Source organism: Myzus persicae, unplaced genomic scaffold, assembly GCF_001856785.1.
Source record: "Myzus persicae strain clone G006 unplaced genomic scaffold, MPER_G0061.0, whole genome shotgun sequence".
In the NCBI taxonomy this organism is placed as follows: Eukaryota; Metazoa; Arthropoda; class Insecta; order Hemiptera; family Aphididae; genus Myzus; species Myzus persicae.
Genome location: NW_019101568.1, coordinates 1,470,719 through 1,745,252, shown reverse-complemented (window position 1 = coordinate 1,745,252; position 274,534 = coordinate 1,470,719). Strand labels below are relative to the sequence as shown.

Sequence of the window (274,534 nt, the reverse complement as noted above, 5' to 3'; positions counted from 1 at the left end):
CAATGAATTGTGTATTTTTAAATTTTAAATTACGATATTGTGTTTTTAATAACTTATTAACTACATTTAACTATTTTCATTATAATTATTATAATGAAAATTATGTTATCGGTTTATCAATATTATCACATTTTGATAACTGCAAAAAAGGGGCTAAATGTAGGCAATATTATATACGGACACAAAAAATTTTTTCCTGCGAAGATCCATTCGTTAAAGTACAACTGCCCCCTACTCATAAATAGTATTCTTTCTGATAAGAGGGTTAAGAAAATTCAGCATATTTAGTTGCCTATACTCGACTAATAGGGACTAGGGAGTACAACAATAAATATTATATTATTTTTAGTTGTAACTATTATACAGGTATGAATGTAAGATTCAAGATTCTAGAAAAATAAATAATATTAATAATTACTCAAAAAATATAAATAAAATTCAAAATGTGTTTTGTTAACATAATGACACGTAATAAACATGTGTGTGTTAATATACACTTTTAAATAATATTACACCTAATAATGACGCGTTTTAGATTTTAAACATAAGTTTACGAGTTTACCTATGCTTTATGTGGCCGTAGGTTCTCAGTTCGCCAGTACATATTATTATAGTTACGACCTACTATTGTTGCTATTAAGATATTTTCGTTGGGGGTCTCTACGCTCCCAGAGTATTTCGATTTATTTATCGTTTTATTCCTAATTATGGTGTGAATTCTTTCAAAGGAAGACAATTTAAGGTTGGGCAAGCTAATGAAGATAATTTACTGTGACAAACTGACAAGTTAAGTCAAGTTAATTAAATAAAATAAATTTTTCGATTACTTTCTCCAATATCATATACAGTTATTTTTATTCATTCTCGTCTTGTACCTTCCTTGAAAAAGTATTTAATTTATTTATCATTTACATATATTTTCCAACAGATATTTTAATTACCAAGGAACGGATTTTAATTAAAATAAATATTTGTATGTCGGAATGTGTTTGATATATGTATACGTTTTATCTAATTCCGAATAATCTGATGCTTATTTTATTATTAATATAATTATAATTATATAATATTTTTAAATATTTTTAAAAATAAATACACAAATTGTGTATTATTGAATAATTTTCGTGTTTATTTGAAATACCTAGGTACTTAACAAATAAATTTACTTATTCTGTGACAAATTTCTTATTTTTAGTTGATGATGCTATTTCAAAATTAGAAACTTCTAAGATGCCTTTTACCGAGAGCCTAGAAATAGTTGATAATGCCGTAAGCAATTGGAACTTTTTGGTATTCCTGGAGAAATTTGAGTCTTAACTAATGTAAAATTACAAAATATGTTGGAAAAAAACCTAAGATATAACGCTGTAATGTCGATAATAAACAATTAAACAAGACTCCAAAAAACAATTTAGAAAAACACTACTCTTGATTACATGAATAATTAACGTGTATGAGATATGCACCTATTACGGACGTTGATATAGAGAAGTCATTCAACCGTTATGAAGTGATGTTAAAATCGAATCGCTGTCATTTTAAGTTTGACAATTTCAAGTTATATGTCGCTTCTAACTGTTAGCCTCTCAAAAACAATTTAGATGATTCAAAAAAATGAAAAATTTAGAAGAAAAATGTACTATTTTGTATTTCGTATTATTTGTAATAATTTAAATCTTACTTTCAATTTAAATTTTAAATATTTAAATATTATACATTTATAAATAAATATGTATTAAGTAATAAACAAATGTATATTTAAATTTTAAATATTTTAAATTTTTTACTAAATTAAAATTCGTTCCCTATTAATTACAAATACAAATACATCCAAAAAGCATTTTAAAGCAGGAGCTTCATATTTTTCATCTTTTCTCACTAGTCACTTGTATTAGTTTCTTTATTCTTAGGTCTGGGATTCAGTTTAAATAAAAAAAAAAGTAAAATTAAAACTTATAAAAAACATTTATACGATTTTCATCTCAACATTAAAAGTTTTTTTATTGCCTATATTGCTTACATATACTCATTACTTATAACTTATTAGTCATTCATTTAATCTATTGTCATTACTCACTTTTTTCTAAACAGAATCTTACTTAGTGAATTTAATTTTTTCGTGAGTTGAATTTTAAAAAGTATTTTGTATTGAGAAATGTTAATTACAAAATATCAAAACAAGTAGGTATACTAAATGTATTTATGTATTCTTATTTATTTGAAACGTATGTAGCACGATAAAATCATTTAAATATTTAATAAGTAACAACTAACAAGTAAAAGGTATTTTTGATAATTTATTACACTTTTTGTAGTAATTACAATAGTCATATTAATATAATTGAATAGTTCTGTTATATTTGTATTTTTATATGATTCTATTGTGCCGTCTATGGTAATTGGCAATTACTAAGATACGGTATTTTTAGAAATCACCAATTACCCATCGGCATTTTCGGTAAATACGATTGTTACCTACCACAGAACAGAACCTATTAAAATATTACCATGTTTTTACCAATCCATAGTCCATAAATCTAACCACCAAAGACCAAATCAAGGCATATTTAGTATTTAATTTACTCATGGTATTTACTAGAAAGCCTTAATTTATTATTATCTCTAGACTCTAGTACTTCTAAATAGTCCAAAAATAAATGATAAAATATACACCCTGAAATTTGCATAGACAATAAAATTCTATTATCTATGGTAACTTGCATCAAACATTGGCCCAAGTTGGATTTAAATCTTAGATATATTTGTATGTGATCTAAGATTTAAATCCACCTTGAATCACTGATAATACAATCTGTCGACAGTGGCTTGTTGTGAATTGTGATTAGCATTGATATTGATGCTCGTGTTTATCAATGGTGATTGGTGAGTAGTGAACTATAGTAAAGAACTGTATAAAAAAAGACGAATAAAGTTATTGAAGCAAAATATTACAATTCACCATTACACAACAATAATTTCGAAGTTCCAAATGTACACAATAGAATATACATATAATAATTTAGAAATGTGAAACGGATCGCGTACTAAGACGCTTTTTGACATTTACCTACCAACAACTACAATAAGCGGAAAATTTGTTTTGAGAAACGTTAATATAACGTTATGCATTGATTTCAAAAATAATAACAATTATTATTCAATATTCCGCATTTTTTCAAGGTAGCTTAGTGGCTTGTAACCTTAGATCATAACATCATTATACTATGCGAGCTTGTAACAGTCGTGGGTAACAAGACTTGTTCCTACTCCGTTCCTATACATAATATTTTTATCTACTTACCCCACCTTTAAATCAACAATCAGAGTAATATGTCAAAGTTTTGTTTTATGTTGTAATTTTACTTGCGTGTTGTTTGCTTTCATAAAGAAACCGACTCGTGACCTACTCACTTGCAATGGCTGCACATAGAAAGGTAATGTTGATCACCTCACGTACTGTTTACTTATTTAAATAAACTATTATCATACTACTTTTTGAATAATTTTCGTATTGGTAGGTACTTTGAGGTGTCCAAAAAATATAGTTATAACTGTGAAATACTTATAGGTAGTCTTATTGTTAATTTTATGTAATTTTACATTCATTAAATTCATTATTAAATAATATTAATTTTAGTATTCAAGTACAGGTATTATCTAGGAACGTACCTACTATTTTTGATATGATCAATATTTGAATATTTGTTATTTATAATTATCAAGCTGCTAATGAAATAGGAATATAAGTATTAAGTTTAAACAAATAGTTTGTTCTTAAAATTTTGGTAATAAAAATTCTACAGTCATAAATTATGTATTAACAGAAGTAGTGGTGAGGCGAACACAGAAATGTCCAATGGAAAATCTGGGCACCCTAACGACTTTCCAAGTGTATGTCACCAATCAGAAGCTATAACTTAGGTCTACAAATGTATATAGGTTAATATGTTTGTAAATTTTAGTATAGTAAATACATTTGAATTTCTCAAACTCTTCTCGTTTTGAATGTATTATAACATCTTGTGTTCTTATGATTTCTAACTAATGATAAAATATTATTCTTGACTACATGAAAAATGTACTCATCCAATGTTTGTATATGTTTTTAGGAAAAACAGGAAAAGGTTTATGTAAAGAAAATCCGTCCATCAAAAAAACCAAAAACTTCCAATCCTTGTAACTGTTTTTCGTTTGTAATTTCAGTTCTTCGATTTATTTATGACTTTATGGTGTCATTTATATTTAACTGTGTTTACAAAAATTCACCTTCAAAAAAATTGCCTCCTGTGGAGGATCTATTGGTTCTCGACAGTTGTACAACTATTGTCAATAAAATTAAAAATAAAGAAGTTTCATGTCGCCATGTTGTAGAATGTTTTATCAAACGAATTGAACAAGTGAACCCGATATTAAATGCTGTGGTTGACACACGATTTGACAAAGCATTAGTTGAAGCTGATGAATATGATAAACTTATTGAACTAGCTGATACAGAAGAAAAAATTAATTTAATTTTTGATGGCAAACCTTTATTTGGCATTCCATTTACATCTAAAGAAAGTACAGCAGCTAAAGGAATGGCTTGGACTTTAGGTCTAGTATCTAGAACTGGCATAAAAAGCAATGACGATGCAGAGGTTGTCAAATCATTAAAGACTGCTGGTGCAATACTCTTAGGTGTTACAAATGTCCCAGAAATAAACCTTTGGTGTGAAACTAGAAATAATGTTTATGGGCAAACAAATAACCCTTACAACACAAATCATTCAGCCGGTGGTTCTTCTGGTGGGGAAGTATGTTTAAAATAATAAAATATTACCCAAAATATAATCGTTAACAAGAAGTATTTTTTTTTTATCATAGGCTAGTATAGTGTCAGCATGTGGCAGTCCCTTGGGTCTTGGAACGGATATTGGAGGATCTGCTCGTATACCCGCATTTAATTGTGGTTTATTTGGGCATAAGTTGACTACAGGTAAGGAAAATATTAAATTTTTACTATTAGATTAAAATTTGTTTTATATAATTTATATTGTCAACTAACGTACATATTAGTATTATTAATTATAGCGTTAATTATAATGTATTGTTTTTATAGAACAGAAAACAATAAATTACTATAAATTAATCATTCCAACATTATTGCACGGTCTTTTGGTACAATCTATATTTTACTAGCTACAAATAATATGGTCTTCAGTCATACCTATCAATAATAGATGGACTTACCTAGCTCTTTCTGTTAAATTTACTTAGTTATTTAATTAATTGTCTTACCTTCTACATGCACCGTATGTTGTATGTATTCTACCCATCTTGTTTTCTTGTTTTCTTGTTTTTTAAAACTATTTTCTATTGAATTATATTTAAACTATAATAATTGTCCTAATTCATATTGTATTGTGTTACCTGAATTGTTAATGAATTCATGACTAGCATGTAAACATTTTATTTTGCATCAACATAATTTTGCATGCAATATGTAAAACACAATATTTTATTTTATTTTGTTGACATCCGCCAATCAATACTGTTTTTTGTTCATAATCATTTTTACCATTTTTTAGGTTTTATAAATACAAAAGGTATGACATTTAGAAAAGGCACGGAAAAACAAACCATGGTCAGTGCAGGACCTATTACTAAATATGCTGAAGATCTAACTCCAGTAATTAAAGCTTTTCTTGGACCTGAAAAATCTTTGGAATTGAAAATCGGCCAAGAAGTAAGAATGTATTATTTATATATTATAAAAACAATTCTAAAATGAATACCTAATTAAATTTAGTAAATTATTTTGTTTATTGTTTTAGGTTGATTTGTCTAGTTTGAAATATTACTATGTTGATAAGCCCAATGATGCACGAGTCAGTCCCATTAGCGATGAATTACAAATAGTTTTAGATCATGTTATTGAGTCTATAACTTCCATCACTGAACTGCCTCCCCTTAAAGTCAAATTTTCAGGTACTCGTTATTGCTATAGCTTGTGGAGACACGCTATGACAAAGGAAGAATCAGATTTTCGTGCAACATTGGGAAACAATCAAGTAATTAATTTAAAACTACTTAAACTACCTAAAAGTTATGCTATAAATTTTTCTATAATTACAGACTAGAGTTTCTGTATGGTCAGAAGTCCCAAAAACAATTGTAGGACGTTCAAATCATTCTTTGGCTGCAGTATTAAAATTAATAGATTTACAACTACCAAAAGTAAATGCAGTTTGGGCTGATGCTGAAATTGAAAAACTTTCAAATGAAATATCGGTAAATAAATGTTTGTTTTATATCTCTTAAATATAAGGCTGAGGTTTATTAATTTGCTAAGGTAATATTTGCTGGGGGAGCCCAACTTTGCTGGTAATGCCTTACTAGGAAATCTTTCCTGTACCTCTCAACTTATATAAAAAAAAAGATAAAATTGTTGCAGTTTTATCAAATCATTCTGATCTTTAGATCTCTATATTTAGAATTATTAGGCCAGAGTAAAGCGGTGTTTACAACTCTTTGTGTTTTGTTGTGTGATGTACTGTATAATATTCAATATGTAGGTAATATGTTACTTTCATGTTGAATATATATTTCGTCTCCACCACAACATAATGAGTTGTAAGTGCAGCAGCTTTAGAATAAGGTTCTATAATTTAAAACTCTTTATAAATAAAAAATTAAACCATAAACCTATAAAGAAAAATGTAGAACAGTAGTCTCGCTAATCCGGACTAGATGGAACCGGACTCTATCCAGATTATCAAAAGATTAAACAGAATGACGTTTTTTTTTAAAACTTACTAATAAATATAAACAAAAACACCTTATTTATTTATACAAATTCAAAATGTATTGATTTACAATTTTACATTACACATTATTATTATTATTATTATTATGATATATGTATTACATATGTACATATATCAATACAAATTTAAAGAAAATAAGACCAAACTCACTTGAAATAATAATACAAACACAATACATATGTAATTGAAACGATAATATCTTAGTCATGAGTATCCCCGAGTATATACATTATGCATGAGTACTAAAGTATGGAATATTCAAATATAGATTGTCCAGATTATCCGGATGTCCGAATTAGTGATGACCTGATTAGCGAGACTCTATTGTATGTTTGTGAATTAAACTTATTCAAAATAGTTTTTGGATGTTCCATGTTCTTCCATTAAATGAAGGAAAATTGAGAACTGTACCATACATTTGCAGTGTGGGCAGTTTATCGCACCAGGGACCCATGTATGAATTTGTTAATGATATATTAAGCTACATTAATAATATTTTTATTCATACTAATTAAAGGTTAATTTTTTTTTAATTTATGAGCCGTGGTTAGAATAATAAGGCCCAAAGTTTGAGCTTGTACCATTGCTTAATTACCTTAAACTACAAACTGATTGAGATTTGCTTCAATATTTTAATTATTGAGTTTAATTTTATGTATTATATTATGTTAGAAGAGCATTTACTATTAGTATGTTAATCAAAGTAATATTCACGTTTTAGACATTGTTGGGTGATGATAGTGTGTTATTTTTTCCTTCGTCTCCAACCACAGCTAAACGTCATTTTGAGCCATTCTTGCATCCATACAATTTCGCTTACTGGGCTATTTTCAACGTGCTGAAGCTACCAGTTACCCAAGTGCCACTCGGTTTAGGTCTAAATGGTTTACCATTAGGAATACAGGTATCTTTTATTTTATAAAACTTATACTTTATAGAATAATATGAATAATGAATATCTAATAATATCCAATTATTTAATAATATAGGTGGTTGCCGGAATGAATCAAGATCGGTTGTGTGTAGCTGTTGCAAAACACTTGGAAACACAATTTGGCGGATGGAAACCTCCTTTTACAACAAGTACTGCGATAAATTAAAAATATATTTGAGAATTTTTGATCATATAAGTTTTATTTTTTGGTTTGAGGAAATATTTTTATATAATGTTATACTTAAGTTAGAAAAAAAGCTACTTTTGGTTACCAATAAATTGTGATATTTATGTGGAATAATTGGTATGTTGTGATGATTTTATATTACTATGTTTATCGTTGTAATATTATATTTTTTTTATATCGTAAACATTGTATACATTCCAAACACTAAATGTTGGACTTTTTTTGTAATAATATTAATAATTTTAACTTTTGTTACTTGTACAATATAATGAACAGTAAAACCTCGATTTATAGACGATATCCAACCACTAAAAACTCCACAATGCATAAGTTTTTAATTTATTTACAGTAAAAAATATGTATATTTTAATCTCTTATTAGTGGTTGCCTTTGTGTGGCAAATTTATTCTCAAATAATTTTTCTTTATTTGTATAGAGGTTTCACTGTTAATATATATTTTTTCTAACATGGGCCAAGGCTATTACTACAATACTGAATATCTTATTATATTATTTTACATAACCATACAAATGTTATCTTAATCTCAATTCTTTTCAACTTGTCTGGTTATCTTAAACCTATAATACTATTTGTATTACCACTTGTATAAATACAATACATTAAATTACTTTTTACAAGGTATTTAAAGACTGTTATCAAACTTAATATATGTTATGCGATGCAATGATATTATTTAGTATTAAAAGCAATATTATGTTGTTCAAAATTAAAACTATGTTTTCCTCTTTTAATCAGTAATTCATGAATTAAAAATAAATCCACAACGAAACTAGATTTTTCATTTTGTAAAATATACATACCTAATTTTTAAAAAGCTTAATCTCAACTACAACCATTTAGTAGAACATTGGTTGTACATTTATATTGTTTGAAAAAAAATCCAAGTATAAAATAATTAAAATATAATTTAATCATCTTAAAATTGTAATTAAAAAACAAATATAGGTATTGATATAATTGTAACAATATTATTCCTGTTACAAATGTAGAAGATATTGAGCATGATCATTATTTGGACATTAATATGTATGAACTTATCATCAAGTATAAAATATGTAAGTAGTAATTTGATATAATGTGTAAGTTATTCCATAAATGTATAAAAACACAATTAACAATAACTCTTATATGAAATCATAACATTATTAAAATATGTCGATAAGATTAAAACGTCTGTTAAATGCTTAATATTAATAATTAATAAGTATATATATGTATACTATATACTTAATATATATAATATTAAAAAAACATTTTTTTTTTGTATTTAATGGAATTGAGTCTTCAAAGGTTTTTAAAATTATCCATTAGAAAAAAATGTATAAACCATATCTTTTGGTAAATTGAGAGCTTAGACTAAGACAGGCCTGTCGTTGAAGCGATCAATGAACTCCAAAAGCCAAAGTTTCAAGCAACATACAACTGTACAAACCAACAAATGAGCCATTCAGATACTTTTATTTTAAATGATAAATCAAATTAACCAATATTAGTTGAATTTGAACCATACTATTTATTGTTGATCGTTAAGACAGCCAGGATTTGTTTGATTAAGATTTTTCGTTGCATTGGTAACAAGATGAGCATTGCCAAAAGCATTGTGTAATGCAATCTAGGGTTTTATCCGCAAAACTATATTCTAAATTATAAAAATGAAAATGAAAACCAAACAAGAGGAGTGATTGAAAATATATAAGATTTACTCACGTCTACTCTTCTTCCGTTCTTGTGGGTCAATAGGGTTATAAATTGAAGTCTCCGATACTAAACCATAATAAGTAATAATATATTACTTCCATAAATAATTTATTGTTATTAAAATTACTAAGGATATAACATACGGGTTTTTTGACGTCCAAAAATTTTCCTTTTAAATGTTGTAGGTGTGTCATTGTCATGATTCTCTTCTGATTCAAATTTTTCAAATTTATTATTAGTAATATCCATAAAAAATGTAGTTAAACTTGCACCTCAACAAATATAAACCTTTCTTTAAAATGTGTATAAAGAACTGAACTAAAAGCATTGGTGTAACATATTATAAGTGGCACAACCACAGCGGAATCAAATAGAGCGTTAAAAGCCATAGTAAAACAACAGTTAGTTTTCTACCATAAGGTTTCACTGACCCATTTAATAAGTTGTACAGTCACGTTTCACTAAGCTTGTGTACCCAATTTTTTATTATAATTTCAAAAAAATGATTTTTGGTAAGTATATTCTCTGAAGTACATTGCATCTTGGTAACATTTCAATTTATTTTTATTTCTAAATATATACAATATTAATCATAATAAAAATATCATGAATGTTTCAATTTAAAAAAAAAATTAATTGAAAAATATAATAAATTAAATGTTATGACATATAATAGTGAATAGTGAATAATTTATAAATCATGAATAATCTGTCTCAGTCTTATATTTGTTCAAAGGTTTTCAGGTGTGATAAATTTGGTATTGACTAATGTTATTAATTTTTCCACTTCATATTCTGAAAAAAAAATAATTTGTAACTTGTATTTTTCATAACATAATTTGTAACTTGTATTTTTCATAACATATAATTTGATACATTATATGCACATTAATTATAAGTATGTTTTTATAAATTTAATAAAATCTATATGATACAAGTCTCAGGACAAAATAAAATATTCATTACAAATATACTTTCCATATTACTGGATACTAGATAGTGGATAAGAAAGAAATATTTAGTACTATTCGACAACAAAAACATTTTTAAATGAATAATTACCATATTTGTTTAAAAATTGTGTGAAAAAATGTATAAACAAATATGATATAAAATATTCAACATAAGAAGCGAACCGGGAGGCAACTGGTTTTTTTTCGGGGCTACACAACTGATTCCCCTACCATTAGTAAACAACTTGTAGCCAATAAAAAGAATGATGCCATACCCTGGTTGGTTCTTATGTTGAATAGGGCAAAACATTAATAATAATGAGTAATAAAAAAAAAAAAAACATCGTAAGGGTGTGATTAGTTATTTTAAATAAATATGTGAATTGTTGAATTGTATTAAACACAAATGACAAATTCCAAGCAAAACATGACAGTGTACATGAAAAAAACAGTTAATATTTATTACTTACTGGACTCTTTAAAATTACATCAGCATAATAATAGCTTTCAGATTGTTTTTGTAAAGTCGTCTTGTATACTAATAATCCCCTACGGTCTTTTTTTAACGCAAAGTCCTAAAACAATAAATAAATAATAAATTACAAGCTCCTTTATAATTAATTCATTGTGAATAATAATAACTATACATCAATTATTATATGGTGACAATTGAATTTCTTAGCCAATTCTAAACGTTCATCTGAATCTTTTATCATTTTTATGTAACGGGTTAATGAAGATGACGGAGCACCATTATTGTGTAATAGTTTAACAGTTTCACCAATAGGTAATGACAAAGCCAATTTATCCTTTCCAAGCCAATTCTAAAAATATAAATAATAATATGTACTTCTATATTAATAATTTGGTTAAAATAAACAAAAAATGTAAAGTAAAAGATGTCATAATGATTAATTCAAACATCAGATACACAAATTTCACCAAGAGCATAATAATGGGTAGAATATCAAAATATTTAAAATTTAAAATAATGAAGTTCAGTCCACTATTTAGTTTTAAATTGATAATTCACATTTTAATTGATTTATTATGTACAACTATAGAACTAACACTCATCATCAGAAGTTGAAGTTATTATATATTGAAACATAACAAATGAAATTACTTTGTTTAACAACATGTCATCCACAAGAATCCAATTTTGTAGTTGACAAAATGTCATCAATAATGTAGCTTCCAACTGTTTAGCACTCAGATTAAATTCGTTAGCCAACACACGACAAGATTGAACATTTTGTTGCTCCTTACATTTGTCAGTTACTAACGAAACAACTGACACAAACTGTCCACTCTTTCCTGAAACATAATTTAATTTCTATTAAAAAAAATAAAAAATGAAAAATTGTTCCCTGGTAAATATTTAATTACCAACTAAATGAATAAGTTGTGATATAATTTGCTTATCATATTGTTCGTCTGATAGATTAGCACATACATTGAATCTCTGCAAACAGTTGTGTGGATTTCGACATCCAAATTTGAATAGCATCATCTAAATAAATAAAATATATACGAATTATAATCTATTTGATATTTTAAATAGGTAAAAGTTTAATGGCATATTATTTGTTCTGTTCATATTGTATTTTGCATGTCATGTAAGACATAAGTTGAATACTATTGATATGGTAGTTATAAATTAAAATTAAACTATACAAAATGTTGAAAAAACATCTACAGAAGAGTTATTAAAATACTTTTTTTAAACATGGCCAAGTCTATAATATACCTTGTAATTGTATTGTAATACTATATTAAAATAATAAGTTGTTTCACATGTATTCAAAGTAAGATTAAGAAAAAAAAATTTGCTTTTCAAAAATTGTAAAGGTAAATAAAATACAGGAAAACAAATTTATGTTGACAAATTCTTAATAGAAAAATATATACCATCATAATATAAAATAATATAAACTAATGAAATATTAAACCTACTAAAAAAATATAACTATATTTTTATGATACTCAATATTCAAAACTACTAAAATAATATTTTTCTAAATAAATAGCTTTAATTTCAAAAAATTTGTTTTTTAATACATTTCTAAGGAACTTTTAACCTTTTATGCATCGCACTTTAAAATCTTTTTTCATATACAGGCTCTCGAAAAGACATATGTTTATTGGCTATTCATCCTAAATAATTGTATCTTACCATTGCATCTTTTGTTCGTCCCAACATTCTATAAAAAATATATTTTACTGTATTATAATTTTGTTTAAATGTTTAGCATACATATACATACTCTAAAGTGTCAACTAATTCATCAATATATTGTTTGGAATACAGATATTGAACATAATGAGAAGCGGCAATAGGATTATCGCGTAATATACGCTGGAAAATACCTTTCTTCAAAGTGTTAGTTAAAAATATAACAACCTGAAATAGCACATAATTTATAAAAATAATTATACAATTAATATAAGTTGAAATTATATACAGTTAGAATTGCATTTCCATCTTCCGTATCCAAAGCTTCTTTTAACAACATTGTTTTTTCTACTAAGCTGTGATATGGTTCTAAGGTATATGTTTGAGACCTCACAATACTTTCTATTGTAGATTTAATGCAATTCAGTTTTTTCTATAAAAAAAATTAAGTATAAAATTGTATGTAAATAATAATATTCAAACAATTTTAATTACTTGAGTTGAATTTATTTTATTTGACTTTGAATCTTGCTTTATAAATACTGTAGAGAATAATAATAATTAATACACTTACAAAATATGAATTAGAAATAAATACCTACTTACTTTTATCTAAAATTTCTTTTGAGAGTAGTGTATCCAATGATTCAACATTTTCTAATTTAGCTTTTGTTGATCCAATTTGTAAACCTAATGTATTATTTTTTTATTACTATATAGACACAGTTTAAACCAACAATAAATCAAATAATAAAAGTATATATTATTTTATTATTATATATTTTATGATTACCTTCACTTTCGGGTCGTATTTTCTGGACTAAATTTAATTCCTTTTCCTAAATAAAAATAATTTTCCAGTAATTAGGTTACTTATTAAAAAGACATAAATACAATTGTTCGTCACTTTCAATAAATATTTAACTGATTAAACACATTTATTATTTAAAATATATATAATTCTAAAAGGTAGTGACTAGGTTAGTATATTCTTGTGTTCAAATTTAAGTATAATCAATATTGTGTTGTTACTTATTAAGTTTAAAATAAGAGAAGATTTTTGAATTGACTTACTATCAAAGATTAAGGCAAGAATATTAACTGAGTGCCACGTAGGCTTTTATTAATTTTTAAGTGTTAAGATTGTAATATCATACTAAGTGATGTGTTATAACTTATATTTAAATTCAAAACTTTAAAATAAATTTCTATAAGATGCACAAGATGAATTTACTTTAAATTTGATAATAGGTCAATTAACTTTAAACCTAAAAAATTATAATAGACATAACTAATAATCTAACATAAAAATTAGTTTTTCTAAACGCAAATTTGTTATGATATACATATTTTGTAAGATGGAGATGATGTTAGGATTTGGGGTCCTCTTAATAATAGTTAATAACTTTGAATGCTATACTAAATAAATGATGCATTAATAGGTACCTCATCTTCAAAGCTAAATCCTTCAAAACTTTTTTCATTCCAATATTCATCATCTGTGGAGTTCATTGTAATAACAAATCTCAAGACTAAGAGATAATATCCAAACAATTCAAAAATAAATCAAATAACACAATGTGGATGAACATACCCACTTATGAAATATGTAAGTGGAAAAAAGTAGCTCCCTAACTAAAACACATATCAAAGACACTTGTATAGTTAAGCCTACAACGTTTCCAGTTAACAATAGACATCTGTTAATAAATAATAACAAGCAAATAAAATAAGAGTTTACTGGTGGCCACTGTTCACCCTAACTATTCAAATGAAAAATTAATAAGAAGCTTCGATACAGGAAACGACAGTAACAGTAACAAAACGAAGTGCACGTAAAAAATAAAAATATATAATAATAAGAGGAAAAATTAACAAAGTCAAAACGCGAACAGAATGATCGTCAACGATGCGTGTTGGGCGTTTTTTTATTTGTCGTTGTCGCCGCACCAGAGTCGAAAGAATAATCTCTCTACTTGAGTCACTACTATATAGAAGGCGCTTGTAATATAGAAGAGTGAAGAACAGTACAACACTACAACCGCATTACTGTCTACTGTCTAGACACTCAGGCCCGGCACGTTGGGTTTTGTTTTTGCAAAAAAAGTTTGATAAGAAACAAGTGCCGCCGGTAACGGTAACGGCGCACGGAATACCGAATACGGTCATAAGGATACCGTAGATTCCGTATTTCCGTGCCGAACGCAGCTGATACGAGAAGAGTTCTCTCGGCGCGTGTGTAGAACGGTGCGTGTGCGCGTTCGTGTACGTGTGCGCGTGTGGACACACGGGGCCGACAACAACACTGTATATAGTGTGTAATATTAATATGTGTATTGGGTACGCTATATATCATACACCGAGTGTCCACGCGCTCACGTTTTCTCCGACCCCCCTCCCAAAAGACTGCGGCCGCGACTCACCCCGTCCGCAAATGTCGCGTGCGTGTGCGTGAGTGCGTGTGCACGCTCGTGGCGCACCGACCCGCGCGCGCGTGTGCGTGTGTGAATATTTTGCCATTCTTCTCGCCAACTATCGTGTACACTATAATATATATATGTACACAGTGCTTGCGTATTACCGCCGCCGCCGCCGCCGTCGCCATCGTCGTCGCCGTGCCAGCCAGCCGCCCGAGTACTGCCCGAGCCCGACAATCGTCTCGTGAATTCGGGCAAGTGCACACGCGTGTCTCTCACTCGTAGTCCGGGCCCCGTGTCTCGCCGTCGACCCGCCCCCCCCGAAATTCCGTCAAAAATTCGCGATCCACGACAATCGTAACATTTCACGGCGGGGCTCCAACCGCAGACGTCGAATTCGCGAACCCGCGTCCCACGAAATATAGGTACGCCAAATATCTACCCCCGGTCCCATAGTACACTTGCGTCTTGCACTCACACTATCTGCCCGCCAACAATATTAATATAATATTCATACCCGCTCCGGCTACCTACCCACTGCACAGGTATATTATAATAATAATTGTACTACAGAATTATTCTATATCATTTTATTAGTGGTGATCTCAAATTATGCCCCTCAAGCACGTATGTTATAACTTATATTGTTTCAAGCCCGCAGTGAAAAGGGAAAATACTCGTGACTTGATAATTTTTTTTTTGTAGTCCGTCGATTTTAATTCAGTAATACGCAATAACATTATTACCATGATTTATTTTTATTTATAATAATATATAATAGGTATTTACTAATTTTTCATAAACAGTACAATATGATATAATATGCCTAGTACAAAAAAATATCTCGAATCGTTTTTCTGTGTTGTGACGGTTTTTTTTATGGTTAAAGTTGTTGACTATTTTCATAAATTCATAATATAATATATTGTGTAAACCCACGTTTCGCAATATTAGCAAGCGGTGCACGCATAAACGAACTCGAATATATTTTACCATACAATATTGTATTATTATTTATTATATATATATTATATTTTACCTGTAATGTTGTTTTTCTACGCACTCGAGTTACCCGAAAAAAGGAGTAATTTGAAAAAGGGGTTTTACAAAATGATGTTCTAAAAATATTAAATACATCAATAGCATTACAGCAGAAAGTATTGTTATAAAATATTCGAGCTTTTGTGTAGTATCTATATTATATTGTTATATGACTTATACTAGTTCATGTTTTAATAAACTAACTAAGACTTACACTGTATGTCTGTATTTGATTTTATAAAAGACTTACCTATTTTAGAATGACACCCACAATGCAATGTTTTGACGACCAATCAATGCAAATGCCACCTGCTTCAGTTCTATACAATAATATATTTTTTCAAGAAAACCACCACCAGCTGACATCCGCCTCCGATAGAACGAACCCAAGGCCTGGTAAGTTCATAATATGTCTGTACTATAACGTCAATTTTTCTTTATTTAACTAAGTTAGAGGGATTTTCTTTTATGTAACAGGTTGCGTATTTTAAGTGTAAATTTAATATATTATTTTTATTATTATTATTTTCGAATTCATTGGTCAGCCTTTATTTCAATAGTGATATCTCTATCAAATTAAACTTTTTGTCTTTAAACTATATTTAAATAGGTATACGTCACGAAAGTAATGCAAATGCTGAATGATTAAAAAATGTAGGTGATAGGTATATAATATTGCTAGCAAATTAGGACTGAAATATGGTCCTCATCATAACCTTGATTACAAATATTTAATCTTAATTTTTAACAAATGTATGATAGTAACAAATTATAGCCAATTTTGTTTTCAATTTTTAGTTGTTTTTCTTTGTGTTTAAGATATATATAGGTATACAATTTAAGATATTCATATACCTAATCAATAACTTTATATAATACTTATATGACTGTATCCAATTAACCGTAAAGTATATGACGTAAACAAATGCACTTACAAATATTAAAATATTAATTATAATTTATTTTTATAATATTTGCAAGTCAATAACGTGAACTTGCATTGATTATGAATTATGGTATACGCGTATTATACGGAGTGATATATTTAACGCAAGACACTCTTTATTTCAAAAAACACTAATTTTTTGAAAATTTTCTTTCTAGGTACATAATTTTAACTGATTACAAAACATTTATAGGAAAAAATAAAAAATTTTATCTTTTTATATTTGTTTAATTTTTACTCTTTTAAATGACATAATTTCATAATATTGTTTATTAACAACTTAAAATTAAGCAAAAAAAATATTTTCAAAAACAATATTAATATATTATACATTAAATAGATCACTCGTGGGTGTAATTATATACAGAATGACTCACCAAGCATTTTGATCCCATTTATGCATTATAATGAATGTCCTATGAATATTGTGGTACCAACTTTGTTTTTCAAACCATATTTTCTTGTAAATTGTATGAATGAATCTATTTAATTACATTTTCAAACTTTGGGAGGAACAACTAACATTTTTATGAATAAAACTATGTAAACCTACCTAATACTATAATATGTCCCATAATTTACAAATTAATGTGATTGACGAAAATTCAGACGCTTAAAAAAAAATGCAAATAAAAATTGTATCATATATAAGTAAATCCAAAATAAACCAACAAATTCGAAAATTTAAAATATCTATAAATTGCATAAAAAAGCAGACAAAATATGTTGAAACTTGTATACTGACTACTTGTCTACGTCTAGTAAATGCAAATGCTAAATATAAATACATATTAGGTGACAATTTCAAGTCTGATGATATATCGTTATCTACTATCAGTTTATTGATTACCTGTCACTAGCAGTCGGATGAAACTATGAGAATGAGAGCACAGGTTTCTTTACTATACGAGTACTATAGATTCGGAACTTTGATAAAACGAGTATAAAATAAATGATGTTTGTCCACCATATGTTTCGGGTTGGAAAAATTTCCATCATGTACCTCTACATAAAAAATGCAAATTATTTGACCATTTAGGTATAATAATATACTAAAATACCGAGAATACTTAAATACATTTTATCTAGATGGGTACATGATGTATTCGTGTAAATTGTACAGTATAAAAAGATTCATTTTATGACACTATAATACTACTCATATAGTTCCTTATCTAGATATCTAGTGTTTGCTGTAAATAGAATAGGTATATATAGACCATATAAGTCTGACGATATTATGGAAAAAATATTTATTGCTTGACTTGTTTATGTAATTTAAATGTTTTTACTTTTTTTTACTAGAACAATTTTATGAATAAACTCATGATAATAGTAGGATATTAAGTAATATATTGCCTGGTTCACGATAAACCGATAAACAAACATTGGGTATGCATATATTTTATGCGATAGTCAATGGACATTTATCTTCATAGGTACATTTTATATTTAAATTCAAGTCTTATTGTGTGGCGTGCTCACATTCGCCTTTTAGAGGTTTAATATAGGCAATGTTCACGAAAAACAATTTTAAATTTTAAATATATTGAAGTACTAATTATTATTTAAAGTAACTTATAAAGTATAAAATATTCATTAGTCAGTATTCAGTAGGGTATCATAATATTTTATCGTTGTGTGATTATAAAATTATTGAGAAAAATGGTTTTGCGCGGGAAAGAACTATAGTCTACAATATTATGGATAAGAAACCACGGTTATCTACTAGATAGATATCTACTACTAAATATCTTACTAGTAGATAACCGTGTAAGAAACCAAATTGTAAACATAAAAATAACCTTTTTCTAGAATGTAATTTTTATATTAATTTTTAATTACCTAATACAACACTAATAGATTTCAAAACAATAATAACCTCGATATTAAATTTCTTCGTTTTAGAAATGTCGAAAAAAAATGATATAACACGGTAAAAATTCGTTTATTTTTAAAAATTGCTTTCAACTTTTTAACTATTGTCTAATAGCCCACTCGGGGTTCACTCCTGGTTTTTAATAAAATATGTATAAACGTTAAAGTACAAAATACATTTTAACTTTTTATGTTGACTTCACCATAAAGACATAAACACTTGTTATAGCTATACGAATATATTGGAACATATATTTATAACTAAAAATTTTGGTTAAAATTATCTGAATAGATTTTAAAATATTATACGAATTTAATAATTTAGTTAGTAAATCAATTTATATCAGAATTGTGAATTGATTCAAGATTCTTTCAGATTTTAACAATACATTTATAATTTGTTATGTTATTTAAGTTGTTCTTAACGTTTAACAATTATTCATTAATGTTATTAATAAATAATATAATATACATTCATCAATTCTTGTAAATCTTTACTTGGACCATACCTCTTTCGTAATAGATAAATAAAGAACAAAAATAAGTTGAATGTATTTTTTTGAACAGTTAAATAATATTAAGCTGATTAAAGTTTATATTTTATTGATACACTACTTTGACGACTATTTAGTACCTACCCATTACACGGCTTCCAGCAATCACACGATAAAATGTTTAATGTTTCCTTTCGTCCGATTTACGCAGAAGCAGATATCCAACATTTAAAAACTCTATTACGATTTACATTAATTGATACACATATAATGTAAATATTTAATAATATTAATACGTGATTTAAAAAAAAAATATTTTAAGTATGAATAAGGACACGTCGAAAATGTTTGGGAATTAACCCCTCCAAAAGTATGATACCCATGTTTAATAAATAATAGGTTCAAATTTCTACACAGAACAATTTTATTATTACCAGTTAAATAAATAGTATAGTTAGTATAAACAATTGTCAATAACATGCATAGCAATTTACAAAGAGTGCATATCATCAGTACTCAGTAAGCACTATTATGCTGTATATTTTAATAACAATAATAACCAATTTATATTATGTTTTTTGTATATAACAAAAATACAAAATCTGTAAACAAATGAACTACACATCTTTCTCATACAAATGTAATAGACCAATGCATTTGATTACATATTACTGGGACAACACTACACCAGTATGAGCTCTGGGTTTTCAAAATGTCATGAGGTGCTTACGTATTAATATATTATATTATGCATTGCTTCATTAATTTCCTCACCTCATGGAATGGGCCATGGGGTGTTTGAGCACTGCAGCACCCCAATACTCAGCGCCCGTACATAGTAGTATATCCGGAGACCGGGGTTGTAACCCTTCACTAAATTATATTAAAAAATGCATTAATAATCGAAAATATAAACCAATAACTATTGAAGAACAAAATTATCGATTAGTGCTGTGTGTCTATTTAAGATCTTTGATAATCATTGCTAAATGCTAGCTGTTACGTTGAGAAAAATAATTTTCTAGATAATGAAAAGTTTCGGGTAATGTCAATGTCAATGTCATATTCTCTGTTGGCCGTTTGTTTTTTTCTGCATGTAATCGATTTATATGAATCTGAATGCATACGGGTAACAAAATCGGACGATACCATAATATTATTAGGTCACGGAATCACGTCATTAAATGTGATTATTTACTACACGTGTTATATTTATATTAATGATCGGACGTCGAAAATTCCAAAATGTATTTTTAGTGCATTTTCGGTGGTGTTAATCACAACGGGCTATTCAATAAGTAATAAAATGGTATAAAACCTTCTACAATAGATAGGGTTTTCTACTTATCTGTGTGCACTGTGTACCGCAATAATAAATACCTTTTTTTATTTTATGATTAAATTATGTTTATCCAAAATGTTATCCACGAAATACGAACCAGTGAAGACGTGAGTAGGTATAGAGTTCTACAACTTGTACTGTTGTCAGTTAACAGTTACTTACTAATTTACTACTAAGTCTTACTAAATATTATGTTCTTGTTAAAGTAGAAACATAACTTTACACTTTTCTGTCCATCCAAAAAAAATAGAATGATGTTTACCAAGGTTAACATTTATTTATTAATTTAACTATAAATTCATCGAATATTTTTAGTGAACCTTAACAATATTTTAGTAGTTGAGGTTGATTATATTTTTCTAATTTACTTTAAAGACTGAGTTCGATTTCATTGAAGTATATATGTTAAACATGTGTTCAGTTTTGAATCGATAAACAAAATAGTTTATATTTAGACTTCTAAGTACCTACTACCTAGTATAATAGTATAGGTAGGACCTCTATAGTATGAAACAACTCTACATTTTTTTTTTTAATTTAACACAAATATTTTTTTTTAATTTAAATTAAAAACAAAAATTCTTTAATTTTAAAAACGAAGTAGTTACTACTTAAATTACAATTTTATCTTTAAATTTCCTTTGTTTGCAGTTTTGGGGATTGATAAATTTAATTTAATTTAATAAATTGAACCTATTGTTTTACTTGTATCAATTGAATCATACTGATCAAATATTATTTAAATTCTGAAGAGTAATATTATCTGTATACAGCTATAGAACTTACTATAGTAATAATTGTTTCAGGGGTTTTGAGAACAATTTATTTTAATAATGATGTATAAATATAATATCAACACTACTATATGCTAGAAATTGTTTTTTAAATGTCAATAATTCAATAATTTACAACACTTGAAATTTAAATAGGTAAATCGTAATTAAAAATAAATTCTACACACGATAAAATAATTCCTCTATGTCATAATATGATACAATGTATCATATTAAAGAGACTAATAACAGTATATATACGTACTGACTAAATACAAATGTCAAAAATATCAGAGTGAATTAGCACTTGGCAATAGTTAAATAATAATTTAAAACTTGAAGTAATAATAATTGGTTGTAAAAAGCTTATAAAAAGTCTTGCTGTGGCATTAGAGATATTTGGCATTAATTAGTTTTTCGTGATATGCCCCGCCTAATTTTGAAATATTTCCTCAATACTGCTCAGTGCTCAACAAAGAAAACTTTTAATGGTATCCGTCTGTCCGTTTTTTAAATACACTGATAATTATCATGTGGATTTTGGAAAATTGGTACCTAATTATTATTTCGTTTATTTCCTGTTTTCATATCAATGTGATAATTTAATAATAGAATAAAAAAATAATTTTACCCGATAAGATTAGGCTAAATTTGTTAAACATAGTTTTAATATTTCGCGAATAAAAGTTATGATGAGAGCATGCCGTATAGTGATAATATTAGGATAATCAATAGCATTGACAATATTTGCAGTGACGCAGTGTACTACACTATACTGTATGTCTGTATACGTCATATTATGATATTATATTTGTTTAATACATATTGTATACTTCAATATTATAGAATAATATTGTACCAACTGTCAAAGTGTGTCATGACATTCAGAATTAGATTATTCTGTAAATCATATTTTTATGTGATTTTTAATTGTGTGTATTTTTCGTATACTATTCACAAGTGTTAAATAATTTTTTTTGCAAGAAAATATATTAATCGTGTGCCAGTGTTACATTCGATGAAAACACAATAAACACACATACTTGCACAACATGACGTTAAAATATTTTATAATCATGTCATAAAAATATAATATAATATACAGTTCATCCAATTTTATATTATATAGAATTAAATTCCCTCGTTTTTTTCATTTTCTAATCTCACTAGTGCAGTCCGCATTTTACTTTTATGCGGCACGTGTTCTAGTTTATGAAACGTTGGATCAAAACTGTAGACATCGGTGAGAGACTTATTATAATAATTATAATTTAAAATAATAAAATATTTTTAGGTATTGCAGATATCCGCAAATATCCGCAAAAAGCCGTAAATTACGTTACATAACACTTCGACACCTCACAGTATTATCTCGTGGGCTCTACGTACTTAATTTTTTTTTTTATTAATAAACATCCCGGTACGCGTATGTATATAACAACGTAGGTTCACTGGCACGTGGTGCACGGTCGTGTAGAGCAGCTGCAGTCGGTAGGTATGTAGGCATGGGTTAGCATGGGTATACCTATACATAAAAATAATAATAATAATAATAACAATAATGTGTGAAGTTTTCCTTCCAGCGTTTTTGTAAGGAGGTCATCACCGTCTCCTTTTATCAACTCGTCACGGTGTTCGCGAAAAACCGGCCATCGCGCCCATCAGTCTTCCCTCCCCCCTCTCGGCCCGACAAACGAGAATGCGTTTCGCTACACGTGGCCCCACGTGGAACACAAAGCCGTGACGTCACTGAATTTCGGCAATACGATCCCGAGCGCGGTCGAGTGTGCGTGTGTCCGTGTGGTGCGCGCATGCGCGTGTGTATGCATCCGGGTCGTCGCGTGTGCAACGTTCTTTTATAGTGTAAAATATTTTTAAAAACAATTTATACGACCGTCGTCGCCACCGTTATGTACTGGCGAAGGTTTTTCGTACGCACAATGCGTGTGCGTGTATAATTGTAATGATGCGATGCACATATTAATAATATTATCATTATTATTATTATTTCGGTACTATTGAGTATGCAATGTGCATATTATAATAGGATATGTATGTTTATTTTCATATTCACGCGGTCCCGATATTATATTATTATGTAATATCTATCGCATCGTTGAGCAATATTTAAATAGATTATAGTGTATAGCCGTGTAGGTATATAGTAATATACTGTATTGCGTTATCACTTACCATCCGGCATCCAAAAATTCAGGGAAAAAATACCCAATAATTATGTACTGGATGGAAAAGTCTATAAAACTTAAAGCCTGAAACATTTTTAAATATTAATTTATACACATAAATATAAGTTATCACTCTTCAGTATTATAACATATCAATATTTGAAAACTAATCATAAAAATTAGATGTGAAATAGGTATGCAGACCGATCATAATTAGCTTAGAACTGACTGAGCCAGCATTAAAACTGCACCGAACTAATATTTAGAGAGTAATGAACTGCAGGGAAAAAGCAATTAAAATGAAAATAAAAATAAATGCTTTATGCACACGTGTTGCAGAAAATAAAATTGAACTTACAAAAGGTTTGATAGCTTTATGTCTATATAGCAAAAGAAACTGGAGTAGCACTGTTGTATTGTTGTATAGTTGAGCCGTCGAGTCTACATCGTCATCAAGTAGATGTGTCACTGTTTTGACTAATTGATGTGTTAATTATTGCACCAAAAACGATTCTCAGTGGAGATCTTCGATGGGCCTATATTATGTGTTCTAAGGAATAAGGATACTTTATCATTAATTTATACGGCTAAGAGTAATTTATTTTTCCATTAGTAATACGACAAGTATTAAGTAACGACTAATAAATAGAGCGTCGATTTTATGTAAATACATAATTTTTTTAAATGCAGATTTCATAATTCCGATTTAAAATATCCATGTTTTTAAACACCATAAAGAAAATACAACGTATTAATTTTTACATATTTTTGCATAATCTGAATTTATTAAATATTAAATTTTCAAGTTTTTTTACTCTGACAAAATGTTCCACAATTTTGAAAATGTTATCGTGCTTAAAAAATGATATTATTTTATTCGATGAAAATTTCAAGTCTCTGTGGTCCTTCATTTTTGAACTATAATATGTTAAAATCAAAAAAAAAACTAAATCGAAATCTAGTGGTTTTGAGTAAAAGATATTCCTGTTTTTCCCTAATTTTTTTTTCCAAATCTGTTTAAATATTTTGGACGTTTTTAACAACTACATACAATTTGCTACTAGAAACCAACCTCAAAAGTTGAAGATTGAAGCATTTTAATTTTTATTGATCCAAAAGCTAAAAGGTAATGTCGGTCTCAAAATTGAAAATAAACACACAATACAATACTCAGAAGCTAAAATATTTAGTTACAAAATAAGATAATTATATTATATTATATGGTACAGTTTATTAATTTTTAATTATTATCTTTTGTCCCCACGTTGTACGTAAAGTACTTTAATTATTCGTATTTATTAAGTAATAGGGTCTATTTTAGGCTGATTGCTGATCGCTTTAGCTGTTATGTGATACACTGCAGATAACTGTATGTTTGCGTTCGCGGATATTATATACCTGCCTGGCTATATAATATCATATGGTAAACTAAATTATTACCTATAGACTATCCCAGGACTTTTTTCCTACATTTCATATCGTCTGTGCGTTTAAAATGGCAATAATAATAAAATGTATAAAAGATGGCATTTATTTTTCATTATTATCATTGTTTTTCGAGTTTTGGTGGTGACGCAGACATCCAAATTATTCGCGTGGTTTGTTATTGTTGTTGTGGTGGTGCGGTGGTTGTGTGTACCGAGTAGCGAGGTCGTCGGGTACGGTCTCGGGAGTTTTTGCACACACACGTGTGTGTTTATTATTATATTACTACGAGGCCGATGTAGCCAAAAAAGCGTTGTAGAAAGGTAGAAAGTATGTACACGAAGAACAATCGACACGTGTGCGTTAAGCGGCCGCGGCGGCGCCGTTGCCGAGGGGTCGCCGTGACGTTCTCTAGCGCATAACCCTCCCACCGCCTCCGCGTGACGCTGTGACTCGCGAGCGTGTGTATGCGCGGGTCGCACGTGGTGTTACTCGACCGAACCCCTTCACGTGCTGGTGCTTTTTTAAACGACTGTCCGTCGTCCCGTTTACGGTTTTCGCAGACCAAGGCTGCCCGCCTTGGAAATTTAATTACGGTAATTTTCCGTTCGCCGTTCTTTCCTGCTGCTATTAAATCGTTTCCGAATACGATCCACGTCCACAATAATATCGACGACCAAAATAAACTACACCTACGCCACGCGCTTTATCGGATCTCTCGTAATAATATTATTATAAATGTTTTTATCGCCCTTTCCCCGTTCGTATTTTATTTCCACGGTCGCGCCGGACACAAATAATACTACAATATTATAATATTATTTTACTACCACTGTGTACCTACCCGAATGCACACGCACACCCGCGTTTTGAATATTTTGTATATTTTTTTTATATGAACGACGATTTGTGCTGCAGGGACACGCCTTTCTTTGTCGGGGGAATCCGCGCTGCGGCGGCGTCGGTTCGAAGGTCGCACGTGGCGCGACTGCCGCGGTCACCAAACCCGTACGCACACCTCCCCCACCACCCGTTCTGCGTCGTGTTCCTCCTCACCCCCGTCGCCGCTGCAAAATTGCGAAATCCGCGCGATTGTTACGCTGGTGGGCTGGCGGGCGGGCGGTCGACCGGCTGTTCTTCTGGTTATTATTATTGTTGTTATACTATTATTTTGTCAGCGGCCGATGACACGCGAAAACCGAGAGCACAGCTCTGTATAATATTATATGCGACGCCTTTTACGCGTGTAATAATTTATTTATGTTATGCTCATATTTCAATATGCGTACACTTTAGGTGAACTAGGATCAAATTTTATTTTGTTTTCAGTAGGGGGGCTGTAGAATGTAGCCTTCATATTTCTACTTTATTAATCTGTCATCTGTGTGAAAATTTTCCCTACACAATCTAACAACTACCAAATATGTTTTTATACTTACAAGTGGCTTGTAATAGTTATAAATTTACATTAATGTTTTGTATATGCATACATTTTAATTAATAAATTCAAATTAATATAAAATACAATATTATATCATCATCCTCTAATAAATTTGCAACATCTCTATAAATATTAAGAATAGTAAAATTTAAGAAACAGTCTCGTAGCAATGTAATATTTAGCATAATAATATACTCGGCTCTCTTGGCCAATGTTTCCCTTGATGAAAAAAACATTTTTCGTGGATACATTTATTATTAGAGGGGTGTTATGAAAATATTCAGAGAGGCTTGACCCTCCCCAAGCCATCACATAGTTGTAGATAATTGAACGGAAATGCATTCCTTGCAATATTCGCTGATATTGCAACTGCGAATGCAACAACGACGGCGGTATCCGGTTGCCAAATTGTCGGGCACGCGGTTTTGCTAAAATCATTCATTTTGTAATGAGTAATGACTAATGGATGTTTGTTATAATAGTTGCACCCATACTCGTACTCGTACATAAGGTACAATACATACTGTATAATAATAATAATATATTATTACGTACATGGTACATGTAATAAAAATTACTCTTGCACGTGTTATTTTTGCACCGTAAAACTTTTTTACAACTTGCGCCGTGACGTCGAGTTACACGTGCGGAATATTATTATTATATTAGGTGTCGAGGTTTTTTATTTTTTTTTATATGATCGAAAACTATAAACGCACACACCTTACTATATATACGATGTATGTGTAGTAAATGCTGCAAGGCGATTAACACTATTTTCCTATCGTTATAATATGTTTGTATAATATTTCCTGTTAAAAATCGCTTTATGTCCCTGTACTATAATGATATGCATATAGTGCTGTACATTACGCCAACACCACAAAAATTATTAATCGTTATACAAATAGGTTATAGGTAGGTATAAATAATTTTGAATTAACCGTCACAATTTTATTGATTTACAATTTCAGCTTAGAATGTTATTATTATTATTATTAGGTACTTTATACTACCTAACTCATGCATAATATACATATGTATAAATAATACAAATATGTGGTTGGAAATTTATTTATTCAATTTTAATGTAAACTCAAACAGAGTTCGGGAAACTCAAATTTTCGAAAAAAAAACATTTAGGATTTACAAATGCATAATATAATCTACTATTATGTAAGTCAATATATAATCTATCGTACAGTTATTGTTTTAAAATCGAAAATCATATACTCTAAAAAATAACCTATAAAAAATGTTAATAAACAAGATTGTTCACATATATATATGGATTTATAATTTTAATATATAATTATTTTTATATTTGTACTTATAACCTATATATATAGTTCACTATAATTTTAAGTTATAGCATTGATTAAAATATATACAATTATATATGTATATTTAATCAATGTTATAGTATCGTTTATATACTGATCAATACGTTTAAATCTTAGTTTTGAGTTGTAATCAAAGTTAGAGAATAAGTATTCAAGGAAAAATAATTCTATGTATTTAAAATTTGTTCTTACAGTTTGTGTCCAGAAATTATATTTACCAAATTTATTAGTGATTAGTGATTAGTAGTTATGTTATTCCTATAACATAGTTAAACATGTTTAGTTCATATTCACATGTTCAATTTTGAAGAATAAATTAAAACAAAATGTTTGGCTGATTTTAGTTCAACTATCACAGATCTAAGTAATATATAATATTGATCTTTTCCAAAGAAGAGAAATCTTAAATCTAAACGTAGATGAAAATTAGAAAGTAAAATTATAAAATGTAGTGTTTATATATATTATATAGATGAACGATGTTCGTGTATTTTAAATTTATTCAATGTATGCTAAAATATAATATAATCAATATATTTGTGCAAAACAAATAAATTATTTCATTAAAAAATATTAAATATATACTTATATAATGTTGCTTATAAATTATAAGTAAATAATTTAACTGTTGTAATTTGTTGCAATGACTCACATAAACTATTGTAGGTACAATATATATTATTATTATTATTATTATTATATTTATTATTCTATATTATTAGGTAGAAAAAGTTCGACTATTTGTGATATCAACTAGGAAATTAAGAATAATACATTCAAATTATTGAAAATAATCTGATAATGTTATATTTACATATAGTATTCTGAAATAGATTTGTGTGTAAGATATTCATAGACGTGTTTACGTGTTCAGCTATACTCTGGAAATGGTTTGCAAATTATAATTAAATTGAAACTAATTATTTTATGTGGCTCCAGAATTGATTTTATATATAAGATATAATATAGGTAATATCCAAAAAAATTTCTACAGGCAGATCCTCGAAATTTTCTAAACACTGATAGTATAAATAGTAATCATTTTAAATTATAATAGTTAGCGCAAAGCTCGTAATTCGTATGACCTGTGGGGTTGAAGTCCTTACAACGACAAATCTACATAATTTTGTCGTCTTTATTTATCCTCTAGAGATACATTTGCATAGAGTTCCTCGAAAAGTAATCATATTATAGTGCAACAAAATAAGTAAAACTCTCTGTACAGTGTCTACAATTATGTCTTTTACAGTTTTACTGTTATATATAAGTTTAGGAAAAGCTGATAGCCTCCGTTTTCACTGATGTTAGGTGATGAATCTGCATTCAATATCGAAATAACATGATAATGCGAAGTGCTCTATTATCTATCGGTCGTAGTATCAATTAAAATGCATCTCAGCGACTCAGCATCTAAAATACTATTAAAACATGCAAATCATGTTTCACAGTTCTTTTGTCTATGGTTTCGTTTTCGTAGTTCTTGCATCTTGATATTTTAAACTGTTTGTTCAGTTTGTTGACCTGTTTTAAATAATAAGGCGTATCTTTAAATATATTTTTTTAATATGTTATATAATAATATAGTGACATTATATACTTATTTTCGTAGAAATTAATACAACCCATATTTTGACGATTTTCGAAAATTATAGGTAATAGGTTCTAGAAATAAAAACTAGTTAGCTAACTATTTTTTTTTTACATTTTTATATCCTTACATAATATATAATATTATCCATTATGCACAAATATTTAGAAATTTGTAACTTTTTAGCCTACTTGGTAAACAACCTATTACTTATATATTATTTATATTGTGTAGTGTACTGTCTAATTATATGTATGAAAATTATTCATAAAAATAAAAATAAAAATTTTATTATATTATTGTATTAAATATTTAAATTCAAAACAATATTATTTATAATGTGATGCTGCTGAAATAGAAAAAACTAATATTATGCTAATTAAGCTAACCCAACATACGTAATACATCCATAAGTATAATTTAGAATTTATATATTCGGCACCTATATAATGTTATATACATTTATTTGTTTGATGATTTTTAAATCATGATTCTTGGTTGTATCAATATGTCTATAATATAGTATATATTACCATTGATTATAAATAGTATTTATAATCAATGATATTACCTAAAAAGCTTTAACTATACTATATACATATATATATATATATATATATAAATACTATACTATATTAAGTTTTCAGTGTATTTATACTATATCTAAACATTCTTATATATTTTAATTTTAGTAAATATATTAATTTGCCATCGCACTTAAATAAAATATATACGGCATATAATAATATATCATATAAATGTAATAAAAAATATATTTCTACTGGTAAGTTTTAATTTTAATATTTAACATCTTGGCATAAAGTATAAACTGATCTAAATAATATTCAAGTATAATATACACAACGATTTTATACTAGGTTCGAGTAAAATATGGAATTCTAAGGATTACTTTAAAGTTTTAATGACTAGGTTTAATAGGTTTTCTCTCGTCAATAAAATGTAGTAAGTGCATAAGCGCATTTTTTTATAATTCAAAAATACATTTCTTTGTTCCATCGTAAAAGCTGGATGCAATAAGAAATTGCAATTTAACTGCAAGAAATATGTTTTATGAAGCACCAAATTTTATGACCAAAGTATTATGCATTTATACTTAAAGAAACCTGTTGTGCACAGAAAATTCTGTATTCCTGTCTAGACATTTAACGTGGTTTTGTCTGCTAATATATGAATCTTAAAACCTACTACCTAATACAATATTACATTTTCACAATGTATTGTAAATTTAATAAACCATTTTTATTTTCAATTACTATTGAGTATTATTCACTTATGTTTTACATAAGAATAAGCTATAAATAAATAAGTATTATTAGTATAAGGATTTCGTTTAATAAAAAAATTATTATATTTTACACAACTTGACACGTTTTTTATTTACTTTTAAAATTTAAAAACAAAATTATAACTATGCACTTTGAATATTGTATATATTTTAAACAATGGAAATATTTCGTTATTGTTGTACTTCATTGTTGACATTCTTATAAACAACTATAGAACACATTTATAACGTTAACGGTTATTCAAACACGCATTGAAGCTTTATCACTTTATGATTAACAGATTAAAATTGTACGAATAAAATCCTTATATTATATGTATAAGGTTCTATCAACCTGCTGTTATAGGTAGGTACTATCTATTGTTGTATTATAATAACGTATGTACTTCTTTTGTACTCAAAATTTGTTTTGAATGTTGATACCAACTCGAACCATTAGGACAATACACAACTTAATACAGGTTATCATTATTTCAGTAAGAAATATGAGCTACCTATATATCATAATTCGTAGGTATTTTTTTAAATACCTAGGTACTTGATGTCTGGGGATATACTTTATCGCAGATAAGTGATAACCCATAAGACGTATTAAATTAATTGATATCGTAAAAATAAGTTGTTATATAATAATAGAACTCTACAGTCCTTGACTTCTTGAAATTAAACTTTGATCGAAAAGTTTTCATGGCGACCGTCAAGTTCTATAAATGTGTCGTCACTTCATCAGGCATCAGGATTATCATTCATCAGAATATCAGAATTATTGCGTATTTTGTTTAATATTTTCTAAATTAAAATTATATTTATGTTTTCATCTTCCTAGTATGTTGTGTAAATAATAAATATATTATATAACAGAAGTCAGGAAATGTACCTTAGTACTTTATTTATTAAACTAAAACAATGTAATATAATTACTTTGATTAATTAATGTAAATGGTGGTGTATATTTTGTCGGTACATTTTTTAGTGTGTACTAAATATACAGTCGGCTGTTTTTTAATGCTTTGGAAGAATGAAAGATATAAATTTAGTTGAGGTGTATAGTGAATCATCATGCCAGTTTACTTCTTACGAATGTCAGCCATATAGTATCATAATATACATAATATACAGACAATTCACAAATTAATAGTTGAATTATAATGAATACGGGAACGAAACTTATCTCTAACTGTAAATACATATTAAAATGATTATAATTTGCGGTTATTGTATAAGTAGGTATAATAGTATTATTTGGTGATCTAGTACATTTCCCGAGGTAACCTAATCGTATATGCAACTGCATTATTAAATACACGTGCCGGTTGATAAACAAAAACCGAGATACAAGGCCGACGTTATGTATAAATCAAACAGCCTTGCTCATCTTAATTCATTATAATTTTTGGATAATTCTTAACATAGTTTCTGCCTGATCGGCTCGTGGCACATAAAATAAATGACTAGGTACCTACTGCTGATAAAATGACTAAATATTTTTGTGCATTTTTGCATTTATTATTTTATTGTATTTGCGTAATTATGTGTCATTATTTGATTATATACCTATTATACATTATTTAAAAACTGACGAAAAGGTATATCATTTTTAGCAAATAACATTATTTACCAAACAAATATTTTCACCGATGGGAAAACTTAGTTTTAACGACTGAATGGATAAGATACAAGTAAATAAGCAATAAACAGCCATACTTCAGCCACATTATAATATGTACCTACCTACACTTTATATTAAAATTATATTATTGTGATTGCGTATACCGTAAATAGGCATCTGTTTTATAAAGGATTTGTATACAAAGTTTAAAAAACGTTAAATTAATGATAAATTCAATCATTTTTGTCGTTAATGCTTAGACGAAATGTATAACACAGTATTACTATAGAAAAATTTATATGAATGTAATTCGGTGGCACAGTTTCAAACATAGCTATAACAGTTCGCACGATAAAATGTACCAAAGAGTAGGGCATTATAATGTTTTATGCTTAAATGCTTCACAATGACACTAAATGTCTAAATAATAATTGCAAATTATGTTTGTTATGAGAAAACATTTATGTTGAATAATTTTGTTTTGGATATTGCCCTGTAAATAATATCCATGATTGAAGTGGGAACAAGTGATTAATGAAGTACTTACCTGCCTTTTTCCGAAAATTTGATTGTAGTATAGTTGCTCTAGCATCTAAAATTATAGTAGATTTTTTATCTTAAATTATAAATAATACAATTGTATTATAATATGTCTTAATAACACGTCATTCTTATAGTTTTCAAGTTAACTACAAAATTTTTCCTAACACAATTTTGTGTTCATATTTTGAAGTTGGGTATTTATATTTATCCCAAACGTAGGCCTCAAGCACCTGTTTTCTGTTTGTTGGCAGAATAGCAAAATTTAAAAATATTTATAATACACGAGAAATAATTTATTTTACCTTACCAAACAGGACAGGTTCAATCGACAAGTGTATATAATACGTACCTGAATTTTCGAATATTATTAATTTTAGGAAGATGATGTTTTCGTGTGTTAGTAGTATGCGCAGTTCTTGACAAGTGAGAACAATATCATTTAACATTATAGTATCGTTACAACTTGGTTGTATAATATATTTTCTTCAAATGTAGGTATTATTTTTAAATGCCTATGCAGTAAACTGATTACAGTCTAAGTACTGTAATATACTTCTCCCGATTACTTTGCGAAATAAAAAATAAAAAATAAACTGTGATGAATGTATTTTCAAATATTTGAACAGAATATGGGCTAATTATAAAATAATAAAACAAACACAAATCATGTATTGAAAGTTTATTAAATTTGTCACCACATTTATTTTGGTGGATACATATACGCACCATAAATTAATAATATACCAACATATTTTGAAAACTCGAGTGTTTTTTTATCCTATATAATTATTTTTAATTGCTATTAATTTAAAACCACTACTATAATATGTTCCTCTTGTTTCTCAAAACAGTGGGTGTATAATATAATATTAACTTCTATTTCAAAACTACAACCTAACTGTATTGTTTTTATTTAAAATTTTTCTAAAAATGTTGATACGCAATAATCTAGTTTTGGACTCTAGAGTCTAGATAGATTTGTAAATCCATTTTGATTGGACTAATCGTTTATTAAATAAAATCGTTTTACGCGTTTAAATTAACGGAGTAGAGAAGTTTCATCTAAAAATACTCTCCGTTTTGTACCCCACCCCATTTCATTCCATCATGCATAATTTATTATTATTTAAAACGCATGACGTATATAATATTAACGCTTTGTGTAGGTACTTGCATAGTTGCATCTTGCATGACGTATGTGGGATATTATGCGTGTACTTGCATGAACTGCATGACGTATGAATTGTAGGTAGGTACATAACATGTAACGCACTAATAACGCGCGTGTGAGTACAATGTAATTATATAATGCACCAATTATTAAATTGTGTACTGTTAACATATTTTATTATTTTATTATTTAGCACACATAATACTACTCATCATTATTGATAACACCATAATTGTATAGGTGTGACAATTCATCTATATTGTTAAAACTTAAAGGCGCCTATATGCCAGATGGCAATTGCTAATCGATCGCGTTTATTATTTTTTCTATTTTATGTCTAAAATTATAAATCTATACGGTTGATTACGATTTTTGAGGCGACCAATGTATTTTTTTTTGAGGAGGGGGCAGAATTTTTTCCTCTTCCCTCAGTGCTAATTTCTTATTGCGCCAACACTGGTATGAATAATTCAGTCATATTATATTCAACTTGTCAACAATAATATTTTTCTAATATTGTAGTACCTATTTATTATAAGATATAAATTTAACTTTGAAATACTATATGACCAAATAATCAATACATATTTATCTACTCATAAAAATTTATTTAAAATTACATAATAATATAATATACAGAAATACAGTTCATAAAAACACAAATAAAGTTTGTAGATTTTATTATGATTTCTTTATCATTAAAATATTACTGTTTCAATACCCTAAATAATATGATGTTGCCAAAGAACAGAACCGATTTAACGTCTGGCGGTACCAAAAGGGAACCGGAAAATTAATCTCAGCTTTGAGTGAAATCTTTAGGAATCTCTTGGACAGTGGACATTTATGTAAATCTTAAGAAATTTCTAGTAATCTGCTGCTAGTGGTTTAAGCCAGATTTGCAGCTACGTTGTGTGTCGTGTCGATCAAATAGCATTGTGATTGGACATTACTCTTTTGGTAGCATGTAATAACCAAGTTGCAACCGAGTATACCAAAAATAACCAACTTTTAAACCAATATCGTTACCAGTTGTAACCCTAGTTACCACGCTCTTGCACGACACGACAAACGACGTAGGCACGTATAGCTGTGAATGTGCCTTTACACTCTGGGATTAACTTTGGCCGAATAATGCTGCTAATGCGGAAATAATAGAAAGTGTCATCATTCATCTGGCGTAGTAGGCACGTAATTTAGGGGGTGGTAGTGCCGATCGCCCCTCCCAAAGTCCGCATTATGTAACTAATAATTAATAAAAAAATTAAAAATAAAATTATGATTATGAATTTACGTTAATCGCTTCCCTCCAAATAAGCACCTAGTTACGTGCTCGTGTCATAGTGGCATCTGTAAACTTATTTAATTCGTTAATATTTTTATAATTTTCATTTGGTTTTTTAAGATATGTAATTTGCTACTGTCAACACTTCGCCTCCTCCTATTAACCATAAGAAAAATATAAAATATTGATAAAATTATTTATAGACACTCGACACCTTAGTATATAATTTCAAAAATCTTTGTGAAAATATTGTAGTTCATACTTTTAAGTTGTTATTACGATCTATGCCTATCATTAATTAAAGCTATTAATTTAAAAAAATAAAGAATATTGTGAAATAATTTTTTTTTTGATTACAGATGTTCGAACTAACTATCAATGGAACCCTTGTCTAAGGAATCGCAATTCAACGTTTAGCAGTAAAAAAAATTCCTCCTACGCTTCAGCATTAAAGGTATACATTTTCAACGTCACTAATTTTTAGATTAATATTTAATAAGTTAATATTATAATTACAATAGGAAGTACAACTTTGGCACTTAGCTATATTTTATATACAAGTACAATGAGGTACATTGTACACAGCTGGTAGTATCTATACCTATAGTAGCTGTTGTTTAATATTAGATTTAAAGTATAAACATGTTTACCTATTTATTTTTATTTTTTTATTTTTAACATATATTTACAATCTATTTTACAATAATCAGTAAGTATGATGACAAAGTTTATATGACATTATGAAATATTCGAATAGGAAGACCCTTAGTAGTGTCACCTGACCAGAGATTAGCATGTTTACCTACATACATATTTATTTTTGTTAATATAAGGTATGAAATATCAAATCATAAATGACAGTTGTAAAGGATCGGTCAAAATATATTCTAATTCCTACACCCTAACAACTTCAATTTTCAATATTTAATATTTTAGAAATTAACTATAAACATTAAATTGGTTCGTACATAATGCATATAGCCGCTTCGGCACTCCTTTATTCTAATTCTACACCAAATATTTGTTTTGCATATTGGTAAATTTTCTATGTTACCTATACAGTTTACCCATGATTAAATACGGCGAATATAAAGTATATATTTTTTTATACTATATTGGTACTATATATGTATACGTATACTCAGATACTCTAAAAGTCTAATACTCGTATTATGAAACCATAAAAACAATAAAATATGTCGAAAAATCCTTAAAATGAAAACGACCTTTTTTTATATAAAATGTTATCCTTAAACCTATTTTTTAGCCTGTAATAGGCTAAAGTAATATATATATTATCAATTAGGTATTATATACTGAGTATAATTCATATAAAATACATCAGAACAGCCCATATAATTCAATACCGAAAGTATTAATAAAAAAATTTCGACCACTTTCTAAAAACATAGTAGGTTCTTATAATTCTTATAATAAACCCGCATCATAACCGATTCAAGGGTTAAAAGTTTACACTATATTCAATAGGTACCTACTATAAACATTTGATTGTGAAATTTTAACTAATTATAAATTATAATTAAGTAGCTAGATAGGAACTAATAGGTAGTTATAATAGTTGGGTACCTATTACCTACTAAAGGACAATGGTACTATCCCAGTTAACATTATCATATTTGAGCAACAGGTTTAAGTGCTCAAGGCATGACAATACATATGGTATATGTGTGTTTTACTGTAAAATACTTGTGTTCCAAATAAGATAAAATGCACCTCTACCCAGACTACACATATAAATGTATTTATGATGGGTTTTATGTTGTAGTCGGACGATGTGAAAAGGTTACTACGACGGGATAACGGATCGTCCTCATCGTCGGATGTGGTACCAGCGACAACAGTAACCGAAGAGCATTTGAACGCGATACGCAAGAGACAAGCTCTGTTGCTAGTTACCATCCAGACAATGAAGCTGTTCCACCACAACCAAATATTGGAGCACAAGCTGTCGGCGTTGCACAGGAGGGTGGTGCAGGTTCAGAACAGACAAAGACAGAGGAACGTCAGATCTGCTGCCGCTGAGGAATAGTAGTTTTAGTAATCATCGTACCTACAAGATATTATGATGAGAAGGAAGAGGACGAGGAAGACGTCACTGCAGCCACTTCAGGCTGATTTTTTGGTCTAAATTTCAGTAAAACAGACAACACACACACTCATACACACACCACTCGCACGTAACATAAGAAATTATTGTATATATAGGTCGATTATATTATAATTTAATTAGATACCTACCTAATCATCTAAATGTTATTATTATTTTTATTATTATTATTAGTAGTAGCATACCTATTCGTTTATATTATAATTATTATAGTTTAAACCGTGCGACGGTGTTAACTGTTAAGTATTAATGTACTTGTGGTCCATAAAATATTGTACGAATACATAGGTATATTTGTGTTTTAGAAATATCGTCAAACATTACTATATCCGCGCGTACCAGTGATATTTATAACGAACAAATTACATTTTAATTGCTAAATTTAATTTGTATTACTATTTATTAATACAGACTGATCTAAATGTGTAATAAACCAAATACCAATGAGCATTTATAAGTTAGGATATTCTGATAGGCTCATCGCTGTTGACGCCGTAGCTACCCCTTGGGATTTACACGTTCAATTCCAATTTTCATTATTGTTTACCTAATGTATGTCTTATTCTTTAATATTTATAAATAATTGTAATAAAAAAAAGTTGGTTGTGAGTTTGGAAATTACCTCCAAAGATTTATAAATTCATTCATAACAGTGGAATTGTGTGCTCCAGAAATGCGGAGCAAAGTCCGTTTGTGTACTGTTTAATCTATAGACTTGAAGTTGTTTAACCCTCATTGTTTCATTTCCATTGTCGCTCGCTATTAAGTTGCATTTTTTTATTGTTTGATAAAATACCTAATTCCATATTTTTAATATTATTTATTGCTCACTACGGGTTTAGATTGTTTTTAAAACTGAATAAATAACATACTATACACACAAGTCGTCCAAGTGTACTTTTATGTATTTAGTTCTAAATCATATGTTAAAACAATTTATTTTTTATTATATTATATAGCTTGGAATTTGAAGAAAAAAATTATAAAAAGTTTATGTATAATAATAATGTTATGATAGGTTATTATTTATTTATGTAAAAATTAAGATGTACTTAGTATAATTATGTGAATATTTTAAGAAAGACCTAATTGTATTTTGTTTTTAGTTTTAAAATTGTATTACACTTTTATCAATACATACAAAATTTACCAAAATATGTTATACAAATATGAAACACAGGAAAGAAAGAATGTTGAATGACAATCAAACCAAACTGAGTCACCAAAGAAAAATGTTTAATACAATGACACCACTGGTAATTTAGAATTTAGACAATCATACCTACATCAGTTTCCGACTTGCATATCATCCAAAGTTTTTCTCCTGTAAAGGTCTAATTGACTAATAAAAAACACTTGATCGAGGGTTACTAAAACAATAATGTAAAAATTATTATTTTTCAATTTATATTTTAAAAGTCTCACGATAGATGATATAATTAACAGTTAACCTGTTGACCTGTCAAAAAATGGTATCATTGTATGTTATAAATATATTATAATCTATTTGATGTCTGTATAATATTATAATATGTTGATGTTACTTAAAACAATAATATTATTGGTAAATTTCAGTGTAATTGGATATGGGTTACTGATTTAGTATTATTATGATAAGTATCTAAGGATAGAAATATTGTAAATAAAATTAATTAATTAATAAAACTGTTCCTTTATATATAATTCTAAATAAATGATATTCCAAAAATAAAAATAAAATAGCAACAATATAATTAATATTATTACATTTAAATAATGTAAAATGAGTGTTTGATTAATTGAGTACTCGAATATACAGATGTTTGCAGTAATAATAAAGTATGAGTGCAATTTTAATTGGTCTCTGGAGTGTAAGAGAATAGTATCAACATCACCCACAAATGAAGTATCACCTGAAAAATTATCACATTATATTATTTAATAAATAATTACGACAAACTTAGTAGGTAACAAAATATTTTTAATATTGTATACCTATTTTTAAACTAGTCGGTTATTATATTTTCTGAATTAATTAAAATGAGGATCATATTAATAGCATGTGTTATCTAAATCTTAAAATATGTTAAAATTGCATTGAGCAACCTTCAGAATACATTTGGTGCTGTTAGTTTTAATATTACAGTAAATTTAGTATTTACCTTTTATCTAAGTATCTAACATATTATTTATTAAAACTTAGAATAACTAAACTAAAATCTTAGTAAGTCTTAAAGTAAAATCGAACATAAAAAAAATGTACAAACACAGATAATAATCTTTAAGATTAATATTAGGTCAATTTACTGTTACATTAAAACTAACAAGACAAATGGTTAATGGATTCAGAGGAATACAAGTTTGCTATGTTTGTCAGATGGAAGCAACTTGACCATTTAACAGTTTTTATTGTTTTTGTTATATTAACTTCAAAGTAACATACATTATTATTAACATATATTTTACAAAGAAAAATATATGTGTATTTCAGTATTTGTACAGAAGTGTATAATTATGTAAAATTGTAAAGTGTAAATAGAAAATATGAATCAAAAGCTGTCTATGATTATTATTTTGTTATTATTGTTGACAATATTTTGTGCTTTTAAACTGTTAATAAATATTGCATCACAGAAAGTTTTAATTGTATTTTTTTGTTTTCATTTAAATTATTAAAATATTTTAGATTTATTTTAAAAATTGAAGCCATGAAGCTAAACACGATGGAACATTGTATTTCATGTATAATACATGCCACAAAATATTTGATTTTCTCAATTATATGTTAACTAAAATAAAAACCATTGTAACTTTATAAAGTAGTCTACTTATTAGATGATAATATGTATTGAAAAATACTCACCACATAAACAAATAATATAGTTCTTAGTAACGGATATCGCCGTAAATACATTCCCGTTCTTAAACCAAATGAATCTAGGCTGGTATAAGCACGTTTAACTCCTCTTGCAACACTGGTATCTAATGCTTTTTCTAACATGAAATGAGGCACTTTGGCTTTAGCTAAAATCAAAATTTAAGTGACATAATCAAAATTACAATACAATTAGCCAAAACATTCTTACCATCATCTGTATCATTAACATTGATTATTACATTTGTTTCTTTTTTCAATCTTGTCTAAAATTATTTAAGAATGGTTCAAATAGGATATTAAAAGTTATTGTCATAAATATTGTTTTTAAATCATACCTCTAAACTCTCAATTCTTATTGCCATTGAATTATTTTCTGCTAACACTTGTTCTAGTTCAGCTTGTTTACATGCCACAGCCTTTTTAAGTGATAACATCTGTTCATTCATTACTCCCTGACTATTAGTAATGTCTGCATGATTACTACAACCATCATCTACAAATGACTCTAAATCTGTATTGGCAAGTCGTTCTTTAAAACCACTAAGATCGTGCAGTGACTTCTGTAAGCCACAATCAATAGAGAGTAAATTACTCTTCATGACATTTAATTTGGTTAATATGTCTGAACGTTCTAATTCTGAAGTGTTTAAATCCCTTAAACATTTTTAATAATTATTAGAATTAGATCATAGTATTATTATTAACAACAAATTAAATAATAATTGTTACCCTTGATCAGCGGTTGCTTGTTTATTGACAATTTCTAAATCATTCAAACATTCTTTTAATTTTAGAGCAACATTGTTCAAATTTGTTTTGGTGAATGCAGTCATTGTATTGCATTCACTAAATAAGTTTGTTAATATTTCCTTTTTAACAGTGTTTTTATTCTCAAATTGGATATTGTTAAATGCCATTTCCAGATTTAATTTTTCTGAGGTTAAATCATTTATCCTTAATTCGTCTACCTCAATTCTACACAATAATACAATATGTAAATTTTAAATAAAACACATTTCTTATATGGTATATAATAAATACCTAACACTAAATTTACCTTTTGAGTAGCGTTGATATTTCGTTTTGTAAAATTTGGTTTTCATGTATTAAATTGTCAGAAACCATATTATTTTCTCCAGTTACTGAATCTCTAGTTTTAGATTTTTCTTTCAACCGGAACATGACATCTTGGACATTTCGTAATTGTATATGAGCTTCTTGCAGTTCCTTTTCCAAATTAGCTGAATGTCTTTTATTTACTTCAAGTTCCATCGATATTTGATTAATATCTGTAAGCAGTTAAATTGTAAAAAAAAAAAAATGAAGATTAAATAACAATTGAAAATTCAATAGTAAAAAATAAATACCTTTATCTGCAGTTTTCAACTTGTATTGCATTAATGACATTTCATTATTTAAAGTCCTTATTTCATTTTTCAACATATGATTTTCTTCAGTCAACGGTTTGGATATTGGATCAATTGAGCTATCGATATAAGTAGTAGATTGACCATCATACTAAGTGTAATACTTACTGTTAGATTCAAATAATAAATGATGAGCCTAGCATATATAAACGATGATGACAAACTTGAGATTGGATCGTTGAATCATGACTATTTAAATACTGCAGTAGATGCTCATCAGATATGCGAGAATCACTTTTGGGTTTCTTGGATAATGACTTTGTGGCAGGCGAACTAGGTACCGACGTAATGGGTTTGTTTTCAATTTCAATCGACACATTTTCTGATACCGGTGTTCTTAAAAGAGAACAAAATAAAAATACTATTAGAACATATTGCAATGTGCATATACCATTATTAAGTAAATGTACTGAATTCAAAAAAATACTTGAAAACGTCTTTTAGTGGCTTTTCCTTTTGATGTTGTAAAACTACTGCTGTGTTCTGATCGATTTTATCCAGATAATGTTCCGCTTTACCGGCCAAGTCTATGAGCCATGACATGTCTCCAAGTAAATAGTTACCCAGAACTCATTAGTGTTCAATCAATACTTGTTCCACAAAACATATAAACTTCGGTTAATATGTTAAATAGTAATAAAATAAATAATACTAAATAATAAATATTGTACTACTGTATTATTATAACAATATGCAATAATGCATAGATTAGTAACACTTATTATTTTGTAACAATGTAACTTAAAGTAATAAAGTAGGTAGGTACTAGGTAGCAACTAGCAATAATTTTGTGATACCATATAAATTATATATAGTAATCTATGATAATAGTATAAATTTATTGTACCTTCACATACCATACCCAGATTTTTTTAGAAAGTAGATGACGTGATCATATATCTTAGTGGTGATGACTGATAAGGTCAGTTCTTCCACTGATAAATTTATAGCCGATAAGCGTTATCAAAGGATCAGCATTTTAATCCATTCTGAGTATTTCTGACATTCTATGCTAAGAGCTAAGCTGTAGGCTACAAAAAAGCGGCAAAGTATGTAGTATACTAGTATGTATCCAGATTATTCGGGGGTAGGTTGTAGCTAAATAGGCTTCTTTATGAGGGAATAAATTCTTGGTCCTGGCTCCTGATTCTTTTCATTCATCTTTGCAGCATTTTTCTGAGTTGTAATTAACAATGTTTAGTTCAAAAGTGGTTTCCCACGTAGGTTTCTCCGCGACTTAAGTCTACGTGCATACAAACCATTGCATAATTTCGAATACTCGTGAGTCGTGGATTGGAAGATGTTATTACTAAGTTCGAGTTTACTAATCGAGGGGGTAGACTTGATCGTACCTGATATAATGCGCATATGCATACATTGATTGAGATTGGTATCCACCTTTTTAGAGTGAGCACTATTTAATCAATTCGGTATGTCCGTATTCAACGTCAGAGCAGACCAAAGCAGTAGTGGAAATTCTCAGCGTTGAAAAGTCAGTGCCTCAATCTGTCACTGTCAGTTTTTGTATTGTGTTGATGGGGGAGCCAATTTTAGGAGTAACGTTAGTTAAGTGACGTGTCAAGGATGAAGTCCTCATATTTTGGGTTAGGTACATGTTTTAGTCTGTGTCCCCGAAAAGAGATGTCCAGAGACTCCAGACTGTAGTCAGCCATTCTGTTATTTAAGATGGAAAGCTGCGATTTCAGTTTTACGGGGATTTGGGGTGAGCTTCCACTGTTTTAATAACTTGTCTACAGTTTGCAGATCTGAGCATGTTCTCGCAGTTAGCAAATAGTTTATCCTGTTTTACGACACAGGTATTATCCGCATATATGAATTGCTTGGAGATTGTCTTGGTAGTATAGGTTAAATCTTAAGCAATAACATGGGAAGCCTGTTGCTCAGTTTTCTCTTTTTAGTTTTTTGTCATTAATGCTAGATGGATGATAAAGTGACGATTACTTAATATGTATTGTTCAAACGATTTGTTAAAGTCTGACAGGGGATTATCTGCAGAAAATTGAAGAGCAGGCATTTTCTCTACACCATATATCGTACGCAGTAGATAGATCATTTAATGTGGCGGCTGTATTTAAGCATTTTTCGAAGCCACCTTCTATGAAAGTGGTGACTAGTGAAGGACAAGACTTAGTCGCAAAAACTATGTTTAGGTCTAAAACCGGCTTGTTTGATAGGGACACGCTGGTTAATGATTGGCATTATGCGATTGTAGATAAGTCTTTCAAGCAATTTATAACAAGTGCAAAGCAGAGCGATTGGCTTGTAGTTTGCTACATCGTTAGCGGGGTTTCCAGGTTTTAGAACTGTAATTATTTTGAACTTCTTAAATGTTATTGGGAGATTACTAAAAATTAAAAATGTCAATGTTATATCTTTTAATTAGGTATTTGTGAGCCACAGTTCTTTAGAAATTCTGAGAAAATATTCTAGTCCCAGTACCTCTCCCAGTTTTCGGACCGTTTATATCCACTTATACTTCATTAGTAGAAAAATCGCAAGCAAATTCTGATTTGAGTTGGGGTCCTCTATTTTAAGTTTTGTTGTTCAGCGATTAAAGTGTTGCTTAAGAGGTTGTCTATGGACTCTCTGGAGGTTTTGACAATACGATTAGCTACGACACTAGGATTTATGTTCAGAAGTGTACTTTTGCTCTAATGCGAATTAAAATCCAAGCTTCTTACAGAGTAAAAGTTGCCACCGTTAATTGTTAGATGAAGTTAGTAAACCCAATAGTTTTCTATTTTAGCTGTGTCGCTGTTAGGTGTATGGTTAAAGAAGTATTTAAGCTTGATGGATTCTTTATTCCAACATAGAAGGTATTCTTTACAAAATTCTCTCAGGATGTGCTTCTTTGGTGTTGGTAATGAAGGAATAATTTTGTGGAGCGGGAGGGAGCATTGTAAACATTGAAAAAACATAATAGATTACACATAACAAAAAAACACAATTTAAGATAGTTGGAACTACCTTAAATAGTTAAATTCTGTAACAAAACTACAGAATAAATTCTGTGACAAAACTAATAAGCCAATATAGGTGATTACTGATTAGTGATGAATGATGACATTTATCATGTATTTGTTTTTTATACATGTCATATGTTGCCAAAAAACATAATATGCAAACAGTCTTTACTTCTGCAGGTATAAGTTTGTACTACTTCAAAATTCTAACTATGAATCATAACACTTTTAGATTTACTATACCAATTAATTAACATAATATAGATTTAACCTAACCTTATTACTCGTAATTTACCTTGTCATAATTTGACAAGTAATTAATAATTAAATAAAATCTGGATGTATTAAAAATAATTTTAAATAAATATTTATTTATATTCTAAAATTAGTTACATATTTTATTATGGATTATGCATACAAATATAAAATATTTGCAGAACTTACTGAAATAAAATAATAAGTACATCAATCAAAAAAATGTATTAACATATTATATACTATATATATTTATATTTATGGTACAAAAATATTTAATGGTATGCAGGAATAAAAGACAAAAGATACATTTTTAAGATAACTTAAAAATTAAATGATTTTCTTGGTTAAACCTAATATTTATATTAATTAGTTAGTATTTATTTAATATAATGTTAATAAACAAATAAAGTAAGTCAATAAAGTACTAAGATAAATAGGAAATTTGTCTAACATAAAAAAAAAAAATATCAATAATAACAATCAACAACCACTAACAAATATTCTATTTGTATTATTTAAAATGTTAAAATAAACTATAAAATGAAAAGTATAATACAATTTGACTGTTTTAGTAATCTCTTTTCCAAAAACACTATATAAATTATAAATATGTTCATGATTTATCCAACAAAATTATTTCTATTCGGTCAATTTCTATTAGAGAATATGACATAATTTTAAATATAATAAGTCCTAAATCCTAATCATTTAAAAAGGTTCACATAAAGACATAAATATAGAAAATATTTTATAAATCATTAAGTAAAAATCGAAATAAATCATTACCAAATTACCCAAAAATAATGAATGAGATTTATTTTTAGAATCAACAAATACCAAGTCTTAATAACTACTAGGTACACCAAATGTGAATTAGTTTTAGTAGATAGGTACCTACTACCTACTGTATGTTTTGATGACTTACAGAGCTCAATAAAATACATCTTAAAATGGAAAACGTGTTGGAATATTATATATTTTATTTGAAACCATGGATATTGTTAGATCACACAAATATTCAAGTAAATACCAGAGTAATTATGATGAATTTCAATAAATAATAATTAAAATCAATAACAGCACAAATTAGATACATACACATAATATGTATGTAAAAAGATTTTAGCATATGTCACAAACTCAAATCTGATTTGCTCACACATGATGTTATTCTAGGCAGAAACTTAGTAACAACTTGATTGACTTTTTGATTTTTTTGAGTGTTAATAAATGTAGAATAAGTTTGAAAACTGTAACTGGCATTGGACTTTTAGTAATCAGAAAAATAGAAAACAGTTGTAAATGTTGAATATTTAGAATTTATGTGAAATTAAAAAAAACAAGAAAAATTAGAGATAAGTCAAAAGTTGATACATAGAATCTGAAGTCACACAAAGAACATAGGCGAAATAACTCATTTTTATTTTAATTCACAAAAAAACTTTATGACTATTTTTAAATTTTTTTGAGAATCTTAGGAAATCTGTAGAGTAATCAAGATTACACCAGAACATACAATAACTACATATAACTACTATTTTAATTTTTCACTTAATTAATACTTAAATGTTTAAAATACTGTAATAATATACTATCTAAAATCAACCACATTGACCAGCTGGCTGTCATCCAATACATAATGTTCAGCAATCTAAAATAAAATATTAAACGTTTTTAATATTGCTAGTAAATTATTTGGTGATAAAAAAGTTATGATAGTTGATATTTTTGGTCATAAATGTAATTATATTTTCGGCACCACGAGAGTAGTAACAAATTGTGTTTGAATTAGCGCATTCCACACGTATTGAAGGGACAAAGTGGGGGAAACGGAGCCTAGTAATGCTCACTGCCGTCAGTCTACATGCGCGAAACGGGCACCTTCTCCGTGGAGCGGAGTGTAGTCCTTTATTTTGCTTTTCAGTAATGGATTAGTACGTTTCAAGAACCACAATATTAAAATAAAAACAAAATTTTTTTTCTGTCCTAACTGAAAGTGTTAATTCGTCATGAAGTCTGGTTTAAAAAAAGTTGAGACCCATTTTTTTACCTCTGAACAAAAAAATCCGAGCACATTTTTATAGTCAAACTATACAAATACAATACAAAGTATTCTATTAAATGTTCATTTATAATTAAATTAATGATAATCAATAATATAATATATTATATAGGTAGGCAGATACACATATAATTAATATTTATTTTAAAAATTTAATTAATTGTCTTATACAATATTAATATTATATTATATTTGATAATTATTCTTTACACTTATTATTCAAAATAATGGACAATATAATAATTATTATTATTATAGACTGCAGAGTGATCAATGGGTATTTGAAAAATTGTTTATCATATTATAGAAAGCCAAAAGGTTTATATTTTTGAACTTACTTTTATATTGACTATTATTTTTCAATTATTTTATGGGATTTTAATATTTGTAAAGTTTAGCTAAGTTAAAAGAAAAGTCATCAAATATAATATAATATTATATAATTATTAATGAAATTGTAATATAATATTTTGTATCCTCAGACTTTTGTCCCTGGACTTATCGTCCAGTATTCCCTGGAAGTGCATAAATAATAAAATCTGTGATGTTAAAATTGTTATTAATCAGTTGGCGATAAATGTTGTTAAACAATTTTAAATAGGCAATCATATAAAAACACATATTCAATAATAATAATAGATTAATACATACAGCATAAATATCACCATCTGTGTTATGAGTGTGGAAACCACTGAAAAATTTGCAATCAGCTATAACTTGTAACCCATGATAAGGTGTCAAAAAGAAAAAATTTGATCTGAAAACAATATAAATTAAACTTAATATTTAATAAAATATGTAATCAAAACACAATAAAATAATATTACTCATTATATTTAGGCGCACAAACAATTGCAATAGCTTCTGGCATCATTAATTGATATGAATAATGTGTATGCAAGTCTACACTTGACATGAATGAGGTTTGCGATGGATGAGTCTGTTAAACATAAATAATAACTGCTTAAAAATGTTAATAACTAAGAATTTGTATGAAAGAAAAAATACTTAATATTTAAAAATAGATAAGAGCTTGAAAGTTGATGACCTAAGAAACATTAAATAATCCCCAAAATACAAGCTAAATCTAATTGTCTACCACAAACAACACTTAATGTTGAAAATCAAAGCATTTTCTCTTATAAAAAATCTTTAGACCCCCAAAAAAAGGGGCTTATTACTTATTACAACTCCCAATCATAATACGCATAGACCCAGCTTTACACAGCACTACGCGCTCGCTCTCAAAATTATTAGATTGGCTTCATTCCTTGACATGTAAAACCACCTTGGGTAGTTCTCGATGTAAGGTTAGGTTAAGTTTGGTTACTCTGAAACCAACTCAAGGATTTTATATCATGGCAAATCAAGGGATGTTTTCGATTTAAATTGTCCAAGCAAGCGCAGTGAGCAAGTGACGCCACTGTGTCTAAAATACGTATTACAGTAGGTAGTCGCTACAACCTAAAAAAACACATCTTTGTAAAAGTAATGAATCCATTGCTCTTCTCAGAATTTAAAATGGAAAATTAACTAAATATTTAGATTTGTATGGTATTTAAATACATTTAGAGATAAGAAATCATCGTCTATGAAAAAAAAAAAATAGTAAAGTCATTTATTTTTGGGCCTTAACTATAAATAACTAATTAGATGATTTGTATTATCCAATCAATCTTACATGTATCCATCCTAAGGTAATTAGATCTTGTTTGTCTTGAAATTCAAAAATGTCTTCTTCGTTCATCGTAGTACACGAATCTGATGTACCACTTTGTTTTGGTATCATCAAATGAGTCACAATTAAACAGTTAGAACTCTAATAATTATTAAAATGAAAATGTTTGTTAATTGTGTATACAACTCAACATAAAATTACAAACAAATTTAAATGAATCTGCAATACTATAAAGAAAAATAAAATAAAATTACCAATTTTCCAGCTAATATGCCACAAGTCTCCAAATTATTTGATGTATTACGTTGTGCTTGTTCTAGGAATCTTCTTGTTAAATTGCCCGGAACTATTATTTGGCGAAGATTGTACGGGCTCGAAGTATTCTTGTTTAACATTGGTTTAGTACTTCTATCAACAATAGGCTTATGTCTAAAAAAAATAGTTAATTTCAAACATGACTTTTAATGTTAAATAGTAAGTACAAAGTATTATTTATATTATTCAATACTTAATAGTGAATATAACTAAAATAAGTATAGTATATCATTTTTCCATAAGAGGGCCACCTGTCACCTTTACTATTTACTCTGTTTATGAACAGTATTAAGCAAATAATCCCAATATTGTAATATCCTAGCTTTCACAGATGACCTAAACATTTTCTGATAAATTAGCAACGACTTTGACTATCTCCCAATGCAAGGCAAAATTAACACCCTAGTTAATTGGTTTAAGACTAGTGGTCATGAATTAAATGTGAATAAATGCCAGTCGATGTACTTCTCCAGGTCTCGTACTTTAATTACCCACACCTACTCGTTAACAATATTAATCTTCCATCAATCAGTCGTAAAAAAAGACCTGAGTGTTCTTTTATCCGCTGACCTTAGTTTCCACTTTTATATAAAATCAATAAGTCATAAGGTATATAAGACACTAGTGTTTGTAGAGCAGATATTGTTTGACTTTATGCTTACCTCTGAGCTGAAGGCTCTCTATTGTTCCTTAGTGCGACCCCTGCTTGAGTATGGTTCAGTTTTGTGGGATCCCCACACAGCCTCCGACTGCAATCATCGAATGATACCAAAGGCACTTTCTATCCTATGCTGGCCATGTGTTAAATATCCCTCACACATTGCATGACTACTCTCTACTTCACCATGAGCTTTTTCTATCAACGCTAACCCATAGAAGAGTTGACATTAACTTAAAGTTCCTCCAAAATCTCATCGATGGTTCTACTGATCCAACCTAAGCTCCTATCCTAATCAACTTTTGAATCCCTCCATGGCTGCCTTTCTCTACCACTTGTTTTGCTATCACTATGCATACTACTAATTATAGTTTGAACAATCCAATTCACCGCATAATGCAACTCGCTAACATCCACCTTATGTTCTTACATTAATCTAGATACCTAGTTACGTTTCACTTTGCTGCTTTGTCGTTTCCATGTATAATTTACTTATTTATTACTGTACTTCAGGCTAAGCCCATGTTAAATAAAATAATATATTTAGCATTCTATGATGTATATTACATATTTATTAAAAAAATATGATGTCAAAATTTTTCAACCTTAAATAATTATTATATATCACTATATGGTCAAATTAAAAATAACTACTTACTGATTAAATTGTATTTTTGAATTTGAATGTGTAGGTATATTTGAAGGTGAAGTATTATCATTCAATTCAGTAAAATTGATTAAATTGTGATCTGATGGTCTGGAAATAATTAAATATTTATGAATTGCTTAATTTTATTAGGTTTAATTAAAAATAATAATTTATATTATGTGATATGTTATTTATATGCAATTTAGTTTAAAATAAATCTTACCTTAATTCAAATGATGCAGGATTATTTAAATAAGTATTATTTAATTCAGGTACGGTGGCATCATCTAAATTTGAATTTAAATGTTCTTGAGTGACATTTTTATTAGATGGTGTATCACTCTTTTCTATATTTAATACTTTTTGTTCACGTTTTTCCTTAAATTTTTCTAATGCCTATCAATATAAATTTTGTTAGATATATTATATTACACTAATAGAAAATTGTTTTATTAATAAATAATAATAACCGCATATCTTTTAAATGTGTGAAATATAAATTTCCAAAAATATTATATTCAAGCCTTAGATCCTAAAGTAATAAAAAATTACCATCAACACACATACTACCTTTATCTTGTTAATTTTTTAAAAGCTAAATTATTTAGGTATTATTTTTGATTAAAAAAACTATCATGTATTCATTAACAAACAAATGAATATTTATCATCTTTTGGAATCATAAAAATAGTTTTACATGCATACAGCATACAGTAACATATGCCGAATTTGTATCAATGATTGCTAAGTAATTTAAAATGTGAATATAAACATACATATTTTTATCAGAGAATTTTGGTGCAACCCAAATGGCTCCCATCCATTCTTTGTTGGTTCCCAAAAAACAAATCCTGTTAAAAAAGGTTTACCAAATACGAAAATTCCTAAACAGCTCTAATATTTAATAACAAAAATTCTTTATAATTTAATTTACACATACAATTATAAAAACACATTACATTTTACGCCAAAAATTTCATTTCATCAGGGTAAGGAAGGGTAGTGAACTCAAATCAATCATCATTATATCACATAAGACACAAAATACAGAATACATACAATTTGTTTTTATTAAATATTTAAATATAATTAACTTGTTAAAGTCAAGAATTAGTTAGTTCAAAAAGTCAGATAAACTACTATGATGAATATTAATTGTATTAGCAAATTGTATTTAGTGGATGCTTAAATATACATTTATACTTTATTAAATCAATTCAAATGTCTAGCCTACCTCTTATGTGCATACACCTACCTATTTTTAAAATTATATTTGATTTAACAGTTAGGGTGCTCAAATCAAAATTAACTGAAAAGGACTAAATTAGTTTGTTATTCAAAAACATGTAGTTGTACTATAAGAGAAATTATACTATAATCAAATTATATTTACTTTTTGTTCTTGATACAACTCATATTCTGTACTATACTGTTCTAATAATTTAGCTTTTATATTTTCTGTTTTTGGAAGAACATCACGAAGTGCTCGATAATTTAAATTGCGTTCTTCAATTGGAACATTTTTGTAATCTGGATGTTCATTAATAGTTTCCAAAAATAATCTAAAATAAAAATAAAAATATATATTAAATAATTAAAATTATGCTACGTTGTGTAAGTTTATAATTAAAAAAATACATTTGTTTAGTTTCACATTCCTTATTACAAATAATCAAACTCATTATTCTTTTAATTTTTTAATATGAGGTTTATGATATGTATTAAATTAAACAAAACAAGTTATCAACCAAACTAAAGTTAATAAATCTATCATAATAAACTGTGCACGTAGATATAAATTGTATTAAATACAACAAACATCCAAATGTGTGTAAGTACAGCACTTTAGTTTTATTTTATCGTTAGATGGAAATATGGAATGAAAGTAGTTAAATATCAAAACCTTACGTCATAAATCTCATGTAGAGAATATACGCTTGTTCCAAATTGTTTTCTTTTATATACACATCAGCCATACTGATCATTTCTCGCCCTGATCGATAATATCTATAACAAAGTAAAATTATTGTATTTTATATTGTAGAAGCATGTAAGTGCTGTATCGTGCAAAATCATACTTTCTAGCTGCTATACTTGTGTTCAATTCAACTTTTGAACTTAACATCAACAATTGTTGAATCCTTTTTTCTGGCTTTTCTTTAAAATTGTCTAAACCAGTTAGATTATGACTCATATTTGATTTATATTTTATAAGCCAATTCAATTTTGTATGAAATATTAAATATCTTAAAAGACAACAAATTGTATAAATAATGAAAACAACTGAAAATATGAGATTCGAGTACAAAGTAGGAATAACATATTTTTTTTGTTGCTTTTTATCTATGAGAGGCACGTTATTGATATTAGTAGTTAGTACCACAGATTATATAATCTTTATATTATAATCACGGTTGTAAATAAACATATTATATAATATTATCTACAACTTTACTGTGATTACAATCAGGAGCTATGGTATAAACCGAGTTCTGATAAATGGTTAATGGTCGTAAAAATGACACGTCTTTGCTGTACATTGATGAAACGACGTGTTGTAAACATAACCTAACGATTATTCCTGATAACACAATAACACATAATTGATTGAGTATACAAAAATTGAAAATATTCTGCCGGCTACGTCAGACTTCCTAATAATTTATTTTTATTAGATTTTTCTCAGTATAATTCTCTGTGATGGTTTAGTATAGTTAAACAAATTGGTTAACACATTTATCTGGTGTGTGTGGTTTAGAGCTCATCATGAAAGTTGGTAAGAAATCACCACTGTCTGAATGTTGATGGATAACGTAAATTAATTTGATACAATTTAAAATTGTTTACTGTTTTAGTATTTTTGTTCTTCGTGGTGACTAGTTGTCTATGCCTTTCGTCAAGTCTATCTGTCGATACATACTTGACATCTAGGGACAAAGACCAATTAAAGGGTGTGCTGCTTACAGGCTTAGAATCTGAAAATTTGTCTGATGTCTTCTATGCTGTATCTGGATTGCAACAGCTTAATCAACAAATACCTGGTGTTCAAGTGAGTATCCACTTTACTCCAAATAAACTACATTAACAACCACAGTATGTCAGTATATATTATATTCAGATTCGAGATTCTCATTTTTTCATTGCTTAAAAAAATGTTTAAATTGTCATGTTTAGATTTTATAAACTTTCTAGTTTACTCATTTTTAGGTGTTTATATATAAGCTTGATATAGATCATATATCAACTATACAACTGTAGAAATATGTGAAATTTTCTTGAAAATTATACTAAAATTATAAAAAAAAAGTTAGTTGCTTACTATATTTTAATTAGAATAATATAAAACTAATTTATTCATAAGAATTATCTTTCTATAATACAGTTAATTTTCTATACACCAGAAATATATGTATTTAAAATTAAATAAGATTTTTTTATTAAAATAATATAATTTAATTATATAAAATAAAATTGTATTAAAACAGCTTTGTTAAAGAAACAGTTTTTGGAGTGAATATGTAGGTACCTAAAATTTTTGTTTTGTTAACACTGAGAAAAAATTACTTTTTTAAATGATCACATAATGTAATTATGACTATGGATTAATAAATTAACTGAGCCATCTCTCAACATGCCGGATTAAAAAATATAAAAATATAAACACAATTATATAATTATTTTTTATTACTAGGTTCTTCAGTTAAAAACACAGAACATTGTTTACTGTATACTATACTCGTATTTATAGTAAGGTAGTATAAGGGCCAAATAAGCAAAGTTCAGGCTCACCTAGATTCTAGTGTTTAATTACAGCTACTGTACAGTTTAATAATTTAATTAATTATATTTTATACTAATGTTATACTAATTTCTCATTATCATATATTATAAAATATAAAGCCAAACACTCTTGACCATCCCAAAATTTTCCACCAGGACCCTGACTGGTACACAAAATGGTGGTGGACCATAATATATTGTGTGATAGCTAAACTCATCAATAAATACCTACATAGTTTTTAATTTTTAATTATATTCTATAAAATGTATATAAAACTCATTTAGGTAGAAATGTTTACATACGTCTATGATTTATATTAATATTCTGATTATGAAATATTAATCTCAATTAACTACCTATTTGTTATGTTTTTGTTTGTATTATGCTACACGTTTCCAAGTCAACTTAAATTAATAGCTACATTTTTTCAACTATTATCCGTTTTTTTTTTCCGATTAATTATAAGTGAAAAAAATAATTGTTACCTATAATTATTATGTTTGCACCATAAATGTTTTACACTATCATTTAATGTGCTATTCAGTATTAAATATTATAATTTATTGAAAGCTGTACATTATTTAATGTTTACATTTGGGTGTTTTAAAATTGTTGAACTCGGTATTTACTATTTTTTGTATTGTTTAAACTAAAAAATATGAAATGTAATCGAACTATTTTTTACATTCAATATTATTTTAATCATTCATTTATCATATTTTTAAATTACAAATTATATCTTTTTGACCCGTAAGAGCTGTACATTTTTTATTAGGCCTTTGAAGAAAAATGTTTGAAGACCCTAGATCATGGTGATTGGCATAATGTTTTTAATGGCTTTAAAACAAAACTAAAGTACCATAGTTGTTTAAATCATGTTATCCTGTAAAACAACGTAAACGTTATTGTTGCCAAAAAAAATGTGAAATGACTAGGTAGTCAATTTATATACAATAAATAAATATAGAAAATGAACATTTATAATTATTTGGTCTGTTAATAACTGGCCAACTATGATTTGTTGAAGGCTATAAACATTATGAAATATCACAGTTATTATTAGTTAATTAATAAATAATAATGATTAGTAAAATTAGTTGTAAATATTTTTCTATTTATTATTAATTAGTAGGTACTTACTAAATTATTAAATTTATGTTATGTCTAGGCTGTTTGCGATAAATTAATGAAATTAGTTGGGAAATCAAAATCATTAGATTCTGTATATTTTTCAACAAGTGCATGGAAAGCAATTGCCATATGTTCAGGAAAATTAATTGTTGACGAATCAGTCCAAGTAATACAATTTGTTTTGTTTAGGTAACTTGCAAACTGTTATTATAAATTATATTTTTTTAGGATGTTTATACTATGTTGGAGAAGAAAGATATTAGAGATGTTCACATGTCTGATTTATACTTTGGTGTCAGTATTTTGAGTAACCTTAATCTTAAACCCAAGGATATTACTAAACTTATAAATATCATAAAAAGGAAAATGAAGCCTGATGATACTATTACTGAGTATGTTTCAGACAAATTATTAATGATCAAAATAAAATAATAAATAAAATATTTTCTATTACAGTTTTGGATATTCAATACATTTATTGGCAAGCCTTGGGCCCGAAGGACGTTTTGCTTTCAATCGTCTGTCTGATGCCATTATGCAAGTTGATCAGGTTGACCGTAAATTCTTACAATTTGAAGGAGGCTTGTCTGTAACTGGTAAAATGATATACAAAATTGTATTTTAAACATTGTTTTTTATATTTTCACTACTTTAATTTTAGCCCTAGTGTTGACTGGAGTATACAAATTTTGTGATGCTGTGCAATGCAATACTTCATTCCCAATCCAAAATGATCAAGCTCTTATGTTTAGTAATTACTTTTTGTCTCGTAAATCGGTACAAACGCCCAAGGGAGCATATTTCTTGCTTAGTGCTCTTAAAACATTGTCCAATAACAAAGTATGCTTTTTATTGATTTTTATTAATTCATGCAATAATATTATAGTAATGTTTCTTTTATTATTATTGTAATGTTTATAAAATATTTATAGTACCATTTGCCAATTGCTGCTACACTTGTGAAACCAATGGGTGATCTAGATGATACACAAAAAATACTTTCTGTGCGTTTCACCAATTTGCTTGGAGAACCATTGCCAACATCTCTTTCTGTTGGTGTTGAATCAGCTATGTTAAATAACAAAGTTGTTATGTCTAAAAATAAGTTCAAATCAACTGCCGACAAGTAAGAGTTTATGTCTAAATTCAAATAGTAAATTATTACTTATGTATTTGATAATATTATTTTTTTTATCTAACCAATTTTATATTTTGTTTTAAGGACTGTATATGAATTAGATTTTAATGAACCAGATTTGTCTATTGGAATCTATAGCATAGTGATAAGTGCTACACCATTAGAAAAAGTCAAGATTCCACTTTTGGGCAATACAGCTATTCCACTTGAGGTAAAAGTATCAGCTTCTTCGGTGAACATTGTTGATTTTAAAGTTGGGACAACTGATAATGATCAACAAACAGGCCCATCACTCCAAAGGTATGAATAATTCGATTTTCTGCTGAGCCAATTTTTTGTTAAACATAACACGTTTTTAGTTTGAAATATGGTGAAAAATTGCCTACACGATTGAAAGCAGACCACATGCAAAGAATTATAGTACGTTTTGCTATTAAAGATTATCAAGTGAAGAAACATGTACAAGTACACCAAGCATTTGTTAGGTTTACAAATATCAAAACTGGTTCTCAAAGTGTATTTGTTGCCGAATTGGACTCACAAAATAATTATAAATTGGATATGGTAGGTATTATAAACACAATAAATTGTATGCTTAGTTAAAAAAATTATTTTTTCCAGGACTTAGGTGTTAAATCGGTATCATTCAAACATGCTTCTGGTTTATATTCAATGGATTTAATTATTGGTGACTCTTTGTTAAAAAATCCTATAGTTTGGCATTTTAGTGACATCAAATTGAAATTTTCTGAAGTTGAATCAGATGCTTCTGAACCTTTTGCAGATTTTTATAAACCAAAAAGATTGATATCTGTGCGTAAAACATATATATTTTAATTGAAGTATTGTGTCTAACATTATGTATGTTTATGTTTTAGCATACTTTTAGAGAACCTGAACCTAGACCGCCTCATATTGTATCTCTTCTTTTTACTGTTTTGTCCCTTGCGCCATTGTTGGTTCTTTTTGTTCTGGTTAGTATTAGTAACAATCATAATTTCTATCTACTACTTGTTATTAAAATTTCACTTTTCTAGTGGGCTCGCTTGGGAGTTAATATAAAAAACTTTCCGTTCAATCTGAGTGCCATAGGATTTCATTCGGCATTAGCAAGTAAGTGGCTTAAATCTCCTTAATTATTTAGTATTTATACCTATAACTTACTAACTAAATATTGATTGTTAAAAATTATTATTTTTCAGGCATATTCATACTGTTTGGTATGTTTTGGGTATACCTAGATATGTTCATAACATTGAAATATTTATTTTTATTGGGAATTTCAACATTCTTATTTGGTAACCGATTACTGTCGTACATTGCAAGGAGAAGAAACAAGTAACTTAGAATTGTTACAATGTCATATACATTCTATGACAATTCTATTGAACGGGTTATCGATGATAAAATTTAAACTATAAAATATTCATTCCGTTGTGTATAAACAAATGTCAGTTTCAATTTCTTTTTTCATTATTGCTAGCATTGAATCATATTTTCTGAATTGTATTGTAAAATCTCAATGAGATGTACATATAATGAATAATGTTTTACATTTATAAATATTAGAATATGAAAACATGAATTTTACACATACATATATTGTGTATAAATATATACATTATTTATGTATTTACCTACTTAATTTTAATGTTTACAAATAATATTTTCTGAACAAAGCATTTTTATATAAACATACTTAATTTTATTTGTCAATATAATGGGTTGAATTTAAATGAAGCTAAATTTCTTTAGTCGATAAATGTATTGTTTTTAATTTTTTATTTTAAGTATTATTTGTTCTTCGGAAATTATGTAGTAAAATTTGAAACAGCAATTTTTGTCTTTTTTTTAGTAGTATTGTTAAAAAGGATGAATAAACAAACAAGTAAATCACTGAATATTGAAAAAAAAAACAAAAGAAACTAGGAACTTCTGCTGTATTGGTCTAAACCGCCCCTGTTGAGTGGTTACGGCATTAGTGGAAATTAAAAATAAAGTTGAGGATAAATCCACAATAATTTTTTGTGGCTTTATAAGGATCTAAAGTTAGAATTTCGACAAAATCATGAAAATATTTTTAGTTTTAAATTTAATAGAATATTCCTCTTGAGATTGTCTACTGGAAATATAAATTAAATTTTATGAGCGTTTGAAGTTCAAATTTGTATGACGTATCTAGATATTCACTCGATTTCACATTGTATGATTTTCTTGTTGCGATTTAAAAACAAATAACCATAGGTACTCTGCTCTTGTATTGTACAAATGGTTACAATAGCCAGCTTAAAAATACATAAATGCACAATATTTTTTTAAAAGCATTTAATGTACAAATTTTAACAAAATTTATCAAATTGAAAATTTGCAAATTATTTTGCAGCTACTACAACATGTGTATCAATGAAAACGTCTCCTTGATACATACAATTAGATAAAAATATTAAATAAGATTATATATGTTCTGGTTCTTGCCACTTCAGTCATCCTGTCATTGAAATTAGGTACCTAATAGATTTCAATATTTTTTTGTAAAAACATTAAATATATTCAAGATAGTTTTCTTTTATTAAATTAGGTGTCATGAACAATATTTGTGGCAAACTTAAATATTTTTAGGTATTAATCGAGACAACGACGAGTACCCATATGTAAATGCAATATTATAATCATTAGGTAGGTAATCACCAATATATAGATGTTATAGGTAAGTAAACTTTGTCATTTATATGACATCTGAAAAAATATTTGTGTAACGGAGAGAAATTTTTCAAGAAAAACGCAAAAGTACATGTTCCTTGTCGCGTGTTCCAAACAAAAAACATCAAATTACATAACATAGATTTAAATAATTTATATTATTATTATCTATGACATGCGACGTGAAATACTGAAATCATACATCACATCACGCACGTGATTATGCACTATTCTAATTTTGTTCTAACTATTATTTTGGAAAACGGACTACACCGACACTTTGAGGGACTTAATTAATTTACTTACTTAATTGCAGTCACCAACTAGCTATTGAAAGTAAATTAATGGTTTCACAAATATCTATCGGGTAAGACGCTAGGTCCTGAATTACATATTAAACCCATACAACGATATTACTGTTATTTGTTCTAATGTCACAAACAGAACAGACATAAATATAACAAATATTACCCAAGAAACTATGATTAAAAAAGTTTACACCTCTGACTGCTATCAACTTACCCATCAGTTGTTTCACCATATAATTATTCAAACATTAAAAACACGTTTTCTATCTACAAATTGTACATTAAACAAATTTGTATACAATTCATACAAATATGTACATAATCAATGATTGGTATAGAAATCATAGATAGGATAAAGGGTAGGTACATAAAAGTACATCATACAATTATACAGCATTAATCAGTTCAAAAATTTCCTTCGATTACACCCAAAAAATGATGTGAAATTCAGTATAATAAACCAATGATAATATTAATTATTACAAAAAAAGTAAACAATTGGACACCGCTCTGCTGTGTAGAGTTGTTGAGTATGTCATTGTAATGGATGTCTTAGATTTGAATTTAATGATAAATGATTAATCATTGCATAGGAAACACGATTCTACGAAATTGGCAATATTGACTATTTTTGTTTAACTCGTTGAATTAAGTTAATGTAGAAAAAGTTGAGTTTAAAGTTAAAAGTTCCTTTTTCTCATTTTCGAAACTTGTAAAACTACCCAACAAGTGAACCAGGGCTAAACGTAACTTAGTTAAAAATCAGTTTTTTATTAAATTACTTTTTTTTCATAGAAAATTAAGAATTATACCTATACCTTTTTTTAAAGCTAACAAAATATAACATAGTAACTAATTTAATAGAGCTCTTAGTGAAATAGTGTCTTTGTCTTACAGTTTAAAATAAATGTATGTATTAAAATTAATTGCAAGTTATTATTCATATTGAAAATTTAAAACCAAGAATAACGGTTTTAGTTATTTTGTTGTGATTGAATAATATATTCGTCGACATATAAAACACTTTTAGGGTATGTTTATTTATTTTATGCACACAATTATTATGATATTTCGAATTGTAGTTTTTGGCCAAAACAAATATAGCCTATTAATACTAATGCCTAATAGTAAAATAAATGACTTTAATCGCAATAATATCATCAAATATACTATTAGTAGTATTATAGGCTGATAGGCCGTCTTCGCTCAGAACCGTTTTTCGATTATATGAATTTACATCATTGAATTCAAATTTAACACATCCATTGCAGTGACTTTCAAGACACCTAATGGTTCTATGATACAACAGAGCGTTACCCACTTATCCGTTTTTTAGTCATTGAAATGATTAGAATCGTTAATTATTATCTCAGACAAATGGTGAGGTTTAGCATTAGTCATATAGACAAAGCCGAGTAAGTTAACCAATTTTCTTAACTAGTTATAAGTTTTCCTAAAATAAAAAATAACTTTGCTAAGTTAAAGTTCATTTTATAAAATAAACAAATTTGAGTAACTAAGTTAAGTTACCAATTTTCATGAAAATAATAACTAAGTTAAGTTACTTTTTTTTTTAAAAACCTTCAAGTTACTTTAAAACGTTTTTTATCTCATCGTGGGAAAATAACTAGTTATGGTATGAAGTGAAATAAATTAATAACAAATGCGCAGACTATATGATTTTATAAGACGTATACCTAGGTATAGGTATGAAGTATCACTACGTCAGTATCTGAAATTACTTATTAGGTCCGTTCTGGAAATTTTATAATTACCTATTAAGTAACAATATGTTTATAAATTCCCAAACTTCCTTATTATATTCCAAATTAGTACCAGGTACTAAGTACCTAATAAATAAATGTATAAATAATAATAATCACTATTCACTATGATACTAGTCAATTACTAGGTACCTACTATATGTATATACATCATACATGTACTACTATACGTCTATAATATAGAAATAAATAATGATGTAGGTACCTACAATCATTGGCAGATATCCCTCCGTCCTGGCAGTTCTCAGAAATATCAATGCAAATAATATAGGTACAGTTCATAATAAAAACTCATAAATAACTTAAGTTTTAACAAAATATCTAAGTTAAATAACATTTATTTATAAAAAGGAATAACTTAGTTACTAAGAAAGTTATTTCATTTTTTTTAAACTATAGTTATATTAAAAGTTATCAAAAAAATAACTTTTAACTTTTTAACTAGTTACCTACTGCCCAGCTTTGCATATAGATGATAGATATTAATGTATTATAATATCATAAATAATAAATCCATAAACTGAGTATAGATAAATCAATAAATCATGATATGTTAATTTTTAGAACTCCTTTTGAACTTTTATTATAGAAATGTCAAATCTGCAATATTTTATCCGAATGTAAATTACCATGAATTATTTAATCTATATGATATAAGCGTATCACTTAATTAATAATATCTAAACATTATAAAAAATTTGATTAAAAAATTATGATTGATCGTCCTGTGTGTACAAGTTTACTCGTAGTTCAATATATGATGACATTGCCACACTGGCTCTCTAAGTAGACTTCAAACTCCAAATTTTGAGTTTTTAGGGGAGGGGGAATCTGAAAACTTTTGGGTTCGAATACGTCTTAATCTTTTGATTGTACACGTTATAAGTGAGATAAACAAGTTTACGTGTATAGTGTTAGATAAGTTTTTTTTTGCTGTTTTGGGGGGGCAAGTTATTCTGCAAAACATATATTTATTAAAACTTAAAATAATAATACCAACAATACAGGTAAATGTCGGGATATAAGGATATTATGTACTGCGTGTATAACACTAATTACAATATATTATGTACAAATAATTATCATTATTCTACGAGCTGGGCGCGGTGTAACACGTAAAATAAAATGAACCGACAACGGTCTGGTTGTTTTGCACTCTGATACACATTACACATTGCTCGCTTGGGAATAAAAATACGTGTCTCCGTAGCTTGTCCGTTTCAATAAATACATATTTTTCAGGATAACTTGCCCCAAGTAAAAAACTTGCAACATAATATTGACTCTTCCGGTGACACAAAATGTGGCAGTAACCTGTGTTGGTTAACCGCCGCCGTACAAGGAACGCTATAATCCTGCATCGATTTCGCCACCCCGAATCGAAAGTATTGATTTTTGTGAAATTATTAATTAACCCGATCAGAAAGAAATGTAAATTGCCATTTGTCGTAGAGTATACTTATAAGTAAAAGTAATAAGTATTGTCACAATATTATAAATCATAATAGTTCTCATATAGTCTTATAGATTTTAGCAAATTACCTCCTATTCCGATAATATAGTTATTAGTCCTAATTTTGTCGCATTCTTAAAAATGGGACTTTTTTTTTAATATTAATTTTTTGTGGTGTTTTTAAGACACCTATTATAGAGGGGAAATGTTTTGATTTTCAACTTTGGGAGTGGTTTCTGGTAGAAAATTGGATCTAGTTTGTACATTGTATAGTCAAATTAAAAAATAACTTCTACTTTTCAATTTTTCCGGAATTTCAAAAACACAAAAATATGACGATCATTTGTTAATATTTCAATACAATGTTATAATATTTTATTTAGATTACGATCAATTTATTTCTTATACTATGGATTTTTACCGATACTGACTTTATATTGTGTGTAATGTGCATTGTACATCGTATATGAGTTGTATATAATATGATCGGGGCAGATTCAAAAATGAACTCCATAATAGTATGTTTGAAATTGTTTAAACGTGTACAGCCCAGTGGTTATTCTATATCACTTGCATTTATTTGTATTTAATCAATTTGTTCGTTATTCGAAATAGACTGCAGCCTTTAACATCCAATGCAATATAAACTTATAATTAATTAAGTGGTTTTGCTTTTTTAAAACACATTCGGCTGTGAGAACTTTTAGACCTTAGTTTTTACAGTAATTTTGAATTCTTAGTCTTGATAACAGCCAATTTATATTGAAATGTATCATTATATTATAATTCATGATAAAAAAAATATATCATTCTAAAACATGGGTTATAGATTAGGTACTCTAAAGAAATGTTGTACACATTGATAAGTGATGATACGTATAAAATAAATAAATTGTTCTACATACTTCGCGCAAACAGAATAATGTATGGTCTGGCGTATTGTATAGGCAAAATAGGTACATTACAGGTAGTCTGCACTCTGTAGCGTTCAATATTGTCCATAAATACATTTTAACTGGCAAATCAGAGACAATGATAATTATAAAATAATATGTAAGACAATGATGTCCACTCTCACCATCTATTTTTCAGTCTAGAAGCCTATTAATGAAATTAGTGAATTATTCTTAGAGAGAAAATAGGCATAATAATGGGTGGAGTTAACAATAATATCCTAAGATTCGCTGATGATATTGCACTCTTAGTCAATAATGAGCATAATTTGAAAAGAGCTATGGAAAAAAAGGCAAGATGATTCCAAAAAATATCATTTGATGATCAACTGGCAAAAAACTAAAATTATGATGTCTCAAAAATTAAACCAAACTCGTAGAATTACCATCCAAGCAAGGAACCACCTGCTTAAACAAGTGGAACATTACAACATTTCTCAGTTTAATACACCGGGTCTTACTAAAAATGAGTTTTAAGTTTATAACTAAACAAAATACAATTTCAAAAAACATTTTTTTTTGTTTTTCCCGACGTTCTCAAAAACTATAAGAAATTTTCAATTTTTACCTCTCGGCTCTCGAATACACCAACTAGATTCACTTACTAACCAGAAAAAATAATGAAGTTTAACATCGAAGCATTATTTCGACTTCTTATCGAATAAACACACACAAAGAAAAAACACACCGTTGTAAAATCAATACATTTATCACGCTCCGCTCATAATCAAAAATATATGACACTGACTGATTAAGTCATTCCTTGGAATGCTGTTATAATTTATTTGTGTATTCATTTTTTTCATCTAAATTATAACAACTTATTAAAGTGTGCTGCCATTTTCTTAATACTAAAATAACTAATAACTAATAAGTGACGTATGTTAAACGCATTTATACAATTTTTATACAGTGCACACGACCATATAGGGATGATACATTGATATATATATTATCCAACTACTCCGTTGTCACAAAGTCACTTAGTTATCTATAAAAAATAGTCAACTTATTGACCATTTATGTTTTCAACAATACATTTAGAATTGTGTACACTTGTTTAATAACTTTAGAAATCAAAGATCTAGATGCTCTTTCGCTTGAAAACAGAGCTGAACTTAATGTCAGATCTCGTTGAGTGCGTTGAAACATAATCACGATGAGTTGTTTGTTTTTGTTGGGCATGTCATACCACGTCATGTTATAAATGTGATTCGACAAACGTTTGTGCTGTAAACAAATATAACAATAATTTTTTTTTTTTTTTTATTTAAAACAATAATTTGTAGGTGTATGATATTTTATTTCATATGATGTGCATGCAGCTACATGTAGTTATATAATCGCATAAACACAATTGTATTTAATCGAATTCTAATAATTTATGAATTTATAACACCAATCATAGTACTCAGCTGATCCAGCTTTGAAACACATTTAGTGAAGATTATTATTGAGGATGACTTTATCGTAATTTTTGACTATATGTACTTATAGTTATAAGACAGTCAAATTTAAGCTTAACGAAAAAAACGGTCCAACAAACTGAAAAGTTATAGTACCGGCTTATACTAACCGTGCAAATACCTTAAAAATAAGTATATATTAAAATCTGAAAACACATTTTTAGTCAGTAAATATAATCTGATGGTTGATGAAACTTTTCCGAAATTTAAAATTTAACGAATACTCACTATAAGTATAGTACTTTCTAATCTAGAATAAAGGCCTACGAGAATAAACATTTATTTAAAAATTTGATTCTCGTATTACAATATTTCAACCATGTCTCGTAAGATATACCGGATGTACGTAACAATCGTATTAAAATTGAATTATTTATTTAAAATAATTATTGTTTAAACATTGGTACAATTTTAGACATTATTGAACGTTGCTTAAACTAGTCTTACAAAAATTACCTCACTAATTGCCATAACTGATTACTTACTCATTAGAATTAATTATTAACGGAAAACCTTTATTGGGTGTGGTTTATTCAAAATTTAAACTTGAATTTTATAAAAATTAAAACGACCAAATTAAAAATTGTATTATAAACAATTCGGGTAAGCCGTGGAATATGGAAATATAGATGGACATGGTCAACACATCCCTAACTTAAAGGGTAAAAAGACATAGGCGAATGGTCAAACAATTTGTTAAATTATTATAGAATGTTATTTAATTTTGTTAATTAAACATAAAAATATTTTACCAGGCCTAGGACGACTTCTCCGATGTGACAATGAAAACAAATTGGGAGTAAATTAAATAATAACGAACCAGCAATTTTCACCTTATAACCGAGGGAAGCATGTACCTATTAAAAAAACATAACAATATTATTATTTAATAAAATATATACACGTATTTTGTTCAACTAACAAACAATTAGATTTAAATAATAAATTTTTAGAAATTATACTTTTGTTAGATTGTAAATAAGTATGGCCAGTACTACTTGCACTACGATCATTTCAATTAGGATCATCCACTTGAAATATGACTTTAAATCATCTAAAAACCTAAAACATAAGGAGTTATAAAAGTATGTCTACAAGATTAAGAATATTAAATACTGCATAAAATTATATTTTAGATTCTGAGCAAAGATTGAGAAAGAGTAAGAAATATATATATGTAGGCATTAATTGGCGGTATAACAATGATTCAATCCTCGTATTTTTAGTATGATATTTTTTATATTTTATACGATGATACTACTATTATTGTATATTTATATATTTATAAATTATTATTTATTTCTTATTTAGTTCAATAAAACGTTGAAAATTAGAGATCATTAGAAATTATTTTAATATGTTATAATCGCCAATAGACACCTAATATGTTTTTAAGAACTCAAAAATCTATATCCACTTAATAATAATGAATTAATGTATTTGCTCAAAATCATTTTTTAAATCATTGTTGTCATGAGTATCTAAATAAAATAATGAAGTATTCTTTGATTATAGGGTGATTATTAAAAATATTATGCCATTTTTGGAACAATTTTACCCTGGGAAAATTGTAAACAAAAGTATAAACGTACTATTGCGTTATAAATTATAATAGATTGGGTAAATATGTAAAATAAATCTATTTAAATAAAAGTTCAGAGTAATTGTCAATTATTCACAACGCCATGCTATCTACCTTTGTGTTGCTCGTTATTGCTTTTTTATCATTACGATATTCTATAAAACACTCTTTCACGGAAAAGAAACTTAAAAAATACAGAAATAGGTAAAGATACATATTAAAAAAATTACATTTCCACACTAATATAAATACTTATACAATATACATTAAAGGATTTTATTTATAAAAAATATAATTAATAATACTGCAAAATTTTATAAAGATTAACAGATTTTTAGTTTTTAATAACTAATGGTACTAAAAACTAATTTGTTACTTGTTAATACTTTAGAGTTATTATCGCATAAATAAAGTTATTTGCTATATTTTGTTAATATTTGGTATTTTGAATCAAGGCCGTCTGCTAGGGCGACAATGGGACCGCCCCCACATTAGATGATATGCGTTATCTATGGTAAAGATAAAATATTTTTATTTCCCTCCACTAGTTACATTAGTGTATTAAACTTAACTCTAATTAAATTATAAATATGTAATTCTTCAATACCTAGCTAATATGTTACAATTAAAAAATTAACTAAATTTACTTAATATGTTAAAAATTTGAATTAACTTATTATCTGGTTGATGCCTTACTTATTTACTCATATTCAAATAATGTTATACATTACTTTACATAAATCATATTTCTTCACTCAGAAACTAAAAATACAATTTTAGATTATCAAACATAAAAAAATGTAATAAAAAATTTGAATTTAATATATATCTAACGCATTGAATACATCTGTCACAGGGCTTGGAACCGAAATTAAAAATACTGGTATTTTAACCAGGACCTTACTGAAACCGTTTTTTATTTTATTTGGAACCTATACCTGAACCGGAACCGGTATATTATGTTGGAAGAGAATTTTTCGGTTTTTTTTGGTACCGATTTTATTTAACTATGTTATATATTTAAAAAATAAATAATAATAGTCGATTCCTTAAATTTGGTTGATGTTGTAAATGTGTGCGTGTATTTATAATTTTATATTTCTACAATCAACAGTTACAGAAAACCAGTGCCGCAACAGCCGGGGGTGCTAGGGGTGCAAAGAACCCCCGGGCCCCCTGTAAATCATAACAATGGGCCCCGGGGCCAGTGGCCGAACTATTTGGAAATTGTTTTCTTTTAAAATATTTATTTGTTATTTAAAAATAGAAATAGAAAATATTATTAACTTATGAGTATGTTTAACAGTTATCGCAACCCGTATCGCCAAGACACGCCATACAAGACGTCTTATTTAGGTCTTCGGTGTATTTTATAGGTAGTGACATTTCCAAGAACAATTTATACATGTACAGAAAAATAATGGTTAGTCGTTGCCGGATAAATTGAGCAGGCATCGGCGGCGGCGGCGCGATAACGAAAGACCAGGGCCCAGGGGTACTCAATAAAATTGTGGTGCGCCGCGCGGTCAAAACACACCGCGACTAGTTTAGGATACACCGAAAAGTACCACCGCCGCCGCCGCAGTATGATAGTATTGATAATGATAAACGATTATACACAATTGAAGAAAACTTTCGCGTTACTGTTTTTTTGCCCCTTACTGATACTGCTATATTTCAATTACAAGAACGTTTCAAAGGACTTGAAACAGTTTCAAGAAATTTTGACTTTTTACAACCTCTGAATTTAATTAAGTACAGTGAAGAGGATATAATTAAGTCATGTTATGATTTCATTTCATTTTATAATACTGATGTTTCGTCTGATTTGACCAGGCAAGTTTTATCATTAAGAGATTTTCTAGGAAAAACTGAAATGAAAACAATAAAAGAATTGTCTTTATATATTATAGAAAATGATATTTCATCACTTTTTAGTGAAATACTTACTGCCTGCATAATTTTTTTGTCTCTACCTGTAACTGTTGCATCGGCAGAACGCTCTTTTTCAAAACTTAAGTTGTTTAAGAATTATTTACGAAATTCAATTTCTCAAGAACGACTAACAAATATAAGCATTTTAAACATTGAAAAGGCACGAACAGATGGATTGAATATTGATCACATAATTGATAATTTTGCTATGTTGTGACGGCTGATTTCCAATTAAAATGTTTATTGCATTTAAATTGTGAAAAGAAAGAAAAGAAATGTTTTTAAGTGCCGCTATCACTGCTCCTTAGTCCTCACTCATATGTGTTCAAAGCTCTTCACCTATCTGTAAGCAGTATAGCAGTGAATATTATATTAACCACATAACATAATGTATATAGCTAAAAACAACAAGCAATGTGTAATGACCTATTGGTGCATGAAGATGGTCTCAACTAGGCTTAAATTTCTGGGGGGGGGGGGCTATACAGCCCACCTAACAAAACTATTAATTTAAAATAACCTATAAGCGGCTTATATTTAAATAAATAAGGAATATTTTTTGGAGGGGGGCTTTGCCCCCCCCCACCCATTGTTGCGCCTCTGTACATGGGCCCTTTTTAGTTGCTCGCACACCCACCAATATGTACCAAGTTGCGGCACTGCAGAAAACGATGAAATATGAGCAGTCACCAAAATAAAAATGTATAAATAATAAATATTGTTATTCGCCTGTCGGTTTTAAAAACCCGTCGTTATGATTATCTCCCCCCAATTATTTTATATTTATTATTTATACATTGTTTTGGACGGCGACATTATGGTGATGTTGATGAATAAATGTACGTACTTTGGTCTCTGGTACCCGTAGAAGTTGTTATGAGATTGTGACTTGAATAAAATATAACTAATTTACACCTATTTATTTATATATTTTATATGCATATATATTCCATATTAAATATCATTTTTGAACAATTTCTTATAATAATAAAATAGGAGTTATGGATGATAACGAATAATGTTTACTATATTTGACTATCACTATTTTTTAATATCTAGTCTAGATTAAAATTTAAAAGTAAAATTAATTTCAGACTCTATTATATTGTACATTATAGTTTCATATTAACTTAGACAGAAAATAATCAAACATGAATTCAGGTTTACACTTTAAAGTTGAAATAAGAAAAGTCAATAAATCAAAATACCTTTTAGTAGGAAAGTTATGTTGCCATTTTAATTTATTCTAAAAAACATCAGTTAAGTATTAAATTAAGTGGGTATCTATTTACACAAAATATGATTTTTATGTAAAATACACTTTATATATTGTAAAATTCTGTTACAAATTGCAGTAGTTCAGAGTGTTCAAACTACTAATTAAAAAAAGATTCACAACCACAGTGTGAGTTAATCAAGGATCTTAGGGTGGGATAAATTGGACTATATTTAGCGTTGACCATTCATTTCAATATATTTTTGTATAAAAAATTATGTACCTACTACCTATTTATCGAAAATTAATTTACAAGAACCAATACATAATTAAGGATAATATATCAAGAGTTCATTAATTCTCAAGTGTTTCGTAAGCAAATAAATGATATAAACAACTACAATGTTGATATTATTTTCGTTCGATTGCATAAAATTATATAATGCATTGGTACTGCTCACTTCCGCTTCTTATAACACAAGTCAGCCCTATTTTTTAAAAATTGTTATGAATGTTTTTAAATAAAACGGTAAATTTGCTAAAAAAGTATTTTGACCCCTAACACTGCAATAGTTTTATTTTATATCATTTTAGACATATGTATGTTTAAATTTAATTTTTTTTACTTTGAGAAAAAAATGTACCTCTAAATATCGGTATTTACCGGTTTTAGAACCGAAACCTTAATTCTGTAAGTTTGAGAACCAGTACAGAATTTTTTTTGGAGAACTGAAATGGACCGAAACCAAAAAAATCATAAGGCTCCAAGCCCTAATGCATCATAATAATATATACTTAAACCTATACTCTGTTCAACGAGAGAACACGTCAATTCTGTGCATCCCCCACGTTACGGTGCCATAGAATCATAGAAACTGGTTCTTTTTACTCATATCAGCTTAGCCGGTCTTCGTTTAGGTCTGGACGTCGTGTGGGGATGCGTAGAAGAACAGATTTTCGTTGGTCCGTGGTGTGTTTTTTAGCCGAACAGAGTAAATTGAGTATAAGTATTTAGGCATTTTATCACAATAGCTCTTAACTGTTATTCAAGGACGTAGCTAGTCATTTTGCCTCCTCTACCCTCCCCCCACAAGGCTACGCCCTTGATGTAATTAAAAATAAATAGTGATCGAAGTGGGTGGATGGCATCACTCCATTTTTTATAATTTACACTTTCCATTCTTCCATGTATTTCGAGCTGCTTCGACCACTTATAATAAATAAGTGTATTCATTTATTATATTATATTGTCTTAATAACTAATAATACTCACTTAATAATTATTTGATGGTGACGTATACAATCAATAAAAAGAGTTTGGAACTGTTTATCCATTTTATATTTAAACGCATCGTTAATTCCATCTAATAACATTTCAAACTGGTTAGTTAATTCATTCAAAAATACCATAAAACCCAAATTGAACGATAAAACCGAAATGTATAAAATAACAGTAAATATGACTTGCAGTGAATAAATGATTCCATACATACTGACTTTATTAGTATCAACAATCTAGAAATTAAAAATATTCATTAATGCATATGAAATATCAATTGTGAATTGCAACTCACAAGTTATTCATATACCAACTACACGTGTAATACATAGGTACAAAGATATTATACGCATTTTAGTTATTAGTTAATAATTTAATACAGTACTCATATTATATTACTATCAACTACTTTTATAATATAATAAATACTAAATAGTAAATATTAATAGTACACGTCATAATGCATGGATTTTTTTTTTGTTTTGAAAAAATAATTCATACTCGATTAATATTAAATACTCACTAATATTGTAGTAAATATGTTATTATTAGTGGAGGAATATTTTTTTATATTAAAATAAAAAAAATCACTAATATAATAATGTCAATTTAAAGATCGATGTACCCTATTGGATGTTTAATAACAATTTTTCTACTGAAATATCGTTCGATATTTACTCAATGAATATTATAATAATTGGACCGGAAAGGTCCAGTGCAAAAACTGGGTGTTTCCACTTTTTTCCGAAATGCATGTTTTTAAATTTTTTGATAAATAGTAATTTTGTCTACCATTAGGTGTAATAACCAGGCATATTCGTCTGTTAGATAATCTAATACCATAAAAATGGAGATTTTTTGTGGTATACAGAGTCCCGTGTAATAACCGGGTATAATTTTTATACCTCCTGATGAACAATTCCAAAATATTCTGATACCTGGTTCTTGTACTGGCTCCTTAATTTATTTATGATGGCTTTTTATGTTTTCCTGTATTATCTTGTAACCTTGATGGGAAAACATCAAAAGACGGTACTTTATACTTACCTGTACAATATACAAATTATTGGTGTTGTAATTATCAATAACATGTTATTGTATAATGGAATTAATTGATAAAATAAAAATAACTTTGATTCTCTGAATCAACGAACAATACGTCAATACTACACTTACTCATTAGTCATCTACAGTCTTGCTCACGAAAATTGATCGCTGACGTGAAGGCTATAAGTAGACAATTTCCATTAGTGGTTATCAATATAATTGGTGCACTTTTTAAAATTATCTACCTAAATGTCTCTATTATATGATATCTTTTATGATGTTCTACTTAAGGTTCTACTCAACAGCTGACAACAATAATACGTTCAATGCGAAAAACCTTTGGTTCCGACAGAATTTGGGCACCCCACAGAGGCCTTGAGCTCTCACTTTTCGTGAGGTTGACTATTATAGTCATCCATACTAAATTTACCTTAGGCCAAAACAAGACGAAATGTGCTCGGTTATCCAATGGCAGTTTGCCAATATCGTTTATAGCTGATACTAAAGGCCCAAATGCAATAGATAATGATAATGTTGCTAAAGGTATTACTAAACGTTTAATTGTTTTTATATTTTTTTTATAAGCCACATTTGGATTCAATGCTCTTTTGTTGGACCATTGGATAAAATCGGTTTGTATACAATCGTAATTGGACACAATGTCTTTTTTTTTTGTTATAAATACCACAAAAATTAAACTGAAATATACTCCAACTATCATGTATTGAATTAACTCCATAACCATAAGCATTTCAGACTTTTCGTCCCAAATATTGTACGCTGAAGCCAAAAATACCTGATAATTCAAATAAAATATTATACAGTTTATATACGTCATTAATAACGAAGATTTATTTTATTTTAAGAGTATAACATATTAGTATTCACGATACGATATTATGAATAAATGAATAATGTCACTTATAATGTAAATATTTTATATTTAATTTGAATATAATTATAATATTTTAACTTTTGTCTTTGTATTTTTATTTTTGTAAATTTGATTACTTAGTTTATAGATTAAACGAAAACATTAGATAACTCTCAACGACTCTACTTTCGACACAAGCAAAATAAGTTAAAGAAGGTAGATAATATGTAAGCCAATTATTTCAATAGTAGTATAATACTTGTATTTATATTTTTTATTTAATGTTTATTAATAATAAAAATAAAAATAAAATAGCTCATATTATAAATAATATTTAAAAGGGCACAAATCTCGCATGTGTTGTATCTGTCTAAGGAACGTACATGACGTGGCACTACTACGACATACATACGACTCGTACATACCAAATTCGCGTTCGGCTGAACCAATTTTGAGTTATTAGCTTTAATATAAGAGTGAATAGACCTATTGTAAAATTTTAAATTAAATTTACTATCTTGGAAAGTTGTTATATATATATTTTTTTTTTATTTTAAAGTGAGTTAATCTAAAAGTGTAAAATATTACAATTGTATTATGCTCATAATGACTGGCTTTAAAATTAAAATTTAAATAAAATTAAAAGCCTACAAGAATACGAAATACATCATAAGTAAAGACCGGATTTTGCATAATATGCATGTTGCTATTTTCAATATCATATACATGCAGTAAATGAGTGTCCACAAATCATTACTTGATTGATTAAATATCAAAATTTTATAGTGCATATTTTTGCATATTCTGACGTTAGTGCGTGTTCTGCATATTTTTTCATATTTTAACAAAAAACCGTACAAATATACACCTAACGATCTAAAAAGGTGTTGAGCAAAAAAAAAACTGATTATAGGTACGTTTATATAATATTAATATCAAATATTTTACATCTCAAAGAATATTGGGACACTCAAAATAGATTAGGTAAGAGGTATTCAAACTGTGCGTCGCGGCTCCCAGGGGTGTCGCGGGAGTGTCGAAGTGAGCCGCGTAGTATAATTGAAAACCAATAAATATTTTTACGAAAAACATTTACTAATATCATTGAGGCACACCGGTTGGGAAACGTTGAATTGTCTAGAACAATCATTCGCTAAATATAGCTTTAATTTATGTTATATATGTAATATGGTAAATAAATTATAAAATATAAATTACAATCATATAAACATTGATTTTTTTGTCATGATTTGGGAGCTGTCAACATTTTGTGAAGACTTAAAGGGGCCGTGGGATGAAAAAGTTCGAATATTTCTGGATTAGGTTATTGGTTTTTCAATTAACATACTACATTTAATTGTTCGTACTTTTTTCCTATTTATATCAGTATATCACCAATGTATCTACTATTTAATTTTAATAAAATATTTTTTACAATATATCAATGATTAAAAATTAAATTACATTATTTTGTTACATATTTGTTATGTTATACATCTTACTTTTTGTTTATGCAAATTTTAGTAAAAATAATAAATAATCATTACTGTAAAATTAAAATCAAATATAAAGTGTAATAAGAATTGAAATTTTATTTTGCATGTTTTCCATCTTTTTCTTGCATACCTTAAAATTTTAAATGCATATAAATCCGGTCTTTAATCCTAAGGATGCCTAAATTTAAACTCGATGAATGGTAATTTCATTCTAATATTAAAGCAAGTAAAACATTTTTAGTGAATTAATTGAATTTGCTTTGTTATATGTTTGTAGGACGGAGACTGAGAGACAAAAACCAAAATGTTATCGTACACCATCAAGAAAAAAAAACTAAAAAAGTTGAAAATTTAAAATACTTATAAATACTACAAAAAGGTCCAAAATATTTTTAAAATTGTTTTATGTCTATCAAAGTTAAATGCTAATATGAGTATTTGGTAAAAATGTCAAGTCTCTACAATTTTTATAATTTTTAAATTACAACAAAATAAGAAAAAGATCTTGTAGAAAACTGGGTGTCTCTCAAATTCACGTTTTTACTGTGTTCTCACCTATTTATTTTTTTCGGTAATTTTGAAAAGTATTGGGATTTTTTAATTTTGACTGCCCAAAATACTAACTATATTCTGTTTGCTACTAGAAATCATCCTCTAAGTTGAAAAACCAATTGTTTTTATGATAAATAAGGTGATGAGAACTACACAAATGAAAAAAAAAATCATTGTAGGCATTATCCATACATTCATCGCTTCGCTCAGAATCTAATACTGTGTAAGTGTTTTATAAAATCAAATATTTATTGGTAAAAAATTCAAACAATATAGTATAATATTATTATTACTCACTAAAACCATCCAATCAAATATATAAAATTGCATTATAAAGCTTGAAATATAACGATATTTATTAGTGTCCAAGAAAAATGCCACGGTCATAAGTATTTGATAAAATTTTCGTTGGTAATTTTTTTTTTCAATTAATAATGTCATTTTATTTGTTTTTACAACTGCTTGATAAGAACATTCAGAGAATAATGAATTATTTTAAAGAACTGTTTTTTCAAACGTCTATTATTATTTAAGGTATTTAGATAATAATAGAGGGTTGCAGACAGAATTCAACTATTGGGGTAGTTTATTATTTATAATAGATATTATTATAATTCTGACTGTCAAACGATGTGTTATATAAGTATATATTTTGAAGTCACATTCTAATAAAATATTTAGGTGGATTTATTTAAGCGTCAACAAAAATCCTAATAACACAAATCAGGTTCAAGTTTCTATATACCTATCTACGTTATAGGTATGAATAAATAGTTAAAATACCTTATATTAACATTCATGTTGCTACCTACGTATATTATTATAATGCGTGTCCGCGGTCCACCAATCCGAGTGTAAAGTTACCTGTCACTATTATTGTTGCTTTTATAAAAAATATCTATAAGTATAGGTAGCTGACATTTCCAGTTTTTATGGTTTGTAGAATACCTACTAGAATGTGACAATAGTATATCTTAATTTAGGCAACTATATGTTATTTTCTATTAATAATTGATAGATTTTAAAGTTTTAGAATATGTTGTGAGGAAGGGGGTAGGTTAGTAGTATGTCGTGTTATGCTTAAGACGCCGAGACACCAGCATGTCCAGTGATTGACAAACGTGTAGTGTGTATTCGCTGTGTTACCTAGCTTGTACATCTATTATCTATAGGCTATACTAGAGTTTATATTAAATCAGTATGAAATTTACGTGAATTTTATTTACTAGAAAATTTTCATTGAAAATGCTTAATATTTTTTATACAAATAACAAAATTGATAGTAGTTTTCGTGGTATGTTATAGCTTATAGATGGATCAGTTTCTTTCACAAAAACGACTGTGGTGTGAAGCATATTTTGAAAACTGTTGTTTCGCCTGCAGTTATAATAAATCATTAGAGAACCTACTTTAATTGTATATGCGTGTTTTAGGCACACTAGACTAGATTAGAGTGCAGTGGATCGAACCTCTAAATATGAAATTAATTCTATTAAATACCAATATACCATGAAGACAAATGATAAATTGTATCATTAATTAATACTTAACTATAGTCAGGAAATAAAAATCATTTGTATGGTTTATTTGTTTTATATTTTCAATAAATAACATCGTTTTGTGTGTATTTAAAATAAATATTCTTTATTTATAAACTTCAAACAGCTTAAAGTAACCCAACAAAGAAATCGTATAATACCTACATCAATACATATATTTTAAAGAGAAAAATAAATTACAAAACAAACATAAAAAAGAGTTATAATATCTATTTAAAAGAAATTTATAATAATACAATAATATATTGAAATAGTTCTTTATTTAATTTTTTATTTTGATGAACAACAATCTGCTTTACAGAGTATTACAATAAGAAGATGTGACGTGTTGATTGGTAGTGGCCACTGGGCAGTGGGCATAGGTGAATTTGGTATAAATATGTGATAACACTATTGAAAGGTACCTATTTAAGACTCATAAGAATTACGTAAAGGTAATGATGGATTTATTTATAATAGATAGGTTATCAACCTGCAGGCTTATCAAAACATATTATCCATTATAACTCGTATAAGATATGTCATAATGCCAATAATGCCATATGCATATGCACACATAGTATTAAATATATATTTTTAAAAAGCGATAAACGTACCTACTACGTATATTAATTGTTCATGATGCTGTTAACTTGAAGTGCGGCTCACGGATGTGTATATTAATCATAATTTATATCTATGCGGAATTCTTAAGAAAACCTAATATATTCTCGCCTGTTGGTGTCAAGATGATTTCTGCGACCTGTAAAAATTAAAACTCATTAACACGTAATTAATTTCTAAATTGTGGAACCAAATGGCATATTTTTAGAAAGGGATTTGTTACCGAAGGGGCAAAGTACAAATATTGGGACAAATCGTACAAATTCATATGAAATACGTACTAAAATATAGGGAGAAATAGAGAATAATGCAAAAGCATTACAATTTGATTCTGATTGGAGGTGGTATGATGGTGTTTTTTAAAAAACATAGCTGCCGCTAAGCGATTATCGTGAAAATGATGAAAATATTGGTACAAATTCACATAAATAGCGTACTAAATTATGGTGTAGTTTAACCAGTTAACCTATATGAGTGCATAATGTTTAACCAAGTGTTGGCTGAAATCACATCACCGCCATCCCTTCGAACACTCTTTTGTTTCGACAAAGAAAAGCGAAGGTCGTATAAATTCAAACAAATTATGCACTACAGTTTTGTGAAAAAAATTTTAAAAAATTCCAAATATGTCTGATAGGGGGTGGCATACTTACAAAGAATATTATAGTGGACGATTTACATAAAATAATTCCGGGTAATAAAATATTTTGATATGTATGTACTTATTGTACTTATTAATTATAATATACAATATAGGTACATATAGCTAGGAAGTAATGCTAAGTATGCTTACAAATTAATAATCTAACCACATATTACATAAATAACTATTAGGTAGTTATAACTTTTTTGAAAAACATGGATGAACTCAAAATATAATAGTACTAACTTATCTATAATTCTATTATAATATGACAAATAATAAATATAAATATATTATACAATTTATATATAAATAAACATTATTTTAGACTTACGTTAACACGCTGTGGTGCACTCAATGCGAACATAATAGCATCAACAATATCAATAGCTTTCATCATCTTATGCGCTCCTGATTTTCTGAACTCTTCTGTCATTTCGGTTTCTACTGCTCCCGGGCTGATACTCTGAAATTTAAACGATACATTTTTAACTAAAACTATGTATTTAAAAATGTATACAATTAGTACGGAATATTCATTTTTCATTTTGAATTTAAAATATAGGTATATAGAATATTTTGTGAATTTGTAATATATGTAGGTACTTTTTAACATATTTACAGTCAATAGAATAATAGATAAATAAATAGGATTTAATGCGCAGTAAATTTTTTCACGTGTTATTATTATCTCTCTAATAGTTAGTTTTTAGTATTAAATAATTTTAAAAAAAGATGTGCGTATTACATCAGCAAATAACTAATAATAATGTTATTATTATGCTATTATTATTAGTTATTACTGGATTCCTCAGTACCTAAAATATGTAATATGTGAATCAAAATTATATTGATAGACAAATACAAAAAAGAAATTACATTCAATTTTCTATATTAAGCACCTTGTGTAGTACTTAAATAACATATTCTAAAAATTTAAATTTAAAAACCAAGATGAAACTTACTCTCCGTGTTCTTAAAAACAAAAAAACTAGTTATTAAAGAAAGTATTATGTATCTGAAACTAAAAGTAATAAGAAACTCTAAATAATGTCGACCATCAAAAAATAATAATAAACTTTAAATTAAACAGGTTAATCTTGTGGTGCGACTTTGTCCGTTACTAATGATATGCTTGTATAGGGCCGTAGATTTATTCTTTCTCAAATTCTGTTAAAAGTACATTGCACAGATTTTTAATTTATTTGGGTTGTTTTGATCAAATATAGAACGCAGGTCTAAAATTATATCCAGTCATAATAAATATTTTATTCACCGAGTAATACAATACCTGTGAATATCCCGCCAAAATCAATTTATCCGTTTCAAAGTCTTTCCCAGACATGCAAACGGAATAGTAGGTATATATATAGCCAAATGATCTGTGCGTGTTTCATGCAATATTACATTAAATTTTGTACATAAGTTTACAAATCACTATCTTATTTTCTGTAACCTGTTGCAATTGCAACAATTTATGTACATTGTACAACAAAATATTAGATTTTAGTTTCCTGGAACAAAATTCCTACGTTAGCCCATCTTTAAAATGAGAATTTTTCTATATCCTTTCTTATCTCACCCCTATACCATAAGAGATATATACCACCAATATTTCAAGTCTCAAGTCCTACGGTTTAGTCTGCGGTTAACAAGTTGGGTGGATGTAAGTTTATACACGAGACCTAACAGGTAAAAAAAATACATATTAGTTCCTACACGATAGGTTAGGTTTGTTGCATATTATGTAAGTTTCTAATGGCAAAACAAGATGCGTACGTAAGTTCCTATATAATATATGGCAGAAAAAAATATTATTAAATATACTATATATTTTAGTAACTATAGTATTAAAATGTATATAAGCCATATAAAATATACAATTTTTTTTATAATTATGAAAATTTTTATTAAAATGATGAAAATGAAATATAATTATTAGTTATATATTACATCTAATATATTTTCCTGCTTTGTAACTTACATCCGCACAATGTTTTACTATGTAGGAACATAATTAAATTATATTATAAAAATTTTAATTTTTAACACAACTGATTTCACTGCATATACATATAATATTATAAAATTATTAATACACAGGTTATGAGTAGTGAGTACCTATAAAACACTTTGAAAAAGAAGACAAATCTTAACTCTGGAGATAGATGTGTGAGACTGAACGTTTATAAAACAGTTCTGTCTTAACCAAAGAAATAGAATTTCTTTCAGTAAAATGCCAAAAAATGCCATAAATTGAACAAAAATAACATGGTATTTTGTGGATAAACTACCTTCATAATAATATTATCTTGAAATCAATTGATATATAATGTATATATTATGTACTTTGTACAAGATGGTAATTTTTTTAAATAAATAAATTGGAAGTTTTTCTTAAACTGTAACATTTGACCAACTGTGATCAAAATTAAAAATAATAACTTAATACTTAAATTTAATTTTTTTGAATATTTATTACATTTTATTTGCCTTTTTCCGTGGCTTAAGTATTTTCGTGGATTTTTTTTCCTAGGACTATTTTTCCTGTGGCTTTTTTTCTTGGATTTTTTCCCTGGATTTTTTCTTACATTCGTATAGATTATAATTTATAGGTATAATATAGATAACGTACTAACGAATTTATATAAAAAATTAAAAATAATTTACTACACCATTGAGTTTTAATAACTAACGATAGACAGATTGACATTATAAGTGATAGAGGTACATATTTATACAGCATATCTGCTTATACATAAAGTATAAACTTATATACTAATATAGTAATATATTACCGTAACTCTGATGGGTAAATCTTTCATACCCATCAACTCTCTTAAATTGTCTGTAATTGAGGTAACACTATGTTTGGTAGCGGCATAAACTGAAATATCCTTTATAAATGAAATTTGGTTATGACCTGCAAAACTAAAACAAATAATTACAATATAATATTATATATCACATTAATAATACATAAGTTATTGTTAAGAACTTAGAAATAAATTAGTAAATAATTAATATAAAATAATTATCAAACAACTAAACATCATGATATGATATTTGAAGTTATTCGATTAATATTCAACAAATGAGTACATATCTATCCAATCAAAATATATATATATATATGACAAATATTATCATAGGAAACTTGAATTATAATACAGAGATATTTGTTTTTTTAAAGTTTATTTAAAAAAATAATAACATAATATTAACCTCCATACAATTTTATAAAATTAAAATTAAAATAGTTACCTGTTAATATTTATTATGTGACCCTGTTTGATTTTTATTTCCTCCATGATTTTTATGGCCTCTCTACTACAAATAGTTAAACCTATGACATTAGTGTCATACATTTGCTTCCAATCATTCGTGTTTCCTGAAAGTCTTATTGATAGTAAATTTATTGTTGAAATTATACAATTAAATGTTCACAATATTATTTCATTGATATTGATTACAAGTAACTGATACCCACTTCTCAACATTGTATTTTAATATGAAATTACTAATAACTAATAAGTCATAAATAATAAATATATTTAAGAAAATGGGAAAAGTAGGTAAGTACTGCTTTGCTTCAATTGGTGGTAGAGTGTACTTCGTCATAGAGAAAATGAGAAGTAAGAAAGACGATTCTGAGCAAAGACGGTCTGTCAGCATATATTAAGTATATTTTATATTCGTATGATATTAATACTATTAAAGTAATTTATTTTACTATTAGTAACCTACTATTTTTTAGTTATTACAAAATAGCTAAATGTCTATAGGTAGTTATACTTATGTGTTAAGTTGTGGGCATCTGGTTAGAATGGTTAAATCTAAATATTGAAACATATAATATTTATACACCAGTGTTTAGAAAACTAGAAATCATCCATACATAAATGGTACGTTTAGAGTAATCCATTTAAATCAATTACGCATTTTTAGTATTTGAATAAATTTTTCTATTTATTATTTTAATCTTCTGTTGGTTTTTATGTTAATTTTAATTTCAAAACTATTGACAAATATTCAAAAAAATGCTAATGCCCCTTCGATCACCCTTGAAGAGAACACTGTTTCTTATTTATTCTATATTTCTATAATTGCATATTACCATGATGAAAATCTGAAACTGTGTAGTACGTAGATATTCAGTATTGATATAGGTAGTATTAATATAATTTGTTATAATTGTATTATTCATGTCATGATTTGAACATTTTTACATATAGGGAGATCGTAAATCACACCAAATGACACATTTGAATTAATAATATTGATATCTATACGGTGCATATCCTTCTTAATATTTTTAGTTGCATTTTACTACACATGTGGTATACATACAATTAATCATAACTGTGCTATAAATATTAATACATTAAATTAGTTTACCTAAGAAATCACTTAGCTTCCAAACACCTGCATTGTTAACTAGTACGTCAACTGATTTCAATGTTTTCTTTACCCAATTAAAGGCTTCCAAAATGTTTTCTTCCGAACACAAATCAACTTTAACATAATAAAATGTACCGAGTTTTCCTTTTAATTCCTTTTCTAACTCCTGAAAAACATATATTGGATTAGATATCAGAATATAACATTTATTAATTCTAGAAAAATATCTATTTAAAAATTCTAAGAAGTCACATTAGTTGTCGATTGTAATTTATCTTTGAGTAAGATATTGTAATAGGAAAGTGTTAAATTTGAATTCAACTATAAATAATTATATGAGAAAAACGATGTGAGGAAAGTCTTTCAGTCATATTTCTAAGTGATATTATATTATACCTATTATATAATCAGAAATCAATAAATCAATAATTCACAAATAGGTAAATATTAATTTTATATATTTATACTGCTATTAGTAATTTTTTTTCTATAAGTAGTATTGTTGGGTGGAAGTGATTAAACTTATTTTCGTCAAAAAGATGTTACATAAATTACCTACATAATATTTATTACCTAGGTATAATATTATTTCTTATAATGTTACTAGCTATCAGAGCCGAGAGGTACCTGCTCCCTTTCGGATTTGTATAAGGGGGTGGAAGTATTTTATGATTTACTAACCTAACCCAATATTTTATAAGAGAATATTCTTATCTAAATTATATATTACTATATTATAGATATGAATATCTACAAGTACCTATAAAAGATAATAGTGAAACAGTAATAAGTGCAACATATTTCTAATGTCTAATATATATTATGAATATTGTATACCTAATCAGAACGAAAAAAAATTGATCGGTCTAGATCGAAACTTGGTAATAAAGCTAGTATACGTACATAAACAATAATAATAGGCTTATAAACACGTAAATTATAATAATATACGCCAATGCAAAAAGTTTCAAGTCTCTAGAAATAACTTTTTTTAAATTAAAATCATTATTCTTCGTTTGACTACAAAATTTAGTTGTAATATAAACTTGAAATATCTATCTACACAAAAATGTGTGATCAACATTTTTTTATAATTTTTACATTTTTATGTTTTTTTAGAAAAACTTACGAGGAATCTTTATACATTTTCAAACCTTACCTAGCTTTTAAAATCTTGTAATTTTGATAAAAATTTCTAGTATAACTTCTTACAAATTCTAACAGATTATGACTTTATATTTTCAATATTATTTAATTGCTAGGTATAAAAACACAAATTATAAATCTTGTATTACATTTTCTGTTTTATTGACCAAGCTTAAGTATTTAATTTAACTAAAAAAAATATATTTAAAAAACGCAAACATTTAAAATGCCTTTATAAATACCTATGTTAAATATATTATGAAATTTTAAATTGTTTATAAGTTATGATAAAGTTATAGTAGGATGTCTCAAGTGTCTTAACATTAATATTTAAAAATACAATTTGTTTTAGGATAAATCGTTTTTTTGTTTGAATATCCAATGTCACCAACATTTAATTTCAATTGCTCATAAAAAATGTAAATGTGGTTTTACGTTTTTTTTCTAACTGACATTATGAACTTGTAAGGAATCTTGTATTCAATTTTCAAACTTTGGTTGTTAAAATTTAAAATTTTATGCAATTTGAACCACAAGATAATTTACATATTTTTGTGATCTTAACGAATTTTGTCAACATTTGAACCTAAGACGCTTAAAAACAATGTGTCAGTGTATTTAAATATTTTTAATAACAGTAAGACCAATTTATTAAGACCCCTATATTAAATTTTAAATTTATTATTCACCTTCAAACAATAATTTTGTCATAGGTACATAAGCCGAAAAAAAGTAAAAAAAGTAAAAAATGTTCTGAAATAGCAAACATTTTTTAAAATTTATATCATTTGTAGAAAATGCTAATTTAAACATTTGGTTAAAAATATTCTTAGTTGTCTTTATAGTTGGGTATTTAATTTAAAATAACAACAAAAATATAAAATCAATTTTTCTGGAAACTTTTAATTGCATACAAATAGCGTTGTTTCATAATTTTTAATTTTTTTTTCCTCAATAACTACTCTCAAAATTAATTATTAAAGCATTTTTATTGTCTTCTATCACAAAATAAAAAAATGTTATTTTTATAATTGTAAAGGTATACAAGATACAACTATATTATACATTCATCGCTCAACCAGAATTTTAAATGGTCTGTTACTTATAAGTATGACTTAAGTTTCTACAAAATTAGTAAAAAAGTCCAGTGCTGGATTGGAACATCAAAGACCGTATAGGATCATTTTATTTTCCAAAAGACCTCTCAATTAAATACATAAATATCGATTAATTTACCGTGTCTTGTGTATTGTTTAACCTAAAAACTAGTAGGTACATAATATGTTAAGTTTTATAGTATGTAGCATGAAAAAAAGGTGTGGCCGTGTGGGCCCCCAACCAATGCTCAAGTCGCATTCATGGCCAGGGTCAAACAGAATAATTGTACATAGTACATGCCACTTACCCATTTAATTCTTTCACTAAAAACAATATGTTCGAATATATAAATAAAAACAAATCTATGTAAAACGTATATAGAAATGTTTCCCAACATGTGAATTGCGAAATTTGATAGATGGGCGACAAAATATTATAAAATTAATTGAATTTTCTTTTAATACCTAACGAGTTAATTTGATTTGCCACTACAGCGTACCTGAAGTTTATCTTCTCTTCTAGCAAAACCAACAACAATCATTCCATTTTCAACCAGTTGTTTACAAGTCTCCTTTCCGATTCCAGAAGAAGCGCCTGTTACTACAGCAACTTTTCCATTCCACTTATCCATTTTTGTTTTAAAAATTGTATACTTATATTTACTATAAAAACTAAACACAATCACGTCGATCAGTGGTGATGGGCGTCAAGCAACAACTGAAACATCATTCTGAACAGCTGTATTATATATAGCTATTATATGTGTATCACGTAGATAGATAGGTATGTAAAATATTTAGAAGGGAATAATTTGTTCTTTCCACTTTCCTATATCAGTTGAAACTACTTGAAAGTATTCACAACTTGCTGATGCTCCAAATCCTATAATATATCCACTTACATATTATAGATTTTAATGTTTAAGGCCACATAAAATAATAAAATATTTATTATATCTAATGACTGAGATCATATCTAAATATAGATTGATAAAGATAAATCTGCCTGCATTATATTATTTTATAGTTCCACAGTAATCTATAGGTATAATTATTGTTCATGACGAACATTTTAAAAACTGCTCTATTGATTACGATCATAAAGTAACAGTTGTAATTTATAAAAGTGCGTTTACATTTATATAAGGTACGTCACTGAAAATAATAGAACTGTTATCTGTTAAAAAAAGGAAAAAACTTTATGGGTTTAAATCATATAGAAATAAATGATTGGGCATTATATAAAGTCTCACATCGATCAAGTATCAACACGCCTAGGATAGAAGAGAATGTTGTTATTATGAATTTGAAATTTTGAAAGCTTTATACCATCATAATAACTCAAATTATAGGTATACAAAAATCCTGAACTTGGTACGACATAGGTACTGGAATATATTATGGTCTCTAATATATCAGTGATTTCGAAAACTAAAAAGGGGAAGGTTTACGCAGAGCTATACAGTTATTTTATGACGTATTCACGTATGTGCTGTTATCATATGTACAATGTATGTTAGCATTTATTGGTACATTATATGCATGTTAGCATTTATTGGTTTGAATGTTTAACTTGATATAAAACAGTATAAAAGAAGTCAGCAGAAATACTTTGTAAAAGTTGATGGTTATAGTTACTGAGGGTAATTATTTGTTTGAAATTCCTAAAAAAGTAATTCAGAATATTTTTAAAAATTAATAAAAATGAATAATTCTTTTCTTTTGGAAAACCGAATGAACACTAAATGTTCCTTGTTTTTTTTTTTCAGATTCTGAGCTGTGAGATGAATGTACTGATTTTACAACCATGTGTAAAACCAGTTTTCGACAACATAGATATTGTTTTTTTTGTGTAACTCAAAATCGTTAGATTAAATAGTAAAGTGGGTCACGATTATATTTTTGGAGAATTGCGTTAAGTTCTGAAATAATTATGTATATTTTTATATTTCATAGAATATTTAATAGGTACCACTAGATTATACCATAGTCTATAAGTATAAATAAATAAAAAAATGTATATTTTATTCATACAAGTATTATACCTATGAAATAATATTTTCTGTGTAACTAATAACTACGATACTCGTATATTGTACCATGTAGGTACGTTGATGTTCGATTTAGTTCTATAATTGATCGTTATCCACGACGATTACATCTTATATAAGAGCGTACCTGCCAGTGACGTGTCACCATGACACTGTAATACTTAAATTTATTGCAAAAATAGCAACCAAATGAAACAAAAAAAGGTCATTAGCATGTTGTGGGTCTCCAAATATTCTCCAAAATGGGGTCGGATCGTGAAAAGATTGTGAACCTTTGTAATATATATTATATATACATAACTTTATATTTAAACAAAGAATAAGGATATTAATTATTTTGTTGTAATTTAAAAACATTACTCACACGTCATTAACACTACTATTTAAAAAAATCGTCTCTGAATGATCATAATATTAAGAAAGAATAACGGTTCCATAATTTCACTAGGGGCTACTGTGGCTAGGGCGAAAGACACAAAATCAGAGTTTTCAAACACCGTGTCTATTGTTCTTGGATCTATTTGCTCAATATTTGTATCTTCGCCACTTTTTTCATTTTCGTGATCCAAACCATTAACTATATGCACTCTTGGTGGGTCAATGCTGATGGGCTGACACGTGCACTTCGTTGACTAGACAGATGGTGCCACCAGTTTATTTCTATTTTATCTCTCAATACTTCGTGGACAGAAGTCAGGTCCATAAGACTATGCTTTAAACCTACTCTGCGAAATACTTAAACACTTAAAAAACCCGCATGGCTATCAAATGAATGGTTCCAGAGAACATACATGATAAAATTACCATTTTCACTGGGCTTATTTTTTTTTTTAGATTATAATAGTACCTCTGTAATGTAATATGTTAACATTATCTCCCATTTAAATAAGATAAAAGAATATTATTTTTTGGGGCTGAAAAAAATACATTTATGAGCTACCGTTAAATTACTTATAGAATTGGAATTAAGCCTTAAACCTGCTATGCAATGTACTCTTTCATTTGAAAAAAAATCAAGATAATCGGATAAACATACGTGACAAAATTTAAATTTTCAGATTTACATTTGTAGATTGATAGATAGAAAATATAAATCCGAGCCCTACTCATTACTCATGAGTATTAATTATTATTATTAAAATAAATTGGTAACTATTGGTTTCGGTCTATAATGCTATGCCACCTTCGAATTACATAAATATTCCAATATTTAAAACAATCATATGATAACTATAATAAGTACAAACTTAAATATATTTCGTATTATTCAGTTTATTTATCAAGTAATATTTATAGTAGGCTCTTAGTAATTCTTCATTTTTTGAGTTTCCTCGCAACAGTTGCTATTATTCAACTATTTCAAGTGGAAAGTTGATCGAAAAATTAGTTAGACCTATGTATAGATCGGGCAAATGTAAATTCCCCTAAAAAATGAAATAGTAAATTCCCCTAAAAACATTTTGCTACCGTATTACACTTATGTAAACTACCCTAAAAACATTTTGCTACCTACCGTATTACGTTTGTTAATTCTCCCGAAGGAGGTAATAAAGATAAGACTGTTGTCAACTTTTTATTTACTATTATTATTTTTTTTTAATTAAATAAACTATCCGCGGCATCAAAGGCGTATTACATTTTATTTTATTTACATTTATACATTACATATACTCGTATATAGATATGATTATACATATAATAACGTTTTGAGATATAACAAAAAGTGAACAGAGAAGAAGAAAAATAATGACAGAAAGAGTGAGTTAACGATGTTAACGTATAAGTAATTTATTATTATGGCAAACTAATTTTTATATTTATAAATACATTAAAAAATATTCAAACAGAAATTTACATAAAATTACAAAGTATTCATAAAACAAATAACTCTCATAGTAATAAATTAAAGAGACGACAACAATTTTTAAACCAGTTAATAGAAAATTATAAGGAACACAAAATTACTACATTCCATTATATAAAAACAGTTTTACACTATTACTCAATTAAAAAATAATCATGGTTTTAATAAACCTAGACATCTAGTATGACAATGAAAAATAATTTTTCAAAATAAATTTGAATAAAATAATATAAATGCGATACAAAATACAAATATTTTTGGAGGATAAATAGAACCGCCTCCACGTGGTGTCCCCTGGGTTACGCTAAATGGTGCTAGTAAAATATTTTTAGGGGAGTTTACAAAAGTGTAATACGATAGCAAAATGTTTTTAGGGGAATTTACAACATTTTAGGGGAGTTTACATGTGCCCGTATAGATCATAGTAGGTACTTACATGAAACGTATATTCTCCTTACAGAACATTTATTTTTGATTTTTGAGCAATATATTTTGAAGATCTCTTATCATAAAACATTTAGGTATCTAAAACTTTCTACTTGTCTTAACTTTTAAAAACTAAAATGTTCTATTCCACATTTTTTAAAAGCTTGGTTAAATTTTGACAGTTTACAAATCAGGTATGTATAACCAGGTCCAGGTATACGTGTATAACGTATATCCTGCACAATAATGTTTCAAACGAGGAATTGTTTTTTGATTGAATTTTTTTTTCATATTGGTGCTTTTATTTAGTATTTATTGCTTTTATGCACTACCTGTCTACCTATAAAGTAAACAAGTAATTAGTATACATTATATAATGTGAATTTAGCCATCGGGGTCTATGCGCCCCTAATGCTTCCCCAAATGGGGAAGTTGCCTGTCCAGTCACAGCTACGATAGTTACTACCGTCAACCTGTTACCTGCACTTGACCCATAGAGTAAGATTTACTATGACTTGATCAGGGTCGGTGGTTATTTATATAATAGGAACTCGTTGTTTATGCGTACTAAATACTATATTTTATGATAATACGAGAAATTCAATGATATAATGTGGCGAAACCGAATGCAAACAGTTTTACTATTGGAGGCCTACCTTTGCCCCTTATTATTTTTATATTTGTTCATCGATGGACAGTATAATATTAATAATTTAGGTAGGTACCTAATATAAAAATAATAAACTTAATACACTTTCAAACTTTATTATATATTTACATAACTATAAATTACTTTTAAATATAATACGTAAATACATAATAGGTATTATAGTGGTATAAAATAAATATTTATTCATAATTCTTATAAATGTGTATTATTTTAAAACTTGTTGTTGGTTGTGTAAATTTTGTAGATGGCCATATTATTATTACAATTTTTTACATAACTAATTATTAACACGTTTATACATTTTTCGATGGATTTAAGTTTACATGTATTACATATGTTTATTGTACTGATACATCATACATACTGTTCGTATCAAATTAATCATTTTACTTCATACATTCGCTTTTGATTCCAATAGCATTTTTTCAATATTTTCTTTAAATAAACAAGTCATTCTTTTGCAAAAATCAATCGTAGAATCAAATGGATATAGCAAATCACTATTTTCATATTCTTTCATTTCAATAAAAGTAGTGTATGGGTTGAATAAAGCTGTGTTACTTTTGTTTTTTGCTGCCAACTGTTTGATGTATTCAAGATTTTCAAGTTTACTGATATGAGTTACTGCAGATGAATTATGCGAATCCATAAGTATACTGTTGATTTTTGTTGATGACAAATTAACATCTAGTATGTAGTATATATTACCTATTGGCTATCAGGCTATTACATGTTCCTCCATCATTTTCAACCGTATTATCCTATGTGTTAAATTCATTGACATGTAGTCGAATTGTTTTTAATTCATTAAGGTTGGTGAAAAATTGGCAGTCATCTATTTCACAATTTTCTTCTTTTGATGGTGTAAGCAAAAGAACACATCATCATTCTTATTGCAGACTGAAATTTAGTAGCATCTGGAGTAGTATGTTCCCACTTTTTGCTCCTAATTATTGAAAATACTTTTAAATGCTATCATGAGTTAACCTTCTTGTTAGTAAAAATTCCATAGAATATTCTGTATTGAATTCTAAGTACAGTAACTTCAGTGCATTCATATTTTCTCTTCATCCTTTTACATACGGAAGCTGCTTTCCTGACTCATAATACATTTTCAAATCATTTAAAAACTTTTCCGATATCTTATAAAAATTCTCAGTGACTGGAATCTCTGGTCGATTGTCTCCTCAAAAGTTTCGATTCGTCGCATGTACTATTATCATTTTCAGTATTTGTTCGTAATACGAACTTCTTATGCATTTCTTACGGTCGTCCGCGTGGCGCTTATAGCATCGTAATATTGGCGCCACGATGGTGGGGAACGCATGCGCGCGCTTACCCGACGTGTCCGTTATCTACGGTCGTAACCAACACGGGGAACCCGCGGCGACCGTGAGATAACGACCGCTGCCGTCGTGCCCGTGCGGAACGATAATAATAATGTATTTTGCCAATATAATATCCATGTCCCGCTCACCGCTGTAGTGTGGTGGTCGGTCGTCGCCGCGTTCGCTACAGTTTGTCTTTGTTGTCGTCGTACCTAAAGTATATTATTATTAATTTTCCTTTCCTATTCCGTCTTGCCTATAACCACCGTTCTTATTCTCATTAATTATTCACGAATTCAAGATATTTATACCCTTGCCGGTCTTGTTTGGTTTTTGTTATACATGTACCTACGCGACGACGAATCGATGAGTGGAGCCTTCTTAGGACGTGCACGCTGCTTGTAACACGCAACCAGTAAGAAGGTCGTGCAAGCCGATATTTTTAAGAAAAATCCAAATCTGATGTAAAACGCTATAACCAACCATGGTTGTGAAGAAAGAGTACAACATCGATTGGGTCTTGCCAAAACTCAGGAACCGACGGATATTTTGGAACGTCGCTTCTTGCATCACATTAGCTGCTGTCGGTATATTCAGCAAGATTTTCATCAGTAAGTATCCGCATGTCTCATCATTACGTATAATAGGAGGTATCTCTTGTGTAACGTGTCCGTGTTATTGTAGAATTTTTCAACAAGGCAAAAGTGTACAACCTCGTTTCATTTGACAAAGCAATCAATCGACCCAAGCACATACCTCTCATTACAGTATCTAATCATGACTCGTGTTTTGATGATCCTGGCATTTGGGGTATGTAGTTATAGATTTTCCACCTAACTTTTATGTCAACTCTAAATATTTTGGGTTGTTTTAGCGGCACTTGGTTGGAAGAATTTAATAATGTCTAATAAAATGCGCTGGGCATTAGCTGCCAATGACATATGCTTTACAAACCCATTCTGTGCACATTTTTTTATGCTTGGTCAATGTGTCCCAACCATTCGAGGTGCCGGAGTATATCAGGTAAATTATATTTATTTTATTATAAATTGAATTTTGCTTTTTTTTCATCATGCAAATGTGAACCTAACCAAAACTAGTCAATATAAATAAAAAATATTATTACATTTTGCTTAGATTGCACAAGTTGACACACAATTACAAAGAAATTAAATTGTATTGATTACCTACCTATATAGATTATGTATATTATTTTAGACCTTAATGTTAATACTTGAAATAATCCTAATAAATTATAATTTAATGCCATACCAAAAATTGCAATAATCTTTATTCTATAGGTAGATACTTTTATTTAAGAGTTTATATGGGTTTTATCCTTTAGGTATATTTTATTATCATTTTTATTTTCAATTAGATAATTAATTTTTATGCTTTTAATATGTACATAAATTATGATTTTCAACAATGAATTTTTGATGGATTATTGTATTATTCAAATGTGTTTTTAAATGAATAAGTACAATTTTTAAAACTGTGTTATTGATTTATTAAGTATGTCATTAAAGGTCATATATATTAACCATAGCTGATTGATTTTTTACAGTTATTTAACTAGATAAAATTTGTTTATAGTCTGATTTTAATTAATTTTTTTTTACTTTGTTAATTTAATACATTTTTGTTGATATTACCCGATATTACCTAATGAAAATAGTTTAAACAAAAAAAATTAAGTAAATTTTTGTTCTATTATGCAGTTATCATTTATTCTTATTAAATAGACATATATGCCAGTTTTTTCTTTAACTGTAATATTAAATTATTTATAGAGATGGTTGATTTTTATTGAATTTTTAGTAGGTACTCAATTTTTGTATCTAGGTACATACTACATATAATGAGGCACATCATTCTATGCAATTTACCTATAAGGCTATATAAAATACATATACATTTTGTAAGAGGATGTCAGCTCATGATTTATTTTTTCTCTGGCACACACACACAGCACAGACAAAATGCCCCATTTACTCAGAATCTTTTTTATTATGTTTTTGAGTAATCATAGAGTAAAATTGCCCATAATAGAAATGATATTTTTGAGGATATGATATATCAATTTTTTTAAATATTGTCTCAAAACATTGAACATCATTTAACTTACAAATTTATTTTTTGAAAGCCGAATTCAAATTCAAAAAATAATCTTTACTCATGATTTAAAGAAGAAATATTATTTGTTTGTTTGTTTGAGATATTTTAGGAAACTAATCAACCGATTTTAAAATTTTTTTCACCATCAGAAAGTTACACTATCCCAATGCAAGCTTCTATAGGCAATATTTTATCTCAATAAGTGGCCCTTTTTTAAAAAAATTTTTTATTGCAAATTTGAGAATTTTTTTTCAGAGCACAGATAAATAATATATTTTTATTTATTATATGGTTGCTATTAATTACAAATAATAAAATAGTTATTATGGTTGAATTTTAGACCTGTGCTTTATATTTGGTCAAAACCATCAAAATTACTGTGTTAAAAATATTTAATAGAGATTAAGATGGGATAAATCGATAGGCATTAATTAACTGGAAACAGTTTATTTATATATATTTTAATGGTTGGATATAATATAAAATAATGTACTATAAAAACATCAGTCATTAATAGATTCAAAAAAAAGTAAAAAGTCTGTAAAAAAAACCGGTTTATATATTTTTATATTTTTTAATAACAATATTTAAATGATTTATAAGAAATTTTTTTTTACATTTTCAATTCTTAGCTATAAAAATTGAACATTTTATAATTTTATAACTACAAAATAATTTGTTAATTTTGAGATTGATAAATTTTGTCAGATTTTGAACTTAATATAATTATGAAAAAAAGAAACATGTCAATGAATCTTTAGTATTTATTAACTAACTGCTATTATAACAACTTTTTAAGGAACCTTTTATACATTTTTAGAATTAAAAAATTTCAAATTTCAATTATCTATGAATAATTAAAAACAAGTCCAAATATTTTGAAAATGTTATCATGCATGGAAAATAATGAAATAAACATTTGATGAAAATGTCAAGTTCCTACATTTAATAATTTTTGAATAACATCAAAATTAGAAAACTCTAAGATTTCTCAAAAATCATAAAAACCGATTTTAGGTGAAAGCATTTTATCGTGAGTTTGAGAGAAAAAATATTGTGCTGACATCATCTTAATAACAAATTTTGTTTATGCTCAATGAAGTGTAGAAATGTATTAGCATTGATATTGCCCGGATAAAGAACACACAAATTGTACGAAATATACTTAAAATTCTTAATTTTCCTAATTCTCTTGAAAGAAATAAACAATTTAAAAATGTATTTTACATTACATTTATACAACAATTTTGTAGTTTATATGGTTACTTCCACTGGTATTATATCTCTTTGTGTAGAACTTAAGTACATATTATTTACCCACAGTATAAACTGTTAATTTAATCATTGTTAGAAATATTACAATCAATACACGTCGATTATGGCCCATGTTTTTTTTTAAATATACAGAATGGTTTACCAAACATGCTCATCGCTTAACCCCTCATTTTTTTCTTTAATAATACAGTTATTCAAAATCAGATTTTTGGAATTTTAACAAATTTTTGAATACTTTAGATTTTCTGTATCATTTAAGAAGTGTCCTGTAGCAATATAAATTTTTACAAATAAGAATCACCTTTTTAAAAATATTTTGATGTATCTAAATAAAAATTCCAACTTATTGAATTATTTATAATAAGGATGATAGATATGCTTATATACATATATAAACATAAAATATAATACCTATTACTAAATAATATTTATTTGTTTTGTTTTGGTTTTTTTTTTTTTTGAGTTAATGCTTTAACATCTATGGTCATTAGCCCATAATTTAGTTTTAAGCTGTGGGGGGAGGTATGGTTGGTTGAAACATGTTTACATGTTTATATTTGGCAAGGATTTGTCACTAAAACCAGCATGATCACCCATCTCGGAACTAGTGACACCAGCTGATGCTTTACCTCAGAACAAGTTTGTGACTGAGGCCAAACACTGATTCATACCTGGCCACATTTATTTGTTTATAGTTCCGAAAAAAAATTAATAGAGATTAGATCAAACAAGAAGAATATATTTTACTGTATTGTTTATTATTTAATTGATTTAAAAATTATAGTATGTAAACTATATTAATTTATAAGCATTTTACAATATTTTGAATAATAAGAACATGACTAAACAAATATTAAATATAAGTACATATATTTAAAGTGTTTGTACATATAGCTGGGCACAGTGATGTATTTAGGGCTACAAAACTATTTTGCTAGGAGATTATTTTTTAGAGAAGAAAATATGCAATTAGAGTCTTAATGTGATAGCCATTTAAAGTTTATTGTTTTTACCTAACTTAACCTAACAGTACATGTAGACCTGGCAGTATCACTTACTCCCTCAGACGGTTTAAATCAAAAACATTCCTTGATTTAGTAAGTAAAAACTTCAAATGACTATAACATTAAAACTAGTAGTTTCTGTAGAATTCTAATTCACTATTCTATTGAAAACAATAAACAAAAATACAATTGTCAATCAAAATTTAAAAAATAGAGTCGGTGAAGTAGTTTTATACTTAAAATACATTTAAATATTCAGTTTGTTATATTATCTTATGAAAAATAAGATACAGTTATGATTAATAACATTTTCTACTTAAAAAATTTTTAAATTTTGATTTCATCAAATTAAAAATACTTTTTGTCAATAAAAAAAAAAAATATGATAAAATTTTCCTCCACCGAAATGTAACCTCTCTAAGCCTGTGCCCAAATACATCTCTGGCTGAGTGCTTGGACTAGTTCTATGGACATTAACTATTATCCTTAGTTTTTAAAGTTTAATATGTTGTAAATTACTTGTTCGCTATTTGAATTATATACATAAACATTTTCAAAAAACGATATGCTAAATAATTAAAAATAATATAGGTTGGTTCTCATTTAAAAACCAAACAGAAGTTAGTATTGATGCAGGACAAAAAAAAAAATTTAAATATTCAAAAATATGATCTTAAGGTTTATTTAATATATCCAAAAATTCACATTTTAAATAACAGTACTATTAAAAAGAAAAAAGTGGTGAGTATATTCAGTAAATCATTTTGTACCATGAACATTATACATGCATGTACTTAATTTATGTCTTATGTTTTGTATATGTGATTCTTTCAGACAGTTAGGAGATCTGATTGTATCATTTTTAATTATATAATCAGTGTTTACTGGCTTAAATTACTGTTATTGTTATCACTTATCGTTATGTAAATAAATTATTTTTTATTATTATTAATTATAAATTCATTGTTTTCATGTTTTATTGTAACAGACATATTATTTAAATCTTAATTATTTTTAATGCATATTTTAAGGTTTGTTATGGTTCATGCACGAGTTTCTGCTTGACTTATTTGTTATTATTAAGGGGCAACATTTTTATTATGCAATATATTAACTTTTTAATTTAATTGTTTGAAATATATTGTTAGAAATGTAGTTAAAATTATCAGATTACACAGAAAAAAATGGTTATAAAAAATTGTAATCTTGTTAACATTCATAGCTTATGTTTTTTTAACAAAATTGCTACCTTCAACTGTTTAGTTAAAGTTAGAATAGCATACAATTTTCTTTTCATTACATTATAAGATCTACAAAATTTAGAAACAAATACACAAAATTAAACTTTACGTCTAGACCAGTTCATTTTTTTAAAAAATTATTTTACATTATATATCACTAATACAAAATATAAATTATAATAATTGCAGAACTTTTATAGGAGTTCTGTACATTTCTTCATTCATTTTACATTTTTTTTTTAGCTGATAGAAGTTAAACAATCTTTTTTTAAATACTATTTAGATCCAGTATTGTATCCAATTCATGAATAAAATTGTAAGAAACTTTTGTAGCACTTTCTACAAGAAAAAATAATAATTGCAAAATTAATACATTTCCTTTTTTTACTCAAAATCTTAAATGTTAAAAATAATAAATCTGTATTGTTTTCTGGAAAAAAAAATGTGAATTTATAATTGTTGTACATTTTGTTACAGGAGGCCGTTAAGTTTGGTGTAGAACTGTTGTCTAAAGGTAAATGGCTGCATATATTCCCAGAAGGCCGTGTTAATATGTGCAAAAATTACATACGGTTAAAATGGGGAGTTGGTCAAATGATTTATGAATCCCCTATTATGCCTATAGTTGTACCTATTTGTCATGTAGGAATGGAAACTATATTACCAAATGAACCACCATACTATTTACGAACTGGTCGTAAGGTAACATTTAATTTTGGTGAGCCTATTGATTTAAAAGGATTGGTCTCAAAGTTGAAAGAATCCAATGTGACTGAGGAAGAAGCTCGTAGATTAATTACAGAAAAAATTGAACAAGAATTGTATAAATTGCAAAAGGACACAATATTATTACACAACAAGTTAAATTCTTGACGTCCTGGTTTGCTAATAAGGTCTTTAAAAGCTAAAAAAAAACAGAATACTTAACAGTGTTATGTATGATTATTAACAAATTATGTCTGTTTAGATAACTTATGGATAATTCATTTAACTTTATGTTTTAATATTGTTTATAAGTAGTTTATTTAACATCACATATTTTTTATGTATAAACTTAATTGTGCAACCATTATGATTATCATTTGGTCCTCAATCTTATATATTATATATATATTTTATTTTTTCAACAAATATTTTTCATAAATGTACCTATTTAAATATTTTAAATAAAAAGTATATTCTTATTTGACTTTCCTAAAGGAATGTCAATAATTTCCGTCCAATCAAGTATACGTGAATGATATTTATTCAAAATAATTAATAACATAACATCATTTAATTATATTTTAAGATGAAATATACTTAGTACTTAATTTCAATACATACTTTTATCATGGTTATTTTAAAAATGAGCATGTCTAGTCAATCTCTTAATATTTCTGGGAAAATAAAAAAAATTTTACTAATACATTTTTTGCCATGAGCAGTAAGAGATATGATTTAAATTTGTTTTATCTTAGCTATAACATATATTCATTGTAACTCTTGCCAATATTTTGTTTATCAAATACAAATTAAATTGTGTTTTTATTTTTATTTATTTTTATTCAGTTTAATTGTAATACTTATGTAGATATGTATTTTTCTATTTAAGATCATACACAAACATTGTTATGCTCCCAGTTATTTTAGTATATTGTGTATCATGAAAATGATATTAATGAATTTTTAAGTGGAGGTTTTTCTATTTTAATAATTTACATAGGAATTGAGCTTAGCGTCAAATCTAATTAATATTGTTACACGGTATTATTATTAAAAGAATATGTGGTCATTGGTTACCAATTTCGGGACACATTGTAGTAATTCAATAAATATGTTGATTATCACTAAACTTAAATTTAAAATCAGTTATAATAATGTATTAACTTAATATAATATTGTAATTGTAAATATTTTTGTTACAAATGTTCAAATTATATAAATTAATAATAATGCATACTATTGATATTATAGGTAATTTTGTCAGAATGAATTGTGAGATGTGTAATTCAATAAATGCTAAGATACTTGTGTAAAATTATCATTTACCTAAGATTTAATATGCATAGTTAAAATATTGTACACAAATTGTTAATATTTATCAATTGTGCAGTATATATTGAAGTGTAAATTTTGTGTTGCAAAGAATAGTATTTTATGTATGTATTCACTGTGCATAAGAACTTAAAATTGCAAAAAGTCATTGATTAATAATTATCTGTTTGTTGTGGCCTGGAAATTTTTGCTCAACTTAAATTTTATAAATTATGCTTTTTATTAAATTCTACATCTACGCACAACTAAAATCCATTGCCATATTATATGTTTTTTAAATATTGTTATTTATTTATTAAAAAAAAAATTATTTAATATTTTCTACATTAAATACAATTTTAAAATATTGTAATGGAATCATTTTACACCTAACCTACATATTTCAATAATATTTTATTTTGAACATTTTATCAATAAATAATATTTGAAATATTAAATTTGGATTATTATTCTTTGACTTTTAAAAATATATTATTTGCAATATAGATAAAATAGGTAATTTAGCAACTAAAATATAATGATTATGTGTATACATTAGAACTGTACAATTAGATTATAGTTATATAAAGTTTATAATTTGTTACTTTATTAAAATACTAACATACTCAATACTTATTGCATTTTAGTTTGTAAACATTTATTTCAACAGGTCTATAGTTAAATTAATTTTCAGTTTTAATACTGAAGTATTCATTTAATGTGCACAATACATTTTTGTGTTTTTTTTTGAAAAATAATCATACAAAAAGTTACTTCAGTTATGAAATAGTGGTTTATCTTATTATTGCATGTGTATGATCACATAAAAACTTATGATATAATAAATTAAATTAAAAAAACATAATTTATGTCAATTAGTAACTATACCAATTTGACAAAATTCTTCCTCATTTAACAAAGTACTCAGCCAATGTTTTACAACTAAATACGGTGTCATAAACTTAGCTTCTTGACTTATATTGGCCAGCAATAACCATCATTAGCCCATAAACTTTTATAGTGACAATCCCTCTTAACAGCAGTTCTCAATGTCTTTATATGTGCAAACTCTGAGTCTGATATAAAATATTTAATTCATATAAATATCTGCACATTTTTCATTGTTGATTTTTTGGTAATTCTGATAGTTGGCAGTAATAGTTTTATTTTATTTTATTTTTATTAATTTAATTATTTCAACATCTATTTATTAATAATATTTCGTTTGTATAATCTGTTATCTTCCAAATAATTATTTGAAATGCATAAAAAAGGCCAAAAATATTGCATTTAATACCTTTAATATTAAATGATATTTGTTTATTATAATAGTACCTATATATTTATAATTATTAATATTTCACTTAATATACTGCCTAACCTTAGGATGGTATGAAAAGGTTTGCGCTGTTCATGGTATGAAAAATGTGATTTTGTATATGAAATATACAACATTTGAATTATAACAAAATAATTAAAATTGTAATTTTTTGTTTTTTATTTAATTATGTCTAAATTTGAACTTTTTTTATTTTTTTTTTATTTTTTTTTATTTTAGAACTTTTAGCTTAAAACTATTACAGTTCAACGATTACAACATTAAATAAAATATGAGTTATATAGATAATAACAAAGTATGTGGATAGTAATAACATAATACGAATAAAATAAAGTTAATATACCAATTAATAGATATTGGGAGTAAGTAGATAAAAATTTGAACTTTAAACATCTATTAACAAATTGTGTTTAAATATTTTTTTTAATTGATTGGTTTTAAAATAAACTAATTATAAGGATCCTTGTATTAAATGACAATCTTAGCTATAAAAATTGAATTTTTACGAATTTATATATTTATAAATAGCTATAATAACATATGTTGTGAGAAACCATGTATTAATGTTTCAAGCTTTTTGACCCAAATTTTTTTTTTATCAACATTTATAGAAAATAAGTAAAACATTTAAATTGCCTCTAAATAACTTAAAAAGAGTCAAAATATTTATTAATTATATCATGACTTACATAATTACATAGAACATTCAACATTGTATTACAAACAATAAAATGAAAATTTCAAGTATCTAGTTATTTTATTTTATTTTTTTTATTCATGGTATAGCTTCAACTCGTTGGGTTATTAGCTTGCAACAAATGAGAGTATTTGGTTACCTTATATAGTAAAACAATAGTTCTTTAACTTACAAGTAGTTTGTACATATTGATTTGTTTTTGGTTACAGTAAATAATACAAAAAGTCCATAAATTAGATTTTACATATCAATTTGTTTTAGAAATGTCATTATTTTATTGGTGTTGTCATAGGTTGGACTGATGAACTATATCTAGTTATTTATATTTGTTTTATTACAAAATAACATCTATTTTGTCGAAACTGGTTTTGCGTAAAAATTCTGAAGGTTAGGACAGATCTTATATTTTGTTACTGTGGTTTAGTTCTTCAAACCACCAAGCGTTGAAACTCTTCTTTGTTAATTTTTATGCATATTATACGTGTATCACCTTTTTAAGCAAATACCATGTTATACCTAGCTTATAAATTAATATATCATTCCCAGAATAAACCTTTTGTTTTAATGATGTGGTTTTATTCATAGGTAATTCCTAGAGATAAAATTCGGGTTTTATTCAGAGATAATGAAATTTAAAAAATAACCAATTGCCAATTAAGTAAATGTCGAAGTAACAAGATTCATTCGATGACATGAGTTCCTAATAATCTAAGGACTAGGACCGTGGTTTCTATTATCAAGCGTAATATAAAAGTACGTGTTTTCAACTTCTTATTTAATATCATTGGTTTAATCTTTAATAATATAATACTCAATAAGAAGTACATATAATTAAAAATTGAAACGGGAATTTTTTTTTTATGGCCTAAAAAAGTTTAAAAGCTTATTCCCCGGGAATAATGTAAAATGACGATCCAGTATTTCTGCACACCGAATAATTACTACAATATTAATTTGAACTGAAAATAAATAGCCAAATAGGTAACTGTAGACCGTTGAAGCCTGTAACACATTTTAAAGTTCGAATCGGTAATTCATAAATTATTAATTAAGAGTTAAGACGCGTGTGTTTAAGACATAGACATATTAATAAATTTATTAATATGTCTATGGTTTAAGACGGTTACTTATGTGACACCATTTGGACATATCAGTGGGATTTTTATTTTTCTAAGTTGTCGCAACTGAACTAGAGTGGTCCGTTCTGTTGTTTACCGCAGTTTTTTCTCTTCCACTCCTGAGTCCTGACTACTTGCTACGTTTATCTACCACAAGACACAAATCACAATAATAATATACCTATAGTTCGGTGCGTCGCGCGTGTGTCCTACACATCATATAGACGACGTTCCGGCGAGAAACGTGCGTTTCCGGTTAAGTGCATTCTCAGTGTACGGTTTTTGATTAGTGAGACCGTGAGGGATCTACGACAACAGCGTTTCATATTTTGACGTTTCCTGTCCGTTCGAACGACGATGGCCGACAAGGACAAGGACAACGATGAGGTGGAAGCGACTATCGCCGACGAGGCGGTGGTGATCAAGTACAAGACGGCTGGAGAAATCGCCAACCGTAAGTTGGCCCATTAGGGATTCACCATTCAATTATTAGTAATATGTACTTACCACACTGGACGTCATTCCTGAAAACCGGTCTCTGACTTCGTACATGACATGATTTCTGGCCGTTGGACCTAACCTAGAAAACTTCGCGCGTACCCGGTCGTGTGGTCGTGCTGAAGTTGCCGGGTCCGTTCGTGGAACTGTGGATGTCTTCATCGATTTCAGTGTAACTTTGCACATGATGGAGGCCCCTCGGATGACCGTGCTCATCTCGCAGGAACACGACCTGCGATACGCGGCGAAGGGTCCCCCACCCCCTATCGCGTTATTTCATCCCTATTTTAGGACTACTATAAATTGGTTTTTCTAGTAATGAGTTAATGTGAAAGAAATTTCAAATGGGTTGATGAATTTTCCGTTATAACTGCTAGAAATGAATTCGTTGATACCAGTATGTGACTGGTAATGCATGTGGCGTTCACTTCCACTTACAAATGTAAACTTGAAATAATTAAAAATCAATAACCAAAGTTTTACTTACATTGAGCTACCGTCCCTGTTGTACTTTAACATTGTTGCAGCTACTTAAACCATTATAGTCTTGTGTTATAATATAAAACATTTTTTTTACAGGTGTTCTTGTTGAAATCATTGAAAAATGTGTAGAAGGTGCATCAGTTCGTGATGTATGTATTTCAGGCGATAATTTAATATTAGAAGAGACTAGTAAAGTATTCAAAAAAGAAAAGGAAATGAAAAAAGGTGGGTACCTATCATATTATATTATCATATTTTCATGTTTCTTATAATCATGTTGTTTAGGTATTGCTTTTCCCGTTTGTATATCCGCTAACGGCTGCATTTGCCATTTTTCACCCATTACAAGTGAACCAGATCATATAATTGCAAAGGATGATGTTTTAAAGATGTATGTTTTAACATTTAAAAAATCATTACAAATAACTTATACAGTTTTATACAATTTCTAGAGATTTAGGAGTTCATTTAGATGGTTTTATTTCAATGATAGCTCATACTATAGTTGTGGGAGCGAATTCTGAAAATAAAATCACTGATAAAAAAGCTAATTGTTTCTTAGCTGCTCATTATGCATCTCAAGCTGCATTAAGACTTATGAGGCCTGGAAATGATGTAAGTATCAGTTACTTTTAGATAGTTATTAAAAAAATATAATGCTCCTTAAGTATGTCTATATAAATAAAAATTAACTATTTTATATCTATTTATAGACATACCAAATAACCGATATGGTAATGAAGGTTTGCAAAGAATTTGATTGTAAGCCAGTTGAAGGTATGCTTAGCCATCAATTGCAACAATTTAAATTAGATGGTCCCAAAACCATTATTCAGAATCCTAGCGAATCGCATCGAAAAGAACATGAAAAAGCAACTATTGAGGCCAATGAAGTTTATGCTTTAGATGTACTTGTTAGCACAGGAAGTGGAGCTGCCCGTGAAACGACAGCTAAGGTATCTGTGTTTAAAAAGACGGAAGAAGTATATCCATTGAAGCTTAGGGCATCTAGGTAAATAATATTTTTGAATTTTATATTAAAAACAATTTGACTTGATGAAATGTTTTCTTTTTTTCTTACAGAATATTTTACACAGAAGTTATTCAAAAACATAGTATAATGCCATTCAATTTGAGAAATTTTGAGGATGAAAAGAAAGCTAAAATGGGTGTGATGGAATGTGTAAATCACAAACTCATTGAACCATTTCAAGTTCTTTTTGAAAAAACTGGTATGATTTATTTTGTTGATCACAAATATAGAACCTAATTTTTTTCTTGACCATCAAATTTTTTTTATTTTTAGGTGAAACTGTCGTGCAATATAAGTTTACAGTGTTAGTAACCGCAACTGGACCTGCTCGAATAACAGGATTACCATTTGAAGAGGATCTTTATGTGCCTAATCTATCCATTAAGGACCCAGAAATATTGGTATGCTTTAGTTGCTGACATATCTTAATACAATACAACAATTAATTAAATCCCTATTTATATTATTATTAATTTATTTATACATTAAACTACGACTACAAATGAAAAGTATGAATTGTGATTGCAAATTCAATATTTTATTTGAAATGCATAAAAGATCTGAATAGTTGGTATTGCTGCATAAAATACAATCGTTCAAAATGTCTTCCAACTTTTTATCTTTATTCATTGAGTGTATTTTTTGAAAACATCATAAAATTGAACTGTTTCGTCAGTCCGATTTACAATTAGACACAGTGACACTCCTCTATGAAAGATAACTAGTAACTACGGAGAATAATAACAAAACCGTCATTGTGACATTACAATGTTTTATTGTATTAATTTAATATTTTTATGATATAACAAATTTTTAGAATTTACTTAAGACATCTGTAAATCAAAGAGGAATCTTGCAACTAGTGAAAAAGAAGAAGAAGAAGCCACAAAAAAATGCTAACGCAGCTGGTGAAAATTGTTCTATGGACATCGATCAACCATCAAAAACAGAAGCAGGAGTTGAAAAAATGGAAGTGGATGCATCAGCTTAAACATTTTTCTTCCATTTTTTTTTTAGGAATTATGTACAAACATGTTTTGGCATTTAATTACATTGAATTACAGACATAATAAACAGATTAAAAAAAAAGAAAATCAGGAAATTTTCAATAATATTGTTATGAAACGTTAATTGAGTTCTTCGAATGACAAATCATTTACTTTATTCTCAAATCCATATTGACCAAATTATATATATTTTAATACTAAAATTGTTAATGACCTATAGTACTAACTATAAAATCCTGTTTACTTAAACACAGCCCTCCAAAACTACATGTAATTTAGTTGACTGGTTTTTAAATTAAGTGTATAAAACATTTGTCAATTTTCAGATTTATTATTATTAAATTTTGTTGAAAACTAAAGTCAGCACTTCATCCATTGTTCATGATTGAATCTGTGTGAAATAATATAAAATGTTGAAATCAAGTTCAAATGATGTTTAGTCTGTTAACTAACATCTCGAATTCTCTAAATATGGGAAAAAAATATTTAAAATAATTTATAAATTTATGTTGTAAGAAATACCAAGCATAGAATAGATTATCATTTATCATCATAATTTGAAATTGCAATCATTAATTTAAATTTTATTTTTACTGAATTATTATTGTTTTAAATTAAAACTTAACATTTTTATTTTATCATTTTCATTTACATTTATATGAAACTTTTGTTAATTATTTATAAAACAATTGTTTTCAATTTTAATTATATCGGTTAAGTTTTATATATACACATTCGTTTTCGTGTAAATATTTTAAAAACAATATAATTGCATTTATGTTTTCATTTTAACATTTTTTGAAAGTTGTGTAGTTAATAGTTATATTCTATGTTAAAAACATGAAGTACATACATTTCTTTTTTTTTTATTAAATAATATGTTTCTCTTTTTTCAATACCCTAATTTTTCTCTTACAGATGAAGTTTTAGACATCGAATAATAAAAAGTAAGGGAAAAACTAGCATCAATACAATGTTGACCAATGTTATATTTGTAATCAAAAATAATTGTTTTATAATTATAATTGCTCTATATTGAATGAGTTAAGTACAGTTTAACAAATTATCTACTCAATGTCTTACAAAAACAAATCATAAGTAGTAACAGAACAAATTGCTATTGGATATTAGCATGATACATAGTTTTATTTACTCAATATGATAATAGATCATTATTAATTTTCCTTAGATTTATTCACTTGTACCTCAACCAGTTGATATGCTTTATTTGCCGCTCAGACACATTTGTTAGGAACATCAATAACAAACTCGCCGGCATTGTACACACCTTTGTTCCAACATGCCGTAGACGTGGATTTTAAATTTTCTACAGAAGGCAATAATTTTACCTGGAAAATACAAGTTTCGTATAGGTACAAGTTTGTTTTATCAAATTTGTGATACTGACAAAATTAACTTACTTGTGCTGGCATTTCAGATTCTGCTTTTTTGGCAATAGGAGTTAAAATTGCAATAATGATTTTTGCTACTTCACGTGATGTTTCACCATCTTTCCATATACCTAATTCTGATGAACCGAATATGGTGGCTCCGAATAATGCTCCTCTTATAGTGTAACTGAATAAATTAAATTATTTATGAGTTGTAAAGTTTTGGGAATCAATGTCAAGGCTATTCAGAATAATTTTGAAATATTTGTTAAGGTCATTCAATGGCCTATTAGTAAGTTGTTGTCTAACACTCATAATTTACTGTCTTACCTTATGAATTTGTTTAGTTTACTCATATTTGTAACTAGTTTTTACAAATCTATGTTAAAATTAATGTTCTATTCTTCAATAGATAAATTAAAAATCACAATAAAATATTAAGACTAAATTTATATAGTTCGTAAGTTTTTTTCGAACTTTGCAGCTTCGTTGCTCGCGCCTCGCACAGTCGCACTAGTTAGTACTTATCATTTATTGAATATATTCCTCCGAGATAAGGATCCACAGCCGTGAATATATCCACCTTGAGCCGTGATCACGATATTATCTATTATCGTGATATGAACACAGAATATGATAATGCTTATCCGTTTTCTGTTATCAGTTCTTCCAAACTCGAAAGCCGTGAAACGTCCTTAGATCTAAGCGTGAAATTGTGGAAGTTATAAACATGACAAATTGAATTAAATTTATCATGGTTATAAATGTTAAGACAGTGTAAAATATGCAAAATTGCATAAGTAAGCATTATTTTTTAATAGTCTACCCTACCTAATTATTACTTGTTTTGAAAAATTAAAATTATATTATTATTTATTACTTAGACATTTTGGCAGAAGTTAGCCAGTAGCTCAGCAGTTGCACTATTAAGATGTTTTATTGATTAATTCTATTATTATATTGTATAAAATAATAGTTTATCTGATTTTTATATTTTTTAATTCATAAATAATTATTCCTTAAACTTATTATGCCTATCAATATCTACATTTATGCAAATATTCATGGCTCGTCATGAGGGCAAATACTTAATTCATTTTAGAGTCAGATTGTCTTAAATTTCTTTTTATAAGTAAGACTAGTTCAGTAACATCTTTGATATGATCACGGTATACATTTTGGTCATGCAACCGCCATTTCAAAGATCAATGCCTCAATGGCCATGAGTTAAGACCAAATGGATATAATATTATATGTCTATGGTTAAGATGAACAATAAAAAACTTGATTTAGTAACAATTGTTATAAGTGCCAAAATAATATTGTCAAAACCTAAAAATTTCTATTTTATTTATCGATTTATGAATATTTTAAATTTTAAATTCACCATATTCTGCCATTAAGTCCAATTCAACCCTTTGTTCTAATACAGCTATACTTTAGAACTTATTCGACTTTTTTTAAAACAAGTATAACTTATAATTTTACAGGTAATTTATGCACTATTTTTGACTCTTAAGTTTGAAAAATTTTATTGAAAAGGTTCCACATAATAGTTATGGATAAGTCCTCAGCCAAGGAGGTATTTTTCCATTCATGCATAATTGGTGATTTGAGTACAATTAAAATTAACTTGTTTCACAATATATCACCGTTCAGCCTAGACAAGGTTAATAGTGTATTTCATATCTAGAACTCAGATTTAAATTATTAAAAACTTTGTTCCTTTTTCATTTAAGTATGGAAACAATGCTTTGCACCTTGCTGCCATGAACAATCAACCAAAGGTATTAGAATATTTACTAAACACTGTCAAGACTTATAAAAGCAACTTTCGTAATAAAATTGGACGTACCGCTTTACATATTGCAGCCGCTCAAGGTGCATTTGAGTGTATTGAAGTTTTACTAAACAACTTTCACTGTGACATAAATTCTACAGATAAGGTGATATTTTTGGTATTATTGTCGTGAAGAAATATATTTATTACATTTTAAAAATACCTATTAGATTTACAAGCAATAAATATTAACTATTAATTATTTTGATATGAACTATCTAATTTAAATATCTCCAAATCAATAATAGTCTTCATACTTAGGACTTAGCTATGATGATTGTCTATTTTATATTTTTTACATATTTCTTAAAGTTCAGATAAATGTATTTAAATATTTAAAATACTAAATCTATAAAATTGTTCACATTGTTCACTGTGTTATATTTTATCTTTCAGATTTTTAACAATAGTCCATTACACTGGTGTGTTACAAGCAAATGTATCAAAGGTGTTAAGAAGTTATTAGATGTAGGAGCTGATTTCACGCTTGTTAACAAATTTGGTAAAACTCCTTTACAACTTGCCAAAACAACATGTTTGGACATTTTTCATTTAATAGACAATGTAATTTTTTTAAATTTTGTTTATTACCTACTCTTTGAAATGTAAATATAATCATATTAAGCTAAGCATTTTATTTAATTCTATTAATAACTTTTGTCTTAGTAAAATCTTATCAATCATAAAACATTGAACATTTTTAAGATTATTTTTATTTAATAACTCTATTTTTCAGTTTATCAAAAATAAAAATAAGGATCAATGTTTGCACACAACTCCACGGACTAATAATGGGATTCAAACAAAACAGAATATTAGCTCAAAATCATCAAATACACCGCAATTTAAAATAAATAGTAAGTTGTAGGTACTAATGCTGTAGATATATTCCTTCTACTTACCATCATAGTATTGATATTTATAAGCTAATAATTAATATAAATTCATTTTTTTATATTTTAATGTAACAATAGGTTAATCATAGAATGTAAGGCCCAAAAGGTGTTATGATTCACTCATTTTAGTGAATGATAAAAGTGTATTGTTATTGTCTATTCAATTTAAAGGTATTTATAGATATCTTAAATGGAGGATTTTTATAAAAACTATTTTATATTATTTAATTTATTCCACGTATAAATTATGTTTCTCACAGTAGCAGCTTGCAGACATGCATCACAGAGAGAAAATATGAGCTTAATACTTAACTATAAAGATAACACTTAATCTAATTCCTTATTCCAACATAATTAAAAAAAAGTCACCACTTATTCATTACATCTTCAACTTTAATATAAAATTTAAACATTTATCAAGTTTATTTTTATTATTTTTTTTTTAATAATTGTTTCAACTTTTAAATTTTGAATAGAGCTGAATTCTAGTATAATACACATCAGTATTAAGCTGTAACTTATAAGTGAATAATTAATGGATATAATATGATACTTATTATAATAATTAATAATATAATATAAAAGTACTATGTTTTTGGCAAAACTTAATTCAACATACTAGTCGAACCATGCTATTAATAGAAAAATAAATTACTAATAGAAATAAAACATTTTATAATTGATTTTAAATGGTAAATTTTCTTAACAGATGACAGTTCAAAATCAAATTCAGAAATATTTAATAAGACTGGTGAACGACAAAGTATCAATTGTGAAACAATATTAGGTCCTAACCTGGAATCTAATAATTCAGATGAATCTTTTTATCTAGATATTTCAAAATTAAAACGTAAGTTTAAAGAAAATGTGTTTTTTTTTCATTACATTCAAATTTTACATTTTTATATTTTTGTCTTTGTATTTTAGATGGTGATAATTCTGTTTTAAATTTATTGGAAAAATCTATCGAACCAGTTGACGAAACCTCTTTTGTATCGTCTATTTTAAACAGTGGAAAAGTTATTCAGTTGACTGGTATGATATTTAATTTGGTACTATGAATACAAATAATGATAACTATGAAGGATATATTTATAATTTTTAGAAGCTGGTATCCTTGCTTTAGAATACACCAAGAATGAAATAAATACTCCAATTCCTGATCGCCTCGTACAAAGCTTCTTAAACACATCTCAACAATATAATGAAAATGAAAATAATCTCGATAATGATATTATTGAAAAAGATATTGAATTAGGTTCAAAATCTTCACTCTCCAAAGGATTGAAACGATTAAAAAGTCCACAACCCTGCTCTAAAAGATTAAAATATACTGAAAGTACTATAACATCAGAGTTTGAAAGTTTATTGGATCAATTGACTTCTAAGTGTACTAAAACTGTGCCCAGAGTTTATAATTCAAAAGCCTACTGTTCGCAAAGTTTGTCATCTGTTGAAAATAGTACAATGAGAAACAATGAAGTTTGCAATCAAAATCAATTAGTTTGTGTAAACCCTGACATTAATGCTCAACCCAAATGGGTAGATGATCTAATGTGTTTATTGCATAAGTTAGATAATTCAGACCTTGGGGAACAGAAATCAATTGAACTAACTTGATGAACTTAGTAATTTATTATTGATTAACATCTAATATTTTTGTGATTCTTAGTTGTGCTGTTTAGTAAATACATTTTTCATATTTAACAACTTATGAGGTATACCTACATTATGTAAAAGAAACCGTAACTTCTATACACAGTAAGACTTTGATTCCAAAAGAACTGTTCATGTGTCAGGGTATCAATGATCTATACATTGTTGATTAATATTTTCCCTGTTGATCTCAAATTATTTTAGGTTTTACTTATTTTGTTTTGTTTAAATTATTTAATAATTTAAAGGATTTTTTGTGTATAATAAATAAATATTTTAGAAGTATAAAATAAGATAAATTACTTGCATTAACATATTTTTAATTTCTTATTTCAATCATTTATTAGTTGTTTAAATTGTCATTACGCATTGTATTCTTAACAGAAGGTCATACTAATATTTGCTATCCAAATACTAATACAGTAATACCCTTTTTTTTTATTCTAATTATATAACTATTCACTAATTACATTAAAGCAAAACTGTAATTTTTATATATAAATATTATGTAAATTAAATTATGGAATAAGATTAACTCATAAGTCATTGACCTATAAAGAAAGTGCATAAAAATTAATTATCAACAGAAAAAAATGAAACTTTCTTTCATCTATTATTTCATAATATCTAATTTTTTCCTCTATGATCTGCGTTGAGTGAGCTTAGTCTCTTTCTAACAATCTTGTTCCAATAAAACCTTACAGCATAACATCATACTAGTATATTATCTAAGGATGACACAAAGACATAGTTTTGTGGAGAGGGGAGGGGGCGCAAAGTCCATATATTATTATGAACTTATACCTATAGATGATGAACTACATTATTAACATTTTTTTTATTGCATAAACTATTTGCATATTTTGGAGGTAGAGGTATTGGTATTAAGTTTTTATTCCTCAGTACGTTTTTAAATAAATGCCGTGCACTGATAATCTTTAATACTATAGTACATCGTACATTAAGTATAAAACCTACGTAAATTTGTATTTTTTTAAACTAAATTTAATTTAATTTTTAATTACAACGCATACAGCTTGCATGTTGTAGATTCTGAACGGAGTAGAAAATTAATGTATACATAGGTTTTATAATTACGTGTTTTTTTCATCCATAGGTTTTACAATAGAACAAAATAAAATGCTCAAAGATCTTCAACTTTGAGGGTGGTTTCTGGTAGCAAATTGGATCTAAATGGTGTTTTTGGGTTGTAAAAGTTATGGTATATGATATATCATTGAATTAAAATTTAACACATCAATAACAAGGCACACACAACACCTACGAGGGGGTTTCCTGTTTTAAATTAAATACGTACTTAAATATTTTTTACCTCATCAATTTTACACTAGTTACACTGCTCATATAGTATTGCACTACTCCAGTAACGCCAAAGTGTTTAAAATATACTACGACATCGTATATCAAGCCCCCCTCCCCCTACACCGTCCTCCCCTTAAAAAAAAATAACATTTAGATGCAAGCTAAAGCACTCACATAATGCAATGTATAATCATTTACTTTTACATTTTAGCTGAACAAATATTATTATGATTCTAAACGGATTGATGAATGTATTGATTTAATATTTTACAATGATGCGGACCTCCCCATCTAAAAATTATACGACATTCGTCGACCGTCACAGATAAATTAGGTGATCGGCTCCACTGCACTATAACTGCACTAACATAACCTAATCTAACCCTTTTTTATACTCGACTAACCAAACTAAATTATGTAGGTATGCGTTATAGCTGAATAATGGTACATTTTAGTTTCTATTATTTTATTTATTTTATTTTGAAATGTACCAACCAGCATAACAGACCTGGTGTCAATATATGACTACTATATATATAGTCATATAATAGCGTAGTTAAAACAACTATTGGTATCCACTATCCAGTTTAAAATAATTGTATGAAATATTGCGAAAAGTTCTACGCAGCGTTCATCGGTTCCGCTTTCAAAATCCGATTACGAAAATAAGTTAAATAAATTGAGTTAGTTGTTTTAATTGCTAATATAGTGTTCTATTCATAACGGGCTCTCGCGGGCAATAGATCTTGATGTTATTTCATTTAAAAAATCAATTCGACTTTTCTATAAAACTTCATATAGGTAGGTAGCTCATGTTTTTATATTTTTAAAATGTTGATAATAATAATACTTAATTTATTTGTAGCGTTAGTTTATTACGGTCGCATTACGCATTATATTATTATTTTGTGTCTACCTACCTACCGTAATGTTTATATTTTAAATTCAATAACCAATCGTAACATCAATATTATGATGTATTGAAGTACCCCCCCCCCCCCCCTATGTACCTAATCTGTGTAAATGGTAAAACATAGGACATAAGTTATTATTTATTACCCTATGGTATAAATCACCAAACAATAGCATACATTAATTTTACTTTACTCACTGATTAAAGTTATCGAACCGTAAAAATAAATATTATGTTTAATTGATATTAATAATAGAGTTATGACTAAAGAATAAAAAAATAAGAAATATTATACTTACCTAATTTATACTTAGATAGGTACCTATTACATACTATTTTGTACGATCATTGTCGTTTTTAGTTTATTACATAGGTATTTGATATTTTAACTTTATTGTAGAATTGTAGTGGTTAAAAAACAGGATCTGGGAAGTGTACCTATAGGGATCCAAAAATTATTCTTAACATCGAACCTCATAAATTGTGTTTTAGTGATTGGACGCAGAGAAATTACGGTAGATCACTTCTATAGACAGTTGATCATATAATATAGGAATCTATATTATAAATGATTAGGTAATTTAAATATTAATTTAGTATTCTTATCATGAAACAATTTACTTATGAATAGTAAAAAAAAATATAGCTGTTCATTATAATGTAGTAATAACTAATAGCTAATATAATATGGGAGTATAGACAACGTTATAAGTAAAGGAGTTAAAGATGTGCATATAGGTACCTACACTCCTAACCTTCATCGTGCACTGTAACCGGGTTACTATCGTTAAATTAGTACTATCAATCATTTTTCATATACTACTACAGTTGGACAATTTATTTTAGATCATGAACTGAGAGGTGAATACATGGCCGGCGCAAGAAGTATTCATGGAGCCCTGGGCGAAACCATGTTTTGGCGTCCTTAACAAGCCCCCCCCCTTAACAAGCCCCCCCCGCTAGTTTGAGAAGTAGTAAAATTAAGTTTTTTAATAATAAGTTAAATAAAAATATAAAATTAGTACGTATCATAACTTTAAAAACAATAAATTCGAAAACAATAAATAATTGTGTGTGTCAGATAATTGTGTCTTTTTGATTTACGCTAGACTGCGTTATTTTCGCCGTAAGGTCCGAATGGGTTTTAATGCCGCGGTTTTTCTAACAAATCTAGATGTAATCGTCTAGTTTTATGAATTTATTCATAAATCGCTGAATATAATATGAAAATAATTATTACGACCATCTATATATTTTATTGACCCACACAAATGCGGTGGTATGCTTCCATGATCCATAGTTCCATGCATTATTTTTACATCAAAACCAGAGGTATCGAATATCGACGATTCACTGTTTTGTTCTTACATTATACAAATATGAAACAATTGCAGATGCATCTTCAATTAAAACGACATTAGATAATTAATATTTCAAATTGTACAGATTGTTAATGCCTATTAAAAGATAATTTAAATAAAAATAATTTTCAGTTTGGCGCCCCTTCCGTGCTGGCGCCCTGGGCAATTGCCCAGGTCACCCATAGCTTTCGCCGGTCCTGGGTGAATGTATTGGTTTACAGCAGTGGTGCAACTAGGGAGCGAGGTTAGGAGTTGTACAACCCCCCTCCCAATACATGTGTTCTGCAACAAGGGTTTAGAAGTGTTTTTTGTTGTGTCTCTTCATTTTCTAGGATCAGTAGAAGTAAAAAATAAAAATCCTTAATCTTCAACTTGGAGGGTTTGGTTATCTACTGGTAGAAAATGAAATATATTGCTTACACGTTACACTCTAAATGTAAAGTACTATAGTTAGAGTTAGTACTTACTATTTATTAGAATAGGTAGTAGACAACTTCCAGTTCTTTTCAAAATTAACAGTAAAAACTGAAAAAAAAATTTTAAAATGTGAACGTAAGCAACACCAGTTTTTGACAAAATATAAGTTTTTTATACTTTATTGTAATCCTAAAAACAATAACCACGGGGACAAATCTGTAGTTATTTGAAATTTTCCTGAAATTTATATTTTTACTACCATTTTCGAAATCGCTTGGTTGTTATTAATTACTTTATTTTCCAATATTTAAGAATATAAAATACCTGGATATTTCAAATGTTTGATTTATTTTCCAGTTTAAATTGATGGATTTCTTTAGTTAAAAAGTTTAAACACAACTACACAAGGTTATCATATTAAGTTGTTCTTCTTGAGTTCGAGCGATTCAAAAATATCAAAAATAAATAGTATCACATTTTTTGTATACATATAGGTATTAAAGCGTTTGAACTTGTCGATAGAATTCATCAAAATGAAGTAAATGTGGACATTTTTTGTAATCTAAAATACATTTATTTTTTAGGTCAGACTACCTTTCTGCTAATATTAGTATATATTTTTTTCATCTGTACAGATTACTTCTCCTATATGAAAAAGTAAAAACTGCCAATTCATTAAAATTGATTCAATTATCAACCACGAGTGTCATTGAGTGTTGGGGACGTGTTGATCCCCGACCATCCTCTTTCCTTGGCCTTTTTTTTTTTGTAGATTAAGTTTTGTTTGCACATTAAAATATAGTTCATACTTGAATATTTGATGTGCTTTTATATATTTAGAAGATATCAACCATATAAATAACATTATAATGCAAGTGCGGATTACCTTTATATGTAAGAAGTATGTACTAGTTACTACCATCGATTTTATAATTTTAAATAATAACTACTTAAATAGTAGCTGTTGGTCCAATGCATGAAATTGGGCCCACACACTTCTCGTTATGGCCTGTTTGGGTGTCAGTCGTCGATTAAAAATGTATAAACGCGTATATGAGTATGCATGACGTACACGTCTCTCGTATACCTACCTACCTACCTACCTACCTATTATCATAATTTTTAGTCATTATTATTTGTATTATTGTTATAATATTATGTATTATAGGTATGTAATAATATATTATGTGACGGCGGCGGCAGCGTCTCCGGCGCTGCAGTACAATGCATTTCCCTTCCAGCGATTCGGTCATGTTTTTTCCGTCATTGTTATTTTTTACGGTTCCTTTTTCCGTCGCGTTCCCGTCGGCTTTCCGGGGGGGACGTGCAATGCACGGGGGGCACCAATCGCGGGCGGCGAAGAAACGCTGAGCGCGGGCGTCCGCACCGCGCGACGTACCGATACGGTATTCGGTCAGCGTCTGTTAGCCGTGTTGCGCGCCGTACACGGGTGTTTCGTGGTATCGTCGGTCTCGGAGATTTTCGGCATCCGTCTCAACTGCATAAATCATAATTGTATTCGATCGTACGCGACAAATCGTACAACGCGCGTCCGACATTTAGGCACCATTCATATAGGTAATCGTGCAGGTGCGAATAAGTGTGTAACGCGCGAAACATTCAAACGGACACCGTCCCAGTTTCAGTGGTCGGTCGGTACCTTCACGCGGTGAACGCGTTACTACGTTCAGACCGGACGACGTTCGGCGGCAGTAGCAGCTGCTGCAGCTGCAGCTGCTGGCCCTGGCGGTCGGGCGGCGGTGATAACGCGGCGGCGGCGGCGGCGACGACGGCGGTCACAACAATTCGACATGAATCAGTTGTTGTGCATTGGTGATCCGAGTCAGAACGTCATGGCCGAGAGCAAGGGATCCCTTATCGCCAAATCCGTGTCCAAGCATGCCGGAAGGGCCAAAGAAAAGGTAAGACGATTTATTGGTTCTGGTGTTTACCTGTCTGTTACAATTTACGTTTAAGGTGGTTTTTTTTGTTGTTTATTTCGTCGTCGTGTCGTAGGTATTCGTTGTACTATTTACGTTATTGCTATACGTACTATAAGGCATTGTGACTGTTTAGTTATCGAAGAAAATATAAAACAAACTATTTATCGTTCATATCAATATTATTGCGTTGTGGCGATTAATAACTACATCGTCACGGCAATAATATTCCAATTTTGTCAGCTCATTCAGACAAATCGATTTCGTCGTGTTTCAAACGCATTGTAATGATTTTTATGTGATCACATTCTTCACTGTTATTTTATTCGTTGACCCGGTCGATTCCCGTTTATTTCGAAAAGGCCGCCTTCCGAGAATAAAGTATCATAATTTTGTTTTAATTCCTAATTTCTTCGATGAATGGTAGGGGGTTGAAGCTCATTGAATACCAACTGAAAACAACCCTTCCGATAACGTTGTACGCGTATCGTCCATGTACCGTCTAACCTGGGCAAAAGTGGTCGCGAGTATTTTTTGTTTAAATTTTTCCAGCTCCCACCCCTGTTGAAAATCAAAATAGTGCCTGTACGGTTGGCGATACTCTTTCAATCGCATCCCGATTTTTAAAAATGTATAACATGTGGCGCACAAGTGTACCACGCTGCAGGTATGTTAATATATTAATTAAAACGTAAAAATACAACAGAAAAGTCTCAGTGAGAATATTTATAATTCATCGCCCACACGATTTATTAGGCTACACTCCCGCTGGAACTGTACCAATACGGTGTATGTATATTATTATTGTAATTAGGTATATCGACAACGCACATTAAATCGAATTAGATACAACGCGCGGGTTTACAACTATTGATTTCCCCCCCTGTTTAATTCGTGCCCCCTTAAGACGATTATCATAATTCGATTTCCTCGTTACGTGCGTTGAAAGTACCAGGCCTTATCCTGACGGGCACTAGAACACTGGAATTGGGCAGTGTAGGAAATACCAAAAGTGCAGTTGTCTTCGCGTGTATGAGCAGTAAATAGTTTTCTAGACAGTTATGTATCTATAATACCATAATCATTTACATACCTATTATATTTATTTAAATTTCAATACAATCCATATAATAATGTATATTCTCATAATTCCATCTCTTAATACCAAGCATAGAATATCAAAACAATACGTCATAATACGACTATATTATAGTTGTCGATCCTTAAAATCACCCTCTACTCGACGCTCTACATAATAACACACCCAGACCTAGTCGGACCCAGATCAACTCCCCATACTTCGGGTGATATTGAAGAATCCTTGGATTAAAAGCTGATGTTGGATACCATATACCCCTTATATTATCGTTTCCATCCTCAAATATATTAGAATATGTGTGAGTAGATAGGCGTGGGTTAAAGGATTATGTGATGCTGCGGTAGTCCTGGGATTTGATTGTCACATTTGATTGTCGTCAAAGCGTGTAACACTGCCGACGTATGGCTCTGAAGATTTCCGCGCATTTTAAAAGCCGATTTGGCAGTTTATCACGATGGCAATAACCTTACAGCGGTAGAGGTACATTGTCGGGAGATCGCGGGGCGGACGCGCGAAGAAGAAAATTCTTCAGGTCGAATGACCGTTTCGCTTTGGACTGTCCAAAATTTGGCAGCTGGCCAAAATGTATTTCTGAACTGTCTGGTTGACAGACCGTATAGTTTTGTGCACCAGAAACTGTGCACTCAACGTCGCACGATAATGTCACCTCGAAAATCCTCGTATTTATTATTTTTTTTTTTTACCTTATCCTCTGGTCCCATATTAATCCTCAGTTCCCTGTACTGAGTCGTATACATTCAGATACCTATATATGCACTTGTGGTGGAGTTAGAAAGATGAAAATAAAACGCATAACCGTATTATCCTAGTTCAAAACTTTTCAGCGCGTTTTGTCTGTATTATACGGAGCGCCACATTGATCCTTAATTTGCCTTATTTCCATAATTGTGCAGAATATATACGAGTCCATTGGGAAAGGTATTATAAATAGAAAACTGCTACTGTGTATTTCATATAATATGGGCGATTATATTATGTACCTAACTCTATTTTATTGCAATTAAATTACCTGCACGTTTTGTTACTAAAATACAAAAGTTCTGTTTTTGGTTCTATCTTCTATGTGATCTACTCTGAAAGTGTATATAGCATAATGCGTAAAATGTATATTATTATTTTTAATTACTATAATTCACGAGCGTCTATGATTTTAAACTCATAAAACAACATATACTAGATATATATATATAGTAACATGATATTATTTCCAAGGTGAAAGTATACTGTCTTAGAACAATGCATGTGAAAACAAACCTTATAATATTTTGCAAATCTTCTTCGAAATTTATTTTTTCAAGTGTTACTCGAGTTAAATATTCAAGGAGAGGCATAACACAATTTATATAAAACGTACTTATGGCGTGTAAAGCACTTCACTTTATATTTAATCATTAATATAACTTGTGATATTGTTGACATTTAAATGTTTTTATACGAGTTATTTTAGGTATTTGCTATTATAAGGTTAATTAACCTAATCGGATTAATACATTAACTAATGTTGTTATTTTGAATACTGTTTTGTAATATTATGTATTGGCAATTGTTATACCAATTTGAACCTGTTGTTTAGAATCGAAAAACGGGATTACGAACATATTGTAGAAAAATAAAATGTTAAATATAATTAGGTATACCTATTTGTAGTTATATTCCTATATGTATCAAAGTTTGAAAATTAGTTTAATATATTAATTATAAAACTATAATAGAATGTTATGATAGAATTTTTTTTTCTCAAATTGTGTTAACTAGCTGTATCACCCAGTTTCAGCGGGGAAAACTTAACAAATAAAAAATACCGTGATATATTAGTTTTTGTGTACTTGCCTCAGTTCACGGGCAAATCGGCATCAGCGTAGAGTCTTCTGTAGACTGTAGGTAATTCGTTTTGTGAATTAATTCAACCTAGATGGACAATCCGCTTGTGGTGGTTTGGATTTAATAATACTTGGTTTATTTTCTAACGTGGATCAAACTATAATACTCTCTTAACTCTCCTGATATCTCTAAAATTCACTTTTAGTCTATACTAGAAAAAAATTTTTCATTAACGAATGACAACCCTATATTAAAAAAAAAACAACAAAATAATATACGATTCTAGTGAGCCAAAACGAAATTCATGCTCGAGCCACCTTTTAGCAACCTATAAGGGTTGAACAACGAAGCTATAAACTTTCCCCGAGAATATCAAGAAATATAAATATACACAATTAGGTGTCAATTGGTTCTGTAGTTTCCTAGTATATAAGCCTCATCCAAACGTACATTAATTTTTATCAATAAAAAGGTAGATTTAAAATTTGAATAATTTTAAGTAAACCATAAATAAATATAGTTAATTAAGAGAAGGTTGGCCAATGTTTATGTTATAATTAATTCAATTCTAATAATTTAAGAAATATAGGTAGGATCTACCTCAACTTTACTGTTGTGTTATTTATATTTTCCACCAATGAAATATTATAGTAATGACGGCTAATGATAATAATTGAAAACCTGAAGTGTACTTAATTAAAAATGTTATACACTATGAATGTAAACAAATACCAAAACAATTCATTTTGTGTAGAAAATTTAATATTTGTTATTATATAAAAACAAAATAGTAATACCCGGGGTAATACCTATGTATTAAGTTTAATGTGCCATTATTCATTAACAATAATTTATTACAGCATGCACTTAAAATAATGTCAAGGTTATTGTCGTTTACCCAAGTAAGCCCTTTAATGTAACATCGAAGACTGAAGTTGCTGTTTGTAAAATATTGTGTTTTTCACGATTGTGTGCTTTACATATTTAGTAAAATTATTATCTCCTCCTTTAAATTAATTAAATGAAAACGTTATCCACTGTTTTCGAATATACACTTGACCGCTATATGTGTCATAGTGACCATGACCATCGAAACCTATGGGTTGAATTCAAATATTGCATTAGTGTGTACAGTATTGCATTGAATTTTAATTGGAAAATAGACTACGAGAATAAAATACTTAATATTGATGTGTAATAGGCACATCAATGGATAAAATACTAAATATCGATGTGCCTATTACGGTGAATGTTTCCAGAATTCAAAATATGACTTTTTATTTGTATACATTATATCCTTTTACCTGCAAATCAATATAGAGTGAAATAAGCTGTATTATACATTTATTCTTATACCGTTTCAATTTTTACATTTACACTCAGACTTTGATTTTATTTCTATTTGAGTTTACATGTTCGGGTATTATATGAATTTTGTTCAATTTTCAGTTACACATACAATCTTAAGAAACGGTGTGACCTTGACATATTAAAAATGTGCAGTTAAAAGTGCGAGGGAAATATGCACTTTTGTTAACTTTCTATTAAACGCGATCGTTGTTATAAATTATTGTTGTTAACGTAGTAATGTATGTATGTCTACTATATCGTGGTCCACGACTTCAGGTCTTCGTTCGTCGAAGACGGTTACTATATATTTATCATGATATCTTATAACATTTAATAATTTGTAGGCAACCGCGTTATTATTCTAATATCGTGCACATTACAGCACAGAATAATTGTTACAACGACTATTGAGTGTAATATGCATCGTTCTATAAGAATTATAATTCGATCTTAAAACTTCAAATGAAAATTAAAACTAGGAATTAACATGGATTTTTATTTACTTTTTTACAATCGTTTAGTTACAATAATGTGTGTATTCGGTGGTAGAGGTATATATATGTATAATATATATATAATATATATACTATTTAGATATTACATATATATTTATAGTTTATATACATAATAAAATCGATGTCTATACGCGTTGGTGCTTAAATGAAATTCGTAACTTACCACATAAAATCTAAATAATATAGGTAAAAACACTAATGAAAACAGCATAATGTCATAACTCGCTAACCGTAACACTTCCGCTTCGGAGTACCCTCTTCCGCGTATATACTGTAGACTGTGCAATAGGTACACACTACACAGATACCTTGACGGTGGTTGTTTTATAAATGTATTGATTTTTAATAATTTTTCATAGACACCTACAACCCCGGCTATTTTTGCTCTTACTAATACGAAAAGACAAATAATATAATATTAATAATATTATGTGATATACCTAAACATGTTTGTACATACATGTACATTGTACATATTTAAAAATCGCGCAGCAGCTATAATATACCTATATCCGTGTTAGAATATTTCCAATAGTGTTTGTAACTTCGACTCCTCCCCAGACCAATTTGACTGATGTACGAAAAACGAGCGTGTAAAAAGAATTATTTAAAATACAATTTTTTTGTTTTTCCAATTTAACGTGATTCGTTACAGCAAGGTACAGTAGTAGTAGTAGTAGTAGTAGTATTAGTAGTATAGGAGTAGTATTGGTATACTACGTGTAGACGTCGTAAGTCGTAACAGGAACTCCTCGTAAATATAGGTTCAGAAACCTCTAAATTACCCTATGGGTATTGGTCGGAAGAGAAACCGTCGTCCGTTGTCCGTTGGGCCCCACCGCGGTCCTGGTGCCGCTCAGTGAGACAGGTTTTCTTTGCACACGCGCGTTCTCTATAAATGGCATTCCACGTCTTATGCTCCGTGTCTATCAGCCGCCGCCGATTCCCTGTTATCGTCGGCCAATCTTCTCCCGCAATAAGTGGGTTATTCACGAAGACGAAACTTCCGTATGTAATATGATGATAATAATACACGGTTTGGAGGACGAGGGCGGCGGAAGAGAAGTGCGCGAAGTATAAGAAAAGTGAAATTCGGCCCCGAGGTGCAGTGGATCGTATAATATTATTGTTCCCCCTTGGTTTTTCAAAGTACAAAGCGTGCATATTATAAAGTATGTAAATACGCTTGGTATTTGGTCATAACGTGGGCTGTGTTTTTTTTCCATTCACCACTGTACATATATTGTTAATTGGTGCTTTAAATAAAATTAATTATTAAATATATTATTATGAATTTATGAGGTTTACGGGCTAGAAATTCGTTGTACCTATATGAAGTATTGCCTATTTATATTTTATTAAATAAGAATGTTTTTCAATTTTTGTTTTGTTTAGATACACCCATTAATACGATGAACTAAAACCCGACTCGTGTCAGCTGTTTGTAGTAATCTGAAATGTGTTTAATTTGAGTAACTACTAATTTGTATGGTATCCACTATCTATATAAACAATATAAATCGCGAACAGTAGCTTTCCATCTATATTCAGTATGTTAGGTATTTATGATTTAAATTTGTTCGAGATATCTTGGTTTTTTATGTTATTACACTATCGTGTACAAATAGGTATACTGATGATATGTGTGCCTCTCACTGTAACAGAGTTATTACTTGTGAGATAAATCGTTAATACTATGCAAACACGATGCAGTTGACTGCAACGACAGAGTATCGAAGCCACATTTCTATGAAGGTGACGTTGTGTATTAATCAGGGGTTCGAAACGTAATGTTGTGAGTTGTAACGCAGTTTTTACAACCTTATATTTTCTATACAGACTGCGTTTTATCGTTTTTCCTCGAGTAAGCTCTATATACTATTTACATATATCTACCAGCTATTACTATTATCTTCCATTCCGGCTTAAAATAATAAGTGGGGTTAATTACTGCTCTAAAAATATAAATGAGTTCGCGTAAATTATTTACTACAATATAGTATATATTATTATTCACTACGTTAAATAGTTCTTTTTTAATATATGTAACTTTGTTTCGTTTACAATTTACAATTTAAATAGTAATTATTCCATATTATAGTAATGTGTGGTTTACTTTTTTAGTTATGCAACTCTGCAGTTTGTATAGTCTTTCGAAATGAAAATATATTCGTAATTCAAAAATATTGTGCGCTTATGGCCCAAGGTCATTTTACCGTTTTCCTCTCAAGACCGGTATATGTTTGACGTTCAATAAACATAATTAAAATTAAGATACTTGTGAGTTGTGATACAACTCTGAAATTCCTGAACTACAACCTATAGTGTATTTAATATGATGCTAATATTTACTACTTACTGGGCTTAAAAATAAAGCAATATTCTCAAAATATTTAAATACTGTGTCATAGTGAATTTTAAGAACTCTGTCGAACATTTTCAGAGCGTGAGAAATTTTCACAAATTGTTACTTTTTTTTACCGGTATATAATACCATTGATGCAACTACATAAAATTGTAACATTATTTAGAATTCGTGTCAGTGGGTGAAAGTTCAGACAGTCATTGACCCTGGAGTAACAACTGTTTATTCTTTCTACAAACAAACTATTAATACTATATTATATAGTTAATATTATAGTACCTATAAATCATATATTTTGCTTTTTTGTGAATCGTTTCTAGATACAAGTTTAAATTGCAATTACAAGGCGTGTTTGTATGTTTTTAATTAAATTATGATAATTAAAAAACGTACAAAAACTACCAAGGTCATTCATTACTAAAAATAACAATTTATATAGTCGTATATTTCTTCGAACTATAAGATAACATTTTGACGCTATATATTTTCATCTTTACTTTCTATTTCTCATAAAATATCTATGTAAGTATGTACTACATTATTATATATAATGTTTTAAATTATTTTTTATAAGAATTTAGTTAAAAATGTCAACTTTTGTTGAGTGTATATCAAAATCTATTGACGCTAATAATTTATTGATAAATATAAAAATAATTTTAATTTCTTTTTATTGCTTAATTTTTCAGACTCGCAGTTTGTATGTTTGGTTAAAAGAAATATGATATCATGTATAATGATAACCCAAAATTATAGACTAAAGTTCCGCAGTACTTAATTGCTAGTAGAATATATATATTATGGTGAACCCTTACAACATACACAAACCTTTTAAAATGTTCGCGTTAACTTTTGTATGTTATCAGGATCAAATTTGTATGCATTTTTAGCTTGAAATCTTGAATTTGAATTTTTTTCGTGAAATGATTAATGTTATTAGATTAAATTTTTATATTAATTTGTCGTTATAAAACATAGAGTCATAAATAGCAAATCCAATTATTTTTAACTTCATAAAATATTTTTATTACTTTTTTATGCCAATAAATTACAATTTATAACTTTTATAAGCTACATAGTATTTAATAATTGTACTAAGTATATAATAAATCAAATAATATTAGTAGGAAATAATACAAATTATAAAGAAGATAGCGCCTAAAGGTACCTACTTCTAAACGTAAATACATATGTATAGAATATTGAATTCCTAATTATTTTTACTATTTGTACCTATACATACTATTTTAATTTAATTTAAATTACATAGTGATTTTAATATTTTCTTATTGCCATCATAATGAATGCATATGCTACGTTCTATATTAGTAAATCTTAAGTACCTATATAAATGCATATTTCTAGAGCAATATACCATATAATATTTTAAAACAAAAAAAATATTAAATTATTTTATTAGACTTTGTAAAGATAGTTTTTTGCGCNATATTTTCTTATTGCCATCATAATGAATGCATATGCTACGTTCTATATTAGTAAATCTTAAGTACCTATATAAATGCATATTTCTAGAGCAATATACCATATAATATTTTAAAACAAAAAAAATATTAAATTATTTTATTAGACTTTGTAAAGATAGATTTTTGCGCTATCCGTGATAAAAGTATATCTGTGTATCTGTATATGCCGTTAAAATACTATAAAATGGATTAATATAGCATACAAAATAATGTGACTCATTTGTAATTTATGCAGTATAATTTTTCTCATATTACAATTATAATACCGTACATACTTTTGGCGCCAAACAAATTCAATAATAATACGTTACTTATTAATTATTATTAAGCACTAAGCACATTACTGACATATAGGTTATCTATAATTATTGGTATTTGATCAAAACAGAAGCTATTATATGTTTACGTATAGCGATCGATATAGCCGATAGGGTAACCGTTATTCGAAAATCCCGTTTACACAAAACCGAGTTTGTGTACTGTTTCTGTTAACTGGCGCAAGACTACGAGGTTATGCAATAATATTATGTTCGTAGTATACTCGTAATTGTTACTATTTAAGTAGGTGGGTATATGTACTATATGTAGGCAGGCACATGCGTCTGCTATGTTGAGAACTCGGCACACATACAAAAAATATGACGTTAGACTTAAGATGAGAAACTATGCAGGTAACAGTGTTTTTTCATTATTTTTTTATTCAACGTTATCGGTACAACACGCTGGTGAAAAACCTCTTAGAGCTAATATTTCCTAAACCAAGTGTCTCGACTTCATACACTTGGCATCTCTTTGCATTACGGGCAGCCAAAAATAAAAAGTCGATTCGTAGAACTTTTTTTTTTAAACTCATAGTGCGTATATAAATGTATATATTATGTGTATATAAATATATTTGTACACGGGGATATTATATGAACACACTTACACTTATATAAGTATTTTTTTCAAGTAAATTTTATATCAGAGATGCAACAATAATTTAATTTGTATAGCCTCTTTTGTATTATATGGACTGAATTTTTCGAGTTTAACGTCTTATTTTACCAATTTAAATGTACAGACGTTTTGCTTGTCTTATAAATAATGTGTTGTATACAAAGAAAATTACGTTTTTAAAAATAATGTCACTTGGCGCTTTTTAATCGAACGCCCACAATCTTATACACGGCGTTTGTCTACAGTTTACCCGATAATATTGTTTTATTGCGAACTCGCGAAGGCCAGTGTATTCATTTTTCCGCCCCATTTCTCTGCGGATGCGTGCAATGCAATTTTTAGATATACATCCGATTTTCAACGGTTGCGTTAAAAAAATTTACGGATAGTGTATGAGTAGCATATAGATATACACCTATATAATAATAATAATCCAGTCAACGACCTCACAATATTATGCTGTAGGTGTTTGCAGCCCGCGTCCACAATAATATTCCTAACGGATGCCTTATCGTCGGCCGTACGTGAGAGGTCTAACCACCTGCTCATTTTGCGCGTCAAACCGAACGTATTGGAAATGTATGACACTATTTCGATGACGACCGGCGCGTAACAGTTATATCCAGCCGAATCGACGCCATTATATTATATTATATTGTTATCATATATTATAACTCGTGGTGTTTGGGTGTTATTGTATTATATATAGGTATTATGTACCACCATAGTCTATAGGAATTATTCTTGTATCGTATACCTTTTATGTATTATATCGCAGGACGTATATAATGTAAAATTATATTTAGGTACTTATGTTCATTACTCTTATATTTACAATACGATTCAAACGGATAACCGTTTAAAAAAAAATACATGAAACTGATGGGCTATTTCAAATTGTCTATAATACTCTGTACACGATTTAACCGCACGGGTGTTTTTCTATCAGTCTTATAATATATAAACAGTAAATACTAAAATACCTGTATACATATTATTTGGCTAGTGGCTACCACCTACTTCATAGGTTAGGTACCTGCAGACTATTATAGTCGTTTGCTGTTTTTCACGTTCGTCAATACTGTATTGTGAGGTCATTGTAGGTATATATAATATGTATTATAATATCCACTCGTACACAAAAGGCACACCTCCATTTCATGTCTGTGTTGTATATATATTTTAGTATAGGTACCTATGCGCCTACCTACATACGTTGTTGCATCAAGGACGAAACCTACACGCATATTTCATATTTCGTTGTTTTTTATTTTGGTCGCTTCGTTGTATACCTATCGTGTGCAGTGCACACTCAGAATATTCGGTTGACGCATTGAAACCACTTAAGCCCGATCGAAACAGTTTACGTATATTATTTTAATATATATATATTGGAATTATAATTTATATTATAATACGAGGGATATGCACACGTATTTCCTAACTCCGTTGTAGGTACATTCCGTTTCCGAAACTACACCAAGTTGTCAAAAGTGGACATATGCGAAGAGCACATGTGGACGGATGTCACGTGGGTGAATCATCCCATATGCAGTTAAAGAAGTTATTATATTGAAACTAGTTTTTAGTTTTTCTTTCAAAGTCCTTAAAAGGTGATGAGGTAAAGTCTTGGTGTGCGCTCGGCGTCAGGGCGTGTCCGGACGTATACTTGTGTACGACTGTCATTAGACTGCATAGTATTAACACGTAATTGTCGATAATATGCAATTTTGCTATCGCTATAATTATTGCAATGCTTTTCAATCAAAATTTAAAAGAATTTTCAATACCTTTAACTTGTAAGACACTAAATGTTTTTGTTTAGTTTGGTAATGGTATTAGAAGAAAGAAAACCCAACATTTTTTTAACCTGGAAAATGTTTAATAATTTGAGTTTTGTATGTATGACACACCAATGTATCGATAACGTTGATAGGTAAAAATATTAACATCACAAATTATAATTTTAATGCCTATGGTATACCTAATTTTGCTACATTTAGTTTCTATACGCAATGTTTTAAAAATATCATTTTCGTGTCAATATGAGTATTTGACATAGGTACAATACATGTAACTAATATATTATATAAGTTCATTATACATTCTTAATATTTTGTATAATGTATAAGTATATTGACAATAAACATTGAAATTCGTTTCAATATTATTATTTTTTGTTTTAATAGTAAATAACAAAAACAACATGAATTATTATGGCACACGATGTGCCATTATATTATATTTAAGCATATAGATATTAGCTCTATGCTTTTGAGTTATATATGTATTTTTAAGTCCGATACATGATTAAGGCTAACGCGGGTATCCGCAAAAATTGTCTCTCCAAAAGCGTTCAGTGGTCCATTAATAAATGCGATTAAAGTAGCTTGGACATTTTTTTAGAAAAATGTGTAAAATTCGTTAGTTGAAAAAACGACGCGACGATTCCCTTCGCGTGTTTAGAGATACACTCCGCTGCTAATATAAATATATATATATATACATATAAGTTGCAGCTTTACTGCGGGATGAGAATATATTAGTATATATATTATGCTATACACATCATCACGACGAGAGGGGCTCCTCGGCGCGCGCGTGGCCTATAGTTATTTTGGGTGCACAGAGACGTAATGGCAGTCGGCAGAATGGTATGTCCAGCGGACACCGGTCTAAATTTAATTTTCCCTGGTCGTCCGACTGGCCGTGCACAGTTATATAGTAGCGTCGTGCACTGTCAATATTAGCCTGTGTTAAATTTCCCCGTTTCCTGCATAAAATACGTCGCATGCGCACACCTACTCAGGGGAAAAAATTGGTAAAACATTTAATCAATGTATAACCGTAAAATAGTAACGGGTACTGCAAATGGTGAGCAAATAAAAAATGCAGATATTGTTTTAGTCCGGATGATTCGTGATGACTTGAACGTAACGTTTACTACTGGTCCATTGAAATATTACTGCAGATATCGAACATCAAATTATATAATATTATGTAGCTCGCTACTATTTTATATTTTAGTTGATTTTAATATTATACTATATATCTGCAGAAGTTATCAGCTTACTGATTGTGATTCGATTGTATATACGAGTATATATATATTGTATAGCTGTTCGAAAAAAACACCAATGATAATACTAAAACGGTAAACGCGAATATGACGCATTTCGTTCGAATTTTGACGTCCATTATTGTTACGATGTTGGTCACAAGGTGTGCAGTATAGTAGTACACTGCCACAGTGATGTACTGGTGTTTGATAATTACACGCTTGCTATCGATGCCCACATTCTATATACCTACGTTAAAAATAATAATTTGTAATTTGTATAGATAAATATGACTATTATTATAGCTGACATATCATGCACATTTAACTGCTACACCCGAACTTGTAAATAAAATCTACAATATAAAATTACTTATTATTGGGTAGTTAATGAGTTATACTGTATACTTACGGATTATTATGTAACGATAGTTCAGCCACCGAATTTAAACTTATAAAATAATACCTTTACGTTTCCATCCGAAAAATATCGAACAAACGAAACGTAATTCAGTAATTGTCATACGCAGAATTGATAACCAGTAGGTAACTAAATAAGTACCTATTAAGATAACTTTAATGTATACTATTTTATTTTTGTGTTCTTTATTCCTTATTATGCTTTTTCTTTCATTAGGTGTTTACTGTAAGGCGCAGTGTATTTTTTTTATCATTAAACATCACAAATTATTTCGATCGACATGAAAATTGTTTCACTATTATTTACTGCCAATAATGATGTAGTGTGTAAATGATCTAGTAAAAAAACAATAAATCAAAACAAATGTATTTATTATTCCCACCCAGTGAATAAGTTATTTTCACTGTCAATGTGGCAAAATGCGTGTAAGGTGTAACACTAACTATGTGTAGTACCTACCATAAGTTACTTTACAAATTATGCAACTGGAATGTAATTATTTCAAACACTAATCACCTTGTAGTTTATTATTCTATGATCTTAGCTTATGTTTTCTATAATGGTATCGCTTCACCAATGTTTACAGACAAACAATAAGCTACGAAGATACTATATCTAATAGCTACTATATATTCGTGTTGTGCTTGTGTTAACACGAATTTCATAAACAACCAATAAATATCAATTATTTTGACGTCCATTTTAAAGAGAGGACGCACTTTTACAAACAGGATTATCTCGTTAACAAATACTAAATGGTTCTTTCCGCGTATATAGTAGCTCTACTGTAGACTCGACCGCGACGTTTCCTTTACCGTCCAATGCATTTAAAATTATAATAATTAAAAATTGTTACGAATTCCGCCGCGAATCATCAATCGTAGTCTTTATAGAACATACTAGGTCAACGATGATGCGTGTTGCTTGAATTTTAGTTAAAATCTTTTGCTGCAATTTGAATAATAGATCGAAGGGGGAAGATTGTTGGGTTAAGCTCTAATAATTAACTTATCCCTCTCAAAAAAAAATTCATTCAAAATTTATAAATTGGTCTATTTTTGACTTCAGTTGTCTTCGTGGCCCAAAACAGTTCGTCCTGGAAATAAAAAGTACACTATGTATACCAAAGCAATCAACATTTTTAAAGTGTCTTGATTTTTTTAATTTCAGAAATATTATGTATATTATGATTATTATTATTTAAGATTATGTGTTGAATAATAGGTATAATAATATTTTTGATAATGGAGAACAAACATATTTAAATAATTAGTAGGGGAGTGTGGTGCAAATTTGTTTGCCTTTTAAAAATGTAAGCTTTATATTTAAAAAAATATAAGCCCTTCTAAAACTTTACTTAACTCCACCAACGAGTGGATTGCAATAATTTAATATCATTGTAACTTATATATATTATCGAATATCCGGCCTCGTCTTCAAGTGTTGGTTTATATTAACATGATCCCGACGCTCGTTTTACATCTATATACAATATCTCGAAATGTGTTTATACCTACAATATAAGTAGTTTCGAGTGAACAACGTTTAAATGTAGGTATAAAGTGTCGTCTAAAATCAATAATTGCCAGCGTAGTATGTTCGCGGGTACACTGCGTCTCCTCGGCATTATTATTGTTATTATTATTATACCCAGGCAAACGATAGTATTGCCACTCTCGGTGGTTAGATCGCAATATCGTTTGGTATTATTATTATTATCATTGAAGCATTATCGGCGGTATTTAAACACGCCGACGAATACGCCTTCACGACTCATAATCATAATATTTATAATAATCATTTACATAATATTATGTCAGCGTGTCGTATTAACGCGTCGTCCGTCTATATAAGGTTTTTATTTTTATTAGAGGCATGTGTTTTATTTTACTCCAGGACCGTTGGACTGGAACACGTCGGTTCCCTCAGTCGATCATGCTTCGTGTATTATATTATTATACTCTGGGGTCCGGTCGATAGCGCGTGGCGGTGTGGTGTGGTATTACACAATGTCATTTTATATGTATGTGTTTTTTGAAAATTCGTTCCTACATAATATTATTAATTCGTTTTAAAACAAAACGTTGATCCGACACGTCTGCGTCGTATAATAATAATCGAGAGTCCTACGCGCACGGTCGCCTGTATGCGTATAAAAAAAACCCACGTTTGGCTGAAAAAACAGAAACGAACGTAGGCGCCCGAAAAAAAAATTGTGCCAGATATTACGGGTAGGATGAGATACGAGCCGCATACACGACGCGTGGACAAATATTAAAATAATTTATCGCTTAGGCACAAAACTTAATATTTAAAGCATCGTAGTCGTGCGTTGCCGCTAGTGAAAGTCGGTCGGTACGGTATTTTACGTATTATTATTTAGGTATAAATAATACTAGTACTAGTTGTGTGTGTGTACTCGTACTGCGTATGGTACAATACAAGAAAGTACCCATATCATATTAGACGACCTATAATATACATCATGCATGCGATTCTTACTTATTTATTATACAGGGTGATATCAAGCATTCTAGATGATCATCCCCATTTTGCACTTTATTATCTTTATTTGCATTAATTCACAGCCTGGCTTATGGAATTCGAATAAGTACTTTGAGACCATATTTTAAAAAGGTGAACTTAGATTATGTTATGTAATTGTGTGTCTTGACGTTCCAAACTATATTTTGCAGAAATTTTTGTTTAATAGTTAATAGATTTTAAGTTTACTATTGTACGTATTAAGTCTTAATATATCTATAGTATAGGTTTGTACATTATACATTTATAACTCAGAAACTGTATGTATATATTATATTAGTTCAAATTTCGATTTCGGTCTATTAAAAAAGTAGAAAAATTGATTTGATGAATAATTTTCATTTGGATCAACTATTTATTCAACTGATCAAGATTTTCATAAAAAAAATTGTATCACCATTATTGAACACTCCTTAAATTCCTTTTAAAATTCAAAATATCAGAATCAAAAGATAAAATAGGGTTTAATCACTAGTGTACACTGAATCACCCTGTATGGTTATACTTACTACTCAGTTGCGCTAATAAAAACAAAAAAGCACACATTTTTTAATCGCTGACACGCTCGTTATAATAATATAACACATTCATATTTATAGTGCTTTAAATATTTAACACACATGAAATAGTTGTCTCAAAGTGTGTTCGGCTCTGGGTAAAATGAGCGAGTAATTATTACAATACAAAACGAGGCGTGTGGTCTATAGTAATATTTCATTAGGTATTTCATTTATGTGTTATATCGTTACTTGTTGTTTATTATACCTATCATTTTCATGTGAGTTGTTCAAACGCGAATTACGCAATCCGGGTTTGCGGGTGTGCATCATGCGGAAACCGCGAGGTTTTTCGTTTCGTCTCGCCTTTTCGTTTCTCGTTTACGACAATGATATGTTCGTGTTCATTATATAGATACATATACAATTCTTATTGTATAATCGTTTATTGACCGAGCCCTGCGCAACTAGACCTACAATGTCGGTGCCGCTAAGATGCTGACAACTTCCCAACTACAAGCCATTATAAAGTTGTATTTGTATATACTATATACATAATGTATTTTTTGTGTATAATATTATATGTTATATTACACTCAAGTGTCACATGCATATGGTTTGAGGTATAAATGTGGTAGGTACAAACAAATTTTTCCCCGGGAGAAGGAATTTCTGCGACTTCAACTACCGCTTCATTGAACCAAAGATAAAACATATGTACACATTCACTGCCTAACCCATAGCTATAGCGCATAGCTTAAACAAATCTGACAGTTTCATTTCTATCTAATTTTTGGGTATGTTCTTGGTTTTGCTTTCGTGTTTACGTGGTTAGGTTATATGGCTATTAGGTATATTTTAATTTTTGTCTACCATCTAGGTGTTTCTGTATATTTATCGATGCATTGCGCTGAAGCTGAGTTCATACAAACTAAATAATATTAATTATTGTATATTATATAGGTATATAGCGTGTATCTAGAAAGTTTGAAAACACTACTGTGTGTTTGTAGCGGTTGCATGTATGATGCTTATTATTTTAACGTGCTACGATTAATTTAATTAAACTATAATTCTATACTGTTATGCTGTTATTATAGTGTTATCATTTATCAGTTATCGCTACCAAAATATAATCGCTGTATGTATTATCATAATGTAATGTGATCTCAGGGGCGTTTCACTTTTCTTAACTGGTGTGCCGGATGTGTGATGTTTATAAAGTATACTTAGTATGCGGGAATAGTGTAGGTACAATATTATTTATTTTAATCCTCTAAATTTTCAATAAAAAAATCACAAAATATAAATTTTTAAATACTAATGAAACGAATGACCGTTATTGCTTATTTTAAGAAAAGAGAGTATTATGTTTTGTATTTGCGCTAGTGAAATACTAGAGTTACTTAAACACCCCCCAAAAAACTAAAATAACGTCCCTGAAGAAAGATCCCCATGCAATGTAAATATAGGGTTTCCATAAATTCTACACACTCTTTTAATATACTTACATAAGTACCGCTAAGTGTGTATATATATTATATAGTAGGTATAAAAAAAATACTAATATTTTAATGGTATACACTTTACTCCTCAATCGTTGTTTAAACGTGCTGTCATTAAGTAGGTAGTAAATATTCAAATCGCTGGTGGTCAAACGAATTTATGTATTACTGTGTGACTTTTATTGCTTTAAAGTATAATATGTGTACGAATTGAATCAATTTTTAACTTAACTACCGAGCATTCACTTTTCTTATTTTTATCTCGTTAGACTAAAAAACTTACAAATATTATTCGATTTTAAAAACACCTATTATTTGAGGTATAGGATTAATTATATTTATGTAACTCTATGTTATTATTTTGTACCATTCGTTTCGTTACTGTAACTCATTAGACTACTGAACATGTTGATAATATATAGAGGCAATTATACATTTCGTATAATCGTTCTAATACTTTATCCAATTAAAAACGAATTGTATCTCTACAATATACACTACAACATATTTATAGCTGTAATATTGATTATTTTGTTTGAATACTTGAATTAGTTTTTTCAATTAATATGTCTAATATATAATTATTATTTTTTGGTTTAATACTTTTCGTTTTTGAGCACTTAAGTGTTTGGCTGTACAATAAAATAATTAAACACTCAATAAAAACACGAAATCTAATTTTATATAGTTAAATTTAAATAAACACTAATATACCGTATACACATTCAAGTATAAATTATGTAAATACTAGTACCTATACTACATGTCTTTGTGTTAACATATTGCGTTTGTATTGGATTTGTAAATTAATCATTTTGAAATCAGACAGTAAATATTTAAAAAAAGTTTTATTGATACATTTAAAATTTAATTTTTCCCTTCTGTCGATCAGTGTTAACATTGTTTATATTTGAACTGCAGTCTATTATCTGATTTATTGTCGCTACTCGCTACTCTTATGAATGCATAAAAAAAATAGTGAAGTATACAAAAATATACTCCTACATTTCTAAAAATGTAGAAGTATATTAAATGAATTAATTTTGAACGAAAATAAAAAATATATTAATACTAACTATTACAAAATATTTCAATACAACTTCATTCAATTAGATTAATTATTATTGTTTTTAAAACTGTATTATTCATAGTATACATACCGTCAATATTCTATATTTTTATAGTTACCTTTTGTTATCTATTAAAAGATAACATTCTAACTTCAAAAGCAACTATTAATATTTTCTATTGGAATTTTTAACTATCGATAAGCATTATAACTGACAGCAAAAATTAAAAAAAAACTTGCCTTGATTTCAAAAAAATGTATGTATAATGTTATACAATACATAACCAGCCATCCTACCTATTTAGTAAATAGTGATATATTTTGTGGCTGAACTTTATTTTTTATTTGAAAACACACGCCATAAATGCACACAATTCACAGCCCTGGTTATTACTATATTAGTGAAAATTGATGTATTGTTTGAATCTATTTTTAATATAAATACTCTGTATATAGTATTAATCTATAGTTTTTATGTTTTTATAGTTTCTTCAAAACTTGGGGAAAGTCGATCGGACTGAAGATGAAATTTTTAACGAGCACTTACAAAATTTTTCAAAACAGCAAAATTCGGCAAATAAATTACAAAAAGAATTCAACAACTATATTCGATGTGTCAGAGGTATGTTGGCACAATTATAAACATAATTAGTACTCATATACATTTTGTAGTGGTTCTTTGGCTTCATCGGAGGCTCGACCAATCGATGACCTTAATATATTCTGTCTACCTGTGCCCACTCATTGTTATTAGTTTTTATGTGTATATATCAGATCAATAGACAACAATAGATAGATATTAATGATAGCGTGTTTTGAATTATGATTTAGCCGTGCAAGTGGCGAGTAAAAGTCTGATGGACACGTTGAACGAGATGTACGAAACCCAATGGGTTGGACACGATCACATGTGTACTGATTCGAACAATTTGGACATGCTGTGGAGCGATTACACTCACAAGTTGGCCGATCAAGTGCTCATACCGTTGAACACGTACCAAGCCCAGTTCGCCGAAACACGGGTAAGCAATTAGTAATCACTGATAATAATACTCGTTTTAACACTGTGTGATAAAAGATTTCCCTGTGTAATAACGGGGTATTATATACCTCATACACTTCTCATATAGCTGCGCCCGAGTACACTAATTTAATCCAATTTTTTTTAGAAAATTCAAAACATTTCTCATCCAATTTTTGACACACAACTGTGATCTAGATCTGTAGATAGCCTTATAAAACAGCGGTTATTTTTAAATGTTTTGTTTCGCCTATTAATTTATACTTTCGACTAGACATTGAAATAGTCACTGTAAAGTAATAATTTTTAAAATATAGTGAAAAGCAAATATTTTGGTAAAAATATTTATGTTAAAGATTTCACTTGTAAACAAATATATATTGTACCCACGCGAATTCTTATGTGGCCCGAACTAGTGTACTAGTTATCATAATTAACTCGGGATCCAACTATATACATAGTAACCTGTGTAAACCCGCAGGGACCCAATTAGTATAGTCATTCATATATCTCGCATGTTTTATCATTACACGAGTGTTTCTGGTCTATTAGAAAAAAATCGACAAACGAAACCGAAAACTAGTCGACTACGACAGCCAGAGGCATAGTAACCAATTGGCCAACAACAACGGCGTTGCGGGCGGAGCCGGCAAGAAAAAAGACGAAGCGAAAATGATGAAAGCCAAAGAACAGTTTGATGAAGTCAAGCGAAAGTTCGACCTCATCAACACAGAGCTGCACGACGAATTGCCTGCTTTGTACAATTCTAGGGTGCTGTTTTTGATCACAAACCTGCAACCATACTTCGCTGCCGAACAATTATTTCACCACGAATCGTCTAAGGTACGTCCGCTTTGTGCTTCAAAAACATATTTATTTTATTTATTATTGTTCTCATTTTACTACATCCAATACGGATGTACAATATTATGGACATGACTGTATGTATATGAAACGTATATATCTAAATCTTAAACGTGATTATTGCATTATAATTAATTTCTTAAATTAATTTTATTTTATAACTCCGTACTCATTCATTTGCAATAAAATATAATTTTCGATTCGTGCGTTTCGTCAGGTGTTCTCCGAAATGGAATCGATCGTCGACAAATTGGCCACGGATTATCAACACCAGTCCAAGATGCTGAACTACTTCTTGGGAAACAAAACGCCTTCAAACAACGTCGCCAACAATATTCAATCTGCGTAAGTATACATGTATTTTAAATATATAATTGTATACGTGTGCTGTACCGCACGGGGAGTCTGAGTAACACGTGACCCCCACTGCGCCAAATACGCCACTGAATTACAGCACCTAGCTGTATGTAATGTGTATACTGTTCAATTCGTTTATGCAAAAAATGAAATAGTTCCTATGTAATAACACGGCACTAATTGTTTGTTTCATTTCGCGTAGATCACAGTCGCCGGTGTCTCCGATATCCATGAACGGTAATTATCATACCCATTACCTACTATCTAAAAATTATATTCTCGTTTTTAGCTTTCGTATACAGTTTATAATACTATGTTGTAGATATATTGCGTTATTGAATTAATTTTAATAATAATACCCATAGGCGCAAATTTAGTGTTTTTTCTTAAATTTTAAGTTGACTACTATAGTTTGCTTAACTATTATTACTCTACAATGAGTACAATGGACTAAGAACTATAACTACACGAATCTTGTAATAGCATATACCCTATAATAAAACTGTTTCGAATAATTTGTTTACATTTGTTTTTAGTTAACTTCAATATATATATTAAAAAAATTAATAATATATTACTATCCACTTAATATTTCTTTTAACAGTGTTGTTTCTAACTTTTACAAACACTGTCTTTGTTAAAATATGTATATTATAAATCATTTATTTATATATTATAAATCAATTAATACATATCATACTCTAAAATTTCATATTGTCTTTACTTTTTCATCATTATTTGTTCTCAGATCTTGATTTTTAATCGCAGTCTAAATTTTTAATTGCATAGTCCAAAGTAGAAATTGTAGAATATTTTTGTGAAAACAAATTTCGATATAATATCGAAACAAATACTTATACACAAGTATTATAGTTTTTAATTAATGATCATTTCAAATCCGGCCGAGGCAGTACCCTGCGTGTTTTGTTCGGTGCTAAAAGCACCCCTTTTAATAATTCTAGACAATTTGCGCCTATGATGTTTAAAAAAAAGACTATAATTATACATTATGTCGTTTATCGTTTGTCTAACTAATGATTTTCGTGTGAAAACTAAACCGTGTGTGTAATGTAGAAGAAGACGTTGCGAAATCCCCGCCCTCGTCACCCGCATCCCCTCAAAACGCGGCATTCGTAAGTAGTAGTAAACCACCGTCATCGCAGCCCGACAGCATCATCAATGAAGTGTCGTCAGTGGCATCGAAAACACCGGTAGAAGACGAATCAGCGTCTTCATCGCCACCGCCGCCGCTGCAACAACAGCAGCCTTTGGTAAACGGCAAGAGCGGCTCATCACCGGTAAACGGCGTCGCCCCGGTCAGGCACGAGAACGGCACCAACAAAAACATCGAAATCGACATACCGCCAGGTACCGCAGAGTGGCTTTAAATAATATTTTATCTATGTCCTATAATACGACTTGACTCTCGACGTTTTCGCTAAATTTGTTCATAACCGCTTGATTAATCGATAATATCATAACCATAAACTGCGTGGCGTATTACATACGTTCTTAAACTGTTTTTTATCCTCCGATCCTGTGATCCACGCGAAGACTGTATAGTTTTGTATTGTTATCATTTGCCGTTTTCTGCAGGCGCTACTACGGACAACTTGCCTCCGGGAGTGCTGTACAGAGTGGTGGCAACTTACAAGTACGACGCTGAAGACACGGACGAGCTGTCGTTCGAAAAGGGCGAGATCATCAGCGTAGTACCCTACGACGATCCAGAAACTCAGGTGAGTAATTTTCCCCGTTGGAATTGTACTTATATGTATTATTATATTACTATTTTCCAAAGCTGGGCAAGTCAATTTATTTTTACTTGTTAAGTCAGAAGTTAGTTGAGATGAATAACAAAAATAATAATACATTTAGCTAGACCAACTAATTTAGATAACATTGATTACATTTGTATTATAGTGATATTCCAAAATGTTTCTTACTCATTGGATAACTATTTTGTTTTTTCATTTTTAATGTCTCAAGATAAAATTATTTACAGTACTATTCAATGGAGTTGAAAATGAAAACTATCAAAAAAATTAACCTTTTGATTATCGATAGCCCCAGTTTTGGAATATTTATTGTGTAAGAGACAGGTGAATGACAACCTATGTTTTTCCTTTTTGAACATGCAGGAGGAAGGCTGGTTGATTGGTATTAAAGACAACACAGGAGAGAAGAAAATGTTCCCTGCCAATTTCACCAGACCTTTGTGAGTGCCGCACTGTCGTAAGCGCAAGGAGATCGCGACAAGACCTAGAATCCTGAAGTACTGTTTTTGGATGTTTGTGATTCTATTTTATGTTTATATGTCTTTGTATGTATATACAAATGAGATTTGAAGTCGGTTTTTGCCCGACATCCACGAAACGCGCTGCAACGACTAGCTCTTATGACAAAATTATTTTATAAACTAAATACCGCCCTTAAGTTTTTGAATATTTATTTTTTTTACGCTCCGTGAACGTCAAGTTTAGATAACATTATCAACAATTATCTGTGCTGATAATAACATGAATTTGACTGATTGAGAAATCGTTACGAATTTAATAGGTTCATATTAAATTTTATTTTTAGTGTGATTATATTGAACCTTGAAAAAATACTCATTAATTAATTAATGTGTAACAAGTGCCTTTAAATTTTTATACTAAATAATGTTTACACCTTTGTGAGGTGATCAATTTTTTTTGTGCCATTTCAAAGCATATTAAAGCTATTATTTGGCTACTATATTTAATCTTACTCCTACAATTATTCAGCTATGGTACCTTTTACCTTAAATGTATAACCGTATAATAACTACATTTTGCTCGTATTATGTGTTTACTACTTTTATTTTTTATGTGTTGTTATATTGTTGTATTTGTGTGTTAAATGTTTTTTTCTACTTTTAGTGAGTGATTTGTAAAGGTTCAATCATTTTAGTTTACATTTCAAATATTTACCCCGTCCCTTATACCCGCTCTGATAGTCAATAAAATGTAAATAATTTTAGTTTAGACCATAAATTATTATTGTCTAAGTAATATCTGTATTTTTTATTATTTAAATTAACTTTGATAGATACTAAATTTATTATATAAACCAATGTATTATTTAGATGTATATTTATTTTTCCTTAATGTTTTGCTTTAGGCACTTTAACATTTGAGATTCAGTATTGCTATTTAAAAAAAAAAAAAATTATAAACATAATATTATATATTAACAAAAATAATTACTGGAATCAGTAGTCTTATATTAGATGGATTTCGCTAATAGTGTATTTAAATACTGTTATTTAAGCTTGAAAACAACCAATATGAATACTATTGCATTTATTTATTTTTTTTATTGACTTTGAATCATTGATTTATTTTTTAACGCCTCTCAACCAAATAGCATTGACATTATTAATATGTTGTGTAGTTATGTATTATAAATGCAATTTGTTGGAGAGAAGGGGGGATGTAAGTGGCAATAAAACATTGTCATAGTCAGAGAAGGGGTGTCCAAAATGGATGATATTTTATCAGTTTTTTATACATTAAATAATGGATAATTATAAATTAAAAAGAAAAATTGTGTCTTCGATTTATTTTGTTTCAGTATGATTCAATAATGCACTAATTCAGTTTTGGATGCATAACTTTTTTGTCTATATTTCTAGAATTTTCTTCAAGAATGAAAAACAAAATAGGATATCAAATTAAAAACGGACAAATTGAATTATTGTGATCAAATCGGTTTTCATAAGTTGGCCAAAATATTTGAAATCATGGTTCATCTATATTATATTGATTTTTGTCAGTACTTACCTATTTAATGTGGTTTATATTATACATATAATGGAAGGAGTGTTTTATTCACTGTTATTCTACCTATTGGTATATTTTCTATTTATACATAAATGTCCAAAAATAAATAGTTTGAGTTTATTACTAACTATAGTTGACAAATTATCCACAAATGTAAATTCATTAGCATTTTATTGTTTATTTTTTTATTACTAATATGTATGTAATCATAACACCTAAACACCTAATTCTTAACAATTTTAGATCTAGTTCATAAATTGTATAAGTTTATTAGATTATTCGTTGTACAAGTGATTGTTACGTCCTAATTACAAATTATATGTAACTCAAATTTAAATATTGTTCCAAGCTGATACGTTTATTACAATAAAATGATAATTTTTGTCTCATTTTAAATTAAAACTCTTTGTAGATTTATTTTTTGTTCAAATAAAATATTACATTTACTGTTCCTGCACCATATAATATTAAATTATATTCTTAATACTAGGTTTTTACAGTTTATATAGGAAGAACTCGGCAATTTTTTGTATGGTTACATACATGTTTGGAAAAACCAACAAAACTATTGCAGTTATATTATTAAGAGAATAAAATAATAATTCATGAATACCAGTATTATACAATAGGTATATCATTACTGAAAAATGTGAGGTATTAGAAGAGAATACATCTGTACCTAAACTATACAGATCTCTGTTGGTGTAGCCAAGATTTGTCCACGGTGAAGGGAGTCAATTTTTTTAAAGCAGAGACTAACTAACTTTGAATCTAAAAACATATATAAAAGATGGCTGCGGTCGGCAGTGTTCTAAGCATTATTTTAGCCACATTTGTTCGTATATTTTATTTCATTTAGATAATTTTAAATTATTTATCTATTATCTTATCTAGAACTGTCATCTTTTAAAATTATCTAAATAATTATTTTATCTACTGTCTATTATTTTGTATACTATATTCACACGACCTCACGCCACTGTGCCATCTTATCCTGTTTCATATGTAATAGGAATTATATATATTTGTCAAGTGTTTTGGAAAATATATTCAATACATTTAACCATGAATCATAATAAGTCTTAATGTTTGTAAAATTATGCATTTATACATAATATGTGACATGCGTGTAGGGTATATATTTAATTATCAGGCATTTTGTAAATAATGAAACCAAACAATCTGTTATTACTGTATCGATATCATGTCTTGGGGAACCTGCAAGAAAACGCATTAAAAAAAAAAATTAATGTAATTAATTATACAATTATGTTTTAGTACGAACCGGAGGCTGGAGAATATTTTGATTTTCAAAGTTCAAGTACAATAAATTAATATAATGGTCTACTCAATCACGATTAAGAGTATTTTAGCTCACTATCGAATCATTAAATATTAAGTAATTTTATATTTTATGCAATATCATTATTTAGGACTTTTATTCTGAATTCATTGAGTTCAAGAGTTCAGAAACTTATTGTTTAATATTAATAGGTAATCAATTTTGATACATCAATATCGTGTCAAAAATATCATATTATTAACCATTGTCAGAATAAAGGGCATAATCCTTTCCACCAATTTATTAGAATTAAAATGTTTAAAACTTCTGATAACAGTACTAGCATAGTGGCATATCACGGTGAATATATTTTAATTAAGCCCAACCATTAAATCAGTGGTTCTCAAAATGTAGTATTCGTACCTTTTGAGGGTACTCAACATTTTTAAGTGGGTACGATTCTGGTCAACAAACCTTTAAATTTAAATAGAGAAAAGATTTTTTATATATTTTAGTAACCTAGAAGGAGGGCCCAAAAAATTGTATTAGTAAAAAGGGATACAGTGTTTACTGTCTATACAAGTTTTAGAACCCCTGCATTAGGTAATCTGCATTTACCTATTTCATAAATGGTTTTTTTAAGTTTACATACTTGTTTATTATGTATAGGTAGTAGGCAATAGCCACTAGCCACTGGAATATTACAAATTTTCAATATCAATAATTATTTATCAAAATTAGGAAATATTGGACTATCAAAAATATTTTAACATTCACGAATCGCGAGTCTGTAACGATCAACTATGGAGACTGTGCTGGTGGAGTAAAGTAATTGGACCACGGGTTCCTCCATACTTACCTGTCATATTATACAGAAGTAATAAGCATAAAGATGTTTATAGTCTAAGACCTAAGTACAATATAGGAACCAAGATTTTGTGTGGAAATTTGTCTTACTTAAGGATTCTTAAGTTATAATAACCTACACAAAAATCATACATTCGTAGATTCATAGGTGATTATAGTTTATATAATTATAAATATTATATTTGTGCAAATCAAATATTTAAATGTAAATGAATTTATCGTGTTTGTGTATTTTATGTTAAATAACTAAATTCAAACACCATATCTTCATTTTTCCATTACTTGATAATATTTAAAAACCTAAACCATAAGATGTACCAAAATTAATAAATAAGGTAAGTAATCAGAAATGTGTGCTATACAAATGGTAGGAATATCCCTGTATTGGATATGATTTGCATACATACCTATACGTATACATTGTATAAATATCTACTGATTTATTTAACTTCTAGGTACTGAATGTATTAATATTGGATAGATTACATCCGTTAATCCGTTTAAGAGAGATGAAATGAAACTGAAATCGGTTCTTGGAGTCTAGATGCAATATAGTGAAGGTTCAGTTTTTGAAGTCGAAATAATATTTAGGTTTTAATCAACTCTCGCAGAACTAAGGCAAAAAAATTGAGTAGTTTAGATTGGTTAAAAGTTTAAGTCTCTCGCTTTTTTAGAAATATTGATTAATAAATTATTAGAAAGTCAGGTAGAAAATTGGAAGGATGGGGGTAGTAAAATGGTGACAAATTTAATTAAAGTGCTTGTAGGTGTACAACAGTACAACATTATTTATTAAAGCAACTGTTGTAGAATCGCGAATTCTGTAAAGTGATAAAGTATTTTCCCAATCAGAAACCCTATAGAACGACATAAACTGTTGTATAAATGCATCTCATAACTTATTTTACTAGGTATACTATTTTTACATATTATGTCATTTGTCAAAAATTCGTCTAGCGTTTTTCGTTTACATTCAATGAAATAAAATAAAATAAAGACTGTCAGGTAACCTAAAATTATGATATTGACGAGTGAACTGCAGTTATGGGTAGTTATAGGATACTGAAGTTAATAACAAATGAACAATGGAGTTTTATAAGGTAAGCAAAGAATGGGGGGGGGGCTTAGGGGGCTACACCCCCCAGAATTCTGTTAACCTCCTTAAAATTCCCAAGAAGTTCCAGCAGCGTCATCTATACCACAAAGAAAACAAAAGCTATAACCCCCCCCCCCCCCAAATAAATTCTTCACATTATAGATACGCCTATGATGATAGAAATCAGGGGTGGAAAGTTGAGTACCAGCGACCAATTAAACTTTTTAAATAAGACATAAATTTTTGTACTTTTTAAAGCAAAGCTAACCTTGATTTTTATTAATTTTTTTAACACACTTTAAAATAGGTATTTCCTAGCACTTATAGTTGACGCAATGAGGAAAATTGATTTAAAGGAAAAAATTGTGTTTTTATTTTATAAATTTAAGCCAAACGTCTTTTAACACAGGTATTGACAATTTAAATAACAATTCAGTTTTCTTCAGTCTTAATGAAAAAATCAAATAGGCGTTAGCGTCATTTTACTTTGTTAGTGTATAATATTAAAACAAAAAACGCACCCATTGCGCTGTTGTAACTAAATTACCTACCTGGAACGCCGTGCTAACATAATGCCTTTGGAATGTAACAATAATATCATTAATCATAGGGACATGTGGCCCTGTGGTTGGTTGCAGTCACTAACGTGTGCTGTGGTCGAGCATCGCCCGGCACCACTAGCTCAAGGATGGGTGACCACCCTGGTTTTAGTGACAAATCCTCGAAAAAAATGCTAATGGCCATAAAGCCGATGCTTAAGTTCAATAAAAAAAAAAAAAATAGTAATAATAATATTGGATAACTTATTATTATTTGTATAATTTCTCTCATTTTGTGTCGTATATTATATAATGTAATGCTATAAGCTAACTATTGTGGATAATCGATAATGGTTGTATAATAATTTACAATACACGTAGATATAGTTTAAATCCAGATAAATCATATACATGGGTTTATTAGCCACAAACAGATTTATTTAAATATATAATAAATACTTATAATACAACTTAAAATATGTTTTACTTATTCGTCGAATCTAAACGAGAGTGTCATTCGAAGTGCCTATAGAGTATACAGCTAATGACAAATGCTAATACTTAATTATTTTGGTAAGTTTACGTAATCACAAGCATAGTTTTATTTAATAATTAATATTACCATTGCCAGTTTACATATTGTACGGTTATAACTTATATAGTTATATTATAATACACGAGTCTCATAAAATATTAATATAGTAAAAGTAGAGATGTACGTTATAATTATCATTTAGAAAACAAGTACAACACGAATCACAAATTAACATAATAATATTAGGTACAAGTCCAAACCAAAAGCAGAGCAAAACAATAGTTCAAGAAATAATGCACAAACGCAAACGCGTACCGACTTAATACTTAGTTATTATAAAAATATTAGTATACCTTATACATGATATTATACATATTATTATTATATATGTCGTTAATAGTTTATAACTAACTACCTTACCTATCGCGGGTGTTCGATCAAAAGTCACGGAGTGCTATATTATATTTTGTATTTTAGTTCAAGATTTAGCTTAAAATGTTCATATTTATTTACGTATTTGCGTATTTACGTCGATTAAAGGAAACAAAGTCGTACTAGAAAAGCTCACGAGTAACGGTCGTCCATAGTCCATATACAGTATAAGGACGAAATTGAATTTCAGTTCCACCTTTAGCATGCAGTCCGGTGAAGAAGTTGTGTGCATAGTTGCCGCTAAAAAAAAATATACGGTCCAGTGCTGTGAATTTTAATGCATTTGAATGTTTTATTTTGTAGAAGAAATTGAGTTTGATTGAAATTTATTTAATATATTACTGCTAGCGTATGTAAGTGAGTACCAACATAATAATCTTATACTCTTAATAAAAAAATACCTATTATAATACTTTTATACAATATTAATATACCACACATAATTTATTTTATTTTTTTCAAAAATCTATCAAACGTGATCGGTCAATATTTAAAAAAATTGTATTGTGATTTTCGATGCCGAAGTAAAAATGTATAGCACTATGTAACTTTACTTCCAAAGATGATCTATTTTAAGATTATTGTCAATACGACTTGTCAGTACCTAATAATAAATTATTATGAATTCAGATAAAAAAATATTTGAAATGCTTTTGATCGTATTCTTCGATATTAATTTATACATACATGATTATTATGCGTATGCTTGATGAATACACATGAATATTTAAAATATTTTTTTATATTATTTAGTTTAAAGACGAGTCTGCAGTTGTCATTTTTGAAATGCACATCATACTGTAAATGCTTTAAAATCGCAGCCTCGCTTAATACTGCACACCTCCCCACAACGAATACCCGCGATACATAATTATGTGTTATTTTTTTTATAAAATTATCAACTAACACTCGTTCAGCGATTTTGCAGGAGCCATCGCGTCCGGGCAGTCGCCAATATTTTCGCGAGCACAGCGTCTCCTCGTCCGCTCTTCGATGGCGCCGAGCAGCTTCTTCCTGGGGCCCAGTGGCAGACCGAGCGATATCAGGTCTCTGTCGTCGAGCATGAACAGCGCTTCCAGGTCCACCCGCTGCTCGACGAACTTGTTGACGTACTCGCCGACGCCCGCCGACACCAGGAACTTGTGCACGGCCGACCACTTTGTACTGCGCCCGTTCAACGCGATGTTTTCCTCTAAAACCCAAGAATTACGATTGAAGAACTTCGACTGTGCTGTCGGCGGAAGTTTCGCGGACAATCTTTGCACCCATTACTGCGCACTACCATTACCGCCAAAGTCGCTTCGACGTATAGAAAAGTCTTATATTTCCGGGAAGGATTATTACTTATATTTTGTGTTCAGATATATATATATATATGTGTATTACGCGAAAGCTTAAAAGTACCATTACTTATTGTCATTCGATGAAATTCAATAGATTAATAATTTTTAAATAAGTCAAATTATTCCCTCTTATCATAAACATTCTAATAACCAATTTTATAATAATTCTATTATGTGTATATTAATCAGTAACATAACATATGTAACTCTTCGTTTAACTTTTAAAAACCGTTCTGGACAAAAATGTGTTGTTCGGTTAAAAATCTTGAAAATTGAACACAAGGATCCTCATAAATAATTTATATTGGAACTTAGAAAATGTGTAAAGAAAACTATTTTATAGACATTTGTAATTAAAAATTTAGACGAAATAGGCATTTCAAAGAAAAATAACGATTTTAGTTACCTTTTTTACAATTAAAAATTATTTTTTGTTGAAGTTTTTACAAAACAAGTATTATTTTTTTTGTATACATATAGAAATTTTCAAAACATTTAGATTAGTTATATACTATTTCCCATTTATAAGTTGTATCATATTTAGAATGGTCAAATAAATTACTATAGTAATTAATGGAAATATGACGTTTGTATACAAATGTATACTTAGTAGGTAATATAGGTGGACAGAGTGTTTCGCTCAGAATCGTTTTTCGTACACAATTATTTATAACTGAATTCAAATTTAACACAATATCCAGTGACCTACTCAATGACATGGTACACTCGACTTCTACTGTACCAGCAGAGTGGTTTAAGTACTTACTTCTCCCCTCCCCCATTTTTAAATTACGTAATGCCGTAATGGTAAATTAAAAAGACACATATATAGAATTTAACATAAAAAAGTATACTAGGACTTAATTTTTAGTACTTTGTTTTTGAATTTTGAATTAAATCACAAAATAATGCAAAATAAATCCCATTAATAAATAGGCATTACGGTCTTCGTTATTCGCGTGATGATGTAACAACATATAAAAATGATTTTATCTCGGGTATCATCGAAAAGTTGTATGTTATTTTTCCAATTTAGAAAGGTAACTAATTACAAATTATAATACACCGTGTGGCGGTTGTGGAGGTTTTTGCCGAGTGAATTGCAATTAGAGAGTCCACAATATTAATATCATACGAAATTATGTTTATATTATATTGTTTTCTGCGCATATAATATTATACAATATTACAATAACGCTGCCGGGGCCTATATGTATATCCATTTGTACATATTATGATGATATACGTCTAAATGTCTAGAGTCAGTAGACAACAGTGTAATTAAATCGTGAACGTGTGTGGGATTCGATGGGGATTACCGTTCAGTTTTATTAGAAAAAAAAAAACGACTTCGTCGAATATTAATCGTACCGCGATTCCGACGTCTTCGGCGGTTTTTATAAACGGGTCGTACAGTGCAACGTTATTATTTTTTATTTTTTCGACACGTGACCCGAACTACAATAATAATATATTTGCTGTATTTTATCCCCGTAACGATAATTATTATTATTCACGGTAATATAAACGACGATGGACATATTGGATTTAGTGTTACCGTCGCTGTTTTGAAATTCGTCCCAGGACATTGTGCTGCTCGGCTGGTTCCGCTTCACTAGACTTCCAGCGCTGCCGATACTGCACGCCTCGTCTTCAATAGTCGCCCTAGACACGTCTGGTACTGGAATTGTGGTCACGCTGAAAACGTATTAGTTATCTATTAATAATTATACTATTATATACCTAGGTATGTATTGTAACAGTATGTACTTGGTCCATAGGCCATAGGCGGATACCTGGTTCATGTACTCGTATTACAACGAACAACTATACAAATTGTAATTTTGAACAGTAGGCATTAAAGTCTTTAAAGTTCAGTTAGAGTTTTTTCCATATAAAGATTTTATAACTTAAAGATCTAAGTCCAGTTAAATTCAAACAAATGTCCTTTAACCGAAGGATTCACCACATATATACCTAAAGATGTCTATCGCTATGTTATAAGTTTCGTAAATGTTGACTCCAACAATTTTTTTCTATGTACCTACTTAATGTTTATATTTTCAATATTTTCAAAGACATTTTTTGATAAGTGTGAAAATTAATGTAGGCCTATATTATTATTTTTATTTATGGGGGTTTTTAGTCTTGAATACATTTTTTTTTAGAGCGGGTAAGATATGCACTTAGATCTCCACATATAGGCTATAAGTCTTTATACAATATCATATTATTATTACCATCGAAATAATTATTGTTTAGACAAATTGTTTTGGTACCTATGTCCTACACACTTTTACAATATATATTCGTTGCACGACTAATGTTATTGTTTGTATAGTATTTATTGTTATATATTTACGATGTTCCTAAATCGGCAACATACTGTTTTGGGATGATGGGGGGGGGGGGGTCTTGGTACGCATACATTTGTTTTGTTCTTGTATTTCATTGTTGTTAAATATTATTATTACAATTTATATTATTGCTGAGTTGAATTCATTACTCGGTATAAATATATTGAAATACCACTCGCGCGTAAAGCGGGAGGATCGGATTCGTGTCCTCCCCCCCGGTTGCGCCACTGACCTCGAGTATAAGTTTGATTTTGGTTTGTACGAAAACTTGTTTTAAAGTTCAATACCTAACTATTATATTATACTATTTATATGGTAAATTACGTAATATTGCGGTGAGCAATCGAAATGCAATATAAGCATATTCCATACGGTTGTATTGGTGTAACTGGTCATGTATTCGTTATGAAGACTAAAACACTCGAATTTTGAGTAATTTCACATAAACTACTCGAGTCGAGGAATGATTTATGGTAATGAACAAATTAAATCGTTAACGGCGGTATATATTATGAAATATAATATGACGCTTGATTGCTTCCACAGACTGTGTTTTGTACATTTTTTCCCTCGAAAAAAAATTATATTAAGTTATAAAAAGTCCTGAAGTGACATGGTACATGCGTCGTTTGATTAAAATTACTCTCTGAAACGGTACCTATATTATTTTCTTTTTCCTTTTCGTATCAAATACGCCACACGAAAATTACACGGTTATTATGCTTTATCGGTTATGTAGTGCCATAGTATACTATTGGTATACGAGTTTACCTATTACACGTGTACAATATTTTATTATAATATATTTGATGTGTAGGTATGACGTGTGCGAACAAATTACTTTTGCCTGAACGCGACGCTTCCGAAACCCGGTCGATCGAACATGCTACCTTGATCGTGCCAGTGCACTTTATTGGCATCGTCGTTCTGTAGGTCCATCATGAAGTTCGGCTGCGAAATGGTACGGTGCAACTCAAACACATCCGATATCCTGCCTCTTTTCCCTGCAAATCGTCAAGTATTATAATCATTAAAAGTTAAACGATCTACGAGACACGGTAATTATTGCATTATAGCTATTATTCGAGCGGACGGGGCAAAATCTTATAAGTTTCAATGCAGCCAGAAATGTATGTTTTACAGTGTTGACACAGTTAAACAATATACATTTTTATTATAGTAATAATATACCGTCTTGACCTAAAATCTATTTGCTCTATAGTTGAAGACTATTGGAAATTCTTCTGTAGGCTCATCACTTAGACACGCTCATTTATCGTTTTCTATTGTCGTTTTGTAATAGATCGGAGCATCAAAAATATTTTCAGTTGTTACGGGATGTCAAGATGACGACCTATTGTACAATATACATGGGTCTATGTGTTCGGTCGACAATTTTTCCTTTTATATAGAACTCTTTTCATAATACAGTAATACGCTATAACTGCAGTTAGTTTGAACGGCCAAGTTTTGCATAATATTTCCCGGTTAGAATGTTTATAAAACAACGTTGGAGAATGAATCAATGTAAAACAGAAATATATTTATTTTCAAAAAGGCATTGACTATTTCTGAGGAAATTGTAATAAACTGTATTCTTGTTCTGCTGATCATTGTTTTTATAGTAATTTATCGTTTCTTTTAAGCACTAATTCCTTACTCTTTTTTTTTTAAATTTGCATTTAGAAAATCACAAATAAATAAAAAAATATGATTTTCTTATTCTATTATAAAAATATGTAGATATACGCTAATATAGGTGGAATGACGTGGAAATATGAAATTATAGTTAATTTTTAAAAATTATTGAAACAGCCGAAATCTATACGAAAAAAATTATTCATGGTCCATTATAAATTCAATAACACTTTTTTGTTTTCATTTTCATTTGATAATATTACTATATTAAAAATATAATAACAGAAGAAATTGTTCTGAAAGTATAATTGACTGAGACCGATATTGTTTAATATAATATTTTATTAAAATACACTTCAAACTACAATACCTACTTATTGAAAAAATTCAAATAAATTATAAGCTACAACGCATATTGTGAATTTGTTTTTCACCTAGTTATTTACGCATTACTACAAAACGCGAAATTATTCTTCCCTTCAAAAACGCATTAGGTACAAGCGGCACAACGTTCAATACGATTTTATAATAGACTTTATCGCAAAATGTGCCGACTGTACGCATGGTGTACCACTACGCACCTACGAATGCGATCGCAATCGTGTTTATAAAATCGTTTTGTGATTAATGTTGACTATGAGCTAGGTATATGATATACATATTAAATATTATTATAATATTATCAATTTGATATTTTATTGTATTTACCTCCGTTCTCGTTCTCGTACGAATTGACATAAATAATTTGCGAATCTCCATTGGACGTTATGGTTCGTACACTCGTGCTATCCTCGACCTGTAGATCGTTTACGTAACGATAACAATAATATAAATAATAAAATAACAGTATGTTTGCGCAACGACGGCAACGGAATTTTTGGTAGGATATTGTCTATTGTATTATTAAAAATATATTCATGTTTTGACAGTATTTGAATCATAATATAATAATAGGTCGTAGGTAGGTAGTGTATGTGGATTAAACCTACTGTCTGACATTGCAATGTTGGAATTTTACAACATTTTACTTTACCAATTTTATAATTTATAAAATTAATGGTGAAAAAGTTTCTATTATTTTAGGGAAACGTTTGGGTGTATAATATGTATAAAATATACAACGTATGGGTACGACAGTACATACACTTACTGTGAAATTCGAACATTGCAGTATAGTGTCATCCGGTAAACAAGCCTCTAGCAATTAATTAGATAGGAATGCAGCATAATAGTATACTCGCCTCTTTTATCGATTTGAACGACGATTTGTTGGTTTTGTTGTGAGCGTCCACCGCTGCCGCTGCCGCCTTCATTTTCCTGTCCAATATTTTCTTAACTCCACCCGAGCTAACAAACGGTTTTTTCACGGTACCCGATCCGACGATCTCTGTAAACGACTTACAGGACAGGTCTGATGACGATTTGCGTAAACTGCCAAAATTAATGTAATCTCATTAGGTATAGTCATTTTACACAGAGAATTGGTTGCACGGTGAGAGATTCCGTTTCAAAACTGAGTTTTAAAAAAATGTCTTTTGTTTTTTTTGTGACTGTTACAAAAGTGAGTTGTTATTTATTAGCAGTGCCATTTTTATAGACACACTAATTACCTCAATATTTAAAACGTGTGATTACTTTTAGAAATGGATGTATAACCGAATTAGTTTAAAATGTATATTTAAATTGTACAATGCTTACGACAAAGGAATTGATCGAACCGTAGGTATAGCAGTTTCCGAATCTGCTTTGTTGCCACCTAAATATTCTTTTTCTACCCTTCTAATTTGCTTTTTCTCTTTTTCTCTTTCTTTTTTCGTCCGTTCTTCGTACTTCTTTTGGTTGCGTTCTGCGTCTTTCTGTGCCTTTTCTTTCTTAGATTCAACTTTTTTCCTAAAAAAAAAAACGTTGATAATTGTAAAACCAATAACCACGGTCAACTGTACCCATTTTTATTGTGTAAAATTATTTTACTTGTTCTGCATTATTTGAGATGCGGCCGCTTTATCCAAGTATTGGAGTACTTGCGATTTACCATGTATGGCTGCTAATTGCATTGCCGTGAGAAAGTCCAAGTCTAAAGCCCACAAATTGACATCGAAACCGACAAGAAAGGTCACACAACTCAAGTGTCCTTTAGACGCGGCCAGATGTAATGCATTTTGTCCAAGATGGTAATTACATTTTTCCGGATCACCTCTAAAACGTTGGATATGATTTGTTCAAAAACAATGACACTATTTTTATTAAAGTCATTTAAGATTACACTTAGTCAGACACCGTGCTTGATTAGCCGTGACTAAGAGCTATAAGGGTCAGTTTGTATGGTGGTCTAAAATAAATAAGTAATATTGTCTATTTTACTAAATGTTGAATGAGATTTAAAACACAATATGATATGTTTTGATTAATACAAGTTTTAATGTCTTTGTTTTTTTTTTTTGAGTAAATAGAATATTTTTTGTTCATTTATACTGTTACTGTTTGTTGAAATTTCCCGCTTATTCAGTTCTTTAAATTTTTTATGAAAAGGAATTATATATAATATTGCAATAGTTACACGACAGGATGTCGCCTACAAAGATTCAAAGTATCGTTAAACGTTAGTTTTTATAGATGACTAGTATTTTTATTTGTTTATATTTTTTTTTCGTCTTATTACGTTGTCACTATTGTTTTTATCTCACTGAAACCGAACCTATGGTACCTATATATAATATTATACCATCATCATATAAGACCGATTAGTCTTGGGATCCAAATGTCACGCTTTCCCACCGATCGTTACACAATCGATTGATTTCCTTGATTAACCGTTAATAGCATAATAAACGCGTTTGACTAAAGTTGAAAAATAACAACATGAACATGTTTTATCGCATGTCACCCTTACCCTCTGCCAACGAGTATTCTCAACGCTTCCAGGTGTCCTTTGAAAGCCGCCCAAAGCGTCGGCGTCATCCCGTCATCATCTTTGGCGTTACAATCTCTTTTGGTTGCCTCTTTCAGTAGGTTTACGAAACCATCTTGAGCCGCTCTGCACAAAACAACAGAAAATCAAAAAACCACATAATGTAAGTAATGTTAAACAATAATAATATATATTATTATGTGTTTTCATTTCCAAACGTTAAACACAACGATTTAATAGCATCAAATATGTAAACGATGGCGCAACAATACGTATACCGATAGGCGATTTATACGCGAGGACCGCCGATTTTTGACCCGGTGAAAGGAAAAACAATCGGCGGCAATGGCGCGGCGTGCCCCTAATCTCGGAGCTATTAGAAAGCAGTTGTTTTGTAATGCGACTTGGGCACATCTTGCGCCGGAATGTCTATTGTTGATTTAGGTTCGTGTTCAATCGAGGAGTTTTACGCACAAATGTTTCCGCCGGACGTTTATTTCGATTTTCGTTTCGTGCATTCTGATAATATAATGCGAGGGTACACATCAAATGGGTATCAATGAGATATTTCCAACGCGCCAAACTGCAGTTTCACTAAATCGTAATATAATGCTGTGCGTGTATACGATTCAGTCTACACGACCCAGGTAAAAAATATCGTGTCACTGCTGTTATAACGGAACGTATATTCCACGTCGCAGATCGTAATAAACAATAATATTTACGTAAGGCTGTGAATTTATTGAAAAATCAATTTTCTAATTTATCGTATACGGCATAGTTTTTCTAACATAACGTTTGATTTAGGTGTGTGACAATTAATAAAACTGTGGAACTTTAATTTAATGTTTTTGTTAATACACTTTGTATTTTAAAGGTAACTTTTGGACTTTTTATGTCATTTTTTTATCCGATTTTACGGAATTTTTAAACAGTATCCGTCATTTCACTTTTTTTTATTTCACACATTATGATTATTCTGTATAATAGGTAATAAAAAATGTCAACTAAAGATTTTAAAATTAATTTGTCAAAATTGTTGATGTGTATTATTCCAAAAATGAATAGTATTAATTACATAAAAAGAATTACAAAACTTTGATTTGAGCTTTAATCTCTTGAAGAAGTGCTGTTTTGATAATTTTTTTTATAATTCGTGCATTGCGTGATGTAAATGGTTCTCATTTCGTAAAATTGTCAAACTATTGTCTTCGAGTTACGATGTATAACATATAATCCTCAACTATATAATATTACGTTAGGTTGTAAATCAGTTTTTTAATTTGCATTAATATATATGTAAGTAGAAACGGTATTGATTTCATCTGTCGAGTTTAATAACGCGTACGAAAGTACGACTTCGCTGCAGTTAGGTTTTACACTCTCCACTTCAATAAATAGATTTTCGTTGGAATAATTTTAAAAATATTGAATCACAACACAGAGTTCTCGTGACGATAAAAATCATAATACTTCGTCGTGACGTCTTGGGTTTTTAATTTTTTTTTCGCATTAGACTCGATCTCGTTTTGAAAATACTTAATAACAATATATTATCTACACTCATCGGTAGTTCTACTTCACGTACGTCCATATTGTATTTCGTATTGTAGGTATTTATATATATATGCACGTGGCTGCGGTGGTGATGTCCCGGGAATTGTATGAAATCACTGAGTCGAGTAGGGCATTGCACCGCGGCTTAGGTAGATAATATTATACGCATATAAAATATATTGCGTGAGTATTGTGACGTTATTATAAATTATAATAATATGTAGAATATACGCATACAAAGCGGCTATTACGTGTATTATATTATTAATTTGATATTGGGCAGAGGATCCTCTTGAAGGCTGTCCGATCATATATATATATAAACGCGTTTACGAAAATTAACGTACTACATACCTATTCCGCAAACTATTATTGTACATTATTACAGCATACTTTGTTAAATACCTGCAAATAATTAAGATATTATATATACCCATAAAAGACACACAGAAGACCTTGCACGTTTTTAATGTAATTAATTATCGGCCGTTTGACCTTTGAAATAAAATTACATATAGGATGTAACTGTATGATTATATATATTGTTAATTAATTATACTCTCGCATACTATGCAATTATTATGACGATGCGTAAAATATTCGAAGCTGACTTGGTAGGCAGGTACCTGATGATTATATCGTCCGATCGTCGACGACGAAAATTAAAATATAATATACATGTGTACAATACCGTTAGGTAGCCTAAATAGCTAATCAAATTATAAGTGAGTCGAATGAGATTTAAAAGTTATCATTGACGCAAAGGAATAGAAAATGATGATGTAAATTTGTGAAAATGTATCATGTTTGTTTTTAAAGAAAGCGTATGGGTTGTATAGGTTGTAGTTAAACGTCATAATAATGATACAAATAGCAAACAAATACGCCATATATATTATAATATCGGTAATTTGAGTATGAATATAATATTACCCACTCGAAAATCGAAATACTCGATACAGTTTCTAATGTGTTCATTGTGCATACTCATTACTCAGCAACGAGTTATGAACATGAAAATACTAGATTCGAATTTGAGAAGGAATATAATAGAATCAAAATATATTGTTGTTAAAAAAACTTTTATATTAACGTTAATATTAGAAAACCAACAGTTTTGTGATAAATGTCAATTGATAATAAAAAAAATTATCTGAGTAATAAATTTATGTTGTCTAGAACACGGACTAACATTTAACAATACATTTATTTTAAACACCGTAAAGGTGGCTTTATATCAGTGTTCTGTAAGTTGCTAGGCGCCACTTCCACAAACACACTGAAAACAGTCATAACAAAATATAAGAACTTCATCGTAAAATCAATATACATTTAGGTAGGCTCAAAATATAAAAATAAAGTTAATTTTAATCGAGATTTTTTTTAATTAAAAATTAGTTACAAGTATTATACTTCAGCTGTATGATTATAAACAACAGTATAGCAAATACTAAATGGTATTTAATAATGTCTGTAAGCGGTAATAATTAATTAAGAACGCCAAATGAAAAAACTACATACCTATTATATTTATGTACAGCGTAAGGCTGCGAAATCTTTAATTTTCTATTTAATTTACAGAGATAATTTGTTACGAATACGAAATGTTGAATAGTTAGAGAAGAAATCAAGTCAACTAAATTTAAAGAGAAACACGATGCTAGTTGTGGTTTTAGCTGTTAATTTATCTACCTTGACCATGTACCTACCTGCCTATCCGTTGTATAAATACCGCGTAAGATACCCATATAGGTGCCATCTTAAACGCAATCGTAGCCAATGCGAATTTATATTAAATGGGAAAAGTGAGAATAATTGTGCTCGGGGAAAGTGTAAAACAATAATTAAAATCTGGAAAATGTAACGAGTTTATTATAATATAATATCAGCATTATATGCGCATAGGTGTACGACTCTTCATTAAAAATAATCGCATATAGCGTGGAAAATGTGTGTACACTTGTAAACGCCCTCGTTGTGTTACTTTGAAATATCGCAATTTCACAATAGAAATTTTATTGTGTTATTATTATTTTTTAATTCTACTCAGACACTATTTTATTCGTTATTTACTTGTAATTTTGATAGGCTTGATAATGAATTATGATACTAATAATATGGATCACTATTTTAATTTATGCTGCAGTTGTTGAGTTTTATATATTACGCAGTATCATAGTTATTAATGCTATAATACTTTACGTCTTTACACCTACTTATTAAATATGTTCATCAATAAAGTAACATTTCCATTGAGAATATTATAGAACTGATATGACTATGTGAGAGCAAGTACACGCAATATCTAAATGCTCGACACAATTTGATCATATTATACGAATCGAAATCTAACTTTAAACACAACACGTACAGGATTGTTACCCACGATTTATAATTATATAATAAACCAAGTCCTTGAGTGCATTTGAAGACTTGACGGACGTCCCACCTCAAACGCTTTGATTTTTACTGCGTTTAGAAATGATCTAGATGAGGACACAATAATACAAGCACACGGCATGACTATTCACTCTCGTCGAAAACGGCCGCTTACAAATTATTCATTCATTACATACGAACGAAATATGCAACATTTCCTTTTTTTGTTGTTCATTTTATATATACGTACAATATCAATCACAAGTTTGAATTAAAAAATCATTCTTCGCAAACCCAACGAATTATAATTCACAAGTAAATTGCATGTGTTCGTCATCACTCATCTGGAGCAAATAATAATACGTAATATATAAGAAGTTGTGGATTTCTATTTTTGATTCGATTCCCGCGGTACCCTCAAATTCAAACGTATATGAGATGTTCTAATATATTATTATTGTCTCGTCGCATACAATGGAACTCGGTCAGTAGAAATTTGTCGGAAAAAATCAAGACTCTGTGGTATTGATTTATTTTTATTTCGTTTTAATTATGTTACTGAACAATGTATAATGTATACTGCACACACGCGCGCACGAAGTTACAACGAAGAGAGTGCGACAAGTATATACCTAATATACAATGCATAATTATATACCATCATATTTATTTATTTTTATTGATTCATGTGGTAGGTATATACGCCTTGTTTAGAACATCGCTGCACCTACCTGTAGGTAGTATTAATAGTATTATATACCAATAATGACGTATCGCGCGCATACAGAGAAAGCATTTGCGCCTACGTCTAAAAAGAGCGAGTTGAATTGAAAACATTCTAAACCTTAAATTTTTGTTTAACTACCTACGAATTAATTAACTCTAAGATTCGTTAACATAGACAGCATTATGCACATGGTTGTCGATGAAATTAACAATTAGATGATCATTATATTACGCTATAATTATATCATTGTCGTCCCTGAGTTATATATATTTTTACTAAACGTTTGAAACGATGTGGTTTGATACGTATATCAAAATACACATGGCTAATGAATGTTCGTTCTTCTTGGATTTTTTTGAGATTTCAACAAAATATACTCATATACCGATTAAATTACAAACCAAAAGATGGTCTAATCCAAGCCAAAGGCCTCCAAAACGTATATAAAATTCAGTAGGTACACAAAAGAAACATAATATTATCGTAGTCTGGTAATTCAGTACTCGGTAGGTATCTAAAATTACTCAAATGTCTACACAAAATATTTAATTACCAGCCAATTTTATGATATAGGCAATTATTTTTGGCACTTATAATAGATAGTCATCATTAAACAGCAAACGATCCACTCCAACAGAATCACACTTACACTTTTTATCAAATCATATTGCGTTCTGGTCACGATTTACGAAGACCCGTGGGTCATATATTTAGCCACGAACAATATAATACCAAGTATAGTTGTGCACTAGTGTACTTACTTATGGAATCTCGTGCTCATGATTCGTAATGCAGTTCACCTCGTCCGGATTCACTCTGAGCATCTGTAATGATAATAATAATACATAATATGTAATGATTGTGCAGACATTATGTGATCCAATATCTACAGGCAGTTTTAAGCGAGTGTTTATACCTATAAAAATACATATCGTTTTATCGACAGATGGCACACAAAGTTTCAATTCATAATAATATGATAACCGCGTGTTGACTTGTGATCACATCTAATACGAAATATATTCGGGTATAGGTACTTATAAATATTAAATAAATTATATATGCAATTTTAGTTGATGTGTATGGCTATTGGCTAGACATTTTCAGGTTTCAGATGCAAATGTGGGCTGTATCCAAGTCATATCGTAACACGCGATTATGAAATCAGAGAGATGATTTCGCAGAGGCTTACAACCTGTGCCGGCGTGGCACTATGTATGAGCCAGAGACCCAGTGCAATTTATAAATGCTAGGCTCAACTGCTCGAGGACAACTAAAATATCGTAACTACTGTCTTATTCATACCTTATTGTTTATTCTATATTATTCTTTTCAGTTTTAGAGTACAACATCTATTGGTAGATATCAAGAATAAATATAACACAAATATTTATTATAATAACGGTAAAAAAGCGCTAGACACTTCACGGTCTCAATAAGCGCAAAGTCCTTTGTGGCCGCATTCCCTACACACCCCTCACGGTGACACTGCTTACAAACTCCTCCCCAAATTTCAAGCCACCTATTTTAAAAAAATTAAGCAACCTGTCAAAAGTGGTATTTTACAATAAACTGTTTATAGAAATCCATATACTCATTTCACCCGAAATGAAATCCTCATATATTTGCCACTGCAACCTACATATTTTTGTATTTATATTTATACGCTGTATGAAACTGCATAATATTATGTATAACTGTATAAGTACCACGATCACGTGTCACACCATGTCTGCGAGTCTTCGTAACGCTTGTTCGCAAACATTAGTGCATTACCAATGTGGAATAGTAACAAAATACGCACTATATATACTCACCGACGGTATTATACCATAAAGTTGACACAATATTGCCGCTTTCATATGAGTAAATATATCAAAATTATACATAGTCCCGAATGTATTACAATAAAATGTTTTTATTTATACCGTGATGACATTTCTATTATTATACGATGCAAACGATTTAAATAAGTATTTCTTTTCAACAGAAAAAATGAATACAATATATTAAGTTTTTCTTAACATTCGAACTCCAAGAACGCTCAATTTAGTTTATTTTTTCAGCTTATCAATTAATTGTAATAAATCGTCTTGATATTAAAATGGAATATTAATATTCAAGAATTTTATTCCAAGGGATTTTCAACACACACCTCACTTGTATTTGTATGTTTTATATTTTAATTTTTTTAAATATTAGTATATTATTTTTAGGTAAAATATCCAGTCTTATACCAATAGACCATCACTCTCGTATGAAGGACAGGGCTTCTTTTTTTTTAATTGTTGTCATTATCCTTGTTATGCTATTGGTTATTCGTAGGTATTGTTGATAAATAAAAATCATTCTTAATCTACATGTCATAATAGTACACTAACGTCTAAATGTCTAATAATATTAGGTATGTCTTGTCTGACAAAAGAGCAAACAGCGTGTTAATTTTCAAACAGCCAATGTTTTTTTTAGTAAAACTACGTTTAAAAATCAAATTTAACAATAATAAATATACAATACAATTTACATTGTATGAATAATAATAAAAGAAAATAAATTAGAATATATTATGTGTGTAAATTTAACACGTGTAAAATAATCGTCTCAACGAATCATAAAATAATAAAATAGTACTATTATAGCTATAACGTCGTAGTCGTTCTTATTCGTTTTAGAAAGATATTGTGAATATTTGTGTCGGAACTAATTCTTCACGATAAATTTTCATTCATTCGACATCACGTAAAACACGTATAGACTATTTACGAAATATATTTTAAACAGCCAATTAAAAATAACAAAATATGTGTATTGAACACACGTTAGAGATAAGTGCGCTTGAAATGGATTTTTTTTCTTTTAAACTCGAAACGTTTTTTGCACAGCATATTCAAATATTATTGTGTATAATAATAGTATATGTACTATGCTGTATATAATATCAGTTGTCATCGTTTATTTAAATATTATTTTCATATTTTGTATATGTGTAGTTTGTTTGTAGGTACATTTAAACAACCACGAAAGACTTTCCACTGTATTGTCACATAAATAATGTTTTGATATTATTTTCCAGTGAGCGCGTTTTTACAGCATCGTTATAATATTAATATATTTCATGCACGTGACTGCGGCGTTTATGGACTAGGATTTTGAGGATTCGTCTTTAAATTGATTAATTAAAAATTAGTTTCCTCCGGCGATCATTAAAAACTCAAATATACATACAAACTAACGAATTTTTATAATCTCTTACTCTCATCTATCTAGGCGCAGTTGTCTCGTCGCAGTAGTGTAAACACTGCAGCAGTGTTTAACTGGGTGGTCATTATTTAGTATAGTTTTACCGTCAAAATTAGCACTCAACAATTATCTACCAGAATGTATATATTGGATACACGGTGTTTCACCGCGTGCTATAACGTACACATGCATTACTTATAAATAGTACTGCGGGTAGTATAATATATTATGCACTATATTATAGACTCAAGTATAAATAATACGTCTCGAAAGTGCTAAAATTAGGTATCAAGTCTACCCCCGCCGTATTCCCAAATAATAAAATGAAAATTATAACCTTTTAGGCTCGGGGACTTATAGAGGTGCTTCTGGTGAGTCCTTGGTCAAGCTATTGAGCTTGAGCTTAAGAATTTTATTCAGTCCCATATACGCAATAACAACCAATTCGTTTAAGTCAAAAGAACATAAAAAAAATGAAAATGTAAGTTCATTCGAGTAATGCTGTAAAAACTATACATCCAAAATCAAGGTATATAGGTATGCGTTTTATTGATATCACTATAACCTGCAGATAGCAAACAACGTTTCTGCATATTCCAGGTACCATATTAAAACACTCGTGGCCCGCGGGGTACCATATTTTACTAGGTACCTTTTACAAAAATGTACATAAAAATTGTTATGTCTAACAGATATAATAGTTACCTACTGACTTTGGAGGTTGGCTGAATAAAATAATACTTTTCGATGCAGCCCCTAAAACAGTGTCGTACCGTTTAATATTATTATATATTCCTATTTGCATAAGATATAACATGTTTAACTAGAAAAATACAAACACCTAGGTAGGCTTCACCAGTTAATAATAAGGGGCTCTTATCAAGAAGTCGCAAAAAGAAAATTCTATCAAGGAGAAATTAATAATATGATTATATATATACATACATATTTTTTTTTATTATTATTATTAAAGCTTAACAGTTACAAATAAAAAGAAACAATATGAATACATGATTATATATATTTGTCCCTAATTTGGATACCTAATACGGTTCTCAGGTGTTATATAATTCGTTAAACAGAAAATTACATTAAAAGTCAAAATATGGTAAATTCACTGTATAAAGCAGACACATGATACACCCATACAAGGCACAATAATAAATTAACTGACCTGCTGCTGATGATCTCAGGTCAAGTCGTCCTAGATTACGAATCCCCGTCCACAGTGCATTAATTAATTCACGTCTCGCCTTCTGAGGTCGTTGGTCATTCGTATGTAAAATCCACAGCGGACACTATTGTAATCAACGATTTATTATAAAAACAAAACTTGTCCGCCAATTTTGTTTTACATTCAAAATTTCGGTTTTCCACACACGGACACAAACTAACGCTGCAGCGGCCACGGCGGTATACCCAGTTCCCACGCACAAGTCCACAACAAACCGTTCGCACCCGGCACTAAGAGGTGACTGTTTAAAACACAAGTCGGTGTTCACCGGACTGTGTTGGAAATATACTTTCGCCCCTCTAATGTAATAATAATAATAATAATATGTGCACGCGATTCCGTCACTCTCTCACCCACACTCTCCCGCTCACTCAATCACTCTCTCTCTCTCTCTCTCTCTCTCTCTCTCTCCACCCGCGCGTCTGTCACTCGGGTGTCGCGGTACCTGAACACGCTGCCGCTGCCGCTTTTGTTTTTCGCCGTGCCCGCGTGACACCAGGTGACCGACACACCGCGGCCGCTTCCGAGTCCGTCGCACTTCCGACAGACAATTATTATAATATTATTATTGCGATGAATATTATAATATGTAGATAGTAGATATACCCGTATATATGTTATATTATAAAAGTATAATATATTTTTAAAAACGAATAGTACGATGTCGAATGATATTGTTTTTCCTCTTCGACCACGGACAATAGTAATATTATAGGTCTATAAATGCAATATACTTCTTATAATGTAACATACCAATCATGGCTATATATTACACAAAAATGTATATTTATATAAATATTAAAAATATATTTAAAATACTTCTTTAGTGATTTTGTATTAATTCAAACAAAAAAATAGTAAAATACGAAAAAAAAGATCAAATTTACTTTTTTGCTAAATTATAAACATGGCAATTGTATTTATACTCGATTAAAAACATATTTGCATAGGTACAAAAAGAACTTAACAAATTAATTACGGTCCTGAAGATTTCTCATAGTCAAGTATAATTACTACCTATGTAATTAAAATTAGTTGGATTTTTTTTTTAAATTTGTTCGTATTTATTTTTAATACTCTTTATTTTATTAGACAATACTAGCTCTCCGAGCGTCGCTGGGGAGACCCCTAGACCCCCCGAGAGGGCTGAAAGCTGATTTTGGTCCACGGAGACTGAGTCGTTGCAATTATAAAAGTCTCATTTTTTTTTTCAATTTTTTTAAATAATTTGAGTCAATGCATACCTATTATTAATTTAATTTACACGACAGAAGTATGTGTTGATTATTGTTTCACAATGAGTGTGCTAACTGACTGATAAATAACACATATTGTTTAATAAATAGATACATCAAAAAATATTATATGATTTAACAACATTGACCGCCTTGCTCAACTTATACGGAATTATAAACACGAACATAAAATTGGGTGCTTATTTTGATACATAATATCTGTTTGCGAAATTAAATATCTACTTACCAATATGAGCAACGTACGGTTCGACCAAGCGGCTAATTTTTATACTTTTAAAGAAAAAAAGTGTTTTTGTATGAATATAGTATTGCTACAAATAGATTTTAGATGGCCAAACACTTGGTATTTTATTCAAATCATCCTAACTTTGAATGATTATATGTGTATGTATATTAAAATAAAATTAAAATAACTGTTAAAACTATGATAATTGATATCTTATTCAAAGTCTATTGAAAAAATTACCTTATATTTTTATAAAAATATAGTGACAGGAGATGGAGACAGAGATAATGAAAATTTAAAAGTATATTTTTATTGGAACACGGAGAGAGAATAAAACGAAAGTATTTTTCCAATCACGTTTAATGCATAATATATTTAATTTAAATTGTATAAATATAAATATTATATATTCATATGCTATTCATATACAGCACAAACTGCTGTTAAGTAATAACTAATAATAAGATATATTTATATTTTATATAATATAATATATTTGACCGTTTACGCGTCATAACCAGTCCTGTGCTACAGTGATTGTTCGACTGTTAGTTATTTTCAATAATTAATGAACCTACATTTAAACAATTCGAGATGCAATCTAACAGTATGTTGTGGTTTCGAGTGAAACTAGTACTATTAATAATGTACACGACTCATTTCTGGAAAGTGCATTCGTTTCGTTTTTGTTGAGAAACACATTTGTTTCGTGTTGACAGCAGCCGTCAATGCGAAATAATAAAAATTAATCGCACTTCTCCGTTTCATGTAGAGATCTTCCGATTAAGTACGCCACGAAAATGCAGTTCTAATAGCATTTAAGTAACATTTTAAGTTTTATTAGAAATTAATAATTTATACCTAACCAATAACCACGAAGTAACAACCATATCGTTTATTCGTTCCAGGTATAGTTGTTCAGAACATCTAAATATATTGCATAACGCATAAAAACGATGTACTACAGTAACTCAATAATTTTTATTGGAATACATTAATTTCAATATAATTATACATAACATGTTATTTAATTCGAGAAGTGTACAATTTATAATTACGATTGTCATAAATGAGTGTACACGCAAAGCTAATAAGCTGCATATTAACAAGTCTAATGAACACAATATTCGTAGGTAAAATGTTATTAGTTATTATTTATTTATTATGATACGCGCGTCCATCGTCAGCCTATGAGATAATATTTGGGAAAATTGAACATAGTTCCGTTTTCTCCTTCATTATTTTCTATCAGAGTCGTTGTTTCGATTTCTGAGACGTTGGCCTCTGCTTTCAATTCGTCCGGTTTGTAATCTCTGACCTGTAAAAAACATTATATTCAACAAAAATTCTAGTCAGGTTATCAGATTAATTCTTTATAACAGTCTTAGTCGATTACCTTACCGGTCTCGAATCGTTTGGCAGAGTCTTGACACCAGAATTTTTCGGCCTCACATCTTCGGCGGGATATGGATCCAGCGGTACCTAAAATAATATATAGAAATAGTTGAATAATAAAATATTATAAAAGGTTATTATTGTTATCTGTAGACAATAAAAGGTAATATATTAGTATTATGTTTGCTGTTTACCAAGACTTGAGGCACTGGCTCTTGTGGGATTTCTGGCCAAACTATCTCTTGTTCTTGCTACACATAATAGAAAAAAATAACTTAAATTAAATTTTGATCAAAAATAAATATGATGCAAGCAGAGATTGTAGCATAACCATAGGTAGATGAAAACTTCATACAACTGTGTGCGTAAAGAATGACGTGAAAGGGGAGATGCAACATTTTAAAACACCGAAAGTGTCATGGATATTAAATACATGGTAAGGACATACCTAGATTACACGATATACTGTGAGCGAAAAGTCTACTAGTTACCATAATGGTTGTATGCGGTTAAACTGTTAAAGATACTGCGTACGTGAAGACAATCTTTTATCAATCCCATATCTGCCAATTTTTTTTATCAAATAGTAAATTAAAATTTTTTTTTTCTTTTGTAATTACTACTAATTAGTCAGAGTTGTAAGTTATTATAACAAAGTACAAACTAAAATGGTACTTAAATATTTATATTGTGATTTCACTTATCACGGTTTGATATTTTTATGATACCACACATTAATTACATCTAACAACTTTGGAAACAAGTATGCTTAAGTATGCATTTTGATCACACTTGAATACATGCGGTATGTCCCATCCATGTATAATATTGTATATGATATTAATAGAAATTATACGATATAACATTTCTTTTCTATCAAAAAACATTATTACGATTTCATAAAAAATTACATTTGGCACAACCATTGGCTCACCTATTTCCATTAGTGCCACTATAGTAAGCAAATCATAGAAAATGAAGAATTTTGTTTTCAGTCAAAATATTTGAAATACATATAGGTACTAAGCACTTTTCCGTGGACAATATTCAATAAAGGAAAATATTTTTCAATTATTTTTTAATGTGGCTCTAAGCGTTATCTGATACATTCCCACTAATCCCACTGCATCGTTTTTCTATGATATAGGAATGCCACTTACCTGGGAATTTTCCAAGTCAGGTCTGATGGTAGTCCCAATCGACTCTGTGGGCTCTAGGGTCTGCGTTATAAAAAAACAACGGTCAAAACATTATTAAACGCCAGCGGAACGAGTGGTTTAAAAAAAATGTAGATTGCTCACTCTAAACTCAGGACGGTCTTCATTATTATTGTTCTGTTCGGTCACGTACTGAATGCCTGCTGCATCGACTGCAGTTGTGGTTTCCGTGTCACCGACCCTACCACCGGTCTTTGAACACACGCGTTTTTAAAATAAATTCAATATTATATATCGTCTGTTAAATACCGCTCGCGATAATATTACGTATTATACTTAGCACCTACCTGCGATGTAGCGATCTCAGATTCGTACGAAGGCCGCAGCGTACTGACTAAAGCGGGATTTCTGTTTACCGTTTCGATCGTCGTGTAATCGACACTGGACGATACGCCGGTGGTCTGAAAATGTAAGTTGAATGATCGTCGAATGTTTTACAATCGAGACACTTATAACAACAAATTCCCAATTCCCACTTTGCATTTTTTTATTTTAGGAGACAAAAAACTCAGTCATAGAGAACTAAGCATTTTGATCACACATTCTTTTTTATGGATGTCTTCTTATTTTGACAGACAAAATCGTTAATTAAAAAACAAATGTCTTACTTTAGAAACAGAATGAAACGTAGGTACTTATATATGTATTGGAACTATTCGGCCCTTGTTTTTATAAGAGTTGCAATAATGAACATGCCAGAGTCAGTGATTTTTTGAAATAAATATACGTATAATAATACATACTTGGACGTCGGTTTGACGACTCGGTTCAACTGTAGTCTGTACATTTTCAAATGATTCATTATCCTGTAGTGGTTTGATGGTCACCAGTACATCCGTTTCAGATGAAATCTATACAAAGAAAAACATTATACATTTCAATGTTTAGAACTATAGGTACCTATATTATTTTCAACGAATCTTTGACTTTTATTCAGTTAGGCACCTTAATTTTGTCCTCGTTCTCTTTAATGGTTTGGTAATGCTCCGTCGCCCTTTCTGAAACCACTGCTGTTGAATATTCATCAAATTGTTTTACACCAGATATTGTTGTCTAGAATCATGAAAATGTAACTACAAAATTCGTTCTAACAGCCTTAAATAATAATTTTATAACCTAACAGTACACATCGATTAACTATTGATTAATAGATCAATTTCAAGTGCATAAATTATAAATATTTTATATCAACATCCACTTATGCTCTATAACTTGTACTTTATTCGTAAAATACATATGAAATTATTTCATTGATTCAATATTCATACCTGGAAAGCTAGTCGTCCGTCGTTACTTTCAGTGGTTTGTCCAGGCCCGTCGTAATATGATACCGTTGTTTGAATGTTGCTTATAATCGATATCTGGATCAAAAAAATATTCTTTTATAGTAATTATACAAATAGAAAGTGATGAAACAATTACGGGTTTCGTGACCGGTGAATTATTTTCTGTGTCATCGATTACGGTAAATTCTGCACCGACCATAGAATTGCCGACTTCAGTCGTAATTTCCTTATAAAACAAAAACTTAATATTAAACCGTGTAATATTTAATATAATTAAATAGTCAAAACAACGTACTGTGCTCGAAATTATATGTTTAGATCTAAAGAATAAAACATCTTCATACAGTACTTTTGTATATAATTATAAATTACCATGTAAAGTTTAACTAATAAAGACAATACTGAATTACCGATAAATAATAATATTAATTAATACGAATGCATTATTAATAACCTGCATATACACTATACAGTTATACTATAAAATACTGTACACAATAATAGTCGAGCTTACCTTGGCATGATCTTCGTGCGATACTGTATCAGAGTATCCTCCCTTACGATCTCCTCTCGTGTTAACCTAGACAAGTATTGTACAGTTAAATCATGTCTACATACAATTTAATAAATTGTTAGCTATTATTATTATTTATACATTATATAATCCAATGATTTAATATCAAGGTTTTTATCAATAAAACATTCAAAACCACACAATAGTCTTCGATAGTCTTCTTTCGATTTGTATTGTATCCAGTGACAATGGATCATTAATATAAATCCTAGTGTATATTAATATAATATATAAACTGTACTACTGTGTATACAAATAGTATGTAAACAATGCTTAGATTTATTTTTAGCTATGAGCAGAAATTGCAGGTAACCACAAACAGCGTTTAGAAATTTTCCCACGTTTTTCTTAGTTAAAAAGAAAAACGTAGCGTGTTACTTGATATTTACTCCACTATTAGAAGAACATTAAACTATATGACGTATATCATTATCTTTAAAGTTATGATTTAAAAAAATGTATCAAGGAGGTTGCTATGGTAACATAGTATTATATTAATCTTCAATTGCTAGGGGAACCCTATAGGTATATAATAATTCTAAATGATAACGTCATACCTTTATAATATTCTGTTGCCATGGTTACTTTAACTGTCAGAAAAATTCGGTCAGAAAAAAATTTATACCCATCCAAAAAAACATATAAATGTAAAAAAAAAAAATAAAGATAAAACAAGATTATTTTTATTACTTGAGGCTGGAACGGAACTAATGGTACTAAAGGCATTTCTGTAGTGATCATTCCAATCTTCGAATCGCCAATAGATCCTTGGTCATCGTTATCATTTCTTTCAATCTGCTTAAAAATAATAGAAGTTTATGATTTGGTATTACTTAATTAAATTAAAATAATTTGTGTGTCAGGGAGCAAATAAGCCTATATATTATTTCATATTCGAGATTTTTCGTAGCCCGTTGGCATACCAACTAAATTACGAACACTATATGAATTAATTATCAAAGCTCTCATCCCCTTAGTATACACAGTCTTCATTCTTGCAATTTTAGACTTCGCAGATAAAACGACTTAATAACCATAGTAAACTAGTTGTATAAGATAATTTACCTATTATTTTGTCGTTTTCTATAGTAAAAAAATCTATTTAAAATATAATTAATAGTTCAACAGTTATATTAAGGATATCTTTAAGAACAATTTAAAGCCATTTAAAACCTTGGTTAAAGTACAATTCCAAAACACGTATTTTTTAGAATAATATTCCTACTTTTTAAATTTAATACTTATTTATTTATAAATACTATTGTAACTTTTATAAACTAATATTATTGTATACATGTTCATATTTACATTTGATTTTTGAGTTGTAATCTTAACACTATCCAAATTAGGATCTACAATTTCTTGTTGTTGTTGTCCTTCACCTTGTTCTGCAATTCCATCCTGATTGGTAACAAATGTACATTACAGTTTTGTTTTCGTTTGCTTACATATGTTTTTACTATTTCTTTGGAAAAAGTTGCATTGTAGTTTAATTTACTCACCATTGGTTTTTGGGTCGTAGATATCTTCACTTGATTCCAATCCGGAAAATCGATTTTTTCTTCTTGGTTTGAATGTTTTGTCTGTAATAATACGTAATATATGTACATAAATACAATTATATTTGTTATTTGCAATTGTTTAAAATTGTATTCCACACAGTAAATTATACCAAATACATTATATAAATAATAAATAAACTACCAACTAATAGTGAAAAGAAAGTCACACAATAGAGTTACACCACAGCTGTTTGCAGAAAAATAATATTAGGTTTGCGTATTTCGGTAGATATACAATGCAATCCGTCATAATATAATGATTTAGACTTAAAGACAACCGAAAGTTGAGTTGAACCGCAAACAACTCAAAACAAAACAAGCAAAATCAATAATTTTTTAAAAGTGCAATTCAACTGTAATAACAACCACAATTGTCGGCGTTGAAACAATGCTATACAATTATTGCTATTGAAGGCATAAGTATATTATATCATACAGTTATAATGTATACGGTAATATTTCGGAAATAAATAAAACCTTATCTTTCCGTTTACCAGCTATCACTCGGGTATTATAGATTATAATATATTATACTTTTCAAAACACGCACTTACCTCTTCAGTTGGGTGTAAAATCGGATCCATGACGACTGGCTGTTGGCCTGCACCGATAGGATCCACCATTTTTTGACCTCGTTGAATGACTGTGCTCTGTAAGGGTAAAAATTTTGCGAGGTGAGCAAACACTGTTTATATCGTATCTTCGATATGATTCTGTAGAGTTACCACGAGGTTCCGTTTTTTTTGTTTTTATTAATTTCTACATAATATAGCTACAGTGAACCAGAATCAAAACTGGGCAAGTTGGTCATTTTTTCAACTATAGTTACAATTAATTTACTATAACATAATAACTAGTGAAGTTAGAATATAAGTTAGTATCTGAAAATTCCAAAATTTCTAGCTTAGTGAAAATAATAACTGAAATTAGAATAGAAGTTAGAATTAGTTTTTTTTATAATTTAAAATATAAATTAAATAACCTGCTTGTCCAAATGTAATTAGGTAAACATTAAAATATAATTAGGTATAGGTACCTCTATTAAATATCTACATCTGTGGCTGTGGTTTAAGCCATGCATTACAATAATTATAAGAAATTTATCAGAAATAATATGTTAAGAAATGTATCCTTCATTCCTTAATTATAAAACACTAAATATTAATTTTTGATTCAGTATTATCCAGTAGGCACTTAGCAGTTCTACGTCTTACAAATAATAACCTTCGGAACACTGGAGTTTTTGAAGTGAACAAATAACTTGTTACTTTTTGTTTTTAAAGCGTTTGATTAGACAATTTTGCGCATTCAATGTAATTTGTTTAGTTACGAAGATATTATAAGAAGAAGACCTAAGAAAACCAACTAGCCGAGTTAGAAAGTTACTTCAAAAGTAAATTTTTGACCACACGTCTAACTAGTTATAGTGCTCAGCTTCGCAGTGACTTCCAAATTCCAGTCATCGCGCAAGCTGCTTACTTTGATGCGTCGGGTCATGTCCGAGTACAGTTTGCGGAAATCGGTTTGAGCAGCGGGAGCACCACCGCCGTCCGCCTGAACGGTCACCGAAGCGGACTGCACGCCGGCGTTCGAAATCACTCTGTATCCGCCCTTGTCCGCCACGTAATCGACACGAACCACTCGACCGTCGCGGTCCGCGTAACTGTAATATCCGGTCACCGTACCGTCGCTGTCGCGCATCTCGGCTCTGCCCTGTGAACATTATTTCCAAGCTGTTATCACTGTTGTTCGCCTTCGACCGATTGCCGCCAGAAACACCACCCGGCAGCTACCGGTTACATGGGCGATATTATAAAAATCGATCCGGAGCCTTAGTTCTATAATTGTCACCGTGGAAAACTAATAAGTCAATAATATCGTGTGATTTGATGGACATATATTGTTTATTCTCGATGCTAGGCGTATTAATATTATGTGCTTCAAGTGTATGCATTTATATGCATGTTATATATATTAAGCGTAATATACTTAGAAAAACGACATCTAGAGGTTTGAAAACAGTAAGTCATATTACCTATATATAACTATTGATTTCAATTAGTCGGGTGTGTTTTTGGATGGTAATCCTGGCGAGATATATAACCCCTCCTCCCTCCAGAGACTTCCTTTTATTTTTTACGTGTTTTAATGATGTGTTTAATTTATAGGTGATGTATTGAACAACTTGTACCGAATACTATCAATATGACGTAATTACTAATCATTGACGGTTATATAGTTATATATTTTTAAAAAAGAATAGTATTTATGATTGTTATTAAAACTAAAGTAACTAGTAACAAGTTTTTTATAGAAATATTTGTAGTTAATCTTTTTATTTTATTTTGTACAGGTATGTCAGTTCTAATTCTAAGGGTAAAGAAGTTTATTATCAAACCATAAATAAAGTACAGAGAAAATGCAGTTTTTACATCATCGCCGTCCCACATCTCAAAAAAAAAAAATTTTAAATACACTAATAATTAAAATATGTATATAAATATAACATATCGTAGCCGCTGCAGTATTAAAATATAGGGCAAGGATGGCCGACCTCATATAGTCGGAAGTGAAAAACAAAGAAGAATATCAAAAAAAATTATATTTAATAGAAAGATCTGTTTAAATATTGATGGTAAAAACGGTGAAATATTGATCCATTTATTTAACAATATCAACGCAATAAGTCTAACTAAAAATAGTTTTTAGATAACTTATTTTTAACTAATTTTTTTTTAAAATTATTATTTCATGTTAGTTTTCTATTGATTTTCACACAATCATTTAATAGTATTATATAAATACCATACTATTGATAGTAGTTAGAGTGTTATTATAATACTATACTTAATTTCTATCAAAAAAGGTACAATATCATATTATGTTTATGTCAAGTGTAGAAAAACTGTCGCAGAGAGCTTTTATTCAATTTATACTAGTAACACAGGTTAAAATTAGAAGATATGAAAGTCTCAAGTAGGAGTTAATATGATTTAGAGGGGAGGGTAGAACACTCTAGAAATAAAAATATAATAAAATATTAAGACCATATAATTCAGAATACTTGACATTTTTATTTGAAAAATTCGATATATCGTCAAAAGTTTGGGCCTTGCACTGATGATAAAATATTTGCCTATATATACGTATATTTTCTTAAACAAATTAAGCTATATTCTGTGAATTGTATTATTTTAATTTAACAATCTCTAAAGTCTGAGTAGATAACGAAGTATTCAACTATAACCGTATGATATAACTATTTAATTCCTCACCTGTTCTCCATTGGCGTGTCCGAATACAAATTGTCCATCAGACGACTGTATGTGGTAGCTATCGCCTGAAGTGTCACGATTGGTGTCAGATTTAGTTCGTCCCACGGCAGCACCTTTGTTGCCCATCGTCGCCGGATAAAATCCGGCAGACGCTGCTGCAACCATGATCATCAAGACTGTGATCTATACAGAAAAAAATACAAACAGACATTGTGTGGTTAATAAAAAATAACTGTTTTTCTATTTTTTGTAATTTTGTTCTACCGAACGTCGTTTCACATGTCCTTGATGCTTAACCTAACCAGACCATCTTTATGGAAAACACGCAGAATAGCTGCTTGTCCTATGCACTTAATTATAGGTTAGAGTGTTAGATTCCACTGGTTAAACTAATATTTTCTTGGTTGATTTTCAAAAATGTTTCCATATTATACAGTTTGATGTATACAAGTTAAGTGACACTCCCACAAGAAGCTTACGAAAAATATAATTTTTTGTGGGGTTTTTCAAGGATTTTTTGATTTTGTCTTAGATTGTTTGATGTATTTTCTAACCTCTAATGGGAGTTGAATACATTTCTGAAAATGATAATACCTATGAGTTATGAATTAAGAATTGAGTTTATCGAATATTTAACATATATTATATGATAAAGTTTAAATGAGAGGAGTGGTGCATCAAATCATTCAAGTGGTGCCCTACGCAAATATTTATACTTGACTACAGGTCGACCATCACGTTAAATACGCTTAGTGACTACAATAGTTTTAAATGAAAACCATTTGTTCAATAATGGACATTTGTACAATCAACATTTTAAGAAAAGAATTCTGCTGTCGTGTGGTTGTCATTAATCTTAAAAAATAAAATATAATAAAAATATCAGTACGATGAAAAGTAAATTAAACGTAATACTAGAAACCACTGTGTATAAACAAGATCTCTTGCTAATTTTAAAAAATCGCGAAAATCGACGGATAATTTTAAACGGTTAATAAAAGATTGCCTCGTGACGTACCTACTACAGATTTATAGCAAAGACATACACTGCACCGTACTATAAGTACCTATATACACCATACAGGTGTCGTCTAGTCGTCTAGATAAATACATCTTAAACAATAAATAATATAAATATAAACTCACGGCAGACGAAAGACGCATCATTTTCGTTGTGTACATCGCTATATGTTTATCGTTATTTTGTTTAAAGTAATATCGTATACAACGCGTAAATACAATCAAATCGGCACTTTGCGTCTGTTATATGAGTAACGATGATCGATCGGCAACCCCGTGGAACTCAAACTCAATCGTGTCGGCCGTTTGCCCACATCTTTTATACGCGTCGATTTTTCAAAACGACCATAAGTCCAGAGCTGACGTCCTCGGGGACGTGCCCTACCACCGGTGATCTCGGCGAGACAATATTGATTAATTGTTCCATCCGTTTTCCTGATTGATACAACATCATAGCGTGTACAACGCACACACGGTATGTCATGATTCCGAGTAATTTTTTTTGATCCGAGAAAAAATTATGATCTCACATCATAATATCATAATATTTACACTCATTTTCCCTCAGATGAATATATTTATATTATATATACTATACAAATAGGCGTGAGAAGAACGCAATTTTTATCTCGTCGATTACGATTTTGTAATTATAATGAAATATAATAGTAATAATAATAGCGAGTTCATATAATTTCATCATAGTTTCCGCGCTCATATTAAAAAATACTATAGCTGCAGTTATAGTGCATATAATACACTAAAAACCTACCCATATTTTATACTACAGTCTGTAGGATAGTTATAAGTACAAATGTATATAGTAATGATTATTGTGTTATAGCAGTAACACGCACTGCAATTTTTTTTTTTAATCATGATTCGAGTTCTTATTGAAACCTATGCGGCTATGCGTAAACTATAACTGTCAAAAATGTTGGGCTCGAGGTGAACTAAAAACGCAATGGTTCTTATTTCAAAAATCATACTTCGTGCAGTACACCGATTGAACGGTTCCGTAAATCCTGCTTGTGGTGCAGAGTTGTAATAAAACTGTTAAAATTGTATACTTTTTATAATAGTAACTAATTATAATGTATACATACAATAGCGGAACTCGGGATTTAATGCAAAAAATAACATTTTAAAACATGCACTTACAACATTTTAAATATGCACCATTGATATAATATTTACCTATATATTACAATAATTGAATAATATGATACAATATAATAAAATATATAAATACAATTTTTAAAAAACCTGGGAACCCGTTCTGTTGTGTATTCATTGTAATGGGAATACTAAATTTGAATTCAATGATAAATTCTTGTACGTATACGATAAACGATTCTGAGTGAATGAGACGGATGGATCAGCATGTATTTTAAGGATAGGTAGCTTATGTTCAATAATATTTATATTATTCAAAGTATTTTATTAATTCAGTGTGTAGAACTGATGTTTGACAAATACACAGCGTACAACTTTATAATCTTGAGAGTAGTATGTATTTGTATGTTCACAGTTCGTTTTTCTACGGTAATTTTTTTTGCTCAAGGGGGAATGTCCGCCTCAGACGATTCAGAATTACCGTATCACACAATACGGTAATTTCACACTCAGTGTCCACCTATTTACCCCTCATACGAAAATATTTACCGTGTACACTAGGTTAGGTTTTAAAATTTTTTTCTACATTACTAAATTAATATTTCAATTAAAAACACAAATTATGAAATTAATTTTTTTTTTATTGTTATAAATTAAAACAAAATTATATTTACACAAGTTTTCTTACTTTTCTAGTAAAAGGTACATATTCTACAATACGATCATGAATTAATAAACAATAAGCAGTTACACCTGTAAAGGATTCCGAAGCTTCAATTTCTAATTGAACATCCACTGCCGAGGCTGTAGCTGAATCATTCTGTTTTGAGGTATCGATAACTATAATTGGAGAGTTCGATAGAGAAGTTGAAGGACTCAATATCGGGTTTCGTATATTTTTTTCTTAGTACGATTCTTGAAAAGATGTATACATATTAAATATCATATAATAAGGTAAAATTATTTTTTGCAAAATCTAAATTTAAATTGTCATACGGATAAGCTATCGAGTTTAGAAATACTTTAACGTTTCTAATTTTAAAGCAGTTTTCAAGTTCCATACAACTTTCTTGGTAGTTCCGAGTTCAGCATATTCAAAAGTTTCAAAAGATTTAATTTAATTTATAACAATAAAATAAAAATGAATTTCATAATTTGCGTTTTTAATTGAAATATTAATTTAGTAAGGTAAAAAAAATATTTTAAAACCTAAACTAGTGTACACGGTAAATATTTTCGTGTGAGGGGTAAATAGGTGGACACTGTGTGTGAAATTACCGTATTGTGTGATACGGTAATTCTGAATCGTCTGAGGGTGACATTCCGCCTTGAACAAAAAAAATTACCGTGGAAAAACGAACTGTGAACATACAAATACATACTACTCTTGCGTCAAAACCTAAAATAAATAAATATCTTAATTGATCTAAATATTTAAAAATCTATGTCATGTATTGAAAATGGAAGTATACAAGTTTGGTGAAAATTACTGAATTCCTTTCTGAATTACAACAAAAAAAACTAAATCGATTTCATCAGAATCGGAGATGCGAAACATTACCGTATTTTGCCACCAAACAAAATGTATGTGTTTAACCCCAAAAAGATTTAAATCTTGAATGCAGTATAAAAAATAGCTGATGAAGGGATTGGGGAGGGAAGTATAAATAAAAATATCTACAATACATTTTGTAAAGGACACAGTGCTAACGAAGCGAGCGGATTGGGTTGATAGGTATATTTCAATAAAATGGGTGGTTGGTATGTTCAAATCAAAATCTTCACTCCATCAGTAAAAATAGCTCATAACTCCACTTAACGCGTACCTATACCTAGAAATTAGAATTATTTCCCTACCTATATGTACTCGTACTAATCGTACTATGATTTATGATACATGCAATTAATAACTATACACATCAACCACGTAACATTTTTTCTTCCGAAGTCATTTCAATGTTTAAGCCATCGACTTCCATATAAACGCTTACAGCATAGTGCATGGCAGTTTTCGAAATACGTTTTTAAGAATATTGTTACAAAATGGTCTCTTATGTGTACAGCGGCAGTGTCGCTACTCGCTTTGCTCGAATTCAGAAGTCCACGTGCAAAAGCTACGCTGAACGATTATTATATAACATACATTATTATACACAATAATAATCGTTCGATCGAAAGGAAATTCTTCTGAATTATCGCGATGATCGACAACCACGATTCCGTACATGGTTTATACTTTTTGCCGACCAATAAATTAAAAATAAACGTCTCGTCGCAACTGCAGTTGTATGTTTATCATTGTTCGTTATATATTATTCTTAATATAGATTATAGATATAATAGGTTTTAAACAATGGTGAATATCCCAACCTCAAGTCATAGTCATAAAATTAAAACTGGACATACATAATATATACGTATAATAAGTAATAACTATAGTCTATAAGTTTCACTGCGAACACTCGATATAATCGTTCAATGTTTACATGGAATTCATTATTATAGTTAGTTACCTATTTCGTTTATTAAACGTCAATAACTCTGATTCAATCAATTTTTTTCCATCTTATAAATTGCAATACATTATCGTTGTATGATTGAATCTAAAGTAGGTGTCCAGTACAATTAACTATAGTCCACTACACTTTACCTGCTGCTCATACGAGTATATATGAGTTAAACCTATAAATTATAATACTACCTAGTTATTCAAGTATTTTTTGCAACTTAAGCGTACCCGGTCATAAAGGATGCATCACAAACTCACAAACAGTTAATACATTTTTTATTTGTAATTTAAATGTCAGAAAAACACATGGCCAGCTTTTGATATAGGAAATAACAAAGGCGACAATGACGTAACTAAATTTGTGTTATATGGTTAATAATTGTTTTCTAATTTTTCCTACTGAGAAGTTTCTTTGATATGTCATCTTCTCATGTCTTGTTTTTTACATGCATACTGCATGTAGACATCAACTGGGTTTATTGTTCTTACTATAACAGATCGCATAAATTGTAGGATATATTAAAAAAAAAAAGTTTTTTCTAATTTGTCTTGTTTTAAGGAGGAAAACGTAGTGTTTTTATTCTTTTATGGAGAGATGAGTAATAAACATGTATACCGCACACACAATCGGCTCGCAGTGAAACATATTAATAGAAATAATTTTAAGTAAACTCAAAATTGAATTGTTTGATGTTGTAGTATAGATTTTGGTTAAAAAACAAATGCTAGTGGTTGTAACTGCAACTTAACTAAATGTAAATGAAAGTATAAAAAGGTTCTTAATACTACAAACATTAATAAAAAATAATGAGTAATGAGTAGGTATCTAATGACTAAATAAGTATAGAGTGATGACCATAAGTAAAGAACAAACGATTGAGCGGTTCAACGGTTGTAAAGTTGTTTTACTTTTTTGTAATTATTTAATTTCAAATATTTCCGACAACTTCAAGGGTTGGTATATAAATATATCCATATATATACTGTATATTATTTATTATTTTATTATAATTCAATACAAAAAAGTCTATGCGAAAACATTTTTCACGGCAGTAGTCACAGAAATGGAACAAAGAAATATGTCAGTAATAGGTAAATAATAACAATAACCGCCGAAGCGAAATAAAATTACGACAAATCCGTTACACATAACATATTATAACATATTAATCACATTTTTATTTACAAGTAATGTATGTACAGTTGAACGGTATACAATAAAATGATCGTCATAATTCATATTGTACTAAATAAATATTACTATTAACTAAATACTTTACATAAAATATATAAATTAAAATAATAATAATTAATAATAATAGATGTAAAGGACACAGAGTAGCACACGAATTACCTCCCAAATTTAGTAAGTGACCTTTTTACTCAAATTACATTCCATATCATAGGTATACCTGATTACTATAACCATGACATATTTTTATCGATTTTCGTATTCTTCAAAAATATTTTATAATACATTTTATTATTTATTGTACCTAGTATTAATCGGCATAGGCATAATTATCTACTATTATAATCAGCTTTATTACCAGATATTATTGCAGTATTAATTTATTTTCATTAAAATATTAATTTTTATAACTGATTAATGATTATAGGTATATCCCGTGATATTGATTTCAGCTATAGCCTATAGGCCTATTTATTCATTATTGTTACATTCATACAAACGTTTGCTTATTATTAGCCAACATAGGCCTATTGAATTATTATTATTATATCATCACACATATATATTATTGACTTACTTATTAATTTTTCATTTAATGTAAGGATGCACTTAAATTTTTTTTGATTAACATTTAACCGTCATGTGTTAATGTTTTTAGTGTCTTAAAAAACCCAATGTTTGAGATTCAACCAACTAATTTTCAAACTTCAAACTATAATAAGATTAACTCATCTATCAGAATGTATTCTTCTAAATGAGATACAGGCAACTACCTAAAATGGGAGGCAATTCGAGTGACCTACAAAAAAAAAAAATAGTGAAAACAATTCAATAGTATCAAATGGGAAGCAGTTCGAATTTCGAGTTACTAACCTAGACCGGATATAGTTATACTAACCTAGCCACTTTAAATCACTGCTAAAGGTCAACTCTGGTGTCGTTACCGTTTTGGGTCTTGACGTTCAACAGCGGAGTCCCCTCAGCCAGCATGATCGGAACGTCCACGACCACAGTATCGTTACGGCTCACCGATGAGTTGTTCAGTGCACATTTTTCTTTGCAGTGTTCGCCTAATAGACAGAACAACAAACGTAGATTATGTCTTTAGATGACAATTTATATGATATAAAACTTGACGATTTAATACAAGGTGTCTCATAATTTGTGGTTGGTGGAAATAAAAAATAAAGCTTAAATCCACAATATTTTTTTATGAGTTAGAGGGTACCTACTTGAAATTTGTAGAGTATATTATTACATTTTATACACACAATGACATTTTTAAATGCAATTTTTTCGTCAAAAATGAATTAAACCTACTGTAGTACTAATGCAGTAATGCCTAATAGTAAAATAAATTACTTTAATCACAATAACATCATATAATATACTTAGTAATATCATAAAGGCTGACAAATTGTCTTCGCTCACAATCGTTTTTCGTATACAATGATTTTAATATTTTATATCATTGAATCAGAATTTAACACAACTATTGCAGTGACTTTCTAGACGCCTAATATGCAGCAGAGCGTTATACAATTTTTAATTATTCATAATTAAAATAATAAATAATACATTATATAGGTACGACAAAAAATCCTGTTTTATCTTAAGCTGTACGCAAAATGTAATTTAAGAATTGTTTTTGTTTCATCTTGCTTTGCGATGAATATAGATTATAGTCTCATTGGTCCTTATAGTATAGGTATGTTGACATCATTTTTAGCTGCAATTTTTTGTAATTAAATCGTTGAAGAGCAATTTTCTTTAAAAAATGATGATATCATCATAATTTATCCAAATGTTTTTACTTTACATTTTTAACGAACAAATTTGATGATTGTTACAACTTACAATGATTTAATTTTGACGAGAAAAATAATTTTTCTGAACACCATTTATACAATACCTAGAATTGTGGCGGGTAGTGCGTCGAGCGAGTTACAGAACATCATCGACTTGCAGCCAGACTTCCGAAACACGTATCGCATTTTTTCCGACGAGCTCAGGACGATAAAACGTTGGTCGTTGGCCTGGATCTCTGAAGATATCAGGCTCAGTCCCTTGGCGGCAGTGTAGTCCAGTCCCTTTAAGTGAGCGCAGTTTATGACCAATGGTATTTTTGAGTAGCCTTCTTGTTTTGGGATTCGCATGATTTCCCTATACAAATAATCTATCGCGGGGAAATACAGTCCGTTGTTTGGCGTTATCAATACGAACTCCACTCCTTTGGACTATTATTAAAAGCGTTTAAATATAAAATACATATATATTTACCATATTATATTTATAAAATGAATAGTCTCTCACTTTGATTAATTCGATTTTTAGTTTAGGTCTGGACCACATTAGAGCTAAATGAATAATATTTGCACATATGCCTACAAGTAAACCAATTTCAACGGTAAAGAAAAGGCTTATCAAAAGTGTGATCAATGTAACGAAAAGCTCCACTCCTAAAAAAAAATTGTACAAAACGATTGATTAATACATTTTTACCACGGTGCCCCTGTAATATAAAAATAAAATAAATGTATGTTGTTACAAAATGTTTAAAAATGATATAATTTTGTAAGCTTACGTTTTTTAAATGATAAAGATCTATAATTTTGTGTAACAACTAAAAAGAGTGTAGGACGAAGACATTTTTATTTTCGTGCACACAAATTAGAACTCATCGATTACATGGTGTATAACATAATATTTTCAATTCATATTTCATATTTTAAAATAAATAATCAACTCACGGTTGGTCTTCCATAGAGGTTTGACTATCTGATAGTCTACCATGAACAATACGGCGCTGATCAAAATCGAGGACAGTACCGCCCTAGGGATGAGATGAAAATGAGGCGTGAGGAACATGATGGCCAGAAATATTAAACCGCTGGCGTATATATTGGACAACGTCGTTTGAACACCACTAGCTTGGACGAGGGCGCTTCGAGTGAACGCACCGCAGGTGGGCATCGACAGAATGAACGACCCTGCTATGTTGCACAATCCCAAAGCCAACATCTCCTGTGTCGCCTCTACTACACCTCCGTTAGCTAAAGCACAGTACAAAACTTTTTGATTTTGGTGGATAATTATTAAAATTATAGGGATAACACAATAATCAAATAATAATAATTTAAAATACGAAATGAAAGTTAGATACTATTGTATGCCTGTGTAATATATTATTTTATACCATCAAATAATATTTTATTCTCTTTTGTAAGCTATATTATATAGCGTCGGGCAGCGTATAGTACCTATGTTCATAACAGGAAGACAATAGTTAAAATCTAGGGTCTAACATTTCCGGTGATAGTTCATTAGAATAAGGATAAATATGAGTTCTTAAGACATTGCGCAATGTTTACACTTTACAGGGATTTTTTACCAATATATTCGTCTATTTTCGACCGTTACCTAGTGTCTCTTTTTTCGAATAATTTAATGCCTAGAATAAAATAATACGAAGATCGAATCTGGTAAACGTTTCACTCGCGGGTATTCGTGAAACTTTTCTCAGGATATAAAAACAAGGCCATAATGTCTGCAGCAGTCACTGACACGATATATCGATTTATAATAAGACTTCTGATAAAAGATAGCAACGAAGCTCGAACGCATGAAACACAATACAAATTATAAGTAGACCGTACAATAACAATAATGATCTGCTGCAGTCGAAACGAAAATTTATATTACCTAATAACCTATAGGCTATAGGTACATTTAGTCATTTACTATTTAGGTAATATATATATATACTGATTTTTGACCGGGAATGTTGATTAAGTATGTAATGTACACAAAATATTATTATTATCGATGACCTGAAATAGTCTAACAACAATACTTATCCGTTCATTTCCTCCATTTCTCCCCGACCCCCCTCTCACCATCTAGTTGACAGTCTCGATGATTAATAATAATAATAATAATAATAATAATCACATGACATGAAGTTTACCATAAGTTTTAGCAATGGACACGTTGGCCAGCACCGATACAAGTGGTATGATGAATATGGCAGACCGGATCTCGTACAACATCTCGGGCAGCGTGACGGTCGTGTTCCCTGACGTGTATCCAAAGGGCGGAAACCGTAGTGACGGCAATCCAGTTTTAGCAGTCTCTGTTGAATAATTATAACAAACCGATTATTGTTATTTCATAATACTAGAAAGTAGAAACGCGTAAAACAATAACACAATACACAGAAAAGCTGGCTAACCAAACAATATCGTCATATCGTATACGTAATTAATAATATGTGAAATAAATAATACATGTTTGATTCGTTAACGATAGACATTTTATACTGAATAATGAATATATATATATATATATGTGCTTTCGCTAGAAATATTAAAATTTACCAATCAATACTTGCCTGAGGTTAAATACGGCATTGGAGATCCGCTGGATTCGAATAAATATGTGATAAACATTGAGAGTAAGACGACGGATGTGTTCCGACTCAAGGAAATGAACCACAAGACTTTTTTCAAATTCCCTTTGACCGGTACATTACGTAATTCCTAGAAAAGAAACCATTTGTAAATATATTATAATAATGACCAAACTGATTATATCAGTAAATTTTTATTACGTGCATTTAATAATATGATAATATTACAATATCTGGATTGGCTCCCGGGTTATTGTTACGGAGGGTTAAGGGTACATCCAAATTAATTCCTAGATTTTAAAAGCAATTACTATTTACTATATTTGTTTCCGTTTTATTCAAAAAATATTTAGTAGACATTTGGTTTGAAAAAATGTTCATATCAGTTTTTATAATTTGTGTAATTGTATGCCCTTAAATTATGGATATTGTATTTTGTATGAGATGACCTAAATAATAATTTAATTATAGCACTACATTTTTTTTTTTTTTACAAAAATCAACAATTGTAAATTTGTGACTGTTTGATATTTGAAATGTATTTGCAAAATTCTAGTGGGAACAATTTGGATGTATGCAGCATAAAACATCTGGAATTATCTAATTTTTAGAATTTAGGTATGGGAATCAATCTGAATGAATGCAGTCAATAATAATAAGTTTATAATTTTGTTGAGTTTAAGTACATTTGATTTTTCGATGTGAAACATCTAATGCACCTTTGAAGTAAAGAATAATTTTTGTTAAAAAAATCGGAATATTTTTTTTTGATTATGACGCCACGTTTATTTCCTTTAATAAACCACCCTTTCAATTTTCATGCATACATTCTATACAAAATAATTCGATGCTTCACATCTACCAGGCGCCACGTCGGCTCACTTTTTGTTTATTCGATTTGTTTTTATACAACCTATAAATTAATTTCATAACCCAAAGAATTAAGAGTCTGTTACTATTTAAAGGAACATTTTATGCAGATTAAAAACTCTTAAGCTAAAGTAAACATATTAATTTGAAGTATTACTCTGGTGGGTAATGCCGTGAGTTCATGCGTTTATGACGACAATATTTGAACTTTAAAGCAGGTTTTTATTTCATAATGATGGTATTAACTGTATGCATATTTTCTTTTAAGTGTATTCAATAATAACCATTAATGGATTAATCAATAATCAGCTATATAATTTGACATTGTATGTATATTATATTTGAAGTTATTTGAAAAATAAATATAAACTATGATTCAAAACGCACCCTCATAAATAGAATTAATGCAATGGCGCTCAGTCCTAAAATCATGTCACCGCTTCTCCTTTCGTGGAAGTGCTCTATCAGTTTCTCCAATATGTCTTTAACTGTATCGCCTTTGAACCTCACTCCCAAAATACCTTTCACTTGTGACATGATCACAATAATGGAAGTAGCGGTTGTAAATCCCGATGTCACTGGAGTGGAGATAAAGTCGACCAAGAATCCTGTAAATTAATTTCGGTATTAAGTAAACTTGATATCATTTTTAAGTGGTATCTAAATGAAAATAAAATTATTTTGAAATGTTTTTTATTCTTATTTTTTTGTTAGGCGGGACGAATGCTCACAGTGCGTTTAACTGTAAAGTCTGGTAATCTATATACAATTTCCCTCCCGTATAAGGTACTGCCATATTTTATTTTGATTAAATTTCTAATGACTTACCAAGTTTAAATAATCCCATCGATATTTCAACGATTCCACACATGAAAGTCAATAGCACCACATATTCCGGAGTCAAATTTTTTGTGTACTCGTAAGTTAGTAAGGACATGAGAGACGTAGGTCCAATGGAAACTTGCTTAACTGTCCCAAAAGTCATGTATATGATCCCTCCCATCAGTGCTGAATACAACCCAACCTAAATGCAGTAAAAAAATAACTCATAGTGTCTTTGTAGAGTTACGGAGAATTTTGTAGAGGCGTACACTACGATGGTATTTTTAGTTTTTATTACAGACATATTACATATTATATATAAATTATAAGTAGCTATATAATGCATTGTTTCGCAGAGCTAGAATTGTTTCTGTTTAGTTTTATTGAGTACCTATTGTTATTATTTTTTTAACCTAGGTACTTAATAAAAACATTAAACTTTTATCAAAATAATAATATTGTAATAACTGCAGTCTGCAATTATTGTGTAATTAATGATCATTAATAGTACAAACCATAAAGCTAATTCATATATTATTATATTAATACAATATAATATCTTTAAAACTAGAACCAGTTCAAAATTGCATTTATTATTTCTTTAGCTAACATTATCTAACCAGCCTGTTAATGTCTTAACTTTATAATATTATACTTAGTCATTTGTACATATATAGAGGACTTAATTTACTAATCCTAATAAATGTAATGTGTATATTATTTCTACTTGACTACATGTATAATATTAATTATAATCCTGTATAACAGTATATGACTACATTATATTAGATTACTATTATACGTAGCATGTTCGACAATTTGATACATATATTCATTAAATCGCCTACATAGAGCCTATACCCAAGCATTTCATAACTTCTAAGTAATCGGTAATGGGTATCGTTTTAATTACGGTACGTAATTATTATATTTCCTCGTAATAATTATTTATGCATCCGGAAAACATTGAACAGTGACAACAATAAATACGCATTCAGTATGTTATATACCTATGCAATATACATACATGTATTTTTAATTCCCATCACACTGAGGGAAAAAATATAATCCTTGAGCAACGAAATAATGTGCAACAGCCAACAAAGAAGCATAAAACTATATTTCCACTTACCTCGGGATTAATTCGGTGCTAAAGATTATTTTTCGAATTAATACTGATTCCTATTATTATTGTAGTTCATTTACATTGCATAAGTTGCACTCATATTAAAATTGTTGTAATGTCAAAAATAAATTAATTGAGTTTGAGTGTTATATTATAGCTTATAGGTAAAATACTCTACAGTGATTTATTCATCCATTTTTTTTAAATTTTTGTCCCATAATATTATTTAAACATTGAATTTTATTTTAGTAAAGGGAAATAATGGGTTCCCTATACCGTATGTTAGGACTTAAAGAATTAGGGCAATTGGACGGAAAAGTTAAAACATTTAAAAATTATAACCTTTTTACTATAATGTTATCAAAAAATTAAAAAATCGATGACACAGATAATAGGCACTGTCTTCTTTATTGTATATAAATTTGGTTCTTAACTATGACTGTAAGTTAAGACATTAATTGGTTATTTTTCAAGTGAAATAGTTTTTCTATATATAACCAACTAAACAACCTAACTAATATATATAACAACCAACAATGGTAGGGACTAGGTATAATAACACTCGTATATTTTTAAATTACTTTAAATAAGTATTTTAATTTTTCTACTTAAAATATCTGTAGTAAAACCATTTAAAAATCGAGTTTGTAGCCCTCTGAAGTAATGTCGAATATCCAAGAATATTCAAATGATAAATTAAGATTTTAGCTATTTCGTCGTAATTTGAAAAATATTAAGTGTAATAATCTAAATTTTTCACCATTACGTAGGTTATAAATATACACTGTATAGTATACTGTTATTATTTTCTATACACAGAAAAATTTTCAAAATATATAGACTCATTATAAGCCATTAAGTAATACCATCATAAAGCTATGACATTGTTCTTCAGTACCTATACGTTGACTGCATGCCAGTGTTAACTATAAGTTAACAACAACAATATAATTTATTTCATAAAATGTTTGCTGAACTTATATCAATCTACTGCTTATAATTAATAGGGAAATAAGTTATTAATATTATTATAATTAATTATTATAAATAAAATTAGCAATATAAATATATAATGAAATATCCTTAGAAATAGAGACAGACTATATTGCAATGTATTAAAATATAAAACCATAATAGTATATACAATATAATCTCATTTTATATACATTCTATGGACAGAGTCAAATATAATATAAAAAATATAGTTAATTACAGCTGCCAACGTTACCAGTGGTAGGATACATGGTATATTATAGATTTAAGTAAACATCATTACCTCTACTCGAACAATACGATATATTTATATGATATATGTAAGAAGTATAAGATCCATGTTTTATTTTAATATACCTAATTCAACAATTACACAGAACTGAATATTCACATATGCACATCGATAATTTAGCCAAACTACTCAACCAGAGTATATGGACAAAATTCAAAACTATAATTGCACACGGACATGTCATATTATATTAGGCTTTATTTTTAACTCTTAATCAAAAAAATCGGTTTGAATAATCTAAATTAAGAAAAAACATAAGAAAACTACAAGAGAAGATAAATATCGAATTTAGAAAAATAAACGTTTTGTCTTATCAGTGTTCATAAAGTACTTTAAAAAATATTACCTGCGGTGATAAATTAGCCAGCGACGCATATGCAATGCTTTGAGGTATCATCGTGAGTCCAATCGTGACACCTGCTATCATATCACCCATCGCATTTTCACTGGTGTATTTTGGAAGCCACTTGGTGATCGGTACATGTTGGTGAAAGAACTCGTAGATTTTTTCGTTTTTGACAGACCTCTGCGTTTGTTTTTTCTTGACATGATCGTTTGAGTTCGCTGTAAATAGGTGACATTTTACTTTAAATATAATTAAACCTACACAAAAAATGAATTTTGATAACATAATGTATAACTTTTTATTTATTATTCATCTTAAGCATCGACCAACTATATAGTCATATGCATTTTTTTTTTTTTTGGAGGGGTTATGGTTGGTTGTGGGACACGTGTATGTGGGCCGAGGATTCGTCACTAAAACCTCCAGGGGTCACCCGTCCAAAAACTAGCAACACCAGCAGATATTTGACCTCAGAACACTTTAATAAGTATGTATTGAAAAATTCCAAAAATCAGAGTTTAAATAAATCTATACAAAATAACAATAAACTACACAAAATAAAAAGCTCAGAATAAATTGTATTGCACTAACATAATACCCAATAAGTATTATGATTTATGATTGTATTGCATTAGAATTTATAGTTTAACAATACTACAATAATAACTACTAACAAGTACACCAACAGCTGCGGACTGCATAATTCCATAATCCGTTTTCCTAGAAATTGTTCTTATAAAAATCTGTTTGAGAGAATACCCAATAATGCATATTAAATTTTTTTTCAATCTAAAGAGGACTACATAAATGATATATATAATATATTATAAATTATAGTTTGACTAAACTAAAAAAACATTGTCATAACAGTTTTCCGCCCCCCCCCATTTTTTACCTGGTCCCGTAAAGAGGGGGCACTTAACCCCGAAAAAATACGCTTTTGCATATTCCTACATTATTATACGTACACATTTTTAGTTATTCGTATAAATTAACTATAAATTATTTGCTATTTGAAAAATGTATTAAATACAAACTAGAACCTTTCAAGATTTCCAATAGTTCGTCATCTGAATTGATCGTTATCATTTGTGTAGGTATTGAAAATTCAAATGATATAGTTAAGTATTTATGTGTACTTACACGAATAACATTTGATAAGTTTTATTTTGTGATATTATTATAAACAACGAGTATGAGTGTCCAGAAAATACTACGAATAAAACATCTCCAATAGACTTCAAACATAATAATTTTGGAGTAATTGATTAATTACGAAATTAAAGTTATAAATAATATACAAATAAGTGCCTACAAGTTGTTAACATAAAACCCTATAATATAATGACAGTTTTAGAAAAGTAGGATAGTTAACGTTTGTTTAACATTCGAAGCACTGTTCAAATGCATAATAAAGTGGTAATATTGTAATAATGTATAGTGGCTATTAAAAATAGTCATTACTAAAAAAAGAATCAACGGGAATAATTTTAGATAACATGATATTATATTGTCAGCTTATTTTTTAGTTACTCGTATATTTCACAATATTTATTTAAGTATTGCAAATATTATTAAAATTATATTAAAATAGAGGGAAACCACATTTCAGGCAAATTGAAGGTACATACCAACATATAACGAGCGTATTTTTTTAAATGTCTACATCGAAAAAACAAACAGTAATTTTTAATCATTAAATTTAGTTTTGGGCGTAAACATATCATAATCTACCAAAAAGAATTACAGCAATTTGAATTAATCAGCCGCGACCATATATAGGCAAATATAATACATTATGTACATATCGTATGGACATTTATGCAACAAATACTGTACTGTGCATTTAAGAAACAGTGGTGGTTACTATCACAGTATCGCCAGACAATAGGGATAGGATTCTTCAGAACTTAAAAACATAAAAGTTTATGAATACATCAAAATAAAAACCATAAAAATAGAACGATGTAAATATATTTTACTGTTCAAAATCTAAAATAACACAATAGGTACAATCGAATCACAAACATATAAAAATACCAAAATATTATTTGTATTGATAATCTTTTTGTGACTGTTGACAAAAAAAAATTAAGGAGTTGGTCCTACCCTACCACCCCCTGAAATAAGTATCGAGCTGTACATTAGTGGGTAAAGTATTATAGTTAAAGTGGCAATTAAAATATAAAATATAATTTTCAAATGATAAAGAATTTTGGAAATGTTGTATAATTTGTGTAATTGGCACTGAGGTTAATTAAAAAACACTAAGTTTATTGGGATTTGGTAAATATTTAAACAATTATGTATAAGGCTCGATCAATGAAAATCAATAAAGATAAAAATTCAATTATTTTTTTTGAAGTTACAGAAAAATAAAGTTTAGCTAGTTTATGACCAATATTGGTCATAAAATATGAAAAAAATTGGAATATAAAAAAAAAAATTCAAACTTATTTATATTATTAGTATATAATTATTTATATTAAGGGATATAAGTACATTGCTCTAGACAAAAAACCGTAAAGCTATAAATCTCTTGATATGTTTTATTTATTTTATATTTAGATGATTCCTAAAATTAAAAAAATATTATATTGTTATTTATTATATCCTAAATCAAATAGCTTATACTGTGTAAAAATTAGATCTCGTTGTAGGACCAGGAATAAAGTAAAATGGTGTTCTAGGAAAACTTTTGTATAAAAATATAAAGATTAATAATACAATTTCGTCAAGGTAGCAGAAATAGGTATATATTTATTTATTGTACTTATATTTTATAGATAAATCCCAGCCCCGTTCTCATTCTTATTGAATAAACATTTAGTTAGCTGCAATCGGCACAAGTGCAATAAAATAATTTATAAATGATGTGTACCTATATTGGGTAGGCTTATAATTATTATAATCAATAGGAGAAAATGGATTTATATCGCCAGCGAGGATGGGATGACTTACGTTTTGTCGTATCGTGCATTTTCGGTGTTACACAAAAACCGATAATAGGTAATAATAACAAACGATGGTCGGTCGACTTTCGAATCACCTGCAGCTGTTATCAAGACGGTCGTGGGCGATCGCACGACGAATCGCGATCCGTTGCGTCCTTATAGGTTTAATGATCGACTGAAAAGACGCGTTTTTTTGCATGATTTACACGTCGTCTAGCTAATCTAAGAGTTGCCACCGACTCAAGTGGCATAAATCCCGTGATTGCGGTGCGGACGAACCGATAAAGGCGTCGATGATTGTTAAAATATATTTTGTTGTTGTTTTTACCGAACCGAAAGCAACAGTGTGGCGTGACTACAAATATCTGCTGCAGATTGCCAGGCGAAGGCACCGAGAACAAAAAACACTGTTTTATGCACGATTCCGTCCTTACAGCGGTAGCACAATCTGCGTTTCCAAACCGATAATAAATCTGTAATATTATTTATTGTTGTGTGTTGATGATCATTTTTTCTCATTTCTGGACCTTGGCACCCGGACCCGGGTGCAGCGGTGACGGTGGAGTGCGAAGATGAGATTTGCCACTGTAAGGCGGTAATCGCCCAATAATAATCTATTGTTGTCAATCTCAAATGGTTTTCTTCCATTGTTTTCAGGCACATCGAAAATACCAATAGATCACACTAAAACAATCGAATAAACACAAAAGAAATACTCGACTAACATCATTTATTATAATATAATATTATGTACAGAAGCGCGTTCATAACATTTTTATCATCGTTCGAAGCACTGTGATTATGTGGGTTTATGATTATAAATTACTATGTCATTTCTATACCTATACAGTATATAATTCAATACTGTTACTCATACCTATATGTATGTATATAATATTATATTGACATATTGTAAGATCTAGTTTCGAGTACCAATACTTTACGTGTACGACGTCATTAATTTACAATTATGAATAATAATCGTCAAATCACGCTTTTGTTACCTACTGTTAACCTATTTTTTAGTTTTATTATATAACATTATAACTTAGGTACTTGTAATTATGTATAATAGAAGATATGAACTTTTGTAAAAACCTCGAAATTTTTGATGACTACCGACATAAAAAAAAAAACACTCAAAATTGCTTTAATGCGTCCAACGAGCTAACACTATTATAGGTGTATAGTTAGTATATGTATTATTAAGGCTATAAGTAGTAGGCACCGACAGTCACTACCATCATTTTCAAATACTTTACAATGTTTAGCTTTAGATAATTGACATTAAGACTGGAGACTGTTTGTTTTTCGATGCGAATCTAATAGCTCAAACCGTTTGGGTGGAACCAAATTCAACCATGATATTGATTTTAAAAAATATGGAGCAAATAACTCTTCATCTCCCAACTATAGTTATTTACATTCGATAAACTGTAAATACAAATTTTTATTTATATATTTTTACTGATAAAACAACAACACATTTTACCTTCAATATTTACATCAGCTATTAAAAGACCAACCGTACGCAGGTATCACAAAAGCAAAATGTTAAATAATAATTTATTTGATATAAAAATTATAAAAAAAAATTACCTTTGGGTACTTGATGCACTCATTTGACGGGTACTTGATTTTGGGATAAGCATGGAATTGGGGAGTTTATTGGGGAGGGGGGAGTCCTCCCAAAGCCCAAGCCTCCACCCCTATTTTGCAATGTCGATGAGTACCTTAAAAATATTTTAGAACTGCGAAATATTATTTTAAGTAGATAGGTAAATATACTTCAATCCTTGCTACGAAATTGATTCATTTTGGTTTGAAATAAATCTTCAAGAAAAAATCCAATAAATTGATGATAAAATAGCTGATCCAGAATGATCTGGTAGGTTAGGTACATTTAATTTAAGTAGACATAATGTTGTAGAACTTTGCATAATAGTATAACATAATATATTAATATAATTAAGACACAGATTTTTATTAACTGTTGTAAAATTATCCAACAAAGATTTTGAGCGATTTTTTTTATTTGTAACATTTTTTAGAAAAGTAAAAATTATTGAATTTTATTCTTTAAGGGTAGTTTCTGGTAGAAAATGTTGTACTTAAGTGGTTAAAACGTAAGCATTTTCAAGCAGGTAATCAACAAAATAACAGAGAAAAACTCTGAGATATTACCTACCTGCGTAGACATTTGTAACTTTTGTTTTTTTTTTTTTTATAAATATCGATAAAAAAATTTTTGCTGGTTAGCATAAGCATTTAAAATTCTAATGTTGACAACATTTGTCAGAATCAAAAATAATTGTAAATAATTTTGTAGTTTAACATTTATAAAATGTACACGACAAGTTCGCATGTGTTACTAATATCATACTGGAAACAAAAAAGAACTAAAAATGATCTAAACTGGATCCTTTTAAAAAAACATTTGATGTCTAAATTTGAACGAAATATTAGATATTTAAAAGAATAATAATGAGTAGTTATTATGTTGTAACTCAAAAATATTTTTCGTGGGAATTTGAAACTTTAGAAGAATACCTATATTTATACCTACTATTATATTATTCTTAAATACTTAATAGTCAATAGGTATTAGGTATATACAATGACATTTTCTAAACATTTGGATACATGTTTTGATACCTATTACCTATTGAGTATTTTTTTTTCAATAATATTACCAATGACATAAATAATAAATATATAGGTAGGTATACTTATATTATAATAATTAAATGTTAATTATCGTACAACGAGTGCAATGTTTTCGGCAAAAATTAATTCAACTTAGATACCATACTTATCAACTACTTTAAATTTTAATAGTACCTACCTAAAACAAATTATGTACCGTAATAGCAATTAGCAGTATAAATCTATCATAAAACATACCTACTTAGTAATATCTATATAAGATTACAGACCGTCTCCACTGAGGTCCACAGTCAGAACCGTTTTTCGTTTGCAATGATTTATCATTGGATTTAAATTTAAGTCTTAACACATAGGTACATAGATACATTGCAATGACTTACTCAATGATGGGATACACTCGTCACCTATCGTACAGCGGTCTGTGCCGTTTGTGGTAACCTGCTTTCCCTCCATTTTTTCTGTATTTATAATAGAAAAAAAGATTATGCAGAAATCATCAGTGAGGGTGGGGAGAGGGAATCCCCGCGGCGACTTATAGTCCAAACGACATTTTAGAAGACCAGCTGTTATCGTATAATTATTCTTCAAGTCAGATATAAGAATTGTGGTAAAAAACCGAAATCCTGTAAATCATATAATAATATTATAGACTAATCAATAATCATCCTACAGAAATGAACTAATCATAGATTAATTAACTGGTTTATAGGTCTATACTATGGAATTAATAATAAATAAATAAATAATTAAAATTAAATTATATTGTAAATTAGTTCTAACATAATCGTTATGATACTTAAAATATTAATGCAAGATTAAAATATTAAATACATAACATAGGTAGGTACCTATTAAATTAAATTTAAAATCTTGAGTATTGCTCATAGAGGTAGCACTCAGAAACAGTGCTCAAAAAAACACTATTGCACAATAATATACCATTTTATGAAACCAACCAATCTCCACTCAGACTCAGAATCTATTTTCTATAACATAAGAATTCATTAATAAAAGTTTTGAATTATTTAGGTACCGACCTAATAAATCCGAATTGATGCAAATTTTTATGGGGTGTACTTATATAATAAGGATCTATGAAGTGTTTTACCTATTTAAGAATGTTTCAAAAAAATGTATGTAGGTAGGTAGGTGGTACCTACTACCTACTAACTTACTAGAAAAAATATGTTCTTCTCGTTAGTATCCATCTTATTAAATTGAATACCTTGATACCTAATTAATTTAACTTTCATTGTATTATGAACAAATAATTTTACAGTTTCAATGATGATTGGTTTATGTTTGCACTTAACTATTTATGGTAGGTACCCATTATGTTATCCTAATGATAAGTCGCTTCAAATGCGTTCAAGTAGAACGAAGCTAATTTATAGTTATCTTAAGTTCTACAGAAAGTTAAATAAATTACAACACTGTTTGTTGTGTAAACATTTGATCATGTCTTCATTGTAATACCAAGATACCATTATAATATGATCATTCCTTCTGTGAGTGGCCAATCAATAAATGTTCAATAATAGTTGTTGACTTAATAAATTTATTCTAAGCTAAATGACTACTAAGTATTATTGTATTACTTTTTGATCAAATAATTTTTTTTGCATTCACAACACGCATATTGCATATATAAATCACTGATAGAAAATTCTTATTAAAATCTAGGTAAAAGAAAGTTAGTTGAGTAATCTCATTAAAATATAAACCTAAACTTTAAACCTACATGGGATGAATAGCGATTAATTTATTCAAGTTGTATATAAAATTAATCTCATAAGTCATACATTCTGACAATCTTTCTGCAGCCATTTATGAAGGATAAAATAATATTTTGTTAGGGTTTTGAGCACCATCTGGTATTTAAATATTATGGTGTTATCTTAACTATAATTTAAGTAATGTATTTATACAATCTAGTATTTAGATATAATTGTATTATCTTAACTATAATTTATATAGAACTAAATACATTTAAACATATCAATATTTTTGCAATATGAATTAAAAGTTGAGATCTAATTTATTATAGTCTTACTACTTTTGAGCTACAGAACAAAACATCTAAATATTCAATGAGGTTTATTAACGTAACTTACTTAATGCTTATATAAATTTATGGTACACACATTTTACACTATTTTAACTTTTAAGTAATGTAATAATTATTAATATTTGACATATTAACATTACAATTTAGTCATGGACTTAAGTAAACTGTTGCATGTCAAATTCTGGAATGTATAAATTCATATTGCACATCAATTATAATATAATAATACATTTTAAAGGCGGTTGTTTGTTTTTATTTCATTGTCAATAGGTTCTTATCTATTATACCCAAGCGCATTCCTACATTGATTTTATAATATACTAACTATATTACCAGACTTCATCCGGGTAATAATTTATTTATAATTTACGACTTCAAATAGTAATGACAGACACAAGAATTTGAAATTTAAAGAAAACAAACATCATCATAAAATCAATATATTTATCACTCCGCTTAGAATCTAAAATTAAGCTTATTAGTTCTTAATATAATGTCAATAATTGATTTAAGTATAGATATATTAAAAAGATTTTAAATGTTTATCTTTTGTTTTTTTTTATTAGATTTCTATACAACAATGCTACATATTTCATTTTTATTTAGATAGTTTAATTTTCATTTAATTTTCTACTTTCCAACACAAAGTTTACAATAAAATTGTACCACATTCTCAAGAGTATCTATAAATATTATTATAACTGATTCATAAGTATTACTTATAGTTATGATAATATGATGAGGTACCTAAAGGTACATTTTTTAAAATATAATATATAATCTTAAATAATAAATAAATGTATGTATTTGAATTGATAATTAGGTCTAAACTTCAAAATAAACTCAAATATAGTTAAATAAATATTTTACTTTAGAACACAAAACAACTAAAAAATATATTAAATGTTGAAATGCAAAAAAACAAAAATAAGACTAATAAATATCAAGTTAATAATTTTGACAATCCGTATAAAAATATATCATATTAGAGTTAAAAAATTATCATAAAAAATGCTTTTATCGGTATAATTTATTTACATTTTTTTCTCAACGCAGATAATTTTGAATTTCAGTAATTTGTTCGTCAATTCTATTTGATATGCCTTTGAAAGCAGATGGTGGAGGCCCAATCATTTGTACCAACTGTGGTACGTCTTGCCTAGATATTTGACAAAATCTGGCCAAGGACTTCATACATCTAAAACTATGCTCTTCATTGGGTTTGCTGTTGAAATACTGTAAAACAGCCATAGCAAGTTCCACAACTACATCATCGAACACCTTGAAAAAAAATTAAACTACAATCATTTTTGTACTGCCATCTAGTAAAGACAAACATTATCATTATTTTTACAATAGTTTTATTTTTAAATAGTTTATTGAGAAATATGAAGAATATTGGTCTATATTAAACTAAAAAAAAAAACACTAGTAATAATTAAAAGCAACAAGTAGCAAAGATCAAAATGTGCCACAACTGTATATCCATCATACATTCATACATAATATCATCATAGGCATATCTAAAAGGGTGTCTGTAAATAACACTGAAAGCAGTTCTAAATTATAATATTTTATTCTTGAACAGTTACGTCTTGTATTACACAATGAAATGTTAGTAAACAATTAATAAACACAAGTAAAACTTGTTGGTTGCGTCTGCATTCAATATTAACATTAGCTTATTTTATTATTTTATTATATACATTTAACAGTCTAGTCATCTAAATATTATGCATAAAGATTTAAACAATTTTTAAAACTCGATAAATAAACTGTGCGTATAGGGTACCTACTTAGGTATAGATAAAATACAAATTTATTCAAGTTGCGTACACAATTTGCCTTAAACGTCATATTAATGATGGAATATATAGTTGTGAACTTGCAGCACTCTAGTTTACTTGAGTAATTTATTACAGGTAAGAAAGAGATACATTTGATTACATCAATTATAACAATATAATGTATTATTACAGTATAGAAGAACGCTCAGCACATTTACACAATGCCAGTATGCCACGTACACGTTTATATTGGAATATATATATATTATGTCTACCTTAAAAAACGATCCCACGGGTAACAGTCTTCGAATGTTTTGGTTTTTTAACATTTTCTGAAAACAGTTAAACGAGACAAGGGAAGAACGTGCACACATCATTCAGTAGAATCGACTGAGTGCACGTCAACGCGAAACACTACATAATATAACATATTATATAGGTACATAATATATATATACACTGGCAACTTATTTAATATGGGGTAACGTCCTAATAAAATAACGGTCTTATTTTTATTTTATACATAGTTATATATACATCAAAAGCAATACAGACCACTGTTTTTACCTCCTTGCAGGCCAAGTTGTGCACCAAGGCTGTACCTCGGTCTTGCAGAACCTTGTCTTCTGACAATAACGAATTCACCGCCACCTTAGTTGTCACACGTATGTTGCTCACCGAACTGGAACCCAACTGCCATTCAGATATGTATAAAAGCCATTCAGAAGTGCTGCTATTCTCAAACAAATTGCACATCTGAAATGTATTAGACAGCCACAATGAGTAATTTCAGAAACCTGGACGATGCGAGCTCGCAATATACTGACAAATAAAGTGAGAGCTAGCTGTTCAAGCAGAGGAAGTTTATCAAATCCATTAGCGTAATTCATAAGTATGTGCTCCCTTCTGTCTTGGTGCAACACTAAAATAATATCGTCTTTGAGTGCACCAGCGGCCAAAATGTTCAATATCGTCTCGCGCACCTCTGAAACTAGCTGACTGTCGTTTAATAATCTACCTGTAAATCATGCATATTACAATCGTTTGTATAAAACTAAATAATTACTATATGTATTAATGTGTCAAATTTCATTTTCAATTATTTATTTGAATTTTGTACAAAAAAAATGTAGGGATGGTTTACTAGCCCTACTGAAGACACGACCATAGACCTATTGACTTAAGTTAAATTAATAGTTCTATGGCTATTACTATTACACTATCAAGAACACTGACCAACAAACGATAGGAAACCTTCGCCCAGAGCCCAAGAGCCTTCGTTCTCCAACATATACTGATCGAGTTCGGCGACATACTGCATGTCGTCCGGATTTATGCGGCCATCGATCAAACCAACTAATCGTTCCAATTCATTTTGTACCTATTAATTATTCGATTAAATATATGCATACAATAGGTAAATATATCACGGTTGAAACTATACAGTTAACAGTTACGATCATGTAAACCCTACGTTTATGGTATCCAGGAACACTATAGGCGGGTCACGTGCTTTACGCTGTAACTCAAGCTCCTTCCTTGCCAAGTCTTCCGCGTCATTGTCATCAACTACAGCTGCAGGCCGGAGAACTTCGTTCTCAGCATTTACTCCATTCGTCCCGTTTTCAGACATTTTTTTGCGATTATCGCCGTACCTTCAAACGTAAAATTACAAATAATGGGTACCGTGGGTATAAATGTATTACATCCCACACTCGTATTGTAATTAAATATAATAAATGATAATAATGTATTTAAAACAAGTTACGAACACCTACCTGCTGGAACTGGGTTCGGAATCCGTACAAAACTGATCGCTCAAGTTTTTGTTCTTGTTCTTCTTTTTCTTCTTTCTTTTATCTCTTTTTTCTAGTTTCTCGTTAAGCTTATTGCGTTTTTCTTCTAATAACGCTGATTGTTTTCTGTCAATGGATAAATAGAGAATAAAAATTAAAAACTGCCGGCATAAGATACAATGAGCTCCAAGTTATTCGTTCACGCATCTTAAAATTGTTATACAAGAAACATATTATAAAATAATATATTTGACGTATTATGACGGAAATAACACGAGTTATATACACTACAAATTACAACAAATTGTTAATTTTAACTAAGTTTTATTTGTATTTAACAAAAGTAGGTATTACACATTTACACAGGTATTAAATTTATATGTATATCTGAATTACAAATTATGTCATGAACAAATAAAATATAATTGTTTAAAAATGTTTTACTATTTTAAATAAGTATGCAAAGGTAAAATAAAATATTCTAATTTAATTTCGTAATTTCATAAGTGATAAGTCATAACAAACAAATAAGGGTATTTTATTTATATTTAGCTTAAAACTAAATACAAATAGAGAGCAACATTATTTAGTTGAAGAGAGCAGCTTGAATTAATATTATGACCATGAATTGCGGATGGAAGTGTTAAGGAGAGTGATCGCTGATATCATCTAAGGATAATATCATTAGTTTCTGAAACAACAAATCACAAACAACGCCATTTTGTTAATTGCTAAAAATAAGTTTTAAAGTGGTTAATATAATCATTAAGATAGATGTTATTACAAGTGAAAAGCTAAAAATTAAATTGCAACATTTAAATAAAAACTGTACACGACATACCTGGCAGAATCGATATCGTTGTTAAGAGATTCAAAATCGGAAGCAGACCTCGTTACGCCCGGATGTATACCAATATTGTTGGAGAATAACTCTAAAAGTGGTGCCAGTTGTTGACCAAATGGACTAAAATAAAATAAAAAATATTTTATTGCAAAGGTGAGGTCCTTGAGGATATTGAGAAAAAAATTATAAGGTAGGTATAAAAATACACACGTGTTAAGTATTTCGTTTGGTAAGTCTAAAATGTAGCTAGGAATTGTATTTCCGCATAAAAACTGACTAATCTCGTTGGAAAAATTATTACAATTGTGTCGTAATAAATTATACTTGTCTGCGCTAAAGGTACAAAAAAAAAGATATTATTAGCAATAAATAATAATAGATACTATTAATACCACTATATAATAAATTAATATAATATGATATGTTGGTATATTGTGTTCGAAATCATTCCACTGTGGGTAATATATAGGGTATGTACTTACGAGAATGTATCCTGTTCTAGACCACGCAAATATTCTTGGAACACGTCTTGCGGCAAACACGTCTTTCCCAAACTATGGGTACGTAGCGGATTTCCCAAGGCTGTGGTGCCCTAGAATAATCGAAAGAATCGGCGTTAAGTACTAAGCGAGAAGGAGCATATATTATTTCCACTGAAAGTATGCAACGATTGGCCACAGCGTCGTGTTAGAAATACTGTGTACCTATTTTTAGACTGAACAGAGTGGGACTTAGTCGAATTGGAATGGTGTCAAAATAGTGATATGTGGGATAGACTTTCATACACGAAGCATTCAGCTAAGTACTATAGATACCTAAAGATAATTATAATATATGTATTATGTTATCACGCTCGTGAATAATGCACAACAATGTTTAATTTTAATTTTTCTACATTATTAGTCAAATCAACATTGCTGATTAAATATTTTCGATAAACCTGTGAAAACTTATGAATTTGTGTTGTTATTGAGACATTTCCTTAAATCAAAATCCATAGAAATAAATAATAATAATAAAAAAAAATATTTTTCAAATAAAACACGAACTAAGGAAAACCTAAGGCACTAAATAATTATCTGCAAACTTTCTTTTAAAAAATATTATTATTATTATTACTATTATTAACTGTGCCACTGATTTAATGATATACCTACTAATTCATTAGGGAAACATAATATTAATTGAGACTACCACTTTATTTATTTTATAGTTAGGTAGAAACAATTTAATATTTTGGATTATAATAACTTTTTGAAACATGAAAAAATCATTTAATTTCCTTCAATATAATTGTAGCCTAAACGTTAAAAATATTAATTTCACTCAAAATAATGCCATACAACATACAATTGGAATTTAAAACATTTGGCTAATCATCCTTCAATATACACTACACCAAGTGTTCATCAATAAGGGTACTACCAACAATTTTGAGCCCATGAAATTGATTAATGTATTTTCACTTGAGAACTTAATATAACACTACATTTTTATCATTTTTCACACGCATGAGCACTTTTTTTTTATTGTATCCCTTTTCTAATCAAATTATTTTATTTCTAAAAAGCTAGCCAATAGTTGCTTTTGAAGAAGAAGAATTGACTGACTGAACATAATATATGAAATGTTTACAGCATTGGTCTACCAAAAATTTCCCTTATTTTCTTGTGATTTCATATGATAAACTTGTATGAAACTTTAACACACTCTCATACAGTCAATATTTAAAATATCAAAATGAAAATTGAATACAAGGTCAGATCCCTATAATTTGTTATAAAAGCAATTAAAAAATTTCCTAACCATGATAAAATAAACATTTGGTGAAAAGGTCCAGTATGTAAGGTTTTTAGTTTACCAACAAGAAAATCGTTTTATGAGAATTTGTTAATTTGAGGGAGAATCCAATGTCTTACTTAGTTCAAACATTCATAAAAAATTAGTTTTGATTTCAGGTTAACCTTTTTTTTCTTAAATGTAAGACAACTTATGGGAAATATTGTATTACATTTTCAAATTTGAAATATTCATAGAACATTTTTGAACTTAATTAATTAATTTTTATACAGTTTTAAAAAAAACTAATAAAAAAATCTAAATTTTCTTAGGCCTATAAATAGCTCAAAAAAATCAAAGTATTTTAATAGTTTTATTGTATTGTGTATAGAAAATGCTTATATATTAGTGAAAATTGCATGTATCTAAGATTAATTTTTTAAGAGTTACCCCAAAAACCAAAATTGTCGAAAACTGATTCTACATAAAAAATTGTTCGTTACTTTTTTTTTTGGTTTTCTCGACGCTTTTAAAAACTACTGTGAATTTGTAATAACCGTATGCATCAACAAGATTCACTTTCCCAACAGAAAAGTTACTGGAGTTGAAAATCGAAATACATATTATTTTGACCATTATCATCGTGTACACACAAACACACAAACATTTTAACACATTATACATTATTGTAAGATCAATGCATTCATCACACCGTTCAGAATCTAAAAAGAGCGTAAGCCCACAATATGTTTGTAGTAGAATTCAAAGCTGAAGTTTTGACAAAATTACAAAAGTTTGAGTTAGAAATTCATACAAATTATTCTACTTATATATCTAGGGATTTAAAATTTAATACAAAATTCATCAAAAGTTTTCTTACCTTAAATTTAAAAAAAATGCCTACCAGAAAAGATATTGAAGTTGTAAATCTAAGCATTTTTACTGTTCTAACAAGTGACGCTGGTGGTGATAGAAACAAAAAAGTGTGCTATACAGTATACACTATACTTGATGTTTTCTCCCCTAAAATTATGGTAAAATTTTTTTTATTAAAGTGGTGCTATGGTATCATAATTATATCCATAAATTGTTAGGGGAGTCGTTACAAAAAAAAAAACAAAAATTGTATCCAGATTTTGATGGTCTGTTTTTTGTTTAGTTGATATGGTAAATTAATTTTATTGTTTACCGGTTGCTATAGCAAATTCAAATCGGTTAATTAATATTTGATTGCCACAGTAGAAACGCAAAATAGACTATGTGAAATTCATAAGAAAAAAAATTATTTCCTGCCCAAAAACATAATATCCCATCAAGCATGCTTCTACCCATCTTTGCCATTTTTTCAATTAATTTATTTAAATAGAGATCGTATAAATTTTTAAATGAACTCAAAGATTTTTTTCATAATTCTTGAGTTGTTGGACTACTTAATGAGTGTCCCTATGGCGACATTGATATACACTTTTACTACAAACATTTTAAACTTTTTTTAGTGTAAATTAATAACGTACATTTTTAATTTAAATTTTGATGTAGGTGATTAATTTAAAATTTGAAAGAGTAATTTACTAGTTATTAAAATGTTAATACTAGGGACAATAGTCCTAATGGTTTTATGAAAATATAATTTTTTATCTAGTATTTAATATACTTGGATCATTTTTACATATTGTAAATATTGATAGATTAATATAAATTACTAAAATGTTCATATCTTGTAAACCCACAGGTCACTAAGGTGGGCTCATAAACTTATCATTTGTACAGAAAATTAAATAACTCAAATAACTTCAAATTTTGATATTGGTATATCAGTATTTTAAGAAAAATTGTCCGCTAAGAAATAGTGGTTGCCATTCGAAGGACAGAAGTTTGTGCCACTCCTTAATTAGCACAAACAATTTCAAAAATTAAAAATATAAATAAAATTAGATATTATAATATTATATTAGAGAACCTTGGTATATTTACAAATTCTAAAAATCAGATATTCAATAGCTCTATTATTGAAGACAAAAAAAGGAGATGAGCATACACTTGGTGAATTACCCTGTCAAAAAAACACACATATCTTACAAACTCAATGCTTTTATTGTTCTACTCAGAATCTGAAATAGGGGTTGAAACTTAAAATTTTTTTTTTATACTCCAGTTAAAAAATTTTAATTTTTCAAAGATTTTCCTACATAACTTTCTACGTAGGAAAATGTATCAAATTCAGTGGCATACATACAAAATAATTCCTGTTTCCTTGAACTCACTATATAATATATAATATATATACAGACTATTTTTTAAGAAAATTATTCAACTTTTAACATTCTAATTTAATGGATGCATAGCTCATAAAATCCTGACAATAAGGGAAACAAATCAATTATTTTGCAATCATATCAATAAAACTATTTTTATTTATTTTTGGCTATTTTAATAAAAATACAATAAAAAAAAATTACACACATAGTTTATAGTTTTTTTTTATTTAGAAAACTGAAATGTTTTATATAACAGCGGCAATAACATTAGATATTTTCATCATTGGGTTATTGCCAATTACAACTTCAATTACACTTTTGTAATACATTAAAGTCTGTTGAACATTTTATATCAATTTAGTTGCAAAATAAATATACGTTTGATAAGTAGAAATAATATAATATTAAATTCACCTAATATAATACACCTATTTTATTTATAGTAGTCTTAATGAGAGGGGGGATTGGAGGAATTTGACCTGATGCCCCTCATCTTGGTCAAATGTTGCAGCCTGTACCCACATATTAATTATAAATTAAGAAATAATAAAAAAAAACAATTTGACAATATACCTATAAGAAATAAAATGTATGACGGGTTAGGTTAGGGGTAGGCCTCAAATAGCTTAACACGGCTCTGTGAGTATTGCATTACTTAAGTATGAAATGTAAATTATCTCTTTCATAATAAAATAGAATCATTAAAACTAAAACTATAAAATGTACATAAGTGCATTTATCTACGAAATATTGTAATATACAAACACAACATTGTTATTTCATTATTGTTAAATGTAATTAAAATGTAACAAATATTTTGCAATTTTAAAGTAGAAAACAGAAAGATTGATGACATTAGAAGTACCTAATTAATATCAAAATATATCGTTGAAAAACAATAAAGATAATCTTTAAAATGTTAGGGTAGCTTGAATTACCTATAATGTATAAATTTGTACAATACATTTTATTGAGATCATTTCTGATAATACATATTTTGCAGTAAATTTAAGTAAATTAACTAATATAAGGAAGTGTACTTTTATTATTTTATAGAATTTACATGTTCTTCAATATTGTTTATCTCTTTTATAATAGATTTTGGAAATCATCTAAGCTCAAAACTACTAATAATTCATTTTTGTGATTTAGAACATATATTAAATAAATAGTCCTAACTACAAATTTCAAATTGTATTTCTGAATATTAAACAATTATTGATGATATGTGAACAGTTGATTTTAAATTCTATAATAACTTAGCAAGAATTTTTTTTTATCAAAAATTCATAAGTTTAAGTTGAATAAACCTAGGTATTGGCTATTACAATATCATACCAATTAAAGATTACTTATACCTATTTAGAAAGATTATTTTAATCAATTAAAACAAATTGTTTATAATTCAGGTCAAGAGCGACATATTTTTTTGGAGTTCTGATGAGCTCTTGTTTGTGAATATAAATAATATACTAAATACAGTAAATAATAAATTTAGGTGGGCATAACTTATATACTTTACTTAACCTGAACCTACAAATTACTATAAAATTATATTGAAATCAAATTCATATACAACATAATACTCACTGGATCGCATACTGATATCCCATTGGAGCCAAAAAAATACTCTTTACCGAATACTATTATTGCAGTGTGCCAAATACCTTCAATATTTTTTTCTGCAAATCATTTATATACATAGTAGGGTCAGTGTATATTATGTATTGTGTGGCAACTTACGCAATAATGACTGACCCAGGGATTTGGCCATACCACCAGTTAAATCGTAAACATATAATTGGACTTCCTCACCGGCTTCTCCCATTGTTGTAGGTACAAATCCACTCTAGAAAAAATTGAAGCAAAAGTTAATAAGAAAAATAACACTACTATTCAATACACAGTGTAAAGATAAAAAATGTGCATAGAAGATATTCAACCGTGACGGCGAATGACGGCAGTCGATTCAAAATAATTTACCAAAACGGGTAGCCAATTGGTAACTTGGACACTTACCAAGAAATTTGCAAGTCAATCGAAAGGTCAATGTATATGGTTTAAATAATTCGTAGAATTATTCGATCTGTATAAAATATAAATATAAGACTGATGCGAGAAAATGGGTTTCAGACAGTGACGCAAATCGCGACGGATTGTAGAAAAGTATAAAAATGCGTTCTTCAATTTTAGTTCAGACACTTCAAATAGCAATGACTCATAACATCGATGATAATGAATTCACAACTTGCCGCAGACTGATCGGTTCGGCGGTCACGGTTGTTACTTGTTGTATTGTATTATTGAATCACATCGACGTAATAAGCAGACAAAGATCGCGGGGTCTGTAGAGGAGGTGATATGCGAAAAATTGAATGGATCATAATCAGGGCGCGATCACACACCTACGAGTCTCCAAGGACACTATAAATCGCCGTTTAATATTGCGCGCCAAAAAATGCACGTGTCTAAACGCTGCCGTCGCTAACACTGATTATTATTATTAATATGACTATATTTTTACTTCGTCTATCCGTCATAATATTTTGTTTTATATATTATATGCGTATTATGTGTACTTGAATACCTATTATAATATATAAATACATTCGCCTTGGATCTTGATGCGGCTAGCCACCTCCGAACGACCAAAACAACCATTATAAAATGCGCGTATCATGTAACAATTAAAATCTTCGTCGCTGCATACCAGCATAATATTATGATAAAATAAATAATTAAAGTTATAAAATGGCGCTTTATTGTTAAGGTAAAATTTTGAATGATTTTATGTAAAATATTTAAGTAGCTATAATAATGCTATACATATAAATGTATGTATATTGGTTAGTATTACTATATGTTTGTACCAAGTTAAAAATGTATAAAATGTTCAATTTGTTTAACTAAATTTAAAAATGTATTAATGAAACCTTAAAATCTAAAAAATGTATGTATATTTTTTTTAGTTGTTTGAAGTTTAAATATTTATGAAATGAGATATATATACAGGGTGTTTCTGAAGTGTGTGAGGTAATTAGTATACGCATACTCACTGTGATGCCACAATGAAGATTTTTTTGGAATTTTTTTTCTAACTTCAAAATCTGGGTTTTTTAAATTTATTTTGAGAATATTATCTTGAATGTAAAAATAAACACTCTAGTCGTATTTTTTGCAAAATTCTCATACGAATCGAGATATCACATCATTTTTGCGCTTGTCGCGCGTTTTTCGCGCTCGAATCGCCAACTAAAAAAAAAGTCGTGCGACACATCGATTTGTATGAGAATACTGCAAGATAATCAGTGGTGATAATTATTTGTTGTCATTAGTATAAAATAAAATGTTTATCTTATCGAGTCAAAGTAATTATGTTAGGTACTAGGATATCCAAAAACTGGAATTTCAGTATAAACACACAAATAGGTAGTTTTTTTATCTCTAACTATTATAACTTTATAAAGTTAAAAGTTATTTAATAAAGGTATGACACAAATGTATGCTAGTAAAATTTGATCGTTTAAAACTCTGTTATCCCTAATTTTGTTATTATTTCATATTTTTTATTAGTCGACAATGTAAAACAATGTGTTAATTAATCGTGTATTATCAATGACAACAAATAATTATCACCACTGATTATCTTGCAGTATTCTCATACAAATCGATGTGTCGCACGACTTTTTTTTTAGTTGGCGATTCGAGCGCGAAAAACGCGCGACAAGCGCAAAAATGATGTGATATCTCGATTCGTATGAGAATTTTGCAAAAAATACGACTAGAGTGTTTATTTTTACATTCAAGATAATATTCTCAAAATAAATTTAAAAAACCCAGATTTTGAAGTTAGAAAAAAAATTCCAAAAAAATCTTCACTGTGGCATCACAGTGAGTATGCGTATACTAATTACCTCACACACTTCAGAAACACCCTGTATATAGATATATATATATATATTTTAAACGAAGAATAACGATTTTATTTATTTTGTTATAATTAAAAAAAATTATTCGTGGGGACTTGAAAATTGTACGTAGGTATATTAATATAATATTATTAATTTACGTATTACTTATATTATATTTTATTTTACATACTTACTGAATGATATTTAAACAATATTTAGATTAATTTTAAGCTATTGCCTATTTATAGGCACCATACTACCATGTTTCAATATAGTACAATGTGTACCGTAGGTATTAAAACAGACTATATGGAAAGTATGTAGTATTGTAGTTACTGGTTATACTCAAGTATAAAGTTTTAAATTGTGATTTATAGAATAAAATATAATTATTGTTTATTTTTATAAAATATATGTTTTGAATATATGTTTTTTATACTATCCACGTGTATCATTAACCGTGTCGACAAATTTTAGGTTCAGAATAATCCATTCCACTTTGTATTTTAAATATTATAGTAAAATTACTTATAACTATATTATTAAATTTGAAGGTGAAAATATTATTTATGGCTCCTGTAAGCTTTTTTTGTATTTTAATTTTACAACAACTTATGAGTAAAATTTAAAAAAAAAATAACAATTCAAAATGCTCATAACTTGTTTGAGAATTAAAATATAAAAACCTATGTGGGGTTTAATAATATTCTAACTTTCAAATTTCAATAATAGGTCAAACTAATGTTATATTAAAAAAAAACGGAGTAAAATGCATTATTCTGAACGTTAATTACCTATGTGTTGTGTGTCGGAACTTTGACAGATAAGCAACCTCCCACTTCATCGCCTCACGGCCTCACCTGGGGAGACCTATGGACCTAAACAGTCCGTAAAAAGACAAAAGGAAAAAGTATCGGTAATGAAAATTGGAAATTGAAATCTGGCGGCAAAACGAACGTATAGACGGAAAGGTTTGTAGATATTATGATGGTACCAACTTTGAGTAGGCGGGACTACCCTTATCGGAGATATACAATGAACACAATTCGCTTATAAGTTATAAGTACTAGGAATTTGAATAGTTATTATCATGGTCTTGTAAATAAGAGTATAAAACCACGGTTATTAATATCGGATAAAAATCGTATTATCTATCATATCATAAAATACCTATACTATAAACATGTAAAATATAAATATATATTATTATGTTATAAATTATTTTAATATTAGGTACGCGATTCTTCACTATACGGAAAAACTACTAAAAATAATCGAGGCTTCTGACTTTCTGAGTTATGACTCGTGAGCATGGATCAACTGAGCAAGTAAAAATGTAATAATAATTACTAATCTCACCGCTCACAATTGTTTAACATGACGAATAAATAATAATAGATATTACATACCTATCTAAGTACTGAACTGCGATAGGTTAGTTGTCTGTCATCGTGTTAGCAAAAATCCGAGAGTATAATATGATCGAACGGTGTAAATAGTTAAAAAGAAATGTTTTTTTGTGATGTGCCACAACACTTTCATCACGCGGGCAACGACGATCGTATGATAAATATAAAAAACAAGTAAATAAATAACAGGTGGGTACATATTATATAGATTATAGTTCGTTACCATGAGCGTACAAGTGGGCGAATCATTCAGGGCTCGTTCGGACATGAGAATGCTTGCCATTTTAGTTAATTGCACCGGGTCGAACGCCGCCGTGGCCGAATAACGATCGACGACAACACTCTGGAGCAGCATACCGCTGAAGACGATCAGTGTAAATCGCATATCGTACCCGCGACGAGGCGCCAACCAAAATTGTTTGTACGTTTAAGTACTCGACAATTGCGTACAAAATATCGGAAATAAGTTTATACTTAAACCGTCGTTGACGATCGAGCGTATCTCTATTAAATAGGTACGTGTGCATCCTATTTTTTCCGAAATTTTATCGATTCGCATCGGCGCAACTGATCAAATATTTAGCCTTACGTAGGTAAACAGAACCGTGAGTTATAACCGTTTTCAGCTAAAAACACTAAATTACTCGAAAAACATTAATATCTTTATATTATAATTTATATTATATTCTGAACGGATCACGTCGCATTCACATTGTGTATATATTATATTTAATTAATATTACGGTAATGTAAAGTTATAAATCGTATATTTTACACGCTATGTTATATAATTAGGAATACTTCTGAAAATGGATAGAAACTGGAAAATTCCTAAAGACAACAGTGCCTACTTATAATAATACTAGCTGCCCGACATCCTCCGGAAGAAATTATTTTTTTATAATTTAATTTAAAAACATAAGACTATTTTTTGGCTATACAAATAATGCAACAATTATAAAATTTTAAAAAAAAATTTAAAAAAAGAACAGACATCGTTATCGGTGGGTAAATGAAAATAATTGGTAATTAGTTAATTATTATTATTATAATGAGGGTTCAAAACCGGTTTCCTTCGTCTCCAAAATCAAGTTAGATTCTTATGTATATAGATAGATTATAGGTATGTAACCTACCTATGTATGAAAAATATATAAACCTAACTTCTTAGTAGTCTTAAAATAATTCAAAGAAGCGTACTTAATACAATAATACATAATACGTGTTATCCCTTATGTACATACCTATTTTAATTAAATTAAATGATTTACACTATTTATTGATACTATAATAATGGTCAGATTTCCCTAAAAATATTAAGATTTAATTAAATAAAATAAAAATTACAAATACTTAAATTAGCACTTTCTAGACATGGTACAATATTATTCGACATCATCTTATTTTCTAATAGAAATTGTTAATGTAGTTGGTGCATTCTGAATGATTATAACAAGGTGATTGAAGTTACCTATAAGGCTCTCACACTTACAATACTTATAAATATAGAACTATCTATGATAGCACTCCGTTGCTTGATTCCACTATACTCTGAGTAAAGCTCACGGCTTTGGATTTCCGTGGCATAGCTCGATCAGCACTTCTGCAGTAGAGATGATTGCTTGGCAAATACTGTTGAGTGATGAGACACGAAGAGTGTCGTAGTGATATTCGCTTGTACCCACGTATGAATACGTATATTGTATGTGCTAAGATTAAATGAGATTGACCACTAAATAAAAGGTAAAATGTGTTTCTATATAGTAATTTAACTTTCAATAGATTACTTAGATTAGGTTTTAAAAATAGATTATTGATAGAAAAATATGACCCTTTTTTTCCAGTAAATGATCTCATAATTATAATAAAAATGTTGTACAGGCAACGTGATCATAATTTTTTTCCATTTGAAGAGGGTCACCTGTAAATTTTAATAGAGAACACATTTTTTATAACTTTCCAATGAAATTTCGCTTTTGATGACAACAGTAGAAGTAATAAAGTGAAACGCAGTAGTTTTTATAATAAAACAAATTATTCAAAATAAGTGGAATAATATTTTATGTATTAAAAACTAGAAAATTAAAATAGAACAATCTTGAGCCGTTTGGTGGGCCGGTTTTCCATAATTTTCGGATAAGCAAATCTGGTTTAAAATTTCTGCTAGCCTGACAAGATAGAAAAGATAAAATTTACCTACCCCACAATTATGAATTATTTTACAAAAATTTGCACGAGAAAGATTTTTACTTTTTAGCATGGAAGTGTACAAATACTTGCACTGTCCCACCTAACGATTTTCAGCAGGTACCTATATTCTCGGTGATTGTGCACTTAAATAGTTTAACAATATATATGTATGCACCAGTGGTCGATACAGCGACCGCGCTAATGTCTTTGATTATTATATTTTATTGCAATATAATTTTTATTCATGGGGATTAACAGTTAAACATTTTTAATTTTAAATGCAAAGCCTTTCCACAAATTAGTTTTTTGTGAAAACATTTACGTACATTTTTAAGCTCTTTGGGGACAGCTGGACATTTCATAGACTACTCGTAGTCATTTAAAACGGGACTGTACCTCCGAAAGTCACGTTATATATAGCAATAGGTTAATACTTAATTAGTAGTTGGTACTCACTATACTCACAATCGTATCGGTGTGTAGATGTGAGATAAGGTGGTTGAGGTTCGTGAGGAGTTTCCCATGAAATCTTTTATAGAAATTGGTGGCTGTGTCGTGGACGGTTTTGATTTGGAGGTCATCGTGGAGTTATTTGTTCGTTACGTACCATGGAGCTTTGGCAATGATACGCAGACAAATTGATTGGAATGATTGGATCGTTTTTGCATTTGATTTTTTGGTTGGGCCCCATAGTACGATACGTAGGTCCATAAGGGTCGGAGGAGGCATTTGTATATAAGGATTTTGTTATGAATGTTGATATTAGATCTTAGTAAGGGTCTAATTAGGTGAAGTCTACTATTTAATTGTTTTCGTTTGTTCTTGAGGTGAGGACCCCATGTGAGTTTTCTGTCGAATGTGAGACCGAGATATTTGACACTCGTGCAATGATGAGGAATAGTGGAATTATTCATGATGATCGGCAGACAGTCATGTGGATGTGGTCTTAAGGAAAAGGTTATATGCAAATGCAATGACTTGGTTTCGTTGATTTTAATTCCCCATTTATTGAACCATGGCATAAGGATGTTTAGGTGAGTTTGGATTTGATAGCTGGCAAAGATAGGGTCAACACTTGAGGCAAGTATGGCTGTGTCATCAGCGTAGGTTCCAATGAGAGTGAACTGACTAACTGGGATATCAGCAGTGTAAAAAATGTAGAGAACTGAGAAATGGGACAATAATATTTCAAATAAATCACCAAAACAAAATATAATGAGGGTGTTGTGACTTGTGAGTGTGGTCGACGACGGATTTAGTTCGCTGGCCCATATTCTTATCTCGTTAATATGTAGTGGAGTGGAGTGGAGGCAATTACCGATACTTCTATCGTTATAACTTATAATATATACCTATTAATTATTATACAAATAATAATAACAACACTTAATATTACTCATACTTATTATAAATAACAACAACAATTTGATGATTATTCTGCAGTGGAGACAGCTAGTGTTGTATTTTTAATTTACGAATAATTTTATATTTGTTTAATATTAAATTTTAAGTAAATCAAAATAAAACTTATTTCGTCTTCCTTCACCCATCAAATACAAGTCTGTGGCTGAATAAGGATAAAAATAATGTGTTTTAAAATTAAATTTAATAATTTTAAATTATGTGTAAATGGATAGATGCAGGCCTGGCCAAGTTAATGATGATAATTTAACTGAGTTAAGTTGATATAAGACATTTGAAGAAAAATCCAGAAGCCAATTCCTGCAGAAGCCTGTAAAACTGAAATGAGAATCTGGTGATTCTAAAAATGATTTAAGCTTAGTACTAAGCACTGACGTTTGAATTAGGGAGACTAAGTCTCCCTAAGTCCCCCTTATTTGCACCAATTAAAAAATATAGACACCTAAATAAACATTTAAAACTTAAAAGCATTAAAATAAGCGAGAAACGAAATTTCAAAAATAGTTAACCCTCTTTTCCCAATGACACAGTATATATTTAAAAAATAAGGGTAAGTGGATGTCGCTCTGCTCTGCATTATAGGTGTCTAAGAGGCCGCTGTAATGGATGGTACTAAATTTGAATTCAATGATATCAAATCATTGTGTACGAAAAACGATTCTGAGCGAAGACGGTATGTCAGTCTAGGATATTTTATATTGTAATTACTTATTATTGATAAGGTAGCGGATAAATTGATTTAATATTATTCTAAAATTATAAGTGATGCCAAAAAAATATTAAATTTACCTATATAAAATTGGTCTGTTTTTTAACCGAATTACAACAAAATGATTAACGTTATTCTTTATGTTAATATTTAATATGCAATTTTGTTCAATTTCAAACTTAAAAATTCTGCAAATAACAACTGTATTCATAAATTTTTTAGATTTCTTAGTACCTGCTTAAGTGAAATGTTGTTTTCAATTTTCAATCCTTAGCTATACAAATTGAAAATTTTATACATTTTTAACTATGATATAATTTTCAATTTTCAATTTGATAAATATTGTCTAAATTTGAACTTTAAATGTTTATAAAAAAAATTGAGCCTATGTATTTTTAATATTTTTCAACTGTTATTGTAACAAGTAACCAAGAGTCTTATATTACATTTTCATGCACATTTTATTGAGATTTATAAAAAAAAAAATATAAAAATTAAAATTAAAAATGTCTGTCAACAGCTTAAAATTAGTAAAAATATTTTGAAAATTCTTTCAACTATATGAATTGATAAAATACACATTTTGTGTAAATTTTAAGTGTCTACAGTAATTCGTTTTTGAATTACAAAAAAATTAAAAAATCGCTACAAGAGAAATCGAGTGAATATCCAATGTTGTATAAAAACTTCAACTTCAAACACTCATAAAAATTTAATTTGACTTTCCGGTAGAAATTTTTTTTCTTGATAAAAGTAGAAAAACTTGTGAGGAATCATGTAGTACATTTTTGAATCTTAGACATGAATAGACATTTTTTTATGAATTTCTAACTAAATTTTACTAATTTTCGTGATTTTTACGAATTTTGTCAAAATTCTAAGTTTAAAGGTTCAGTGAAAATTTCATGTGTCTTTTTTTTAGTTACACCAAAAATCAAAATCGATTTTTTCGAAAATTGGTTTTGAGTAAAAATTCCCGTTTTTCCTTTTGCTTTTGAAAACAATTGGGAATTTTAGTTTTTGACCTCCCGAATGCACCAACTAGATTCACTTTACTACCAAAAAAGTTGCTGTTGAAAAAAATCTTAGCCCTTTAACAACAAGAAACTGTGTGACACACGAAAAAAAATATAAATAAATAAATATAAAAACAGATATCATTGTAAATTCAACACATTCATCGCTACGCTCAGAATCTAAAAACAAGGTAAAACTTAGTGTTGAAGTTTTTCTCATACTTTTAAAAATATAAGGTATGTTCTTGTGCATGGGTTGGGTATATTTTTTAAAGACAACAAAAACTTTGCACAATGTTTTTATAGGATTCTGTTAAATGTCTAAAAACTTCAAAAACATTAAAAAATTAATTCACACCTAAAAAATTCAATAACTCCCAGCCTTCAATTTAAAGTAAAAATTTCTCTGAACTTATCTACTTATTGAGACAAATACAAAAAAAATAGTGAATTTTCAAGTAAAACTATCTTTTGGCAAAATTGATTTTTGTAATTAAAAAACGAATAGCCATAAATACATGAAGTTTGCACAAAATGTTTATAGTAAATTAATCATTTTCTATACATTATGTAGTTTTTAAATATTTAAACTCTTTTTGAGTAAATTATAGACATTTTCGATTATTTTTTTCTATAAATGTAGAGAAAAAATTTCACTAGGTCAAAAACTTTGAAAATTGAATCCAAATTTTAAAGGTGTTCATATTGGAGTTAAAAAAAAATGAAGCCTAGAGCTTCAATAATATTTATGAGATTTTGAATTTTGACTAAATTGAATATTTAAACTAAGAATGACGATTTTATTTAATTGGCTATCAGTTATTACTTATTCGTAAAAATTTAAATTAATTAGTTGTTGCTTATTTATACTATAAAACTTCAAAATTCACACCATTTCATGTCAAGCCGTTTTTTCTTAAGTTGAAAACAATAACGTACTCGTATACCTAGTATGATGTAAATATAATAATAATACATGTGTTGTTTTCGGCCAAATTAAATTTAACCTAGCGGCGTCACTAATTATACTTTATAGTAAAATAAATAGCTATATACCTAATACAGTAATATAAAAATATATTACCGAATTAGGAAGTAGACCGTCTCCGCTCAAAAACGTTTTTCATATGCAATGATTTATCATTGAATTCAAATTTAAGATATCCTGATTTCCATTATAGTGACGACCTAGTCAGTAATGAGGAAGACCAGATACTATACGTAACCTATAGGTACCTAATGTACAGCAAAGCGATTAATTACTATTTTCTTACACATATTGGTAGTTCATTGTGATAGTGGCTTACTTAAAAAAAATCACCTTACATCTAAGTATAAATTGTACTAAAATTATTTGAAAAACATACTAATAATTAAAGTGGAAAAATTGGAAAAAATGATTATCTAGTACACGAATTTATTTAACATGTCTTTAACGTAATCACAAATATAATGTCATCGTCCATATTTACAAAAATAATATATATATATAATTAAAATAATAGTTATAAGTGATGTACTTATACATAGTAACGTCTTATTTATAACGATATATATAAAATTGAATAAACACCGTTTAAATTAAATTATGTACTAAAAAAAGGCATTTAGTAAAAAAAAAAAAATTGGATCAGAACAATTAAAATGTGTTTTTACAATCAATGACTATAGAAAACGTAATAGTTGGACATAATACATCGATTTTGTTTTCTATCTATGTTTAGTCTTTTTCTTCTTTTTCAATGGTTTTTTATGTACTTTATGCTTCCGCTGCTCTTTCTTCTTCTTTTTTTTATGTTTACTACTATTAGCATCATCAGACTCTGAAGATGAATCTGAATCATCAGAATCTGAACTGCTGGCTAATTTCTTCTTTTTTACGTGTTTCTTCTTCCGTTTTTTTGTCTTCTTTCTCTTTTTGGATCGAACTGGCGACGAATCAGATGACGAGCTTGAGCTGCTAGAGCTACTTACTGAATCATCCGATTCTTTATCTTTAGGTAATTTTTTAACTTCTTCTTCGTCATTATTGTCAAACGTCTCATCACACACTTTGCGATCTGGTTCAAGACGACGGTTTTTACGTTCCTTCTTCTCATTTTCTTTTTCTTTTGGTTTCAATTTTTTGATTACCTCTTCCCGTTTTTCTTCTTTTTTCTTTACATCTTTTTTCTCCAAACGATCTTCTTTTTTGGATACATTTTTATGTTCTGCTGTACGATGATGTTTGTCGTCTGGCCTCACTATTCTACGAGATTCCGTTTTCTTTTGTTGGTCTGATTTTTTCTCATCATCACGTCGAGGAGGTCGATTGGAAGAAATAGTTCTTTCAGTTTTAGCATTCCTGTCTTTTTTTAATGAATTTCTACGAGTTTTGGAAGACGCTCTGACTTTTCTAGGTGGTGGCTCTGGAACAATAAGTGTAGAATGCACTCGGACAGGAGATCTAGAGCGAGAGGCTTTACGTTTTTCACTTCTTGACTTGTAGTGCTTATCATCTTTATCTTCTACTTTATCACCAAGTCTGTCTTTAGCTGATATACGTTGTTTTGCACCGTCTTTATTTTTTTTATCATCTAACAACTCTGATGGTATTGTTATTTGTATAGAATGACCTAATTTTCTAGCTTCTCTCTGAATAGACAACGGATCTGCTGCAGCATCAGATTCTAAATTCTTTTTATCTTTATGCTTTGATACGTAATCGTCTCTTCTTGATGACTTTTCAAGTCCTGTTTTTATCTCTGATGATTTATCATTAGATCTACGATCCCGGTCAGTTTTTCTATCTTTGACATTTTCCAATTTTTTATCCTTCACATCAGGTCTCTTTTCTTTATCGAGATCAGTTTTTTTATCTTTAGAATCTTTTGAAACTTCGGGTTTTTTATCCTTGACAATATCTTGTTTTTTATCTTTAACATAGTCGACTTTTTTATCCCTACTAGTATCAATTTTCTTTTCTTTTACATGTTCAATTTTTTTGTCTTTGGAAACATCAGACTTCTTTTCCTTTACACTATCCGGTTTTTTCTCTTTACTTAGATGTTTTTCAGATTCAATTTTCTTGTCTTTAATTATGTCTGGTTTTTTATCTTTAATGCCTTCAGATTTATCTACAATAGTTTTTTTTCCTGATATATCTATTGTTCTAACAGTTTTTTGGAAAATAGCGTTTTCAGCTCGTTTTAAAACTTCATTTGTCACAGAAACTTGATAACTATCGTTTTGGAATTCTGAATTGTCTACAACGCCTCCTTTTTGTTTTTCAACATCAAATTTATCGTCTATAGTATTAGTGTCTTCTTCAACTTCCCATTTTGATCGTTCAGGCAATTCTGCTAAGACTACTGGTTCTTTTGGTTTTTCTTCAACTGTTTCTCCTAAGGTTTCCTCTTTTGATTTAATAGAAGTTTCAGTTTGTTCAGTAATCTTAAAAGTGCCCCAACTAGTGTCCACAGGTGCCACTTCATCTAAGTCCCCATAAAGACCATCTGGGACATTTTGAGCGTTTTTAATTTTGACTTCTTCTTTAACTGCAATAGATTCAAAAGGAGGTGGTGATTCGGATGTCCCAGGAGCAGCTGGTTCTTGGTTAGTTTGGTTAGCCCCTCCAATTTCAAGTTTGATTTCACCTTCACTGATTTTATTCTCCTTATCGTCGCCTTTTTTACCATCATCTTTTTCTTTTTTTTCTCTACTTTTTTTTTTCTTTTTCTTGTCTAAGTCTACGTCTTTTTTCTTTTTTCTTTTCCCCTTATCTTTTTTATCTGAGTCTTTATGATTTTTTTCAGGAGATAGTTTATGTTCTTGTCTTTGTTTTTCAAGTTTATGATGTTTGATAGGCGATTGACTTTTAGATTTCTTTTTTTGTTTATCTTCTTCCTCTTTCTTTTCTTTTTCTCTTTCTCTGATTTCTTTGTCACGAATTTCATCCCAATCACGCACTAAATTGGGATCCATTGCATAGTGTGGATCAAATTGTGCATAATTGTTAGAGTAATCTGTTGACCGGTCAACGCCCATTTCGTAATGTCCTTCAAATTGCCCACGAAACCTGTTAAAAACAAAACAAAAATAGATTTGTTAGTAAATTATGTTAAATATATCTCATTAAAAAAAACTCATTGGATTTAAAAAGGCTTAAATGTTCACATATATTAGGCCAAGATGTCTCTGAAAATGATAAAATTTTAATATTTCACTCGTTGAAGCCCAATACTCAATACAGCATTAACTGATATTTATTTTGATGTAGCAACAAAACAGGTAATTTTTATTTGTTCTTGCGATTAAAGATGTAGAATAATGTTCGATGTAAATGTACTGCACCTGTTGTTGCACCTGTAAACTTCTATGATTTTTTAGGCCAATATTTAAGTATTAACACAAGTTTTAGATTTATTTCTAAATGGCTAAAAAAGAGAAAAGTTTATTTGATTTACCTTTTGTCTTAAAATGATTCCAAAATTGACTGGAACATCTGCATTATTTTGACAGGACAAGATGATGATTATAAAATGGATAAGTATTATAAACAAGAAATGTAATTAGGACAATTTGATGAAGGACTTATTTGGTATATTTAAGTATACATTAAATAATCATAAACCAAAAGTACCTAGTATGACTCAAAAACTACCATTAGTATAATATGTGCATTTAAGAGTTATCTCTAACTTAAAAGACATATTTCAAGGTGTCCAATATTGAGAATTATTTTATTCATAATAAGCGTGTAAATTAATAGATTAAAATATCAAATATACAATTCAAAAGTTGAAAATTATCAAATTAAATTATGATTACACATAATGTAAGAATTATAATGTACTTAAATTATGTATTGAACAATGGACTCTTGAAACATGTGGCTACTATGTTAAAGGAAAACTTAATTTGGAAAAACAATTGCATAGTCTACGATTACTAAAATAGTTAAAAGAAACTAATGGATTAAATATATTATTAATAATTTTTAATAAGTTTCTTAATATATTGAATTGCTATTGAAGCATGTAATACAAAAATGTTATAGTATAAATTTAGATTAATTGAAAAGTGCTTATTACATTTGTATTATTTAACATAAAAAAATATTTTTCCTAGCTTCTTTTAAGTGTTATAAATTAAAAAATTACAAAATATTTGATAAAAATAACAATTTTAAACTATTAAATATTACACAAGAATATGAAAAACAATTGTTAAAACTAACTAGAAAAATAAATTAGACATATCATATTTTAATTGAATTTTAACAATGTATTAAAAATAGAACTGTATACAACTTCTTCGTAATATAATTATTGCTAATTAGTAATTATTACCAATTTACAAAAACCATCAATGTAAAATTTTACCAAATTTTATTGACATCATAAAATAAGATTATTATAATATATGAAATGTTTATGTGTATCATCATTCTATATTTATGTATAAAAAAATCCATTATAATACATAATAAAATTTACATTGGATACATATTTAGAATTAGTTAAATTCTGTAACACAATCAGTCTTAATATACAGCATTAGTCTTATCTGAGATACATGTGTTTAAATGCATAATCATAACATGAATAAAATAAAAAAATAATATTTTTATAATGGGACAACAAAATTCATTCGATAAATATAAGTAAAATAAAAGTAAACATTTATCACAGCTTAAAATATCACAGATACAATAAAAAGATTAATTAATACTAATAAGCCATACAACATTTTAAAGTGAATCACATATATAATAAATCAAAACAATTATATAATATATTATATAAAAAAATATAATATCATATAATAAACATAGGTTTAATTATTTAACCAGTCAGTTTACAGATTACAATTAATATACTATTACTATGTCAATAAAAATAATGTAAAAACCACAAGTAGGTAAAACAAAATTAATTTCATTATGTATTGATATAATACAAATTAAATAAATCAACAAGTATTTGATAACAGTAATAGGTATTATAAAAATATAATAATTACAATTTAAATTTAAAAATTAATTAATTAAATCCAACCATTTATATTATTTCGTATTTTCCAATTTATGACATTTACTATTAAAAATATTTTTCAACACAAATTATATTATATCATGGTATAAATTTTGTTTGATTTGAGTTTAATTAAAAAGTTGAAAAATATGTAATAATTTTTTTTTCTGTATAAATGGACACTATTATACATTTTTCAATCAATTTAAATTCATTTAACTTTTTTAATAATTCAAATTTACTTAAATTATTAAATGGGTGTGAAAAGGGCCTTCAATAAATGTTTGACGACAATATACACAACCAAACCTACATTATTTGGGAATAATTAGAATTGTTAACTACTGACACCTTATTAAATTAGAGGAATATACAAAATTAGTCAAAAAGTCTTAAAGAGTCTCTAAAAGTCTCTAAAAGTCCTAAGAGCTCTATATGGTAATTCATATGTTAATGAACTAGTGATTACAGATTTAAAAAATAAATCAATGTATCCTCTAAACAAAATTAGTGATTCCCCTTTGCCCCTCACATACTCCGATGTAAAATTTAAAAAGGGGGACATGGTAACTAGTATCAAAATATTCCCTCATTAAATGGTAAGAAAATGAATAAAAACAGAGCATTAGTAGCAGCCCAGAAAAAAAATCCTCTTGACTGCAAACAAAGTTACTTATACGTCATAATAAATCCACTACACAGCCATTGTCTTCAATATTCATAAGTGGCATTGATTGAGATTTAAATGGATGTTATATCTCAGACCCACAGACATTATATTAAAGGTTTGCCTAGGATGGTATTCTCTCAGAAGTTGGCCTTACAATATATTCAAGTTTTAATGCCGTTATAATTGAAAATTAATTAATTATAAATTATTCTTTAGTGTAAGAGTACACATTTAAATATTGAAAATATGTTAACAATTGTTGTACAAATATACCAAATGGCTATTCATAATTTAATTTAAGTATAAAATGCAAAAATTCGGAATGGTCATAAACTTCATATTTTAAATGACATTTCAGAAGTTAGTATTGTGGTATAGTATTTAATTTAAAAACGATAGTTATTTTAATACATTTTAAAACCAATTTTCAAGTTTAAAATACCAAAAATTCCAACTTAAGATAGATCTAGATAAATATGAGACAATTAATGAATACTACGATGCATTAATCTGCCCTACATTTTTCAATGACTCAGTACTCTAAACAAACATAATATCTCGCACAATATATTATACAAACACTTTTTCAAAAGCATAATTCACAATTATAATGACTTCCACGAAGTTAACACTGGTGAACCTAAACCTCAGTTCATGTAGGATTTTCTATATTTCCAAATAACCTACCATTTTCACTACTGAAGCAATAGCTGTACTTATGGATATTGAGATCATAATTCAAGAAGAACACTCTAAGTTCATAATTCTTAACAATTCTTTAAGCACTTTAAAAAAGCCTTCAGAAACAATTAACCCCCACAGATATCGTTACAACAATCCAAAACAACCTTAACAAAGCCTCACAACTTGATAAAAAATAATCATCATGGTGATACATGGACACTCGGGTATAATAGGTAACTAATAATGAAACTCCATTAATTAAAAAAATGTCGTATGACGATTCAAAAACAAATTGATGAAACAATCAAAATTAAACGGGAAAGATTATGGAACAATCAAAATACCAAATTAAATGAAATGAAAAGAAAAGAGAAACAAACCGATGGACAAACCAAATCTCAGCAGCAAAGAAGATACTATCCTCAACAGACTACGCATTTTTCACACCAGAATCACCCATGTTTTCCTAATGGCCAGAGAACTGAACTGTCCGTTCAACATATTATAGCTGACTGTTTAAAGTATAATCAAGACCGAATCAAGCACAAGATATCACACAACCTACACCACACTGGGACCCAATCGTTAACATAACTTATACACGATTTATTTTCTTAAGCAAACAAAATTATACAATCTAATTTAAAAAACATATAATCTCTGTAATTACTTTATAAATTATTTAATTTGTTAAATTTATTTTAATATTTGTGACATTACAGTATAACCAATGGCCTTTGCTGCTAATGATAAATTAATTTAGGATAAAAAAAAACTTTTGTACCATTTTTGTTCAATATTATACAATAATTTACACATGAATAATTTGAACTATTTTTTATAAATCAAAAAAAAATTGTATAGTTTTTTTTATTTTTTATTTATTGATTGTTTATATAAACAACTGCGTGGTTATTGGCCAGGAGGTTTTTGGGACTGTTTGGATTTTTATTGTAGGGTTCAGAACACGTGTGTGTTTGTTTTTGGCAGAATTTCAAGTGGGCACCCGTAGATTTCTGCAATGCCTGGTTGGGGGATGGCGGCACTTGTTCTCCGGTCACCCCGACTTGTCCGGAGAAAAATGCAGCCCGGTGACCGAGGATCGAACCGCGACCGGCTGCGTCGCAGCGGACGCGTCGACCACTCGGTCGCCTCGTCTCCCAAAATGCATAGTAAAAAACATTGACTGAATAAAACAATAAGTTCTTTCGTGCCATTTATAATTAAATAAAGCAATTATTGGGGGACGGAGTGGCCGAGTGGATAGCGCGTCGGTTGCAACGCGCACCGTCGCCGGTTCGAACCTCGGACGGGCGGCACTTTTCTCCGGGGCCCCGGCAGTCACGGTGTCCGCAGAGAGAGGCCGCCATCCCCCAACCGGGCATGGCAGAAACCTACGGGTGCCCACTAGAAATTCTGCCAAACAAACACACACGTGTTCCATAACCATACAGTTCCAAAAACCCTACAGTGGCTACAGTTCCGAAACCCTACAGTACCACAACCTACAGCTAATGGCCTCAGTTGTCGAAGCTTAAATAATAAAAAAAAAAAGCAATTATTATTATGAGCGCAATATATTTATTATAACCAATTACCTTTTCACCCGCACAATAAAATTCGTATTTTAGGACGAGTTTTTCATCATGTGTTTGAGCGATTATGATACAATTTAAGGCGAGAAAAAATATTATATATGTCGGAAATATTAACACATTACCGACACTACGTACGTACCTATTTTATTTCATTACAAAATTGAAAATACTTCAAAAGAGGACAATACAAAAGTGAACCCGTTTTTAAAATGACAAATTTTTGATATTTCACACCTATATCAGTGCTACCAGAAGTAGTGATAAATATATGTTATAGTTTTGTGATTTTTGTTATTAAGGAAATAATTGTTAGGAAAATATGAATCTTTAGAAATAATAACTAACATTTATTTATTTTTATAATCAATTAATTAAACAAATATTAATGCAATTTACTTTCAAGTTTGAGTAATAATTGAGCAGTACACGTTGTAAAACTTATGGAAAATACTAGTTTGGGGATGGTGGTGGGGGGCGTTGATAGTTGACTCTTGGTACTACCATCTTAAAGTATTTGATTTTATGGAGGTTTTTAAATTAAACTATCAAAATGTTCGAAATCTCTTTGCACACAAAATCGTATACCTATAAAGAAATGGACTGATAACAGAGAGAGAGGTCCAGGGTCCAACATTGTTGGAAAAAGACAGCATACAACTTAGGTATCATTTATACCCATTAATAGCAAGAGAGAGAGATTAGTTCAACAACAAAAATGACAACATTTTTAGAAAAAGATGGAATATACTTTAGGTATTCAGGTACACGGGTGTTCACTATTTCTTTCTAACAAAATTGGTGCAAGGCAACATTTGGTAGGGTTGAGGGAAGTCCATATATTAATAAGGAAATTTTTTTCCCTACAAATTTAATTTGAGTGATAACGCGTAAATAGTCGTAATGCATCTACCGAGTTGAGTTTACTGTATGAATAATTGATGGACGCGTTCGCAGACGAAAATTCTCTTAAAACACCAGGCCTTATCCCGCGGCAACATAGGTCTTTGGGTGCTATTATAGATATCGTGCGGAGTTACGACAGGGTAGGTATGATTATTGGAAACTCGTGTATGTGGGATAATACTTTGGCACTAAGAACCCGGGTGGTCACCCATCCGGGAACTAGTGGCAATGAACGGTAGTGTACTCTCAATCACGTTGGGTGACTGATTGCAGGTGCCACGTCAAGCCACATAACACATAATGTTCCTGTTCTAATTATTAAAAGATCATTTTGAAAAACAAAAAGGCAAATCTATTACTGTTTAATTTTATTAAGGTGATCGATACTGTGAATTTTGTCTTTGTCTAACACATGCGAGACATAAGATTTTATCAGCGTTCTTTGCCAAACGTACCGATTAATGTAGTGAAAAAGATAAGAATTCTGAAAATATTAGAATTTGTCGTCAAGTTTACTTGAGATCGACTATCACACATTTTTGATCATATGATTTTAACTTCTCCAAAAATTGAAATATGACAATTTTTTAACTACTATTTTCTAGTATAACGTTTTTAAGAGGAATTTGGGGGCATAATTCAAACATGTGGGAAGATCGATCACAAGCATTTTTGATGACAAATTCAAATCTGTTTTTAGAATTCATATAGCTTCATTAGATCAATCTGTACGTTTGGCAAAAACACGTCTAAAATCCAATGTCGAGCGTGTGTTAGACAACAGAAAATCACGGTATTAATTGAGGACGTAACATTAAGCATTTGTTGTCTCCATCTTACAAGTGTAACACATCAAATTTACGCTCAGCAGATCACGTGAAGCTTCGTTAATTTAGAAATTATAGTGAATTGACCTATTATAAAACTTGATGGTAAGATCATCTGTGTTTGTATGTGGGTGTTTTTCGATGGTTAAATTTTTTAACAAGTTTTGCATACATAATATGGCGCAAATTAAAAATGATCATAAATCATTTAAAAATCAAACTATCGCAAAAAACCCAAGTACAAACATGGATAATTTTTCAATAATTTTTAATCCTTCATAACATTTACCTTAAATAAAAAAACATGTCCTCAAATTTCAATGAACAACATTCCAATCCCTAATTGTACACAAGTAAAATACCATGGTCTTACTCTTGACAGTAAACTAACCTGGAATCTTCACATAGTTGATAAATGAAAAGCCCTTAATTCCCGTCTACACCTCCTAAGACCATTATTGAGATCTGAAATGAACATCGACACCAAATTGCTAATTTACAAGTCCCTACTCAGGCCGCTATAGACATATGGCATCCAATTATAGGGAGTCGCAAAACCCTGATTAATACAAGCCTCCCAGTTCATCTGTCTCCGTTTAGTTTCTTCTGCTCCTTGGTACATAACAAACTCCAACCTCCACAAAGACTTAAAAATGCAAACCCTAAATCAAATCTCTAAAACATACTACATTAGATTTCATAATAAACTCCAATCACACACTAACCCACTAATCAAAAGGTTATCATCTAAAACACTACCCGACAACCCTCGACAAAGACTAAAAAGAATATGGTGTAGGGACCTTTTACATTAATAATAACTAACGCACATGCTGGGTGTTATCAACAGATAACTCCCCCACTCTAATAATTGCCGTCAATTTTATATTCTCTTTTTTTTTAATCAAATCTAATTATTGTACAAAAAATTGTATAGATTGTAGAAGTACTTAAATAATAAAAAAAAAAATAATAATAAATTTTAGTACTACAAGTTCCTAATCCTAATTATAACTCAAGTGTTCAAAAAGAAAATTAACATCACTGTAAAATATATTCCTTGTTTTGCTCAGAATCAAAATTAAAATTATTGTGTACAATGTACATAGGATGTACCATTTCAATGAATTTAATTATTGAAATTTTATTAAAATGATAGTTGTAAACTAAAACAGTATACAATTATTTATTAATGATAAAAAAAATATAGACCTGTCATATTTCATTTGACATACTCTATATTCAATATATATTATGTTGACACCTCATTTCAAGTACTATAATGTATGACTGTTGGCTAGGAATGTATTATTTAATCTGTTTAAAGCTTTTTTAACTTAACTCAAACATTATTTATACATTGTAATAAGTGTTCGTTTGTTGAAATAAACAAATAAAATCTTTAATGAAAACTTATTTAAAATATATAAGGTTTAAAAGATAGAAAAATTGGAAATGATTTCATGGTTTTAAAAATTCATGATTTATACAATCTTTTAAAATATTTACACACCAAAAATTAAACTTCAAGTTAAGTAGCTAGTAGAGATCAAAAGAGTAAAAATAAAATAATTTACAATGAATATTCTGTTGAACTAATTTAAATAATTCATAAGATTTACAAAAACATAAAGATATCACTAAATTTTATCACAGCATCGATTTGAGTAGGTAATACATTTTCATATAAAATTTAAAAATAATGTATTTAAAAAAAAATAAAAAAACAACAACAGCTAATAAAATATTTATGATATTAGCTGATAAATAATTAGATAGTTGAAAATTAATAAAATTTTGAATTAAAAAAATTCATGTTGGCAATAATGATTAATTGGGTTTCCTTCTTGTGGTAATCTACAGTGTTCGAATATGAACTCACTATCGGTACTAGATACTGCAAAAACATTTACAACAAAACTGTACCTGTGTGATTGTTGGTATGGCTGTGCAGTTCCCTTGTTCCAGGTGCCTCGACCACGCCAATTTCCTCCCTTAGTTCCCAAATTGTCATCTTCTCTATGATAATTGTTAAATCTAAAATAATAAATAAAATAATTATGTAAGTATTAGAAATATAAAATATAAATTAAATATACATAGCTTAGTTAGTGTAATTCTAGCATCTAGCTTATTTTATTTATGAACAATTATTTTAGACCCATTTAATATAGAACAGTCACATGAAAAGTGTAGAAGTAGGTAACCACTCTGCTGTACAGTAGGTATCTGATAAATCATTCCAAACAAAAAACGATTCTGAGTGAAGACGGTCTGTCAGCCCACATTACTAAGTATATATTTTTATGATATGTTTATATTGATATTAAAGTAAATTATTTTGCCAAAAATAATACAGTAGGTTGAACTAATTTTAAACATTATATTTGAAAATGTCATCATGTGTAAATGAGACCAGCACTGAGGAACAAAGCCACACCCATGCGCAGAAGTCAACCGCCGAGGTACGATCTCGTTCCAAATAGAGTATAGCATATGTTAAGAATTTTAAGTATCCATGAATAATATTTTTAAATTACAACCAAATAACTAAAATTGTTAAAGTATCTAATTTTGCCTTAAATTAACTTAAAATGTCAACAAAACCAAATTGTATGTTCACATATATTATGATTTTTTGATTACAGTACAAACTGTTTGTGAGGAACCTAGTATTTTTAGTACAATCCTTACCTAAAAAGTTGAACGTTTTATCATTTTTTAACTATAATATAATTAACAAATTGTCATGATTTGAAATTCAAATGCTCATAAAAAATTGTACCTTTATTGTTGAGGACCCTGAACTCTTCAAATATAATATAGTATAGAATAGACCTCTCACAATGTATAAGCTGTTGACTCAAAACCGAGGTCCTTACGATATAACATACGAAGAGTCAGAATCAAGAACCTTTCATAATGTAAAATTGAGTGCCGAACACATCAATTTTCCACAATGTAAAAAAAGTTGTCGAGCGCACTACAAATACATAGAACGTACAATAATGGTAGACCTTTTGTAATGTAATAATTTTGAGGCAGTGCAGGATTATCTGCCAGATGCAAAATTGAGAAATCATAGAAACTAGTTGTTCTCTTAGAATTTTGCAACAACTGAAAACAATTCTACACTTGTTAACACATGAGCCTTTACATCAAAAGAGCCGACACCACATATAAGGAGAGCCTGGGATACAGCATGACCAGATGTATCATAGCCACCAAGACCAGAGCAACTTCTCGTTGTACAAAAGCTTATGTTCATAGTATAATTTCTTGCTAGTAAAATTGTTTTAATACGAACTACTTGTGAATCGTTTACACATTTATTATAGGTCATTGGCATTTGGACCGTTGAAAATACGTTTACAACAATATCTTTAAAACATAATATTATAGCTATAACAAAAATTATGAGAAACCTGGTATTTAATTTTCAAGGTTTTCTACCAATCTAAATATGCATATAAGCTATTGTTTTGAAATTTGAATACTTATAATTGGTGTTCCTTGTACTAAACGGGAGGAAAAAGTTATTATTTTAATTAAAATAATCTGGGATGAATGTACAAATATTTAGCCCCTTGCACCCTTAAATGTTTTGCTATAGTTATGCTCGTGAAAATTGACTACAGAATACTAAATTGTATTTGAAAAATAATATATACCTAGCGGGCGAAGAATAAAAAGATGGAGATCTTGATCTGAAACGAGGTGATGGTGACATTCGGTTTCTGTGAGTTAGAGATCGAGATCTTGAGCGAGTTCTATAATTAAATATGTACAAAGTATAAAGTAATTAAGCACAAGTATATGTTATTGTAACTAAAGTGATTTAATTTTACCTTCGATGCAGAGATAAAGATCTGGATCTTCGTCCTTGCACATCACGACTTGGACTACGAGTTCTTCTTCTTGATTTAACTGGTAAACGTTTAACAGGAGACAAGCTCTTCTTACGTTTTCTTACAGGACTACGAGAACGTGTACGGCTACGTCGTCTAGGAGTTATTGATCTATTACGTAGTAAAGGTGACCTATAATGACCGTAACAAATTTAATATGTCAACTAATGGTAGAATAATTATTTATTTAATTTAATTACCTTGATATTGATCGTGTTCTATGATTCATAATCCTTGATGGTGAACGACTTAGACTGCGAGAGCGTTCCCTAGACCTAGATCGAGGAGATAAAGATCGGGATCGAGATCTGGATATAGAATGACGAACTCTCATATCCCGACGTTTACTGTCACGCTCTCTAAGTATTCGCTGAAATACTGCTAATGGATCATCTATAGTTCTTTTATTACTAGAAATAATAATAAATATATTTAGTACTTTTGATACTTTAACACAAGTTTTAATATTTTAAGAAAATTTAAATATTAAAAAGAATATACTCAATATTTAAAACGGTTATAAATTATAATTAATACGTAGAGTAATTTAATTCAATTAATACAAATTCTACATTTGCTTTTAAAATCTTACTTAATATAATTTCCCCCATTACGATAATCAGGACGATAACTAGAACCCATTGGTTGTCCACGAGTTGGTCTTCTACTATATCCTCGATGGTAACCACGATTTCTCATATCCACAGGTATATTGTATGGATCATAATTAGACATGGGTGGTGGTGGATAGTAACCTATAAAAAAATTAATTAAGTCTGAATTTTAAAGCAAATATTTAAAACACATAAATTATTTAAATGTATATTAACACGTTCACCTCTGCTGCCGATCACGGATTGGCGTTGGTAGTAAGGCCCTTCTGGCCACCACCGATCCGTGATTGTCACAGTGCTTATTGAAAATACACTCCTATAATAATTTGGTCATAGAGGTATTGCTTATTATTTATCAGGCCATTCAGAACATATTAACGGAAAATTATTTTCAGTCGGTTTTTTGTATATTATACTTTTATTTTCTCTCGTATGTTATCCATAAATAAGCGGCGTGTGGCACCAGATTAGAAATATATGTATGGTAGTGAACATGTCAATAAAATTAATATATAATACAATTATTATATATGAAAATTACCAGTAGGATAACCTGCTCTCATCATTGGCTGTAGAGGTCCAGTTTGGTTATCAAATTTGTCCATTTGATGACGGTTCGACTCAGGAGGATGCATTCCTTCATCTGATGAAGCATTAGCTGGGCTATTGTTTCTGTCTAATCCAGGCGGTGGAGGATTATGAATTCTAAAACAAACATTTGACTTGATAATTTATGTTTTGTAAATTTAACATTTGTATAACTGAAAAAAATAAACTTACGGTTGCATTTGATTATAGCCAACATCAGATTGCATTGATGGAGGCGGATGAGCAAAAGGAGGTGGTGGTACCGAAATATCTGCGGGTCCTACGGGCAAACAAGGGCGCATGTGAGGGTGAGGGGGGATAGATAAAGATTGAGAATTAAATCGTGCAATATGTTGTCCACGATTTTCGGTTGACTTAGTAACTGTATGTCGCGTATTTTGAAAAGTATTTACAGGTATGTAAACATTAGTATTATTCGGGCGACTATTGTTGTTCACAGATACTGGTGGAACTTGGGATTGAACTTGGGATGGACCAGTTTTAAATGTAGAATGATTGTGAGAATTATTATTAATTGTGCCAATTGCAGAGTAGTTATGTTGAGTTTTATCAATAGGGTCACCAACAGCAGCGATTTTTTGATAAATTTCATCTCTGGATTCTTCAATTGAAGGATCAGACGGTGGTGATTGGGTGCTAGCTGGAATGATCACTTCTGAAAGTTAAATTCTAGATGATATATGTAAATCAATTTGGAATGTAATAAGAAACTTATAGGACCAAAAAGAATAGGACCCAGGATGAGTGTTAAAAAATATTATACTTAGAATTCCTTTTGCGAGTAGTAGCATATAAAAATAATATTGCTGCTGGAAAATGTTTTGGAACTATGAAACAAAAGTAATTATCATGCATGTCATGTTAAAATTAAATATAACCAAGATAGTAACCTATTATATCAACGAATTAAGCTACTAACATTTAAATTGCATTTAGTTATTCAAAAACACATCAAACGCCACTTGCGCATTGTATTAAGTATTACAAGTTCATAATTTCTCAACAAAATATTGAGTTTTATTTTTTTAAACTTAATAAAACTATATAATTATATAGCATAACTTATGTCATTTTATATTTTAATTTAATCCTTAACATCTGGATTGTTAGCAGCATAAGAAATTTTCATTAAATGAAAAAGATGACACAATCCAGATGTTTTTTTAATGTCTTCAAAATCCAGATTAAAAAGGTGAGATTCAAAAAATGAAATGTTAAGAAAGATGAAAAAGTAAAAGGTATGATAAAGAACAGATTTCACTTTGGAGAATGGAATGAAATTAATAAATATATAACATTTAACTTACCTTCTTTTGGTGGTTGAATATTTATTTTGGGAATTGATGCTTGGTCTTTACATGGAGTTATTTTTTCCTTTGCCACTTCTATACGTTTACTATAACCAGTTTTATCTTTGAAACCATTTACAGCATTTCGTAAATATCTATTCGGTATCAAAGTTTCCGGTGATATTTCTTTCCCATGACAATCTGGACATTCGTTTTCTTCAGATTCTAAAAGAGCATTTCGAATACCTAGGATTGATAAATAGTTAATACTTTACAAATTGAGTTTCGATTACTGAAATAAAAAAATGTACTTACATTCATCACAAAATGAAGTCCCACAACACGGCATCATAATTGCATCTGTTAATAAATCAGAACACAACGTGCATAATAAATCCTCAGGAATTATTACTTTCTCGACTTTAGTTTCCTGTTTTTTTTGTGGTTTCATACTTTGTTTATAAGCTTCCCTGAAAATAAAATAAAAATTAATCAATGAATCAATCTACTGTACTCAAAATACATACTGATCAATGCTGGGAACTGCAAATGTACCCAAACCAGTTAACATTGCTCCAGGAACTGAAGGACCATCAACCGGTACTAAAAATCCTCTTGGAATGCCTGTAGCTTTTTTAATATCAATTGGATCCTAAAAAAAAAAACTGAATCAGATCCAAAAATAGTTATATTAAATACAATGGATCTTACTGCAGTTGTATTATTATTAGGACAATTTTTTATCCAATGACCAGGATTATGACAACGATGACAAACATAATTAATAGGTACTTCACCATACTGATTTCCCCCTCGAATTTTCACAAAGCTAAAATGAGAAATTGAATTAGTTTTTGTTACATAATATTTTAGTAGGTACATAATAAACGTAACAATGAACTATAACCTACAGAAAAGCAGCCAAGAAAGATACATATACAAGATTGAAAATATAAAATTATCTATTTAGAAGGAATAGGTGAAAATAGATCCAGGACTCAAGGACAAGTAAAGAAAAATGTAGATGGCTGCAAGGACTTTTATAAGCTTTGATGTAAAAAAAAAGAAGTCATAATAAAATATATTTGACATTTTTCAACTATATTTTGAATGTTGTATGAAATAAAAATTGTGATTTAACTATTTAAATTTCATAAATAAATTCATGTTTTTATTATAATTTTAATAAATATTTGGTTTCAGCTTGAGACTTACTTAGATGGATCATATTCCTGTGTAGATTGTGCCATCATAGCATTGATTTTATCTTCTTCGCTTGCATTAGAACCAAGCAAATCTGCACCCTATAGAATTTTAAAATGAATATTTTAATTTAACTAAGCATTTGAACTAAAAAAATATAGCATTACCTTAAGTTTAGCAGAATCAGGTTCATGTGAATCTAAATTTAATATCTATGAAATTAAAATACAAAATTAATATACTATACATAATTAAGATAAATAGTCGAATATATTATGTAAGATATACCTGTTTTGAAAGAACTAATTGATTGTTTTGTTCAGCTCTTTCCCTAAAAAAATGAAAAATTCACCATTTAAATTGTTTGAAAATTCCTTGTACCTACATATCCTATTTTAGAATTGGACCGAAATTATTGTACACAATTAAATACATATTATATTAGGTATACAAAAGCTAATAGGAAAATAAAGCCTCTTGTAGTTTAATGGTAGAGTACTTCTATTAGACAAGACCACAGCTGCATGTGTTATAATAGTTTTAAAAATGTACAGCATCGCAAATTTGTATTCAGCAGTTCCAATTCGGTGTTGTTAGCTTTAGTATAAGAGCAAACTGACCAATTATTAAACTAAAAAGTAAGAACATTATCTGTGGTCTCTAGTTAATTTAAATATTAAAAAAACACCCAATAAACACAGATAATGTTCTTACAGTTTAGTTTGATAATAGATCAATTGACTACAATATTAAAGCCAACAAAACAAAATTTGACCAGCCAAAGGCAAATTTGGTATTTTGTTTGTAAGACAAAGGCAAAATATGTATATTTGAGATCTTTTTAAAGCTTCGATTAGTATCACCGTATATGTACAATGTACATAATTTGGTATGTATCTCCAACAGAGGAATTGCATACATATTTATGTTATTCCTAAGTTGTGATGTGTTTTGATATTTATTGATTGCACTTAAGATATATATATATAATATACAAACTAAAAAAAAATAAAATATATGAAGCAATCTGTAAACTAAAGTCTCCTAACTGAGAAATGCATATAACATAAATGTATTTTCGATAAATTCTATATAAGTTCTTTAAAAGTTAGTAAAAAAATTAACTTATCAAAGGGTTCACAAAGTGTAGTTTTCATTATTAAATGAAACAATAGTAATAATACATACCATGCTTTTTTTTGTTGTGTTGTAAGTGGTATTCTTGAAACAATTAATGACGTATTTTTTGGAATTAATGTTTGGTCATCGGTATATTCTAAAACAATAATTTAGGGTTATTAAAATTTGGTTTATTGTGTATAAAAACAATATATATTGTAAATAGAATTAAGCAATGACATGCATAACACTTGATGTGTGCAAGTATAGCATAATAATAATTTGTATCATATTTTTGGAATCCCTATTGCTTTTCCTGTGTCTAATTAAAACAACAATTAATCGATCCACATTTAGTTTATATATTAGGTAATAGAATTGTCCCAATTTATATACTATTAATAAGAGAATGCTACAATTATATTTATCTTGGTTTATTATTCACACAAGATTTACAAAAAGATTATAGGTAATAGCCAAACAAAATATAATAGGCAACCTAAGTTTATGTTAATATTTAAAACAAAAAAATGCAAACATAAATATAGTTTGTCCACTTACAAAAATAATGATCAGAAGTAAGCTATATTGTTTTAAGAATAAACCATTTTACTATTGGGAAATATACCTACATAGTCAATGACTGAATTAATTTAATATTGGTCAGGAAAATGGTTCAGTGAAAAATCAATGATCTCAGCTTAACGCGTCTTCATGATAATTATTGAAAAAAATTAGAACCAATTTTTACACCATAACACAAAATAATTATTACACAGTGTCACAGTGTATAGATACACTGTTGTTTGTTAGTCTTACCTTCGTTGGTCTGGGCGTTGGTGACCTGTAGATCAAAATCTGTGTTCTTGCCAATCTGTTTCTGATGAAGAATAGCCTTTTTCAAATCTCTCACGGATATGTGAAGACCATCGAACGTGATCGTATCATAAGAAATGGCGGATTTAAACTTGTAATGGACCGACATAATGACACTAGTAACACGCGTTCAGGCCTCAGTGTTCGATTTCAGTTGTAACTAAACCTTTTGACGTAATTATTTGTTTATTTATTTATACACCGGGGATTTAGAAAGTGTTGATAATATCGTTTAGACTAGATTGAAGCCCCGAGAAAATCGGGAAAACTCACCCATCGATAAGGCTCGCCGGCCGGAGGACTTCAAAGAAGTGAGATCGTCCAATCAGTCAGATAAAAACAGACGCACAGCTGCACTTAATAGTCATAGAAAAGAGATTAAACAAGGCTACAGTGAATGGGTGAAGAATTCTGTTACGTAGCGTTGGCGCGTTGCAATATGTTTAGGGTCGTATAATAAATAGTAATAATAATAATGACTAATAAGACTAAAGCCCGAGAAACGGAGTAGAGACGATAAAAAAATCTAAAACATGTAATATGTAAACAACACGAACGAAACGTTTTCAACTTTCGGATATTATGACAGTGTCGCCAAAGTGGGATTGTTGTGCAACCACAGAACAATAAGTTCTGATACACGTTATTCTGTAATTACGGCGCGGTGTAAACTGTGATTGAACCGCCAAAATTATATTTCAATATTTTAATCAAGGTCATTTATGATTTATTTGAGGCTGTAATAAAAATTAGACATTACCGAATACTATAGTCATTACTTATTACTAGAGCTTTATTATCAATATAAAGTATATGATAATAATAATAGACGGCGTAATTCACCCAACAGGGGGTGTCCCCTACTTTTTACTCAATGATACATTAATTCAAATTCAGATTTCTGGAATTTTTAAATACAGTGAGTCCGGCTATAACTCATTATACCACTAAATGTCTCAGCCCGAAATACAGTTTGCCGTGGTAGCTAAAGAAATACATATTATTTTGAATAAACATTTAACTCCTCTTGTTTGCTCATGCGCAAATGCACAATAGAACATGAGTTATTTTATATAATAACCCTTAATTTTTCTATCATGTATGTATAGATTTCTTTAAAGTCTTCCTTGATGCATTAACCATAGTCATAAACTTATAACTATAGGTGACAGAGTTACTGTCCACAAGCTTACGGGATTTTTGAAATTTTGCAAATAATTTGATTTTGACAAAAAGGTGGTACATTTGGGTTTTTTTTTACACGGATTTGGAAATTACTCCCGTGAAATAAAATGAAAATTACTTTTTAACATTAATTTTGGGCTAGTTTATTTTTTTGTAAATGTTAAAAATTCGATATTTCCCACCTTTATTTTCCAAACATACTTCCAGTCGACAAGTTACTTCTCTATGCGTAGCCCCCACATTCTGGAATTCCGATCATTTTATAGAAAAAAATCAACTTATATAAAGCGATTTACTGAGTCCAGGACACACTGGCATAGGCCACATTATAATTTTGGTGAGATCTGACAAGTATTATTTTTGATATATAAAAATAATAATTTCTTAATATTAATTACATTGACTAGAAAGAAAACCTAAGACTCTTTGAATCTGCTTCTGGTAGTAACTAGGCATAATTTAAATTATAAATAATTTATAATACATTTTATTTAGCTAAAATAGAATTTATTGTATTAACAAATTAGATACATTGATAATGGTATATAATATAAATTTTATACAATTTTTACATTTATATTTCGAATAATCAATAAAAATATTTATACATATGAGAAGTACATTATAGTTCATAAATAAAAATGTTAATAGAAATAAAAGAATCAACCCACAAAAGGGTGGTTTGCGTGCATACAGACATGAGTATCAGTGGTGAGCTCAGCTTTTTTGAAAGGGGGGGGGGTGAATTGTTGAGTATTCTGAGGCCAAGTTATACATTCATTGCTTTATCATATATTTTATGACAAAAATAAGCCAAAAGGGACACCCTCATCCACCCAATTAAAAATTTGATTTCAATATAGTTTTTTTTTTTGCTTCACTATTAGGAAATTATTTTTTGAACACATTGATAGTACCAATAATATTTTCTACGTGCCAAGGTAATAAGAATAATATTTACAGTATTGTATTAATTGTATTGTTTTATACATTTTGATATTTTTCCAAAAATATTGTTGAGCATAGTTAATGTTGTGTTTGACATCGCTCACTAGCTTATTTTACTACGAGCATTGTAAATCCTATTAACACGATTTAGTGAAACTTTAGCCTCTATATTGATAAGAGAGTCTTAACATTGACAAAAATTATTCAAACTTACTTTCATAAATTATTACTATTTCAAATTATAGAAACACAAATTAATAAGTTTAAAACTCCTACAAAGTTTGTATAAGACATACGAATACCTACCTGTAAGACATCAGACTAGCTTAGAGAAGCTGTCAAAATTCTGACTAAAGTTCTTGAGCCGTAGCTATGCCATAGACTTCAGTTAGTGAATATAATTATTGTTATTACATAATTGTTTCTTAACAACTCTAGTAAGTTGAGACATTTAATAATGTTGCTACCTCAAAGTACCTAATTTAAATATAACTCAAGAAATACTGTTTATTGATTAAATTATAATTATCGACCAACTTTGATGATTCAAGGGAAGTTTAGATAATAGATTGAACCAGCTATTTTAGATTAGCTTACCTTTTTATATATTATAATTATGTATGATTTAATATAAAACTACCAATGCAAATTGTATAGTTAAAATCACAGTATAATATATTGTGGTTAAAATATAAATATCTTAAAATGAATAAGTTTAACATCAAGTTGGTTGGTAATTTAAACTTGGTATATATTTATGTAAGTAACTAACAAACCAAAATGGTAGTCTATAATTTATAAAAGTATATATACATTTATAAGATATTGTAGATAAGAACTGAATTATATTTGATGTAATGACTAATGACGTTCCAATTTTCAATAATATTTCATCTTTCGTTTTCACTTTTTTTAATGATCTATAGTCAATTTGTTAAATAGTACATTTAACAGTATCAAAATAACAAATTATTTATTTTAGAGCTTATTAACATTAAAAATGTTACTTATTGGGCATTTGTCTAACAATATCCATCCATGATAACACTGATTCGTCCGGAGAAGGAGTGTTAAATCTGAACCCACGGCTTCGCGTTTCGATTAATACATTACAGAGATAATTATTCATTAAGTTTAAACTTGATTTTGGGTATTTTCGTCCCAATGTTAAGCTTAAACCTGAATCTGGTTTTTCTAAAGGTGATTTTCGAACCTTTGCTAATGATTTAGTACGGAATATTTTGTATTTTTTAATATAGGCACCTTTATTTTTAAGAGGTGGCTTAGGGGTAGTTTTATCTTCACATTTTATATTATTTATGAAACTTGTACTTTCTATGTCAGAAAGAGGTAGTTTTGGTTCAATATTATTTGCATTTTCAACAACTGAATGTTTAGGTTCATCCGTAGATAATAATGATAAATGTTTGCTTATATAATCTGATATGTTTTGGCATTCACCAGTCACTTGGCTGTTAAGATGCAGTTGTTCCATTGAAGATGAAAGGTTTTGGTCACAAGAATATAATTCATTGTCATCAAACATTAAATCATTTAAACCAAATGGTGTTTGTAAATTAATCTTGTCTGTTTTTTTTGTAAAATTTGTATTTTCTGATACATCCGCTTGTTGAAGAAGAAGGTCTAATGATTGAAAAGACATTTTCTTTTTAGTAATTGGTCTTCAATGTAATGTTATAATATTTTATAAATATTATGTTTGTTGCCTCCAATTAAATACAAGTTTTAATGAAAACAATCTGAAAAAAATAGATATTTTTTAAAGCGAAAAATGAATTAGGTATCAAACATATTTTAGTAAAAGAACTAAGTAGTTGAATAAACTCAAATAAAATAACAACACGTGACACATAGGTATTGACATAATAATAGGTATGTTAATATGTTATATTGCTTAGTAATATTATGGCATATAAATAATATTTATTAATTACCTACAGTCAATTTAATAACTTTTATTTTTTAAATAGATACAGATTACAGACACAATTAAAAAAAAAACAATTTAATTTTCCGATAAAAATAAGCATCAAAATATAAAAAATGAAAATAAAATGCAAATCAAAATATTTGGCCCTACAGAATATATATTTTATTGATCCGTTTTGACAAAAAAAAAAATTCTGTCAGCAGTTTATACATAATATTGTTACATACTACATTTACAACTATATTATATACTATATGTTTATGTTATAAGTATTATATCAGTTTTAAATCCACAAACTTACTTTCTTGAGGACAGTTATTATTTTTTAATTTTATTTACAAGTAAAAGATAAATAAGTGGATTTAAACCTGTTATTATGTTACCTTGTGAGCATTGTATTATTGTTCTAAAGTATAAAATCAAATAACGTAAATAACATAACTTACAGCATTGGTTATTGTTTGACTTAGTTACTATAATACTGTATAGTTTATATATAATGTATTTCCTCGGTATTTAACTGACAAAATAATTACTAAAGACAACACACGTCATCATTAACTAAACATTTACTAATTTACTATAAAATAAAATGTAATATCACTTTAAATTTCAATAAAAAAGGAACTTTATTTTTGTTCTGCTTAACAGTTTACAATCACGATAAATCGAATGAATTCTGATCACAAATCGCAAATATTCACAATTCACAATAATAACAATAACATTAATCTAATTTTTCCAAAACAAAACAATCGAGGTCATTTTTCTAGTCAGCTGCTGCTATTTACACATAATATTTCGAAGCAAACCGAAATGATAAGAATAACAGTTGATAAAAAATTGATAATAATTATTACAGTTAATAGTCATAGATAATAAATATCTATATTTGAAAAAAGGTTATTTAAAAATCAGAAATAACGGTTTCTTACCATGTAGGTACCTATAATCTGTAACCTTTATGTACTATAATTTTAATGCAAGGGCCTATTAAGTTAAAATACACTTAACATTAACTGCAGTCCAATTAATTAATTATATCATTCCAGGCCCGTGCGCAAGGGGGGGGGTTTTGGGGGTTCAACCCCCCCCCCATGGCCGAAAAATCGTGTTTTTCATGTTTGATCTATTAATTATATGTCATATTTTCTAATCTTAATTGTAATAAATAATAATGCATAACATAATAGTACAATACTATAATAATATAATATAGTGTTGTCTTCACGTTTGCTGTTTATCGACTTTCGTAATCGTTGCCGTTATCGATAAAATATAATGACAATAAATGTACGAATATAAGTATAGAGCATACACGTCACACAATAATATTTTATTCGACCGCAATTAGTAGGACACGAGATTACACGATAACGGATTTCGGGTATTTTAAAAGTTGTTTATAATTATAGTTCATACAAAACGATTGTAAGCTCACAGTGAGACGTTAGTTATAGTGTTATGTTAGAAATAACATAAAAATGGACATTCGAAATTTTTTCAAAAAACCACGGCTAGAAAATGATGAGATAGTAAGTACATTAAAATTAATTATAATTTATAAATATAATTTATTTATTATTTATTAAAAAAATGATTTGTATTTTATAGTAGGTATTGTTCAAAAACTCATTTAACATAGGTACTTACAAAATTAATAATAAATATAAATATGTTATAATACTATTTGCTAATTATTGATGTATCTATGTTATAAATTTTTTTTTTCAAAACACCCCCCATTCTGAAATCCTGCGCACGGGCCTGTATCATTCAAATTTTCATTTAGATTCTAAAATTAAGTGTTACTCAAATTTCGTATTATAATTTGTTATTATTCATGGCAGAGATTATCAATATTTGATTTTTGGACATGATGCACCACGCATATACCTTACACATAACTATAGCCCCGGATTTCAATTTCCAATGCAAAGTGGATTATTTTATGGGTGTTGTAATGTTGTATGTAATAATGTACTAATGTTGCATTGAGGACAATGAATTGCAAGTACCTACCTGGCTACCTACCTACTTACATGCCTAATTAGTTAAATCGCAGAGCTTAAAATCTATTCACAAATTAATTTTTTTAATTACTTAAATTTAAAATTCAACAACAGATGATAAGATTATAATGACCACGATAGCGAGTACTGCACAAAACTACAAAAGGATTATTAAACTAAACTTAACAGGATTTACACCATGGTTTCGATCACGAGTAACTGACCATGATAACGAGTACTGGACGTGCAAGCGAGTACTACAATGTCGTGTTACCTTTTACAAGAAGTGCTATGCGCCACAAGAGCCTGAAAAACTTAAACACTATTTTCGGCCGGAAACACTCATTATTCAAAAATTGAAACAAACATAAATAAAAACACTTACTCTGGCCACTTAGTCATCACTACGATTGCCGTTTCACACGTACAATCGTCGTGCCTCCGTTCTCGGCTTCTCGCCGAATCACTCATTTACTCAGCGACAACCGGACTGCCCCGTACCTGCGCGTCCGGCGGTGTTATAAAACAAAATATAAATGTCACCTCAACACATCTTGCTTCACTGGCCTGACCATTAATTTACTGCTTAAAATAATCCCGCCTATATTACAAACATGTTAAATAATATTATGTATACATTATACGACACACGTATATGCACCCCTAGATATGGAATGGCTAGTGTTCAGGTTATGCACAAGTTTGTTTTCATATTATTTTGGAGCTTATATTTACTCGTTGAACCTAAGTGAAATATTTATTGTCACGGACAATCTGTTAACTGGAGGACGTAGAAACATATACTTTTACTCCCAAAAGCGCAATGTATGAAATACGAAAATCCGAACAATCCAAACGCCGTCTCCGTTAATCATTTCATCACGGCAAGTAAGTTACATAGGCTAATACATAGGTACCGATTTCGCCTAAACTATACTCCGGGAAACACCTTAGGTTTGTGCGAAGTATTTAAAACAGTATACTTGTTATTAATCTTTCTATTTCAAATACATTATACACCTCATATTCATTAGTATTTACATCTATTTTAGTGTAGTTTATACCCTACATATATGTGTACGTATTAAATAGTTTAAAATAATTATTTTTGATTATAATATATAATAATAATTAATAATTTATTTAAAAGCGGATTATGGTTAAATAAATTGAACAGTTGTCGTATCCGTGGCTAGATCAACCCTTGTGACATAAAATAGGAATTATTCATGATTTTTTTACTATTTTTCGATAAACATATGCAATATACTTAACCATGAACCGTTATAATTGTTATATAGCTCATACAATTAAACATTCTTAGTCCATACATATACATATACAATACACGTATATCCTTCATAAATATTTTATGGTTGAAATCGTGTAAATAATTTAATCAAACAGTTATCACTGGTATCAATTGTATTTTACTACCTATGTCTAGGGCACGGATTAATATATTAATCCGTGGTCTAGGGTCACTGGCGATAGGTGGCAGAACGTACTTTTAAAATTAAAAACATAAAATAACTTTGTAGGTAGTAGAAGCTGAGAACTCGAGTCGATTCAAATGTATAATCCCGTTAATGTAATAGCTATTAAATTCATCATTGAATAATGATTATTCAACTATAATTATTATTCGAAAATATCCCATATGGAACATTTAATTCATAATTTAATCCACCCACCCAAACATATTTTAAAAAAAATAAATCTAATGTGAAACACATCTAGAAAATAAGTGTCACAATTAAAGTCGAGAAAAACAATTGAGTAGGAAAAGTAAATTGGTAAATTAAATAAATAAAAAACTGGATGACCATAAAATTTCGAGTTGACATTTCATAAAAACTACATATAGTATATGTAAAATGTATACTTATAACGTACTGATTTATAGTAATTGATGATGAGTAAGATGTGGGAACTAAAAATCAGGCAAATATGATTATTTTAAAGTTGAAATTCATTTGTGTTTTATAAAATATAATGTTATTTATTGTTATCATATAGATTGGATAAATGGGTATGGCGTTATAAGATATAATATCAACCAAATAATCACCCGAGTCTTGTTTTGAAATGATTATTTTGCTCACTTAGAGTAGGGCACTATGAGTATTTTATTCTAACTGACTAAGTCTGTTAAGCCAACTTTAATTAATATTTTCTAATTCTCAATTTGGGTTCCACTCTGCCTACTGGCCATTCAGTACCTTACGAAGATACCATTAACGGAGCTTACTCAGATTTAAGTATCCAAATGGTGTATTTGTAATGGGCATAAATAAGGGTAAAATACACCTTGCGAGTTTTCTAAACAGATATGTCTTGATAGTTTATTATATCCAAATTGTTCCTACATAATACACAGAAAGGTTGTAAATGCAATATAGAATTTGTACAACAGTATAACATTTCTTTAAATCACAAACGTTTTATTAACGTCAACATAATATTTAATAAAATTATAAGACACAATTATAATATAATTTATATGATTACATTTGTATTATAAAAGCAATATTGGCAGCATGAAAGCAATTTAAAAGTTTTTGTAAGTTAAATTTGTTTATAAATATTAGGTTTAATTACATTAAGTATATACATACTAAAATATGTAATTAAAAAAAGAGAAATTGAACAGGTACTTTTAATTAATTGAAAATAACTTAAAGAACATTTGAATCTGGACGATTAAATACAGGTTTTCAAAGACATACAAAATGTCCAGCTCTTATGATATGTGTCGGTACTATTTAAACATTAATTATTAAATAACACACAATTTAATATTATTATAAACTATAGTTTTTAAATAGCAATATAGCTATAGCATAATACAAAATACAATGAAACAATTAAAAATAAACAGTTGATGAGTACATAATTATTTTTGCATAATGGCATTGCGGTGCATGTAAAAAAGACAAAACATTTTTTTTCGAATATCAATTTATGATATATAAATATATTATATTATAATATAATTAACTTTTAGTCGAAAGTAGGTAGGTATTTAGTTTTTCCAATAATATTTTTATGTATCATTTTGCTTACTGCAGCACTGAAATGGCGACGACTTCCAAACTAATTCTACAAATTGTGGAGTGCACTTTTAAAAATCAGTTGACAAAATGAATTCGTTGGCTTAAAAACAAAAAGCATTACTTAAATAGTAATAGTTTGTACTCTATCGTGTTTTTAAATATAAGTACTTATGCTGTGTATACATTTTAGAGTTAGTGGTGTTGAAGTTCGAAAATATAAGTACAGGTTATGCGCAAAATAGATATTCGGCCGATATAATATATTTATGATCATAATATGAATTCAAATCAAAAGATATTGAGTGTTGCCGTAATATAGTTATTCGCAAACTGGAATGTATGCTAATAATAATGAATCCTATTCATCGCTATCCGTCAATATCATAATACAAGTCGTTTTATGAAATGATTTCGAGTTGGTTTTAACTTAACAATATAATATTATACATGCACAGTAGAGTGTTACTCGCTCTAGTGTAACTAAAAAAAATTTATAAATATTATTTTTCATAAACTATTAAGTAAACGATATACACATGTATATGGACACGGGAGCTTCTTTTCGGTGATATACCACCTATCGAAGCATCTCTCACTGTCGGTCACGTCTACTTTCTCCTGAAATCAAAGTCGTTTTGCTGTTGCTGTTGCTGCTGGAGCTGTTGCTGTTGCTGTTGGAAGCTGGGTCGCTGCTGCTGTAACACGACCGGTCGCCTCTGCTGTAACGGTATGTTGATCTCCTCGGAAGAGTGGAACACCTGGTTGGGAGATGGTTGTCGGGCGAACTGTGGTTGCTGTGGCTGTTGGTGTTGCAGCAATTGCACCGGGCGGGGGGTGGACAGCACGTGTTGTTGAGTGGGCTGAGGTTGTTGCTGTTGAATGCGTTGTCTGAGCCCAGGCTGCGGCTGTCTGAACTGTTGTTGCGGCTCTCTTTCCTCGTGGTCGTACTCCTCTCCTGCCTCTAGACTGCTACCCGGGTGGTACCTGTCTCCGTACCTGAGTGTCACATTCGGTCGAGAGTTGGCTTCCTCAGTGTTCACCGGTCTGTACAGGAAGTCGTTGACGAAATGATATTGCGTCGATTGCTTGCAAATGTTCTCGCCGCTCGGTGGCATGCAGATCAGATGTACCTGTGGACCGACGCAGGCTTAATTATATTTGTTTTAGGTAAAAGTTAATGAAAATATTAAATTATATAATCGATTTGAAATAGACTTTGGGTCTTGATATATAACTCACCTGGTGGAAAACGAAACCTTCCGGGCATATCCAGGAGTGTCTAGCACTATCTTGGCAGTAATGGAACACTTCGCAGTCCAGACCTTCGTCAGCGTAATAACCGGTTGTCTTACCACCACAGGTGAATTTAGACTGGGGCAACAATTGTGTAAGACGGTCAGGTTCTTCTTCTTTTTCTTCTTCTAATTCCTGGGCTTCTTCCTGTGATAACATTCATAAAATATAAATTATATTAAATTGTATGGCGATAGGCCAGACACTTATATAATAGTATAAAGTATCCATAATATAATGTAATAATCAAGTTCATTTTTAAAATCATTAAATCAATCAACATTAATAAAATCAATTATTATTATTAATTACTATGCATAATATTGCCATATTTTAGTTACAGATTAGTTTAGTTCCGAAAATAAAGTGATACATGTTTGAATATCCAACACATGGATGAATCAATATTGCCTACATTACGCGCCGTGTGATCGTGTAAACAATAAGAACGAAGACAATATTCTATTTTATGGGAGTGGGGACAGTTCCTATATAATATTAATAATATTATTATTACTTATTAAGTACGATCATTGATAGTATAAAAGTCAAACAATTTCTTATTTACCAGGAAACAAAATGTTTTTTTTTTAAATTTAATTTATCACTCAGCTTTATGTATAATATAAAATATTTATAATATTATACATATATTTTAAATAAACATTATATTATATTATACATATATTACAATAAGTGCGATGGAATCAACTGTGTTGCATAAGAACATGTTATTTAAAAAATAATTGTTATACCACATAGGTTATACATAATAAATGTATTCAGATATTATGTTAACTCTTCGCCGTTTCACATTATTCAACACAAACATATACAATATTATTTATTGCTGAACGAATCGCATTGTAATCAATAAAATAAAAACACTTTGTTTAGTGATTTATCTTATACACTATAGTACTATACAGTCGATAATATATATATATATTATCATTCATGTTGTTGTTGTTGCTGTTATTGTTATTTAGACTATTGACGACGTTATAATAATATATAATATATTGTTATACAGATTTAGGCACGGTGTCCACTGGAAATGCGTCAGACTCGAGTGACATAATAACAGCGCCTTAAAACGTATTATATCATTAAACATAATATTTTCGGGAATGTCGATTTTCGTTGCGAGCATAATGGACCCGTGGTAGTTATTCAAACATTGATTCACTTTACGCTAGAACGATTTGTACGATACAACAATAAAGGTGTCGATGTCCTATATATTAGTAAAAATCGCTATTGAAATCAATAGGTATCACCGCACCGTTCGAATCCTACGAAACCTTAGAGGAGGACGTCCATCATAATACTCGATTTCGTTTTAAGAACCACTATAGATACACTGCTTTATTATCTACGTTTTCCGCATAATTAAAGATATTTATATTTTAATCGTGTTTTTCCGGGTGGTTGAATGAATATACATAATTTCAGTTCCGATCATCTATGTTTTCAAGTTGTAAACATTCCATTAATTTATAGGGAAATCAAAATTTAAAATTATTTTTCGATTTGAAAATTTGGTCAAAATTCTAAAGCGTGTAAATATATATGTACATTGCACATGAAATTCAAAATCGTTATGAAAAAAATGAATTATGAACATAATAATTTTAAGTATTATGCTCTAGGTAATAATATTTGCCGTAAATATTAAAAAGGTTAAACATTTGAACATTTTGAATCCGATAATTATTCATTATGATATAGATCATGGTAAATTCACAGATTAGACATCACAGAAAGCACGCTTGAAAAACTCACAAAAAAAAAAAATTATTACTAAGCGACAATTACCGGCATGAGATGTTTTAAAGTGAACACTGGGACGTGTAATTGGAACCCGAGTATCGTTACGTATTAAAAATAAAATGTAAGTAAAATAATGAAAATGTGTTAAATATCAAATAATATTACATATTGTATGCTCACAGGTCAGATGAACCGTATGAACATAAAACGTGTGCGACTTACCGACAACGGTTGGCTGGACAGCGGTTTGTATTGCGACGGCGAAAGAGGCTGTGGTCTTCTGAGCGGAGTTTCGGTCGGCCTGTTGATGCGGATCGGCTGCAACGTCTGCGGGGATGGCGACGGAGAAGCGCGGAATTGATTGAACTGGAAACGTCAAGTTACAAAACACACGATCGTTAATTATAATATGCCTAATTAGATTATTGCGCATTTTACGATTCGAAGAAATCGATAATCGGAAGTGTTTACTACGATTTACGTCATCTCTCGTATACGCGGTGCACATTATAATAATATTATATTGCGTTAAAATTTAAAAAGTGACTGTCGTTGCGAAACCTCGTCTGGTATATTCGTACATTCAGAAACTTGTGGGTCGGCTCGGGTCGACTTGGTTAGACTCGTCGACGTCCTATATAATATTGTGCAGTGCAAAATGCTAACGATCGCGACCTTGTGACGTAGTTTTTTCAACGTCATCCGAAAGATTGAGATAATTGTTATACATGTGTACACTGCAGTTCAAACGACGAGGTAATTAAGTTTAATGCTCTCAAAAATGGATTTGTCGAATAATAACTGCGATGACAAGGCAAGACCGCTGTTTCACATATAGCCATATAGGCCTCGTCTGCGGCGCATTAATATGTACTACTCGGCAGCGGCGGCACACATTTTATCCAAAAGTCTACGACATATTCCTCCATCTATAAGTTATAATGTTATTCTTCGTCACGAGAGTAACTCTTATTTTTTTTGGTTTTAAATTTCGGGCATTTCATTGATAGTATATTATAATAATTTTATTTGTGTACGCATATTATATTTTTATGATGTCTGTGGAAACAAGTGATCTTTACGATGATGGCGTCATAATATTATACAACCTTTAATTCGTAGGCACCTTTCTTTTATTTTATTGTTCACTTATCTATAATATTATTATATTTGCATAATAATAATAATCATAATATCGTAGTGGATACTGGATCGTAAGTATTTTTGCTTGCAGTGACGTTGCAATCTCTCAAATTTAAGTTTAGATTGGTGGTGGGAAAATTGGGTTCGGGAAGAATCTGGCGGCAGTCGTTATCTCGTCGGACGGTAACGAATTACGTGCCCGCACCGGTGTACACTTTCGCGAGTTCTGACTGCAGTGTAATACTATCTATATATTCGTATTATATATTACCAAAAAAGTAACTAGTAAGTAGCTATTGAGAGCTAAGTATAAGTATAAGAAATCGACAAAATAATATTATATTATACGGTACCTGTGGCGTCGGTTGCGGTCTGAACGGCAGTGGGGTGGGAGCGAGCACGTTGCGCTGGTGCGGTTCGTCGTCGTTGCGTTGCTCTTCGTCCTCCTGTTCCTCGTCCACCTGCGGTGGTGCCGTGCGGAACGCCTGCGGCGGTTGGTTACCCGCGATTCCCACGAATTTGGGCAACGGGGCGCCGGGCGCGTTGAACGGTCGGCCCGCTTGGAAGAACAGCGGTAACTGTTGCTGTTGGCGTTCACCGCCGGCTGCGGTCGCGCACATGGCCTGCAGCATCACCGCGAAAGCTGCCACGCACAATACCGGAGTGGTCTTCATATTCTGAGGGAAAACGAAACGAGCGTATTTTGAGTGACGTCGACGATACAAGTAATGATAATGTCAACGCATTATTAGGTAATATTTTATTCTTGACCTCGTCAACCTCTTAACCGTGGTCAGTAAGCCCCGTGTCCTTTTGCAATATTAAGACGTCAACACGTTGTTATTGAGTACGATTTTGGGCTAAGTGGTTGACCGATGAATGTAAATCGGGGACCTATCTAAATCACACATATACAGAAGGGCTAAATACTCGTAAAATTAGGATTTCTAATTTAGAAAATCCACAGTTCGCACATGCGAATTACAACAACAAGGACGTTGGCGAATTGTAGACTAGTCTACTGCGTATAGGGACGGGGAAATTAGATAATATAACTTCCAAGGGAGTCCGTAGAACAGTATATAACGCAGATATACCATAACCACCGAGTTCTAAGAACCTCAACTTTGCAATAAGAGTACACCACTGTATATCGTATATTTTATTTCAACTGACAGAAATTGCAGTCTTATTTGAACTATATAATTTAATAACTTTGCTAAAACTTAATAACTATCTGGTAGAGCATGATGCAACATTCGTATCTCGCAGTTTCGAGTTATAAGACTGAAGAACCATATTATATGAGTGCTAGGTGGTCATATAGGCTTTCACTCTATCCCTCAACCAGGATCAAGTCACCTCACCCATCATATTTTTCTTTTCTTTTTATAAACGATTATAATAATTTTAAATCACGAACTATCTTAGTCTGTGGTGTAAATTACATACATTTCATATGTTTAAAATTATCACGCGATGCTCTGTAGAATTAGGCTCCAAAGAAGTTGGAATCAATCTATGTGTGTTTAACACCTTCTTCTCTTTCTATATGTATGCACTTGGTTCGACATATTATATAATATAGTCAAATATATCAGTACCACCCATATATACTATTATATATTACATAATAATATATAATATAATATTGTATAATATTTCTTCCTACATAAGAGGACTGCAACAGCGACGTTGTAACATAAAATCTTATAAAATACCTAGGTATATAAATAAGTTGCGTTATCCTGAAATTTTCTTATTCATTGTATAAAAATGGTAAATCAAAATGCAACATAGAAGATACGTATGCTAATACGACTTTAAGACCTGTAATCCGCGTGTTCTTATGTAATAAGATCTACACCGTTTGGGACCTTATCCGAGAAAGGGTTAGTTGGCACGTCATTATTATAATTGGATGGTCGTCAAATAGTCAGAATTTTCCGTACGATAATTGTTTGTAATTATATAACCATGCAATAAGCTCATAGCTCTAGCAAGTGATTCGTCATGAGCCATGACAAGAAAAAGACTACACACGTGCAGGCTATAACGGAACTTAGTATAAATGATAGCTCTATGGCCTATACAAGAATCAATTTTAAATAATAGAATTGTTATTTTAGTTATAAATAATATTTAATTATTTCAACATCACATTATCGCTTAAAGGTTTGTAAAAATTAATTTTATTTTTTTCACAACCCCAGAAAAAAACCAAGTGTATTAAATCTGAGAGATTGTGTACTTAGCTTTAATTGAAACCATATTATGCTATTATAATTTCAATTATTACTTTATTAGTATATATTTTCGTCGTAGTACTCCCTCTGGGAGTCTTCTGCAGTCTGTGTAATCTAACTTTTTATTTTTTATTTTAACTTACAGGTATTTACCATCAATTGTTCTTATTGTTCTTTTTTTTTTTGTAATAGATCGAGTAAAAAAACTTATGAACCAAAAAAAGTATATACCCCATTTGGAAGAAAAATCTTATCTCCATCACTGAATTCGCGTATCCTGTACCGGCTGACGTCACGTTCGCGAATCGTATATAATACTATATGCTACGACTCGCGAATATATAACCAGCGCATAAAAATTATACGGTCGAATCACGTTTTAAACGAGCTTCGTAGTATATAGGTAGCTTAAAGTAAAATTATTCAACAGATTATTTTCATGGTGCACATAAATCTCGGCAATCTCGGGGATACGCGGTCATAACCATGCCATACCATATAATATGGGACGACGAAATACCAAACGTGACCTGCCGGTTGAATTTTATGCACTGCGTGTCGTGCGCGTGTATTTTTTAGCAGCGTTTTCCGATAAGCTTATTTTAATGTCGTTTGGGTTACAGGATAATTTTGGATCCAACAATGTTCTGTCCTGAGTACAGTGTGTAGTACTGTAGTTGTACTGTATACGACGACGTAACGGCGACGAAAAAAATAATAAGTATATAGAACGTACTTTTGTTTACTCCGAATACTCTAAACGTAGTTATATGTTGATTATATTGTAACGTTAATTATCCACACCCGATTAGGTTATACACCTTACACCTACACCTACACCTGTTTTGAATCTAAATTAGAACATACGTGTAGGCATCATTAATATAACAATAACAAATTAAATCATGATTTAAACCAGTTTATAATTTAGAAAAGTATTCTCATTTTATACACATTGATTCACATAGAGCGTAGGCCGCAGAGTATTATAATTTATAATCTATACATTAAAATACCATTGTACAAATATTATCACGGTATATACAGAAAGTTTAATTGTCGAAGAGAAAATTTAAGCGTTGAAAATAATTTTTTTTCGTCCAACAGGCAATAAAAATTAATATGCTTTTTTTCCACAAGGTGTGTGAAAAAGTCTAAATCAGATTAATAACTTAAACATAACGTATCATTAATACGTTTTGTTTAATATAATTTCAAATACCACCTGCGATTGATAGGTCAGCCGCGTGCTATCCACAAAACAGTATGGGTCAATCTAGATAAGTAGATATCGATAAAGGCAAGAAAAGTTCATTGTTGATTACAGTTATATCGGTTGATGCGATTTCGGAGGTGGTAGAGGTGTAACAAAAACTATTACCTACCCGTGACTAGTGCGGGAAGACAATTATTTGCGCCCTTGCCTCTCAATATATTATTTAATAACCAAAATTAAATACGAGTATTCAAAACAATTTTGTTTCAAAATATATTTTAAACACAGCTTAAGAGGTTAACGAAATAATAACAATAATTAAATTTAAAGGCAAATAAATAAATTGAGTTGCACATGATTATAATATAAAAGTAATTATATTATGTTCGCACATATCATAATAATAATCCTTCGAGAATCTTTTTATAGTCACGTTTTTCTAGATTTTGTTTGGGAAAATAATACATAGTTTAACTTCGGCCAACGATGTAGATTTATGTTATGTAATTTGTATTCCGAAAGGAGATTTCGGGCCATAAAATTGTATTTGCTAGTATAGTTGTGTACATTCTTACGATATTCGATCACATTACATATCATACAAAATATTAAACAAAATTCTTGTTATTCCATAACGGCTTGTAAACAGCACTCATCAATGGCAAACGAGACTTGACGACAAACCTGTAACGACATAACGTCGCCGTACATAACATAATATTATATACATATATCGTAGGTGTACAAGCTATTTGACGATATCTCAAAAATTACAGACAATGCGAACATTGTATTATGATCGTTCCGTTCTTCGGCGAGCAGGTGTAAATATACGCTCGGCAAAAACGGTTGTATGGAAAAAAAAAACAAACAGAACTATGACGAATGAAGTTTAACTATGATTTTTTTTTTTTTTAATTTCGCAGTCTCTAAAAATCGAGGCTAACGATGCGATTACTCCTGAGACTGCAAAATTCGACGAAAATACATAATCAAGCAATGGATAACGTTTTCTCGAGTCAAATATTATAATATTATGATGAGAGCGATTTAGAGATTCCACGCGTGTCTCCGATGGGAGATGATATCTCTATGTCTATGCAAACACCTATTTATAAACACAGTATCTCTGACGTTTCATCTGCATGACGTTATTTTTTGTTTTGTTTTCGTTAATCTTGATAACAATATAACGTGCTTTCTCTGCTGCGGCAGTGATTCGCTACGGAAATAAAAAAATCGTTCTTGTGATCTATGCGTATATATTATATGCATCACAAACATATTAAATATTGTCAAAAAGAAAAACATGTGAAACAAACAGCATTACTATGGGTAATGGGTATAGTGTAAACTAAGTCAGGTTCGCCCGATAAAACCCTTTGCCGTCCGGCTGTGGCAGTAAAGTATTAATGTGATGTAGTGTGATTCCGCTCTGTGCGACGACGACAACAAATGCGAGCCGATCTGCGGTTAACCAGTTTCAATTTCACTCGATGAGCAATTTTTTTCTCATTTTGTGGGTCATCGTTGGGGCATGAGAAAACTGTTATATAATATAATTGACATCGACTGTGTGTAGGTACCAATATATATGCGAGCGAACCCTATAGTCACGATCTATAGCCGTGGCACATACTATACTAATACATTCATGATGCATGCATATAGGTGCATGCAGAAGCTCCGATGACGGTATTTATGGTACATGATGATCGTACATTTCAGTGAGGTTTTGCAACCATCGTCGAAGACATGGACATAACTCAATTAGGCACTCACGAGCGGTAATATGTTCAGCAATCAATCAACACGAATACGGGTTAGGACATATATTATATTATAATTTATAATGTTGCAGTGGGGCATGTTTTGTGCGGAGGGGAGAAAAAAAGTTGTAAAATATTAATTGACTCTGAAAGAGAGAACGTCGGGATGAAAATTAACCGTTTTGTTCACGTTGACGACATTTTATACGTGTAATGTTTAACGATGCGCGTTGTATTTTCGTTCGATTGACGAAACCGATGGATTGAAGTGTGATTTCTTAAATATATTCTAATATAGATGTGAGCTCCGAACAAGTAGGCACATTATTCTTGTAGGCGAAACGGAAAGGAAACAATTAAAAAAATCAATGGCATGTTGCAGTGAGAGTTTGTAAGAATGTGGTTTAAAAACAACAAACGATGCATACAATAATGTCCATTAATTGTTATTACAATATTTATGTGGAAAATCATTGGTTAGATTAGTCTGATCTGTTTTCTTTTAAATTCAATATATCAAGGTTGCGGTCATGTTTGTACTGCGTCGTTAGAGAAAGTGTTGCATTATATCCATTAAAAAAGTTAAGAAAAATTATTTAATTACATCACACGTAATATAATATCATATCATGTTAGAACACGAATACTTGTTTTTAGCCTACACATTGAATTTGAATATATTATGTTACACAATCGAATCAAAAAAACTTGAAAACAAATAAGATGTAACAAAAATCACTCTATAAACTTTAATAATTATTCGGTTCAATTGCATAAATAGTTTTTAAATAGATAACTGGTGTTTATGGTCTGTTAGCAGTTAGGAAATTTAATAATATTAATGTAGAAACTATGTTAAAAATTGTAATAAATTATTATTATTTACTCGAAGTTAACTATGTTTAGTGTTGCATAAAAACGCATTTAGATGTGTATGGTATATTATAATGTATTTGTGTATTTTTAAATTGTATTACATTACAAAAAAATCAACTATTGACTGAAATATCAAACATAAAGTGTACGTCACAATAATTATAGAAAATAATTATTTCCAAAAATTCAAATTTTAAATACTAATATTATGATGCCTAAGTAAATGATCATAATACTTGTTGGTATCTTATAACCATACTATTACCTTTAATAATTAAAATAGCGTACTCGCATGATAAAAAAAAATTCATAAAAAAAATGCAGCCATAATATTTAGGTAATACCGATAATTTATAAAATGCTTTCCAAGTTAAACAATTAACTTTCATTGTAACAAGTTTTACATTTTTGTAGTTTATTAAGGAATTAGAAACCACAAAACCGTATTCATTTGATAACTCTCATTCTCGTAATTATTGCACTTTTAATAATTTTAAATCTCGTTTAGTAGCATACCATATTATGCATTTGCTTTCTACACATATATATTATCGTTATCAAGTATTATTTTTAAACTATTTTTTGGGAATGTTCTCAAATCTTAAAAAATATTTATCTCAATATATTATATAAGAAATTAAAATCTACTAATGTAAATATAGTATATTATATTTATAGATAGTTGAACTACAGTTCAGTGGATCTATGCTTAAAATACTTATGCAATTATCACAATTTAAGGTTGATTTATAAAAACTATTATTATTATTAATATGTAATTTTTAAAATATTAATTGTTTATTGCATTAGGAGCTTTTGAACTCCACTTTTGAAATTCACATTCATGAAACCATACGAATTTTGTATAGGTGTCTGTTTAACTAATAAAAATTTAATTTTGTATAGGCACACAATATACTTTTCACATAATTTAAAAAAATATATATTATAGTTAAAAAAAATAGAGCATAAATATGTTTTTTTTAACAATTTTCATCGTTACCGGATAATAAATAATAAGTCAATATTATTTATTTTTATTATTCTATTTGTAAGTTTATTATTTAAATAAAAATGTATATAGGCACTTGAATGACGATTTAATTAATATATTTTGTAAGCAAATACATATTACTAGTATGGAATATGTCTTGGATATATCTAGATGGCTAGGTAGTATATTATTAGTAGTAGAAGTAGTAGTACTATACTATCTTACAATGTAATTATAAATTATTTGTTAATGTAAATTTGATAAAATCAACTTAAAACGACTATAGACTATTTTAAATGCAATTCTAAGCCAAAGAAAAAACATATTTTTTAATATAAAATCTACAGAATAAATAATAAATTCAGAAAATAGCAAAAATGTATCAAAAAAATATTTGTAATAAATTTGAAATATTAAAAAAATAAAAATCTAAGATAAATGTACCTAGTTTGAATCTAACAACTAAATTTTCCTGCCAGATAAGACGCTGTACAAAGTTTCCCCTTAAAATATAATTAAATTATCAGATAATAATGGATACATTTAAATTAAGTATTCTATGAAAGAATGACATACCTACTCCATATACCTAGCATGGTTATTATTTAAAAAAAATTGTTTTATAATGTTAATAATATGTAAAGAAAAAGTAATATTTTACTTTTAAGATTTACTGATTTACAATTTATATCATAATTTTATTGCATTATAAATCTAATATTTTTAATTTAGATTCAAAATAATAGTATGGTACATTTACCATACGTGAATTCAATTAAATGTTGTGTGTATTTATTTATTTAAGGAAGTGTCTTAGAGTCTTTAGAGTTTAAACAAATGTTGTGTTATAACTTATAGGTACTTGCACAGTTGCACTTGCACCGTCCGATTTTCGGTGGACATCATACTTGTAATTGAATAGTAAAGTGTATTATACCTACTGTCGAATCACTTATCATAGTAAACTCATTACTAACCACGATATTACAATAGGCAGGTACATCGCATAATTTATTGCATTTACAATACTTAAAATATTATTTTAAAACGTTAAGTGTAGATACTTGTACGGGACACTTGTAGGTATAATGTACATAGGTACTCACGTTAAGATTTTGGTCCTTGTTCTCTTGTTGCGGACAGGAAGACGACGGGCTGTGGACTGACTGACAAGAGCGATCCGGTTGAGCACGTTGGCAGACCGTTTCTGTCAAAATAGTACGTCTTGCGCTCGTGCGGTTCCTTACTATAACCGCCGTTTTACTTTCATCCGGACACCATTCTCTTTTTTCAGCCTCCCACTATACATAATATATATTCGGCCGAGGCGATTATTTAATAACGATTATATAGGTAGAAGTACTTTTCATTATTATAATAATATTATTTACCATATACCTACCATTGCGCTGACTATGTAGTAGAGGAATGTATTTACTACTTACACCGTGCACGGTGGCGGTGGTACCAGACATTGGTGTAATTAATATGTGCTACGTAAACTATATTATATTAAAATATTAAAATAATAATAATTAATTACTTGTTGTTATTATAGCGAAAATTAATGAAAGGAACACGCTTTACTAAGCGGCGTATGGTATAGTTCGTATGTGCATATTGTGAATATGATATTGTGAACCGCCAGCGGCTTTTAGTATTGTCATATTATAATATATTAATAAATGTAATAATATAATGTTGTGTTCGGACCTAATATATTGGATTGGCTAACCACCTTAATGAGAGTATTTTGAAAACGAAACCGTTGTTTGGAAAAACAATCTATTCTACCTATTTCATTATGTCGCTTAAAATATTATTTTATGCAATGCTTTATTTATTTTATAATTCCGAACAATCGGCCTATATTTCATATCGAACATTAAATAATACATCATGGTATTAATAAATTATACGTCGTCTATTATTATGTCGAATCAAATATAATAATAATAACAATAACAATAATTATAATTATAATGAGAGTCCCTGACCTAGGCGTGCAGTTTAATAATTAGTATTGAACTTCATAGTATCAATCTAAAATATTAATTATTTTTTTTATTATCAATATCAATATCATTATAAATATCGTCATTCATTTTTGATCAAGTGTTGATTTTATAATTTAATTTAAATCTTACAAAAACAAATTGTACATTTAAAAAAAAATATACTTTCTGATTGTCAAGTTACGCCATCGATGATCTAAAAATCAAATTAATATACCTACCATTTTAATATGAATGCACATGTTGTCCTATTGACATACGCCGATTTGTGGTTAATATATAATGGTTAAAATAGAATTGAAAAAATTAAATATAGCTTATTAAACATGCAATCAATGTAACTAAATATTCATGTTGACATTTTCTATATTAAATTATACAGACAGTTATTATAATGAATAATTAAAATTTTAAATATAGGTAATATGATATGGTATTACATTTTGAAAACTTTCTTTGTATTAAAACTAATTTTAATCTCCATGGTATTAATTATTTACAATAAATAATAGTAGATATGCATTCATAAAATTAAATTTTATAGAATATAATATAAAACAAATAAAAATAATTTATTTTTTCAAAATAAAGAGGTTTGACTTTGAATAATTAATTGAATGTAGGTACCTTTAAAACAGAATGGTTTAATGGTAGGTTTGAAACCTACCTGTCTAAATACTTTTGTGATTCAATTTCATATTATAACGTAATAATGTGGTATAATATTTAATGTATACATTTAATTTCATTGAATATATTGTTTTTATGTAATATTTTAAAAATTTTACTTTAAAATCTAGCGAATTGATTGTATTTTATTAATCATTACATAATTACTTTATTATAGAATAAAATAATATGTTTTGCATTTTTTCATTTATTTGTAATGCATTGGCATAGAATAAGAAAAAAAATGTACAGGATATTAGGCAGAGGTACAATTATAATATAGAAGCTGACTTAAATTTACCAACATCAGAAATCCAAAATTGATGGTCCTTAATTACACTGTAAATAAGTATATAACATTCACGCCCTACGTTTTTTTTTTTTTTGGGAATAAATTATGATTGCATTTTACTTTTAAGTATTCTAAATTGTGATAAATGAAATTATCATTAATTATACATTTTAATTCATATTATGTTATGTAATAGGTATATTGTAATATGTATGTACTATCGTGTATTGATATATGTATATTGTGTATTTATAATAATATAATACTAACTATAATTTATATATAATATATAGTTATACATTTATAATGTTTTTATTCAAGAGCATATCTAGATTTCATCAGAGGGTGGGTAGAGGGCACCGAAGTGTATTTTAAAAATTTTAAAACTATTTCGTTAGGTCAGGGGAAGAATTTAAAATCAAAACTGTATGATTAAAATATACCTCTATAACTTGCAAATAATGACATTGGTCTTTTTTTCAACACACCGTGTATAAATAATAACATTGTATTAAGTAATTGGAAATTGAATATGTCCGTTAGAACAGATTTGGTTCAAATATTTTCAATATATTTATGCGCCGCTTTATTTTTTTGTTTATGTGTTAACTACATACCTACTAATGAATATCAAAAAATAATGTCCCTGAAGTATTATCAGGTGCTTAACGTTATATGTACTACAAGACACGACTTGATCTCAGTCCACCTGCTATCTGATCGACCATGCATTATATAAGTGTTTTTTTCATTGGAAAGAGGTTGTTTAAATACACTATTTGATGAAAAATTAATTTTAATCTTTTTTTTATGTATACATAGTAAAATAAAATTGTCTTGAATAGAAGGGACCCCCGTTTTAGGGACTGGATTATATTTTCCTATTTTTTCCAAACAACTTTGGCTTATAAATTTATTTATACCTCCCAAATGGATTTTTGAGACGGTATACAGTTATACGATTTATCCATTTTGCATTTTTCTACAGTGTATAATTTTATACGCTACCAAGTGATTTCACGTAATAAATAAAGTAATAACTTGATTTTAAACTTAATCTTAATCTTATAATTTTAGTTCGTCCTAAAATAGTCAATTTTTAATATTTAAAAGAATGTAAGGAAAATCAGAGTAAATCCAAATCTGGTCTCAAAAATTGTAGTCCCTTTTCAAAACAATTTTATTTTAGATACACCAACAAAGAAACGTAAAAAATTAATTTTTTTCGAACTTTGTGTATTTTAAGGTTCTTCATCTGATGAAAACCCCTGAATAAAATGCAAAGTTGTTCAAATGAAAAACGTAAGTACTGTATTACCCTAAAAATTGAACATATGGTATTTCAACTAATAGGGGATGTATCCACAACATTATCGACAAATCAGAAAATGTAATACCAATACATAACTTATTTTTATTGGACTCTAAAATAAAATATTTGTAAGTTTACTCAAAAATAGTTGAAATTAAAAGAGAGTAGATCTACTATCTCGGAACATATTTTTTAAAAATTTTAAGTGGTTCTGTTCACTTAGACAAAGTTATCTACATTTAATTATTTCAGGATTTAATATTTGTCAATTTCCATAGAACATAATATTATATGTGATAATATATATACTTACGATTTAATGCTTATAGGTTCTTAGTTATACTTAAAACTTAGGTATATTTATCTTCAGTATAGATTTTATACAATTTCCAAGCGAAACATCGATAATATAATAGTTACTTATTTATATTTAGTACCGATGGATTATAGTAATAAATTGTATTATATATAACGACTACATAAAAATAGTGAAAATAATAGTAAAAGTGTGCGTTCATTTAGGTACTACCTTCATGCTTGTGAAAATATGTTTTAGTTAATTTCACTGGCTATTGTTGATGATTTTATTACTTTAAATGTGTGAGTAGATACCTAAAATTCAACGACATTATACCTATAAAGCCATTAAAACTACTGTGCTTAAAAACTTTCAAAGAATGTGGTATTTAATTTTATTGCACAATTAATTAAATATATTTTTAAAATGCTCTATGTTGTTAATTTAAAATATATTAGTAGTTGTATTTTGTGTTGCACATTTACAGCATTACCTTGAAATGTATAGATCTGTTTTAATTCTTAACTTCCAGCAGTGTATTGCCTATAAGCATTAAAATAAAATGTATTGTTCAGTTTACTTATTTCATTGAAATATTTCTAGTTAATAGTAAACTAATAACATTATATTTACCTCGAACTAAATTAGCCTAAATTACTCTGGAATATAGAGTCATAATATGATATATAAATTCATTCTAAAATATTTTAACTAAATTTAATTATCTTTAATAATGTTGTGTATACGGAACCGGGAACATAAGCTATTTGAAAACTATTAAATATTTTCAAACTGAAATAATTTATAAACACCAGTTATAAAAATGTTATTGATGGACTGAGACCTGAAGACCTAAGTGCTTATTTCTTAAATTCCTTACGGTCCATAAGTAGTATTAAATTAGAAATTATGAATTCAGTGCTCGTGACCAATTGAAGTTATTGAACCACGAGTGAATGTGTGGTGTATATAGTCACTATATTATACAGTCTTGGTCCCTTCGAACTATGATGACATTCTTTTTTATTTTGTAGATAATAATAAAGTAAAATTTAAAAATTATTGGCAATACAGTTAACGTTTACTCTCTACAGTAACGTCGTAATAATGCTGTAACGTAAAAAATAAAAATGTAACACAAAGTGTAGTCATTACAAAATTGTATATATTTGAAGTTAGGCATACTGAGTATAGTAGGCAAGTAGTAGTTAGTCGTAGTCTTATTAACCTAGCCTAACCCTATCTTTCGTAGACGTAATTTTGTTACGAAAAATAATTCAATTGGATACAGTTTATTTGAGTTATTACACTAGAGTATAAACTATAAAATATTTAGTTTATTTTGAATAAGTTTAAATTTAAATTGTTATAATTTGTTTGTTAAATACCTAAATACCTTATTGTATTGTATTGTTTATACCTTCTATAGTGAAATATTTTTTATTTTTTTTTATCATTATTATTTAACAATTTTTAACTTTTACTTTATCACCGATAAAAATGTTGTTCGAACTATGTTAGGTAATAGCTACAAATTGTTAATATTTTCATGACAGAGAACTAAAATCATTTTGCACGTATAAATAAATTATATATATTGTAGTTTATAATAATTGTAACTGTGACATTTTAAACTTACATAACTATTAATTACCTCCATATTAACGGGAATTCGGAAATGCGGTGTAGCATCTATAAGTAGCCAAGTACGTAAACATTCAGAAGTTATCACTGTGGAGATGTTAAATTTGCCGGTAAACAAGCTCTAGTAAATTTATGTAAAATTCTGTGTAATATTTAATTAAAACAAAAACGATATTTGCTTTTATTTTGTCAAGTAATAAATGCATTGTTTTATTAAATATTTGAAAGCATATGACTTAATATTATATACAGTTAGGTATAATAGGTAAGTACATAATAGTTAGTTATAATTCAATTCTAAGGTCAATAGAAATTACAATTTAAAATATATATTTGTTTTATGATTAAAAAAAACACTTTGTATATTTTTTTTTTCAATAATTTTTATTTTCATAAATTGAACAAGTAAAAAAATTTAACACCCATTTATTTATTCGTATGGTAATACAACTATATAAGCATCCACTGAGATAATAACTATGCAATTTTTTGGGTAAAAAAACCTAAACAATAGATGATAAAATGAATTCACATTTTTACTTTTTAGTAATTTTTAATCAATATACTTTATTATTTTATAAATGTAAATTATATCTAAAGAATATTTTGCAATTGACAAATCGAAAAGTTGCCTCTTAATATAATATACATATTATTATAGGTACATTGTACATTAGTACTTTACAAGGAATTAATAAATGAATGTTCGAGGTGGTCGCTTTATAATTTATTTCTACTTTGTTTTTAAGTCAATTTAGTTTTTCTTGCCATTGAACCTTTCGAACAAATATGTAAACATAAATTGTATTTATACATAGGCGACCTCGTTGATCTTTAAATTATATATTATATGGCTTGAGAACTTGGTTTTTAACATTCGTATAAATAAATATATCATTGTTATCTACAATCTATTAAACACTGGGACTGGGAACATTTCTAAAGAATTGCTATAATTTAAATGAGATTTTATAAATAATATAATAATATATGCACTCATACATTCATACTCGATATGAAACTTGACATAGTTTCCGAAATAAACATAATAATGCTTCATGAATATGTTGTTCAAATTAGTTTTAAATTCTATTAAAACACAATAAATAATAATTATGCAGTCACTCTGTAAAAGGATGATTTCCTTTTTATTAAAGCCATAATTTATACAATGTTGACTTCTATATATACATCTGGAGTCTTTCTAAGAATCATTTATCTAACGTCAGGGAGATACGTATAAATCACCTATCAATATTATTTATAATAATAATAATTTTATTCAAATTTCAATGTGTATTATGTTACATACCTATTACATTTTTAAACCGTCTGCTTCTGATTTTTTTCATGGCGTATATATCTATGTAACATAATATGCTTTAAATCATTAAGCTGTCGGTTGATTAACAAAACGCGAGCTCTTGGAACGTGTATATCTGTCTGGGTATATCTATATACATTTGTATTTACACAGATCAGGTTCGCAGACTCCGTAATTACCGGAAGTATCGGAACTAGTCAGTGTACCAGTCGGTGGTCGAACTATAGTTTTGAATTCCTCGAGACGTGCCCATACGTTTCAACCTTTTTTTTTATCTCTTTCTTTCTCCGAAGTTTCAACAAGAACAGAAGAATATAGTGACAGTTACTAAGAACAAATTAAGTGGGTGGGTCGGAGCGGTGGCGGCTCTGTATATGACATATTATGTTAGATATTATTATTATATTATTATGTACATATAATAGTATACACATACGTGCACGCAAGCGGTTTTCAAATCGCCTCCATTCGCCCATCATATTATATACTCGCCAACGGAAAATGACGTATACTTATTAATGAATCGAGTTATACAATTTGTTTTCTTCTCTCCCTCCGGAGTCCGGAATCTTTCTCCAAAAGGAATTCGGCCATATGCAGTCCACAATGATCAAACGATTTTTTATTTCTATACCCTTCGTCGTCATAACGCGCACCAAATGCACACACACACACACACACACACACACACACACACACACACACACATACCAGCAGCCGATTGTTACGTTTGTCAGTGGCACATTTTCGTTCATACAGTATTACGACACTTCTACTATCGGCTAATATGGTATGCTAGACATTATTTATTATATTCGGTTCATTGTTCCATTGTTGCTGCCGGGCAACCTTATCAGCCACCGTCCGAGTATGCTTGGCGTCTTACAACATGTCTGCTGCACTGCGTAGGTTAGGTATTTGGCATATCCCGTGCGAGTTTTCCGCTGAGACATCCTGAAGCAGTTGGTGTATGCAATCATACTCTCTTATGAGTTATGCCATTTTGTACATTTATAAGATGCTGTGTGCTTCATTATGACTATGCAACAATGTAACTCAGGATAACGATTAGCGCCACATACAGTATACATAATATTTTTTTTTTTTATTTATTCTTCAGGATTTAATGGGCCCCATTGAACATAATCATGTGGGGGCCAATAAACATATATATATATATAGGTGTGACTATGCCCTAGTAACCCTAACAAATCTCTAGTCCTTAGGAGACTGTAAGCTCGACTAAGGTCAAATTTATGAGAAATACTTTTTAGAACAGTATATAATGACCTCGGTTTATCACCCTTGACACTCCTAGGTCGTTTGTTTGACACCCCAAAAAATAAGATGAGACTTTAACGCCCCAGATTTCAAACCTTAATGGGATTTTTTTAAATGTTTTTAAATTTAAAATGTTAATTATTGTTCTTACAAACGCTCAAGTTCTCGAATATTCTCAACAGTTACTTTCTAGATTTGTACACACTCACGTCTTTTTTAAGTACTTCTAATCTATCTTTCTTTACATAAAATATATTAACTATAATACTATCCTAATTGACTCTTTACGCTCATCTATGTATTGTAATTTCATATCCATAAGACACATACATTATTTTCCAACAAATTGCTATTAGATAGATTACGTTCAAATAATGTTTGTAAATCTAATCATCTATTAATATCATTATAGAAAACTAGCCTTTTTACACAATTATCATATGCAAAGTAAAGATATAATATGTTAGCGCAAGCTTTAATATGTTTCCGGGACTTTAATAGTTTCATATTTTTTGTTATAGGTATTTGCTATATTATGTTAACTATAAACGATGCACATTTATTGTATACAAAAAATGAGAGTAAATTGATAAGCGAAATAGCCATGTAACCCTAAAAAATTACTAAGGTAACCATACTTATAAGTTATGATTTCTATTTCTTAATAGAGAGTTCCATATATTACGTCATAATAATATCGTATTGTAAAATAATATGATATTGTGCTTGTTGAATGTACATATGAACTGTATCATATACATACGAACATACCTACCACAAACTCGCTTAGGTTTGAGATTACATTTGAAGTTATACAACAATCAATCAATGTGGATAATTATTTCAATGGGCATATAAAGGTCTAAAATGTAATTATAATTTACAACTTTCATAAACTTTGAAGTAAATTAATACGGATTGATTAACTCGATAAAATAAAACTTTCTGTATACCCAAGTTTATTAATCTTGGAATTTTATATGATTTCATTATTCAAATTTGTTTGAAGTCCATATATTATATAGGCTATATAAGTTAATAAACTTCCGGTTTTGTTTAATATAATATAAATACAGCAATTCTAATATCTTAAAAAATATATCAATATTTACGTCATAATTAAAACATAGTTTATATGGAAAAATATAATTAATTATATAATCAAAGTTATTTTTCGAATCTCAAGAATCTCTAATATATAATAATATTTTATAATAATGTAATATTAACTAATAAATAACGATTTGTGTTTATTAAAATGTATCAAGTTTGAAACTATTATCATATAATAATATCTTTGTAAAGGACTTTATGACGCTGATTTTTATGTAAGCAAATAAAATCAATTACAATTTCATATTTACATATCCCGATCATAAAATTTAAAAGTGTATATAATTTTTAGATATGAAATTCGATAAGAACCATGTGTACAACTAAACGTGCCCAAGTTTATAATTTGATTTATTATATAATATTGCAATTTATTATTACGAGATTTATAAATTATTATTTTAATAATAGGTAAGTACCTATTTAAATTTATGCGACAAAATGTCCAAACAATTATTATGTTTTTTTTGTACATAATGTATAGAACTATCTGCATTGGTGCATTGATAAAAATATATGGTTTTCATAAATATCTTCTATCAATGTTTCAATAAGTTTGAGAAAAATCGTTTATATCAAATTCTTTCGAGTGGTTAAAAAAACTATAATGATTTAATCTTTAACTACCAAAAATTACGTTTGAATATGCATATGCAATATGTGTATGTGTACAATAAAACATTTAAAGAGTAAACAATTCATATATACACAAACGTGTTAATCTGGTTAAACGCATTATTTAACAGTGCCTAGCCCCAAGTCTCCGCAATGTAACAACTAACAGTGTACCACACCCAGTCCAAGTATTGGCCACAACTAGTGAATGCTTTCTCTACGAGTCCGGAGTTCCAGCAATGTGCATTATTATCGTTTAATTCTGGTTCACATCACACTGACCCAGTCAAGGCTAAATTGTAACCTTTTCCTCTGCAATAGGTCAAATTTTTCACACTTAATTTTTTTTTTCCTAATCGGCGGTGTTCCATGTTCGAAACGACACCTAAAATTGCATTGCTCACGAATTGTTCATGAGAATTGTACTCAACAATTATAATATTGTTTACAAGATATCGCAAGAGCAAATCTACACTATATATTATATATTTACATAATGTATTAATATAGGTATGAATATGCATATGAACTTGTAAATGTAAGCAGTAAGCAGTAAGCAAGATACGATGGATGATAAATATGTTTATAAACACGAAACACTTAAAGTTTAAACGTATAATTTAGTTGTTCAATAGTAAATATTGTGAATTGTGAGAAAAAACCTGCCACTAATGTAAATAAATGGGAAAAAGAGATAAAAAATAAGATTAATTTCTATTCATGTCTGTTTATGTATCAACGATCTAACTTAAGATTTGAATTTCACGCTCAACTGTAATTACTGTCGTTGTAGTAAGTTTAAACAAAATGCAGTAGTGCGCAAATGATAATAAAACGCATGTGCGTTAATAATATATAGGTAAGTAAATATTGAAACAAGAGCAATGAGGTAAGTATATAATATACGACATTAAACATTAAACTTGAAACTGTACGAATAAATGTTTTTTCTTCTTTGCATATAGTAATATGTAACATATTATGATTATAATATGAGTAATAAACATTATCGTAATAACAATCGAAAAAAGAAAGTAATAGTCTAATAATAATTTTACTAAATAATACTTTCAACGTTAAATTGAATTTAAATGTTAATTTTGTTTTTTTCTAATTTAATGAATACGATATTTTTATAATGAAAACAATAGATAGTTTTTTTGACGGTGAAAATAATGTTCATACGTCAAATTTGAAATTTAGGGATCCATTATTGCTATATTAGGTGCCACTTAAATCAAAAACTTGAAAAAGTTGTGTATTAAATTAAATATATGTAATAAAATATATTTATGCTATACTTATACACTGACGCATGTGTTTAAATAAATATTTGATAATTAGTTAGGTATCGTAAACTAAAATCAAAGGTATATTATAACATAATGTATTGATATATTTTGTTCGTAATTTGCAACTTATAGTTTTCTAAATAACTTCTAAATAATAGGATTATTTAAGAAAAATAGTGGACTTAAGTCTCTACAGTATAAACTCTAAAACGACGACATTAGATACCTACCGCAGTGATTATAGAAGTGTTAACTATGTATATATATATTATTGTAATATAGGTAGGTGTACATAATACGCAGATATATGGACTTAAAAAAATGCATAATGACGACGTCCACTTGTCCCGGATTCAGGTTAAAATAAATGCCCCATGGCCGGGCTCGAGTGTAGCATATTGCATAATTACACTATATATCGGTTACATAGAAAACGAAACGCTGCACCGCACTAGATTGCGCAACTCGGAAACTGTACTGTTTTTATCGGTCGTCGGTCGTTTCTGTATCGGCCATTTTTCGATCGATGTAGATCTATCGATAGTTAATTTTCTTAAAACAATCGCGGTATCACTAGTACATTACCTAACGACGAGGTGATTACACTTCGTGAAAGTCAATCTGTATATATTGATTTTAAGTATACTAAAACGGAGACCCGAAAAACAATACGCTCGTATGGAAAAGTACAAACTACACACACATGCACACACGCACGCACATACAACCTATATAATAGTGTACTAGCTATTACGTGTTGCTCATTTTTAGCATATCAGATGTATTATTATTATTTATTATAAGTGTTGTGCACGCAGCACTTTATTGGAATTAAAAATAACAACTGCGTTTAAGTCCTAGCAAGACAACAATACAATGACTTCAGTTTATACCTATGATATAAAATTCTACAGTCTTGTAATTCTATTAAAAAACGTCCCATTATATCATATTACAATTATTAAAACAATTATTACACACACACACACACACACATATATATACATTCAACACACACATGTGCATATTGCACTTTTTCTATTATTTCGATTTAAACAATGGCATTAAATCGTTGAGCTTGTTGAGGTTACAGGTTATAACGTAAGGTTCACATAAAAATTGAATAGGTACATTTAAACGAGCAAGTTTTTTTTTTTGTTTCTTATATCAATAACGAATGCGTCACCATGATACATAATTTGACTACATTACAAGAGAGTGTGACATTCGCACTAGTTATGACTTATAATATACACATTATATTTTACATTATTATTATCTGAGAAATTATAATAATATAAATTATTTGCTTGAAGGTATATACTTAATATTAATCATTTATACTTGCATACGAACTATGGACGAAAAGTTTCGTAATAGAATTTTTGGTAGTTTTACACGGGAGAAGTGAGAGTCGAGTCACGACCGCGACCACTGTAAACGAGATTCGTCGGAGAGATAATAAATAATATAAGGACGAGGGTCACAAGAAAAGTACACTTCGTCGGGGTTGTGTATACAACAATAGAATAAATCGTCTCTAACGTAAAACTAATGAAGATAAATGGCTTTTTATATTTTGTGCTTATCGATAAGATTGACATCGCGGGATACATATCACATAATATGCATATTATAATTACATCTGTTCGTCGGTCACGGGATGAACCCGGAGAAATTTACAGACGCGCACATCAATATCACTCAAGTACTTCCAACTAGATCCAAGTCATTGGCACTTCAGTAGTGCATTTAAAACGGAAATAATTTCTTCGAGTGTTTGGATTCGTATACAGTGAAAGCCATTTTCGAGCAAACGCAACGGAGAAAGTATAATACACTTCGAATATGAAATAACCTTGATGGAAAAAGCCTGTCTCCCAGACGATATACATATATTTAATTGGACTATAACTTTTTACCAGTGTAATTATATTTTAGTAACAATTATCATAAAAACGTTGACGTCTCATTAACTAACGCTTTTCATTTCGAAACCGTCTTAATAGCTACCGTTTCCTGGTTTTGCGTATCATATTATATTATTATATTTAATATTTATTACTACTAATTTCCACTCATCTACATGTATATTATCTTGACTATTTGCTTACCTATAATATAATGTTCACTTGCAGTGTTGATTCACATGTTGAATGGGTATAATTAATATTTCGATATGACTGTGGCGTAATTTTCTTCTTTTTATACAACAATATATTATAATATGAATTATGATACTTGTGAAAAGAAATCTGACAGAATGCATGTTAGCTTCAAGCTGACTATCGCAATCATTGTAATTTCATATTGACATATCTTCATAATACAAGTTACAACTAAACATAAATGTAATATGTGCAGTAGGTATATATATCAGTGTATAGCTGCACCATACTAATTACATTATACATAATTAATATATATTAAACAGACAATAAATTTAATACATGTCATGCAATATTATTAGTTTAATAAAAAAAATAACAAAATGCGTCCTAAATAGTGAATAGGGGTTATGCATATGGTGTCCGTTGACCGTTCATAACTTGACTTTAAATGAAAAAACTGTTGGGAACATCTATATTAAAGTTTTTAAACATTAACACGGTGTTTTGGATGGAAACAAATTGATAGGTAATACATTTAAAACGCGCATTTAAACAATAATTTTATACCTTAATTAGAAATTGTCTGATCGTTTAAATGTATAAAAATAAAAATTATAAGCCCAGTATAAAGTATATAGTCAACAAGTAAAATTTAAATTTATGCCTTGTCATAAAAAAAAATAGCTTATTAGACACATACCTAGTAATGATGTGGTACCTACTGAGTACTAAGTACTGACTACTGAGTAACTGAGTGTCAGTATATCACATTCATATAATAATATAATATAACTACTTGCAGGCACTAAACATGTTTATAAATCATATTTAGTAGTAAACTGATTGTACCTTCCTATACCAACATTTAGATACCCATTACCTACCTATTAAAGTATATTTAACAAAACCAACTAAGAATTTATTACTGTTGGTAGGTAACAAGGTATTATGCTAAAACAAAACTTGTTTTGACGTCTTATTATAAATATACAAAAATAAAACGTGTATATTATGCAATACAGTTTAAATGTTTTATTAAATATATTGTGATTCATAATAAACTATGTAGAGAAATGAAAAAAATACTAAAATATTTTTTGTGGTCACTTTAACAAAAAAATATAATACCTGTTAAGTTAAATTATGAAAGTGACAACAATTTGTATCCGCTTTAATAATCATTTAGGACTACCATGTCACCCAATTTATATTTTAAGAGATTACTTACAAGTTACAACCCCAACAGGGTTCGAAATTGTTTATGTAAAAATGCATATTACTTTATAAATATGTATCTATTGTTAAACAAACATTTTCAGTATAGATTAAATTTACTTCTAATTTTTGACACCAAAAATGTTCACACCACACAAGTATTTTAGGGTAACATTATTTGTAAAATTTAAGCTAGTATCTATATGGATAATATAATTAAAAAATTTTAAATAATGTCAATACAAAAGTACCTTTTATATTTTATGGTTGGATCATCAATGTATTTGATTGTTGAATCGATGAACTGATATGTCTACCTTCTGCTAAACTATTTGAGCAGGGATTTTTAGAAGCATTATACTAAAGTACTTTAGAAGAATCAAATAAATACTTCATTAACTGTTATGATATAATAATACATTATCCTAGAAACAACATTAATCATTAAATTACATCGTATACAGTACTTAATTTTAATCTTATAAGATTTCTATTTTTTCATACAAATTAAGTACATATTTGTTACAGAATATAGTAAATTCTGGTCAATAACACTGGACTAATTATAAACCTACTCAGTACCTTATATATTATATGAGTTTAAGACAATAATAATTAATAATGAACTAATAATTCATTAATTATATATGCAGGTAATAATTTTAAAATCAAAAAGTTTAATTTTTCTTTCGTGAATTTTTAATTTATTAGGTATCTCGTACCTTCTTATATTTTCTTTAAAATTTAAAATTTAAAACTGTAATTGTATACTTAATTTCTATGTATCTATTATTTTTAGTTTTTTCTATTTCTTCTCTGCATTTGACCATTCAATCTAATAATCAATATTACTTCAATTTAAAAGTCAAAATCTTTGATTTTAAAGTACCTACTAATGCAAATATTTTTGATTATTTATTTTGGAGAAGTTTGCCCTTAAATTATGATTATTTGTGGTATTGTGTAATATAAAATTTAGTCTTACAATAATAATGTTGATTATATTCTAATTAATATAATAACATTTATTAGTGCCTACCCACAACTAATCTTATTTTTTTTTTCAATTTATACTTGATATTTTGTTTCGAATGATCGGAAATTATTTTAACTTAATATAAGAAATATTGTAAAATTTAAACACTATAGTTTAAGTGTATATATATATGTATAGTATTGTATTGACTTTTTTCAGAACTAAGTTTTATTTTAATAACTAATTTTTTTTAGTTAGTAACTGATTCATAATTGATATCAAATTCTTAATAACGAGGTAAACGACACTGATGAACATGTTGCAATAATACTAATAAGTATAATAACATGGTCTGCAAAGTATTAAAAAATTATTTCATAATAAAAATATAAATAAATATTTTGACTATAATCATACACGATAGGTATACATTGATATTTTATATAATACATTAAATTTGACCTGTCATTAACGATATTTATTTTTGATGGAACATATTTTTAATTTAACTATAGATTTTATTAAAACCTCGCATTCCAGTACAATATTATTGTATTTAGTTTGAATAAAAATATTGTTTAACAAGTAAAAATACAATATTAATACAATATATAAATATAAAATAATTAAGATTACCTTTGTACGAAAAAGCAATCATTTAGCATATAAATAATTTTAGAACATCATATAAAAATTTAAATAATATATATTTTTAATAATTTATTTATTTTATTATTATAATGTACGATGTAGGTAGATACTTACTTTACTTATATAGCATAATTCAAGTTTATTTTTGATATTATTATATCATAACATGTTCAGGGGAGGGAGGCTAGAGGCTTCGATCGTAATTTTTTTATGAGAGGTATTATTTTACATAATCAAACTTCTGTTGATTAATATTAAAATAAATAGTTTAGAAAAGGGAATATTAATAACAGTTTGGAGAGATGAGTTGCAACGCTATAATAAAACAAATAGAATACATTAAAAAGTTGATTTAGAAATTGTGATTTCAATGTATAACTCTCTAATTCACTGCATCAATTTTCTTAGAGATTGTTTTAATCACTATGAACAAATTGCAATAATAAAATCTGGATAGTTGAATACAAAACTAAAAGACGACAAAAAATATTCAAAACTGAAACTTATAAATGAAGGATTTGAAGAAAGAAGACACATATACCCTTGTGTATGTATTTGATTGAGAATGTATCTATTGCTGCTGTTTGATGCATTAAAACGATAAAATGTTACTTGCGATAGAATGACGGATTAACAATTGAACAGTTTGGCCATATTAAATATTGAATCAGTCAATACAAGTTTAGAATAAGAAGACATAATTAATGACTAATAAGTTCAGTTTCTCTAAAGCTCGTAAAAAACAACGTGAAAAATGAAAAATGTATTAAATATATTTTGTCTTTAAATGACATTTATAAAAAAATAAAAGTATTTAAAAAAATAAAAAAATGTATGGGTTGGGGGGTGGAACCGCAAAATTTCTGAATACATATCTGTTTATTGTTCATGTTTATCATGTATTTTCACCTGTTGCTTATCATAATCTAAACTGGACATGCGATTAACGGTTGTATAATATGTTTTTATTAATCAAATAAATAAGTGTAAATAGATACATAATAAAAATAATTAAATACAAAACTATGTGTTAAAACTATAAATATTGTTTTTATGTACAGTCATAAAAAAATAAGCTACGTACTACAATAATAATGTCACAACGAAATATTAATTAGATATAATTTAAATAGGGGAGAGTGGTCAACTGTGAGAC

General features: G+C 28.9%; 20 protein-coding genes and 1 pseudogene across 34 annotated transcripts; 7 read left to right on the top strand and 14 right to left on the bottom strand.

The window, feature by feature from the left end:
- The first annotated feature begins 2,871 nt into the window (after positions 1-2,871).
- On the top strand, positions 2,872-8,563 carry LOC111029581 (fatty-acid amide hydrolase 2-A). The gene is made up of 8 exons (XM_022308632.1): positions 2,872-3,434; positions 4,110-4,793; positions 4,864-4,975; positions 5,568-5,725; positions 5,814-6,050; positions 6,115-6,270; positions 7,528-7,710; positions 7,796-8,563. Exons 1-8 carry the CDS (start codon positions 3,417-3,419, stop codon positions 7,904-7,906), a joined length of 1,659 nt encoding a protein of 552 aa, XP_022164324.1. The 5' UTR covers positions 2,872-3,416; the 3' UTR covers positions 7,907-8,563.
- Positions 8,564-8,829: 266 nt separating this feature from the next.
- On the top strand, positions 8,830-37,614 carry LOC111029583. 3 transcript variants are annotated; one of them, XM_022308636.1, is made up of 4 exons: positions 8,830-9,004; positions 16,494-16,630; positions 35,924-36,018; positions 37,351-37,614. In XM_022308636.1, the coding sequence occupies exons 2-4, from the start codon at positions 16,495-16,497 to the stop codon at positions 37,612-37,614; spliced, it is 495 nt and encodes a 164-aa protein (XP_022164328.1). In that variant the 5' UTR covers positions 8,830-9,004; position 16,494. The 3 variants fall into 3 exon arrangements, with proteins under 3 accessions (XP_022164328.1, XP_022164327.1, XP_022164326.1); XM_022308635.1 differs by lacking the exon at positions 8,830-9,004 and adding an exon at positions 15,412-15,618; XM_022308634.1 differs by lacking the exon at positions 8,830-9,004 and adding an exon at positions 15,413-15,738.
- Positions 9,011-10,026, bottom strand: LOC111029584 (annotated as a pseudogene).
- On the bottom strand, positions 10,151-15,072 carry LOC111029582 (spermatogenesis-defective protein 39 homolog). The gene is made up of 12 exons (XM_022308633.1): positions 14,223-15,072; positions 13,570-13,615; positions 13,383-13,466; positions 13,272-13,318; positions 13,066-13,209; positions 12,868-13,004; positions 12,777-12,804; positions 11,990-12,113; positions 11,727-11,917; positions 11,248-11,424; positions 11,071-11,175; positions 10,151-10,442 (listed from the first exon to the last, which is right to left on the bottom strand). The coding sequence occupies exons 1-12, from the start codon at positions 14,286-14,288 to the stop codon at positions 10,422-10,424; spliced, it is 1,170 nt and encodes a 389-aa protein (XP_022164325.1). The 5' UTR covers positions 14,289-15,072; the 3' UTR covers positions 10,151-10,421.
- A 1,462-nt stretch (positions 37,615-39,076) lies between the features above and the next one.
- LOC111029580 (golgin-84) lies at positions 39,077-42,680 on the bottom strand. The gene is made up of 9 exons (XM_022308631.1): positions 42,404-42,680; positions 42,141-42,312; positions 41,917-42,067; positions 41,607-41,838; positions 41,279-41,524; positions 40,885-41,203; positions 40,758-40,812; positions 40,535-40,695; positions 39,077-39,584 (listed from the first exon to the last, which is right to left on the bottom strand). Exons 1-9 carry the CDS (start codon positions 42,517-42,519, stop codon positions 39,525-39,527), a joined length of 1,512 nt encoding a protein of 503 aa, XP_022164323.1. The 5' UTR covers positions 42,520-42,680; the 3' UTR covers positions 39,077-39,524.
- A 3,383-nt stretch (positions 42,681-46,063) lies between these two features.
- Positions 46,064-52,774, bottom strand: LOC111029597 (STAM-binding protein). The gene is made up of 10 exons (XM_022308658.1): positions 52,659-52,774; positions 52,489-52,587; positions 51,974-52,142; positions 50,804-50,976; positions 50,590-50,688; positions 49,213-49,387; positions 48,962-49,099; positions 48,108-48,220; positions 47,932-48,037; positions 46,064-46,869 (listed from the first exon to the last, which is right to left on the bottom strand). The coding sequence occupies exons 1-10, from the start codon at positions 52,772-52,774 to the stop codon at positions 46,810-46,812; spliced, it is 1,248 nt and encodes a 415-aa protein (XP_022164350.1). The 3' UTR covers positions 46,064-46,809.
- Positions 52,775-53,166: 392 nt separating this feature from the next.
- On the top strand, positions 53,167-58,467 carry LOC111029594 (dolichyl-diphosphooligosaccharide--protein glycosyltransferase subunit 2). The gene is made up of 13 exons (XM_022308655.1): positions 53,167-53,356; positions 53,436-53,629; positions 55,530-55,658; positions 55,721-55,884; positions 55,949-56,088; positions 56,154-56,332; positions 56,425-56,618; positions 56,715-56,930; positions 56,990-57,194; positions 57,252-57,443; positions 57,509-57,604; positions 57,668-57,743; positions 57,833-58,467. Exons 1-13 carry the CDS (start codon positions 53,347-53,349, stop codon positions 57,970-57,972), a joined length of 1,935 nt encoding a protein of 644 aa, XP_022164347.1. The 5' UTR covers positions 53,167-53,346; the 3' UTR covers positions 57,973-58,467.
- A 5,940-nt stretch (positions 58,468-64,407) lies between these two features.
- On the bottom strand, positions 64,408-76,786 carry LOC111029564. Its single transcript, XM_022308604.1, has 6 exons — positions 75,573-76,786; positions 72,784-73,149; positions 71,301-71,542; positions 66,257-66,356; positions 66,047-66,151; positions 64,408-65,058 (listed from the first exon to the last, which is right to left on the bottom strand). Exons 1-6 carry the CDS (start codon positions 75,714-75,716, stop codon positions 64,849-64,851), a joined length of 1,167 nt encoding a protein of 388 aa, XP_022164296.1. The 5' UTR covers positions 75,717-76,786; the 3' UTR covers positions 64,408-64,848.
- A 112-nt stretch (positions 76,787-76,898) lies between these two features.
- Positions 76,899-85,473, bottom strand: LOC111029565 (farnesol dehydrogenase-like). 2 transcript variants are annotated; one of them, XR_002604029.1, is made up of 7 exons: positions 85,225-85,356; positions 82,479-82,647; positions 81,345-81,471; positions 80,879-81,011; positions 78,415-78,546; positions 77,431-77,576; positions 76,899-77,238 (listed from the first exon to the last, which is right to left on the bottom strand). XR_002604029.1 is itself a non-coding variant. In XM_022308605.1 (6 exons), exons 1-6 carry the CDS (start codon positions 85,354-85,356, stop codon positions 77,511-77,513), a joined length of 759 nt encoding a protein of 252 aa, XP_022164297.1. In that variant the 5' UTR covers positions 85,357-85,473; the 3' UTR covers positions 77,457-77,510. The 2 variants fall into 2 exon arrangements, 1 of the variants encoding a protein (XP_022164297.1); XM_022308605.1 differs by lacking the exon at positions 76,899-77,238 and having other exon boundaries at positions 77,457-77,576; positions 85,225-85,473.
- Positions 85,474-91,158: 5,685 nt separating this feature from the next.
- LOC111029591 (tafazzin homolog) lies at positions 91,159-98,834 on the top strand. The gene is made up of 4 exons (XM_022308648.1): positions 91,159-91,674; positions 91,748-91,873; positions 91,938-92,086; positions 97,179-98,834. Exons 1-4 carry the CDS (start codon positions 91,548-91,550, stop codon positions 97,572-97,574), a joined length of 798 nt encoding a protein of 265 aa, XP_022164340.1. The 5' UTR covers positions 91,159-91,547; the 3' UTR covers positions 97,575-98,834.
- A 3,150-nt stretch (positions 98,835-101,984) lies between these two features.
- LOC111029587 (proliferation-associated protein 2G4) lies at positions 101,985-105,251 on the top strand. The gene is made up of 8 exons (XM_022308638.1): positions 101,985-102,325; positions 102,949-103,077; positions 103,138-103,243; positions 103,305-103,467; positions 103,566-103,864; positions 103,936-104,084; positions 104,159-104,286; positions 104,703-105,251. Exons 1-8 carry the CDS (start codon positions 102,229-102,231, stop codon positions 104,874-104,876), a joined length of 1,245 nt encoding a protein of 414 aa, XP_022164330.1. The 5' UTR covers positions 101,985-102,228; the 3' UTR covers positions 104,877-105,251.
- A 610-nt stretch (positions 105,252-105,861) lies between these two features.
- On the bottom strand, positions 105,862-106,799 carry LOC111029601 (MICOS complex subunit MIC13 homolog QIL1). Its single transcript, XM_022308664.1, has 3 exons — positions 106,614-106,799; positions 106,314-106,470; positions 105,862-106,241 (listed from the first exon to the last, which is right to left on the bottom strand). Exons 1-3 carry the CDS (start codon positions 106,637-106,639, stop codon positions 106,128-106,130), a joined length of 297 nt encoding a protein of 98 aa, XP_022164356.1. The 5' UTR covers positions 106,640-106,799; the 3' UTR covers positions 105,862-106,127.
- A 109-nt stretch (positions 106,800-106,908) lies between these two features.
- Positions 106,909-111,433, top strand: LOC111029600 (GA-binding protein subunit beta-1). Its single transcript, XM_022308663.1, has 8 exons — positions 106,909-107,083; positions 107,774-107,952; positions 108,023-108,229; positions 108,520-108,687; positions 108,860-108,980; positions 109,729-109,869; positions 109,947-110,054; positions 110,125-111,433. Exons 2-8 carry the CDS (start codon positions 107,842-107,844, stop codon positions 110,637-110,639), a joined length of 1,371 nt encoding a protein of 456 aa, XP_022164355.1. The 5' UTR covers positions 106,909-107,083; positions 107,774-107,841; the 3' UTR covers positions 110,640-111,433.
- A 5,000-nt stretch (positions 111,434-116,433) lies between these two features.
- LOC111029550 (amphiphysin) lies at positions 116,434-141,431 on the top strand. 2 transcript variants are annotated; one of them, XM_022308578.1, is made up of 9 exons: positions 116,434-116,611; positions 135,804-135,939; positions 136,149-136,339; positions 136,891-137,181; positions 137,420-137,547; positions 137,762-137,796; positions 138,634-138,927; positions 139,156-139,298; positions 139,701-141,431. In XM_022308578.1, exons 1-9 carry the CDS (start codon positions 116,501-116,503, stop codon positions 139,779-139,781), a joined length of 1,410 nt encoding a protein of 469 aa, XP_022164270.1. In that variant the 5' UTR covers positions 116,434-116,500; the 3' UTR covers positions 139,782-141,431. The 2 variants fall into 2 exon arrangements, with proteins under 2 accessions (XP_022164270.1, XP_022164272.1); XM_022308580.1 differs by lacking the exon at positions 138,634-138,927 and having other exon boundaries at positions 116,440-116,611.
- A 4,117-nt stretch (positions 141,432-145,548) lies between these two features.
- On the bottom strand, positions 145,549-163,758 carry LOC111029596 (Usher syndrome type-1G protein homolog). The gene is made up of 10 exons (XM_022308657.1): positions 163,440-163,758; positions 159,787-159,849; positions 154,345-154,488; positions 153,426-153,650; positions 153,153-153,344; positions 152,696-152,885; positions 152,163-152,250; positions 150,658-150,820; positions 149,018-149,157; positions 145,549-147,308 (listed from the first exon to the last, which is right to left on the bottom strand). The coding sequence occupies exons 2-10, from the start codon at positions 159,804-159,806 to the stop codon at positions 147,019-147,021; spliced, it is 1,452 nt and encodes a 483-aa protein (XP_022164349.1). The 5' UTR covers positions 159,807-159,849; positions 163,440-163,758; the 3' UTR covers positions 145,549-147,018.
- Positions 163,759-165,943: 2,185 nt separating this feature from the next.
- On the bottom strand, positions 165,944-175,692 carry LOC111029588. 3 transcript variants are annotated; one of them, XM_022308639.1, is made up of 18 exons: positions 175,437-175,692; positions 174,291-174,473; positions 172,495-172,728; positions 171,570-171,665; positions 170,956-171,036; positions 170,762-170,854; positions 170,144-170,251; positions 169,394-169,459; positions 169,016-169,105; positions 168,862-168,954; positions 168,539-168,646; positions 168,337-168,444; positions 167,881-167,994; positions 167,678-167,785; positions 167,537-167,596; positions 166,571-166,627; positions 166,383-166,463; positions 165,944-166,299 (listed from the first exon to the last, which is right to left on the bottom strand). In XM_022308639.1, exons 1-18 carry the CDS (start codon positions 175,470-175,472, stop codon positions 166,165-166,167), a joined length of 1,851 nt encoding a protein of 616 aa, XP_022164331.1. In that variant the 5' UTR covers positions 175,473-175,692; the 3' UTR covers positions 165,944-166,164. The 3 variants fall into 3 exon arrangements, with proteins under 3 accessions (XP_022164331.1, XP_022164334.1, XP_022164332.1); XM_022308642.1 differs by having other exon boundaries at positions 166,162-166,299; positions 166,378-166,463; positions 175,437-175,589; XM_022308640.1 differs by having other exon boundaries at positions 166,165-166,299; positions 170,144-170,248; positions 175,437-175,589.
- A 4,397-nt stretch (positions 175,693-180,089) lies between these two features.
- On the bottom strand, positions 180,090-195,505 carry LOC111029558 (sodium-independent sulfate anion transporter-like). 4 transcript variants are annotated; one of them, XM_022308593.1, is made up of 12 exons: positions 195,454-195,505; positions 194,986-195,228; positions 188,985-189,202; positions 186,234-186,429; positions 185,793-186,013; positions 184,518-184,665; positions 184,095-184,259; positions 182,878-183,180; positions 182,441-182,586; positions 182,040-182,364; positions 181,026-181,197; positions 180,090-180,926 (listed from the first exon to the last, which is right to left on the bottom strand). In XM_022308593.1, exons 1-11 carry the CDS (start codon positions 195,488-195,490, stop codon positions 181,046-181,048), a joined length of 2,154 nt encoding a protein of 717 aa, XP_022164285.1. In that variant the 5' UTR covers positions 195,491-195,505; the 3' UTR covers positions 180,090-180,926; positions 181,026-181,045. The 4 variants fall into 4 exon arrangements, with proteins under 4 accessions (XP_022164285.1, XP_022164284.1, XP_022164286.1 ...); XM_022308592.1 differs by having other exon boundaries at positions 180,090-181,197; XM_022308594.1 differs by lacking the exons at positions 194,986-195,228; positions 195,454-195,505 and adding exons at positions 191,946-192,306; positions 192,401-192,493 and having other exon boundaries at positions 180,090-181,197.
- Positions 195,506-197,460: 1,955 nt separating this feature from the next.
- Positions 197,461-210,857, bottom strand: LOC111029567. 4 transcript variants are annotated; one of them, XM_022308608.1, is made up of 13 exons: positions 210,681-210,857; positions 206,881-206,986; positions 206,728-206,819; positions 201,583-201,692; positions 201,311-201,433; positions 201,098-201,220; positions 200,239-200,382; positions 199,935-200,115; positions 199,697-199,841; positions 199,288-199,478; positions 199,028-199,216; positions 198,736-198,792; positions 197,649-197,954 (listed from the first exon to the last, which is right to left on the bottom strand). In XM_022308608.1, exons 1-13 carry the CDS (start codon positions 210,840-210,842, stop codon positions 197,721-197,723), a joined length of 1,857 nt encoding a protein of 618 aa, XP_022164300.1. In that variant the 5' UTR covers positions 210,843-210,857; the 3' UTR covers positions 197,649-197,720. The 4 variants fall into 4 exon arrangements, with proteins under 4 accessions (XP_022164301.1, XP_022164300.1, XP_022164302.1 ...); XM_022308611.1 differs by lacking the exon at positions 210,681-210,857 and adding an exon at positions 207,157-207,512 and having other exon boundaries at positions 197,651-197,954; XM_022308609.1 differs by lacking the exon at positions 198,736-198,792 and having other exon boundaries at positions 197,461-197,954; positions 199,016-199,216.
- Positions 210,858-217,197: 6,340 nt separating this feature from the next.
- On the bottom strand, positions 217,198-236,661 carry LOC111029622 (E3 ubiquitin-protein ligase RBBP6). Of its 3 annotated transcripts, none has more exons than XM_022308699.1 (18): positions 236,382-236,661; positions 236,052-236,274; positions 235,302-235,389; positions 234,402-234,444; positions 234,281-234,325; positions 234,126-234,214; positions 233,622-233,739; positions 233,438-233,562; positions 233,226-233,380; positions 232,929-233,156; positions 231,793-232,276; positions 231,554-231,717; positions 230,991-231,153; positions 230,599-230,808; positions 230,339-230,530; positions 230,162-230,260; positions 228,417-228,527; positions 217,198-219,851 (listed from the first exon to the last, which is right to left on the bottom strand). In XM_022308699.1, exons 2-18 carry the CDS (start codon positions 236,215-236,217, stop codon positions 217,505-217,507), a joined length of 4,827 nt encoding a protein of 1,608 aa, XP_022164391.1. In that variant the 5' UTR covers positions 236,218-236,274; positions 236,382-236,661; the 3' UTR covers positions 217,198-217,504. The 3 variants fall into 3 exon arrangements, with proteins under 3 accessions (XP_022164391.1, XP_022164392.1, XP_022164390.1); XM_022308698.1 differs by having other exon boundaries at positions 217,505-219,851; positions 236,052-236,268; XM_022308700.1 differs by lacking the exon at positions 230,162-230,260.
- A 1,206-nt stretch (positions 236,662-237,867) lies between these two features.
- On the bottom strand, positions 237,868-240,980 carry LOC111029612. The gene is made up of 2 exons (XM_022308678.1): positions 240,639-240,980; positions 237,868-240,001 (listed from the first exon to the last, which is right to left on the bottom strand). Exon 2 carries the CDS (start codon positions 239,902-239,904, stop codon positions 239,245-239,247), a length of 660 nt encoding a protein of 219 aa, XP_022164370.1. The 5' UTR covers positions 239,905-240,001; positions 240,639-240,980; the 3' UTR covers positions 237,868-239,244.
- Positions 240,981-245,116: 4,136 nt separating this feature from the next.
- LOC111029573 (putative uncharacterized protein DDB_G0271606) lies at positions 245,117-257,818 on the bottom strand. Its single transcript, XM_022308623.1, has 5 exons — positions 257,677-257,818; positions 249,823-250,146; positions 248,549-248,692; positions 246,500-246,700; positions 245,117-246,390 (listed from the first exon to the last, which is right to left on the bottom strand). The coding sequence occupies exons 2-5, from the start codon at positions 250,141-250,143 to the stop codon at positions 245,869-245,871; spliced, it is 1,188 nt and encodes a 395-aa protein (XP_022164315.1). The 5' UTR covers positions 250,144-250,146; positions 257,677-257,818; the 3' UTR covers positions 245,117-245,868.
- Positions 257,819-274,534: the final 16,716 nt, after the last annotated feature.

What these genes read in the sequence shown, in the direction of transcription:
- LOC111029601 (XM_022308664.1), bottom strand. Translation starts at nt 106,639, where the DNA reads ATGAGTAAACTAAACAAATTCATAAG. An exon ending in AAACTAAACAAATTCATAAG is followed by an intron (nt 106,471 to 106,613) that starts GTAAGACAGTAA and finishes TAATTTATTCAG; the next exon opens with TTACACTATAAGAGGAGCAT. An exon ending in AATCTGAAATGCCAGCACAA is followed by an intron (nt 106,242 to 106,313) that starts GTAAGTTAATTT and finishes TGTATTTTCCAG; the next exon opens with GTAAAATTATTGCCTTCTGT.
- LOC111029558 (XM_022308592.1), bottom strand. Translation starts at nt 195,490, where the DNA reads ATGAGCAATACTCAAGATTTTAAATTTAATTTAATAG. An exon ending in CGAGTGTATCCCATCATTGA is followed by an intron (nt 189,203 to 194,985) that starts GTAAGTCATTGC and finishes ACCTATTTACAG; the next exon opens with CGAACTCAAACGATCATGTC. An exon ending in ACCTCTATGGAAGACCAACC is followed by an intron (nt 182,587 to 182,877) that starts GTGAGTTGATTA and finishes ATTTTTTTTTAG; the next exon opens with GAGTGGAGCTTTTCGTTACA.
- LOC111029588 (XM_022308639.1), bottom strand. Translation starts at nt 175,472, where the DNA reads ATGTACACAACGAAAATGATGCGTCTTTCGTCTGCC. An exon ending in GACACGCCAATGGAGAACAG is followed by an intron (nt 172,729 to 174,290) that starts GTGAGGAATTAA and finishes TAATGTTCACAG; the next exon opens with GGCAGAGCCGAGATGCGCGA. An exon ending in ACGGACGACTAGCTTTCCAG is followed by an intron (nt 168,647 to 168,861) that starts GTATGAATATTG and finishes TCATGATTCTAG; the next exon opens with ACAACAATATCTGGTGTAAA.
- LOC111029597 (XM_022308658.1), bottom strand. Translation starts at nt 52,774, where the DNA reads ATGAGTCATAATCTAACTGGTTTAGACAATTTTAAAGAAAAGCCAGAA. An exon ending in CCTGCATCATTTGAATTAAG is followed by an intron (nt 50,689 to 50,803) that starts GTAAGATTTATT and finishes AATTATTTCCAG; the next exon opens with ACCATCAGATCACAATTTAA. An exon ending in TCAAAAATACAATTTAATCA is followed by an intron (nt 49,388 to 50,589) that starts GTAAGTAGTTAT and finishes TATTTTTTTTAG; the next exon opens with ACATAAGCCTATTGTTGATA.
- LOC111029583 (XM_022308636.1), top strand. Translation starts at nt 16,495, where the DNA reads ATGACACCCACAATGCAATGTTTTGACGACCAATCAATGCAAATGCCA. An exon ending in TAGAACGAACCCAAGGCCTG is followed by an intron (nt 16,631 to 35,923) that starts GTAAGTTCATAA and finishes TTTTGATTACAG; the next exon opens with ATGTTCGAACTAACTATCAA. An exon ending in CCTACGCTTCAGCATTAAAG is followed by an intron (nt 36,019 to 37,350) that starts GTATACATTTTC and finishes TTTATGTTGTAG; the next exon opens with TCGGACGATGTGAAAAGGTT.
- LOC111029550 (XM_022308578.1), top strand. Translation starts at nt 116,501, where the DNA reads ATGAATCAGTTGTTGTGCATTGGTGATCCGAGTCAGAACGTCATGGCC. An exon ending in CCCAGTTCGCCGAAACACGG is followed by an intron (nt 136,340 to 136,890) that starts GTAAGCAATTAG and finishes CTGGTCTATTAG; the next exon opens with AAAAAAATCGACAAACGAAA. An exon ending in GTCTCCGATATCCATGAACG is followed by an intron (nt 137,797 to 138,633) that starts GTAATTATCATA and finishes TGTGTAATGTAG; the next exon opens with AAGAAGACGTTGCGAAATCC.
- LOC111029567 (XM_022308608.1), bottom strand. Translation starts at nt 210,842, where the DNA reads ATGCGATTTACACTGATCGTCTTCAGCGGTATGCTGCTCCAGAGTGTT. An exon ending in AGGTTTCCTATCGTTTGTTG is followed by an intron (nt 199,479 to 199,696) that starts GTCAGTGTTCTT and finishes CATGATTTACAG; the next exon opens with GTAGATTATTAAACGACAGT. An exon ending in ACAACTTGGCCTGCAAGGAG is followed by an intron (nt 198,793 to 199,027) that starts GTAAAAACAGTG and finishes AACTGTTTTCAG; the next exon opens with AAAATGTTAAAAAACCAAAA.
- LOC111029565 (XM_022308605.1), bottom strand. Translation starts at nt 85,356, where the DNA reads ATGGATAAGTGGAATGGAAAAGTTGCTGTAGTAACAGGCGCTTCTTCT. An exon ending in CACATAATAAATATTAACAG is followed by an intron (nt 81,012 to 81,344) that starts GTAACTATTTTA and finishes TATTTGTTTTAG; the next exon opens with TTTTGCAGGTCATAACCAAA. An exon ending in ATTTACCCATCAGAGTTACG is followed by an intron (nt 78,547 to 80,878) that starts GTAATATATTAC and finishes TTTAAATTTCAG; the next exon opens with AGTATCAGCCCGGGAGCAGT.
- LOC111029591 (XM_022308648.1), top strand. Translation starts at nt 91,548, where the DNA reads ATGGTTGTGAAGAAAGAGTACAACATCGATTGGGTCTTGCCAAAACTC. An exon ending in TGATGATCCTGGCATTTGGG is followed by an intron (nt 91,874 to 91,937) that starts GTATGTAGTTAT and finishes GGGTTGTTTTAG; the next exon opens with CGGCACTTGGTTGGAAGAAT. An exon ending in GAGGTGCCGGAGTATATCAG is followed by an intron (nt 92,087 to 97,178) that starts GTAAATTATATT and finishes ATTTTGTTACAG; the next exon opens with GAGGCCGTTAAGTTTGGTGT.
- LOC111029600 (XM_022308663.1), top strand. Translation starts at nt 107,842, where the DNA reads ATGGATAAGTCCTCAGCCAAGGAGGTATTTTTCCATTCATGCATAATT. An exon ending in TTTTTCATTTAATAGACAAT is followed by an intron (nt 108,688 to 108,859) that starts GTAATTTTTTTA and finishes TCTATTTTTCAG; the next exon opens with TTTATCAAAAATAAAAATAA. An exon ending in AAAAGTTATTCAGTTGACTG is followed by an intron (nt 110,055 to 110,124) that starts GTATGATATTTA and finishes TATAATTTTTAG; the next exon opens with AAGCTGGTATCCTTGCTTTA.
- LOC111029582 (XM_022308633.1), bottom strand. Translation starts at nt 14,288, where the DNA reads ATGAACTCCACAGATGATGAATATTGGAATGAAAAAAGTTTTGAAGGA. An exon ending in GATTTAGCTTTGAAGATGAG is followed by an intron (nt 13,616 to 14,222) that starts GTACCTATTAAT and finishes ATTTTTATTTAG; the next exon opens with GAAAAGGAATTAAATTTAGT. An exon ending in ATGGAAATGCAATTCTAACT is followed by an intron (nt 13,005 to 13,065) that starts GTATATAATTTC and finishes GTGCTATTTCAG; the next exon opens with GTTGTTATATTTTTAACTAA.
- LOC111029573 (XM_022308623.1), bottom strand. Translation starts at nt 250,143, where the DNA reads ATGAAGACCACTCCGGTATTGTGCGTGGCAGCTTTCGCGGTGATGCTG. An exon ending in TGTCCAGCCAACCGTTGTCG is followed by an intron (nt 246,701 to 248,548) that starts GTAAGTCGCACA and finishes ATGTTATCACAG; the next exon opens with GAAGAAGCCCAGGAATTAGA. An exon ending in AAGGTTTCGTTTTCCACCAG is followed by an intron (nt 246,391 to 246,499) that starts GTGAGTTATATA and finishes GTCGGTCCACAG; the next exon opens with GTACATCTGATCTGCATGCC.
- LOC111029612 (XM_022308678.1), bottom strand. Translation starts at nt 239,904, where the DNA reads ATGTCTTTTCAATCATTAGACCTTCTTCTTCAACAAGCGGATGTATCA.
- LOC111029564 (XM_022308604.1), bottom strand. Translation starts at nt 75,716, where the DNA reads ATGACATTATTAATTGAAAAAAAAAATTACCAACGAAAATTTTATCAA. An exon ending in TCGTCTTGTTTTGGCCTAAG is followed by an intron (nt 71,543 to 72,783) that starts GTAAATTTAGTA and finishes TTTAATTTCTAG; the next exon opens with ATTGTTGATACTAATAAAGT. An exon ending in GAGAAGTCGTCCTAGGCCTG is followed by an intron (nt 65,059 to 66,046) that starts GTAAAATATTTT and finishes ATTTGTTTACAG; the next exon opens with CACAAACGTTTGTCGAATCA.
- LOC111029580 (XM_022308631.1), bottom strand. Translation starts at nt 42,519, where the DNA reads ATGTCATGGCTCATAGACTTGGCCGGTAAAGCGGAACATTATCTGGAT. An exon ending in ATTCAACGATCCAATCTCAA is followed by an intron (nt 42,068 to 42,140) that starts GTTTGTCATCAT and finishes TATTACACTTAG; the next exon opens with TATGATGGTCAATCTACTAC. An exon ending in CAAGCAACCGCTGATCAAGG is followed by an intron (nt 41,204 to 41,278) that starts GTAACAATTATT and finishes AAAATGTTTAAG; the next exon opens with GGATTTAAACACTTCAGAAT.
- LOC111029596 (XM_022308657.1), bottom strand. Translation starts at nt 159,806, where the DNA reads ATGAGCACGAGATTCCATAA. An exon ending in GTTCGATCAATTCCTTTGTC is followed by an intron (nt 152,886 to 153,152) that starts GTAAGCATTGTA and finishes TAATTTTGGCAG; the next exon opens with TTTACGCAAATCGTCATCAG. An exon ending in CGTTCAAATCGATAAAAGAG is followed by an intron (nt 152,251 to 152,695) that starts GCGAGTATACTA and finishes AACGATCTACAG; the next exon opens with GTCGAGGATAGCACGAGTGT.
- LOC111029622 (XM_022308699.1), bottom strand. Translation starts at nt 236,217, where the DNA reads ATGTCGGTCCATTACAAGTTTAAATCCGCCATTTCTTATGATACGATC. An exon ending in CAGGAATATGATCCATCTAA is followed by an intron (nt 233,740 to 234,125) that starts GTAAGTCTCAAG and finishes TTCTCATTTTAG; the next exon opens with CTTTGTGAAAATTCGAGGGG. An exon ending in GGCTATAATCAAATGCAACC is followed by an intron (nt 231,718 to 231,792) that starts GTAAGTTTATTT and finishes TGTTTGTTTTAG; the next exon opens with AATTCATAATCCTCCACCGC.
- LOC111029594 (XM_022308655.1), top strand. An exon ending in TTGTTGACGAATCAGTCCAA is followed by an intron (nt 55,659 to 55,720) that starts GTAATACAATTT and finishes ATATTTTTTTAG; the next exon opens with GATGTTTATACTATGTTGGA. An exon ending in AACCAAAAAGATTGATATCT is followed by an intron (nt 57,444 to 57,508) that starts GTGCGTAAAACA and finishes TTTATGTTTTAG; the next exon opens with CATACTTTTAGAGAACCTGA.
- LOC111029581 (XM_022308632.1), top strand. An exon ending in AATTGAAAATCGGCCAAGAA is followed by an intron (nt 5,726 to 5,813) that starts GTAAGAATGTAT and finishes TTATTGTTTTAG; the next exon opens with GTTGATTTGTCTAGTTTGAA. An exon ending in GTTTACCATTAGGAATACAG is followed by an intron (nt 7,711 to 7,795) that starts GTATCTTTTATT and finishes TTAATAATATAG; the next exon opens with GTGGTTGCCGGAATGAATCA.
- LOC111029587 (XM_022308638.1), top strand. Translation starts at nt 102,229, where the DNA reads ATGGCCGACAAGGACAAGGACAACGATGAGGTGGAAGCGACTATCGCC. An exon ending in TTGAAGCTTAGGGCATCTAG is followed by an intron (nt 103,865 to 103,935) that starts GTAAATAATATT and finishes TTTTTCTTACAG; the next exon opens with AATATTTTACACAGAAGTTA. An exon ending in AGTTCTTTTTGAAAAAACTG is followed by an intron (nt 104,085 to 104,158) that starts GTATGATTTATT and finishes TTTTATTTTTAG; the next exon opens with GTGAAACTGTCGTGCAATAT.